At 36.5% G+C, this 250279-nt stretch overlaps 14 protein-coding genes, 4 long non-coding RNA genes and 1 pseudogene across 25 annotated transcripts; 9 read left to right on the top strand and 10 right to left on the bottom strand.

The window, feature by feature from the left end:
- The first annotated feature begins 147 nt into the window (after nucleotides 1-147).
- LOC117236498 (lissencephaly-1 homolog) lies at nucleotides 148-1579 on the top strand. The gene is made up of 4 exons (XM_033499508.1): nucleotides 148-366; nucleotides 459-987; nucleotides 1048-1314; nucleotides 1463-1579. The coding sequence occupies exons 1-4, from the start codon at nucleotides 322-324 to the stop codon at nucleotides 1474-1476; spliced, it is 855 nt and encodes a 284-aa protein (XP_033355399.1). The 5' UTR covers nucleotides 148-321; the 3' UTR covers nucleotides 1477-1579.
- A 1157-nt stretch (nucleotides 1580-2736) lies between these two features.
- LOC117236591 (bifunctional 3'-phosphoadenosine 5'-phosphosulfate synthase 2-like) lies at nucleotides 2737-9922 on the bottom strand. The gene is made up of 8 exons (XM_033499678.1): nucleotides 9913-9922; nucleotides 5363-5583; nucleotides 4712-5237; nucleotides 4176-4276; nucleotides 3806-3993; nucleotides 3468-3717; nucleotides 3024-3230; nucleotides 2737-2895 (listed from the first exon to the last, which is right to left on the bottom strand). The coding sequence occupies exons 1-8, from the start codon at nucleotides 9920-9922 to the stop codon at nucleotides 2752-2754; spliced, it is 1647 nt and encodes a 548-aa protein (XP_033355569.1). The 3' UTR covers nucleotides 2737-2751.
- Nucleotides 9923-11508: 1586 nt separating this feature from the next.
- Nucleotides 11509-21258, top strand: LOC117236590 (NACHT domain- and WD repeat-containing protein 1-like). Its single transcript, XM_033499677.1, has 13 exons — nucleotides 11509-11515; nucleotides 11865-12296; nucleotides 13356-13702; nucleotides 13852-14382; nucleotides 14505-14745; nucleotides 16641-16824; nucleotides 17026-17500; nucleotides 17701-18007; nucleotides 18280-18505; nucleotides 19850-20045; nucleotides 20138-20666; nucleotides 20727-20993; nucleotides 21142-21258. Exons 1-13 carry the CDS (start codon nucleotides 11509-11511, stop codon nucleotides 21153-21155), a joined length of 3756 nt encoding a protein of 1251 aa, XP_033355568.1. The 3' UTR covers nucleotides 21156-21258.
- A 120-nt stretch (nucleotides 21259-21378) lies between these two features.
- Nucleotides 21379-25564, bottom strand: LOC117236459 (bifunctional 3'-phosphoadenosine 5'-phosphosulfate synthase 2-like). Its single transcript, XM_033499435.1, has 10 exons — nucleotides 25412-25564; nucleotides 25045-25215; nucleotides 24394-24919; nucleotides 23858-23958; nucleotides 23488-23675; nucleotides 23153-23399; nucleotides 22709-22915; nucleotides 22475-22580; nucleotides 22115-22291; nucleotides 21379-21769 (listed from the first exon to the last, which is right to left on the bottom strand). Exons 1-10 carry the CDS (start codon nucleotides 25466-25468, stop codon nucleotides 21672-21674), a joined length of 1878 nt encoding a protein of 625 aa, XP_033355326.1. The 5' UTR covers nucleotides 25469-25564; the 3' UTR covers nucleotides 21379-21671.
- A 6685-nt stretch (nucleotides 25565-32249) lies between these two features.
- Nucleotides 32250-41979, top strand: LOC117236589 (NACHT domain- and WD repeat-containing protein 1-like). The gene is made up of 13 exons (XM_033499675.1): nucleotides 32250-32256; nucleotides 32627-33037; nucleotides 34097-34443; nucleotides 34593-35123; nucleotides 35246-35486; nucleotides 37382-37565; nucleotides 37767-38241; nucleotides 38442-38748; nucleotides 39021-39246; nucleotides 40587-40782; nucleotides 40875-41403; nucleotides 41464-41730; nucleotides 41879-41979. Exons 1-13 carry the CDS (start codon nucleotides 32250-32252, stop codon nucleotides 41890-41892), a joined length of 3735 nt encoding a protein of 1244 aa, XP_033355566.1. The 3' UTR covers nucleotides 41893-41979.
- A 1173-nt stretch (nucleotides 41980-43152) lies between these two features.
- LOC117236460 (bifunctional 3'-phosphoadenosine 5'-phosphosulfate synthase 2-like) lies at nucleotides 43153-46300 on the bottom strand. The gene is made up of 8 exons (XM_033499436.1): nucleotides 46146-46300; nucleotides 45779-45949; nucleotides 45128-45653; nucleotides 44592-44692; nucleotides 44222-44409; nucleotides 43884-44133; nucleotides 43440-43646; nucleotides 43153-43311 (listed from the first exon to the last, which is right to left on the bottom strand). The coding sequence occupies exons 1-8, from the start codon at nucleotides 46200-46202 to the stop codon at nucleotides 43168-43170; spliced, it is 1644 nt and encodes a 547-aa protein (XP_033355327.1). The 5' UTR covers nucleotides 46203-46300; the 3' UTR covers nucleotides 43153-43167.
- A 5623-nt stretch (nucleotides 46301-51923) lies between these two features.
- Nucleotides 51924-61675, top strand: LOC117236588 (NACHT domain- and WD repeat-containing protein 1-like). The gene is made up of 13 exons (XM_033499674.1): nucleotides 51924-51930; nucleotides 52280-52711; nucleotides 53771-54117; nucleotides 54267-54797; nucleotides 54920-55160; nucleotides 57056-57239; nucleotides 57441-57915; nucleotides 58116-58422; nucleotides 58695-58920; nucleotides 60267-60462; nucleotides 60555-61083; nucleotides 61144-61410; nucleotides 61559-61675. The coding sequence occupies exons 1-13, from the start codon at nucleotides 51924-51926 to the stop codon at nucleotides 61570-61572; spliced, it is 3756 nt and encodes a 1251-aa protein (XP_033355565.1). The 3' UTR covers nucleotides 61573-61675.
- Nucleotides 61676-61795: 120 nt separating this feature from the next.
- On the bottom strand, nucleotides 61796-65985 carry LOC117236461 (annotated as a pseudogene).
- Nucleotides 65986-72298: 6313 nt separating this feature from the next.
- LOC117236491 (chromatin modification-related protein MEAF6) lies at nucleotides 72299-76844 on the top strand. The gene is made up of 4 exons (XM_033499494.1): nucleotides 72299-72588; nucleotides 73559-73762; nucleotides 74024-74060; nucleotides 75782-76844. Exons 1-4 carry the CDS (start codon nucleotides 72517-72519, stop codon nucleotides 76114-76116), a joined length of 648 nt encoding a protein of 215 aa, XP_033355385.1. The 5' UTR covers nucleotides 72299-72516; the 3' UTR covers nucleotides 76117-76844.
- A 398-nt stretch (nucleotides 76845-77242) lies between these two features.
- Nucleotides 77243-81329, bottom strand: LOC117236497 (cuticle protein 19-like). Of its 3 annotated transcripts, XM_033499507.1 has the most exons (5): nucleotides 81112-81329; nucleotides 80083-80875; nucleotides 78876-78928; nucleotides 78518-78767; nucleotides 77245-77968 (listed from the first exon to the last, which is right to left on the bottom strand). In XM_033499507.1, exons 2-5 carry the CDS (start codon nucleotides 80116-80118, stop codon nucleotides 77699-77701), a joined length of 609 nt encoding a protein of 202 aa, XP_033355398.1. In that variant the 5' UTR covers nucleotides 80119-80875; nucleotides 81112-81329; the 3' UTR covers nucleotides 77245-77698. The 3 variants fall into 3 exon arrangements, with proteins under 3 accessions (XP_033355396.1, XP_033355398.1, XP_033355397.1); XM_033499506.1 differs by lacking the exon at nucleotides 81112-81329 and having other exon boundaries at nucleotides 80083-80965; XM_033499505.1 differs by lacking the exons at nucleotides 80083-80875; nucleotides 81112-81329 and having other exon boundaries at nucleotides 77243-77968; nucleotides 78876-79033.
- Nucleotides 81330-81489: 160 nt separating this feature from the next.
- LOC117236496 (28S ribosomal protein S15, mitochondrial) lies at nucleotides 81490-82899 on the bottom strand. The gene is made up of 4 exons (XM_033499504.1): nucleotides 82513-82899; nucleotides 82180-82313; nucleotides 81846-82041; nucleotides 81490-81772 (listed from the first exon to the last, which is right to left on the bottom strand). Exons 1-4 carry the CDS (start codon nucleotides 82749-82751, stop codon nucleotides 81514-81516), a joined length of 828 nt encoding a protein of 275 aa, XP_033355395.1. The 5' UTR covers nucleotides 82752-82899; the 3' UTR covers nucleotides 81490-81513.
- A 691-nt stretch (nucleotides 82900-83590) lies between these two features.
- On the bottom strand, nucleotides 83591-227639 carry LOC117236599 (midasin). Its single transcript, XM_033499694.1, has 27 exons — nucleotides 227145-227639; nucleotides 226449-226675; nucleotides 225461-225700; nucleotides 224228-225252; nucleotides 222688-224102; nucleotides 222248-222515; nucleotides 221969-222150; nucleotides 221676-221862; nucleotides 220953-221597; nucleotides 220415-220856; nucleotides 219916-220279; nucleotides 219343-219660; nucleotides 218855-219154; nucleotides 218456-218680; nucleotides 218157-218285; nucleotides 108991-109138; nucleotides 106975-107204; nucleotides 105035-105246; nucleotides 102107-102577; nucleotides 94698-95107; nucleotides 91682-92886; nucleotides 87307-91520; nucleotides 85886-87141; nucleotides 85370-85726; nucleotides 84389-85178; nucleotides 84089-84329; nucleotides 83591-83876 (listed from the first exon to the last, which is right to left on the bottom strand). The coding sequence occupies exons 1-27, from the start codon at nucleotides 227223-227225 to the stop codon at nucleotides 83694-83696; spliced, it is 15765 nt and encodes a 5254-aa protein (XP_033355585.1). The 5' UTR covers nucleotides 227226-227639; the 3' UTR covers nucleotides 83591-83693.
- Nucleotides 111814-113044, bottom strand: LOC117236596. Its single transcript, XM_033499692.1, has one exon. The coding sequence runs from the start codon at nucleotides 112683-112685 to the stop codon at nucleotides 112215-112217; it is 471 nt and encodes a 156-aa protein (XP_033355583.1). The 5' UTR covers nucleotides 112686-113044; the 3' UTR covers nucleotides 111814-112214.
- On the top strand, nucleotides 133658-211524 carry LOC117236595. Of its 5 annotated transcripts, none has more exons than XM_033499688.1 (9): nucleotides 133658-133745; nucleotides 134109-134378; nucleotides 189521-189722; nucleotides 190879-191131; nucleotides 196978-197232; nucleotides 202076-202180; nucleotides 204308-204490; nucleotides 207198-207497; nucleotides 211059-211524. In XM_033499688.1, the coding sequence occupies exons 3-9, from the start codon at nucleotides 189529-189531 to the stop codon at nucleotides 211236-211238; spliced, it is 1470 nt and encodes a 489-aa protein (XP_033355579.1). In that variant the 5' UTR covers nucleotides 133658-133745; nucleotides 134109-134378; nucleotides 189521-189528; the 3' UTR covers nucleotides 211239-211524. The 5 variants fall into 5 exon arrangements, with proteins under 5 accessions (XP_033355579.1, XP_033355578.1, XP_033355580.1 ...); XM_033499687.1 differs by having other exon boundaries at nucleotides 133667-133817; XM_033499689.1 differs by having other exon boundaries at nucleotides 133667-133856.
- On the top strand, nucleotides 214872-218500 carry LOC117236600. Its single transcript, XR_004493885.1, has 3 exons — nucleotides 214872-216414; nucleotides 216670-218323; nucleotides 218417-218500. It is a non-coding gene; the product is annotated as an uncharacterized LOC117236600 (long non-coding RNA).
- A 620-nt stretch (nucleotides 227640-228259) lies between the features above and the next one.
- On the bottom strand, nucleotides 228260-228836 carry LOC117236597 (proteasome assembly chaperone 4-like). The gene has a single exon (XM_033499693.1). It carries the CDS (start codon nucleotides 228763-228765, stop codon nucleotides 228376-228378), a length of 390 nt encoding a protein of 129 aa, XP_033355584.1. The 5' UTR covers nucleotides 228766-228836; the 3' UTR covers nucleotides 228260-228375.
- Nucleotides 228837-230583: 1747 nt separating this feature from the next.
- Nucleotides 230584-232917, bottom strand: LOC117236514. The gene is made up of 4 exons (XR_004493864.1): nucleotides 231709-232917; nucleotides 231177-231644; nucleotides 230835-231009; nucleotides 230584-230753 (listed from the first exon to the last, which is right to left on the bottom strand). It is a non-coding gene; the product is annotated as an uncharacterized LOC117236514 (long non-coding RNA).
- A 2285-nt stretch (nucleotides 232918-235202) lies between these two features.
- Nucleotides 235203-236676, top strand: LOC117236518. The gene is made up of 2 exons (XR_004493865.1): nucleotides 235203-235898; nucleotides 235989-236676. It is a non-coding gene; the product is annotated as an uncharacterized LOC117236518 (long non-coding RNA).
- A 2943-nt stretch (nucleotides 236677-239619) lies between these two features.
- LOC117236519 lies at nucleotides 239620-242324 on the top strand. Of its 2 annotated transcripts, none has more exons than XR_004493866.1 (3): nucleotides 239620-239737; nucleotides 239812-240118; nucleotides 240220-242324. It is a non-coding gene; the product is annotated as an uncharacterized LOC117236519 (long non-coding RNA). The 2 variants fall into 2 exon arrangements; XR_004493867.1 differs by having other exon boundaries at nucleotides 239620-239778; nucleotides 239907-240118.
- Nucleotides 242325-250279: the final 7955 nt, after the last annotated feature.

The following is a 250279-nucleotide window of genomic DNA, read 5'->3' as shown; positions in this document are numbered from 1 at the left end:
TTCTTAATATTTCTCGAGTTTTTTATAATACCAATACAGTCGCCTTGTTTCAATTTTTCCTACAATGATCGTTATTTGAATAATTTATTAACAATAATAATTATAATTATAATAAATTAGCAATTGCGATGTTTTTAGATTTAATTGTCTTCCTCTTTTCTAAATTTCAGATACGCGGTATGCGGAACAGGAGACAATCAATTAAGAATAGTAAGTTTAGGTGTTGGTCCTGAAGAAAAGTACCAAGTGTCGCATTCTCAAGAAATTACTTGTCTAGTAGTTACTCCAGATTCTCAGTCACTGATTACGGGCTCGAGAGACATGAGTTTGAAGGTTTGGCAGCTCGCTGGCGGCAAATTATCTCAGGTTTATACATGTTATAATAATAACTTTAAATTCCTACATTTAATTTAGAAAAATCTTTGGAAATGAAGAAAGTACAACAGATTTTCATTCAGGTCCTCGTTGGTCACACGGATCACGTCACCTGCGTCGCAGTTTCTGTGCTCGACAAATCCATCGTAGTTTCTGGTTCCAAGGATGCGAACCTGATCGTCTGGGACATAAATACTGGCAGCGATCTGCATACCTTAAAAGGCCATTTAGGTTATGTAACCTGCGTAAAATTGTCGTGTGATGGAACTCTAGCAGCGTCTGGAAGCGAAGACAAGAGTTTGATCATTTGGGACACGAAGAAGGGCTGTTCACTGAGCAGCATAATGTTACACGTCCCTGTGTTAGGTGTCGAGGTTGCCACGGATATGTCGAGGCTCGCGTTGCATTTACTCGAACACAAATGCATGCCTATTCTATGTTTGCATAATACTCCAGCGCAGTATGTGAAATTACCGGATTACGTAGCACCTTGGTGCGATACCAGAGATTTGAGACCACCTGGACGGAAGAGACCCAATAAGAGATTATTGAAGAAAGAAGTGTCATTGGATAGCGACACGTGGCATAGGAAATATGGCCATCTCACTTCAGGTATTGCTGACGATGATTACAGTGCATTATATTCAAAATTAAACTATTATATAATTCCAGGAGTTTTAACGTCATCGATAGAGGATGGATTACAACGACGATTCAGCGTAAGCGCTTCCATGGACGAGATCAGCAAAGTTGGATTAACGAGTAGTCCATCCGGTTTAGGACCGGAACAGGCTGCACTCGCCCAGTCCCAACACTTTGATCAACTCGAAGCACTTTGGAATAAACAGTCGCCACCTGCTAGACCTCGTGCTCATGGTAGGACTTTGTCGAAGCAAAGTTCTTTGCAAGCTACGCGAATATCAGATTCTGAGGAAGAAGGTGAGTTTAAGAGAATTATTTAATTTAATTAAGAAAAGCCATTTATTTATTTATGATTATTCGCGCCAGCAAAACTTTTTGCTGCACCGAGGACAGAGATAATAAAATGTCATTAGAAGCTGAAATTGAAATGTTATTTTTTCCCCAGGTGTACCAGACTAAAGCGATACTTTGTTAGAAACTAAACGGACTAAATCCTAATCGTCGTACTTTCTTCTTTTTTCCACTGTCTTTCTAAGTAACAGAGAAGAAAAATAGTAAGTAGGAAAAAAAAAACACGAAAGGAAAACGTCTCTAAGGTAAAGCTCTAAATTACAAATTTCTCGTGTCTGACGCAATAAACATGAATATATATATATAAAAATATAGGTACACATATGTATATCATTATTAGAGGAGAAATAAATTAACTTTATTTATTTTCATCCCCCATTCCCAACCTTTTTAGGGATCATTTTTAACAAAGATTATAAATAAATTACTTCGATGTACCTTACTTGTATCTGACGAAATTATTGTCTTTTATAAGTGAACAATAAGAATCAGCCATTTTTTGTGCGGAACAGACGTTTATATTTATCATTTTAATTATTAAATTTCATTTAAACAGAAAATATTTTGGTCCTTGTAAATAATTACCCTCTAGTACAAGAGTTGCAGCTAATAGTAATTTAAAATTAGTTTTTCAGTTGTTTTTGATAATAATGCGAAACGATTTGCCATGCTTTTGGCGCCATGAATCCTTCTGGTGGATTTTCCCCGGATTTTGTTAAATCTGAAATAACGGTATATTAATGTTTATTAGTACTGCTTTTTTTATTATTATTTGGATGTTTCATAGAAATGTTTTTATATAAATCTTGTATTTATTCTAATGCGATATTTCGTGTTTTTAATGCAATTTACATTTATGGTTGACAATTTAATTCATTATTTTTTTTTAGATTTTTTAAAATAAGAAGTGAAATAAGAAATTGTTTTTTAAGATAATTTCGTTACTAATGATTCATTTCTAATGATTTCATTAATAAAATAGGCAAGATAGGATATACAAAGTAATTACAGGAAGATTTAGAAGAAAAAGAAAAGAAACACGTACATGAAAATAATATAACTCACTTCGCATTTTAGTTACTGATATGAAAATAAAATCTTGCGATCGCTCTGGCTCGAAGAAGGCCATTTTCTTTTTCTATTGTAAGCTGCCATCCTAAGCCGTATGATTTTGAGATTCTGAAGACCCGGTGCCATCGACAGTACCTTCGAGCCGTGCGTTCCATCGTACAGATTTCCTAATTTTACAATTAAAGCGACCGCTGATTTATCACGATAATGAAATATCAGAATTCCTTCGATATAACAATAAAATTACTTCGCACAATAAATCAAGAATAAAAGCGTACGATTTTTAATTTTTTATGCGAGTAATCTTAGGAATCAAGGCACAAGTGAAATTCGTCTTATCAGAATATTACCGTCCGGGGTTTTAGATCTGTCAGGATGCGGCAAACCCGCGGGATCACGACCAACGACGAAGAAATTTGCCCCAGCCATCAATCTTCCTTTGGCGTGCCATTGCACCTAAAATAAAAATCGCAAATTTTAAACAATTCTCAAATTTAAAATATTTATATCTCTTCGAAATACTACGCTTCTCTTATTCCATCAATCTTAATTGTTGATTAATTTTTTAGGGAAATAAATAATACCTCTGTAGGGCCAGCGTAAAGCATCGGGCTTGGAAAAATAGCGAGGATGGTGTCTTCGTGCAATACACCCTCCTCGAGAACACTTTGGTGTTGGTTTATCAGAACTGATAATGGTACGTCGTCTTCTTTCGTCCATCCTCCCAGAGGATGCAGTAGAAGAACTGGTTTCTTACAACCACGTTCCTCCACGAGGTATCTTCTGGTATCCTGGTATTAATTTGAATAATAATTACATTAAAAGAGAAGAAGAATAGGAATTTTTGCGCAGGAAAAAGTAAATCTCGTAATTGATTGGATTTATTGGACTTTCTTTAACTCTCAACTAGGTTCTTATCAAAATAATGGAAACTTAATTAATTTTGCTTCGTATCGAACCTCCTTTAAAGCAAATAATTTTATCTCTTATATTATACTTGAAATTTGTTGTTTTCGATGAGAACTAACCTGCATTAACTCTTGTGCGTGGTCATTGTGAATCGGATTTCTCAACTGGAAGGCGAAAACAGCATCCGCTTCCATTTCTCTGCACTTTTTACGAATTTCGTTTGGCGTGAGCCTGTACTTGTCGAAACCATCGTTCCACTTAATCCTTTCCAGAACTTCTAATTCTCCTCCAACCAGCCAATCACCCGATTCGTGGATCATTCTGACGTAAGGATGTCCAAGGTCGTTTGTACCAAATTCTCTGCTACACCTGTTGCAATGTTTCCGATTTATTTTCACATAAGAGGAGACTAACTACTAACTAGAAATAATAATTTACTGAAAAAACATAATCGAACCTTTCTTCTTTTCGGTGAGCGAAAAATTCTGGTCTCCTCAGAATTGCGATATCTTGACCGTTGTACTTCAAGGTCAGTGCCGGTGCTGTAGTATAGTTTTCCTTCTGCTCTGTGCTAACCGGAAGCACGATTGATATCGATTGATTAATCACGTCCCCATTTTGTTCGATAGTTTTGAAGTGTTGACACTTGAAAATAACATACACACACGCACATTTTATTTGTTATCTCGTTAGAAAAATCTATCTCTATTCTACAACTTTTTACCTTTACAAACTTAGTGTTTCATAATTAATATCGTCCAAAGATAGAACTCGTTTCTCTATGCTTAAATCTCATGCAATTCGTTAATCAAATTTTAATTACGCACCTGCAAATATTGGTACTCCCTCATGAAACCTGTGAGCGGAGTAGCCCAACCTTCAGCGAGTACTTGAACCCATTGCAAGTCAACCTTACTGATGTTGATACCTTAAATTGAGCATATTGATTTGAGGAATTAGGCAATTATCAAGTACTATATATCAAATGGAAATTGTTTACATAAAAGCTTATCTCTTTGTCAATTGGAAACATCAATTTGGAAAAGAACTTTCTCTATCTTATCTGTGTGTATCGTGGCAATTTATGAATATTTGATGTTTCGCATGTGAATTATTTTAGCCGGAAATGTTTACGTGCCACAACATTCTATGACACCTCCAAATCTTTATATTTTCGTAATTTCGTAAGCAAATTACATGATGTCAGAAATAAAGAACCATCCACGTGTTTTTTAGCCACAGCGTAGTAGTCACTTGCTTGTCCAATCAACAAAAGACAAGAAAAAGTGGAATTATTTTGCAAACCAAGGCAATAATTAAAATGCAAAATACAGAATTAAGTGAGAAAACATTTGCAACGTACTCGGAAGATTCTCCGCCTCTTTTCTCGCCTCCTCTATCTTCCTCTCCTCGACGAACAGTTCCTGAACCTGATCTCGAGTCTTGGGAAGAATTCCCTGGGTCCTCAACAACTCGATCACCATTCTCGTCGAGGTCTGCAAATTATGAAATTCCGTATCCACGATGAGATCAGGAGTTTTGGGCGTTTCATATTCCTGGCCGATGCCTGTGAAGCTTTTAATCATTCCTTTTCTAGCTTTCTCGTAGAGGCCTTTCACGTCTCTGACTTCGCACGTCTTCACGGAAGCTTTCACGAAGATCTCGAAGAACTTCAAGTTAAAATCTTCGTGTATCTTCCTCGCCAGCCTTCTGTCCGCCTCGAAGGGCGAAACGAGGCTGCAAATGGTGATCACACCGCAATCAGAGAACAATTTTGCTACTTCAGCAGCTCTTCGCACGTTCTCTTCGCGATCTTCTTTCGAGAAGCCCAGGTTCCGGTTTAATCCGTGACGAAGATTATCGCCGTCCAGGCTGTAGGCTGGCAGTCCCTGCAAAAGCAAGTTTATATGATCCTGAAGCGTTAAAAAATTGAGGTCCGATCGAGAGTCTGGCAATTTGCAAGTTTCGAGATATGGCAATTTGAGAATTTCGAACTTTAGAGCAAAAAGTTTACTTGAGAAACCAGGTAATTTTCCAGCTCGAACGAGATGGACGTCTTGCCAGCACCGGACAGCCCTGTCAACCAAATCGTACAGCCACAAAATTCTTTGAATTTTCCATAGGCTTCCCCTCGTCTCTCCCTCGACACGTGGTGTATTTGTTTGATCACATTCGTCGCGAGAACCTGCAAATATTTCAACGCGGGACGTTTCAAAGCGACGTATCTTTTATTTGCTGTTTGAAATTTTCAAGTAAATTAGGAGATCAATACACTTTATCCGATTTAGAGTCATCGAAATATTACTGAAAATAATTAATTCGACGGTTGATTATTTTACATACGACTGGATAAATCATTAAAAATACGTGTGTTATTATATCCGATTATTCTTCTGTGTATTTCGATTTTCCATCGAAGATTTCGTATATATCCCCATTATACGGAATATTTGATCATTAAGTTTCGTGCAACGATAAGGATCTTATAAAATACTCGACGATTGATTCTACTGTTTTTAAATGTCCACTGTGCAACGATCTATTCGACCAATTCGTTTCTCCGCGAATGAGATAAATTCAACTTAATAGCGACATCTAAAATAGAGGCAATGGCGCCGATCGAATGTTCGATTTTCTTATTCGATAAAGAACACTATCGATTGCTATCTATCCAGGCGTGTAGTTCTGCATCGACTACGCGGCTGTCGAGCATTTCTGTCCAGCGAGTTCCGTCAAACGAGGAAGTGGAAAGGAAAGCTGGATCGGGTGGGGATCGGAGAATTTCTCGCTCTACGTAAGATATTTTTCCGAGGAAATGAGCATTTTAGGAAGCTCATGGAATTTTAGCTACGTATTAAGGTGGATATAACGTACACGTAATTGAAGTTTAAGGCAGCCTACGCTATCGAGCCTCGAGGTTTCCACATTTAACAGGTAATCCTCTTCATTTACTATTTATTTATTTCTTATTTCTTATTTAATACTACATTTTGTCAGAAGCCTAATATACGACGTGAAACTGTCAGGAATATCATATTGAAAAATGTCAAAGGTACAGAAGCACAAGGTACGTAATTCGATGAAATTCTGAATGAATGTAAGTTGCGTGCGCATAGATATGGCGCTTCGTAGACGCGTGTCTATGTGTAAGAAGCAGAAGTAGCGAGTTCAGTTTGCCCGAAAAGTTTTGTTTCGTTCCTGGCACGTGCTGACGTGCACTCTCCCGCTCTTCCGTGTGCTATATTTTTGCCAGCGACTGTACTCGGAGAAATAGCTCAAAAAATATCGGAAATGGGAAATCGCAAAGGGAACTGAACTTTACGTAATACGCTTTACTGATACTTGTCCGCTTTACTTGTTTACTGATACTTGTTATTGTTTACATTTGTTCACAGTAGAACGACTGTTTGAGATTAAATCGCCCTTTAACGCTCAGACGTTTTCGGCTCTAATAGAATTAAGCTTTCGTCCTTTTTATTAGCATTTGCGAAATTCTAAGAAGACTGGCGCAAAATGAAGAGAGGGTAACCTGTTCTTCTCTGCTCGTTGATTTGGAAATGTAATATAATTTTTCCATTACGTAACGCTTTCTTTGTGAACTTCGTCTACATACAAGTATAACGAAACTGAAAAAAGAAACAACATTTTGGAAGTAGTTGTGTTGTTACAATTACAGATACCGGAAAGACAAGGCAAATTACTTCACGAAATACGAGCCCACTTGTAAGATAAGAAGTTCATTTGTTTAAGCAAACGAAAGATTTACCAATTAGGTAACCGTTATTAGTAGTTTCATTGCAAAAAACTGTAACACAGACTTTCTAAAACTGAAATACTATGAATTATCTGCACTTGAATTATTACTTAAAATTACACATCGTTAATTATGTAATTTAAAGGGTCATCGCTGGTACGGTTGGCCAAAATTTCATTTACCTGTTAAATGATAAATAACAAATTAAAGAAATGTTCTAATATTTTAGTTATGAATGAAAAGACTAATATTTCGGCCGTGAATTATTAGTAATAATTATATAATTACATTATAAATTATTATATAATTATATTATAAATTATTATATAATTATATTATAAATTATTATATAACTATATTATAATATTGTCACGCACGCGCCGTAAAGTAGACTGAAACTACCAATAGCGCGAGTGGGCGTTCCTATTTGAAATTTGAATAAATTTTAATAATTTGTATAGAAACCAAATTCGAACCTCACAACCTCGACGGAATAACCTGTCACATGATGACCCCCCCCACTATAGACCTAAATATAAATAAGCGTAGCGACATAATAGAAGCGAAATAATTCCTTATTTTTAGAGTAGTTAATTCTTCAGTTTTGTGTGACTTTTTTTTCATGTGACTTCTTGATAAAGCAAAACTCAGGAGTCTATATTCATATAACGCTTCTTTCTTTCTATTTTGAAGTGAAGATAGAATATGCTGACTAATCGTTGCGGGGAAGAAGCTGTTAAATATTGTTTATTCCTTAATTCGTTTCCTTAAAACGATGCACAAATTGTGAATATTAGAGGCAATCCCAATTGCTCAGCAATAATCTAAATCTAAATACGAATAACTCGAAGAGCAAGATCTAACGAAAACTCACGCGATTAGTTTTCCCATCGCATTCTTTGACTTCATTTTTCTGATCCATCGTTGTCCAAAAAGCTCCTCTTCTATTACTGCTATATATATATATATATATATATATATATATAGTATTATTCGAATTGAACACGATATTAAAATCAAGTGAAATACCAAACTTTCGTTCAGTAATCTCTTGGAAATGTAACGAATTAACGATAACGACTCGCGCGGGTGTACTGAGTACCTGGTGATACGTGTTCCTTTATATATCATCGGTAACACGTATTGCTCGTGAGAGGGGAGAAACGACACATTCATACTCTCTTGTTCTCTGAATAAAGGAAAAACTCGTGCCGCTGGAAAAACTCGAGGACAGCGAAATTTCTCGTTTCGTAATTGAAATAGTTCAATGATGTCGGCGTCTAATTTTCAGTAGTCAGCGATGTCTAGAAGACGATTTGTAGGTTATCATAGAGAAAAGAATGAAAGTTGTATAATGAGTTGAAATTATTCCGATTTATATTGGGATACCAATAATTGTCGTCAATAAAACGTAAGGTCACAGTGTCTCTCGTTCTGTTCGCCAACAAGTGGCGAACAAAGTTGCCCACAAGTTTGTAAATTTTTCGAACAAGTTTGACTATTCACGACGCGATGCATTTGAGATTCTATCGAAGCTGGACCTGATCATTCCGACGTCAATTTTTCTGAAGGTACGTAGAAAATAAGCTGTAACTCGAAAACAAAGTCTATGCTAAGCTATGTTTATACGAATTCTTCTTATTTCATTGTGCTAAATCGTGCAACATCTTTGTTACGAGACAAGCAACAGGTCCGGACGTTTATTGAGTTTAGAAATATTCATGTTATAATATACTCTATTCATGTTAGAAATATTCTGATTCGGTGTAAACGCCGTGCCAGCGTTTATCGAGATTGATAGGGATAACTGATCGCAACGAATTGGCCATACAACGTTGTTATGAAACAATAATTATTAAATTGTTACAAAGTTTCCCTTTATTTTATGAATATGAGAGAAACAAATTTATTAGTTTTAGGTTATTTGCAATAGCTAGCAGAAAGATTTTGAATACGTTACGAACGTACTATAGCTTCGAATCATGTTCCTATTTCAGGTATTGTGGAATATTGATATTCCACGATTGGGCGTTGTTACACGTATAATTCGTGGCAGATTGTAGCAATTACAGTTTTCTTTCATGGCTATTCTGGGAACTAGATTGTGTGGTTACTTGCAGTGTGCGTTAAAACGCATAAATGGTTCACATTAGTGCAAATTTAAAACTCAGTTGATATCCCATATACATGATACTGTATATATTAAACTTTGCACTCACCTTTACGAGATTATATCTATTAGAATTTACGTAATGCCTTTAACAAATAAGCCAAGCAAGGGCGATGCCTATCTACTGGGGTTATTATTTAAAAAGATTTCTAAGCAGAGTTTTTTCCAGTTTTGTATATATTTTGTATATACATGTGGCGACACGGGCCACGGAACTTTTCAATGGCTCCGGATGCAAAGCGCGACGCTGCCAAAGCGCAACACCGACGTGCCCAATGTACCATCGATATCTTCACACTCTTTCCGCCGAATTCTCGGAAGAGCATACACGTGCCAGCACTGGCGGCACATCTAATGAATGCACGCTAGTGGGGGATATCGATGGGCTACGAAGGGAAGAATCTGCGCGATCCGAAACAAAAGCAGAGTCAGTCTGTCTTGCGCCATTAAATGTGTAACTTCTCGGTACTATTTGCATAGCAACGCGTCGAACGATCTCGCGGTGTCTATCGTTATTTGTTAGTTGTTACCTGTTGTCTGTTAAGTGTAATTGTTAGTTGTTAATTGTTAACTCTGATTGTTGATTAGTTCTAATAAAACTATTGTTCGTTAAAAACACCAAGAGTAGTTACTTACGCACCTATCACCATACCTACCTCATACATATAATGCAATACAATGAAATACAATGCAATATAATGAAATTGTACAATACAATATACAGTATAATGAAATTATACGATACAATATACAATATGATGAAATTAGTAGTAGAATATTATGAAATACAGGGAAAGACATAACGCAATAGCGCATTTTGTATTTATGTTTTCTTTGTCTTGCGTATGATAAATTCTATCAAATTATAGTTGAAATATCTTTTAAACTAACCAGCTATCGACCATGATTACCCTGAGAATTTCTTTCGTAGAACAATCAGATAGTTCAATGTATGTAAAAAAAGAAGAAAATTTCCATTTGAAAAATTTGCTTATTTCCTGCAATTTGCTTTTATTCGAACTAGTAGCGTGACATGATCTATCCTGTATATCGATAGTCTGACGGCTCTTTAACATGCCAAAATGAAGTGTTGGAGAGAAAATGATGGAAAACTTTTGCACCACACTGTATATTCTGCTCGCATGAACCGGTGAAGACAACGAGGGGAAATTAATAAACTTTGTTAATCGCTGAATAAACCAGTTTGTCGATCCGTTCACTTGTTTGTCTGTTTGTAAAATTGTCCATTTTTCCCTGCCAGTGCTTTCATTCGATGTTCCCACCTACTTTATTATCGTTTTATTTTATCGCACTCTTTCTTAGCTCTATTACATGGGTTGAGCTACGAAAACTATTCTGTGCAAAGCTGTTTCAATAAACGTGGATCTGCGAGATGCTTCTTTAAAGAATTATCGCCGGAGAATTCCCGGTTTTTCAGGATCGTTGAGCTTTTACGTGCGGAGAAAATGAAAGAATGATGTCCAGGAGTATAAAGACCATAAAGAAAAAATTCTGTTCTCTACCAGCGAAGAAATAAATCTCGAAGATATTCTCTTTGCTTTTCGTAAAAATTGGCTTGTTCCATTTAACAAAGAAATTAAATTTATTGCACAGGGATAAAAGAATCGCAGGGATAAAGTCTCGCAGATATTTTATAATTGATTTTTATATTAATTTACTTAGCTGCACTTTTTATGATCTTCGCCACTAGACGAACGAATATGATCATCTTCAGAATTAAAAATCGAATTTTCTATTTGGGGAGAATCGAAAGCTTTATCAAATTGTTCCAAGTAAAATTATACCAGCATATGCTTCTTATCGATGTTTCTGCTTCGATATCTGTTGCACATTCTTTTTTTCCTTTTTGGGTCACGCCGTTATAACGCTTTTCCTTTGTTTCTAATATTTCCAGAATTTATCGAAGAAAGGAAGCAATTATTGGAACTTGTCGGGCCTGAACTGCAATCGATTTACGACGACATGGGAATCGAGGTACGAGAAACAGTGGAATTTCCTTCATGAATTTTCCTTTGTAGCTCGTTAAACTCGAAAATTTAACTCAGTCAACGTTCCTTTGTAGCTTTTACTACTTTTTCCCAGGTAATAGTTTAGAGCTGTTTTATTCAAAATTCACTTAAAATCAGCGTTGATTTGATCTAAAGTAAATCGTAACGAAACATATTATTTTCTGGAAAAATCCGCGAAGGTTTCAAATAATACAAATTTTGTATTGATGAAACGTTTAATTCGTCGTCTGGATGCCTCCGCTATCCGGAGACATAATCCTTTGAACGTTTGAGAATATTAAAGGCAGAGGCACGTGCACGATTCCTCGCCAGAACACTTTGATGTCTGTTTATTAAAGCAACAGCTCCCCTAATACACTTTTCTGCCTATTAATTTCTATCTTATAAGGCAGTTTGCTTTGAACAGATTTCTGAATTACAGTAAAAAAAAGTACAAAACCAAGAGGATCGTATTTTATGTAGCTTGGCAAGTTGCTTGAATGAGAAAATTAATCGTCGAAAGGATGATCATTCTATAAACGAAATCGTTTTAGCAAAAGTGCATCTATTTACCTTTGACAAGCTATTTTTTTATATTTAACAGGTAAATCGCAGAAACACGGTCCGATATTGATAAAGGGTAGCAGGTATTCTGGAAAGTCATCGTTATTGTCGCGAATCTATGCGGATGCCTCTTCCTGGTTGGATTGCACCACGTTCAAAGTGGTTCGACTCTGTGCTTCCACTCCTCGATCAGCGTACAGTCTCGAGCTACTTCGAGTGCTCTGTCAACATGTAGGTTTTCTTTCTGGTTTATTGGATGGGAATCTTCCTAAAGACGCCTCGTTTGATCCGCTTTACCTGAACAATTGGCTGGGCCAAATTCTGAGGCGCATCGAAGAGCAACCGATGATGGAGCAACTGGTGATTCTTCTCGACGATCTTCATCGATTGCATCCTCTTGACTGCGATATCGTCGCTGCTCTGTCTTGGTTGCCATTGAATCTTCCACCAGGTAACGTGTAATTGCCATTGCTAGAATTTCTAAGCGATGGTCACAGTTTCAAATATATCGTTATATAACGATAATACGTACAGTATACGATATATATGTCGGGTTATCATTAGGATTTAAGGCGCGTAACGATTCTTCGTTTGAATTAGCCATTGTTTTACGAAACAGGGAATATATTTACGCGAATAAACAAGATTTTACAAAATATTATGAATAATGAGTTTAATAAATGATAAGTTTAACTATTAATTAGATTAAAGAATAATAAGTTTAACGAACAATAAGAGGAACGAATAATATGTCTTACGAATAATAAATTTAACGAATAATGAGATTAACGATCGATAGGTTTCACGAATAATGAATTTAATTAACGCTATTAACAATGTTCCGGGGTTCAAACGAATCCACGGTCAACGGGATAACTCTTTACTATAAAAATACGATTGCTGAGATACTCGGTAAATTGCTCGATGTATCACTTTCCAAGGCGATCACACGAACGAATATCCGATGAAAATCTTTTTCGCTATACGACTGCATTTGTTTGTTATATGCTCGCTGGAGGCATCGAGAAGGTTCCAATCGTCGTTGCTAGGCAGTTTCTGCCAAGAGTTTGTTGTATACTCTTTGGAAGCATCGAGAAAGATTCAAACGCCGTTGCTAGGCAGTTTCTGTCTGGAGATCGATTCCTAATACAACATGTGTCCCATTATATCGACATCTCCAAAGTACAATTCTATGTGATTTCTAGGGGGAACGATACAACCGATCCACACCTTCGTCAGGCAAAACGTTTATCCCGTGACCGTGGCTACGTTCGGCGACCAGTTGTCACCTCGAACCCACTTTCGCTTTCACAAATATCGAACAATTACAAATGACAATTGCTTAATTACAGTTATGATAAAATCTAGGCTAAAGCATTAGAAGGCTTCCTCAAAATTGCAAAGGGAAGGCTCCGGTTTTCCTTTCATCTCCGACATATAAATAAACAAGAAAGCAAACAACAAACATTGCAAAGTATAAAACGAAACGTACTTTGTTCATCCACTTTAGGAGTGCACTTAATCGTGACTACGGCTCTTCCACCGGAAGTGCTGCGTCTCACCCCAATACAAAAAGAAAGACTACGCAGCAATGAGATTTTAATCGAACTGCAAGATTCGGGTACGGATTTCCACGAGACAGAGAACGTTTTCGACACGTTGGAGAAGTTGATAGGTGAAAACGCGGCTAACAGAATCGGTGCCATTTTGGCTTCCACGGAGTATGGTTTGTCCGAAACGGAGATTCTTGAGGTGATCATGCCAACCGGAGGCGACGGGCCGCTATTTCTAAACGAAGGGCAGTTCAATTTTGGCAGCTGGTGCTTGGTGAGGAGAACCTTCAACGAATATCTCAAGGTAAGTCTGGTTGAAATTTCTGGCAGAAAATTTAGGAAAGAAATCCTTTCCAAAAAGTTAAACGTCTCGACTCGATAATCTTCGAAGATCTTGTTCTTATTTCGAAACTGGCAGAAGAATCCACAAATCCATCAATTCGCTATTCACAGGTTCGCGTAATGGGCGGAAGGCTGCTTTTCTCCTGGCGTTATCCGATTCGCGACTTAGCCCGAAAAAGGTACTTCCCCAATCAGGAAACATTGAAAAGCTACCACGGCGAGTTGGCAAATCTCTTCTTCTCCGAAGATTTCGAAGACAAGGATGACAAATCATCCCCCGAAGAGGAAACTCCGAAGAAAGAGACGCCTTTCCAGAGCAGACCGAGGTCGCAAGACACAGCGTACAATATGAGACACGTGGAAGAGGCTTGGTTACATTTATTGAGAGCCGGCGACGTAGAAAAGTTAAAGAAATTGGCAGTCTGCGCGTTCGATTTCCTCTTAGCAAGCGTGCAAATGATTTCTGTTAGTTATTTGAGGTGTGTTCTCGAGCATTCGAGGAAGTATCTGCTGGAGAGAGATTTGGAATTGGTTTATTATACAGTGAGAAAGTCCAGTGACATTTTGACGAGAGATCCTCTTCAACTTGGCGCGCAGCTGATCTGTTGGCTTAGACCTGTGGCTGAAGATGGCGGAGATTTGGTGAGAAATAGCTGACAGTGTAATTATGTACTTGAAGCAAAATATTCTAATTCGAAATGGCAATAACACTAATTACTGCAAGATTGTTTGATCATAAACAGAAGAAAATTGTGTGATTGAAGGTCAGCAGAATGGTTACGGCAGCGATGGCATGGTGCGATGGTTATACAGCGCCATTATTGGTGCCATTAAATGGCTGGCTCCAACCGCCTCTACCTCTTCAAATTCGTACTTTGTCTTGTCCGCAAGGTGTGAAACTCGTCGAAGCTGCTCCTTCGGGACAGCACGTTATCATTATCCCTTTCCAGGGAGACGCTCAATTATGGCACGTGATGTCTGGGCAATTGGTTCATACTTTTAAAGGTAACTATTTAATTGCTAGTAGCTCACGAAAATATTCGAATTCTTAGCAGAGAATATATTTCTAAATATATTGTATGCGTTAAATGGCAAACAATTTACATTGTAACGTTAATTCGAGCCCTTTGCAAGAGAATAAATTTGTTTCTTTTAAGAAGATTAGCATAGCCTCTAAAGCTTAAAAGTTCTCGCGAGGGAAAAGGAGAAGCAACGATGAAAACTCGTCACTTTATATTCAGTTTGGTAATTTGCTGTGAAAAAGCCTTGTTACGCCACGAGGGTTACCACAGGCTGTATTTTCTAACCGTCGCTCGCGGTCCTACAACGTCGCAGACGGATCGTCGCGGCTGCCCGGCGAACAAACATTGTAGTGGCAAGCGCATGGTTTATTAAGCAGGACGATCTCCAGAAACGTCCACTCGTGGCCGTTATTTTACTTTGCGTAAAAGAATGTGGCGTGATCCGAACGTAGTGGGGGTCGCCTTCCAGAAAAAACGAAAATAATCGAAGGGAGTTCAGTTCCTTCTGACCAGTCAAACATGACACTTTGACAAATCTGACGAGCAAACGAATTTATCTAGAGATATCGCAAAGTCGAGTCAAATTTCTGTAACATCTTCATCATATTATTGTAAAATATATTGTTCTATGTTAACCTGTTTGTTACGACCGTTCGCGGAGAGACGCGGTCGCGAGGAAAACGCGTCAGCGAGAGGCGTAAATTCTCGCTACGATTCGGCGAATCGACGCCGCGAAGTAGTCGTTCCCCTGTTTCGGTTAAGATAACAGAGGTGGTTAAATGAATATGACACAGTAGAGTAAGTTATATTTCACCGTTTATTCCAACAACTTATAACGAAGGCAGTTACGCTGTTACGTATGTACGAGATGAATGAGTGACTGATCTGCGGGTGTGTATACCCGGTGGAAGGATTTTGACCGTTCGAAGGATGTAAAATCAGTACTGTCTTGGGAGACGATGCTGTCTCGGAGGAAAGCTAAGGATGGGTGTGTCTAGCGCACGGGACCATCGAATTTGTTGGTGACGATTTTAGTTAGGAGAGCGAGGGAGTAGGCTTCGTTGTTAATTGGTTAAACGAAGGGTCTTAACCGCCCTCGAGAGAAAGTGGTTAGTGGGAGGAAAGTTGCAGCGTACGTGAGAAAAACTAACTTTCCCTTGTCCAGCCGTGGTAGACAATAGTCTTTAGAAATTCTTCGGAAATAGACGTTTGTTTGGTTTGAAGGACCTTTACTAGGAAATCTATGAGATTTATGGAAGGTACTTGAGACTGTTGAGGGTACGCAGTGAGTATCCGAAGACATCTGGTTGCCATCTTGCCCGCGGTGTGTGGCCTCGGCTAGGTAGAGTGTTACGCGACGTAACACTGTTAATACAGTGTTACATTCATTAAACCACCTCTGTTATCCTAGCCGAAACAGGGGAACGACTATTTCGCGGCGTCGATTAACATAATCGTAGCGAGAATTTACGCCTCTCGCTGACGCGTTCTTCTAGCGACCGCGTCTCTCCGCGAATGGTCCTAACAAGCCTCCTTTGTACGTTGTCCCTGAATCTGTATTTCACGAGCATTTAAATAGCAGCGTCGCTTTAATATGCAATTGAAAATAGGTCAGCTTTTGTGAGAATATAGTTGAAAATAATCCAGCTAACGTATATGATACTTTAAGTGCCATTTTAAGCACGCGATATTGCTATGGTATTTTCGCTTTTTCACAAAACGACGAACATGGAATTTAATACAAGTCTCTGATATATCGATCATGCGAAATAATTATTCTCGTTTCAATATGCGGTATCAGCCCGCCAAAGTCAAATATCAAACAAACAGATTTTTATGTTCAACTTGATATTTTATGAGAAATATTTTTCATTTCAGGGCACTCAAATCCAATTTCATGTTTAGCCGTGACACAGCATTCGCAATATCTACTGACAGGCTCTGAAGACACTTCAATTATAGTATGGGATATGAAAGAGCTGACCTTGAAGTTAAGAATCCAAGAACACATTGCCCCAGTTCTGTGCTTGACGTCCGCGCTCAAGAATTCAGTGATTGTCAGGTTCATAGTTTTATCGTGTAGTAATAATAAGATATCAAAAACGCTTTCTTCCATAATCTTGATTAAAAAAGGTAACCGGAAAAATGGGAAAAGATTTCAATCTTCTCCGAGTACTTCTTATTTGTATTAATTATAGATTGTTCTATAAGTTATTTCGTTTCGTATTTATCAACTAACGCCAAACCTTTCGCTTTCCATTAGCGGTGGCGAAGACTCGAGAATAATCGTCACCAGTCTCCTAACCGGCGATGTTCTCATCAAAGTGGACCACCACAGAGGGCCAGTAAAGTCCATTCGCGTCGATTCTGCGGGAGAAATTCTGGTTTCCGGTTCTTCCGACTGTACAGTCTGCTTATGGTGTCTAGAAAGATTCACATTGTTAAAAAGCATCGTTTTACCATCCGCCGTGACTGTGCTCGACGTATCGGCCGATTCGGTGTTCCTATTGGCAGCCTGCGAAGATCAGAAATTATATTTGAGATCTCTGGCCACGGGAACTGAGGTCCACACGTTGAGAGGTCATCAAGGTGAAGTGAAAAGTATCTGCTTGGCGAAAGATTGCAGAAGAGCCATTGCTGGAGGAGCGAAGGGAAAGGTTTCCGTTTTCGATATGCACAGTGGACGATTGACGAGAACGTTGCTGGCGAATCCTTCGGCGGATGTTACCGCCGTCAAGGTAAATTACAGATTTCGTATTTATGATTTTATATTAATAAAAAAAGGTAGAATGGAAAATGAGTAAACATTTATTGAAATTGGAATTAATCGTCGTAGCAAATTACCTTTTCTATTTGCATGTTAAATTACAAGTAGTGAAAGATCAAAATTAATCTTTCATATATAATATAATTTTTCAATTCAATTTTTTGCGAAAAGGTGACGGAGAAGGACGACTTCCTGATAACAGCTTCCGGCGATCGAGTGGCTTACTGGAGTTTCCGTGGCGAGGAGATACACGCTAAACCCGCGAAATTCGTGAAGGAGGTATCGTTGCACCCACACACTGCTCCCATATCTTGTTTGGATATATCCAGGGACGGAGCAATGGCAGTTACCGGTGGAGTCGATTCTCTCGTAAATCTGTGGCAATTGAATACTCACGAATTGCTTTCCACTTTCGAAGGACATATCGCTAGCGTCACCTGCATTGCATTCTCAGCTTCTGGTTTATTTGTTGCTTCTGGTAGGTCTGTAGATAAAATACATTAGAGCCTGCCATACGTATACGTATATGGCAGATACTATAACAAAAATTTCATTTATTTACCTTGTTTGTATGCTTTTTTTGCAATACTAGTTTTGCAAATACTACCATAATTTTGTATTGCCTTTAATACCGAAGAAAAACCCATTTCTTTTTTCAATCAAAATACATTAAAGTACAATAGTTCAATAACCAAGTAACAAAGCATGAAATTGATACAATACAGTAACAAGAAATTAAATTGGAAACAGGTTCTGAGGACAAAACAGTTCGTGTATGGGGTCTGACCTTAGGTTTACTGGTATCGACATTTAGACACCAGGCACCTGTTACTGCAGTCACATCTATGTTTGACGGCCGAAGAATAGTGAGTTCTGATAGAGCTGGTACAATCCGAGTTTGGGCAGCTGATACCGGCACCCTAATCCAATCAGTATGTGGGCCTGGTCGCTGTTTCACTGTTTCTTCCGATATGAGGTACGATACAGTGGCTGTAATTAATAAATTGAGATACTGTTTGTTCGACCAATCGCGGGCAGACGTAGTCGCTAGAAGAGACGTCAACGGGAGTCGTAAATTCCCGTTACGATTATAACAATCGACACCACGACTCGATCGATCCGTTGATTTCCGTTGAGATAATAGGGGTGATTGAGTTTGTATAACACTGCGATTCACAGAATTATAAATTATATATTACCAACACTTAGATTACACTGATGAGCATAGATAGATAGATAATCACTTATCGCACGTAGATAAGGTAGATATTGTAATATCGGTATATATTAAAGGTGTAATTTTGTCCGATTAATTATAATTTATTAATAATGGATTGAAAATACAGATATTAGTTAGACAGAGAAACGATGTTTGATTAACAGGAAAACTAAATGCAACGCTCGTATTTACATCAAATAACTTGACAACTATTTGGTAACTTTCTTTCTCTCTCTCTCTCTCTCTCTCTCTCTCTCTCTCTCACTAGCAACTCTAACGCTCGACAACACTCACAACTCAATTCTAACCACTCTATGCTTCTCGACGTCTCGATCAACTCTGACCCTCGCCAATGCATTCCTGCTCGGTCCTGCGCGCGCACACACACGCACACACACGCACGCACGCACACACGCACACACACGCACGCACGCACACACAGCCGATCTCCAATCAAAGCTATTCTACGATATTACAATATGTACGTTAGAGCAGGGCTCTTATAATTGGATTTAATGTATTAGTGGACGTAGCACTATAAGATATTTAGGTGAGGAAATGTATGCTCGACAATACCGAGACCGACTCTCGCGTTATGCTTAGACTGCCCCGATAGGCGTTAGCGTTAGACTTAGTAATTGACTTTTCCAACGATGTAGAAGAAGTAAAGTTGAGCGACGATGCTGTGTCGGAGGAAAGCTAGTGATGGGTGTGTCTGGCGCACGGGATCATCGGATTTGTTGACGCCATTTTAGGTTAGGAAGCGGGGGCAATATACATTGCCTCGGATTGGACAAACGAAGGTTGGTGGACTAGGAAGGGTCTTAACCCCGCCCTCGATAGAAAGTTGCTATTAGGAAGCATCGTACGTGAGAAAAACTAACTTTCCCGTGTAGCAGATATTTTAGTGAAATTTGCTTTCTTGTATTAATTCTTAATATTTCTCGAGTTTTTTATAATACCAATACAGTCGCCTTGTTTCAATTTTTCCTACAATGATCGTTATTTGAATAATTTATTAACAATAATAATTATAATTATAATAAATTAGCAATTGCGATGTTTTTAGATTTAATTGTCTTCCTCTTTTCTAAATTTCAGATACGCGGTATGCGGAACAGGAGACAATCAATTAAGAATAGTAAGTTTAGGTGTTGGTCCTGAAGAAAAGTACCAAGTGTCGCATTCTCAAGAAATTACTTGTCTAGTAGTTACTCCAGATTCTCAGTCACTGATTACGGGCTCGAGAGACATGAGTTTGAAGGTTTGGCAGCTCGCTGGCGGCAAATTATCTCAGGTTTATACATGTTATAATAATAACTTTAAATTCCTACATTTAATTTAGAAAAATCTTTGGAAATGAAGAAAGTACAACAGATTTTCATTCAGGTCCTCGTTGGTCACACGGATCACGTCACCTGCGTCGCAGTTTCTGTGCTCGACAAATCCATCGTAGTTTCTGGTTCCAAGGATGCGAACCTGATCGTCTGGGACATAAATACTGGCAGCGATCTGCATACCTTAAAAGGCCATTTAGGTTATGTAACCTGCGTAAAATTGTCGTGTGATGGAACTCTAGCAGCGTCTGGAAGCGAAGACAAGAGTTTGATCATTTGGGACACGAAGAAGGGCTGTTCACTGAGCAGCATAATGTTACACGTCCCTGTGTTAGGTGTCGAGGTTGCCACGGATATGTCGAGGCTCGCGTTGCATTTACTCGAACACAAATGCATGCCTATTCTATGTTTGCATAATACTCCAGCGCAGTATGTGAAATTACCGGATTACGTAGCACCTTGGTGCGATACCAGAGATTTGAGACCACCTGGACGGAAGAGACCCAATAAGAGATTATTGAAGAAAGAAGTGTCATTGGATAGCGACACGTGGCATAGGAAATATGGCCATCTCACTTCAGGTATTGCTGACGATGATTACAGTGCATTATATTCAAAATTAAACTATTATATAATTCCAGGAGTTTTAACGTCATCGATAGAGGATGGATTACAACGACGATTCAGCGTAAGCGCTTCCATGGACGAGATCAGCAAAGTTGGATTAACGAGTAGTCCATCCGGTTTAGGACCGGAACAGGCTGCACTCGCCCAGTCCCAACACTTTGATCAACTCGAAGCACTTTGGAATAAACAGTCGCCACCTGCTAGACCTCGTGCTCATGGTAGGACTTTGTCGAAGCAAAGTTCTTTGCAAGCTACGCGAATATCAGATTCTGAGGAAGAAGGTGAGTTTAAGAGAATTATTTAATTTAATTAAGAAAAGCCATTTATTTATTTATGATTATTCGCGCCAGCAAAACTTTTTGCTGCACCGAGGACAGAGATAATAAAATGTCATTAGAAGCTGAAATTGAAATGTTATTTTTTCCCCAGGTGTACCAGACTAAAGCGATACTTTGTTAGAAACTAAACGGACTAAATCCTAATCGTCGTACTTTCTTCTTTTTTCCACTGTCTTTCTAAGTAACAGAGAAGAAAAATAGTAAGTAGGAAAAAAAAAAACACGAAAGGAAAACGTCTCTAAGGTAAAGCTCTAAATTACAAATTTCTCGTGTCTGACGCAATAAACATGAATATATATATATAAAAATATAGGTACACATATGTATATCATTATTAGAGGAGAAATAAATTAACTTTATTTATTTTCATCCCCCATTCCCAACCTTTTTAGGGATCATTTTTAACAAAGATTATAAATAAATTACTTCGATGTACCTTACTTGTATCTGACGAAATTATTGTCTTTTATAAGTGAACAATAAGAATCAGCCATTTTTTGTGCGGAACAGATGTTTATATTTATCATTTTAATTATTAAATTTCATTTAAACAGAAAATATTTTGGTCCTTGTAAATAATTACCCTCTAGTACAAGAGTTGCAGCTAATAGTAATTTAAAATTAGTTTTTCAGTTGTTTTTGATAATAATCCGAAACGATTTGCCATGCTTTTGGCGCCATGAATCCTTCTGGTGGATTTTCCCCGGATTTTGCTAAATCTGAAATAACGGTATATTAATGTTTATTAGTACTGTTTTTTTTTATTATTATTTGGATGTTTCATAGAAATGTTTTTATATAAATCTTGTATTTATTCTAATGCGATATTTCGTGTTTTTAATGCAATTTACATTTATGGTTGACAATTTAATTCATTATTTTTTTTTAGATTTTTTAAAATAAGAAGTGAAATAAGAAATTGTTTTTTAAAATAATTTCGTTACTAATGATTCATTTCTAATGATTTCATTAATAAAATAGGCAAGATAGGATATACAAAGTAATTACAGGAAGATTTAGAAGAAAAAGAAAAGAAACACGTACATGAAAATAATATAACTCACTTCGCATTTTAGTTCCTGATATGAAAATAAAATCTTGCGATCGTTCCGGCTCGAAGAAAGCCATTTTTTTTTTTCTATTGTCGTAAGCTGCCACCCTAAACGGTATGATTTTGAGATTCTGAAGACCCGGTGCCATCGACAGTACCCTCGAGCCGTGCGTTCCATCGTACAGATTTCCTAATTTTACAATTAAAGCGACCGCTGATTTATCACGATAATGAAATATCAGAATTCCTTCGATATAACAATAAAATTACTTCGCACAATAAATCAAGAATAAAAGCGTACGATTTTTAATTTTTTATGCGAGTAATCTTAGGAATCAAGGGACAAGTGAAATTCGTCTTATCAGAATATTACCGTCCGGGGTTTTAGATTTGTCAGGATGCGGCAAACCCGCGGGATCACGACCAACGATGAAGAAATTTGCCCCAGCCATCAATCTTCCTTTGGCGTGCCATTGCACCTAAAATAAAAATCGCAAATTTTAAACAATTCTCAAATTTAAAATATTTATATCTCTTCGAAATACTACGCTTCTCTTATTCCATCAATCTTAATTGTTGATTAATTTTTTAGGGAAATAAATAATACCTCTGTAGGGCCAGCGTAAAGCATCGGGCTTGGAAAAATAGCGAGGATGGTGTCTTCGTGCAATACACCCTCCTCGAGAACACTTTGGTGTTGGTTTATCCGAACTGATAATGGTACGTCGTCTTCTTTCGTCCATCCTCCCAGAGGATGCAGTAGAAGAACTGGTTTCTTACAACCACGTTCCTCCACGAGGTATCTTCTGGTATCCTGGTATTAATTTGAATAATAATTACATTAAAAGAGAAGAAGAATAGGAATTTTTGCGCAGGAAAATGTAAATGTCGTAATTGATTGGATTTATTGGACTTTCTTTAACCCTCAACTAGGTTCTTATCAAGATAATGGAAACTTAATTAATTTTGCTTCGTATCGAACCTCCTTTAAAGCAAATAATTTTATCTCTTATATTATACTTGAAATTTGTTGTTTTCGATGAGAACTAACCCGCATTAAGAGTGCGTGGCCATTGTGAATCGGATTTCTCAACTGGAAGGCGAAAACAGCATCCGCTTCCATTTCTCTGCACTTTTTACGAATTTCGTTTGGCGTGAGCCTGTACTTGTCGAGACCATCGTTCCACTTAATCCTTTCCAGAACTTCTAATTCTCCTCCAACCAGCCAATCACCCGATTCGTGGATCATTCTGACGTAAGGATGTCCAAGGTCGTTTGTACCAAATTCTCTGCTACACCTGTTGCAATGTTTCCGATTTATTTTCACATAAGAGGAGACTAACTACTAACTAGAAATAATAATTTACTGAAAAAACATAATCGAACCTTTCTTCTTTTCGGTGAGCGAAAAATTCTGGTCTCCTCAGAATTGCGATATCTTGACCGTTGTACTTCAAGGTCAGTGCCGGTGCTGTAGTATAGTTTTCCTTCTGCTCTGTGCTAACCGGAAGCACGATTGGTATCGATTGATTAATCACGTCCCCATTTTGTTCGATAGTTTTGAAGTGTTGACACTTGAAAATAACATACACACACGCACATTTTATTTGTTATCTCGTTAGAAAAATCTATCTCTATTCTACAACTTTTTACCTTTACAAACTTAGTGTTTCATAATTAATATCGTCCAAAGATAGAACTCGTTTCTCTATGCTTAAATCTCATGCAATTCGTTAATCAAATTTTAATTACGCACCTGCAAATATTGGTACTCCCTCATGAAACCTGTGAGCGGAGTAGCCCAACCTTCAGCGAGTACTTGAACCCATTGCAAGTCAACCTTACTGATGTTGATACCTTAAATTGAGCATATTGATTTGAGGAATTAGGCAATTATCAAGTACTATATATCAAATGGAAATTGTTTACATAAAAGCTTATCTCTTTGTCAATTGGAAACATCAATTTGGAAAAGAACTTTCTCTATCTTATCTGTGTGTATCGTGGCAATTTATGAATATTTGATGTTTCGCATGTGAATTATTTTAGCCGGAAATGTTTACGTGCCACAACATTCTATGACACCTCCAAATCTTTATATTTTCGTAATTTCGTAAGCAAATTACATGATGTCAGAAATAAAGAACCATCCACGTGTTTTTTAGCCACAGCGTAGTAGTCACTTGCTTGTCCAATCAACAAAAGACAAGAAAAAGTGGAATTATTTTGCAAACCAAGGCAATAATTAAAATGCAAAATACAGAATTAAGTGAGAAAACATTTGCAACGTACTCGGAAGATTCTCCGCCTCTTTTCTCGCCTCCTCTATCTTCCTCTCCTCGACGAACAGTTCCTGAACCTGATCTCGAGTCTTGGGAAGAATTCCCTGGGTCCTCAACAACTCGATCACCATTCTCGTCGAGGTCTGCAAATTATGAAATTCCGTATCCACGATGAGATCAGGAGTTTTGGGCGTTTCATATTCCTGGCCGATGCCTGTGAAGCTTTTAATCATCCCTTTTCTAGCTTTCTCGTAGAGGCCTTTCACGTCTCTGACTTCGCACGTCTTCACGGAAGCTTTCACGAAGATCTCGAAGAACTTCAAGTTAAAATCTTCGTGTATCTTCCTCGCCAGCCTCCTGTCCGCCTCGAAGGGCGAAACGAGGCTGCAAATGGTGATCATACCGCAATCAGAGAACAATTTTGCTACTTCAGCAGCTCTTCGCACGTTCTCTTCGCGATCTTCTTTCGAGAAGCCCAGGTTCCGGTTTAATCCGTGACGAAGATTATCGCCGTCCAGGCTGTAGGCTGGCAGTCCCTGCAAAAGCAAGTTTATATGATCCTGAAGCGTTAAAAAATTGAGGTCCGATCGAGAGTCTGGCAATTTGCAAGTTTCGAGATATGGCAATTTGAGAATTTCGAACTTTAGAGCAAAAAGTTTACTTGAGAAACCAGGTAATTTTCCAGCTCGAACGAGATGGACGTCTTGCCAGCACCGGACAGCCCTGTCAACCAAATCGTACAGCCACAAAATTCTTTGAATTTTCCATAGGCTTCCCCTCGTCTCTCCCTCGACACGTGGTGTATTTGTTTGATCACATTCGTCGCGAGAACCTGCAAATATTTCAACGCGGGACGTTTCAAAGCGACGTATCTTTTATTTGCTGTTTGAAATTTTCAAGTAAATTAGGAGATCAATACACTTTATCCGATTTAGAGTCATCGAAATATTACTGAAAATAATTAATTCGACGGTTGATTATTTTACATACGACTGGATAAATCATTAAAAATACGTGTGTTATTATACCCGATTATTCTTCTGTGTATTTCGATTTTCCATCGAAGATTTCGTATATATCCCCATTATACGGAATATTTGATCATTAAGTTTCGTGCAACGATAAGGATCTTATAAAATACTCGACGATTGATTCTACTGTTTTTAAATGTCCACTGTGCAACGATCTATTCGACCAATTCGTTTCTCCGCGAATGAGATAAATTCAACTTAATAGCGACATCTAAAATAGAGGCAATGGCGCCGATCGAATGTTCGATTTTCTTATTCGATAAAGAACACTATCGATTGCTATCTATCCAGGCGTGTAGTTCTGCATCGACTACGCGGCTGTCGAGCATTTCTGTCCAGCGAGTTCCGTCAAACGAGAAAGTGAAAAGGAAAGCTGGATCGGGTGGGGATCGGAGAATTTCTCGCTCTACGTAAGATATTTCTCCGAGGAAATGAGCATTTTAGGAAGCTCATCGAATTTTAGCTACGTATTAAGGTGGATATAACGTACACGTAATTGAAGTTTAAGGCAGCCTACGCTATCGAGCCTCGAGGTTTCCACATTTAACAGGTAATCCTCTTCATTTATTATTTATTTATTTCTTATTTCTTATTTAATACTACATTTTGTCAGAAGCCTAATATACGACGTGAAACTGTCAGGAATATCATATTGAAAAATGTCAAAGGTACAGAAGCACAAAGTACGTAATTCGATGAAATTCTGAATGAATGTAAGTTGCGTGCGCATAGATATGGCGCTTCGTAGACGCGTGTCTATGTGTAAGAAGCAGAAGTAGCGAGTTCAGTTTGCCCGAAAAGTTTTGTTTCGTTCCACGTCGTGGCACGTGCTGACGTGCACTCTCCCGCTCTTCCGTGTGCTATATTTTTGCCAGCGACTGTACTCGGAGAAATAGTTCAAAGAATATCGGAAATGGGAAATCGCAAAGGAAACTGAACTTTACGTAATACGCTTTACTGATACTTGTCCGCTTTACTTGTTTACTGATACTTGTTATTGTTTACATTTGTTCACAGTAGAACGACTGTTTGAGATTAAATCGCCCTTTAACGCTCAGACGTTTTCGGCTGTAATAGAATTAAGCTTTCGTCCTTTTTATTAGCATTTGCGAAATTCTAAGAAGACTGGCGCAAAATGAAGAGAGGGTAACCTGTTCTTCTCTGCTCGTTGATTTGGAAATGTAATATAATTTTTCCATTACGTAACGCTTTCTTTGTGAACTTCGTCTACATACAAGTATAACGTAACTGAAAAAAGAAACAACATTTTGGAAGTAGTTGTGTTGTTACAATTACAGATACCGGAAAGACAAGGCAAATTACTTCACGAAATACGAGCCCACTTGTAAGATAAGAAGTTCATTTGTATAAGCAAACGAAAGATTTACCAATTACGTAACCGTTATTAGTAGTTTCATTGCAAAAAACTGTAACACAGACTTTCTAAAACTGAAATACTATGAATTATCTGCACTTGAATTATTACTTGAAATTACACATCGTTAATTATGTAATTTAAAGGGTCATCGCTGGTACGGTTGGCCAAAATTTCATTTACTAGTTAAATGATAAATAACAAATTAAAGAAATGTTCTAATATTTTAGTTATGAATGAAAAGACTAATATTTCGGACGTGAATAAGAATTCAATTTCTTATTCAAATAAAAGTCATCATTTCGCTCAGATATCATTCGCGGTTAGTTATACACGAAGTTTTATACACAAAGCCAGAATTTTTTCTCATGCTCGTCTTATATTCTATATTTACATATATATATATATATATATAACAATAATATAATAATATATACATAATAATAATAATAATATATTATTAATATAATATATAAATATAAATATTTATATAATAATAATTATTATTATTGTTAATAGACTATCGTTAAAAGACGTTAAAAGATTATACGTATCAACGTATAATTACGTGTATTAATCATGTCTACATCGCTTAAAGTAGATTAGGCAACTTAGGCTATTGATTCAAATACGAAAGTGCTACAAACGATTTTAGAAATCACCGATTCACGTGTGGGTTTCACGTTCATTTTTCTTCGCAAATAGAAGAAAAAGAAAACGCGTGAAGAATAATTGGTGACTAGTTTCGCAATAATGTAATTAGCATATTTTCGTAAAGTATGTTGAAAAAATGTTTCTAAATCCTGCTGCTGACCGAGCAATAAAAAACAGGGCAAATAGGTTCGGAATATCTGTAAATGATTTAATTGCTAGAAATATCATTTTATTTAATTTTTATTTATTTAATGTCAATGCGAACGCGACGATACAAATGCAATATATTCGATGTACAAATTATTTTGTTTCTCAAGGAAAGGGAATAGCTTCGTGATCTATTTCTTGCTATTAATTTTTCTCATAATTAATTTGGGATGTTGCAATGAAAATTATGTTTGTTAAATTTATGATTCAATGAGAGAAGATTAGATTTCAATTATTCGAACTATATATAGTTCACGTTTATCCTAATTGCTTCAACGACTGTATTCTTGACAGAGCACCGTTAAATTCCTTGTTATCTACGTACCAGTAATCTTATTCATCATACTAATCACGTTTATGCACTGTACATATGTACTATGGAAAGTGAATTATCTAATGAAACTAAATATTATGTTTTACATATATTTATAACATATATGGTATAATTAAATAATTATATTATAATTATATTATAAATTATTATATAATTACATTATAAATTATTATATAATTATATTATAAATTATTATATAACTATATTATAATATTGTCACGCACGCGCCGTAAAGTAGACTGAAACTACCAATAGCGCGAGTGGGCGTTCCTATTTGAAATTTAAATAAATTTTAATAATTTGTATAGAAACCAAATTCGAACCTCACAACCTCGACGGAATAACCTGTCACATGATGACCCCCCCCCCCCCCCACTATAGACCTAAATATAAATAAGCGTAGCGACATAATAGAAGCGAAATAATTCCTTATTTTTAGAGTAGTTAATTCTTCAGTTTTGTGTGACTTTTTTTTTCATGTGACTTCTTGATAAAGCAAAACTCAGGAGTCTATATTCATATAACGCTTCTTTCTTTCTATTTTGAAGTGAAGATAGAATATGCTGACTAATCGTTGCGGGGAAGAAGCTGTTAAATATTGTTTATTCCTTAATTCGTTTCCTTAAAACGATGCACAAATTGTGAATATTAGAGGCAATCCCAATTGCTCAGCAATAATCTAAATCTAAATACGAATAACTCGAAGAGCAAGATCTAACGAAAACTCACGCGATTAGTTTTCCCATCGCATCCTTTGACTTCATTTTTCTGATCCATCGTTGTCCAAAAAGCTCCTCTCCTATTACTGCTATATATATATAGTATTATTCGAATTGAACACGATATTAAAATCAAGTGAAATACCAAACTTTCGCTCAGTAATCTCTTGGAAATGTAACGAATTAACGATAACGACTCGCGCGGGTGTACTGAGTACCTGGTGATACGTGTTCCTTTATATATCATCGGTAACACGTATTGCTCGTGAGAGGGGAGAAACGACACATTCATACTCTCTTGTTCTCCCGTTGCTTTTTTTTTCACGACCCTGAATAAAGGAAAAACTCGTGCCGCTGGAAAAACTCGAGGACAGCGAAATTTCTCGTTTCGTAATTGAAATAGTTCAATGATGTCGGCGTCTAATTTTCAGTAGTCAGCGATGTCTAGAAGACGATTTGTAGGTTATCATAGAGAAAAGAATGAAAGTTGTATAATGAGTTGAAATTATTCCGATTTATATTGGGATACCAATAATTGTCGTCAATAAAACGTAAGGTCACAGTGTCTCTCGTTCTGTTCGCCAACAAGTGGCGAACAAAGTTGCCCACAAGTTTGTAAATTTTTCGAACAAGTTTGACTATTCACGACGCGATGCATTTGAGATTCTATCGAAGCTGGACCTGATCATTCCGACGTCAATTTTTCTGAAGGTACGTAGAAAATAAGCTGTAACTCGAAAACAAAGTCTATGCTAAGCTATGTTTATACGAATTCTTCTTATTTCATTGTGCTAAATCGTGCAACATCTTTGTTACGAGACAAGCAACAGGTCCGGACGTTTATTGAGTTTAGAAATATTCATGTTATAATATACTCTATTCATGTTAGAAATATTCTGATTCGGTGTAAACGCCGTGCCAGCGTTTATCGAGATTGATAGGGATAACTGATCGCAACGAATTGGCCATACAACGTTGTTATGAAACAATAATTATTAAATTGTTACAAAGTTTCCCTTTATTTTATGAATATGAGAGAAACAAATTTATTAGTTTTAGGTTATTTGCAATAGCTAGCAGAAAGATTTTGAATACGTTACGAACGTACTATAGCTTCGAATCATGTTCCTATTTCAGGTATTGTGGAATATTGATATTCCACGATTGGGCGTTGTTACACGTATAATTCGTGGCAGATTGTAGCAATTACAGTTTTCTTTCATGGCTATTCTGGGAACTAGATTGTGTGGTTACTTGCAGTGTGCGTTAAAACGCATAAATGGTTCACATTAGTGCAAATTTAAAACTCAGTTGATATCCCATATACATGATACTGTATATATTAAACTTTGCACTCACCTTTACGAGATTATATCTATTAGAATTTACGTAATGCCTTTAACAAATAAGCCAAGCAAGGGCGATGCCTATCTACTGGGGTTATTATTTAAAAAGATTTCTAAGCAGAGTTTTTTCCAGTTTTGTATATATTTTGTATATACATGTGGCGACACGGGCCACGGAACTTTTCAATGGCTCCGGATGCAAAGCGCGACGCTGCCAAAGCGCAACACCGACGTGCCCAATGTACCATCGATATCTTCACACTCTTTCCGCCGAATTCTCGGAAGAGCATACACGTGCCAGCACTGGCGGCACATCTAATGAATGCACGCTAGTGGGGGATATCGATGGGCTACGAAGGGAAGAATCTGCGCGATCCGAAACAAAAGCAGAGTCAGTCTGTCTTGCGCCATTAAATGTGTAACTTCTCGGTACTATTTGCATAGCAACGCGTCGAACGATCTCGCGGTGTCTATCGTTATTTGTTAGTTGTTACCTGTTGTCTGTTAAGTGTAATTGTTAGTTGTTAATTGTTAACTCTGATTGTTGATTAGTTCTAATAAAACTATTGTTCGTTAAAAACACCAAGAGTAGTTACTTACGCACCTATCACCATACCTACCTCATACATATAATGCAATACAATGAAATACAATGCAATATAATGAAATTGTACAATACAATATACAGTATAATGAAATTATACGATACAATATACAATATGATGAAATTAGTAGTAGAATATTATGAAATACAGGGAAAGACATAACGCAATAGCGCATTTTGTATTTATGTTTTCTTTGTCTTGCGTATGATAAATTCTATCAAATTATAGTTGAAATATCTTTTAAACTAACCAGCTATCGACCATGATTACCCTGAGAATTTCTTTCGTAGAACAATCAGATAGTTCAATGTATGTAAAAAAAGAAGAAAATTTCCATTTGAAAAATTTGCTTATTTCCTGCAATTTGCTTTTATTCGAACTAGTAGCGTGACATGATCTATCCTGTATATCGATAGTCTGACGGCTCTTTAACATGCCAAAATGAAGTGTTGGAGAGAAAATGATGGAAAACTTTTGCACCACACTGTATATTCTGCTCGCATGAACCGGTGAAGACAACGAGGGGAAATTAATAAACTTTGTTAATCGCTGAATAAACCAGTTTGTCGATCCGTTCACTTGTTTGTCTGTTTGTAAAATTGTCCATTTTTCCCTGCCAGTGCTTTCATTCGATGTTCCCACCTACTTTATTATCGTTTTATTTTATCGCACTCTTTCTTAGCTCTATTACATGGGTTGAGCTACGAAAACTATTCTGTGCAAAGCTGTTTCAATAAACGTGGATCTGCGAGATGCTTCTTTAAAGAATTATCGCCGGAGAATTCCCGGTTTTTCAGGATCGTTGAGCTTTTACGTGCGGAGAAAATGAAAGAATGATGTCCAGGAGTATAAAGACCATAAAGAAAAAATTCTGTTCTCTACCAGCGAAGAAATAAATCTCGAAGATATTCTCTTTGCTTTTCGTAAAAATTGGCTTGTTCCATTTAACAAAGAAATTAAATTTATTGCACAGGGATAAAAGAATCGCAGGGATAAAGTCTCGCAGATATTTTATAATTGATTTTTATATTAATTTACTTAGCTGCACTTTTTATGATCTTCGCCACTAGACGAACGAATATGATCATCTTCAGAATTAAAAATCGAATTTTCTATTTGGGGAGAATCGAAAGCTTTATCAAATTGTTCCAAGTAAAATTATACCAGCATATGCTTCTTATCGATGTTTCTGCTTCGATATCTGTTGCACATTCTTTTTTTCCTTTTTGGGTCACGCCGTTATAACGCTTTTCCTTTGTTTCTAATATTTCCAGAATTTATCGAAGAAAGGAAGCAATTATTGGAACTTGTCGGGCCTGAACTGCAATCGATTTACGACGACATGGGAATCGAGGTACGAGAAACAGTGGAATTTCCTTCATGAATTTTCCTTTGTAGCTCGTTAAACTCGAAAATTTAACTCAGTCAACGTTCCTTTGTAGCTTTTACTACTTTTTCCCAGGTAATAGTTTAGAGCTGTTTTATTCAAAATTCACTTAAAATCAGCGTTGATTTGATCTAAAGTAAATCGTAACGAAACATATTATTTTCTGGAAAAATCCGCGAAGGTTTCAAATAATACAAATTTTGTATTGATGAAACGTTTAATTCGTCGTCTGGATGCCTCCGCTATCCGGAGACATAATCCTTTGAACGTTTGAGAATATTAAAGGCAGAGGCACGTGCACGATTCCTCGCCAGAACACTTTGATGTCTGTTTATTAAAGCAACAGCTCCCCTAATACACTTTTCTGCCTATTAATTTCTATCTTATAAGGCAGTTTGCTTTGAACAGATTTCTGAATTACAGTAAAAAAAAGTACAAAACCAAGAGGATCGTATTTTATGTAGCTTGGCAAGTTGCTTGAATGAGAAAATTAATCGTCGAAAGGATGATCATTCTATAAACGAAATCGTTTTAGCAAAAGTGCATCTATTTACCTTTGACAAGCTATTTTTTTATATTTAACAGGTAAATCGCAGAAACACGGTCCGATATTGATAAAGGGTAGCAGGTATTCTGGAAAGTCATCGTTATTGTCGCGAATCTATGCGGATGCCTCTTCCTGGTTGGATTGCACCACGTTCAAAGTGGTTCGACTCTGTGCTTCCACTCCTCGATCAGCGTACAGTCTCGAGCTACTTCGAGTGCTCTGTCAACATGTAGGTTTTCTTTCTGGTTTATTGGATGGGAATCTTCCTAAAGACGCCTCGTTTGATCCGCTTTACCTGAACAATTGGCTGGGCCAAATTCTGAGGCGCATCGAAGAGCAACCGATGATGGAGCAACTGGTGATTCTTCTCGACGATCTTCATCGATTGCATCCTCTTGACTGCGATATCGTCGCTGCTCTGTCTTGGTTGCCATTGAATCTTCCACCAGGTAACGTGTAATTGCCATTGCTAGAATTTCTAAGCGATGGTCACAGTTTCAAATATATCGTTATATAACGATAATACGTACAGTATACGATATATATGTCGGGTTATCATTAGGATTTAAGGCGCGTAACGATTCTTCGTTTGAATTAGCCATTGTTTTACGAAACAGGGAATATATTTACGCGAATAAACAAGATTTTACAAAATATTATGAATAATGAGTTTAATAAATGATAAGTTTAACTATTAATTAGATTAAAGAATAATAAGTTTAACGAACAATAAGAGGAACGAATAATATGTCTTACGAATAATAAATTTAACGAATAATGAGATTAACGATCGATAGGTTTCACGAATAATGAATTTAATTAACGCTATTAACAATGTTCCGGGGTTCAAACGAATCCACGGTCAACGGGATAACTCTTTACTATAAAAATACGATTGCTGAGATACTCGGTAAATTGCTCGATGTATCACTTTCCAAGGCGATCACACGAACGAATATCCGATGAAAATCTTTTTCGCTATACGACTGCATTTGTTTGTTATATGCTCGCTGGAGGCATCGAGAAGGTTCCAATCGTCGTTGCTAGGCAGTTTCTGCCAAGAGTTTGTTGTATACTCTTTGGAAGCATCGAGAAAGATCCAAACGCCGTTGCTAGGCAGTTTCTGTCTGGAGATCGATTCCTAATACAACATGTGTCCCATTATATCGACATCTCCAAAGTACAATTCTATGTGATTTCTAGGGGGAACGATACAACCGATCCACACCTTCGTCAGGCAAAACGTTTATCCCGTGACCGTGGCTACGTTCGGCGACCAGTTGTCACCTCGAACCCACTTTCGCTTTCACAAATATCGAACAATTACAAATGACAATTGCTTAATTACAGTTATGATAAAATCTAGGCTAAAGCATTAGAAGGCTTCCTCAAAATTGCAAAGGGAAGGCTCCGGTTTTCCTTTCATCTCCGACATATAAATAAACAAGAAAGCAAACAACAAACATTGCAAAGTATAAAACGAAACGTACTTTGTTCATCCACTTTAGGAGTGCACTTAATCGTGACTACGGCTCTTCCACCGGAAGTGCTGCGTCTCACCCCAATACAAAAAGAAAGACTACGCAGCAATGAGATTTTAATCGAACTGCAAGATTCGGGTACGGATTTCCACGAGACAGAGAACGTTTTCGACACGTTGGAGAAGTTGATAGGTGAAAACGCGGCTAACAGAATCGGTGCCATTTTGGCTTCCACGGAGTATGGTTTGTCCGAAACGGAGATTCTTGAGGTGATCATGCCAACCGGAGGCGACGGGCCGCTATTTCTAAACGAAGGGCAGTTCAATTTTGGCAGCTGGTGCTTGGTGAGGAGAACCTTCAACGAATATCTCAAGGTAAGTCTGGTTGAAATTTCTGGCAGAAAATTTAGGAAAGAAATCCTTTCCAAAAAGTTAAACGTCTCGACTCGATAATCTTCGAAGATCTTGTTCTTATTTCGAAACTGGCAGAAGAATCCACAAATCCATCAATTCGCTATTCACAGGTTCGCGTAATGGGCGGAAGGCTGCTTTTCTCCTGGCGTTATCCGATTCGCGACTTAGCCCGAAAAAGGTACTTCCCCAATCAGGAAACATTGAAAAGCTACCACGGCGAGTTGGCAAATCTCTTCTTCTCCGAAGATTTCGAAGACAAGGATGACAAATCATCCCCCGAAGAGGAAACTCCGAAGAAAGAGACGCCTTTCCAGAGCAGACCGAGGTCGCAAGACACAGCGTACAATATGAGACACGTGGAAGAGGCTTGGTTACATTTATTGAGAGCCGGCGACGTAGAAAAGTTAAAGAAATTGGCAGTCTGCGCGTTCGATTTCCTCTTAGCAAGCGTGCAAATGATTTCTGTTAGTTATTTGAGGTGTGTTCTCGAGCATTCGAGGAAGTATCTGCTGGAGAGAGATTTGGAATTGGTTTATTATACAGTGAGAAAGTCCAGTGACATTTTGACGAGAGATCCTCTTCAACTTGGCGCGCAGCTGATCTGTTGGCTTAGACCTGTGGCTGAAGATGGCGGAGATTTGGTGAGAAATAGCTGACAGTGTAATTATGTACTTGAAGCAAAATATTCTAATTCGAAATGGCAATAACACTAATTACTGCAAGATTGTTTGATCATAAACAGAAGAAAATTGTGTGATTGAAGGTCAGCAGAATGGTTACGGCAGCGATGGCATGGTGCGATGGTTATACAGCGCCATTATTGGTGCCATTAAATGGCTGGCTCCAACCGCCTCTACCTCTTCAAATTCGTACTTTGTCTTGTCCGCAAGGTGTGAAACTCGTCGAAGCTGCTCCTTCGGGACAGCACGTTATCATTATCCCTTTCCAGGGAGACGCTCAATTATGGCACGTGATGTCTGGGCAATTGGTTCATACTTTTAAAGGTAACTATTTAATTGCTAGTAGCTCACGAAAATATTCGAATTCTTAGCAGAGAATATATTTCTAAATATATTGTATGCGTTAAATGGCAAACAATTTACATTGTAACGTTAATTCGAGCCCTTTGCAAGAGAATAAATTTGTTTCTTTTAAGAAGATTAGCATAGCCTCTAAAGCTTAAAAGTTCTCGCGAGGGAAAAGGAGAAGCAACGATGAAAACTCGTCACTTTATATTCAGTTTGGTAATTTGCTGTGAAAAAGCCTTGTTACGCCACGAGGGTTACCACAGGCTGTATTTTCTAACCGTCGCTCGCGGTCCTACAACGTCGCAGACGGATCGTCGCGGCTGCCCGGCGAACAAACATTGTAGTGGCAAGCGCATGGTTTATTAAGCAGGACGATCTCCAGAAACGTCCACTCGTGGCCGTTATTTTACTTTGCGTAAAAGAATGTGGCGTGATCCGAACGTAGTGGGGGTCGCCTTCCAGAAAAAACGAAAATAATCGAAGGGAGTTCAGTTCCTTCTGACCAGTCAAACATGACACTTTGACAAATCTGACGAGCAAACGAATTTATCTAGAGATATCGCAAAGTCGAGTCAAATTTCTGTAACATCTTCATCATATTATTGTAAAATATATTGTTCTATGTTAACCTGTTTGTTACGACCGTTCGCGGAGAGACGCGGTCGCGAGGAAAACGCGTCAGCGAGAGGCGTAAATTCTCGCTACGATTCGGCGAATCGACGCCGCGAAGTAGTCGTTCCCCTGTTTCGGTTAAGATAACAGAGGTGGTTAAATGAATATGACACAGTAGAGTAAGTTATATTTCACCGTTTATTCCAACAACTTATAACGAAGGCAGTTACGCTGTTACGTATGTACGAGATGAATGAGTGACTGATCTGCGGGTGTGTATACCCGGTGGAAGGATTTTGACCGTTCGAAGGATGTAAAATCAGTACTGTCTTGGGAGACGATGCTGTCTCGGAGGAAAGCTAAGGATGGGTGTGTCTAGCGCACGGGACCATCGAATTTGTTGGTGACGATTTTAGTTAGGAGAGCGAGGGAGTAGGCTTCGTTGTTAATTGGTTAAACGAAGGGTCTTAACCGCCCTCGAGAGAAAGTGGTTAGTGGGAGGAAAGTTGCAGCGTACGTGAGAAAAACTAACTTTCCCTTGTCCAGCCGTGGTAGACAATAGTCTTTAGAAATTCTTCGGAAATAGACGTTTGTTTGGTTTGAAGGACCTTTACTAGGAAATCTATGAGATTTATGGAAGGTACTTGAGACTGTTGAGGGTACGCAGTGAGTATCCGAAGACATCTGGTTGCCATCTTGCCCGCGGTGTGTGGCCTCGGCTAGGTAGAGTGTTACGCGACGTAACACTGTTAATACAGTGTTACATTCATTAAACCACCTCTGTTATCCTAGCCGAAACAGGGGAACGACTATTTCGCGGCGTCGATTAACATAATCGTAGCGAGAATTTACGCCTCTCGCTGACGCGTTCTTCTAGCGACCGCGTCTCTCCGCGAATGGTCCTAACAAGCCTCCTTTGTACGTTGTCCCTGAATCTGTATTTCACGAGCATTTAAATAGCAGCGTCGCTTTAATATGCAATTGAAAATAGGTCAGCTTTTGTGAGAATATAGTTGAAAATAATCCAGCTAACGTATATGATACTTTAAGTGCCATTTTAAGCACGCGATATTGCTATGGTATTTTCGCTTTTTCACAAAACGACGAACATGGAATTTAATACAAGTCTCTGATATATCGATCATGCGAAATAATTATTCTCGTTTCAATATGCGGTATCAGCCCGCCAAAGTCAAATATCAAACAAACAGATTTTTATGTTCAACTTGATATTTTATGAGAAATATTTTTCATTTCAGGGCACTCAAATCCAATTTCATGTTTAGCCGTGACACAGCATTCGCAATATCTACTGACAGGCTCTGAAGACACTTCAATTATAGTATGGGATATGAAAGAGCTGACCTTGAAGTTAAGAATCCAAGAACACATTGCCCCAGTTCTGTGCTTGACGTCCGCGCTCAAGAATTCAGTGATTGTCAGGTTCATAGTTTTATCGTGTAGTAATAATAAGATATCAAAAACGCTTTCTTCCATAATCTTGATTAAAAAAGGTAACCGGAAAAATGGGAAAAGATTTCAATCTTCTCCGAGTACTTCTTATTTGTATTAATTATAGATTGTTCTATAAGTTATTTCGTTTCGTATTTATCAACTAACGCCAAACCTTTCGCTTTCCATTAGCGGTGGCGAAGACTCGAGAATAATCGTCACCAGTCTCCTAACCGGCGATGTTCTCATCAAAGTGGACCACCACAGAGGGCCAGTAAAGTCCATTCGCGTCGATTCTGCGGGAGAAATTCTGGTTTCCGGTTCTTCCGACTGTACAGTCTGCTTATGGTGTCTAGAAAGATTCACATTGTTAAAAAGCATCGTTTTACCATCCGCCGTGACTGTGCTCGACGTATCGGCCGATTCGGTGTTCCTATTGGCAGCCTGCGAAGATCAGAAATTATATTTGAGATCTCTGGCCACGGGAACTGAGGTCCACACGTTGAGAGGTCATCAAGGTGAAGTGAAAAGTATCTGCTTGGCGAAAGATTGCAGAAGAGCCATTGCTGGAGGAGCGAAGGGAAAGGTTTCCGTTTTCGATATGCACAGTGGACGATTGACGAGAACGTTGCTGGCGAATCCTTCGGCGGATGTTACCGCCGTCAAGGTAAATTACAGATTTCGTATTTATGATTTTATATTAATAAAAAAAGGTAGAATGGAAAATGAGTAAACATTTATTGAAATTGGAATTAATCGTCGTAGCAAATTACCTTTTCTATTTGCATGTTAAATTACAAGTAGTGAAAGATCAAAATTAATCTTTCATATATAATATAATTTTTCAATTCAATTTTTTGCGAAAAGGTGACGGAGAAGGACGACTTCCTGATAACAGCTTCCGGCGATCGAGTGGCTTACTGGAGTTTCCGTGGCGAGGAGATACACGCTAAACCCGCGAAATTCGTGAAGGAGGTATCGTTGCACCCACACACTGCTCCCATATCTTGTTTGGATATATCCAGGGACGGAGCAATGGCAGTTACCGGTGGAGTCGATTCTCTCGTAAATCTGTGGCAATTGAATACTCACGAATTGCTTTCCACTTTCGAAGGACATATCGCTAGCGTCACCTGCATTGCATTCTCAGCTTCTGGTTTATTTGTTGCTTCTGGTAGGTCTGTAGATAAAATACATTAGAGCCTGCCATACGTATACGTATATGGCAGATACTATAACAAAAATTTCATTTATTTACCTTGTTTGTATGCTTTTTTTGCAATACTAGTTTTGCAAATACTACCATAATTTTGTATTGCCTTTAATACCGAAGAAAAACCCATTTCTTTTTTCAATCAAAATACATTAAAGTACAATAGTTCAATAACCAAGTAACAAAGCATGAAATTGATACAATACAGTAACAAGAAATTAAATTGGAAACAGGTTCTGAGGACAAAACAGTTCGTGTATGGGGTCTGACCTTAGGTTTACTGGTATCGACATTTAGACACCAGGCACCTGTTACTGCAGTCACATCTATGTTTGACGGCCGAAGAATAGTGAGTTCTGATAGAGCTGGTACAATCCGAGTTTGGGCAGCTGATACCGGCACCCTAATCCAATCAGTATGTGGGCCTGGTCGCTGTTTCACTGTTTCTTCCGATATGAGGTACGATACAGTGGCTGTAATTAATAAATTGAGATACTGTTTGTTCGACCAATCGCGGGCAGACGTAGTCGCTAGAAGAGACGTCAACGGGAGTCGTAAATTCCCGTTACGATTATAACAATCGACACCACGACTCGATCGATCCGTTGATTTCCGTTGAGATAATAGGGGTGATTGAGTTTGTATAACACTGCGATTCACAGAATTATAAATTATATATTACCAACACTTAGATTACACTGATGAGCATAGATAGATAGATAATCACTTATCGCACGTAGATAAGGTAGATATTGTAATATCGGTATATATTAAAGGTGTAATTTTGTCCGATTAATTATAATTTATTAATAATGGATTGAAAATACAGATATTAGTTAGACAGAGAAACGATGTTTGATTAACAGGAAAACTAAATGCAACGCTCGTATTTACATCAAATAACTTGACAACTATTTGGTAACTTTCTTTCTCTCTCTCTCTCTCTCTCTCTCTCTCTCTCACTAGCAACTCTAACGCTCGACAACACTCACAACTCAATTCTAACCACTCTATGCTTCTCGACGTCTCGATCAACTCTGACCCTCGCCAATGCATTCCTGCTCGGTCCTGCGCGCGCACACACACGCACACACACGCACGCACGCACACACGCACACACACGCACGCACGCACACACAGCCGATCTCCAATCAAAGCTATTCTACGATATTACAATATGTACGTTAGAGCAGGGCTCTTATAATTGGATTTAATGTATTAGTGGACGTAGCACTATAAGATATTTAGGTGAGGAAATGTATGCTCGACAATACCGAGACCGACTCTCGCGTTATGCTTAGACTGCCCCGATAGGCGTTAGCGTTAGACTTAGTAATTGACTTTTCCAACGATGTAGAAGAAGTAAAGTTGAGCGACGATGCTGTGTCGGAGGAAAGCTAGTGATGGGTGTGTCTGGCGCACGGGATCATCGGATTTGTTGACGCCATTTTAGGTTAGGAAGCGGGGGCAATATACATTGCCTCGGATTGGACAAACGAAGGTTGGTGGACTAGGAAGGGTCTTAACCCCGCCCTCGATAGAAAGTTGCTATTAGGAAGCATCGTACGTGAGAAAAACTAACTTTCCCGTGTAGCAGATATTTTAGTGAAATTTGCTTTCTTGTATTAATTCTTAATATTTCTCGAGTTTTTTATAATACCAATACAGTCGCCTTGTTTCAATTTTTCCTACAATGATCGTTATTTGAATAATTTATTAACAATAATAATTATAATTATAATAAATTAGCAATTGCGATGTTTTTAGATTTAATTGTCTTCCTCTTTTCTAAATTTCAGATACGCGGTATGCGGAACAGGAGACAATCAATTAAGAATAGTAAGTTTAGGTGTTGGTCCTGAAGAAAAGTACCAAGTGTCGCATTCTCAAGAAATTACTTGTCTAGTAGTTACTCCAGATTCTCAGTCACTGATTACGGGCTCGAGAGACATGAGTTTGAAGGTTTGGCAGCTCGCTGGCGGCAAATTATCTCAGGTTTATACATGTTATAATAATAACTTTAAATTCCTACATTTAATTTAGAAAAATCTTTGGAAATGAAGAAAGTACAACAGATTTTCATTCAGGTCCTCGTTGGTCACACGGATCACGTCACCTGCGTCGCAGTTTCTGTGCTCGACAAATCCATCGTAGTTTCTGGTTCCAAGGATGCGAACCTGATCGTCTGGGACATAAATACTGGCAGCGATCTGCATACCTTAAAAGGCCATTTAGGTTATGTAACCTGCGTAAAATTGTCGTGTGATGGAACTCTAGCAGCGTCTGGAAGCGAAGACAAGAGTTTGATCATTTGGGACACGAAGAAGGGCTGTTCACTGAGCAGCATAATGTTACACGTCCCTGTGTTAGGTGTCGAGGTTGCCACGGATATGTCGAGGCTCGCGTTGCATTTACTCGAACACAAATGCATGCCTATTCTATGTTTGCATAATACTCCAGCGCAGTATGTGAAATTACCGGATTACGTAGCACCTTGGTGCGATACCAGAGATTTGAGACCACCTGGACGGAAGAGACCCAATAAGAGATTATTGAAGAAAGAAGTGTCATTGGATAGCGACACGTGGCATAGGAAATATGGCCATCTCACTTCAGGTATTGCTGACGATGATTACAGTGCATTATATTCAAAATTAAACTATTATATAATTCCAGGAGTTTTAACGTCATCGATAGAGGATGGATTACAACGACGATTCAGCGTAAGCGCTTCCATGGACGAGATCAGCAAAGTTGGATTAACGAGTAGTCCATCCGGTTTAGGACCGGAACAGGCTGCACTCGCCCAGTCCCAACACTTTGATCAACTCGAAGCACTTTGGAATAAACAGTCGCCACCTGCTAGACCTCGTGCTCATGGTAGGACTTTGTCGAAGCAAAGTTCTTTGCAAGCTACGCGAATATCAGATTCTGAGGAAGAAGGTGAGTTTAAGAGAATTATTTAATTTAATTAAGAAAAGCCATTTATTTATTTATGATTATTCGCGCCAGCAAAACTTTTTGCTGCACCGAGGACAGAGATAATAAAATGTCATTAGAAGCTGAAATTGAAATGTTATTTTTTCCCCAGGTGTACCAGACTAAAGCGATACTTTGTTAGAAACTAAACGGACTAAATCCTAATCGTCGTACTTTCTTCTTTTTTCCACTGTCTTTCTAAGTAACAGAGAAGAAAAATAGTAAGTAGGAAAAAAAAAACACGAAAGGAAAACGTCTCTAAGGTAAAGCTCTAAATTACAAATTTCTCGTGTCTGACGCAATAAACATGAATATATATATATAAAAATATAGGTACACATATGTATATCATTATTAGAGGAGAAATAAATTAACTTTATTTATTTTCATCCCCCATTCCCAACCTTTTTAGGGATCATTTTTAACAAAGATTATAAATAAATTACTTCGATGTACCTTACTTGTATCTGACGAAATTATTGTCTTTTATAAGTGAACAATAAGAATCAGCCATTTTTTGTGTGGAACAGATGTTTATATTTATCATTTTAATTATTAAATTTCATTTAAACAGAAAATATTTTGGTCCTTGTAAATAATTACCCTCTAGTACAAGAGTTGCAGCTAATAGTAATTTAAAATTAGTTTTTCAGTTGTTTTTGATAATAATGCGAAACGATTTGCCATGCTTTTGGCGCCATGAATCCTTCTGGTGGATTTTCCCCGGATTTTGTTAAATCTGAAATAACGGTATATTAATGTTTATTAGTACTGTTTTTTTTATTATTATTTGGATGTTTCATAGAAATGTTTTTATATAAATCTTGTATTTATTCTAATGCGATATTTCGTGTTTTTAATGCAATTTACATTTATGGTTGACAATTTAATTCATTATTTTTTTTTAGATTTTTTAAAATAAGAAGTGAAATAAGAAATTGTTTTTTAAGATAATTTCGTTACTAATGATTCATTTCTAATGATTTCATTAATAAAATAGGCAAGATAGGATATACAAAGTAATTACAGGAAGATTTAGAAGAAAAAGAAAAGAAACACGTACATGAAAAAAATATAACTCACTTCGCATTTTAGTTACTGATATGAAAATAAAATCTTGCGATCGCTCTGGCTCGAAGAAGGCCATTTTCTTTTTCTATTGTAAGCTGCCATCCTAAGCCGTATGATTTTGAGATTCTGAAGACCCGGTGCCATCGACAGTACCTTCGAGCCGTGCGTTCCATCGTACAGATTTCCTAATTTTACAATTAAAGCGACCGCTGATTTATCACGATAATGAAATATCAGAATTCCTTCGATATAACAATAAAATTACTTCGCACAATAAATCAAGAATAAAAGCGTACGATTTTTAATTTTTTATGCGAGTAATCTTAGGAATCAAGGCACAAGTGAAATTCGTCTTATCAGAATATTACCGTCCGGGGTTTTAGATCTGTCAGGATGCGGCAAACCCGCGGGATCACGACCAACGACGAAGAAATTTGCCCCAGCCATCAATCTTCCTTTGGCGTGCCATTGCACCTAAAATAAAAATCGCAAATTTTAAACAATTCTCAAATTTAAAATATTTATATCTCTTCGAAATACTACGCTTCTCTTATTCCATCAATCTTAATTGTTGATTAATTTTTTAGGGAAATAAATAATACCTCTGTAGGGCCAGCGTAAAGCATCGGGCTTGGAAAAATAGCGAGGATGGTGTCTTCGTGCAATACACCCTCCTCGAGAACACTTTGGTGTTGGTTTATCAGAACTGATAATGGTACGTCGTCTTCTTTCGTCCATCCTCCCAGAGGATGCAGTAGAAGAACTGGTTTCTTACAACCACGTTCCTCCACGAGGTATCTTCTGGTATCCTGGTATTAATTTGAATAATAATTACATTAAAAGAGAAGAAGAATAGGAATTTTTGCGCAGGAAAAAGTAAATCTCGTAATTGATTGGATTTATTGGACTTTCTTTAACTCTCAACTAGGTTCTTATCAAAATAATGGAAACTTAATTAATTTTGCTTCGTATCGAACCTCCTTTAAAGCAAATAATTTTATCTCTTATATTATACTTGAAATTTGTTGTTTTCGATGAGAACTAACCTGCATTAACTCTTGTGCGTGGTCATTGTGAATCGGATTTCTCAACTGGAAGGCGAAAACAGCATCCGCTTCCATTTCTCTGCACTTTTTACGAATTTCGTTTGGCGTGAGCCTGTACTTGTCGAAACCATCGTTCCACTTAATCCTTTCCAGAACTTCTAATTCTCCTCCAACCAGCCAATCACCCGATTCGTGGATCATTCTGACGTAAGGATGTCCAAGGTCGTTTGTACCAAATTCTCTGCTACACCTGTTGCAATGTTTCCGATTTATTTTCACATAAGAGGAGACTAACTACTAACTAGAAATAATAATTTACTGAAAAAACATAATCGAACCTTTCTTCTTTTCGGTGAGCGAAAAATTCTGGTCTCCTCAGAATTGCGATATCTTGACCGTTGTACTTCAAGGTCAGTGCCGGTGCTGTAGTATAGTTTTCCTTCTGCTCTGTGCTAACCGGAAGCACGATTGATATCGATTGATTAATCACGTCCCCATTTTGTTCGATAGTTTTGAAGTGTTGACACTTGAAAATAACATACACACACGCACATTTTATTTGTTATCTCGTTAGAAAAATCTATCTCTATTCTACAACTTTTTACCTTTACAAACTTAGTGTTTCATAATTAATATCGTCCAAAGATAGAACTCGTTTCTCTATGCTTAAATCTCATGCAATTCGTTAATCAAATTTTAATTACGCACCTGCAAATATTGGTACTCCCTCATGAAACCTGTGAGCGGAGTAGCCCAACCTTCAGCGAGTACTTGAACCCATTGCAAGTCAACCTTACTGATGTTGATACCTTAAATTGAGCATATTGATTTGAGGAATTAGGCAATTATCAAGTACTATATATCAAATGGAAATTGTTTACATAAAAGCTTATCTCTTTGTCAATTGGAAACATCAATTTGGAAAAGAACTTTCTCTATCTTATCTGTGTGTATCGTGGCAATTTATGAATATTTGATGTTTCGCATGTGAATTATTTTAGCCGGAAATGTTTACGTGCCACAACATTCTATGACACCTCCAAATCTTTATATTTTCGTAATTTCGTAAGCAAATTACATGATGTCAGAAATAAAGAACCATCCACGTGTTTTTTAGCCACAGCGTAGTAGTCACTTGCTTGTCCAATCAACAAAAGACAAGAAAAAGTGGAATTATTTTGCAAACCAAGGCAATAATTAAAATGCAAAATACAGAATTAAGTGAGAAAACATTTGCAACGTACTCGGAAGATTCTCCGCCTCTTTTCTCGCCTCCTCTATCTTCCTCTCCTCGACGAACAGTTCCTGAACCTGATCTCGAGTCTTGGGAAGAATTCCCTGGGTCCTCAACAACTCGATCACCATTCTCGTCGAGGTCTGCAAATTATGAAATTCCGTATCCACGATGAGATCAGGAGTTTTGGGCGTTTCATATTCCTGGCCGATGCCTGTGAAGCTTTTAATCATCCCTTTTCTAGCTTTCTCGTAGAGGCCTTTCACGTCTCTGACTTCGCACGTCTTCACGGAAGCTTTCACGAAGATCTCGAAGAACTTCAAGTTAAAATCTTCGTGTATCTTCCTCGCCAGCCTTCTGTCCGCCTCGAAGGGCGAAACGAGGCTGCAAATGGTGATCACACCGCAATCAGAGAACAATTTTGCTACTTCAGCAGCTCTTCGCACGTTCTCTTCGCGATCTTCTTTCGAGAAGCCCAGGTTCCGGTTTAATCCGTGACGAAGATTATCGCCGTCCAGGCTGTAGGCTGGCAGTCCCTGCAAAAGCAAGTTTATATGATCCTGAAGCGTTAAAAAATTGAGGTCCGATCGAGAGTCTGGCAATTTGCAAGTTTCGAGATATGGCAATTTGAGAATTTCGAACTTTAGAGCAAAAAGTTTACTTGAGAAACCAGGTAATTTTCCAGCTCGAACGAGATGGACGTCTTGCCAGCACCGGACAGCCCTGTCAACCAAATCGTACAGCCACAAAATTCTTTGAATTTTCCATAGGCTTCCCCTCGTCTCTCCCTCGACACGTGGTGTATTTGTTTGATCACATTCGTCGCGAGAACCTGCAAATATTTCAACGCGGGACGTTTCAAAGCGACGTATCTTTTATTTGCTGTTTGAAATTTTCAAGTAAATTAGGAGATCAATACACTTTATCCGATTTAGAGTCATCGAAATATTACTGAAAATAATTAATTCGACGGTTGATTATTTTACATACGACTGGATAAATCATTAAAAATACGTGTGTTATTATACCCGATTATTCTTCTGTGTATTTCGATTTTCCATCGAAGATTTCGTATATATCCCCATTATACGGAATATTTGATCATTAAGTTTCGTGCAACGATAAGGATCTTATAAAATACTCGACGATTGATTCTACTGTTTTTAAATGTCCACTGTGCAACGATCTATTCGACCAATTCGTTTCTCCGCGAATGAGATAAATTCAACTTAATAGCGACATCTAAAATAGAGGCAATGGCGCCGATCGAATGTTCGATTTTCTTATTCGATAAAGAACACTATCGATTGCTATCTATCCAGGCGTGTAGTTCTGCATCGACTACGCGGCTGTCGAGCATTTCTGTCCAGCGAGTTCCGTCAAACGAGGAAGTGGAAAGGAAAGCTGGATCGGGTGGGGATCGGAGAATTTCTCGCTCTACGTAAGATATTTTTCCGAGGAAATGAGCATTTTAGGAAGCTCATGGAATTTTAGCTACGTATTAAGGTGGATATAACGTACACGTAATTGAAGTTTAAGGCAGCCTACGCTATCGAGCCTCGAGGTTTCCACATTTAACAGGTAATCCTCTTCATTTACTATTTATTTATTTCTTATTTCTTATTTAATACTACATTTTGTCAGAAGCCTAATATACGACGTGAAACTGTCAGGAATATCATATTGAAAAATGTCAAAGGTACAGAAGCACAAGGTACGTAATTCGATGAAATTCTGAATGAATGTAAGTTGCGTGCGCATAGATATGGCGCTTCGTAGACGCGTGTCTATGTGTAAGAAGCAGAAGTAGCGAGTTCAGTTTGCCCGAAAAGTTTTGTTTCGTTCCTGGCACGTGCTGACGTGCACTCTCCCGCTCTTCCGTGTGCTATATTTTTGCCAGCGACTGTACTCGGAGAAATAGCTCAAAAAATATCGGAAATGGGAAATCGCAAAGGGAACTGAACTTTACGTAATACGCTTTACTGATACTTGTCCGCTTTACTTGTTTACTGATACTTGTTATTGTTTACATTTGTTCACAGTAGAACGACTGTTTGAGATTAAATCGCCCTTTAACGCTCAGACGTTTTCGGCTCTAATAGAATTAAGCTTTCGTCCTTTTTATTAGCATTTGCGAAATTCTAAGAAGACTGGCGCAAAATGAAGAGAGGGTAACCTGTTCTTCTCTGCTCGTTGATTTGGAAATGTAATATAATTTTTCCATTACGTAACGCTTTCTTTGTGAACTTCGTCTACATACAAGTATAACGAAACTGAAAAAAGAAACAACATTTTGGAAGTAGTTGTGTTGTTACAATTACAGATACCGGAAAGACAAGGCAAATTACTTCACGAAATACGAGCCCACTTGTAAGATAAGAAGTTCATTTGTTTAAGCAAACGAAAGATTTACCAATTAGGTAACCGTTATTAGTAGTTTCATTGCAAAAAACTGTAACACAGACTTTCTAAAACTGAAATACTATGAATTATCTGCACTTGAATTATTACTTAAAATTACACATCGTTAATTATGTAATTTAAAGGGTCATCGCTGGTACGGTTGGCCAAAATTTCATTTACCTGTTAAATGATAAATAACAAATTAAAGAAATGTTCTAATATTTTAGTTATGAATGAAAAGACTAATATTTCGGCCGTGAATTATTAGTAATAATTATAACATAATTAAATAATTATGTTATAATTATATTATAAATTATTATATAATTACATTATAAATTATTATATAATTATATTATAAATTATTATATAACTATATTATAATATTGTCACGCACGCGCCGTAAAGTAGACTGAAACTACCAATAGCGCGAGTGGGCGTTCCTATTTGAAATTTGAATAAATTTTAATAATTTGTATAGAAACCAAATTCGAACCTCACAACCTCGACGGAATAACCTGTCACATGATGACCCCACTATAGACCTAAATATAAATAAGCGTAGCGACATAATAGAAGCGAAATAATTCCTTATTTTTAGAGTAGTTAATTCTTCAGTTTTGTGTGACTTTTTTTTTCATGTGACTTCTTGATAAAGCAAAACTCAGGAGTCTATATTCATATAACGCTTCTTTCTTTCTATTTTGAAGTGAAGATAGAATATGCTGACTAATCGTTGCGGGGAAGAAGCTGTTAAATATTGTTTATTCCTTAATTCGTTTCCTTAAAACGATGCACAAATTGTGAATATTAGAGGCAATCCCAATTGCTCAGCAATAATCTAAATCTAAATACGAATAACTCGAAGAGCAAGATCTAACGAAAACTCACGCGATTAGTTTTCCCATCGCATCCTTTGACTTCATTTTTCTGATCCATCGTTGTCCAAAAAGCTCCTCTCCTATTACTGCTATATATATATAGTATTATTCGAATTGAACACGATATTAAAATCAAGTGAAATACCAAACTTTCGCTCAGTAATCTCTTGGAAATGTAACGAATTAACGATAACGACTCGCGCGGCTGTACTGAGTACCTGGTGATACGTGTTCCTTTATATATCATCGGTAACACGTATTGCTCGTGAGAGGGGAGAAACGACACATTCATACTCTCTTGTTCTCTGAATAAAGGAAAAACTCGTGCCGCTGGAAAAACTCGAGGACAGCGAAATTTCTCGTTTCGTAATTGAAATAGTTCAATGATGTCGGCGTCTAATTTTCAGTAGTCAGCGATGTCTAGAAGACGATTTGTAGGTTATCATAGAGAAAAGAATGAAAGTTGTATAATGAGTTGAAATTATTCCGATTTATATTGGGATACCAATAATTGTCGTCAATAAAACGTAAGGTCACAGTGTCTCTCGTTCTGTTCGCCAACAAGTGGCGAACAAAGTTGCCCACAAGTTTGTAAATTTTTCGAACAAGTTTGACTATTCACGACGCGATGCATTTGAGATTCTATCGAAGCTGGACCTGATCATTCCGACGTCAATTTTTCTGAAGGTACGTAGAAAATAAGCTGTAACTCGAAAACAAAGTCTATGCTAAGCTATGTTTATACGAATTCTTCTTATTTCATTGTGCTAAATCGTGCAACATCTTTGTTACGAGACAAGCAACAGGTCCGGACGTTTATTGAGTTTAGAAATATTCATGTTATAATATACTCTATTCATGTTAGAAATATTCTGATTCGGTGTAAACGCCGTGCCAGCGTTTATCGAGATTGATAGGGATAACTGATCGCAACGAATTGGCCATACAACGTTGTTATGAAACAATAATTATTAAATTGTTACAAAGTTTCCCTTTATTTTATGAATATGAGAGAAACAAATTTATTAGTTTTAGGTTATTTGCAATAGCTAGCAGAAAGATTTTGAATACGTTACGAACGTACTATAGCTTCGAATCATGTTCCTATTTCAGGTATTGTGGAATATTGATATTCCACGATTGGGCGTTGTTACACGTATAATTCGTGGCAGATTGTAGCAATTACAGTTTTCTTTCATGGCTATTCTGGGAACTAGATTGTGTGGTTACTTGCAGTGTGCGTTAAAACGCATAAATGGTTCACATTAGTGCAAATTTAAAACTCAGTTGATATCCCATATACATGATACTGTATATATTAAACTTTGCACTCACCTTTACGAGATTATATCTATTAGAATTTACGTAATGCCTTTAACAAATAAGCCAAGCAAGGGCGATGCCTATCTACTGGGGTTATTATTTAAAAAGATTTCTAAGCAGAGTTTTTTCCAGTTTTGTATATATTTTGTATATACATGTGGCGACACGGGCCACGGAACTTTTCAATGGCTCCGGATGCAAAGCGCGACGCTGCCAAAGCGCAACACCGACGTGCCCAATGTACCATCGATATCTTCACACTCTTTCCGCCGAATTCTCGGAAGAGCATACACGTGCCAGCACTGGCGGCACATCTAATGAATGCACGCTAGTGGGGGATATCGATGGGCTACGAAGGGAAGAATCTGCGCGATCCGAAACAAAAGCAGAGTCAGTCTGTCTTGCGCCATTAAATGTGTAACTTCTCGGTACTATTTGCATAGCAACGCGTCGAACGATCTCGCGGTGTCTATCGTTATTTGTTAGTTGTTACCTGTTGTCTGTTAAGTGTAATTGTTAGTTGTTAATTGTTAACTCTGATTGTTGATTAGTTCTAATAAAACTATTGTTCGTTAAAAACACCAAGAGTAGTTACTTACGCACCTATCACCATACCTACCTCATACATATAATGCAATACAATGAAATACAATGCAATATAATGAAATTGTACAATACAATATACAGTATAATGAAATTATACGATACAATATACAATATGATGAAATTAGTAGTAGAATATTATGAAATACAGGGAAAGACATAACGCAATAGCGCATTTTGTATTTATGTTTTCTTTGTCTTGCGTATGATAAATTCTATCAAATTATAGTTGAAATATCTTTTAAACTAACCAGCTATCGACCATGATTACCCTGAGAATTTCTTTCGTAGAACAATCAGATAGTTCAATGTATGTAAAAAAAGAAGAAAATTTCCATTTGAAAAATTTGCTTATTTCCTGCAATTTGCTTTTATTCGAACTAGTAGCGTGACATGATCTATCCTGTATATCGATAGTCTGACGGCTCTTTAACATGCCAAAATGAAGTGTTGGAGAGAAAATGATGGAAAACTTTTGCACCACACTGTATATTCTGCTCGCATGAACCGGTGAAGACAACGAGGGGAAATTAATAAACTTTGTTAATCGCTGAATAAACCAGTTTGTCGATCCGTTCACTTGTTTGTCTGTTTGTAAAATTGTCCATTTTTCCCTGCCAGTGCTTTCATTCGATGTTCCCACCTACTTTATTATCGTTTTATTTTATCGCACTCTTTCTTAGCTCTATTACATGGGTTGAGCTACGAAAACTATTCTGTGCAAAGCTGTTTCAATAAACGTGGATCTGCGAGATGCTTCTTTAAAGAATTATCGCCGGAGAATTCCCGGTTTTTCAGGATCGTTGAGCTTTTACGTGCGGAGAAAATGAAAGAATGATGTCCAGGAGTATAAAGACCATAAAGAAAAAATTCTGTTCTCTACCAGCGAAGAAATAAATCTCGAAGATATTCTCTTTGCTTTTCGTAAAAATTGGCTTGTTCCATTTAACAAAGAAATTAAATTTATTGCACAGGGATAAAAGAATCGCAGGGATAAAGTCTCGCAGATATTTTATAATTGATTTTTATATTAATTTACTTAGCTGCACTTTTTATGATCTTCGCCACTAGACGAACGAATATGATCATCTTCAGAATTAAAAATCGAATTTTCTATTTGGGGAGAATCGAAAGCTTTATCAAATTGTTCCAAGTAAAATTATACCAGCATATGCTTCTTATCGATGTTTCTGCTTCGATATCTGTTGCACATTCTTTTTTTCCTTTTTGGGTCACGCCGTTATAACGCTTTTCCTTTGTTTCTAATATTTCCAGAATTTATCGAAGAAAGGAAGCAATTATTGGAACTTGTCGGGCCTGAACTGCAATCGATTTACGACGACATGGGAATCGAGGTACGAGAAACAGTGGAATTTCCTTCATGAATTTTCCTTTGTAGCTCGTTAAACTCGAAAATTTAACTCAGTCAACGTTCCTTTGTAGCTTTTACTACTTTTTCCCAGGTAATAGTTTAGAGCTGTTTTATTCAAAATTCACTTAAAATCAGCGTTGATTTGATCTAAAGTAAATCGTAACGAAACATATTATTTTCTGGAAAAATCCGCGAAGGTTTCAAATAATACAAATTTTGTATTGATGAAACGTTTAATTCGTCGTCTGGATGCCTCCGCTATCCGGAGACATAATCCTTTGAACGTTTGAGAATATTAAAGGCAGAGGCACGTGCACGATTCCTCGCCAGAACACTTTGATGTCTGTTTATTAAAGCAACAGCTCCCCTAATACACTTTTCTGCCTATTAATTTCTATCTTATAAGGCAGTTTGCTTTGAACAGATTTCTGAATTACAGTAAAAAAAAGTACAAAACCAAGAGGATCGTATTTTATGTAGCTTGGCAAGTTGCTTGAATGAGAAAATTAATCGTCGAAAGGATGATCATTCTATAAACGAAATCGTTTTAGCAAAAGTGCATCTATTTACCTTTGACAAGCTATTTTTTTATATTTAACAGGTAAATCGCAGAAACACGGTCCGATATTGATAAAGGGTAGCAGGTATTCTGGAAAGTCATCGTTATTGTCGCGAATCTATGCGGATGCCTCTTCCTGGTTGGATTGCACCACGTTCAAAGTGGTTCGACTCTGTGCTTCCACTCCTCGATCAGCGTACAGTCTCGAGCTACTTCGAGTGCTCTGTCAACATGTAGGTTTTCTTTCTGGTTTATTGGATGGGAATCTTCCTAAAGACGCCTCGTTTGATCCGCTTTACCTGAACAATTGGCTGGGCCAAATTCTGAGGCGCATCGAAGAGCAACCGATGATGGAGCAACTGGTGATTCTTCTCGACGATCTTCATCGATTGCATCCTCTTGACTGCGATATCGTCGCTGCTCTGTCTTGGTTGCCATTGAATCTTCCACCAGGTAACGTGTAATTGCCATTGCTAGAATTTCTAAGCGATGGTCACAGTTTCAAATATATCGTTATATAACGATAATACGTACAGTATACGATATATATGTCGGGTTATCATTAGGATTTAAGGCGCGTAACGATTCTTCGTTTGAATTAGCCATTGTTTTACGAAACAGGGAATATATTTACGCGAATAAACAAGATTTTACAAAATATTATGAATAATGAGTTTAATAAATGATAAGTTTAACTATTAATTAGATTAAAGAATAATAAGTTTAACGAACAATAAGAGGAACGAATAATATGTCTTACGAATAATAAATTTAACGAATAATGAGATTAACGATCGATAGGTTTCACGAATAATGAATTTAATTAACGCTATTAACAATGTTCCGGGGTTCAAACGAATCCACGGTCAACGGGATAACTCTTTACTATAAAAATACGATTGCTGAGATACTCGGTAAATTGCTCGATGTATCACTTTCCAAGGCGATCACACGAACGAATATCCGATGAAAATCTTTTTCGCTATACGACTGCATTTGTTTGTTATATGCTCGCTGGAGGCATCGAGAAGGTTCCAATCGTCGTTGCTAGGCAGTTTCTGCCAAGAGTTTGTTGTATACTCTTTGGAAGCATCGAGAAAGATCCAAACGCCGTTGCTAGGCAGTTTCTGTCTGGAGATCGATTCCTAATACAACATGTGTCCCATTATATCGACATCTCCAAAGTACAATTCTATGTGATTTCTAGGGGGAACGATACAACCGATCCACACCTTCGTCAGGCAAAACGTTTATCCCGTGACCGTGGCTACGTTCGGCGACCAGTTGTCACCTCGAACCCACTTTCGCTTTCACAAATATCGAACAATTACAAATGACAATTGCTTAATTACAGTTATGATAAAATCTAGGCTAAAGCATTAGAAGGCTTCCTCAAAATTGCAAAGGGAAGGCTCCGGTTTTCCTTTCATCTCCGACATATAAATAAACAAGAAAGCAAACAACAAACATTGCAAAGTATAAAACGAAACGTACTTTGTTCATCCACTTTAGGAGTGCACTTAATCGTGACTACGGCTCTTCCACCGGAAGTGCTGCGTCTCACCCCAATACAAAAAGAAAGACTACGCAGCAATGAGATTTTAATCGAACTGCAAGATTCGGGTACGGATTTCCACGAGACAGAGAACGTTTTCGACACGTTGGAGAAGTTGATAGGTGAAAACGCGGCTAACAGAATCGGTGCCATTTTGGCTTCCACGGAGTATGGTTTGTCCGAAACGGAGATTCTTGAGGTGATCATGCCAACCGGAGGCGACGGGCCGCTATTTCTAAACGAAGGGCAGTTCAATTTTGGCAGCTGGTGCTTGGTGAGGAGAACCTTCAACGAATATCTCAAGGTAAGTCTGGTTGAAATTTCTGGCAGAAAATTTAGGAAAGAAATCCTTTCCAAAAAGTTAAACGTCTCGACTCGATAATCTTCGAAGATCTTGTTCTTATTTCGAAACTGGCAGAAGAATCCACAAATCCATCAATTCGCTATTCACAGGTTCGCGTAATGGGCGGAAGGCTGCTTTTCTCCTGGCGTTATCCGATTCGCGACTTAGCCCGAAAAAGGTACTTCCCCAATCAGGAAACATTGAAAAGCTACCACGGCGAGTTGGCAAATCTCTTCTTCTCCGAAGATTTCGAAGACAAGGATGACAAATCATCCCCCGAAGAGGAAACTCCGAAGAAAGAGACGCCTTTCCAGAGCAGACCGAGGTCGCAAGACACAGCGTACAATATGAGACACGTGGAAGAGGCTTGGTTACATTTATTGAGAGCCGGCGACGTAGAAAAGTTAAAGAAATTGGCAGTCTGCGCGTTCGATTTCCTCTTAGCAAGCGTGCAAATGATTTCTGTTAGTTATTTGAGGTGTGTTCTCGAGCATTCGAGGAAGTATCTGCTGGAGAGAGATTTGGAATTGGTTTATTATACAGTGAGAAAGTCCAGTGACATTTTGACGAGAGATCCTCTTCAACTTGGCGCGCAGCTGATCTGTTGGCTTAGACCTGTGGCTGAAGATGGCGGAGATTTGGTGAGAAATAGCTGACAGTGTAATTATGTACTTGAAGCAAAATATTCTAATTCGAAATGGCAATAACACTAATTACTGCAAGATTGTTTGATCATAAACAGAAGAAAATTGTGTGATTGAAGGTCAGCAGAATGGTTACGGCAGCGATGGCATGGTGCGATGGTTATACAGCGCCATTATTGGTGCCATTAAATGGCTGGCTCCAACCGCCTCTACCTCTTCAAATTCGTACTTTGTCTTGTCCGCAAGGTGTGAAACTCGTCGAAGCTGCTCCTTCGGGACAGCACGTTATCATTATCCCTTTCCAGGGAGACGCTCAATTATGGCACGTGATGTCTGGGCAATTGGTTCATACTTTTAAAGGTAACTATTTAATTGCTAGTAGCTCACGAAAATATTCGAATTCTTAGCAGAGAATATATTTCTAAATATATTGTATGCGTTAAATGGCAAACAATTTACATTGTAACGTTAATTCGAGCCCTTTGCAAGAGAATAAATTTGTTTCTTTTAAGAAGATTAGCATAGCCTCTAAAGCTTAAAAGTTCTCGCGAGGGAAAAGGAGAAGCAACGATGAAAACTCGTCACTTTATATTCAGTTTGGTAATTTGCTGTGAAAAAGCCTTGTTACGCCACGAGGGTTACCACAGGCTGTATTTTCTAACCGTCGCTCGCGGTCCTACAACGTCGCAGACGGATCGTCGCGGCTGCCCGGCGAACAAACATTGTAGTGGCAAGCGCATGGTTTATTAAGCAGGACGATCTCCAGAAACGTCCACTCGTGGCCGTTATTTTACTTTGCGTAAAAGAATGTGGCGTGATCCGAACGTAGTGGGGGTCGCCTTCCAGAAAAAACGAAAATAATCGAAGGGAGTTCAGTTCCTTCTGACCAGTCAAACATGACACTTTGACAAATCTGACGAGCAAACGAATTTATCTAGAGATATCGCAAAGTCGAGTCAAATTTCTGTAACATCTTCATCATATTATTGTAAAATATATTGTTCTATGTTAACCTGTTTGTTACGACCGTTCGCGGAGAGACGCGGTCGCGAGGAAAACGCGTCAGCGAGAGGCGTAAATTCTCGCTACGATTCGGCGAATCGACGCCGCGAAGTAGTCGTTCCCCTGTTTCGGTTAAGATAACAGAGGTGGTTAAATGAATATGACACAGTAGAGTAAGTTATATTTCACCGTTTATTCCAACAACTTATAACGAAGGCAGTTACGCTGTTACGTATGTACGAGATGAATGAGTGACTGATCTGCGGGTGTGTATACCCGGTGGAAGGATTTTGACCGTTCGAAGGATGTAAAATCAGTACTGTCTTGGGAGACGATGCTGTCTCGGAGGAAAGCTAAGGATGGGTGTGTCTAGCGCACGGGACCATCGAATTTGTTGGTGACGATTTTAGTTAGGAGAGCGAGGGAGTAGGCTTCGTTGTTAATTGGTTAAACGAAGGGTCTTAACCGCCCTCGAGAGAAAGTGGTTAGTGGGAGGAAAGTTGCAGCGTACGTGAGAAAAACTAACTTTCCCTTGTCACGCCGTGGTAGACAATAGTCTTTGGAAATTCTTCGGAAACAGACGTTTGTTTGGTTTGAAGGACCTTTACTAGGAAATCTATGAGATTTATGGAAGGTACTTGAGACTGTTGGGGGTACGCAGTGAGTATTCGAAGACATCTGGTTGCCATCTTGCCCGCGGTGTGTGTCCTCGGCTAGGTAGAGTGTTACGCGACGTAACACTGTTAATACAGTGTTACATTCATTAAACCACCTCTGTTATCCTAGCCGAAACAGGGGAACGACTATTTCGCGGCGTCGATTAACATAATCGTAGCGAGAATTTACGCCTCTCGCTGACGCGTTCTTCTAGCGACCGCGTCTCTCCGCGAATGGTCCTAACAAGCCTCCTTTGTACGTTGTCCCTGAATCTGTATTTCACGAGCATTTAAATAGCAGCGTCGCTTTAATATGCAATTGAAAATAGGTCAGCTTTTGTGAGAATATAGTTGAAAATAATCCAGCTAACGTATATGATACTTTAAGTGCCATTTTAAGCACGCGATATTGCTATGGTATTTTCGCTTTTTCACAAAACGACGAACATGGAATTTAATACAAGTCTCTGATATATCGATCATGCGAAATAATTATTCTCGTTTCAATATGCGGTATCAGCCCGCCAAAGTCAAATATCAAACAAACAGATTTTTATGTTCAACTTGATATTTTATGAGAAATATTTTTCATTTCAGGGCACTCAAATCCAATTTCATGTTTAGCCGTGACACAGCATTCGCAATATCTACTGACAGGCTCTGAAGACACTTCAATTATAGTATGGGATATGAAAGAGCTGACCTTGAAGTTAAGAATCCAAGAACACATTGCCCCAGTTCTGTGCTTGACGTCCGCGCTCAAGAATTCAGTGATTGTCAGGTTCATAGTTTTATCGTGTAGTAATAATAAGATATCAAAAACGCTTTCTTCCATAATCTTGATTAAAAAAGGTAACCGGAAAAATGGGAAAAGATTTCAATCTTCTCCGAGTACTTCTTATTTGTATTAATTATAGATTGTTCTATAAGTTATTTCGTTTCGTATTTATCAACTAACGCCAAACCTTTCGCTTTCCATTAGCGGTGGCGAAGACTCGAGAATAATCGTCACCAGTCTCCTAACCGGCGATGTTCTCATCAAAGTGGACCACCACAGAGGGCCAGTAAAGTCCATTCGCGTCGATTCTGCGGGAGAAATTCTGGTTTCCGGTTCTTCCGACTGTACAGTCTGCTTATGGTGTCTAGAAAGATTCACATTGTTAAAAAGCATCGTTTTACCATCCGCCGTGACTGTGCTCGACGTATCGGCCGATTCGGTGTTCCTATTGGCAGCCTGCGAAGATCAGAAATTATATTTGAGATCTCTGGCCACGGGAACTGAGGTCCACACGTTGAGAGGTCATCAAGGTGAAGTGAAAAGTATCTGCTTGGCGAAAGATTGCAGAAGAGCCATTGCTGGAGGAGCGAAGGGAAAGGTTTCCGTTTTCGATATGCACAGTGGACGATTGACGAGAACGTTGCTGGCGAATCCTTCGGCGGATGTTACCGCCGTCAAGGTAAATTACAGATTTCGTATTTATGATTTTATATTAATAAAAAAAGGTAGAATGGAAAATGAGTAAACATTTATTGAAATTGGAATTAATCGTCGTAGCAAATTACCTTTTCTATTTGCATGTTAAATTACAAGTAGTGAAAGATCAAAATTAATCTTTCATATATAATATAATTTTTCAATTCAATTTTTTGCGAAAAGGTGACGGAGAAGGACGACTTCCTGATAACAGCTTCCGGCGATCGAGTGGCTTACTGGAGTTTCCGTGGCGAGGAGATACACGCTAAACCCGCGAAATTCGTGAAGGAGGTATCGTTGCACCCACACACTGCTCCCATATCTTGTTTGGATATATCCAGGGACGGAGCAATGGCAGTTACCGGTGGAGTCGATTCTCTCGTAAATCTGTGGCAATTGAATACTCACGAATTGCTTTCCACTTTCGAAGGACATATCGCTAGCGTCACCTGCATTGCATTCTCAGCTTCTGGTTTATTTGTTGCTTCTGGTAGGTCTGTAGATAAAATACATTAGAGCCTGCCATACGTATACGTATATGGCAGATACTATAACAAAAATTTCATTTATTTACCTTGTTTGTATGCTTTTTTTGCAATACTAGTTTTGCAAATACTACCATAATTTTGTATTGCCTTTAATACCGAAGAAAAACCCATTTCTTTTTTCAATCAAAATACATTAAAGTACAATAGTTCAATAACCAAGTAACAAAGCATGAAATTGATACAATACAGTAACAAGAAATTAAATTGGAAACAGGTTCTGAGGACAAAACAGTTCGTGTATGGGGTCTGACCTTAGGTTTACTGGTATCGACATTTAGACACCAGGCACCTGTTACTGCAGTCACATCTATGTTTGACGGCCGAAGAATAGTGAGTTCTGATAGAGCTGGTACAATCCGAGTTTGGGCAGCTGATACCGGCACCCTAATCCAATCAGTATGTGGGCCTGGTCGCTGTTTCACTGTTTCTTCCGATATGAGGTACGATACAGTGGCTGTAATTAATAAATTGAGATACTGTTTGTTCGACCAATCGCGGGCAGACGTAGTCGCTAGAAGAGACGTCAACGGGAGTCGTAAATTCCCGTTACGATTATAACAATCGACACCACGACTCGATCGATCCGTTGATTTCCGTTGAGATAATAGGGGTGATTGAGTTTGTATAACACTGCGATTCACAGAATTATAAATTATATATTACCAACACTTAGATTACACTGATGAGCATAGATAGATAGATAATCACTTATCGCACGTAGATAAGGTAGATATTGTAATATCGGTATATATTAAAGGTGTAATTTTGTCCGATTAATTATAATTTATTAATAATGGATTGAAAATACAGATATTAGTTAGACAGAGAAACGATGTTTGATTAACAGGAAAACTAAATGCAACGCTCGTATTTACATCAAATAACTTGACAACTATTTGGTAACTTTCTTTCTCTCTCTCTCTCTCTCTCTCTCTCTCTCTCTCTCTCACTAGCAACTCTAACGCTCGACAACACTCACAACTCAATTCTAACCACTCTATGCTTCTCGACGTCTCGATCAACTCTGACCCTCGCCAATGCATTCCTGCTCGGTCCTGCGCGCGCACACACACGCACACACACGCACGCACGCACACACGCACACACACGCACGCACGCACACACAGCCGATCTCCAATCAAAGCTATTCTACGATATTACAATATGTACGTTAGAGCAGGGCTCTTATAATTGGATTTAATGTATTAGTGGACGTAGCACTATAAGATATTTAGGTGAGGAAATGTATGCTCGACAATACCGAGACCGACTCTCGCGTTATGCTTAGACTGCCCCGATAGGCGTTAGCGTTAGACTTAGTAATTGACTTTTCCAACGATGTAGAAGAAGTAAAGTTGAGCGACGATGCTGTGTCGGAGGAAAGCTAGTGATGGGTGTGTCTGGCGCACGGGATCATCGGATTTGTTGACGCCATTTTAGGTTAGGAAGCGGGGGCAATATACATTGCCTCGGATTGGACAAACGAAGGTTGGTGGACTAGGAAGGGTCTTAACCCCGCCCTCGATAGAAAGTTGCTATTAGGAAGCATCGTACGTGAGAAAAACTAACTTTCCCGTGTAGCAGATATTTTAGTGAAATTTGCTTTCTTGTATTAATTCTTAATATTTCTCGAGTTTTTTATAATACCAATACAGTCGCCTTGTTTCAATTTTTCCTACAATGATCGTTATTTGAATAATTTATTAACAATAATAATTATAATTATAATAAATTAGCAATTGCGATGTTTTTAGATTTAATTGTCTTCCTCTTTTCTAAATTTCAGATACGCGGTATGCGGAACAGGAGACAATCAATTAAGAATAGTAAGTTTAGGTGTTGGTCCTGAAGAAAAGTACCAAGTGTCGCATTCTCAAGAAATTACTTGTCTAGTAGTTACTCCAGATTCTCAGTCACTGATTACGGGCTCGAGAGACATGAGTTTGAAGGTTTGGCAGCTCGCTGGCGGCAAATTATCTCAGGTTTATACATGTTATAATAATAACTTTAAATTCCTACATTTAATTTAGAAAAATCTTTGGAAATGAAGAAAGTACAACAGATTTTCATTCAGGTCCTCGTTGGTCACACGGATCACGTCACCTGCGTCGCAGTTTCTGTGCTCGACAAATCCATCGTAGTTTCTGGTTCCAAGGATGCGAACCTGATCGTCTGGGACATAAATACTGGCAGCGATCTGCATACCTTAAAAGGCCATTTAGGTTATGTAACCTGCGTAAAATTGTCGTGTGATGGAACTCTAGCAGCGTCTGGAAGCGAAGACAAGAGTTTGATCATTTGGGACACGAAGAAGGGCTGTTCACTGAGCAGCATAATGTTACACGTCCCTGTGTTAGGTGTCGAGGTTGCCACGGATATGTCGAGGCTCGCGTTGCATTTACTCGAACACAAATGCATGCCTATTCTATGTTTGCATAATACTCCAGCGCAGTATGTGAAATTACCGGATTACGTAGCACCTTGGTGCGATACCAGAGATTTGAGACCACCTGGACGGAAGAGACCCAATAAGAGATTATTGAAGAAAGAAGTGTCATTGGATAGCGACACGTGGCATAGGAAATATGGCCATCTCACTTCAGGTATTGCTGACGATGATTACAGTGCATTATATTCAAAATTAAACTATTATATAATTCCAGGAGTTTTAACGTCATCGATAGAGGATGGATTACAACGACGATTCAGCGTAAGCGCTTCCATGGACGAGATCAGCAAAGTTGGATTAACGAGTAGTCCATCCGGTTTAGGACCGGAACAGGCTGCACTCGCCCAGTCCCAACACTTTGATCAACTCGAAGCACTTTGGAATAAACAGTCGCCACCTGCTAGACCTCGTGCTCATGGTAGGACTTTGTCGAAGCAAAGTTCTTTGCAAGCTACGCGAATATCAGATTCTGAGGAAGAAGGTGAGTTTAAGAGAATTATTTAATTTAATTAAGAAAAGCCATTTATTTATTTATGATTATTCGCGCCAGCAAAACTTTTTGCTGCACCGAGGACAGAGATAATAAAATGTCATTAGAAGCTGAAATTGAAATGTTATTTTTTCCCCAGGTGTACCAGACTAAAGCGATACTTTGTTAGAAACTAAACGGACTAAATCCTAATCGTCGTACTTTCTTCTTTTTTCCACTGTCTTTCTAAGTAACAGAGAAGAAAAATAGTAAGTAGGAAAAAAAAAAACACGAAAGGAAAACGTCTCTAAGGTAAAGCTCTAAATTACAAATTTCTCGTGTCTGACGCAATAAACATGAATATATATATATAAAAATATAGGTACACATATGTATATCATTATTAGAGGAGAAATAAATTAACTTTATTTATTTTCATCCCCCATTCCCAACCTTTTTAGGGATCATTTTTAACAAAGATTATAAATAAATTACTTCGATGTACCTTACTTGTATCTGACGAAATTATTGTCTTTTATAAGTGAACAATAAGAATCAGCCATTTTTTGTGCGGAACAGATGTTTATATTTATCATTTTAATTATTAAATTTCATTTAAACAGAAAATATTTTGGTCCTTGTAAATAATTACCCTCTAGTACAAGAGTTGCAGCTAATAGTAATTTAAAATTAGTTTTTCAGTTGTTTTTGATAATAATCCGAAACGATTTGCCATGCTTTTGGCGCCATGAATCCTTCTGGTGGATTTTCCCCGGATTTTGCTAAATCTGAAATAACGGTATATTAATGTTTATTAGTACTGTTTTTTTTTATTATTATTTGGATGTTTCATAGAAATGTTTTTATATAAATCTTGTATTTATTCTAATGCGATATTTCGTGTTTTTAATGCAATTTACATTTATGGTTGACAATTTAATTCATTATTTTTTTTTAGATTTTTTAAAATAAGAAGTGAAATAAGAAATTGTTTTTTAAGATAATTTCGTTACTAATGATTCATTTCTAATGATTTCATTAATAAAATAGGCAAGATAGGATATACAAAGTAATTACAGGAAGATTTAGAAGAAAAAGAAAAGAAACACGTACATGAAAAAAATATAACTCACTTCGCATTTTAGTTACTGATATGAAAATAAAATCTTGCGATCGCTCTGGCTCGAAGAAGGCCATTTTTTTTTTTTCTATTGTAAGCTGCCATCCTAAGCGGTATGATTTTGAGATTCTGAAGACCCGGTGCCATCGACAGTACCTTCGAGCCGTGCGTTCCATCGTACAGATTTCCTAATTTTACAATTAAAGCGACCGCTGATTTATCACGATAATGAAATATCAGAATTCCTTCGATATAACAATAAAATTACTTCGCACAATAAATCAAGAATAAAAGCGTACGATTTTTAATTTTTTATGCGAGTAATCTTAGGAATCAAGGCACAAGTGAAATTCGTCTTATCAGAATATTACCGTCCGGGGTTTTAGATCTGTCAGGATGCGGCAAACCCGCGGGATCACGACCAACGACGAAGAAATTTGCCCCAGCCATCAATCTTCCTTTGGCGTGCCATTGCACCTAAAATAAAAATCGCAAATTTTAAACAATTCTCAAATTTAAAATATTTATATCTCTTCGAAATACTACGCTTCTCTTATTCCATCAATCTTAATTGTTGATTAATTTTTTAGGGAAATAAATAATACCTCTGTAGGGCCAGCGTAAAGCATCGGGCTTGGAAAAATAGCGAGGATGATGTCTTCGTGCAATACACCCTCCTCGAGAACACTTTGGTGTTGGTTTATCCGAACTGATAATGGTACGTCGTCTTCTTTCGTCCATCCTCCCAGAGGATGCAGTAGAAGAACTGGTTTCTTACAACCACGTTCCTCCACGAAGTATCTTCTGGTATCCTGGTATTAATTTGAATAATAATTACATTAAAAGAGAAGAAGAATAGGAATTTTTGCGCAGGAAAAAGTAAATCTCGTAATTGATTGGATTTATTGGACTTTCTTTAACTCTCAACTAGGTTCTTATCAAAATAATGGAAACTTAATTAATTTTGCTTCGTATCGAACCTCCTTTAAAGCAAATAATTTTATCTCTTATATTATACTTGAAATTTGTTGTTTTCGATGAGAACTAACCTGCATTAACTCTTGTGCGTGGTCATTGTGAATCGGATTTCTCAACTGGAAGGCGAAAACAGCATCCGCTTCCATTTCTCTGCACTTTTTACGAATTTCGTTTGGCGTGAGCCTGTACTTGTCGAAACCATCGTTCCACTTAATCCTTTCCAGAACTTCTAATTCTCCTCCAACCAGCCAATCACCCGATTCGTGGATCATTCTGACGTAAGGATGTCCAAGGTCGTTTGTACCAAATTCTCTGCTACACCTGTTGCAATGTTTCCGATTTATTTTCACATAAGAGGAGACTAACTACTAACTAGAAATAATAATTTACTGAAAAAACATAATCGAACCTTTCTTCTTTTCGGTGAGCGAAAAATTCTGGTCTCCTCAGAATTGCGATATCTTGACCGTTGTACTTCAAGGTCAGTGCCGGTGCTGTAGTATAGTTTTCCTTCTGCTCTGTGCTAACCGGAAGCACGATTGATATCGATTGATTAATCACGTCCCCATTTTGTTCGATAGTTTTGAAGTGTTGACACTTGAAAATAACATACACACACGCACATTTTATTTGTTATCTCGTTAGAAAAATCTATCTCTATTCTACAACTTTTTACCTTTACAAACTTAGTGTTTCATAATTAATATCGTCCAAAGATAGAACTCGTTTCTCTATGCTTAAATCTCATGCAATTCGTTAATCAAATTTTAATTACGCACCTGCAAATATTGGTACTCCCTCATGAAACCTGTGAGCGGAGTAGCCCAACCTTCAGCGAGTACTTGAACCCATTGCAAGTCAACCTTACTGATGTTGATACCTTAAATTGAGCATATTGATTTGAGGAATTAGGCAATTATCAAGTACTATATATCAAATGGAAATTGTTTACATAAAAGCTTATCTCTTTGTCAATTGGAAACATCAATTTGGAAAAGAACTTTCTCTATCTTATCTGTGTGTATCGTGGCAATTTATGAATATTTGATGTTTCGCATGTGAATTATTTTAGCCGGAAATGTTTACGTGCCACAACATTCTATGACACCTCCAAATCTTTATATTTTCGTAATTTCGTAAGCAAATTACATGATGTCAGAAATAAAGAACCATCCACGTGTTTTTTAGCCACAGCGTAGTAGTCACTTGCTTGTCCAATCAACAAAAGACAAGAAAAAGTGGAATTATTTTGCAAACCAAGGCAATAATTAAAATGCAAAATACAGAATTAAGTGAGAAAACATTTGCAACGTACTCGGAAGATTCTCCGCCTCTTTTCTCGCCTCCTCTATCTTCCTCTCCTCGACGAACAGTTCCTGAACCTGATCTCGAGTCTTGGGAAGAATTCCCTGGGTCCTCAACAACTCGATCACCATTCTCGTCGAGGTCTGCAAATTATGAAATTCCGTATCCACGATGAGATCAGGAGTTTTGGGCGTTTCATATTCCTGGCCGATGCCTGTGAAGCTTTTAATCATCCCTTTTCTAGCTTTCTCGTAGAGGCCTTTCACGTCTCTGACTTCGCACGTCTTCACGGAAGCTTTCACGAAGATCTCGAAGAACTTCAAGTTAAAATCTTCGTGTATCTTCCTCGCCAGCCTCCTGTCCGCCTCGAAGGGCGAAACGAGGCTGCAAATGGTGATCATACCGCAATCAGAGAACAATTTTGCTACTTCAGCAGCTCTTCGCACGTTCTCTTCGCGATCTTCTTTCGAGAAGCCCAGGTTCCGGTTTAATCCGTGACGAAGATTATCGCCGTCCAGGCTGTAGGCTGGCAGTCCCTGCAAAAGCAAGTTTATATGATCCTGAAGCGTTAAAAAATTGAGGTCCGATCGAGAGTCTGGCAATTTGCAAGTTTCGAGATATGGCAATTTGAGAATTTCGAACTTTAGAGCAAAAAGTTTACTTGAGAAACCAGGTAATTTTCCAGCTCGAACGAGATGGACGTCTTGCCAGCACCGGACAGCCCTGTCAACCAAATCGTACAGCCACAAAATTCTTTGAATTTTCCATAGGCTTCCCCTCGTCTCTCCCTCGACACGTGGTGTATTTGTTTGATCACATTCGTCGCGAGAACCTGCAAATATTTCAACGCGGGACGTTTCAAAGCGACGTATCTTTTATTTGCTGTTTGAAATTTTCAAGTAAATTAGGAGATCAATACACTTTATCCGATTTAGAGTCATCGAAATATTACTGAAAATAATTAATTCGACGGTTGATTATTTTACATACGACTGGATAAATCATTAAAAATACGTGTGTTATTATACCCGATTATTCTTCTGTGTATTTCGATTTTCCATCGAAGATTTCGTATATATCCCCATTATACGGAATATTTGATCATTAAGTTTCGTGCAACGATAAGGATCTTATAAAATACTCGACGATTGATTCTACTGTTTTTAAATGTCCACTGTGCAACGATCTATTCGACCAATTCGTTTCTCCGCGAATGAGATAAATTCAACTTAATAGCGACATCTAAAATAGAGGCAATGGCGCCGATCGAATGTTCGATTTTCTTATTCGATAAAGAACACTATCGATTGCTATCTATCCAGGCGTGTAGTTCTGCATCGACTACGCGGCTGTCGAGCATTTCTGTCCAGCGAGTTCCGTCAAACGAGGAAGTGGAAAGGAAAGCTGGATCGGGTGGGGATCGGAGAATTTCTCGCTCTACGTAAGATATTTTTCCGAGGAAATGAGCATTTTAGGAAGCTCATGGAATTTTAGCTACGTATTAAGGTGGATATAACGTACACGTAATTGAAGTTTAAGGCAGCCTACGCTATCGAGCCTCGAGGTTTCCACATTTAACAGGTAATCCTCTTCATTTACTATTTATTTATTTCTTATTTCTTATTTAATACTACATTTTGTCAGAAGCCTAATATACGACGTGAAACTGTCAGGAATATCATATTGAAAAATGTCAAAGGTACAGAAGCACAAGGTACGTAATTCGATGAAATTCTGAATGAATGTAAGTTGCGTGCGCATAGATATGGCGCTTCGTAGACGCGTGTCTATGTGTAAGAAGCAGAAGTAGCGAGTTCAGTTTGCCCGAAAAGTTTTGTTTCGTTCCTGGCACGTGCTGACGTGCACTCTCCCGCTCTTCCGTGTGCTATATTTTTGCCAGCGACTGTACTCGGAGAAATAGCTCAAAAAATATCGGAAATGGGAAATCGCAAAGGGAACTGAACTTTACGTAATACGCTTTACTGATACTTGTCCGCTTTACTTGTTTACTGATACTTGTTATTGTTTACATTTGTTCACAGTAGAACGACTGTTTGAGATTAAATCGCCCTTTAACGCTCAGACGTTTTCGGCTCTAATAGAATTAAGCTTTCGTCCTTTTTATTAGCATTTGCGAAATTCTAAGAAGACTGGCGCAAAATGAAGAGAGGGTAACCTGTTCTTCTCTGCTCGTTGATTTGGAAATGTAATATAATTTTTCCATTACGTAACGCTTTCTTTGTGAACTTCGTCTACATACAAGTATAACGAAACTGAAAAAAGAAACAACATTTTGGAAGTAGTTGTGTTGTTACAATTACAGATACCGGAAAGACAAGGCAAATTACTTCACGAAATACGAGCCCACTTGTAAGATAAGAAGTTCATTTGTTTAAGCAAACGAAAGATTTACCAATTAGGTAACCGTTATTAGTAGTTTCATTGCAAAAAACTGTAACACAGACTTTCTAAAACTGAAATACTATGAATTATCTGCACTTGAATTATTACTTAAAATTACACATCGTTAATTATGTAATTTAAAGGGTCATCGCTGGTACGGTTGGCCAAAATTTCATTTACCTGTTAAATGATAAATAACAAATTAAAGAAATGTTCTAATATTTTAGTTATGAATGAAAAGACTAATATTTCGGCCGTGAATTATTAGTAATAATTATAACATAATTAAATAATTATGTTATAATTATATTATAAATTATTATATAATTACATTATAAATTATTATATAATTATATTATAAATTATTATATAACTATATTATAATATTGTCACGCACGCGCCGTAAAGTAGACTGAAACTACCAATAGCGCGAGTGGGCGTTCCTATTTGAAATTTGAATAAATTTTAATAATTTGTATAGAAACCAAATTCGAACCTCACAACCTCGACGGAATAACCTGTCACATGATGACCCCCCCCACTATAGATCTAAATATAAATAAGCGTAGCGACATAATAGAAGCGAAATAATTCCTTATTTTTAGAGTAGTTAATTCTTCAGTTTTGTGTGACTTTTTTTTCATGTGACTTCTTGATAAAGCAAAACTCAGGAGTCTATATTCATATAACGCTTCTTTCTTTCTATTTTGAAGTGAAGATAGAATATGCTGACTAATCGTTGCGGGGAAGAAGCTGTTAAATATTGTTTATTCCTTAATTCGTTTCCTTAAAACGATGCACAAATTGTGAATATTAGAGGCAATCCCAATTGCTCAGCAATAATCTAAATCTAAATACGAATAACTCGAAGAGCAAGATCTAACGAAAACTCACGCGATTAGTTTTCCCATCGCATCCTTTGACTTCATTTTTCTGATCCATCGTTGTCCAAAAAGCTCCTCTCCTATTACTGCTATATATATATAGTATTATTCGAATTGAACACGATATTAAAATCAAGTGAAATACCAAACTTTCGCTCAGTAATCTCTTGGAAATGTAACGAATTAACGATAACGACTCGCGCGGCTGTACTGAGTACCTGGTGATACGTGTTCCTTTATATATCATCGGTAACACGTATTGCTCGTGAGAGGGGAGAAACGACACATTCATACTCTCTTGTTCTCTGAATAAAGGAAAAACTCGTGCCGCTGGAAAAACTCGAGGACAGCGAAATTTCTCGTTTCGTAATTGAAATAGTTCAATGATGTCGGCGTCTAATTTTCAGTAGTCAGCGATGTCTAGAAGACGATTTGTAGGTTATCATAGAGAAAAGAATGAAAGTTGTATAATGAGTTGAAATTATTCCGATTTATATTGGGATACCAATAATTGTCGTCAATAAAACGTAAGGTCACAGTGTCTCTCGTTCTGTTCGCCAACAAGTGGCGAACAAAGTTGCCCACAAGTTTGTAAATTTTTCGAACAAGTTTGACTATTCACGACGCGATGCATTTGAGATTCTATCGAAGCTGGACCTGATCATTCCGACGTCAATTTTTCTGAAGGTACGTAGAAAATAAGCTGTAACTCGAAAACAAAGTCTATGCTAAGCTATGTTTATACGAATTCTTCTTATTTCATTGTGCTAAATCGTGCAACATCTTTGTTACGAGACAAGCAACAGGTCCGGACGTTTATTGAGTTTAGAAATATTCATGTTATAATATACTCTATTCATGTTAGAAATATTCTGATTCGGTGTAAACGCCGTGCCAGCGTTTATCGAGATTGATAGGGATAACTGATCGCAACGAATTGGCCATACAACGTTGTTATGAAACAATAATTATTAAATTGTTACAAAGTTTCCCTTTATTTTATGAATATGAGAGAAACAAATTTATTAGTTTTAGGTTATTTGCAATAGCTAGCAGAAAGATTTTGAATACGTTACGAACGTACTATAGCTTCGAATCATGTTCCTATTTCAGGTATTGTGGAATATTGATATTCCACGATTGGGCGTTGTTACACGTATAATTCGTGGCAGATTGTAGCAATTACAGTTTTCTTTCATGGCTATTCTGGGAACTAGATTGTGTGGTTACTTGCAGTGTGCGTTAAAACGCATAAATGGTTCACATTAGTGCAAATTTAAAACTCAGTTGATATCCCATATACATGATACTGTATATATTAAACTTTGCACTCACCTTTACGAGATTATATCTATTAGAATTTACGTAATGCCTTTAACAAATAAGCCAAGCAAGGGCGATGCCTATCTACTGGGGTTATTATTTAAAAAGAATTCTAAGCAGAGTTTTTTCCAGTTTTGTATATATTTTGTATATACATGTGGCGACACGGGCCACGGAACTTTTCAATGGCTCCGGATGCAAAGCGCGACGCTGCCAAAGCGCAACACCGACGTGCCCAATGTACCATCGATATCTTCACACTCTTTCCGCCGAATTCTCGGAAGAGCATACACGTGCCAGCACTGGCGGCACATCTAATGAATGCACGCTAGTGGGGTTATCGATGGGCTACGAAGGGAAGAATCTGCGCGATCCGAAACAAAAGCAGAGTCAGTCTGTCTTGCGCCATTAAATGTGTAACTTCTCGGTACTATTTGCATAGCAACGCGTCGAACGATCTCGCGGTGTCTATCGTTATTTGTTAGTTGTTACCTGTTGTCTGTTAAGTGTAATTGTTAGTTGTTAATTGTTAACTCTGATTGTTGATTAGTTCTAATAAAACTATTGTTCGTTAAAAACACCAAGAGTAGTTCCTTACGCACCTATCACCATACCTACCTCATACATATAATGCAATACAATGAAATACAATGCAATATAATGAAATTGTACAATACAATGTACAATATAATGAAATTATACGATACAATATGAAATATAATGAAATTAGTAGTAGAATATTATGAAATACGAGGAAAGACATAACGCAATAGTGCATTTTGATATTCCACGATTGGGCGTTGTTACACGTATATTTCGTGGCAGATTGTAGCAATTACAGTTTTCTTTCATGGCTGTTCTGGGAACTAGATTGTGTGGTTACTTGCAGTGTGCGTTTTATGGTTCACATTAGTGCAAATTTAAAACTCAGTTAATATCCCATATACATGATACTATATACACTGTATATATTATACTTTGTACTCACCTTTACGAGATTATATCTATTAGAATTTACGTAATGCCTTTAACAAATAAGCCAAGCAAGGGCGATGTCTATCTACTGGGGTTATTATTTAAGAAGACTTCTAAGTAGAGTTTTTTCCAGTTACCATACTTTTTAATCTTCTTTAAATTTTTTATTTCATTAGTATCGATGATACCCTTCGTGAAAAAGTATAAAGTTGCTTAAAACTTGAATTAAACATCGGAAATAAATTTCTCTTTTTTATATCGATTACTGAAAAACCACAACAATCAAGGTACCACAAGTAGCCAGCAGCATCGATCTTCTTAGAAATAATTATATAATGCAATAAAAATGAGATTATTTATTATAAAATAATTATATCAAACGTACTTAAAAAGAATAATTTAACAGCATTGTCTTGTTATTTACCTTTTCGCTGCCCAATCCCACAAAAATTCACGAAAAAACTCTAAAAATCGAAGCCGCAAAAAATTTTCGAACGTTCCTAGAAATGACCCCACTTTTGTCGACGAAATTTTGTCGAAATCTCAATTTCTCAAACTCCTGGATAATGACGTCATTTCCAAAAATTCCAAAAAGTTTCGTATGTCTCTTATGCTATTTTATTCTTCTTAGTACTTATTATATAGTTACCATATACTTACCTTAATACTTATCTTAATACTTGCCGATTTTCTCAAAGCTTTTCGTTATTCCTTATAAACTTGTTTCTTAGACTAGTGATAAATGAAAAGGATTTAAGGATCGTGAATGGAAGGATTTTAAACGATTAAACGTTTTGTTCATTTGCAAAATAAGGTTAGGTTTCATTTAATTCAATTTAGAAATTTACGATAATTGTACAATTTTACAATGAATTCATAGTTTTCTGTATAATACATAAATTGTATAATCTACCCCATACATATACATAACAAAATTAGTCAAAATCTGCAACTTTTCATGTCATTCTTTTAGGCAATGTTACTTTGTAACGCATCTAACTGGGAACGAACTTCACAGTTGCGTATACTTCTATATGATATCTGTAATTCTTTTTCTAAATTTATCCGTGTTTATTGAAAAAGTGCTCGTTGTTCGACTATTTATTTCGTATTAAATGCATAAACTAAAACGTCACAGAAGTTGAGTCTCGTAACTTCATTTTTCTTAGGCTTTTTCAAGTTTTGATGGTTGCCCGTATCAAAAATCTGTCCAGAAAATGGCGGTTGTTCTTCGTGGAGGCGTCATAAGCGGCAAATGGGCGTAGTCGTCCTAGTTTTATAATAATTCGATTTCGTTGTCCAACCGTGAAATCATAACAACCCTACTCATGCGAAAGTGACAACGAAAAATGAATGCGTGCTCGTGGTGCACTGGTGCTTCGCATTTACTAAATAAAACAGTCTATAGCTTAATCTTTTAACAATAAGTTTTTCTTGAATTTAAATAATTGTCTTCGATACAAAATGTTGCCAGTTGGGCCTGCGACTTAATATTTCCTGAATTATCATCTGCAATCTTGTTTAGATTTCTAGAAGTTTTGAAAAGTATAAATTGAATTTCAGATATTAATCTAATTCAATACTCTAAGTTGCGTTTTTTAATTCTGAATCGTAGATTAGATTAAGTTACTTCCGTAACTGGTCCTATAAAAAGAAGAAGGAAAATTAACTTTATTAAAATAAATGCATATTCTATGTGGAAACGGAAGGTTTGACGAAAAAAATATTGTAAAATATTGTAATGTAGCTGATCCGAGAAGGGAGGAAGAGGGTTCAATTCGATTCAGCTTTTTGAATCTTCGCGCACTTCTACGAGCAGTGTGATTTAGCGTTCCATGGGCACCAATGGGTAAATATTATATATATGTACATAATATTATAAACAAGAATATAATGCGAAAATAAAATTATATAAGATAAATTAAATGTTTTAAACAATTTAATGTCATGGAGAAGGAAAAGATGAAGATGGAAATAAAACTAGATAACCAGTTAATGATAACTTCAAGTCGATGAAGAAAGCTTTCGTTTAGAGTTGGTATTTGTTAAATCAGTTGAATGTAAAGACGTTATTTACGCTAAGAAAGTTGGATCTGTTGTTATTGTTTTATCAATATATTTAAATACGTAATGTCGACGAAATCCTCCGTCGATTTGCGAGCAGAACTCGCTGAATTAGTGAAAAGGAAAGCAGAAATAGCTGTGAGTACTGAAGCAATTGTCAAACTGTGCCTCCTGTAATGTATTTCTATTTTCTTATTAATTATATATTTGGTATAATTGAGATTATTGTTATTGTTACGAGATAGAACAATTTTATGTACACCCATTTACCACCTTAAACTTCTGCAATAAATTGTTTGTATTGTCTTTTAGATATTGTTAGGTTATGTCGACCTCTGATTTTTTCGTGTTAATAATTAATGCTTTTACTTTCTGGTTTACTTATATTCCTAAACTATCACTAATGTAAAATATTAATTGCTTGTGAATTTCTAATTCAATTTTTAAAATGTACCTAACCCCAATAGTTAATTTTCATGTTAGTGAATATATTCATTATTTGTATTTAGTATGATTTGGCACATTATATGTTTTTGTTTATTTATCTGATCTATTGAAAAATAGAATAATAATTCTTTTATTTTATTTCATCTTTTGTTTAGTATTAAAGAAAATCTCTTTTGCTTGTGTAATATAACACACTTCTGTGTTATTTAATAAACTTGCATATTGCTGATACTTCTACCATTAAATATATCTTTTAATGTTGTATAAAATAGTTCACACTGTGTTATATTAAAATATGAATAATGCTAATGTTTTTGTTTAATGTTTTAAATCATATTTGTAATAACATATCGATTTCCTTGTTAACATTATATAATATATTAAGAAAAGATTTATCTAAATAGCAAATTAATGTTTTAAGTTTCTCATTCTTACCTATGTTACAGAAATATATTGAACATGATTTAAATGAAAATAAAATAATATAGTTATCGCGATTGTTGCGTAAATTGTTATCTTAACACGAAAGAGAAGCAAAACTCAAATAAAATTTATATAAGCGCAATTACTATCTTTTTTGGAACATTAATATTACACTTTTTAAATTAAATATTAATATTAATTTGTTTTGTGCCTTTCATAAGATATTAAAATTTTACAGGACACTCTTGCCAATTTAGAACGCCAAATCTATGCATTTGAAGGTAGTTATTTGGAAGACACACAATTGTATGGTAATATAATACGTGGCTGGGACAGATATTTAGCCAGTAATAAAAATACTAATAGTAAAGCAGATAAACGAAATAGGAAATTCAAAGAAGCTGAAAGACTATTCTCAAAATCTTCTATTACCTCTATGGCTGTTAGTAATTAATATTTTATTTTATATAATGTTATACTTTGTCAAAATAGACAGAAATGTATTGTTCAAATTATTAATAAGAGAAAATTCTTGAAAAGCTATAGTATCTTAATAAAAGTATATATTTGTACACAGAAGCTATTACGTTTAATTTCAGTATTATAAAAATATGAGCTATAAAGAGAAACTAATTGCACGGGCATTTTTAAATATTTATATCGAATGTACTGTTGTTAAATCAAAAGTATTACATTTTTACAGGCAGTCAGTGGACTTGTTGAAAACACCCAGGAAAAAAGTAAGGACCTCAATGGATATTCCTGAGATAGTTAATTCTTTAAAGAAAAAAAAAAGAGTACAACATTTTTCATCCTATCCCTCCTTCCAACTTTTCTTTTTATCCTCTCCTTGATAATAATTCTTCTTAGTTTTTAAGTTATCCTTGATTGTATTTCTTTTTCTTTTCAATGTATTGGTCAGGCTGTCTTCCAAAAAAAAGAAAAAAAAAAGCGCAATAAATATCGATTGTTGCAAAGTGCAGTTTATTGCACTAACGAAGAAAGAAAATTCAAAAGATATTCATTGTTGCTTCTAATTTTTGTGGAGTAACTTTTTTTTCTTGTGTATTTAAATTACGAATAAATTTTAGTTCATTTTCTTGTTCTATTTTGATAATTATTCATTTTTGAACTTTTCGAAAGTAACTTTTTGTCATACGCACTTTACGTATTGATTTTTCTCTGTCTGTTTTCATCTACATTCATCTTTTTTCTGTATCTAATTATAAATAAATTTAATGTCTATTTCTCTTACCTGTTTCGAAGTTTTATAAAAAGTTATTCCTCGATTTAACAATTCTATCTGCTACCATTGTCTTGTTCTCCGTGTATGTCAGTAGTAAACTTGTAATTTGCTTTTCTCGTACATGTCGAAAGTGTAGAAGAACGTTAGCTTGAGCATTGTTATCTTTATTTTCTATATTTATCTTTTCTCTGTATCTAAGCTTTAAATAAATCCGTGTTTTCTGTATTAATGTGGGTATAACAGAAACATTTCTTTTATACTCTCAATATACAAGATAATTTTTAAAAGTAATTGTTCACAGTAATGCTTATGAAATCGATCAAAATATGGTAAAGTAACAATTATTTACATTTAAAGCGTGTTGTTTCTTTCACTTTTATGAAAACATCTGGTATATTTATACTCTCATATTACATACTTGCTATATTTGCTTCTAAATAGTCAATTTTTTAAAGTCGCAGAATGTTAAAGAATTAAAAAATGTATGTTTTGATCGATTAAACAATTTTACACTTTAATTTTATCTTATCGTCTTATTGTTAGTTTCTAGTTTTATTGGTATTTTAATGTTTCCTTGTTAGTGCTATAACTCTAGTGAATGTTAATTGCGATTCAATCTTATGACTTGTATGATACATATGAACGTTATATGAACGAAGAGTATTGGCACTATAAATATCAATGGTAGTATAAGTGTGAAATTATAGTGCAGAACGATTCTTTAAATAGAAAACATGAAATAAAGATTTATTTCAAAAATAGTTAGAGAAATAATAGTAACATGTAAATTAGAAATCCTATATCCTCGATGTGACTCAGATATTATAAGTTACTATTACTACTACTACTACTACTACTACTACTACTATTACTACTACTACTACTACTACTATTATTACTACTACTACTACTACTACTACTACTACTACTACCACATTTGTGTCTTCCAAATGTACCAATACTCTCTCTCACGCGAATTTCTCGATCTTTCCAATAGTTTAATCGATCAAGCGAAGGTATATTTTCATTAAACGTCACTCACGGTTAAACAATCCTTGACTGATTAATTGTTTGACGAATAATCGGTCAATCTGCATCTGGATAAACCATGCACAACTGTCGATCGAGTAATCGACTAATTAATTCTTCAGTTCGGCCGATCGTGCCACGTGCCGATCGGGGATCGCGGTTTTCCCATTATAAACTTGATTCCAGTTGACCGGTACAGTGAATCGGAGTCGCAGATCGGCAACAGCGGTAGCGAGGACAATTGCAGCCTCGTAAATTCTCATGGAACAGCTGCCAATAGCGGCAATAGCAACGGTAATAAGGAGTCGTCCGGGAAAAACCACTCTGTAACTGGCCAGTATAGCCAGAATGGATCTATCGCCTCTTCAACCGAGATTGCTAGACAATTTGCGAACGGGCACGCGAGCAATGGCAGCCTGGAGCACGTCTCCTTGAAGGAGAACACTGGAAAAGAGCCTTCGAAAAATAAGTCTGGAAACAGCGCGAAAAAGAATAGCAACAAGAGGTCCAGAAATAGGTAGAATAACCTCGAGCCGGTGTAATCTCTGGATAGTTCACGCGAGGACTATCAATGGAACATTTCTTCCTTCTATTCTCATTCGATTCTGTCGATATACCAGATCTCACTGTTTTATACAATAAGTGCACCACGGAATGCTGACTTTTTATGGGAGAGTTACAGGCTTATCGTTAACGAATAAGAGCATTAGGATTAGTAAGTGAATAACAGTTTGGGTAACGAAGGGTGTCGTTTTACCATCCGGATAGGATTTCTATTTCTGTTTCCATAAAGACTATGATTGTAAGCCAACGTATATAGTATTGTACAAAGATAAATTTCAGGTTTAGAGATGAAATGATATCAATCGTCGTCTTATTCGGTTAGTTGAACAGTATGTATTACGCTTAAGAGATAATGTAGAATTATGAAATCTTTAGTTCTCACTTGAGATTTTATTCCTTGTAATTCCGTGTTTCACGACAACTATCAAATCTGTTACCATTAGTTAAGCTCAGTCAAATTTTGTCATCTCCACTATTTAAGCGTTATAAGAGATCCTAATATTTTCTGTCCCAATTTTAACGATCCGATAGTTTGTTTTATAGAAGATTTGTATTAGAAATAGTTGGTACATTTTGTTACTTTTATAATATATAAGGTTCCTCGAATGATTTTAATACGTATATAAAAAAATAGCATAATATTTGTAGCTGTAGTGAAAATAAAACTAATAATTGCACAAAGAAATGAAGTTGGATAATCAGAGTATTATTTGTAATCGCGTCATGTTAATTTAAAGGTTCAAACTGTTTGTTTATTTTTCTAAGTCAATTTTATTTTTGATGATACTTTACGTAATATATGTTTATCTATCCTCTGCAAAATATGATTATTCATACTTGTAAAATTAAAATTTTAACAGATAGTATAAAAAAATTGACAAATATTTTTTGTAACCACTGTATTTAAATAAAGCATTATTAATAAAGGATTTGAAAGTACCTAATTGAATCATAGACCTGTAGCATAAATTTTCATTTTATTTTTTTCGACACATTTTTTTTAATAATTTTAATTAATCAACGCTATATATTCTTATTTGTAAAATTACAAATTTCTATGTTCGTTTATTAATTAATTATTTATTTATAAATTCTTATACAACGAAGTATTTTTCTATATTTTTACTTTTTAAGTCTTGAAACGTCCATTTTCATTATCATTTATTATATTTTTCTTCCTTTTTATACATTCAGAATATTTGCAAATATTAAGAATATTCCATCGTAATTAAGTAGAATTAAACAAAGGAAATGAACGCTTCGAAATTTTATCCTTATCAAATCAAGTATAAAATATCGTTTTAGTACAATTTAGATAAAATGTATATACGTTACTCGTTGGAAAATTTTTATCATTTTATCCGTTACTTTCGGGTTCTTTTTTAAATGCCTTTGTATCGAACAAAGAAAAAAAAACAATAATTTTCAACATGAATTTTTCTCAAGTATTTTAAAGTATTGTTTCTCGTTAGCAGCAGGATAACACAGCAGGATAAAAACTAGATACAAATTTTTATTCGCAGAACATTCGATTTACCTTTAATGAGGATTGGATATAACGGTTACCGGTAGAAATGCTTTCAAATTACTATCTTTTTTCACGTTCTTTGGGGGTTCGTTTCTGGTTACGACTGCGTTGAAGCCATTATGATCATCAGCCGTGTAAGTGACTGTTCGAATTGAACCATCCGCTTCTACCACAGAATATTCACCCTTTACCGTGTCACCGTCTCTCTCTTCCCACGCTGACTTAGAATCGCCGGTATATCCATCCAGGACGCCATAATTAAACGAGTATCTTGGATGAGCCTGCAGAAAAATGAGATTCTATGTGAATAAATAGAATTATACTTCTTGCGTAAATAAGATTATACTTCCTACATAGTACTAAAACTTCTTATCCTGAAATAAAAAGGTTTTTTATTTTATAATATCATAAGTTTGTATGGCAGTTATACAGAAAAGGGCACATTTTACCGAGTCCAATGATAGTTAAATATGTTACATTATAGAGGACAACATTCAGAATAACTTTTGCCTATACATGTTACCACCGCTTGGCCTTCGTTTCCGAGATATTCATGGAAATCTTTAATTAAATTTAGTTTCCGTTATACTTCACCCTGGCATATAGCTGGCCAAATTTTTAGCACGACTTAATTTTTATTCCATACGATTTTGTAAGTGTATCATAAATTCCAGTGTTGATAACCATAAACTCAGTGTTGATCTTGACAACATATTTCAAGCTCATTGAAATCGGCGATGCGTGTCTTTCTCTGTATAATTATCGTTTTTATCGTAATTCAAACAAACCTATTATAAATAACGTTGCTAAAAGTGTCCTTTACAAATTACCGTGAATTCTGCTTCTTTTTCATTTTTTGTATCGGTCGCGACAACAGCAGACGCCGTTTTAAAAATCGGTGGCGCAACGTATACCAATGATGACGTCTTCGGCAATGGTCTGTACGAGATCGGAGTGGAAACTTTCACATAAGTCGGAAGTATTGGTTCTACTTTGCCTCCGATTGATTTAAGGGCGCACGCCACTGGCACTGCTGCCCCACTCGCGGAGATTGCATCGATTGGCGCACAAGGAAATCTTCTAAATATCAAACAACCGTTTCATTATATAAGATGATTCTAAAGCTTGATGAACTGCTAGCGGTAGTAATGAAAGTTTGTAAAACTGTAATGGATTATGAAATCTTACTGTTGTAGGACACCAGCGATGATCAGCTTCAGAAAACAACACAAAATCACGATCTGTAAGAGAAAGTAGCAAATTGGAAAGGAAAATTTGAACAGAAAAAATAGGAACATCTAAATATCTTCGTTATTTGCGTATATATGAAAAAGTTTCTTAGATAAAAGGAGTTCGAAGGTTCGACGAAGTAAATATAATGCCAAAGAAAAAAGTTTTCTCACGATTACTTTTAAAAATTCTTTTTTAAGTATTCATATGTTTCATTTTTATATTCGTATGGTAATGCGATATTATAATGTAAAACGAATTATAAAAATTCAAATTCGTTTCTTCACATTGTCCGATTGATCTCAAGTTTTACACAAGTACACAGAGAAAACAAATTCGTTGGTCGAAAGATAAGATGTATTCTAATATACATACATAATATATACGGGAGCGCTAAGGAGTTTAGAAAAGTTTAGAAAAATATCTTGGAAGTATAAATATGCGCGAAGTTGCAGCGAAGACACCCAAGAATCGAACTATTTACCACGCATGCGCAGATTAGATTTTCATTGCACAATGTCTACTGCAGTCTTAAGGAGTGCCGCTATTCGCATTCAGTGGTTCTCGAGTAACGTTTTGAAATAAAAAACAACCTAAATCCTAAACCTTCGAAACGATTGACCAGATAATTAATAAATCAAAAAAGGAATGTAAATGTTCCTTTAACTATAAGAACGCATATCATAGGTCGAAAGAAGTCGAGTCGAACGTGGGAATTGATATTTATATACGTTTCTTGCCACCTATACGGTTCTTGTGAACCGCTACATTAAGCAACCGTACTTTCAACTAGCAATCGCGGGGCCACGAAATAAAAAGTGACCGATACATTTATAAAGATTTATGGAATCGAGTCTTTTTAAGGTACAGAAATGCATTAAGATTACATAAGTGCGTCAAAAATTCCTTTTTTATGCTCTATTATAATCGTTATTGTGATTTCTTTTTTTTAAATTTGATAAACCAACTTTTTTTATATCTTGTTATAAAAATATTTGTACATATTCCTTTAAAATGTTTTCTGCGCATCTCTTCTCAAATTTAAAACGATTAACATAAATTATTCGAAATATAATATGTAAAAAGTTTTATCGAAATAATTTAGTACTTAATATCTATTATTTTTTTTTTAAATTAATTGTATAAATAGTAATCTTCATTTTACCTTGTCGGTAACGCTTTTTGAAAACTGCGACTGCATGTTTAGGGAACTATAAAATCAGCGTTGTGTAATGAAATTTGCACCAGAGATATACTTCTTAGATTTCTTCCTGATTTCCCATTAAAGATTATCAATAAATCACATTTTTCTTTTTTTCGAAGAAAAAAATATTTTTGATAATTAATTAATTACATACACATAGAGTCTTCTCAAATATTTGCAAATATTTGTACATATGTATGCACTTATGAATAGAACTTAAACGAAATTTTAAGGTCTACTAAACTTTCACGGCGGTCCTTCAAAGAATAGAACATCAGCATCCAGCTCATCTTTATATACGGCTTATACAAGGTGTTAACAATGTTAAACGATTATTTTCGATACAAAAGTATTTGGTATAATTTTCAATAATTGAAACAATACTTTCAAACAAATTTTGCCTTTTATTTAATTACAGATACAATAATTGTTTTAATCACTCTATATACACGAGAATTTTTATCTATATTGTTCCTATCTTTATGTAAATAAGAAAAAAAATCTAGACAACATTAATAGGGAAAATGAAATTAGAAATTTTGCATGATTTATTCTTTATTATGTACAAAATATGATAAATGAGAATTATAGATACTATAATTCTTATAATTTATTCTTATAATTCTTATAATTTAATTATGTATATGATTAAATTATTTCAAACACCCGGTATGTACGAGAACGTTCACTTACATTGTTTGGGTCTCTCTTGATACAAGGGATGTGCAACATGCATCCGTGGGAACGTCATCACCTGTTGAAACTGATGTTCTTAAACTACCAATGCAATAGCAATAAAATATTTAGGATCAATATAATAAATAAAATAAATATAATAAATAAAATATTTACATAATATTATTTTATATGTTTATCTTTACCCTTAAATATCTATTAATATTCAAGTTTGTACTTATAACTCATTATTCGAATTGCATAGGATAAAAATTTTTATTTGATTATATATCAAACCAACAGATTAAATAATACCTTTTGGATAGAAAATAGATTTTCTTCTTCTAAAAAGGCGATTTTTTACGATTATTTACGTAATGTCAAACTTCAAATTAAATAACATTTCTTAAAATTAAATAACTTCCTTCAAATATGTTTGATAATTAGATAATTCCCATTTACATTCTGGAAATAATTTTGTATTATAAAATACCAAAGATAATATGAAATAAAATTTTTAGAAAAATTTCGATGTTTCTTAATTCTCAAGTATTTTTTATATTTTTAAAAACACCATGTGCTTCACAAATTTAAAAGAATTTTCTGTATATTAGAAATCTTATAAATTTTTATATTTTTTATTATTTACCAGAAATCAGTTTAGCGAAGTCAGAAGTTAGATTAAGAAGATGATTAAGGAATGTAGGAAAAATTTATTTATTCAATCTCTTTTGATAATTCTTCTACTTTCTGTCGTGCAGCATCAAGTTGCTCTTGAGTTACAGTTGGTTCTAGGCCATACTTTTTTTCTTCTTCTAAAATATACTCCAAGTTTTTAGCCTTTTGAGCGAAAAATGTCTTTTGCTGTTCTTTTAATTCAGCTTTAAATGCATTTAATTTCTGCTGAATAATACCATCGCAGTAATTTTTGGTCAGTTGCCTTAGTGCATTTTTTCTCGACACTGGGCCAGGAACTCTATAATCAGTTAAAAGTTAAAGAATGCATATAATAAACAATTTATTATATACAAAAGTATATAATATCATACTCTGGTTGAGATACATAAATAAGATTCAAACGTTCAAGAAGCCATTCAAATCGTCTATAATCCCATCTTCGCAAATGTGCAAGAAACTTCTTTCTTTTATCAATTAATTCTTTTAGAAATACTTTGGTTTTTACATTTTTCGGATGCTCTTCTATATATTTTTGAAGATATTGTATTTCACTAGTCATTGCAGCAACTGAAACAATTTATTTTGTTTGAATATATAAGTGGGAAACAACTAGAAATTTTTATAAAATTGTATGTAGTAAATTATATATAAATCAAAATTAACATTAATACTTTTCAGAAATTTATAAAATAAAAGTATACGTACTTCTAACTTCTATGGAACCTCGATCACAAACATGCCTCTTCACAAGTCCTATCACTCTTTCTCTTTCTAGATTTTTAAATTCTTTTTTTGATTGAAAATTCAAACTGAACATTTTCTTTACAATTTCATCTGCACTGCGTTATAATTGAACAACGATTAATTGTCTGTATTAGTTGGACTTTTATTTTGAATAAGACACAAAAGATAGGCATAACTAAAGAATATATATTTTTTAGGATACAAGAACTTTAATGAATGTAGTTTTTATTCATCTTTGTGGGATAACAAATTATCTTCTATATAGAACAATACAAATGTATAGTTATTACTTACTCTTGTAACTCTTTCGAATTCTGGTAATAGGTTTTAATATCTGTAGGTTTTACAGATACTTTTACTCCCAAATCACCGGTTTGTCGTGGATCTATGCTCGGGATTTTGACTGGCCGTGTCCATTTAATTTTATAATCGTCGACGGTTTGAGCCATTCCACGGCTCAAATAACCTCCAAACATATATACATTGTTCACTCTTGTACTTAGTAATTTACAGCAGTTTATTAACGAATTCATATTTATTTATAAACTAGGTATTACAAACAGTCAAATTAACTACAAATTATAAGTTAATAAATATAAGATATACAATTGGTCAAATATTGTCATTACAGACTATACGCAAATAGAACACACATTGCGCATGAACATGACCATTAGCTAAAAGCAAGTTTCCAATCAAGAGTTCACATCTCACCGTGATGTTCTAATTGAAGTTATTTTTTAAATTACAAAGAGCGAAGTAGTTAGACATTCGTATTTAAAATTACGAATAAAACTTTAAAAAATTTTTAATTATTTACATAAATATTTTAAATTCATGAAACTATTACAAATATGTAGATATTCATTAAAATTCTTTTAAAAGATTTACATTGTTACTAAAAAACTATATTGAACTACTTGACTATACTAGTATTTTTTACAATTATAAACACATTACATTTTCAAATCTTTGTAATTATCTCTTATAGTTTTCATACCCTCGTTTTATATGAAATTTGAATTCCCGCTTTTAAAAACTGTGTGGTTTGCACATGAGCAGTAACAATGTAAATATGTTTGCGTGCATAAATGTGTTTAGTATTTATATTATCAATTATTTTATCAGTGATTAGTATAAATTTACATAAATTCATTTACTGTTACTATAAGTTACTGCATTTTCAGTTAAAATTTTATGAAAAATTAATATATACAAAGGTATATAATTAAAACTTGAAAATAATATGTATTCTTCTAATTTATATGATGTGTATTAATGCAAATCAATGTATACTTTTTTATTTATTAAGCATTAAATATGAGTAATTTCTTTATATAAGTTGAGTTGTTGAGGGATTAAAAATAAAATGTAGTAAAAAAATTATTATATTTACAACATCACTGTGTGATGAAAGTACACAGTAGTTTAATTACACGTAAAAATTAAAGTAAAATTATTTACATAAATTACTTTTATATATCAATCCTGCCTACAATCTCAAACCATTGTCTTAATGCATCACTTAACACAACAGGTAATGTATCCAAATCTCTAAGAATAATATAAAATGGGAATGGGAAATTATCCATGTAGGAACTTATACCCAATAACTTGCCATCTTTGAAAATTGGCATTCTTATATCAAGTATTGAATCCTAGAAAAAATAATACAAGTGATAAAGAAAACAATTTTGAAGACTATTAGTATATAATTATAAAAACAACATATAGATATTTGAAAAAGCTTATTTAGTATCTTCAAAGTTAATGAATTATTCGTTAGATGTCTAATAGAATTTAAAGATTTTTCATTAAAAAGTTCAAATTATATCATTTTGTTTAATTATAAATTTTATTAAGTGCTCACCTTATTGAAAGGATTATCAACTATTATGAAAACAAGGAAAATATTCAACAATTTAGCTTTCCTCACAGCTGCAGTTACTTTTTCTGTCCCTTCTGAAAATATGCCTCTACCATCAGATAAGATGGTTACCAACTTCGCATTGTCAGAAGAATTGTCTTGAGATGTGAACATTTCCATTGTAAAATCAAGCAGTTCACCAATCATTGTCTTCTTCTGCTCAAATTTCATTTCTTGAATTAACCTAGAAGGATGTTTAACTTTAAATAATAATACATTTATTTAATTTCTTATTACACTTACCTAGCACCACTTTCCTCTGTAAAGTTTTCCCCGAAGGGATGAAGGATATTCACTCGTTCCCCGAAATTGATAACAGCAAGTTGGCCAACCTCCAAATATGTCATAGCTTTGCCAATCAACGAAAGGGATTCAAACGCTAATTCCTTTGAATGATTATCAGCCATACTACTAGAATCATCGATAGCTAACACTATTTGATAATCTCTTTTTGATGGTTTTGTGCGTCTCAACCAAATTTTGTCTTTTCGAAATTCGCTGGCGATATAGGGAATTACTTTTCTCATGTTTATACGCTTGCCAGTTCTATAGTCGCCTTTTAACCGGGAGGTTAGTGTAGGTTCTAATACCAATCGCAATTTTTCTGATAATTCCCTAGCAGCTGATTCTGTTAGGGCACTTATTGAACTCCAAGCATTCGCTGCTTCTATCGAAGATGGTCCTTGAGACCACTGACCTAACATATTTTCGATTTCAGTCCTTCTTTGTACAATATCATCTGTAGAAAGATCATAGGATTCCGATTCTGGCAATTTTGTGTGAATAGTGGATTCGTTTCCTCGTAAAACACGACTTGTTGCCACTGTTTCACCTTCAACTTCACCTCCTATTTCAATTTGTTCCACATCATCTGATTTTTCACCCTTGACATTTGTGGATTTGTCTTTCTTCCTTTCTGATACTTTCTGAGGCTGTTCTTTCTTTATTTCTTCTTCTTGATCTTTCGATTCCAGATCTCTATGCATCTCAATGTCATCGTCTTCCAATTTATCTTCCATCTGATCCTTTTCATCTAAATGTAATTAGGTAATTAGTTTAGACTATATACAGAATATTATCTTTAACTTATTGTTACATTAAGTAATATCAATTTTTGATTTTTTATAGTAAAATAAAATTACCTTCTAAAAATTAGGGAAATATTAGACAGTAAGTAAATAATTAAATTTTTTCAAAAATAAATAAGCTTGGGAAGAAATTTACCTTCTTCTAAATTCGACGCTTGTTTTTTAATTTGTTCTTCAGTTGCAGCATCAAAAACGTAATCATCAAATTTCTCTGTATTCTTAATATGCTCATAAGTTTCACTCTCACCACCACCTTCATTTTTCTCTTTTTCTTCTTGACTATCTAGATCTTGCTGCATTGTAGTGGTTTTTAATTTCTTTACTGAAGATTTGGTATCATCATCAAGCAAACTACGATTTTCATCGCTTTCACCTGGTCTTTTTCGTTTTGAAACAGGTTTGGGAGATTTCTCCTCGCCGGAGGCAGGAACATTCTGTTTTTGCTTAGATCCAGAATGTCCTTCACGTTCTTCTGTTTGTGATTGACCGGTTCCTTCAAAATAGAAAAACATAATTTAAGAATATATTGTGTATAAGATTTAAACAGTTGCAAACTTTAAATCTTTTAAAGTTTTTACAAATATTTTATGTAAACTAAAAATAGTTACTTATAATAATTACTTTAAAGTTTTAGAACATGTAGCAAGATTACCTTTATCTTTTTTATCATCTGTACTATTTTCTGTAGGATCTATTTCCATTTGTTCATCATTTGATTGACTTTGTACCGCATCTCTAGAGCCATCTTTCCTTGATTCAATTTCTTGCGAAGCATCAACTTCTTTGCTTCCCGTGTCAAAACTAGGTGGTGCCTTATCTTCCTCTGTTTGATTTTCCTCTATGTTCTGTTCTTCTGTATCATCTCCTTTATCCTCTTCAGGATTTATAACATTCTCATCCCTCTTTTTATTAGCATCTGCATTTGGATCTTCTTCTTCTTCTTCTTCATTTTCTCCATCACTAGAATCCTGCTGATTGTCCTCTTCGGAACCATTTCTATTTTCAGATTCTTCATCTTCTTTCTCTTCTGGAATTTTAGATTCCTTCATCTGATCAATATCAAAAGGATCTTCTTCCTCGCCCTCAGGATTATCCTCTTTCATTTCTTCATCCAAATTAATATCTTCTGGAAGTTCGAAAGGTTCTGGTTCTATTTCTGGTTGATTTTTTCCATGATAAGGATCAACCTGATCCTCGTTTACTTCAGGCTCTTCAAATTCGTTAATCTCTTTTTTTTGTTCTTCTTTCCTTTCACCATTAGGTTCTTTTTCTGCATTTCCATCTTCATTCTTGTTTTCATCAGTGTCTTTTGCACTTAATTCTTCTTGTCCAGTCTTTTCACCAGTTCCTCTTTCTTCTTTCTCATTTTCTTTATCTTCATTTTCATTGTCTTCTTCTTCCTCTTCATCTTTCCAAATTTCTTCATCAAGTTTCTCTGCAGTTTCATCAGTTTCGCCCATTTCTTTGTCGAGATCATCGTCTTCTTTATTATTTTCCTCTTCTTCACGTTGTTCAAGATCTTGCATGTGGCCTTCGAAATTTTCTGACATCTCTATACCCTTTTCTTCTTCCTTTGTATCCTTTTTTTCATTGTCCTTTTCTTCTTCATTTGTGCCTCTAGTTTCTTCCAACTGATCCTCCGTTTCAATCCTCTCTGAAACATCTTTTTGACCTTCGCCTTCAGCCAATCCCATTCCTCCCTCGGCTGTACCATCATCTTCCTGATTATCTTCAGGTGCATCCATGTTTTCTGGTTGACAAAATCCATTTGTTGCTAAATCCAGAAAGACGTTTAATTGAAGATAGAGGAATTTGCAAGTTAGGCGGAAAGATGCGACTTGTTCGTGAAGATAATAGTGAAGAAACAAAGTATATTGTTCTAGAAGAGGTAGATGTTGCAGAAGTGATCTAGAAAAATAATACAAATCATTAAACTATTTTTAGATGTTAAAAACTGCATAAAATTCTACACTGAGATAATAAAATAAAGATCCTCAATTTTAAAATTATTTTATTATTTACTTTTACCTTATAAAAATGTGGAAGGTCCACAAGTGTGATGATAAAACTTACCTTATGCAATTATTTGCAGAATTGACATCACATTCATAAATAATTTGTAATAATTCTCCAAGTATTTGTGATATAGTGTTCAACCGTAAATCTGGAACAATTTTCTTTAATGGTTCTATTAATCCTTTTGTCATTAGATCCTCTTCAAAATCATCTGTAGATTCTTTCTCAGGATCAGTTGTTTCTTCAATAGACTTCTGACTATCTTGAAGTTTCTTTTGAATGACAAGCAGAATTTGTGTAATCAATTTATCTAATTTAGCTTCATATTCTTCTAAATTTTCAGATTCAAAAGATTGTTTTATCGCCGAAATAAATGTTGATTTGAATAATTCAATACTTCTTTCAATCTTTTGAACTAAGAAATCTAAATTTTTACTGAGTGGATGATCGAGCGTAAAAGTACACCTAAGATCAATTAATTTTCTTTTGATTTCATTGATCTCTTCATAACTTGTTTGCAGAAAGTCAACATGCTTTTGATGAAACAAGAAGACTTGACTTGATTTCACAATCTTTCTTGAAGTTGTGATCCACGAATTTAATTTATTTGCCATATTTTTTATTAAATTTAAGCTATGTTTCATAGACGCAATTGAAGTTTTCGAAATATTAGCCTCTTTTAAAATAGGAACCGCAGTTTCATTTAGATCAAGAAGGTTTTCCTCTGCGAGAGATTCCATTGGACAACTCTCCAAGAAAATTACAATTTGTTTCATAGACATTTGTAATACTTCTAATAATTCCTGGAAATTGTTTATGATGATCTGTAAGTTTCTCTGTGCGGGAATATCAAGTTTTTCAAATTCTACGATTTTGGAAATATTTTCTTGCATGTCATTTTCATTTGAAGTCTTTTCTACCATGCCTTCTACCATTAATGCAAGGTTTGACACTTGGATTCTAAATGGAAGAAATCGTTTGAAGAAATTTGCAATCGTTTCTTTTTGGCGATGAGCTAACAATACAAGGTGAACTGAAAGGCCGCGACAACGTTCAGCATTTTGGATATCTAGTTTACTTTTTCCAGAACTTAATATACCATCAAGGAAATTCAATTTAATTAAAGATTCATAATAATACTTGTTACAATCAGACCATTGTTCAAGTAATCCTTTATCTACATTTACACTTTTGTTTTTGAATTCAAAACATTGTATTTCTAGCAGATCTAGAGGCATAGATGTGAAATTTGTAATTTCATTTTTTCTATTTTTCCAAGTCAAAATACCAATTCTATATGAAATTCCAAGTCGATTTAATGCTTTGAAATAATTTGTCAGTGCTAACTTCTTTTGTTGAAGCATGCTTTTTAACTGAGCTTGTTGCTTGCCTTTTGTCAAGGTTTTATCAACTTCCAAATTTCTCAGTCTTTTGCTTTCTTCGAGACTCTCTCCTATGAAAGTTTCAATATCCTTCCGAATTTGAGAATAATTGTTTCTTTCAATAATATTTTCACAGAACTGACGAGTTTTGTGAGTTAGTTTCTCAATCTTTTTTAGTTTTCTTGACTCCAAATTGATTAAGAAATCAGATGGTTGGAGTTCTCTTCTGGAACCTGTTTCCTCTGTCTCTGCTTTTGTCTTCAAGGTCAAATAGGATGCAACATTTAGTCGTAAACCTTTTTGGAACTCTCTGACAAATTTGTGTAATGTTCTATGTGTTTTTTCAGCAGTGTTTTTCACAGACCAATAACTTATATCATTCCATCTTGTAATCTTGATGGTATCTTTCAATTTCTTAGCTATAGGTTCTTTTAAAACTTTTATCTTATTTTGAACATCATTAAGAAATTGGCTGTAATATAAATAAATATTCCAGAAAATAGCTAATAATTCTTTCTGTTTTTTTGTTTCTTGGAGATGATTAATATGTTGATAAAAAAGGTAAATTAATTGAAGTCTTGTTTCAAACTCAATCAAGGACGATTCTATCAAGAAACGTTCTAAACTTTCAATCACCTTTTCTTTTGAAACATTATTAGATTTAGTTGCATCTTCTAATTTCTCAGTTTCTTCTAACTGTACAACATTCTCAGTATCATCTGTAAGGTACTGATCTATTAAATTGAACAAAAAAAACCACCACTTTGAAGCTCCAGTTTTCAAATCATCTTCAAGTACATCCAACGAGTCCCTCCACCTTGAAATCTCAAGTTTCCGCCAACAAAGAATCTTTTCACCAAAAGATACGATAAATTCTGCTAAACTAACATCGAAACGAGCATTTTCTTCCCACTGCTTCATCTTTGTTAGCAATAATTCCACTCCAACCAAAAATCTAGATAAGGAAGAATCAATGGAGAAGCTGAGAAGTCTGTCAATTATTAGTTTGATCGAATTTAAAATGGGATTTTCAGGCCATTCTTTTAGAAATCCATTGACTCTTTCACAAAGTCTGTCAAAAAGTGGTTGACACTGCTCAATTTCTGGAATATTAGGGTCTTTATAGAAGTCATAGACTTCTCGATCACTACTTCTATTATCAAAATTGGATTTTTGTGAGATTAATACGTTTAAGCAGCATACTAATTGAGAGGACAAATTTTCAGACCAAGTTTTCACAGAGGATCCTAGCATTTCAAATCTTTGTATCAGAGGTTCAATGAAATTTGGTTCTACATTAGATTCAGAAGTTCCTAAATTATTTTTAGACCTTGGAGAAATATTCATTGAAAGAGCTTTTAAATTTCTATCATCAGAAAAACTTTTCAAGATATTCCAGTGGATTTCTTGAATTATTCTAGCATCCTTCGTAGATATCAATTCAGTAAAGGATTCCTTATCAGTGGAGATATTTTCTGGAAATTTTTGGAGTTCTGAAAGGTCCTGTTGAAAACCTGGGATTATTTCTGCTAGCTCTAGGAATTCCTGTTGATGGCCTGGGAACATATTTTTAAAATCCAACTCCTCTTCTTCTTTCTCAGACTTTGTTTTAAACAAACTTTCTTTTTCTTTCATCTCTTCTTCCCTTTGCTTCTCTTGCTCCTTCCACAAGATTCTTATTTTGAAAAATATTTTATTTAGTTCCTCCCACAGGGATTCTATATTATTTTTAACCAGAGACAAATTTTCAAGCTCCTTCAATGCAATTTTAGCCATTGTAAACCTGTCTCTCTGGATAGCCTTTGATTTTGACTGTTTTGTTAGAATGAACACTAGTTTTTCTGAAGAGCACAGCTTCACTAAGTTTATGTAATTCTCTTGACACAGGCCAACTACAGGAAAACGCAGCAAGTTATAACAGATGTCACTATTTGCGTTTTGAAATTGCATGTTCGAGAGTTCATGAATTAAAATTGATATACCATGATGTAAACTGAAAATTGCAGACATCATTGGGGAAACAAAGTCAGGAAAGCCAACCAGGAAATATTTTTCCAATCTATGAGAGAATCTTTCCAGTGATTTCTTCCAGATTATAGCTTCATGCAACTTTTCTCTATGTGAATCTTGCAATTCCCCTTTTTTAAGTTGTTTAACAATGTCAATCAATTGGTATTTTTGTTTCATTATCGATTCAAACGAACCTATATTGCTAGAAAAATTCTCTATCTCTTCTCTCAAATTTTGGAACTTTGACGTAGGTCTCACTGCCTGAAAGTTTTCAAAGTTTTTTGCTTTGTTGGATGATATTTTTAAATGATTGATTCTTGATACTTTTTGGGCTTTCGACATAGAGGTTCCAAGGATAATACATTGTAAATTTTCAATGCATATTAAATGTTCCAGTTCAGAAATATTTTTTCGTATGTATTTTGATTTCAAGGCAATTTTCTGAACTGGATCAATGGATCCTAGATCACTGAAGAGAAATATTTGTAGATAGCCTAAGGTCAACCATCCAATTCCTGTTGTAATGACATTGTTTCCATTTTCTAATTCTTTTTTGATTTTTTGCAGTGAAGTTAGTGTATAAGTTGGTTTAAAGGGCCTATTTCCAAAATTATTTTGTTCTTCCATGACTTTTTCCATGACAGACAGGTAATAATTTATGAGAAATCGTAATAGGATAGAGTCGTTGTTGGACATGTTGAATTCATCCGAGTTTAAAACCAAAGAATTTTTCCATAACAGCGTCTGTATAGTTTGCAGAAGTTTCTTTTGGTTCTTGTAATTTCCAAAATTGATTAATTCCCTTTTGCTTCCAGATTTTGAATTTAGAAATAGTTCAAAGATTAGGTTGCAGAGGGCTGATTTGTTGACGAAGTTTGTCTGAAAGTTGTGTAATGAAAATAGTAGATTAGAAACTTAAAAATAGATTAATTACGTAGATTAATTACAATTTAATTTCAATTTAAGAGTTAAAATATATACATTTAAACGATTATAAGATATGAAAGAATTACCAAATAATTAAATAAAAAGAAAAATACCTGTGAAATATTAAAATCGTCTTCCGTCATATCTTCTTCGTTATCATACCAATGTAAAAGAATATTCGAATTTTTAACAGCGAAAGACCTTTCCGCAAATTCCTCGACAGAGCAGAGCAACTCAGGGAACAAAGAGATCCTTCGTTTAGTTAGCATCTCATTAGCATTCAGAGCCTTCATCAAACTGATCAAACGCGTCGGTATCGTTGGAACTTGCTCGAATTTTCTAAACACGCTTTCCTCGTAAATTCTCCCAAATCCTCCGCAAGCTGTCTCAACAAAATTTCTCGATTCTTCCAAGTCCGTAAGATTCTCAGAAATTTCATTGCTCTCGTTCAAATTCTTTTCAAAACTTCGACGTATTTCCTCTCCAATATCTTGCGCAAATTCGTCGCAAAATTTCCTCTGGAAACGATACGCGAAAAATAAAAAGAAAAATTCGTAAATTGGCCATATTTTAGCTTCCTCGAAATTTTGATTCGTCCTAACATCACTCTCGTTGATTTCTTTAACTTCTACAATATTTTTGGTCATTTCCTCAATTTCTCCTATATCATTAATTATATTTGCATTCTCTCGATTATTTCGGAAATTTTCGACACAAATTTCAGCGAACCTGTTTCTGAAGGCCAGATTTTCAGACGATCCAATCGTGACGATTTTTAATTTCGTTTTCAACGAATCGATCAAATCTTCTTCGGTGATTTCGAGCTTTCTCGATACGCATCGTAATTTTTCATGGAAAGTCATCGAACTTTCGGAAAAATGAGGCGACGGAATGCACAAAACCTGCCGGACTTTCTTCCGAACTTTCCCAAATTTATCTACGTCGATCAACGAGTCTAGATATTTCTTCGAAAAGTCTGACAGGTCTTTTTGCGTTTTTGAATCACATAATTTTGCATCGATCAGCGTAAATAGTTTCCTGATAAATTTCATCAGCCATTTATAATGGACTTTCAGGGACGAGGAGATTTCACGCGGATCGAAGAACGTTCCTTGTAATTTATTGATCAATTTCACCTTTCCCATGTCATGAAATCTTTCGTACCATTTCAAACCATCTCGCAATTCTACGTAGTCCTTGTCGTTTAACGATAAGTTTTCGTTCTGAAGTATCGTTTCGATGATCTTTCCGGAATGATCACAAATTTCTACGAATTTCGATATTAGTGGCTCGTTCTTCAACGTAGTTGATATTTCTCCTATGAAGAGATAAGAAATGTTTAATAAAATGGATTATAGAAAACTTATATGTATAGGATGATTTAAATATATTTTTTTATAAGTGAATTCAAGGCAATTAAATGTATCTCTTTATAAGAGATGTTATATATAAAATATAATATTTATATATTTATATTATATATAAATATATAATATTATTATATTAATAATATTATAATGTGAATTGAAGGGAATTAAATGTATCTCTTTATAAGAAATTTTATATATAAAATATATTTATATATTTATATTATATATAAATATATAATATTATTATATTAATAACATTATAATGATATTAAATATATATAATAATATTATGATTATATTATATTATAATATAAATATAATATAATATTAAATAATATTATAATATAATAATATTTTATATACAAAATATTAAATTTATATATTTATATTATATTTATATATAATATATATATTACAAATATATTAACATTTTTTAATAAATATAATATTTTAACAAGTATAATATAAATAAATTTAAAAATATTTATATTATATTTATATATAATATAAATATATTTCTTCCTCTAAATTCTACTATAGATCTCTTTCTTCAAATGAATTCAAATGATTTCTTGATGATTCAATTTCTTTCAAATGAATGTAACGGTATCGCAATAACTTATATTACAGTACATATTATATAATAAATATTAGAAATATGGAAATATTCCGAAAGCCTTTATCGACTAACTAAGTGGATAATGGCAGAGCCAAGAGTGTCAGGAAAACTAGCAGCTACACAACAATAACAGAAGCACAAGGTACATAATAGAAGGAAATCTGCCATGTGGAGAACGCGATACAGAAGCAACAGAAGACAGAAACCACTTAAGTATTAAGCAAGTGTGTCATAAAGAAATTGGGCCAAGCATATTACAAGATAGAGAATGGCCAGAAATATCAAAGATAAGAAGCATCGAGAAACAAGCATGAGAGCTGACAAATTTCATAAAAGGAAGTCTAAAGCTAAAGACATTATGTCTGGAAGAGTAGATCCAGCTGCAACATCAGTAGTTTCAAAGAAACCACAGACTAGCAAAAATATTGCGATACTGAGATATACTGCAATATTAGGTATTATACTATATTACAATATTATATTTATACTGCTAATAGAAACACATACACGCACACACAATATATATATACAGGGTGGTTGGTAACTGGTGGTACAAAGGGGGTGATTCTACGCGAAAAAGAAGTCGAAAATATAGAATAAAATTTTTTTTTAATTTTTCCATCGACACAACGATCTACAGTGAGATCCGTTATAACGAGACGCGATAAAGTGGACGCGTACCGAGCGAAAATTCAAAGTCGATTTTCTCGAAAACAAAGCTTCAAACGAAAAATTTTTATTCTACATTTTCGACTTCTTTTTTCGCGTAGAATCACCCCCTTTCCGCTTGTACCACCAGTTACCAACCACCCTGTATATTCCACATACGTATCATAATTAAAAGTTATTCAAAGTACAAATATATCGCAATATAGCAATAAGTAAGACTCGATATACAAGTAACAAAAATTACATTGGAATACACAAAATATAATTGCGATACGTTTGCATACAAGTAACGTGTTAAAAAGCAAACGAAATTCTACTGAACGAGCACTTGTACGAACAAAGCTCGTACCAGGCTTTGAGTCTCATAGCAACAAATAGTATACATAGGCACATAAACAACAATACAACGTTAATCTTTTGCAATATGGAAAAAGCAATTCCAATAAGTTTTGAATAAATATCTCGCTTCACCTGAGCAAACAGCAGCCGAATATTCCCCCAAGTACATCACATAATCGCATTTCTCAGAATGTTTCTCCGTTTGGCAATGCAAAGTTATCAATCGAAAGTACAATGCGATAAGCAAATTATTGGAGGACGTCGGAGGTTCGACGAGATTCAATGGGATTTCTAGAGCAGATTTCTTCCTGAATAAAAATCCCATATTTTCAACTTGCTCGTAAAGATGCTCATTTATCTTTGCCAACTTATGGAGTTTACTTTCTGAAAAAATATCCCAACTCCAGAGTCGTCGTATTTGCAGGTCATCCAGAGACGACCGTCCGTAAAAATCGAGTAAAATGTGTTCGAAGAACCCCATTGTGTCTGTGATGGGAGGTTGGTGGAAAAAATCTTGGAAATCAATTTCCCGCGGATCGCCGCTGAAAATGGAGCAAGGAAGAAATGTTATATATACTACGTCTGCGATATTGATTTTCACGCTTTTTGATTTTGTCTAAGATAAAATGAATGATAACGCCAGCTATCTTTCATATTTTTTTGTTAAATTCAAATTCGTTTACAATTATACATACGCTATCGCTCAAGAGTATTCGCAGACACTCGTGTCTCTTTTTTAGAAGACGTACACGTTTTAATGGCAATACCACAGTCAAATAAAATTGCAACGATTTCGTTTCTACGTAATCGCCATAGTTTCGTACATTATAGCCAGATTAAATTGATTTTCGAAAGTCGATACTTTAATGACAAAATTATTTTTGGTTTAACAGTCCGGTTTAGTTATTTAATACTGAAATTTAGTTTTATGACAAAGCTACAGTGAAATAAAACTGCAACGATTTCGTTCTACGTAATTGCCATAGTTTCGTACATTATAGCCAGATTAAATTGATTTTCGAAAGTCGATACTTTAATGACAAAATTATTTTTAGTTTAACAGTCCGGTTTAGTTATTTAATACTGAAATTTAGTTTTATGACAAAGCTACAGTGAAATAAAACTGCAACGATTTCGTTCTACGTAATTGCCATAGTTGCGTACATTATAGCCAGATTAAATTGATTTTCGAAAATCGACACACGTGTTATCGCAGAACTGGTGTTTATAATCGTCTATCTCGTCACTTGGCCATTCCTCTATCTAAAAGATTCATATTAATTACATTAATATTTTATATACAAATATTTATTATAAATATTTATAATTAATTTGATACTAGCAGATCTTGGACGAAACACTCACTTTCTCTCTTCTCTCATTGTGTCTAAGGTATAGGTCTGTTAGGTGAGCCTTACTGAAGAGTCCATACTAGAATTAATTTGTTATGAATTAAATATAAAATTGCATTTTAATTACAAGGCATATTAATATATAGGTTTTATACAAGTATTGTATATTATATTTATCTCATTTTATCATTACTAGTTTTTATATATTATATATTATATATTATATATTATATATTATATGTATATATTATATATTATATATTATATATTATATATTATATATTATATATTATATATTATATATTATATATTATATATTATATATTATATATTATATATTATATTATATATTATATATTATATATATATATATTATATATATATATGTCGGAGATGAAAGAACACCGGAGCCTTTGGAATTTTGGATAATCCCGCAACATTGTAACCTAGAGTCTACTATAGCTGTAATTGAACAATTGTAGTTATTCAATCCGATTGTAATTGTTCGAGAGTTGTGATAATGAGCTTGGGCTCGAGGCGACAGTCAGTCGCCGAACGTAGCCGCGGTCATGGGATGAACGCTTTGTCTAACAAAGGTATGGAGTAATTCTATAGCTCTCCTTAAAAGAAATATTCGTGGCGACACGCGACAGTAAACATTCCAACGGTTTCCGTCCCGTGGCTCTCCACACGCAGACCCTATTCTTCGAGTAAGATGATTGCCAGATGTCGATGCGTCTCCGCAGTACATGTTCGGCTCCAGTTCGCTGTGGAGTGCCGAAGCGTGCAGACGTGTCTCTAGTGCCCAGCGTAGTTCGAAAACAACACGTGTCGCCCAACCGTCGAAAGAGAACACAGCTAAGTGTCCCTTACCCCCTAGGGAGAAGAAAATCCCACGCACCTAACCCCAACCCGAATACTAGCCTCACAGCCTCACGACTAGTTGTTCATTCCGAATTAACTAGCTCGATGATGGCCCAGCAACCGCGACCAGGCTCTCCGGAGCAGACTCGCAGCTACCCCGTGCTACCCCCCCCCCCCGTGGCAGAAGTGTAGCAGAACTCTCCGCACTAACGACGCTAACACTACAAAGAAGAGGAAAATAGAAACAGCAACGCAAATAAACACACACAACAGGTTCGCCGTATTGGAATCCTCAAACGACGCCATGGAAATCGTAGAACCGCCACCAAACCAACACTCACAGAGAATCCCCCCTCCCCCACCAATATTTGTGGACGTCGTCATTGATATACAGACAATGATCAAGTCCCTAGAGAGAGATACCAGCAAGGAGGAATATAACCTTAAGATAAGCAACAACAAGGTGAAAATACTACCGACGAACCCAGAAGCTTACAGAAAACTCACCAAGACACTCAGGACCCTGAACGCCAACTTCCACACCTACCAACTTAAACAGGAAAGGCCTTTCCGGGTGGTCCTACGAAACATACACCACTCAGCAGACATAGACGAACTAAAATACGAACTCTCAAAACTCGGCCACGAAGTCATCAACGTAAGTAATATAAGGCATAGAGTCTCGAAAGACCCGTTATCCTTATTCTTCCTAGACATTAAACAAAAACCGAACAATAAGGAAATATACAACATCAGTCGCCTAATGAACGCGATAGTAAAGATCGAACCACCGCTCGTGAAAAAAGAAATAGTGCAGTGCAAAAGGTGCCAAAGGTACGGTCATACGCAGAAATACTGCAACCATACTTTCCGCTGCGTTAAATGCGCAGGCTCTCACTCCACTGACCAGTGCGCCAAATCACCGGAAACCCCAGCGAAATGCATCCACTGCCAAGGGGACCACCCTGCCAACTACAAAGGCTGCCCAGCATATAAAACACTATACACGAACAGGTACCCTAAGCTCAGAGCAAAAGAGGTATCCAACCAAACACCCAGCCCGCCGAAATTCACGACTACCCCAACCCCCTCAACCAACCAAACGCACAGTCCTACCAAATTCATCTCCACCTCAACCTCCTATGCCCAAGCAGTACAAGGCATCCAAAATAACCCGAACAGCCAAAGGAACCTTCCCCAAAACAGTGACCCCAACCCACCAAACACAGACAACTCCTCAAGGCTTGAAAAGCTAATAGAGAAACAATCGGAGCAAATAAATCACTTGCTATCGCTACTAACACTCATCGTGGAAAAATTAGCACGCCCCGACTCAAAATAAAACCAAGGCGCATAGCACTCTGGAACGCCAACGGTCTAGCGCAACACAAACTTGAACTAGAACTCTTCTTAAAACACCAGCAAATCGACGTAATGCTCGTGTCGGAAACCCACTTCACCGACAAGAGCTACTTGAAAATAAATGGTTACAAATTCTACCATACCCAACACCCCAGCGGAAAGGCCCACGGTGGCACCGGAATAATAATCAAAGCAAGTATTAAGCACTACGAACTCCCATCATTCCAGAAAGACTACCTCCAAGCAACAAACGTAGCAATAGAAGACTGTCATGGCTCAATCACCACCTCAGCAGTATACTGCCCTCCCAGACACTCCATCGCCAAAGAAGACTTTGATAACTTCCTGGACACCCTGGGCAACAGATTCATAGTTGGAGGAGACTGTAACGCCAAGCACGTCCAATGGGGCAGCAGACTGGTTACAGCAAGAGGCAAAAACCTCTTAAACAGCATAACAAACAACAACCTCAACTACCTCACCACATACGAACCCACATACTGGCCCACTGACACCAACAAAATACCCGACCTTCTCGACTTCTTCATAACTAAAAATATCCCATCAAGATCAACTCCTCGGCTGATCTCTCCTCTGATCATTCTCCCGTGATAGCAACAGTCAGTTCAACAATCATCGAGAATACACCTAATGGCTCCATTCACAACCAACACACCAACTGGCAGCTCTTCAGAGAAGTCTTTACACACTCAACCTCAGCCTTCACCCCACTAAAAACAAAGGAAGATATCGAAGCAGCCACGGAATACTTAAACACGAGCATAATAAACGCAATCCGCCTCTCCACACCGACAAAGCCATCTAACAGCAAACAAGAATATCCCCATTACATACTAAAAAAAATAGCAGAAAAACGAAGACTAAGAAGAGTATGGCAGACCCATAGAACACCGGAGGACAAACGCAAACTTAACAACGCAACTAGAAAGCTATCCAGAACCCTAAGAAACTATAAAAACGACTGTTTCCATAAATACCTCGCCAGCTTATCCCCCACAGCCGACGCCAACTACTCACTATGGAAGGCCTCCAGGAAACTCACACGCCCCCCACAAATAATCCCACCTATCCGCCGTCCGCAAGGTGGATGGGCGCGAAGCCCCATAGAAAAAGCCGACCTGTTTGCAAAACACTTGTCAAAAGTATTCAAACCCCATTCCCCCAAACCGCCGCGGACGTTACTGAATACCTGCACACCCCCTTCCAAATGTCCCCTCCTATCGAACCCTTCTCCTCTGCTGAGACTATAGAAACAATCAGTCGCCTAAACCCCAAGAAAGCAGCAGGACACGACCTAATAGGCAATAGAGCAATCAAGGAACTTCCCACAAAAGGGATAGCACTCATCACATCGATTTTTAATGCTATCCTTCGCCTGTAACACTATCCTAAGGCTTGGAAAATCTCATTGATTACCCTCATCCCTAAACCCGGTAAACCGATACACGAAACCTGCTCCTATCGCCCAATCAGTCTTTTACCTACCCTGTCCAAACTATTTGAGAAGATGCTCACGAACCGACTCCTTCCAATCCTAGAGAACTTGAAAACACTCCCAGATCACCAATTCGGCTTCCGAAAACATCATTCTACAGTAGAGCAAATCCACCGCCTAACTCATACGATCAGCCAAACACTCGAAAAGAAAAAATATTGCTCAGCGGTCTTCCTAGACATCCAACAGGCATTCGATAAAGTATGGCATGAAGGGCTACTATACAAACTTAAAAAGATCCTACCCCACCCCTACTACTCCATCCTAAAATCTTACCTAACCAATAGGCAATTCATGGTTAAATACCTAGACGCCACTTCCGCAACATTCCCAATAGAAGCCGGCATACCCCAAGGTAGTGTCCTCGGACCCCTACTGTACTCCATCTACACTGCCGACCTACCTATATCAAATGATATAACAATAGCGACATTTGCAGACGACACAGCGCTATTAGCTTCCCACGCTGACCCGGTAATAGCCTCATCCACTCTCCAGCGAAGTCTCGACTCCATGGAAAAGTGGTTTCACAAATGGGGCTTCAAAGTCAACGAAAAGAAATCCACACATGTAACCTTCACGCTCCGAAAACAAACCTGCCCCCAGGTCACCATCAACAATGCAACAGTTCCTAGCAGGGACACAGTCCGATACCTGGGCATGACCCTGGACAGGAGACTAACGTGGAAGACACACATCTCAGATAAAAGGAAGCAACTAAAGGACAAACTAAAAAAACTCTATTGGCTCACGGGCCGACGCTCCAAACTAAATATACAGAATAAAATTACCCTCTACAAGACCGTAATAAAACCTGTCTGGACCTACGGAATCCAACTATGGGGAACAGCAAGTAACTCCAACATTGAAATACTCCAACGCTTTCAATCGAAAACGCTAAGATCCCTAATTGACGCACCTTGGTATGTAACCAATGAAACAATACACCGCGACCTCAAGATACCCACCGTCAAAGAGGAAATAGCAAAATACAGCAACAGATACAGCAAAAGAATCAACAAACACCGAAACCCCCTAATCACTGGACTACTCGATACGACGGACCAGACTCGCAGGCTGAAGAGGCACTACCCGCTAGATCTAAACGTCAGATTCATTTAATTATCCAAACTAAGCATATGCACTTACTTATAATACTTTAAATTATACCTATCTATAATAAGTATTAACTGTAATTACTGAAAATTCTCAACGCGAGAATTGATTGTAATTTCAACAAATAAATAAGAAAAAAAAAAATCGGCTAGCCCGAGGGCCCGTTATAAATCTTAAGGTTTAGTTAACTAAAGTCCTTCAAACAGACAAACAGTCTTTGTCCCAACTACGGGAAGATAGGGGAGACATATTTTTCAACGAGCGGCGTCTCCCACTAGCAACTGTCCCTCGAGGGCGGCTAGCATCTTTTTCTAACCACCGATATGGAGATTGACCAATTAGCAGCAACGCCAATTTCCCTTACTTTCTGAACGAAGGCTTTTCTCGACGAATCCGATGATCTCGTATCCTTAGACACACCCCATTATAGTTTTCCTCTGTGGCATCATCGGGACGGGAAAGGCATTCTCGCTCGCGATCTCATTGATGAAAGGAGTAACTCTTTACGATCAGTGAATATTACGCGTCCGACTTAGATTTTGTGAGTACGTTCATCTATCATCCCGTCGACCGCGGATTCGTTATTGAACCTAGGATCATTGTCATTAGTTTCTCGAGTACCTAACTACCGCAGTTACTTGTCCGGTTCTATAATAATCGTATTTGCACTAGTCAATGTCTTCTCTATTGCGTAACGACAACGTGTAACCCAAACGAAGATTCGTTTCACGCCCCTAACCCTAATTCTAATGTAAACCCGACATATATATTATATATTATATATTATATATTATATATTATATATTATATATATATATTATATATTATATATTATATATTATATATTATATATTATATATTATATATTATATATTATATATAGATATTAATAAATAATGTATATATAATAAATAATAGTTAGGAAGACGTTAATGATATTCAAATAGCAAATGCATTAGTCAAATATATCAGTATATACAGTAAACACTAAAATAAACCGTTGCAAATATAACAATGTAATTTAGATTTGTATCCAATCGATTCCATAGAACGTTAGTTATAAGTATAGTTTTAGAAAATTCGCACATAATTATGACAAGTGGATCAAAGTGTCTGGACACTTACGAGCGATAGTGTATATACATATAAGAGCTTCTTTATGTAAATTATCTCACTTATCATTTATCCTACACATTGTTTTATTTATCAAGCGTGGATATCACATATAAAGTATTACAAACGAGTGAAAAAAATAACGAAAGACGTCAACTATTTTACTCCTCCTAACGCTACTTCGTCGCCTATAAGTCACATTCGTTGACTCTCCTTACCTGAGTTTCTCTAAAGTTAATTTCAAAAGGAATCCTTGTTGCTTGACCATCGCCAGTCTTGCGTTCTTCCTGAGATCGCACATTCTCAAGGTCATTGGATTTAGTTCACAGCACAGACCAGGTGCCTCGTCTCCAGCAGTCTCTGACAAAACTTGGTCGACTTTTCTCAAAGCTTCGTGCTTCGACTTTGCGTCGAACGTGCCACAAAGTTCACGATACGAGTTTCTCAACGACTGCTCGAAAGCAAATCCTTTCGACATTTGTTGGACAGTGAACGATGCCACTTGCAACATTTCGTTTAGCTTGTACTGTTTATCGAACAGGCTTTGGTGAATTTTTAGCAGCAACCTTTGATGCCTCACGTTTCCCATGCCACAATTGTTTAACAAAGACATCACGTCTAAGGGATTGGCTAGAACAACGTGTTGAGGGGTCGGCACGCTGATTTCTACGCCTCTGTTTCTCATCGCTCTGTAACAACGCGCAGAAAGATGATTTTGTACTGGTTTTATGTGGGGTTGTCGCAAAAGCTTTTTTCCTTCTTCTATCGTTAGACATCTACTTTTCCAAAATTACAACGGTTTGCTCAGAAGATATCGTTCAAAGTGAATCTTCCATCTCATTTGTCGAGTCGAAGCTTTTACTACGGGGAAATTCTGTTGATGAAAAAAACGAATGGTAATGATGCGGTGCAAAGTTTGCAGAGCACAAACAACGAGGTAGAATATGCCAATCAAATTGCAACAGTTTCTTTCGGGCGGTTGAAGATACGTTGTGCTTAGGCGTTGGTGGAAAAGAACGTCCACGCGTCTTTGCTAAGTCCAACTGTTTTGTGGCGATTGCTATCTCAAGTTTACCTTAAGCTGAACAATTCGTAAAGTACAAATTAAATAATTAAAATAGAGGAATAGCCGATAAAATAGCTAGAATTCAAGTAAGTTCGTACTAGTTCGATTAAGAAAATTTTCTCAAAAGCTCGACTCGTTGGACGGTATATAATCCCGGTTGATCATGTCGGAGGTGTTGTTGCTGCCAGGTGAAAAGAGAATTCGCGTTTCGTCCGGGGACTACCGGTGAACTCGTTTGTAAAGCTATGCCCGGTAGTCCCTGTCTTAGACGTAAAGAGAGTCTTGCTAGGTGCGGTATTTGTATCGTGCGCTGTATTCGACCGCTAGCGAGATAGACAGACTCGTAGTAGCCCTCTGGTGTTGGCGGTTGGTACCCGCGGATCGCCCGAGAGCTGTACCGATCCGCCACAATCAATATTTTCCGAGCAAAGCAGAGAAATTTCGGAAAAATAGCATCACAAGGCTTTGGAAAGGATGGAAGGCAGCGATAAATCAGAGTGAAACGTATATAATTCGATAATATTGTAGAGAACATGAAATATCGTACACCTAATGTCCAACGATAAAACGACAAAAACTTTTGGGGCAACCCTTGACAGAACTTAACGTTTCTAGTGCCGAACAACGATATATCGTTGTTAGCAACACTTGCGAAAAGGGCCAACGACGATATATCGTTGCGTGTGCGACGGCGCCTTACTATTCGCATCGCGAGACAACTTTATCTGAAAATAAATTTGTAAAACGTTATAAATGGTTGAATTTCTCTGCGGGAGCCCTGTGTGAGATGTTCCACAAATTGAAAAAATTGCTTATGGGTTTAACTTTTTCTTATATTCCGCGATACTTGATACCGAGATTGTGTATACGCCAATGCCATAAGATAGAAATCCGATACGGGAGATTTGCTTGAGGTCGTAGTCACAGGTTTCAGATGACACTGTTTAGAACAGAATATCTGCTTATGTTTCACAAAATAATCTTGCATCGACAGGGCGAGAGTACAACTTTTGGCGGGCCTGTGCGAACATCGCGCACAATTTGTTATCTGTGCAATAAAGAATTACAGGGTGTTTAAGTTAGTGATCATCGATGCTAAGTAAATTATTTGTATGAGTAATAATAAGTAAATATTACACATTTTCAGTAGCCAGATAACTATAAATGTTTATATAATAACGTTAGAATGTTATTTCAGTCATGTTGTACTAGCTCACTTGTTCTGAAACAAGTAATCCTCACGCCTATTGCGCATCATGGCATTATCATTTAGTTTTGTATTTTAATATTAGAAATTGTGTTCCATATAACCGAGAATGCAGTATTTATGCTTTATACTCTACGTGTTCTACATCAAACTATGACCAGACCATGACTATTCTTATTTGCAAATACTGTGTTTATAAAAGAAGACTGATTTCTCCACTTTTCCTATCGATTTTGAATAAATATTATCATTATGATTTTCAACAAATTTTGAACTACAATTGGCATTAATTTATTCTTCCTTTATTTCTAAAGGGAGAAGCGGACCTTCTCTCACAGATGGCGTTTCATACGGCGGTTCCACATCAGTAAATAGAAGACATGACACGCAACCACTTATCGCTGCTGGGGTCCACCATACTTGTGTCAAAATCGGTAGTACGACACAGGTTAAGTTGACCATTCCCTTAGGAGAAGGAGCCGCTACATGTGACTTTGACTGACTAGCTGTGACTAACAGTCTCGAGCTTCTGCTCATTTCCCTTTATATAGATTGCCCCCGAAAGAGAAAGTTTTCTTTCGGGGTGGGGGAACGATTCCTTTTTTTATGGAAGGCCCTTGCGCATTTTTCCAAGTCCCAGGGTTTACGGCAGGCGATGTGGTCAATACATACGCTTAACCCCTGGACCTTTCTTCACGGCCATGTACCGCTACATTTTGTGATATATTCCTTTATGAATTTTCTAAATATCATTTTTACCTTTTTTGGGGATATTTTTCCCAAAATTACAATTATTAAATTACATCAAATTGGTTCGGTATTCCTCGCTTAGGTGCAATCCTTTCGTTCGGAAATAAAAGGGTTATTACTTACCTGGATATTTCCCCGTGACGAGGATCCATGGCGAGGAACAACCTGAAGTTCTCATGAGCTTGCACGGTAAACACATTTCCACCTTCATCGACGCCTTTCTCGCCGATCGTTAGAGCGCCGTTTGGTTCTAGCAAGCCATTCAATCGGTCCAAAATTGCTGGGCTGCAGAGATTCACCTGGTCGAGCAGTAACCACGTGCCATTTTGCAGACACTGCAATGGAAAATGGAATTCCCTTATCGGTTTCCTTTGAAGCCCAACGCTTTGATAACAGATTTCATAGAAGCCAATCATTCATCTTAATTTTCCATTCTTCTAACGGATAAGATTATAGATGACAATAGAAAATTTGTATTAAAAATAGACAGAAAGCGAAGAAACTATCATCAGAAGCGAAGAGCCATAGAATATAAGAACAAATACAAATGGATATTATTTTATAATGTTTTTAGTGAATGTAACTTGGTAAATAGATGTTTTGTAAATAAATTATCTGCAACATAAGTGCTCCATATAGTAAACGTAAATTTATTTAAGTCGATGTAAATGAAAACTTTAACCAGCTACATATGTAAATTTATAGCTAGTTGGTAGTTTTTGAGGTTAAGAAGCAAATCGCCCAGAATAACAAAGAATACTACACGTTATTAAAAATAAAATATAAAATAATAAAATAAATGTCTCATTATGTACTATTGCGTCGTTTAGAAATATACACAAGAAACTGCAATAAGACGATAAAAGTAGAGCAATAAACTCTGCATACAGTGAGACATACGAAAGAATTTTGAATTCCACAGCGATAGAACCAACAAACTACCTGACCTTAATGTATACCACTGTCGATAAAAAGAATTATTGGACAGATTAACCGGCGAACTAGGTTGAACAACGGCAATAAGACAAGGAATGAAATATAAATTGGAAGAGAACGTAGCATGTCAGCTGTGCAGCACCAGAGAAATAGAGACAAAGAATACAAAACACATAAAAATGAGACCAATCACATTGAGAAACAAGGAATGAACGGAAACAATAACAAGAACGATCGAAAAACTGAAATGAAAACTGGCAAACTTCGTAAAGGAAAGTACGAAGTCGAAGACCTTCTGCACGAACAAATAAAGAAACGAAAGAAAAACGAACACAAACATAATATCAATGACTGACACACAGAAGACACATAGTAACACATACAGGTTTGTATCATAGTAAACTAAGATGTAAATGGACGAAAGTAATTGTACAAACAATTAGTTAAATAGACAGAAACCTCGGTACAACGAAGGAATAAAATTCCCCATCGTTCTTTATGTTGTAAAGGCACATGAGTCAGAGGACGATGCGAATCGAGAGCGACTCATGTTGTTGTTTTGCCTTGGGACATTGACACCGTCTTGACGTACTAAACGTAGCGATAAACAAACTCCGGGCAAAACAATGTCGCCGCTACGTGCAACCGTCCATCGAAGTTGAATTTAAACTTTGCGGTACTCCCCCGACCAGTATAAGTAACCGAGGACGATCGTTAAGACAGTCAGTCTTTGGAGGAGTCAGTTATCAACTGACGAACGACGATCAACTGTGTACGGCAAATAGTTTGAAATATATTGACTACACTAAGCATCAACTCGTCTCATCACTATATACACCAACACGATTAAACGTACTCCACAAACTATTGGCTTGGCAACTACGTGATTTTGTCAATGCCATCTAATGACAAAATCCACAATCACTTAGTTGCCAACCCAATAGAAACTCGTAGGATAATTACGCGATGCGCGTTATTGAAATACAAAATGAAGGAAACAAAGAGAGAGAATGCGAATATGACTGTAGAATATGAATCTAACACAGTTTCTCTGTGCTTTGATGTCTAAATATCATCGTAAAACAGTGTGTGAACAGAGAAAAATAAAAAAGAAAAGAATTGCTTACCTTCACTAACACGCTGTCAACCCACTCGAATTTTCCACCAGCGTTCAAGCATTTGTCCTTCTCTACAGCAATCGATAGATCGGTCAGCTTTTTCTCGATCTCGTGTAATTCCTGTTCGCAGGAAACCTCGAGCTCTTTCATCGCTGACACCAGCTTCGATAATTCTTTCGTTTTACGTAGAAACTGCTTGGTCTCCGTCGACATGGTCGTTTCCATTGTTTCCTCATCCCCTGAATCCAAACAAAACATTCGTAAACCGAAAATATTTCGCTGGAACGGAGTTTGGCAAAAAAGAAAGAAAAAGAGGAAAAGAAAGAGAATAAAAGAAAGGAGGGCAGGAACGACGTGGTTTCGTTTCTGGAAATGAATTAACGATGGATATGTGGTCTAGCTATGCTCGGTAAATTTGCCTCTCGACTCATTAAAGGTCAGATCTCGATAAGTGAGTCTGGACAGCTAAAATCTCGTAATGAAGTATCACGGTGAAAGTAAAAGGAAAACAGTGATTCATAAGACTAATTCCGCGAGCGCCGCGACGTTTTAAAGACGTTTACTGTTTAAAAGTTACCAACTTAAGCAGAAACTTAAATCCTCGCTTTTCTCGAGAGTGCGAGTAACGAGGAAATAAATTTACACTTTATCAGTTTACTTGGTGGTGATGCGAAGCGAGTTTCGGATTAATATTATTCGCAGATTTTCGACTGATTATAAATTAAAAGGCGAGCAATTTATTAGCAGGAAGAAAGCAGGAAGTTAAACAGGAACAAATAGAGAAATTCTAAATTATTCGCTCGCCATTAAAATTCATTCGCAGCGAACGTAGAGACCATTGCTGCCAACGGTTAATTTCAACAACAATTTTACACCACTTTCGTCACTACGCTGTGTTCTATGACGAAAATGACAAACCAGTCGAAACGATTTATCATTAGAAATTATCTTCGATCTTTACTCCGAATGAAATTTGTTTTAGTCGAATGAATGTATGTTAACACTTTACTAACCGCTTATTTTTTTTTTTTTTTTTTATTAACGTGGAGGAAATCCGCACGGACACCAGGTCGCTTCTGGGGAAAAGCGGCGTGGTAGTGCCGGACTCCAACCAACTAAAACCTCCACGATGACCGTCCCGGCTGCGATCGGAAGGGGCCCGGGAACCGGTGTGAGCGATACACCGGGCCCCTATAAAAAAATTTTTTTTTTTTTTCGTGGGGAAAATCTTCATAGACACCTTATCTCATCGCACGGGGTGGGACAAGGGTGCCGAATTTTTACCGGCTAAAACCCCACGGGCGGGGCTGGGTAGTCAGCGCAAGTGATGCAAACACTGGGGGTACTTGCCAAGCACTCATAGAAAGTACTACCAACATGATAGGCAAGGGGGAACCCACTTGCCCGTTGTATATAATGTAATATTAATTACTTCTATGAAGATATTTGGCTTTCCACCTTTGCAAATATGCCCAGGAATGGTTTCGAACTCGCGACACGTTAACTACCGCATACGCCCTTTACGAGCGTAGCTAGCGAACCCGCCACTATACTGATCGCTAGCGGTTCAACAGTATACGCACGTCCGACCGGCAGCTCAGGCGTAGATTCTCCCTGGCGCTGGCTTTGTTTCGGTTTAGACTCTCCAGTACCATTCTTTTCGTTCATTGCGAACGGTAAGTTTTTCAAATTGGTATAAAACTGTGGGAGCTTACAAAGCAACGCAACTGGCGCAACTGAGCAAGGTACTTTAGTACTAAATAACAAATTACTGTACAAATAATGAGAAAGATTATCCGCGACAAAATGCCGATTAATAGGCTATTGGTCGGTAAGCGTCGACGACAAAAAGCCGATTAACAAGGTATCGGTCGATAAGCGTCGGCGACAAAAAACCGATTAATCGGTTATCGGTAAAGTGTTAAAGTGTGAGGAAAATTTGTAGAGCTAACGTTTCTGCCACGTTTTATATTTAAAAGGCATCGGCGATTGCAAAGATTCGTACGAATGGATAAGTAGATTTACCTGTAGATAAATGTCGAACATTTTCCAAGAGAGCATGGTAACGGACCACCTCGTTCAAGTTCTCCTTCTTCAATTTCTTTCTTAAGATGCCGATCAAGAGTGTCTGCACACGTTCCAGTAATTCCTCCAAGTGTCTATCGTAATCCGTCTGCAACAAACAAGTAACACGAAATGTATCGACTGGAACGATACCAAAGAAAATAATATCCGATCCGACATACGAAATCGGTAAACGTCGCTACGAGCTGCGAAGTTCAAACGACGAAGATCGTAATTTTTCACCACCGTCGCAGCCTGTAACTGCAACGAATCTACGTGTTTCGTGAATCGACGAATCTCAGCGTGTGTACGATTCTGACGCTCAATTTTCATTACAAAACTCGGATAAAAATCTGATTGCCGAATCTGATAGATAAAAATATAACTCTTATCGATTGTAGATCTTTTAAAATTCTCTTTACGCGTCGTTTGGTAAACGCGTCGATCGTAATATGGGTTGGCAACTAAGTGATTGCGGATCCTGCCATTAGGTGGTATTGGCAAAACCCGCAATCACTTGATTTCTAACCTAATAATTGAACTTGTCAAGAAATATCAGGTTGTTCGGTGCGATTTTGAAAAAGTTACGTCGCTTTAACGGGTGTCTGGTGGATAATACGAGCAACAGCAAGAAGAAACACGAACAAATAGATCAGCGGAAAGAATATACGAGCGGTTAAATATTATAATGCGAAAGTAGAGTTTCCATTGGGCAGGATAAGGTACTTAAGGTAGAATGGTACCTTCCTTTACTCTCTAGAAATTGAAAAATGCTTCTCCGCTTCCTTCATTAATTTTCTCCGCTTGCAGCTAAGTGCCTCTCCTCTATAATTGTTTTCTTCCTTTTTGCCCAAGCCACTCATCTCCGATGAACGAAGAAATCAGGAGGGGACTCAACTTTCCATTAACATCTCTGGTCACGCGAAAGGCTAAACTCGTTTCCATATTCGTTTCGATATTCACGACGAAGCAACTTTTAATTCGCGTTGAAACAGAATATGCAAACGTTTCCTACTCTCGTCCATAATAAATAGCTCTGCTTATTTTCGCGATTAATCAATTTTTACGTTTTTAACGAACGAACCGATTGCTTTCAAATACAGCGAATTTTCTATTTTCTATTTTTTTTGTTTAAAGTATGAACATTACGTATATTTTACACATATTTGTATAATATTTATATATTTAAAATATAAATATAACATAGATAAATGCGTACGTATTTTTTCTATTTATTTTTATATTTAGAGGAATATAAGAAAGAAGAACATGGCGTGCGAATAACATGAAATTTATTTCTTTATTTCTAACGTTTTATCGAACAATGTGAAATTCTTAGATCCGATAAGGAGGCGTTAAAAAATTATCAGTCAGAGCTTTGCTTGATAGTAAATTAAATACTGATATATATTACGATATTAAATTTTCTTTGTTGCTACATTTATTTGTTACACGTTTTTCCTTTCTCTTTTTCTATTTTTTTCCAAAGTTATCGTTTCTCTTATTCCCCACACACTTTCGTAATATGTTTCAATAAGGTTTTTTGGCCGCTAGTACGCGCGACAAGTTTTAATGGAACGACGAAAAAAACGTTAACGTAAATCGTCGTTAGAGGGAAATGTTAGCGCGGGACGTCACGCATTTCAACTTCTAACGTTGTTTTCCTCGTGCTTGTCTCTCTGCAGTGTCCACTGGAAACGGGATAAACAAGCAGTAGAACATCAGAGGGGGAAAAAAGCAACGATAGGGGAAGGGAAAAACGAGGGCTGTTCTATAACAGAAGAAGCAGCATGGAGAAATGGAAATGAAAGAATCAGGGAAAGTCGGAATAAAGGTGGAGGAAATAAAAGAAATAAAAAAAAAAATTGCCGTATTAAAAAATAAAAGAGGAAAATATAATCTGGAATATTCTGCTCGAAGATATCTCAAATAAAACCGGAGGAAGCGTATTCTTTTCTTTTTTTAATTGTTCGTAGTCGCAGAATACAACTGTAATAAACAACCATCTCATTGTATAGAATTTTCAAATTTTACAGATTTACAATAAGAATTGTTGGAAAACTAATTTTTCGCATAATCAATAGTATCTTTTATGTTGTGTCCGTATACGTAGTAGGTGGTGATATTTCTCCTGCTAATGACCATTTTTATCAAATTGATGGTTCACAGAATCGTCTAAACCTGATTAGTATTACGATTTTACGTACGCGTTCGACGAGTTTTTATTTGACAATTCTAACATCCCTCGGAAGGTCCAGCGTACATCAATAGGAACTTAATGATATCTGGTTTGTCGTGCGGGCAAAAGGACGATCCTTGCAGCAAAAATGGACACGGAAAAATCCATACCATCGAGGTCGGCCAGGACGCATCAATCACTTTGATTCGACCTCCTGAGGATAATACCGACGAACATCCACCCGGAAAGACACTCCCCTCTTCCCACGCTCTTCATTTCTTATATCTTCCCTTCGATTCGTTGAACAATCACTTGCGTTTTGTCTGTGACACGTGTCATTTCCATCGAATAGCGCTTCGACTGATTTGAATTTGTTCCCTCGCGAGCTTGTCGCGTGAATTTTACGAAAATTCTGTCTTCATTTTATTCATTTCAACTCGCATGCACCTGTGTGCGTTACGATTATACAAGGTGGCCTATGCAATTTGCGTACTTGCAATTTTTTAAGGAGCGTTCACACGATCGATGTTACCGTCGATTTAGAGTTTTCAACGTTGTCACGCGGAAGAGAGTGTCTGCTTCGACTAACACGTTGACAGCCCGTATTCGGGTGACACTTATTTGACAACTTGCGAAGGATCGTCGTAGGTATTTGGAAAGATATTCCACAGGAAATAATAAAACTATTGAATTGTTATAAAAGTAATACGAAAATGATTTATTAAGAAAATTATTTAGAACGTAAAACTTTCAAGCATTCTATACATAGCTCAGGTTGGTCGGGACAATTTCGACAATAAGTTGTTGTTTTCTTTAAATTCTCCCGTGTCTTTGATCGGTCCGTTCGACGTCTTTTATCCGCATAACATAGTTTGCACGCGCGACTAGTGCTTCTTGCGAAATCATTTTTTCGAACGGCGATATTATGCTGATTCCGTTGAAGACAAGGATTTTTGTATTTTCAGACAACCCTAATAATTTTCCAGCTAATAATTCTTTAAATCTTTTAATATTTACATCCTTCCTTGTTGCAATTTTCTGATACAAGTAAGTTTATTATTTCGTCATCAACGAACAGCTCGAACACATCATATGGATTGACATCGCTAGGTAATTGCCCAATGAGGCCATCTGTCTTGGGAAAAGGAAATGACTTCTGCCTACCACTAAATTCATTCCATTCGTCAAACTGAATTGTACTTTCCTCGGTACCATCAGTTGTTCTTTCTTCCTCAATGACCAATTTTTGTAAAATCTCGTCAACAGTATATTCGTTATATTCAGTATCACTACGATTGCACTTATCAATATCAGAGTCAGAATCAGACGATGTAATTCTATTTATATTTTTATTTCTAGGGAATTTGATTTCTTCCTCATCGCTGCTATCCGAATTTGTGTAAGCCTCGTAAAAGCTTTCTTTTTCACTGCTATTTGATTCACTAAGAAATAAGTTTTCCATTTTTCTGTTCGACATTGTAACGAATTAGGGCAGAGATTTTAAGTTATTTAAAATACCGGTGGAAGTCTAGCAGAGTACGCTTGGTACAGCGCCACTCGTGGCCTGAAGGAGATTTCGTTGAAAACACGCACGGCAGTCAACGTGCTAATATGCGAATATTGTCTCAATACAATGTTGAGAGTCCTTGATATTGATAATGGTGTCGTATAGAGGAACTTTTTATACGTACGCACATTGTGCTGTATTTATTTGTATTTTTGTATTTTGTACATTTATAGAGTATTTTTTATACCGGTGGAGATTTCAAGATTAATTTTGTTATTTCAAATGGAATCTTTTATGTGGAAATATGGAAAAATGTTGAATTCTTGACTCTTATTAGTCGTAAAGCTAATAACTAATGGAAAATGCGTAATATTAAGTTGCAGATTCAATTTCAACATTCGAAATGATATCAATTGATATTAATAAATACAATGATTAAATGTGTAGCAATTATTTAAAGAATTATGAAGACACTTCGCCGATTTTCATGACTTTGAAATGTGTTTCGTCAAAGTGGTCAAAATCGACGAGGTGTGCCCTGGTGTAAATAATTAGCGATATATTAACACTCAGCCAACCGAACGGGGAGATCTCCATTTTTTACTTTAGCAACGCGTTTTCCTTTTTTTTTTTTTTTGTTATTATCAGTTATTGTTTACCTTGAATTGTTACCAATTAATTGCGTCACTTTTTCTGTTTTTATAAAGTACAATATATAATAAAATACAGCAATTTAGTGGTGTTGAAATTAATTAAAATTTACACTATCAACTGTGACTAAATAAAGTTATAATCGAACGATACCACACCGTAAAAAGATATTAAAATGCATTATGAATTTTTAATTTCACCTTCAAGTCGTTTTATTTATCTTCAGTCATCTTTAAAGTTTTTAATTTTACCTATATTTTTTATAGTTTAAATATATGCTTTTAATTTGACGTTTTGTATAAACAATATGTGAAATGGTTAAATAAAATCATCCAGCGAGGAAACTGCACTCTGAACATTATTTTAACACTAACACTTCACATATACCTATTTTTACCGTTAAATAGACGTGTTTTTTTTCGAAAGAAACTGTCAGCTTATTCTAGGAAATAACGCCCGACATAACTTTTAAATAATAAAATAATCAATCGCATATTTTCATTTTTGTGTGAATTATAAACAGGAGATTATAGTCGAACAGATCATCCTCACTTTCAGTTTGCTCATCTTCGGACGTAGAATTTCGTCCGTCTGAATATTTCTCGCTTTCTATTCGCTCGTTTTCGGACTTGGAATTTCGTCCGTCTCAACACTCCTCGCTTATATTTTCTATGTTTTTCAATAAACGCTTTTTCACTGAACGCGTGCACATATTTTGGGATAAAAGAAAATACAAAGCTAACGTAGTGAATATTATGAGATTTGTTCGCTCCTTGTCGTATTTCATTTCTCGTAGGCTTCGATCCGTACTCTGTGACGCTCGAAATGATACTGCCTTTAGATTTCATTTAGCTATAGAGAACTCATCACGCAGCGAGTATATTCTCGAGAAATATTTCTCGAGAGTGTCCGACAAAACTCGGTGGTGTTCATGCGTCACCTCACAAGGACTCTGTCGAACTATTCAAGCGCTTACGACGAAGCCAAACACATACCGCGTTTAGATGTATACAACTATAGCTGGTTGGATGTTGTCGAGTTCAGAGTTAAGGTCCCCGGCAGAGAACTTTAGAAGAAGATGTAAATTTGCCGACCGGTCGCGGTAAACAAGCCAGGCGATGAATTTTCCTCGGTAAAAAAGAAGCAAAAAGAAGAATTGAGAAATTGATTAATCAGATAACAGAAGAATTTACATAAAGTTAGACGAACGAAAGAAATAACAACGAACGTACAATTTGAAATGAAATTTTGAAACCGGGTCTGGTAAGGTCACACAAAAATGAATTGCATATTTACGATAAAAATTGTACATTGACGCGATTTTGTATGGTGACTAAAAATTTGATCGGGGAGTTGCTCGCATTAGACGAAAGAACCTTACTTATTATTCTACGAGAGTTCGCGGCGGCAGGTTTTTCGGCAATGCTGAGCGGAATGTCACGGATTTCACGAAAATTGCTTTCGAAGGAATTTCCCTTTACGAAAGTTTGAATCACCTGGAATCCCCGGAGATCAAGCTATGAATCAGAAATCACGCGTCAAGAGACAAAGTAAATAGCCTGCTAGCATCACCACCTTAAAGCGTACAAATAGAACGGTGGAACATCCATTCTCGTGAAAATCTCGCGAAAACTGTATTAAAAGCTTTCCTTCCCATCTGCAAAATCCTTCGTTCTCTAGGATAACATATTCGAAATTCTTTGAATTTTAAATTGCGCGATTAACGATACGTACGATTTTTAAAATGACAAGGAAAACCGCCTAATCACGATATGCTGGAATACGAAGGTCACAAGAGAAAATAAATTAAAATTCAATATGTTTTTATTAAACCACCTACGAAGAATCACGCGTTTAAGCAGAAAAATGTGACAGAAAAGAAAATGTAAAATCGAAAGTTCGTCCTGAGCCGATAGGCGAAGACTGCGTATAATAAACGAAATAACAACTGGAAAAATTCGTAAGAAATATGCAAATTTGCATTTGCGCCGTTATTGCACCAAATAAATACCGATCATCGATCAAATGTCTGTAAATGAATTCTTTTTTCCAATTTTTTTTCCAACCTAACCCCAATAAACCGTATGATACTTTGAAAAAACAATTTCGACAATCAGAGAGTGGGAAAATGGCGGCTAAAATTAGTTCAATATGGCGCGCCTTAATAAAGTTGAACAACTCTCATATAGCGCGAACGTGTCCATCACACAGTTTTGTTCGGCTTCGACAGTGCGCGAAACGAATTAACTGCGTTGTAGAGGGGTTGACTGTTCAACGAAGCTGCACTTTCAATATAATATTTTACAATATTAAAGTTCAGCTGGATATTTCTCGACAGCTATTGTATCACATGTGGCATTGTCTACGCTCAACTCGCCACAATAAAAAATGTCATCGGGAACCGATCCTTGCGATAACGATCCAATAAAATTATAGCTCGTACGTTGGATTTAACGCTTTTCATATCTCTTTTTGCGGCGAATTTCGAGAGACAATGTTTTGTAAAACTGTTTTGAAACGCGAGAAAACACGCGTCACGTTGTTACCACCATTAAAACGAATATTATTCCGACGACACATACAGAGGCTGCACAAAGTACAATATTTCCACCTGCTTTTATTTCTCAATGAAGCGTCTCTATCAGACTGGAAATGCTTTCCTTTCATAATTTCTCTTTCGTTTTCAAAATTTTCCAGTCGTGTGAAAATACTACAAAATGATACAGAATTTACCATACTTCGATCTCATTATCAGATCGGTGCATATGAAATGTCGTTTTGTACAATAAAATTTTCATTACTTCGTCGGAAATATCGTATATTTAATCAAGATATTAGATCGTCCGAAAAGTTTTCATTTTATAGTAACAGAACAGAATGGATCATACGTAATTCAATAAAATAATATAAAAGAACAAATATCATTTCCTTATGAAACAAAAGAAACTTTTCGTACGACGTGATAGAATCCAAATCGACGTTAGGATTCAACTAAAAATTACATTTATAAATCTGCTTAAAATAATCTACGCACGAAAAAGTTGCTTAGATGGAAACGTCTTTAACCTTCGCCTAAATGCTAATTTTATTTTTCCAGAATACCTCGTGACACTTTTTCCAAATGTTGGAAATGTTCACGCAAGAAAATTACGTGGATATCCTGATTAATGTCACGATAACGAAGTTTCATACATTTATTCTAAATCTCTTTAAACATCGAACGTACCGATTCGTAATAAATTTCCTTTTATTTTATCTAATTGATACTTAACGATAGAACACGATTAAACGTGCGATATTAATGCGACAAATTCAAGCTTCAAAGAAACGTTTCATATGCAGCTAATTGCATCTGAATACGATGTAACAAATACAATGGTGTTTCCATACTTTTTGTAGCCTTTGTTGAATCGTTTATGGAGCGCTGCTACGTATTGGACATCCACTTTAATACGGCAACATGAATTTTCCACGAATATTCCATCCGGAAGGAGGAGTTTCTTCGTTACTTAGACATTTGCTTTTAGATCGCGCACGTTCATGCGCAAAACTGTATAAGAAAAATACGCAAAAATATTCGAGATGCACTAGAGATATCGCGTAGTAATTAAAATACGTTTACAAAAATTGCCTATGGAACGTGCAGATACGTGTGAACTTGTGGCCGCACTCGGCAACAGTGTATATCAATATGCCGAAGCAAAGTGCCCAATGAGCCATCAATATCCCAACGGTCCTTCCACCGAATGTCCGAGAAGACGTGCGTGGCAACGGTGCGGACGCCTAACAAACGTGTGGATAGTGGGGATTTGAGGGGCGACAAACAGAAAAGAATCGAATCCGATCGACAGTTAGGTTTGAAATAGGAAGCGATAAAGTCGAGTTGTAACCGGGCAGTGAAATTGACTAGCGAAACCGAGAGCGATACGTGACGCGATCGAAAAAAGATTCTTGTTAATAAATATGTTGTTGACCTAAATACCGAATGATTATTTAACGCACTACACCCAATAACACCTCAAACTTTTTCGTCGTTAAATTAAACCGTCAAACATGAGCAAGTGTTACAGTACTTTCGAACTATATAGATTAGGATGTGAAAGAACAACGGAGGGCCAGCCAAAGTTTCGGCTGGACGTGACCCGAAGTGTCCTGGGAATTGCCGTGTAATTTGTCTATATCGTGCAAGGGAGGAAATAAAATAGAAAAATAGAAAAGGAGAATAATAGAAGGAGAAAAATAGAAAAGAAATGCGAGCAAATGAAGATATAAGATGGATCCAGTGAAGTATCCAAATTTTGTTTCGTGTTAAACCCAAATGCCGAGTTCCGTTTGAATTGATTCAGTGCCAAAGTTATTCAGTTGAGAAAAACAGATAAACGATAACCAAGTCGTTATGGAAATAGTTAGCAATAGGAATAAAAAAAATTGCGGGGAACTAACGGATACGGAGGAGCGTGACAATATGAACGCGACACGCAAGTAACAACGCAGTCGTTATTTTTCATAATTATCCGGCAAAACGAATCTGTGGAAAACAAAAGTTGTGGAGCGTTAACGAGGAGGATTTTCAGTCGATCCAATGGATAATGACATTAGCTCTCTGTGCTGTCGCATTATTTTAATGGCAAATTCTTTATTTCGTGTCTCTTTCGCCGGTGTATTCAAGAGCTTTTTAAGATTTAACGAGGACGTGGCCGCCTTTCAATTTTACCGGTGCGAAAACAGCAACTGAAAAGATACAAAATATCGCCCCTGACCATAATTCCCTCTTCTCTGTTGAGTCGTCGTCGTCGCCGAATTTTCCTACCGCTAAAAACCACTCTCAACAGAGTGCGCAGGATCCAAGTGGCGAATATTTTTGCAATTATTTTGCTGACTTTGCAAGCACAGTGGCTCTTTATTTTTATTCTCAGTCCAAGTAGGCGTGTCTGGTCAAATCTGTTTCTGTTTTGGTTTCCAGAAAAATGGCTTGAAATATAAAATATTATACTGTATTATTATACAGAACTTTCTCATTTAATAGATTTTTGTGCTGTTTATCTGGCATTTTGCGCTAGCGGCTACATTTTAGGCGGAAGTTTCAGATACGCCCTTTTTACCGAACACGGCAGAGTTATTTTTTAAAAATTGTTAAGGTTCGGGTCTGAGTGAAAATCGTGGGAACAACGAGTTTCGCAGATGTAAACAACATGGTATGCTTGACATTCTAATTTTTTCGGTGGGGCGTGAGCTTCTCTGGCTGGAAATACGCGTTTCCCGCCCTTTCCCCTTCCCACCATTGATTTTCTACGGCACTGCGGAGACCGCATCTCTTTTATCTATAGCTCAGAGACAACATTCCTTCTTAATTTGTTCCGAATCACAGGATTCGCGATCATCCGACGTTTATCCTGCGCTATTCAGACACGGTTGTTAGCTTTTTCCAGTGTTTATCGAGGTTTTACGTGGGTAGTCCATTTAATTAAAGGAAATTAGTTTCCAGTAATTTTTTAGTCCGTTTATTTTATTAACTTCTCTATTTCTTTCTATCTTTTTTTATTTCAGGAAATGAATGATACTATTTTATTCCGTGCCAAGTATATTTTGAACTATTCAAAAAAAAAAAAAAAAAAGAAAGTAAAATAAAAAAACAACAGGCAAGAGCTTGTAATTAAATTCCAGGAAAAATGTGAAACAAAATCAAAGTGCAGATCCAAGAGAAAAAATCAGAAAAGAAAAAAAAATCTCTTCGTACAAAATGTTACATTGAAATGGATATTTTTCAACATCAAAAGCGTGAAACTCGAGACGCCGTTTTCAACCATGTTAAGACAAATTAAATCCAAAAAAAAGCGAAGAAAAGGGAGAAGCAGAAAGAGAATTGGTTTCTCTTGCTAAAGAGTTTAAGAAGACGGTAATTATACAGAAAGAAGGAACATCTTCCCGATTTCAATGGGCCTGAGATACGCTGTCAAGGACGACACTGTGAACTACTTTTCCCTACACACGCAGCCACAGCTCGGCCCTCGTTTCACCGAGACGTTTTCAAAAAACTTCAACGAAATTTGAGTTCCATTACGCTTCATTCTGGCGTATACATAGTCGTTCAATTTTTGTATAGTTCAACCTAAGCTTAACTTATCGATGCTAATCATCTCCAATATAAATAAAAAAAAAGATAAATCAATGGGTTGTAGATTATTAAATTTTAATTTAGTTAAATGTTAGTTAAATGCTAGATTAATATATTGCACAATGTTGGCACGACTTAGTATTTATTTCATTCGCTTTTGTAAGTGTGTCGTAAATTCGACTATTATCATTTATTATTATACGCTCCTGTCTATAGCTGAAAACGTTACGTGTTAAGGACATTTATAGACACCTGCTGAGTCTAATTTATTAGTACGTGACGAACAGACAGGTAAGACATAGTATAACATTTCATAGATCGATAGATTCACTGAAAATTATTGGGTTGGCAACTAAGTGATTGCGGATTTGGTCATTGCCACCTAACGTTAAAATCTGCAATCACGTTAGCATTATCCAGTAGCCTCATTTTTCTCTTTTATCTATTTAAAATGATTTTCTCTCTCTCATCAGCTAATTAAGTTTACATTGGATTATGTAAGAATGCAGCCGCCTACTCGACAATCCGACATAATCGTGACGTAAATTGTATCGAAGGTTTCCGCTGATACAGTTTTTCCACGAAACAAGCAACTGGTTTCTCACTAGAAACAGACAACTCATTATCTTTCCATTTGAGGTTCTTTTTTTTTTTTTATTTACCGACAGAGTAAGAGATCGCAGAATGAGTAAGCGATCCGTGAAAGCGAGAAGCCATCAATTTTTATGATCCAACGAACAGTGACTCGTTTCAGTAGAAGACCAATGGAATACGTACAATGCTTCCTGACTCTGGTTTAGCAATCCTCGCGTGTTACGTGCTGCTCAACCGATCGCTTTATACGATCCGCCGCTATCTCGAGTTCCTCGCTCGTTCTCCGTATTCTCGCTTGTCCCGTTCGAGAACAAAGTGAAGCCGAATAGCACGCCAGACTCGTAATGAGCATCTCGTCGATCCTGAGCGTGCGGCTTATTTCCAGGCAAAATTGTATGTCAGAAAATAAGGTCGCAAGCGACGGTAACATATACAGTAGGACAAGTGCAAGTCCGAACGGTTCGATATTCGAACAATTCCAATTCGAACGAACGTGTCAGGGGAAATCCAGCTTCTGAACTTGAAGGAAAACTGGAAGTTGGAGCAAAGAGACGGACAGTTGCTTGTCGTTGTGTAAGCGTTACATTGTTGCCTGATCTCTCTGCTCAGGCTCGGTCGCAACAGCGAAATGCAGGCTGAGAAGAAGAAAGAGAAACAAAGGGACGTTCGTCGTTTCGACGCTCGTTCTTGCAGTCGTCGGTGTAGTTCTTCTGTGATTGTCTCAGCGAGCGTACTAAATTTGTTTTCTTACCATTTATTAATACGAACTTTAGAGACAGGTATTTGCAATGTTTCATATTGAGAACATATCGAATGAGAGGGATCGATTCAACTTACGCCATTTCAAACGGGACAATTTAATTCGATATTCGACCAACTCGAAGCTCGAACCGTCCAGCGTCTCCTGGAACGGATAGTGTCCGATGTTCGAGGATCTACTCTATGTAGAGGAAAGTTGTACGGAATGTTGATCTTAGCATGAAATTCGTATTTGAAGGTAATTGAAATCGATGAGGCGTGCTCTTTTGTCCATAATTACCAAGGAACGTCCGCGTAAAAGCAAAATTAATGTTAATATTATATATTTTATATACTTTATTATTGACATATATAATATATTTTATATATTATATTTCTATATTTAATATATAAAATATATTATATACTTTATATTTTAATATGTAATAATATTATATAAAATATATCTTATATACTTTATTATTGACACATAATATATTTTATATATCATATTTTTATATTTAATACATAAAATATATTTTGATGATATATAATATTATAATAAAATATATAAAATATATTATACATTTTATATTTTAATATGTAACAATATTTTCTCCTATGTTATTACACTATATCTGTTGCTTGATTTTATCTCATACTTCGTTATTATCTTCAGATTCTACATTATTCCATTGTTAATAAATATTTTCCAACCAAGTAACCAGTTGCAAGCTAATCAATTTTATCCGATGGCTAGAAACTCAAGTCTATATTTCATCAGACATCATGATCTCTACCATGTTACAAAAGAGCGAATTCTTGGCAGACAGTTTCGCGTCAACAGCACTCGCTGGGTACACGTGAGAAAATTTGTCAGGCTGATTCATCGTCTTTCGTTCTTACTTTGCTGCCAGCTATTGTAAGAAAGTACCTCTTGTCCGTTGCCAAAATCTATTCTATCTATGTCCTCGATCTTCTTATTATTATCCTCCTGTTTGATAACAATAACGTTATTATTCCATAGAAAATTTACAAACTTATCAACTTACAAACTTCCCTGTCAACTCGGTTTCTAAATTCAAAATATTTGAACAGTTTGCAATTTAAAAAATGGTAACTGGATGTTCTCCTCCCGTTTAGCACCAAAGTTGGTAATCGTTCGAATTGTTTCGAATAAATATTTTCTTATGATAATTATCTTAGGGATAAATTCATATAAGCTGAATATTTTATCTGTGGTATAATTAATTCTTATTCGCGTTATTTATTATCCATATTATTAACAAATTATGTTCTATATTTATTCGAATAACGAATAATAATGAGAATAATTTTGTACAAATATACACAGACTCCAATACGATTCTTATTGTTAATTTACCGAGAAACAACAAGCTTATCAATTTGGTATCTGAAAAATGTTAATTATAAAAGCCAATGTTACAACTGGACAGTGAAGCTTGAAAATATATTTTCGTTACCAATTTTATCCTCGTTTATATACATATAATATATAATTTTGATTAAAATGAAACTTTTATTCGGATAAATTTGTAAATTTGAATAATTTCTTATTCGGCTAAATATTTGTACGATGGAATCTTTATTTTATTTTTTATCTTTATCCATCACTTGTTATTGGAACAAAATTTTCCCCAATATTGTTTAGCGTATACCAAAATAGTATTTTTACTACAAGCATTGGAACACATTTACGGTTTATTGATTTTCCAGTTACAACGAAGCAGATGAAATTTTCAAGAATTCGTCGTTAAATGTGCTGATCAAGGTGCAGCGTTAATAGCCCATTTTAGGAAGATTAATGGGCTACGTAAATTGCTACGCCATTAGACATCGGTTAGCTAAATGTGATTAATTTTATAACTATTTCATATATAATTTATTTTGATTTAAAAACGTCGGTAGAATTTGTGTAATTTTGATCCTAATATTCTTTCGTTTCTGATTTACAATGACTTCAAATGACTTCAAACGCTCGATCGGAAGAAAGTAGACGGTGGAAAATTCGTTTCCAATTGGAGAAGTCGCGAGCGAAGAGCAAAAGTTAATCTGCCGATGCGTAGAATTGAAAAACGCGGACTACCGGCCGAGTAACAAGGCAAACAGAAAAACGGAAACGAACCCTCGAAAACTTCATTTCCTCCGGAATGAAAATTAATTAATATCTGGCTCTTCCGCGTAACGAGATCTCCATTATCGCCTAAATACGAGTGGCTGAGGAAACTCGATCGTCTTCACGGTTCTCGTTGATCGCTCTTTAATTATTATCAATTTGTGCGACACTTCAGCGTGTCGATTACTTTGCTACATTTTCACCATATTATTACATGTATATACGTATAATTCTACAAAATTCAAATTACCCGCCAATCGACATTTTTATTTTTGCCTTGTTTCACCGCCAGTCATTTGCTAAATAGAATATTGGGTTGGCAACTAAGTGATTGCGGATTTGGTCATCAGATGGTATTGACAAAGTCCGCAATCACTTAGTTGCCAATCCAATACAGCACGAGAGAAGAGCAGTAATTTAGGACTTGGACAATCGACCCTCGATTTCCCAGATAAAATTTGTAGTAGATTCGTTATTAACTGTTATTGTATTTACTTTCATTATTCTCAAAACAAACTCGATTTTCCAGAATCAATCGTCTGATTTACCCTAAGGATTTACGTTATTACATATATATATATACACACAAATAAATAATCCATATTTTTCAGGCAAGATGAAGATTTATTTAAAGAGAAAGTCAAACAGACTTTTGATTCAGAATAATCACCCTTGTTTAAAAATCTCTTTAGATTTTGTGTCGATAAGTGCCAGTGCATTTGAACGCTACGAACAACTGACGGTATTTCGTATTTCATTGTTATGTTCTGAATAATTTTTATTCAATAAAAGTTGAAATATTTATAAATAGCGCGCAAAATATAATAATATTTTATAATAATAATAATAATTTTCGACCATGTTTTTTCAATGATTCCTACGACTCAAATGGTTAAGTCATCATTCAGATTGCTGATGAATTTCGCTTCGAAAGAATGCCATGATCTTTTCACTCGATAAAGTCGTCCAGCTGAGGAAGCACCGTGAAATGGATACACCGGGTGATACTGCGTAGTTTCTCATCTAAGACTCGTTATGATATCTGATTAGTATGAGAAGCAATTTCACGCCACATTTCCTCCTTTTTGCATCTTTCTCGTCTTATGCAGAGGGTTTGAAACGGTTTCTTGCGTTAGCCCGGACTGCTCTTCGAGCTGTTCTCGCGTTTGTGCCGAATTCTCGGCTGGTTCTGGGCCTCCGAAGCGTTGCTCGTCGATCAAACCGGAAGCTTTTAACACTTTGATTGCCACGTTGGTCATTGGTGACCGCAGCGCTTCAACTTCTCACAGTTGTAAAAATTGAATGAAAATTGACAGTTAAGGCATTTTGAATATAAACGATAGATAAAAGATATTTTGAAATAAAGTGCCCCTTTGAACAATTACACACCTTAAAAAATGTTGAAAATGACAACGTGAGTTCATGCTCGCCAACCATGTGCAGATGCGCTAGTTACAATAAATAGTAACTAGAAAATAGTTCTAGATACAATCGATAGATTTAATCGATAGGTTTAAGATGTTCTTTTATTTTTATCCCTAGTCCATGTAAGAAAGTGCAATAAAGGTTTTTCAACTCAGAACGGTGTGATAGATTTATCCAAAGAATAAAATAATAGCTATTGTGATCCTACCTCTAAATACAGAAACAACATCAAAAAATAATCGTAAATGATGCTTTAAAATCATATAATTGAAGTTAGAAGTGTAAACATACCTTACTATTATACATAGAATGAGCAACTACTGTTTACTAATATCTTCTACACGTTTCAACAATATATCCTGCACGTTTTGTTTACGACGAAATAACGAAAGCGAATGATTTGTTGAAATAAAGGAAGTTATAATATGTCGCTATCAACTGTCACCAAGGCGCCACCGGTGGTCACCCGTGACCACCAAGAAGATAAACGGTCCACTGGGGAAGAATGTTGTCTTACATCACGAATTTATTATTATTTTGCAGTTATATGCTTTGAATAATTAAAATACTCCCGTGGCGCCCTCAGCGAAACGTGTAATTTCGGCGTAGCAGTTAAAGTGTTAACACCAACAAAGAACTACCACACCAGTCAAATTGACTAGTTTTACAAGTTCGCAACGATAACTAAAAGAATAATATACTGAATTTTATTTTGTTTTTTATGTATTCAACTGAAAATAATTTTGTATCAAGGCTACTTATACCAATACCAGTGAAAATGACTGGTACTTGTCCAAGTGTAAAAGGATCCTGCAATCTGTTTATCGAACCCCAATTAACCAGTTTCCTCGTTTTCTACAACTTGCCACGCGTTTTTCGAACTTTTACTGCGTATCATTTAATACGACGATATCAGTTATCAGGAAAATTCCGGATCGATCGCTAGATCGCTAAATACTAACATTAGAAATACCACACTAGTCAAAATGACTGTTTCTACAATTTTATAAACGTGCCAACCCTCATTTAGGTAACATGGTCCCAGATGGATTAATAATACCAAAAATATACTACATAACATGGAATTGCTTCTGTAAGAAAGTAATAAATCAATAAATATAAAAATATTCTATTATTAGGTATTTTTTAAAGACCAGTCATTTTCACTGGTTTTGGTAAAAATAGCTTCGTGTTAACTATCGGTAGTTCTAGCGTTAAACCGTTTAAAAGCAAAATGCACACACATCGTACGATAACGATATCTTCACTAAGAACACGACAAATCCACTCGCACGTTCTTTTCAGCGTCTTTTCATCGTTGGAATTCGTAAAGAACACGGTTGAGGCGTAAGTGTTGTCCGTGATACTTGTAGATGTCGCTGATGGGGTACTGCTATTTCTCTTCTAATTTAGATGCGTGGAAGAAAAATCGGACTCCGGTCGCCGGGATTTGAGAACCCGGGTCCCGAACGTTCGTAACCTAAGGCGCTAACCACTGCGCTGCCGTCGTTCGTCGCTAGTTAGTGTCGAGTGGTGGTATTTGCTGTTGAGTGCCGCCACACGGTTATGCGCTTTGTTCGTTGCCATTATTGACGCTTACGAATTGATTATTTTATTGGGATTACGTTGCACTGATCTTCGCCAAACAGAATGTCATTTCTAACAGCAAAACGTGTAAACGATACATGAGCGGACGAGGGTGAGAAAATTAATTAGGTTTATTTGAATTGCTCATTTATACGTCTGATAATTATTTTAAAAGGAATATAAAAATCACAACGCATGTAACGATAAAAAGGGACACGCGAAACAGTTGTCGATCACATTGAAAATAATTTACCTTCGGTCGGTTAAAAAATTCATATAATGGGCCAGATAATGGCGAAACGTGATACAATGTACAAGACACGTATAATAATAAAGCAAAGCCGAGCACGTACAGTATTTCGTATTTTTATTTCGATCTGCTGAATGAATGTACGCGGTGTACCAAAAATTATTGGCTCATTGCACGCGATGTATTCGCGTGTAAATGAACGAGATAATAAACAGCGAAGGGAAATCGTGCTCGTATATTACTCTTTTCCTTTTACGCTCTTTTCGCTTCATTCCATCTTCTTCATCCATTACAACAGCTAATTTGTATCGGTCCATTATTTTATTCCATTCACTTTGTTCACCCTGAAATTATCTCTGAAATTCCGCATTATTCTGTATCTCTATCGAAATTTACGTTTATTTTCAAATAACATTATTTATCTTATTTACGTTGAAATTACGCTGTTTATTATCGTATTTGTATCGATAAATTGAATATACAAGGTGGACGATATAAAACTGACTGATTCTAATTGTCACCAGCTAATTATATCTTTGAAACAAAACGAAACACAACGTTTTAAATACAAGTCACTAATTAATATTTGGAAATTACGTATGCAATATAACATCAGACAGATGTTCGCCTCCAGACGTTGTACAAAGTGCAGCCCTTTCAATCGTATTTTTCGCTGCGTTTCACAAGTCATGTTGGCTATTGTTTCTCCAATAGCAACTTTCTTCAACTGCCCCATAGTGTTCCCTTTATCGACATACGCTTCGCGTTTAAGGAAACCCCGTAAAAAGAAGCGCAGTTCAATCAGGCGATCGAGATGGCCAACGTCGTCATGTCGATCACCGTTATCGACGGATTGCTTTGACGTAACGTTCGACGCAATGGTTGCGTAAAACAAAATGGTTGCGGAACAAAAAATAACGTAACATAGAGTAGCGGAACTTTGAAATCAGTCAGTTACATATCGTCCACCCTGTACATAATATTCGAGCATAAGCCCAAAGATAAATAAGACTGGCAGGAAGAGAAGAATGGCGAAGCAGTAGAATCAGCGAAGTATCACGATATACAGGGTGGTTGGTAACTGGTGGTACAAGCGGAAAGGGGGTAATTCTACGCGAAAAAAGAAGCCGAAAATATAGAATAAAAATTTTTTTAATTTTTTTTTTAAATTTTTCCACTCAGACAACGATCTATAGTGAGATCCGTTATAACGAGACGTGATAAAGTGGGCGCGTACCGAGCGAAAATTCAAAGTCGATTTTCTCGAAAACAAAGCCTCGAACGAAAAATTTTTATTCTATATTTTCGACTTATTTTTTCGCGTAGAATCAACCCTTTCCGCTTGTACCATCAGTTACCAACCACCCTGTATAATTGAGAATACAGTATTCATGCTTTATGCTCTACGTGTTCTATATCAAACTATGACCAAACCATGATTCTTCTTATTTGTAAGTACTGTGTTTATAAAAGCGAACTGATTTTTCCATTTTTCGTAACGATTTTGAATAAGTATTATTAGTGTGATTTTCAACAAATATTGAAATACAATTGGCATTAATTTATCCTCCCTTTATTTCATAATATGTTCCGTTTTGAATTTTGTAAATATCATTCTTACATTTCTTTTATAATCTTTTTCTCAAAATTTGCCAATTTACATTGAAGGTAAAGTACAGTTATGTTATATATTATGATATATATTATACAGGGTGGTTGGTAACTGGTGGTACAAGCGGGAAGGGGGTGATTCTACGCGAAAAAAGAAGTCGAAAATATAGAATAAACATTTTTTTTTATTTTTCCATCGAGACAACGATCTACAGTGAGATCCGTTATAACGAGACGCGATAAAGTGCACGCGTACCGAGCGAAAATTCAAAGTCGATTTTCTCGAAAACAAAGCCTCGAACGAAAAATTTGTATTCTACATTTTCGACTTATTTTTTCGCGTAGAATCACCCCCTTTCCGCTTGTACCACCAGTTACCAACCACCCTGTATAAATGAAGAAGAACTATGCCAAGTATGCGACAGGAACAAGTCAGAATCGATCGAACACATCCCGAAAGGCTGTGCAACGTATAGTGAACCGACACTAAAAATACGCCGACATAAAGACAGCAGGCAAATTATGACAGCGAACACTGAAGGCCATGTGAAACGATTGCGCTATTTCGTGAAGCCTGCGCTGACAATTAGTGCAATTTGCTTAGAACGCTGAGACTCCGTTCGGGTTCGATGTTGGTATAATAAATTTCAATAATAATTTAACTAACAATCTTACTTTTTGTAGCATCTCGTCCAGCCTTAAATTTCGTCTCTTAACCGGAAATGCTTCAGAATACTCCGAACTAGACCAAAGTTTCTAGACAACTGCACATTGCGATAAGAGTGGTATCAATATATTTTCCTATCGATTCGCCAAAAACCAAAGGTAGCCGCCAGCGTTGCGGGTTAAAAGTACGGAAGGAAGGTTCTATTGAAAATCTGCGAATCGTACGGAGCCTAAGGTTCCTGTTTTTCCACATAAATTGTTCTTAAAATTTACAGTATTTTAACAGAAATGAGAAACAATTGGAATAATTTTTTAATGATAAATCTATCACTTGGTAGCGGATGGCTCGTCGACTGTCAGGCAGATTACATTGTGGAAATTGAAGAAATAAATTCTCCTCATCGTCGTTAAAATAATACAAAATATTACAATTTCCAGTAGCTAGCTACAAGTTTCAGAAGCTATCGTTTGATTTAAAAATGTTGTCATTCTGAAGCTCTTCTTCATCTCTCTCTTCTCCTCTTCTTCTTCCTCTCTATCGTATCTTTGCAAATTGTTGAAGATACGATAAATGTATCGACGTTTTGATTGAATCGCACCAAGTGTCTCTCATTCTTCGTTTATGACCACAGACGATTTATATTTAACACGACGTACGTGGCAATAATTTGTTTTTGTTGCGAGAATCCATTGAATGTTAAATTTTGATTTTAAAAGGATTAATAATATTAATAATATAAAATAAATTTTATAATGATTTTTTAATTAATTATATTTTTGTATTTATAAATAATAATTTTAAATTAAAAATTAATATTATTTTAATAATTAGATTTAAATAATTAATGAAAGTTAAATTTAGAAAAAAATATTAGTAATGATTAATTTAGTGCCAGCAATAGCGGTTAGACTAAAGTTGTAAATTAATTATATTAATTGATATTTATTTATTCTATATAAATTTAATTAAATTGCAAACGTAAGAGCAGTGCCAAGTTTTGTGTTTCGACGTACGGGCAAAGCTCCATGGCGAATGACACGCACAGATACGCGAAATCTACGACTGACATTTGAAACAGATGGTCCGCGCGAAATTACCGTTTTACCATATAAATACGTGCCATAGTTCCATCGGTTTCTTTATTCGCCTAATATCTTTTGCTAATAATCTATGCACGAATTCCCAACCATTAGTATCGTTTTACTTTAGTTATTAGTATCAAGTAGGTCAACGATAAATTGTTTGAGCAAATGCTACGATATTCCCCCCGTTTTACCATTTCTTCCGTAACGCTCGCTATAAAGTCTCTTCCCTCGATTATTAATTTACGGCTATTAGGTAAATTTCGTCCATCGAACAAATTGTTATTATTGCGCGCATAAGGCAACAATTGTGGTGTAATTATTTTAACTACACTCTATGTATATTTAATGTAAAATTGGCAGATATCATTTACAGTGTATGGTATTAGTCGAGTTTCGTATTATTCGAGGCTTAACCTGTTATGATAGGATTTAGCACGCGGCTTATGCTTATGGCGCAGGATTATGAGAACATCAGCGCACTACCATTAAATGCGTTAATTTTCGCGCCAAAATGATTCCATCAACTAATTTAACGACTATTATATTTTACTATGATAGTTAAAAAAATGAAGTTATTCCTAGGTCGTGTGATCTTTCAGTTCTCTACAAACTTAACGAAAATCGAGAATTGTAACGTTCAATGGATACAGAAAAATATTAAACAAGTTTAACCGCGAATTATTGCAAATCTCTCGTAATTTCGTAACTAAAGTTAACGTAATGGCGAATAATTGTTACTCCAAAAGTTGCCCTAATTTTGTCATAAGCTGTATCCATAAATCGAAACTACATACACGGAAAACAAGCAGATAATATCCATGTTATCCAGGACATAGAATAGATGTTGTGACGTCGTTTCTACGCAAGTTCGCGTACAGTCAAGCAGGATACAATGTTCAGCAGAAACTGCATACTAAGGCTCTTGCTTGTATACACAGTTTCAGCTGCTGGCCTGCCTGTTCTAGATAATGTAGATACTGCGGCCAGATTCTACTATTGGTTTGCTATAACATAAACCAACGAGTAGCCTCGTATATTGCATCCAGCTAAATCGTCCTTTAACCTATTAGCTGGACCATTTCTTACTCGTAAACTACTCTTGACACGCGATTTACCATTCGAGAATTTAGAGTGTCGAACGACGTACTGTGAGCACAGTCACGATAATTGTGTTACCGTAGAATCACGAACATTCGTTTCATTATTATTAATTTATTGTTATTCCAACAGGAGATCTTTAAATATCTGGTACTATGGCGGAGGAAGGGCTTGTTAATCGTCAACACGCGGCAAACCTAACCTACCTTACGCGGTTTTGTTTTAATTTGTTCGCGAATACTCAGAATCGGTAAGATGTGCGAAATAGATATTTTCTTCCAATGTTAAACGGATATTTAAGGTGTACGAGTGAAGTGGGCCACCCGGTATATGGGAAGTGTGCAATTATAGTAACTTATTCGCGAATACTAAGAATCGGTACGATGCGCGAAATAGCCCTCTGTTCTTCCAATGTTAAAAGGATATTTAAGGTGTACGAGTGAAATGAGCCACCCAGTATATGGGAGGCGCGCAATTATATTAACTTGTTCGCGAATACTCGAAATCGGTAGGATGCGCGAAATAGCCCTCTGTTCTCCCAATGTTAAACGTATATTTAAGGTGTACGAGTGAAGTGGGCCACCCGGTATATGGGAAGTGTGCAATTATATTAACTTCTTCGCGAATACTGGAAATCGGTAAGATGTGCGAAATAGATATTTTCTTCCAATGTTAAACGGATATTTAAGGTGTACGAGTGAAGTGGGCCACCCGGTATATGGGAAGTGTGCAATTATAGTAACTTATTCGCGAATACTAAGAATCGGTACGATGTGTGAAATACCCCTCTGTTCTTCCAATGTTAAAAGGATATTTAAGGTGTACGAGTGAAGTGGGCCACCCGGTATATGGGAAGTGTGCAATTATATTAACTTCTTCGCGAATACTGGAAATCGGTAGGATGTGCGAAATAGCCCTCTGTTCTTCCAATGTTAAACGTATATTTAAGGTGTACGAGTGAAGTGGGCCACCCGGTATATGGGAAGTGTGCAATTATATTAACTTCTTCGCGAATACTGGAAATCGGTAAGATGTGCGAAATAGATATTTTCTTCCAATGTTAAACGGATATTTAAGGTGTACGAGTGAAATGAGCCACCCAGTATATGGGAGGCGCGCAATTATATTAACTTGTTCGCGAATACTAAGAATCGGTACGATGCCGAAATACAATGTTAAACGGATATTTAAGGTGTACGAGTGAAATGAGCCACCCAGTATATGGGAGGCGCGCAATTATATTAACTTGTTCGCGAATACTCGAAATCGGTAGGATGCGCGAAATAGCCCTCTGTTCTCCCAATGTTAAACGTATATTTAAGGTGTACGAGTGAAGTGGGCCACCCGGTATATGGGAAGTGTGCAAGTATTGTAATTTGTTCGCGAATACACAGAATCGGTAGGATGTGCGAAATAGTTCTTTTCTTCCAATGTTAAACGGATATTTAAGGTGTACGAGTGAAGTGGGCCACCCGGTATATGGGAGCCGTGCAATTTTAATCAATGCACTCAAATATCCCCGAAACTAAGCGAAATCCGCTTCGTTTTTCTTCTCGCCGTGTTTTACTGTTTCAAGCGAAATCGATACCAATGTCATGTGCATTTAGTCGATGAAAGGATACCACAGACATCTCAATTTAGAAAAACATGCGAACAAAATTTTGAATATAGAACAGCTCCATAGTGTATAGATCTTTTAATTAGAAGAATTAGTTAGTTGCATATAGAAAGGCCGATGTCGGTGCGTTCTTCGACTGCCGATGAAGCTAACTATTGGCGAAACGTGAGAAATCTCTTTCTATTGGATGCGGTCTGGTAGCCTGAAAAGCCTGGTATTAGACGCAGCGTGCAGCGCCCTGAGTTGCGAAAGTTCGCTAATAATGTTAGTGGAATTACAGCGAAACAGGAGGACCGAGATCGCGACTTGGCCCGAGAACTTGATTAATTCTTCATTTTTGCTCGGTGAATCGTCGTCGTCGTCGTGAACGTTAACCCCACAGCCTACAGTCTAATAATAAGACGTTCCAGATGCCTGTTCCGCTGAAAAATATCTCTCGTGCGCTGGTATTCTACGTGCCGTTAATTTTTCACGTCGACCGAGCCAAGACGAATATTTCGAGCCGCGAGCCCCCATTCTAATTCACTTGGTGCCGTTTCCACCTCTTTCGGGACAATCAGAGACCCGAGCAAAAAGTGTGATCCCCTCGTGTCAGCGGCGGAAGTAACGCCGCTGGCATGTGGAACCGAGCGCGATAGATCAAGTCGATCGGTCCGATAGCTTCCGCTTGGCCTTCTTCAAAATCCACGTACAGAAATTCTCCCATCCAATTGAATTATACAACGCACATGCAAATTTTCTCTGATAATTGCTCCAACACTTGCACATGTATTACCTGCAACTTTGTCTGCTCTACGCATCGGAAATTTACTCAACGCCTAAAGAAGCTACAAATCAACGTACAGAAATGTTCTTACCACATCAAACAATGTCTGTGTGCGAAGCGTTTCTGTAGAAAATTGTAGAACGTCTTATATAACGCGCGTACTACATACGTACATAGAAATTTTCTCTGCTAACTGTTCAAATATTTCCACGAGCCACTGCAAACCAAGTCGACGAGCAACGGCGAAAGCACGCAGCCCGAAAATCGCTCTCGTCGCTCACCTTCACCCTCGTACGTATTCACGCGGTGGTATTCTTAACAAAAGCGGATCGGCTATAACCGAAGGCGTCAGAATTTCTGGCGCAGGACGACGTCGGGTTCGAGGCCCCGAGTGCCACTCGACGAACCATCGGTATCTCTCTGCCAACCCCACTTTCCCACCCCTAAAACGCGCTCGCGAAACAACACCGAGAACACGCTCGAAATACGCGCGCGCGTCGATTCCACCGAGCGGACGCTTCCGTCGTCCCAACATCCCTCTCTCTCTCTGTCCCTCTCTCTCTCTCTCGGCCTGTGCACCCTCAGTATCAGGGGCTCCATCCACTCGGAACTCAGTGCTCTCTCGCACCCCGAGCCGAGAGTACCGCAGGAGGCCAGAATCGCGATCTCTCGCTCTCTCTGTATCCTCGTTCGTGTCTATTTTCTTTCTCCTTACCCTCTTACACACCCTCGCATTTACAACATACTCAGCTTCCCACACGTTCGTATCTGTCGCGTTATCGTATAATCAATTATACATGTAAATATATATATATATATATATACATATATGAGCCGTTTAGCTACGAAATCGGTTAACTCCGCGAGGAAACAAATGGAACTATATGAGATAAGCATCGTTCGCGCACCAGTGATTTGCCATTGAAATGTAAAAAGTTTGAGAAAGAGGAGTTAACCACTTTGACCTGCGGACGGCTCGTACAAATATATATATATATATATATATATATATATACACACACACACACATACATATGTACATGTTGTACAGATGACACACGGAGACAAAAGTTTCATTGACCAGTGAGAAACGTGGTGGCGGTGGTGAAGACCGGTAGTGGTGGCAAGAAAAGTGGTAGTGGTTGTGAAAGTGGTGGTGGTTGGTAGGGGGTGGTGATACTTGTCGTAGTAAATATGGTGAATTTTCACGGAGACACACCCCCGGAGAAGACGTGACACTAGGGGGATGAGAGGACCGGTGATCAGGCTCGCGGTTGGATTTAAGTCCCGCAGCAAGCGACTGGTTCTTAGACTGGACCGGGTGAGGATCCCTAAGAGAACGAGTTTCGCCGCTTCTTCTCTTTCCAGCAAGATGCCAGATTGCGTGGTTATCTGGGTTAATGCTTTATTAGCGTTTTTTTTCTTTTTCGTTCAGGTTGCGTAGCGCCTTGTTAATTGGGACGATCAAACGCCCATCCACCCATTTTGCAGCTGGTGCTCGCTTTTAGGCGCCGCGTGTTTCTATGGGATTCCGTGCACGCGTTCACGGTTCACTCGCGTTTTCCTGCCTTTTTACCATGATTCATAGAATATACTTGTTCAACAGCGCGGATGACTTCAGGTACAATCGCCCTGAGACGATACATTTGACAAAAACTGAACCTTCTATGGCGAAATAGGACTCGATCTATCGCGGTTCCCAGTATTTTCGCCGAAAATCCGTACAATGTTTAAGATAGTCAACGTTATCAGTCGTTTTGGGTTGATTCGACATTCATCGCCAGTTTCTTTTGTTTACCCTTTGATTTGGGTGGCGTTTTACGCGACTCCACGCACGCGCCAACATCTAAGGGAGTTGTTGACGGTTAATTTCATTTATTCTTAATTTTGCGTATTTTGTTTGACGCTCAATTTGGATAGCTCTCGGTATTTCTGATCGTATTTCGATGATCATTCCAGGAGGACCGTTTACCATATTTTGAGAAACATAGAGTGACGGGATGATAGATGTTGGGCTATTTAAATGTACAGTATGGAATATTGAAATACGAGGATGTGGAAGTTTAACACATGTCTGTGATTTATCGTGGCTTATATCGTACATCTGCTAGAGCCACGCCACTTTCAAGGATAGTCGGTTTTATACGACTTTTACGAACAATGGTCATAAATGGTACAATTGAATTATTTTAGAAAAATGTTTCATATGCAAATTCTTTCAATTTTACTTATATCTCTCGACAGTACGTATTTGAGTGTTTTTTCTTTTTGTTTGATTCAGAGACTGTGTACATGCCTAAGGCCACAAATTACTGTTGTTTGTAAAGCTGTTCGTAATACGAGATTTTGTTTGGTCGAGAGAACGTTGAAAAATGTCGGTTCGTTAGGTGTTTCGTATTAATCGTAAATCCTTTTCTCTTCGGCTGTGAGAATTAAATTCTCGGTTGATTACAGCCTCTTAGAAACTGTAACCGGATTTTGGAAAATCAAGCTTCGCTGCTGTTTCGAACGCCGACTGTAGCAACGGCGTTTCTACCTTAATAGAATTTTCTATGAAAGAATTTCCACTGAAAAGAAGGATGACAGACGATCAGCGTTTTTCACTCTGCCACGAGAAACGTAATCGAATTTTTCCCTTTTCCGTGAATATAAATCATGGTTGATTGGTGTTCCATGTTGTAAGAGATTTCTCTTTTTTAAGTTAATTCCTTGCAATAACGTTGATCGTTATGATTTATAGAATTAGCGACTTAGTCAAAGTCATTGGTCGAGTTTTATAATTAAAAAAAAATATATTTGTTTGCAAGAACGTAAACCTTAGAAGAAAAATTTGAAAGCAATCTTCGACAGTTTCACCATATGAAATATCCAAGAATTTGTAACGTTATTACAATTGGAATTTTGTAATTTTTATAAATAGAAAACATTGCAACGAATGTAACTACTCGTTGTTATATAATGTAATTATTAATTTCTAATTTGTCTACTTTTCCTTTTCACAGTAAAAGTAATAGTTTTAGTCAGCTTTCTTGCTACCCAGCTTTCTGTATGTAAAAGTAAATTTCTCTTCTCATTCTGGTTATCCGGCTGTGATACTGCTCCTCATTTAGATAGCAGAGAAGGAAAGTCCAACGGTATATATATTTCTACGTAAAATGAAACGCTGCCTCTTTCATCTTGATCACGATTTTCTTTCTTCGACTGTCGAATGCTTGACACGGTTTTCGATATTAAACCTACTGAATATTGGAACATTCTCTCGTATCGACCATACAAAATTTCCTTAAACGATCGATCAAACATTGTTCTAACTAAAACGTGTTACGCTTCCTTCGCGAGATTAAAAGAATTTCATTTTTTCGCCTACGAAGAACGAAGAAAAGGGAACGAGATTGAATTGCCTTTGGTAAAAACTGAAAGCTCCTATTTAAGGGGCAAATACCAAGGAAAGAGTCTTACGTTTCATAAATGGAAAAGAAGAATGGAATAAGTCGATTTACCGAGTCTTACGTCTGCAGTAAGAAAAAAGAATTTATGTATTTAGAATGAAGATAGTATACGCCATTGTTTCGAATTCCTGTGGAAGCTTTTGTTACGATAGACCATCATGGGTTGTTGACTTTGCGAAATGAATTCCCACCAAATACATATTAATCCATATTAATTAGAGATTGGAATATATCGTTATGTACATTGCAGGCAGTGGCAAACTGCGGCTCTTCTTCTTGTTAAATTAAATTTACGATCAGCCAAATATAATTAATAAAATTCTTAAAAAGGAAAACTTGATATTTCGTTTGAGGATTATTTTACATTCGTTGAAACGAACATAAATACGAACATTATCGAGGTTACTAATAGTTCGAAACGAAAGTAGAGGTTAGGGCTGACAAAGAACATAACCTATTTATTTATATTTATTTACCTATTTATTTATACATAACCTATCATCACTAATTCATTTATACTGTTCGTTGTATTAATTTGTAATCGACGTTGAAACAACTGTCTGCTTTATTTGATACTATGGAGCAAAAAAAAAAAGAAGAAGTGTAAATCCGATTACGAGCCATGGAAATGGAAATGGAGGATTTGAGAAACGCCTGGATTCGCAAATGGGCCTCGTTATCCTTTTTCTTATTTCCCTTTCAAAGTATTCAACGCCATACAGAGTCGGGCCAACGTTCGATTGGTTTTTGACTTGGGAAAGTGTGTCATCGCGGGTTGAAACGCAGCTTCAGACCTTTGAAACAATTTTCCAGGCCCGCCACAAATTCGATTGCAAGAGCACTCTGCGCTAATTAGGCTTCAAATCGAACTTAAGAGAGCGAGCACGCGTTTGTCATAATTAACCCTTAACTAATAATCGTGGCGGCATTAAGCCATTAGGTCGTTGCCACTCGATATCTCCGAGCTTCAGCCATTGTGTGTTGTTTCAAGGAAGCCGATGGAATTTGATGGGCCGAGCCCCATTCTTTCTAACCTATCTTCTTCTGAAACTGTTCTACGTATATTGAATAATTGAAGAATTTATTTTCAGAAATTTCGTAGAATTATAGAATTACTGTAAAATTCATTCATTTGCATTGGTATACGTAGAAGAATTAATTTCTTGTTTCAAAGAAATCGATAGTATCTGTTGGACGAGGGAATTTCTTGATCGATGGACGATGATATTTTATTATTTTTTAGTAATTAAAAAGCCAAAATAAGTTTAAAAAGGTCTAATCGAGACGTAATCGAATGTACAAAAATATCGATCGTATTATTCGAAGTGTGTGCAAGAGAATTTGAAATAGGCTGGCGCGTTTGAAATGCACTTTAAAATTGGAATTAAAATAAAACGGTACAACTTCCGCAATTTATTTGAAAGTTTTAAGTGCCCAGCCACCAACCCTGTACCCTTTTACGCAAGTTTTCATTTTAAGTGAATTAATTCAGCAAGCCGAAAGCTTTGCATTATTTCTAGTAAAACAGAGTACGTAAAAGCGCTAACGTTCGAGTACATATCTCGCGAAATACATTTCCATGAAAAGCAAAAGGCTATCGAAACGCGAAATTTTCCAACTTTCCGATAATCAAGCGACTCTTTAGATTTTGCTACTAACCTAACCTATCCTAACCTAACATAACCTCATCTAATCTAATCTAACCTTATCTAACCTAATCTAACCTAACCTAATCTAACCTAACCTAATGACAAAATGCGCAATCACTTGGTTGCCAACTCAATACATCATCTTCCATAAGTATTGGGACTAAGTATCAAAAAATTTAAGTCTAATTTAAATCTAAACAATCGTTAAAAAATTATTCTGAGAATCTTAAGAATTATCATTTCGTTCGAGTTATTATAACAATAATCGTCAACTTTTGTTTCGATAGTAAAATTCATTTCTTTTCTATCTAATATTTCGATTAATTTTGGCATTCATTTTGTTGTTCATTTGTTGTTATTCAGTTCCATGCACGCTATGAACAATTTTAGAATAACAATTTTCTTTTTTAATTTTTCTATCGAGAGAACGATCTACAGTGAGATCCGTTATAACGTACCGCACGCGTAGCGAGCGAAAATTCAAGGTCGATTTTCTCGAAAACAAAGCCTCAAACGAAAAATTTTTATTCTACATTTTCGACTTCTTTTTTCGCGTAGAATCACCCTCTTTCCACTTGTACTACCAGTTACCAACCACCCTCTATAATTACTGTAATTTATTGTGTTATTGAAATTCCTGTAAATGTGTTGCTCTTTTTCTATGTACAGATATGTTGGATTATAACTTTCTATAAACACAAGACTCTAATCGATTGACTATTTGCTTTTGATCATTTGGGCTAGTTGTTGCGTTCTACGTTTCTTACGTCGATGCATATTAAATGTTAAAATTAAATTCTCCAAATCATTCAATTTTTCGAACTGTTTCAAGGACTACTTTGTTTCGTTATTCTAAATCCGCAAGACTGGATTTTAAAATTCGAGAATCTTAAACGGAGCTATTACGGTCCCTACGTTTATAAATCTCTCGAAGACAATTTACGCGTGAAGAAACTGCTCGAGTGGATTAGATCTTTAATCTTCCCCAAATGCTAATTTTACGTTTCCAGAAAGCTTCGTCGCGCTTCTTCCAAGTCGAAGTTCGCGTAAGGAGATCGCACGAATATTCCGACTGTACGTGAACGTGGCGGTAACCAAGTTTCACGTTGCTGTCAAAAATCTTCTGAACATCGAATGTACCGATTCGTAGTAAATTTCCTCGTATTTAAAAAAACAACTTCAAAAGCAAACTTAAAAAAAAAAAGACGATAGTTCACATGTAACAATCTGATGTACCAAACCTGAGAAATGGCCTAATAGCGGCTATAATAAAATAAACTTATGAGACGGAGTGTACATGGAAGATATAAATGGAAAATCATTTCCCATCTGATCCATAGTTTGCCAACCAGACGAGCTGAGTATGACGAGCTGAGTTAAATAAAAACTAGTTAAATAAGAAAAAGTTTATCTCGCCGGTTGATTAAGTTCTTTCTGCCGAAAAAGTTTCTCACTTAGGTGTGTTCATCACTGGGAAAACGAAGGCGAACTCAGCGAAATTGGAGGAACGAAAGGATTCTTTACACCCCGTGGGTCTAATAAGCGAGGAACGCCATCAGATGGAGCTGGAGGGCGCAGTCGAGTGGCAAGAATGTGAGCTTGTCTCCTATGACGTAGAATATCGCGCGGAATTGCTCTTTTCAATGCATAATTAAGCCGTCGCTGTTAGCGATTTTCTACAGTTTCCAAGTGTATTTTGACTTTAACATCGGTCGGTAAACAGTGCACGTTCATTTAAAATTTGTATTTTTACAGAGCAGAATAATTAATTTTAATAATTAAATTAAACGAGCAGATGCAACTTGGGCAAAGAATTATTTCACTGTGGAAACGTCGTAAGCAGGCTGCGGATAATATTCATGCAAATTCGCGATTGAAAAAATAGAGTCCCCGGGACTTGTTACGACGAGCAATATATTTTTTAATTTCAACGTAATTTATTTATGACACATTGAAGTATATTTCAGTAAATATCGGATGTATTGTTTTATTACTAGAAAATTTCATTATCTGGACATTTATTGCTTTTCTAAAATTTTAATAATATTCTGTAACACGGAGTTAGACGAGCAACCTTCGCACCTAACATTCTCGAGAACGTCCACGAGGAAAAATAATTCTCCGTTAAAAAGTAATCTGATATTTCACCGACGACTAACAGGTTCGACGACTAACGAAAACAAAAAAAAGGGGGGAACAACAGGAAGGTTTAACGGTTTATAGGCGACGTTAGATAACACGGACAGGAACGAAACGCAGTTAGCCATGGAAATAACCGAGCCATTCGAAATTCAGAGCGAAGACGCGGCGAAATTTATGGGACGAGAATTACAACCTTGTTAGATTTAACGTTGCCGCTTTTACTGTCGCTGTTTCGCCAAACATTTCCACTTGCACCAACGTTCCGGCACATTAGAACGCTTTAATCGATTTGCATTAACGCTGTTTCAATTTTAACGAATCGTACAAATTAGTTTAATGAATTAATGAATAAAGTAGAGGCAATAATCACTATCTTTGAACCGAATCATTTGCTTACATTATATTTCAATTATTTAGTTTTCATAATTATAATATTTTTAATACAGTTCATCTTTCTTTCTAAAGTTTCCTCACACTATCTGCTTGATATTAGAAATATTCTACAAAATTTACATTGTATTTCAATTATTTAGTTTTTATAATTATAATATTTTTAATACAGTTCATCTTTCTTTCTAAAGTTTCCTCACACTACCTGCTTGATATTAGAAATATTCTACAAAATCTACATTGTATTTCAATTATTTAGTTTTTATAATTATAATATTTTTAATACAGTTCATCTTTCTTTCTAAAGTTTCCTCACACTATCTGCTTGATATTAGAAATATTCTACAAAATTTACATTGTATTTCAATTATTTAGTTTTTATAATTATAATATTTTTAATACAGTTCATCTTTCTTTCTAAAGTTTCCTCACACTACCTGCTTGATATTAGAAATATTCTACAAAATCTACATTGTATTTCAATTATTTAGTTTTTATAATTATAATATTTTTAATACAGTTCATCTTTCTTTCTAAAGTTTCCTCACACTATCTGCTTGATATTAGAAATATTCTACAAAATTTACATTGTATTTCAATTATTTAGTTTTTATAATTATAATATTTTTAATACAGTTCATCTTTCTTTCTAAAGTTTCCTCACACTACCTGCTTGATATTAGAAATATTCTACAAAATCTACATTGTATTTCAATTATTTAGTTTTTATAATTATAATATTTTTAATACAGTTCATCTTTCTTTCTAAAGTTTCCTCACACTATCTGCTTGATATTAGAAATATTCTACAAAATTTACATTGTATTTCAGTTATTTAGTTTTCATAATTAAAATATTTTTAATACAGTTCATCTTTCTTTCTAAAGTTCCCTCACACTATCTGCTTGATATTAGAAATATTCTACAAAATTTACATTGTATTTCAGTTATTTAGTTTTCATAATTAAAATATTTTTAATACAGTTCATCTTTCTTTCTAAAGTTCCCTCACACTATCTGCTTGATATTAGAAATATTCTACAAAATTTACATTGTATTTCAGTTATTTAGTTTTCATAATTAAAATATTTTTAATACAGTTCATCTTTCTTTCTAAAGTTCCCTCACACTATCTGCTTGATATTAGAAATATTCTACAAAATTTACATTGTATTTCAGTTATTTAGTTTTCATAATTAAAATATTTTTAATACAGTTCATCTTTCTTTCTAAAGTTCCCTCACACTATCTGCTTGATATTAGAAATATTCTACAAAATTTACATTGTATTTCAGTTATTTAGTTTTCATAATTAAAATATTTTTAATACAGTTCATCTTTCTTTCTAAAGTTCCCTCACACTATCTGCTTGATATTAGAAATATTCTACAAAATTTACATTGTATTTCAGTTATTTAGTTTTCATAATTAAAATATTTTTAATACAGTTCATCTTTCTTTCTAGAGTTTCCTCACATTATCTGCTTGATATTATTCTACAAAATTTCTTCAAATTTCCTCAAATCTTCTTCAAATTTTCTTCATTCGCAAATTCTTCAAATTTTATCAAACGCGTCTCTTTTCATACAGAAAAGATGTTCCTGTCGGTGTATTACGTTGCGTATTCCATTGTATCATATTACAATCTAAATTGATCGATTGAATAGAACTTTCGTACGAGACGAATATTATCAAAGATAACATTTCAACTGAACGATAAAACTTAATCTAACAATGTCGTTGACACTGCAGATCCTCGTCGACCAAGCAAATAACGATTCCACCAATCTGTCTGTCTCTTTATTCGCCGCGTTCCTGTTCATCGTGGTTGCGATGATTTTTCCGGTTTTCGTTTCAAGCCGGATCATGACGCCGAGAAAAAAAAAGACAGAGAGAAAAATTCGTGAAAAGGGAAAAACGAAGCACACGAAAAACGAGATCGCGGTTTATTGCGACAGCCTTCACATTGCGGCGCGTTAATATGTCGTGGAAATAACAACTTGGCAAGGTGAACGACAGAAGCAAACTAACGTTCCTCTCGTTAATACGACACGCAGCCATTAAATTCGTGGAAAAGCGTTTCGCGTAATTTATGCCAGGCCCGTTTGTTTATTTTCCGATGATTTGATGGGAAACCGCAGTGTTCGGTGAAATTTAGTTAGCAGTTTCATGTAGTTTGTCATTATTATACTTCCACCGCTGTCTCTTTTTTTTTTTTCTTTTTTTCGAATTATTCATTGGGAAGTATTGTGTATCTGTTCTGTGATTTTTCAATTGATCTTCTCTTTACGGTTTTTGTGACAATTGGAAAATTTAATTCGCGACATTAATTGAGTGGACGACACTCGTGACAATGTTACAACTGCTGTACTTTTGCTTCTAACGTGTTTTACTTTTTCAGAGCCATGTAAATTCACCTTCTGATCTTTTAATTTATATTTACGAAGGAAAATTTTGTGGTCATTTCTCTCCGTTTTACCGTTTTCATTGATCTATCGCGTTCATAAATTTCCTCGCATTTTTTAACAATGTTGGTCCACTGAAACGTCTGGACAAGCATTTCATTTCGCTGAATATATGTTTTACTTGTACTTTCTTACAACTTCTCGAATATTCGACGTCTCAGATTTCGTCTTGAAATTCCCGCCATTCGTTCTGTCTAACGCCATTCAAATTACCACATGTTACATCTTTCTCCAGGTATCTTTAATGTTACTATTGTGCAATTGTTCTCACAGGTATGGAATAAAGTAGAATTAAGCAGTTGTATCTCTATAAAGAGATATTATATATAAAGTTCTTCTATTGTATATAATATACTATACAATAGATATTATATTGTATAGAATATATACTATACTGTGCAGTATACATTACATTGTATAGTATATACTATACTTTGCAGTATATATTATATTGTATGGTATATATACTATACTGTGCAGTATACATTATATTGTATAGTATATATACTATACTTTGCTATACTATTATATTATACTATTATAATATACTATTATATTGTATAGTATATATACTATTATTTTGTATGGTATATATACTATTATTTTGTATGGTATATATACTATATATACTACTATATATACCATGTATACTATACGATATAATATATATTGTATATTATATTATATTGTATGTTATTAAATTATATGTATATAGTACATACTATATTGTATATTATATTATATAGTAATATCTTTAACGTTGACGATAGCTGACAGATGATTAAATGATGAATAAATATTATGTTGTATAGTATACATACTATACATACTACTATATGTAGTATGTGTACTATACGATATAATATATATTGTATATTACATATATTAGACTATGCAATATGATATAATATATATTATATTGTATTGTGTAATATATTATAAAGTAATATCTCTAACGTTGACGACAGTTGATAAATAACATTGCAATAAATATTATATTGTATATTACATATACTCTACTATACAATATAATATATATTGTATATTATATCGTATTCTGTAATATATTATAAAGTAATATCTCTAACATTGACGACAGTTGATAGATGGCATTGCAATAAATATCATATTGTATAGTATATATACTATACGTATTACTATATATATTATGCATATTATGCAATACAATATATATTGTATTATATTGTATATTGTTATATTATATATATATAATATACATTATATTGTACAGTATATTATATAGTAATATCTCCAACGTTGACGATAGCTAATAGATGACATTGCAATAAATATTATATTATATGGTATACATACTATACATACTATTATACATACTATGTATACTATACGGTATTGTATACTGCATATATTATACTATACAATATAATATATATTATATTCTATATTATATTATATTGTGTATTGTAATATATTATATAGTAATATCTACCGTTGGCGATAATTGAAGAGTAACGGTATGTGAGATAACGACGTGTCGGCCACGTGATGAAAAAATAAAAATATGAAATGAATAATTTAAAAAAAAAAAACTTAAGATATATGACGTTAAGCACAAGTAAGCGGTAATTAATTTATTATCTTCCACCACAGTATCAACCATGTACGTTTCCTCTAGCTCGAATATTTTTGACGGGAAGCAGTCATAAACGGAGGATTTAATTTGCAGTTTGGATTGATGGCGACGGAATTATTAAAACTACGGCGTTTTTTTCTCTCATTTCGTTTTTTCCCCTTTTTTTTTTTTTTTTTTTTTTAGATCCAATACCAGCCCATTAGCCTGTCGTTTTAATTGGTTTTTCGTTTACCCGTTTAATTGATTTTTCGTTTACCCATTTAATTTGTTCATAATGTCCAGTAATAAAATTTTTGGACGAAGTAACTACTGTACACGATAAATTTAATTTACGGCTTAGTAGCTAATAACGGCGTTATTCGAACTGTTGCTTCTTCTCTCCTTTTATAAATTTACTCTGTTCATTTCCCTGTTCCTTTGACGTCATCTAAAATTGTATTAATCCACTTGCGCCGCGTTTCGTACAATTTGTCGAATTTCGTACGTATCCGCGTGCTCTGCAATTCCTCGAATTATACCGTCGGCGTTAGAAAGTTTTCAAGCCACGTTCGAAATATTCGCCGGAAATTGTGGCAACTTCGTCACAAAAAACAGCATCCAAGCAACTTCGATTGGCAATCGTGGCTCTCTGGAAATTCGGTGTGCGGTTGAAATTGTTTGCAGACTCGGTAACGAAATTACAGGGGACTCGAAAGACGCGCATGCTCGCGTGCAGAACAGCGGAATCGGAAATACAGCGAAGAGAAAGCGCGTCCGATCCGCCGGGGAATTGTCGGTGATTCGATCGCGTGGGAGCTGGTAAAAGTCGTTGGTGAAACGTTTATCGCGTCGTGTAGCATCGTTACTCGCGACAAAGAGGTCTCTTTCGTAGTTGAAAATATCCTAAGCCATGGGATTCCACGGAAGGGAATAAATGGAAATACTTTTCAACGTTCCCCTTTCAGCCAACTTTATTCTGCTCTCTTACCGAGCGCAAAACACGAAGAAACGTATTTTCAAATGTATTTTAGATTTTAGATTTCGGAGTATAGCGTTTCAAAGGAATCTCGAATATCGCTTTAAATTCTGAAGAATTTTAACGTTTTATCGGTAGGCTATTATTAAAATATTATTAAATATTATAATTATAAAATATTATTACAATAGGATATTAAAATTAGCGATAGAAGGAAATATAAATTCCACGATATGGGCGTGACAGATTCAAACTCGAAAGAAACGACGTCTCGTGTACACCGATCTAGTGACCAACGTTTATTATAAGATATTTTCGTAAAAATTGTTCATAAAAGAAATCACACGCAGGCTTACGAATTATTATCCATGAAACAGGTTTGCGTTTATGACACTTGTATTTTCCACTACCACCACACACTTTCTTCGATTGTCGCGCCATCCATCCTTCTCCATTAACACAAATAAGCCAACCACTTGACCACAACCCCTAGCCAATTTCAATTTACCACAATAACAACAGGTGTGATAATCGTGATTCAGCCTATTACAGGAAATTTGGCCGAGTAATATACATGGAATTGCTGGCAATTATTATTTATAGATGTTACAGACAACGTTATCGAAACTCGTTAACACTTTGACTGCCACGTTGATCATTGGTGACCGGAGCGCTTCAACTTCTTGCAATTGTAAAAATTGTATGAAAATTGACAGTTAGGGCATTTTGAATATAACCGATAAATAGAAAATACTTTGAAATGAAAAGTGCCCTATTGAACAATTAAACATTTTTATTAGAACATTAATAAAAAAAAATGACAACAAATCTTGTATCTAACGGTGCACTGTGTTTGCATCCATATCTTTGAGGGGTAATTTACGAATATTATTATAAACACACTGTTACGCCCCGAGGCTCACTATAGTCCGTGTTCCTAACCGTCTCCCTTGGTACTACAGCGTCGCAGACAGATCGTCTTACATGACCGTCGAGATATACACAAAGTAGGGATAGACGCATAGTTGTCGTCAAGCAGCGAGTTCTAGAAACATCGATTCGCCTTCGGTCCGTTATTTTATTTACACAAAAAAGGTGGCATACGTGACCATAGGCGCGAACAGTTGCGAGACCCGAGCGTGGTGGGGGTCGTCTCCTTAGAGAAGACAAAGGACAAAGTCGAAGAGCAGTCAGTAGCAAATGAGGATTCAAACCGAATACATCGAGAAATTTTATTTCAGAGAAATAAAATGAAGATCGCTTAGTCAAACGAATACGTCGAGAAATATCATAAAGTCGAGTGGAATTATAATAATAAATTAGTTGTATCATCGTTAAATCATTTGTAACGTATTAATTATAACTTTAAATATTGTTAAATATACAAGTTTATATTAACCCTGTTAATTCAGTGTTACAATCATTTGAACTACCTCTGTTATCCTAATCGAAACAGGGGAACGACTGATTCGGGGCGTCGATTATCAGAATCGTAGCGAGAATTTACGCCTTTCGCTGACGCGTTTTCGCTCGCTCGCTGACGGTTGTAACACACAGCTTAAAAAATAATCGTAAATGCTGCTTTATAATCATATAATTGAAGTTAGAAGCGTGAACATAGCTTACTATTATATGTAGAATGAGCAAATACTGTTTACTAATATCTTCTACAATATATTCAACGATATATTCTGCACGTTTTGTTTACGACGAAATAACGAAAGCGAATGGTTTGTTGAAATAAACGAAGCCTTGTTACAATATGTCGCTATCAACTGTTACCACGTGACCACCACGTGACCGCTACGTTACACAGGCGTCACGTGACCACCAATAAGATAAACAGTCCATTGGGAAAGAATGTTGTCTTACATCATCAATTTATTATTATTTTACCATTATATACTTTGAATAATAAAAATACTCCCATGGCGTCCCGAGCGAAACATGCGATTTCCGCGTGGCATTCAAAGTGTTAAACTATTTGCTTAATTACATCGTAATAATTACATCTTGCTGATCATATCTTCAAAACTCTAAAATATCTTTAAAATTTGAACACCTAACGTAATAACATTTTAACCACGAAACTTAACGGTTGACCTGTTTGAGACGTAAAATTTCTACGGAAGAACAAGCTTTGTTCCGTCTCTGAGAGAATGAAGCGCAGGGTAAAAAGTCTGCGTGAGATAGTTGTATTAAATTAAGTGCCGGTAGAGTGCTGGGCGAAATTAAGCCAGGGAAAATTAAAATGAGTAAGCAGCCGGCAAGACGAGGCGAGCGAAAAATTCCATTCGCCACTTTATTGCCGCTGTGCTTTGTTCAACAAACCGGCTCTGTTATTACGCTGTAACGCCGCTTCAAACGGCAATCCGGACGACAAATAGCAAATACACGCGGAAATTAAAAATAGCACGCGAAGCCTACGAAAGTCGATTGACTTTGTAAATTAGCGTTTTGTATCGTAAAACGTAGCGAATCTGCTTCGAAACGGACGAAACTGCGTTTCTTTGAAATTGGACTCTGCCGCGCCATTCGATTTTGCCCTAAAAAGAAGAGGAAGAAGAACATCGCTGTAAATCGGCGTTACATGTCAAGAAGATTCGTGTTAAAAGTGAAGAAGAAACGCCACGAAGCTTTCTGCAAACATCAAATTAGCATTTAGGGGATGTTAAAGACATCCAGCTTGTTCAGCGAATTGTTTCAAAGAGTTTTATAAACTAAGATTCTATTAATTAATTAATTTGTACGATGATAATGCACGGTGCAACATTTTGATATATCGATAGATTTATTGGAAATTATTTGACGCCAGTATTGCTGGATACTGTTGCAGTGCAACCCATATAAAACTGGCTTATTTGCCTTTTCTATTTACACAAAATGGTTTAGGATGCGCTGTATAAGAATGCAGCCACCTACCGTAGAACAAACAAAAAGCACTGGCTACACCGCTGAATTTTTATTTCGTCGCTATTTCAACTATGATAGCCGCATAACTACGTCTCTCTGTATTATGGTCGAGATGTCCTCAATAAACGAATAAAAATACACCATAAAATTTCGTACGAGTGTCGTATTTTAACGTATCGTTTAATCCGAGACTAGCCGAAATTCAGAAGCGAATTTCAGGATATGAAAACTATTTTTATATGATATTGGATCGTCGCGGCAAGTTAGTTCCGATTTTTCAGCAATTTGATCGACACGAAAGATGATACGGAGAAGCTTCTCACGAAAAAACCTGAGAGGTTCTGCAACGATGGAGCATTCGAGTTGCGTGAAAGATGGAGAAAATTGTGCAAGAAAATGCCACCTATGTAATTCGATAAATGTACATGGAATGGAAATGTAAATCGGAAGGAACTTTCCGGGCGTTCCAATACCTCGGAAATTAAAATCGACCAGCAGCAACAGGGAAAAAAGAAATGCCCTCCATTGTGACATATTTGAAGCTCATTGAAATCTACTAAAAAATATAGATTTTTCTAAAAATCTACTAAAAAATATAGATTTTCCTAAAAATCTCCTAAAAAATTTCCTAAAAATTTCTGTATAGTTAGCAAAAGTAACATTTGTAGCGCAGTAAAGGCAGCACGCAGACGCAAGTGAGCGCAAACATGCACAAACGAAGGCAAACAAACGAGGCAACACAGGGAATATCCGAACAGCATCGTTAACTCGAAGAACCGGGCGATTTCGTTTATTAGTTAACAGCAATTCCGATTCGAACGCACCGCTAAACCACAGTAACGCGTGCTAGCCGGTTCTATCGTCGCTCTATCGTCTCCCCCCCCCCCCCCTCTCTCTCCCTCCCTCTCTCTCTCTCTCTCCCTCCCTCTCTCTCTCTCTTTCTGTCATCGTTTATTTCACCCAAGGGAGAGCCGATGCAATCATCCCGCCAAACAAGCCGCCACTTTTCTCGTGCGTTCCTCCGGATTGCCTAATGAATTATCGAGCCACGAGCTTTCAGCCTCCATTGTTTCGATGTCCTGGTTTCACAGAGGTTATTCTCGGCTGTTCCTCTAAAACCGCGATGATTTAAGGGATTTGCTTTGTCCATGATTTCTCCACAATGCCGACACAGTTTATGGAGTAACGGTTTTGCAACGGATAAAAAGCAAGTCGTTTGCCAGCAGGAATATCCGCAGTTTGTCGCAACTAACGCAAGCTTTTCCAATTTTAATACATATAAATTGTCGATTCTTTCGATTTGCGTTCACAACGTCCCGGTGTTTTCAATTTCATTTGAACAGTATATTACTGGCTTATCACATCTAATGTACAGCGAGCTTTCTCATTGTTGATCATTCTATGTTCCTACATTTCCAACTGTTTCCATGTTCCCTTTCTCAAATCTACTACGTATACACATAAATACATATTGAAAATGAAGTATTTGTTATAACGCGTCATAAGTAAAATTTAGAAAAATTCACCAAATGTCCAGCTGGACAAATTGTAAAGTACAAATTAAATAATAAAAAGTGTTTGTTGTAACACGTCATAGGTAAAATTCAGAAAAATTTACCAAATGTCCAGGTGGACAAATTGTAAAGTACAAATTAAATAAAAAAAGTATTTGTTGTAACACGTCATAATTTGGTAAAATTTAGAAAAATTCACCAAATGTCCAGCTGGACAAATTGTAAAGTACGAATTAAATAATAAAAAAATAGGTAAAATAAGTGTTCGCGTTCATCATCCCATTTCGTTAGCTGCACATAATGAAAATATAAAATTGCGCGAGAATTCAATCTAGTTATGACGTTCCATCGAAATTGGGAATCCGCCTGAAGGATAAGCCGCCTATTCAAGTTAAATCAAAGACTAAGCAACGAGTTTGAAATTTCCATTTCTTCAGAGCAAGTTCCTGGTGGACACGATCGGTGGATTCTTATCTTATGGCTCTTGACCGACCATCGATCGCGCAGCCAATCGCCACCATCCTCTCTCTCTCTCTCTCTCTCTCTCGCTGTCTTAGCACGTTATCTCATTGCAAGGGATGCAGAGGGAGAGCTACCCTCGTAATTGGCCAGGGGAATATCCGTAAAGGTGTGCATCTTCGTCAAGAGATGCTTTGACCTTGTTACCCTGTGCCCTGTGTTTGCAGCTTCCCTTGCGAATTGCCTTTCTCTTCGTGGCATAAATTGTCGCTCGTAAATATTAGCTTGTCCAAAAAGTTTCTTTTCTTTTACAAGGAAATAACAGATACACCACATTTTTCGTTTCATATTACTTTTCTGAATTATGTGTGATGCATTTTATAGCGATAGAAGAAAATAATGTAAAACGAGAAATGTCATGCATCTGTCATTTTCTTGTAGAACGAAGGAAGAAACTTTTTGGACAACTTAACACTTTACCGACCGCTAGCGGTTCAACAGCATACGCACGTCCGACCGGCAGCTCAAGCGCAGATTCTCCCTGGCGATACCGATACCATTCTTTTCGTTCAACACGAACGATAAGTTTTTCAAATTGGTATAAAACTGTGGGAGTTTACAAAGCAACGCAACGGACGCAACTGAGCAAGGTACCTTAATACTAAATAACAAATTACGGTTCAAGTAATGAGAAAGATTGTCGGCGACAAAAAGCCGGTTAATTAGGTATCGGTCGATAAAAAAAACCGATTAATCGACTATCGGTCGGTAAAGTGTTAATACACGCGTAGATAGCTGCACTTACCTATGATATCACTTAGACACACAACTTACGTGGAAGCAACATAGTAGATTAATTGTAGAGAAAATACGGATAGGAAGAAAACAAATGTACTGGTTGACTAGTAGAAATTCTAAACTCAGCATAGAAAATGGATGAAAAATATACAAGACGATAAAAAAAGCAATTTGGACGCACAGAATGTCATTATGGGGGACAGCAGCAATGAATCACATAAACTACAATTGAAAATACTCAGAACCATAGTCAACGCGCCATGGTATGTCAGAAACACGCAACATAGGACATACGCAAGACCTAAAAATATATCAAAAAAGAAATCGGCAGATAAGCAACAAAATACAAGGAAATGAAATAAAAAGAAGACTAAAAAGAAAACACTCCATGGACCTCACTAAAGAAATAAAACATACAAACTCGAAGATGGTATCCACACGTTATTTAGCAATAAAGTTAGAAAAATTTAGCAAATATCCAGCTGGACAAATTGTAAAGTACAAATCAGATAAATAAAGAAAAATTGTAGTTCGTAAGAAAAAAGAAAGAAAAATAGTTGGACCGGCGTAAACTCGTAGAACTAACAAAAGCAATAAATACTTGATGGTATATCGTCTTAGGAATTAATGAATACAGCAGTTCACGAAGGTATTTGAATATTTATAGGCAGTTTCTTCGCGGATATATAACGCGTGTTATATGAAACATTAAAAAACTTCATTGCCACTAGAACGAGGCTTAACTGTTATGATCGAGATGCTGAAATTCCAGACGAACGAACCTGAAAATGCACGCAGAAACTACAAAACATTCGATGTTACTATGAAGATTATACGTAGATTTTACAAAGATCATAAACGTATTTAAACTGCCAATTGTTCATTGTATCAACGAGCCTTCGTATTTTCAATGAGATGATCTTTCAAGGTCTCGTGCCCAAATACTCTCATGATCCAGTGTAAGTAGTATAAAGGAGCGTATGAGGGAACAAGTAGTATAGATAGACGTAGTACGGGCAAAGTAGTATAAATGGATGTATAAAGAAACCGGTAGCGTTTATCAGGATTTATAGCTAAATATAGCGACAAACAATATATACGAACATCACGCGTGCCACGTCCTTCCCGCGATCCAATTGTATCTTTTCCACGTTAAAAAATATTTAGTGAACCATGAAAGTCTGTTACAAACAATGAAGAAAACACTTCCCGGAACAAATCCACCAGTTACTCAAATCATACCTAAGCAACAGAACCTTCGTAGTAAAAATAAAGGATGAATATTCTGAGGTAAAAGACATCAAGGTAGGGCTACCGCAAGGAAGCGTCTTAACCCATTTACGTTCAAGCGTGGATTAATCCGCGCGCTGCGACTGCCTTTTATCGCTAAGCGCGGATTATTACGCGATTATTACTTACGACCGACCGCGCGTGATGATAGGGACCAATCAGTTAAACGCCGCTAATGCCTTCAAATGTCTCCTTAAGTAGGGCCATAATGCAAATGGTTGACCAATATTATACACACTATACACGGCCGACACACCAACGACTACTAACAGCGAAATACTGACATTCGCGGACGACACGGTTGTACTAGTCAGCCATACTAATCCAGAAACAGCAGTCACATTACTACAAGAGCGCATCAGAAAAAGTAGAAAAATGTCTGCAAGGTAAAGAAATAAAAGCAAAGCCCAGTAAATGCAACCGTATTATATTTACACTAAGAAAACGGAAACCACCAAATATCCAATTGTATGGCACGCACATAACATAAACAAGGCAAATTAAATACCTAGGACTCCACTTAGACACACAACTTACATGGAAACAACATACTAAATCAATTATAGCCAAAATACGAATAAAAAGAAGACAAATGTACTGGCTAACTAGTCGAAACTCTAAACTCAGCATAGAAAATAAACTAAAAATCTACGAAACGGTAATAAAACCAATTTGGACGTACGGAATACCGTTATGGGGGACAGCAGCAACGAGCCACATAAATAAACTAGAGTCGCTACAATCGAAGATACTGAGAACAATAGTGAACGCCCCCTGGTATGTGAGAAACGAGGATATACGCAAAGACTTAAAAATACCAACGGTCAAAAAAGAAATCGACAGGTACCCAAAAAAATACAGGGAAAAAACTGCAACACATGCAAATCAGTTGGCTGCTGAAGCGAGCAAAACTCTTATAGAAAGAAGACTAAAAAAAGAACACCCCCACTGACCTCACTAAAGAAATAAAATAGTCAAACTCGAAAATGACATCCCGCTGGGCGTAGCCATCCACATGTTTTTTTTTATTTGGAATTAGTTTACAATCAATTCTCATTGAGAATTATAAATCAATTATTCTGGCGTGGTACTATAACGTGAATAATAAATGATTATCGTATGTTTGGTTCTAGCTGAATCTAATATTTAAATCTAGAGGGTAATGTCTTTTTAGCCTGCGGATCTGATCCGTTGTGTCAAGTAATTGAATAACTAGTGGTTGTTAATTCTTATGTTATATATATTACTGAATTTGGATATTTCTTCCTTAACTGTAGGTATCTTAAGATCGCGATGTACCGTTTCGTTGGTAACATACCAAGGTGCATCTATTAAGGATCTTAGAATTTTTGATTGGAATCGTCGAAAAATTTCTATGTTGGAATTACTCGCTGTTCCCCATAGTTGGATCCCATAGGTCCAAACAGGTTTTAATATCGCTTTATATAGCATTATTGTAGGATCTTATACTACAATTAGTCTATTAATAATAATGGATTGTGCAGATGCTGATTAAACAGGAAACGATTGTTGTTTAACGTGAACTAATCACAATAACGTATTACAATTAAGACAACTAGATGGTTAATTTGCAGCACTCGTCACCACGAATCAAACGCTCTCTCTCTCACGCGGACCACATTCTCTCGACAACGCTAGCAGCATTCTCGACAACGCAATTCGCACTCTCTGACTGCTCAACTAACACTGACTGTTAATTCGTCTTTCTCTCTTAGCGTCCCTTTGTCCTTTGTCTTAGCCCCACCACGCAAGTGTTCCGCAACCGCTCGTGGCCAGAGTCACGTAGGCCTTTTCGACGAAACTATTCGATTGAAGGACCGATATACGATATACTTCGGCTTTCTCGCGACATTGTTTATAGTTTAATTTACTTATAATTCTCAATGAGAATTGATTGTAAAAATTCTACCAAATAAAAAAGAAATTGTTTATGGCTCACCCGATATCTCTTAGGCCTTTTGTATACGATACTACATTATTTTACCTTGCACGCTTAAGTTGCAACGTCTGCCAATGAGCCAGTAGAATTTTTTTAAATTTTAATTTAATCCACATGTTATTTAGCAACTAAGTTAGACAAATTTACCAAATGTCCAGCTGGATAAATTGTAAAGTACGAATTAAATAATAATAATAAAAAAAAAGTATCTCACGTGTTTAAAGAAAACGAGAAGAATTTGTTGTCGGTTTTCTTCGAACCGATACGATGACAGTCGTGTCTCGCTAAAATTCCTCTTATTTGTCAAGATGAAAAGAAGTATTGGAATATAAAAATTCGAAACTCTTTGCAAGTATACGTTATATCACAATTCAAATATTCAAATCAAGATCATTCTATTAAAACAAAAAGACAAAAGGAAAAAAGGAGGATATTTCGTACTCTGTCTCCTCTCTAATCAGTCTTGGAACTTCATCCTTTAACTCGTCCTTTTGACGAGCAAATTGACGAAGGATTAACTCGACGCTCCTTTCGTGTGTTGATCCCGAGGGATCGGTCGTTTGCGAGGTTCGCTTTAATTATTTTTCGCGCGTCCCGCTGCGCTCACTTTAAATTAGCAGCGCGGCAACCACTTTTGCCATCACACAGTTTTTACTTGCCCCTCTCTGTCTGTCTCTCTCGCTCTTCTGCTTCTGTTTTCCACATCGTCAACATTTTCCCTCGTGAGTGTACACATTTTTAAAGTGAAAAGCCTGTTTGCAGAATTCCAACATTTCCTCGTCGCCTCGGCTTCTCTCTATCAGCTTTCAGCCTCGTGTTTTCGGCGCACCGTTAATTAATTAAAATTGAGCCGGAATCAGTGGCAGAATTAGTCGTTGATGACAGTGAAACCTATGCATTTTATTTTTCCTTTTTCACCGCACAGTTACACGTGGAATTTCCTTTTTTCATCAATATTTAGTTTTACGATCTTCACGATGTTTCTCGTTTTCTTCTTTCTCTTCTTCTTCGTTTCAGTAAAGAGAAAGCAGACATGAATTTGGGAAAAGTGGCGCGAAGGCTTGCGGAAACGTGAATCGAACATTAAATCTAACATTGCATTTCGTTATTTTTATGATTTATTGTTTATTCGTTCAATTATTTTGAGAAGAATTTTTATTCGCGAAAGAAATTATGAAGAAGATATACAATATAGAAATAGAATAATTCTAATAGAGAAAAATAAAGGAAGAAATAAATAGACGTAGAATAATAAAAATTATGGAAGAAGAAATATATCAAACAAATAAATATATGAAGAAATTCAGAAAAGTGGGAAAGAGAATAGTTTTCGTCCATCTTCTTCTCGTTATTTCCGTCGATCCAATTTAAAAACTGACTGGTTTTTTATGTGACTCCGCGCCGCAAAATGATCGATGCCACGCGAGCTGCGGATGCGAGCAATTGATACGCAAACAAGTGTTGAAATTGTCAGCTGCTCGTCCCTGTACAAATTTCATCGAAATGATTGCGAAAGAGCGTTAAAAACAATTGCACCGTGATTTTTATTCTCCTCTTCGAGAGCTACCGCGAAAATGAACATACACTTTCGTCGATTAGCACCAACAGCGGCGGATTTCGTCGTTATAATTCAATTCGGGAGTCCGTATCAAGCCAGCGACAAGGCAAAACTATACAGTGGACTACTCTTTACGAGAACTATTGGGTTGGCAACTAAGTGATTGCGGATGTTGTCATTAGGTGGTACTGACAAAATCCGCAATCACTTAGTTGCCAACCCAATAATACCATGTTAAACTGCTTTGTGTAACTGTCGTTTGAAACTGCGCTTCGTGTTACTTAGCTGTGGTCGAATCAGCTAGGCACTGAAAACAAATACGATGACATGGACTGCGATTTTTGAAACAGTTATCAAGCACCATTATCCTAAATAACTGTTACCATAAACCCAAACTTCCTGTCGATATCGTTTTCGCAACTGTAGCTAACGACGATATGTCGTTTGTATTTTTGATGTTTTATTTAGCCGAAACTTAGAAGCGAATATGTCGTTGCTAGCGACACTAAAATAACACTTTACCGACCGCTACCGGTTCAACAGCATACGCACGTTTGACCGGCAGCTCAAGCGCAGATTTTCCCTGGCGCCGGCTCTGTTTCGGTTTAGACTCTCGAAATTTCTTTCTGACGCAACTGAGCAAGGTACCATAGTACTAAATAACAAATTACTGCTCAAATAGTGAGAAAGATTGTCGGTGATAAAAAGTTTATTAATCGGGTCGGTAAGTGTCGGCGACAAAACCGATTAATCGGCTATGGGTCGGTAAAGTGTTAAGTGTTACATTCGGCACCGTTTCGAGCTCCGTGGCAGCAGAATCAGCCAACGGCCGTCTGTCGACTGACTCGAAGTTCTTAGGTCCACCAGTAACCAAACAGAGCCGCGGAAACAAAGACTTTGGAGCGAGCCGAAGTGTCGTGCAGATTTTATCGCTGGAAAATTCCAACACACAGGAAGAAACAATTTACGTATTTTCGAGCTACGGAGTAGAAGAAGCAACGCGATATGTAAATAAGCAAGAAACTGGTAGAGAGTGGTGTTACTGTGCGGAATATTAATGGAATTGTATTTAGGTGATGCCGTTTGGTTGAGATATCTGTACCACCCTGTATATCGGTAGCACGGAAGAAGCGCTGAGAATTCAGCAGGAAGAAAGTTACTTTCAAGTGGAAAGTTTAAACGGCGAGTAGCGGCCGAAGACATCGTCGATAAGACAGGTTGCTATCTGCAACTGTCCAGTCCTCGTGAAAGTTCGCGACTATGCATAGAAGAAGACTTTCCACGGAAACTCCGCTATTTTTCATTCTCCAATTGGGGGACAATTCGACGAAAGTTCAGCTATTCGCAAGCACTCGCTACACTTCCGTTGAACTTCTTCTTGATTCTTCATGGTTCATGAAAACCATGCGCCGTCATAGAAAGAAAGTTGAAGAAATCCTTATTATCGTTTATCTTCGAGTTATTGAGTTCGATCGTACGAAAGCAAGAACCTTATAATCCCATGATATCGAGAATCCAGATGCTGGCAAAGCAACGATTCGTCACGCTCAGTAATTTTGATGGAGAATTAAATAAATTAAAATATTCTTCCCTTATTAGACGTTAAAATTCTTTCTCGCCTTCAGTCAGTTCGCGACGGACAGACGTTTGACATTCTGAAGCTGTTCTCACGCTTAAACGATGCTGTTGTTGGGTAGATGATTCATTTACACTGTACATGTGAATGTGTGTGTAAGCGTTAGAGGGCGCCCAGGTCTTAGTGGAGACAAAAGACTGTTGCCAGATGTTAGAAGAATCTGGAAGAGTCGGTTGAGAACAAGCGTGCGTGCAAGAAGGTTATCGAGGTCTTCAGAGTGTAATATATATGTATAGCTGTTGCGTGTGAAATAAAGTAAACTATTTGTATTTCCGAATTCTTTCTTTACCTTAACAGCTGTACCAAAGCACCGATGAAAATGGTTACACAGCAGGTTGATAAAAAGGAAAGGAGATATGTAAGAGACGGGAAAATACTAGAACACCGGCTTAATTACTTCACCGTAAAGGAATAGACTGCTTCTTATTTCATTTCAACGCTTGAATCAACGTTTCACTCCGGCCAGGATAAGTAAGTTTTTCCTCGACCAAACGAAGATTATTTTTCTTGCAGAACGTGGCCAAGACTCGGGTGATTAGGGTGAATTCAGCAGGAATTCGAAACTGCCCGCTTCAACTGAAGATAAACGAGAGCCAACTCCGTTCCCATTATTATCCAACTTGGCCTGAAAGTGTCGGTTTCCTTCTGCTTCCTTCGTTTGCCCTCTAGGGGTTACGAAAATAGCCACTGTCGGCCGATGAGTCTTGGGCAAACGGGCCAACTGTAGCCCGATGACCTCTACAAGTCAAACACCACGAGTTCAGCTTCCAAACGAACGATCGGTAGGATTTTGGCTAATGACGGTATCGGGTTTGACACATTTTTGGCCAGCGACGTGCGATCGTTAACGAGAATATTCCAACACCGATTATTACAGAATCTCCTTTTACGAATATGTATCAGTTGATATGGAAAAAAATACAAGGAAATGATGCAAACCAGCTGGCTACCGAAACGAGCAAAACGCATATAAAAAGAAGACTAAAAAGAAAACATCTCACTGAAGAGATAAAATAGACAAACTCAAAGATGGTATTCACATGTTATTTAGCAATAAAGTTAGACAAATTTATCAGATGTTCAAGTGGACAAATTGTAAAGTACAAATTATACGGATAAAAAAGAAAAGGAATATGTTAGGAGTAATACAAATTTGAGAGAAAAGCTCAAAGATGATTTATAAAAAAAAAAGAAGAAGAAGGTACCACAAGATGTTCGATCAAAGTATTCCTCGTTGCTTCCTACAACTTGAAGACAAAATGTTGTAGATAAAATTCAATCGTCTGGACACTGACAAAGGAGAACGTCGCTAAAACACACATTGTTCCTGTTGAGGTTGACTGATTGAAGAACGAGTGGGTGAATTTGTAATAGAAAAGTATATTGAAATAATTAAAGGTATAAGTATAATGTATAAGTTCATGCTAATTCAGATTACTTACTCTCTTAGTGTTACTAGACAATGCAATGATAGGGAGCAGGTTTATATATTTACAGCAAAAGGACATTACCAAAAAAGTTAAGCTTATAGCTTTGGTTAGGCTACAGGGAACATAAATAGAAATCTGTTTATTATTTTCTTTGTTCCTAGACCTTACCTAGGAACCTAAAACATAATGTATACTCAAGGCCACAATAACATGTACCGCTCCATATTTAGAATATTTCGCGTAAGAGTTTTTCTTGAAGTAGTTACTTCAACAGTTTTACCTTACTCGCCTTATCCGATACCAATGAGATACTAAAGTAATTCGACGATCTTGTCTAAAGACGCAGCATTTTCCTAATATGAAATCGATCAGTTAGCTGATAGATAGCTTAAGGTTAGTTAAAAACCAGCAGCGCGTACTTTGATCGCTGTATCTCCTTTAAAAATAAGGTTTCAGTTTCGCTGAGAAACCGAAGCTCGGCAGACACGTGCGTATAATTTTGAAAATATCAGACTGACAAAAAACGAATGAAATCTACAGATTCACAATTCGGACAGATCACATAGCTTTCGAACATCTTTGAACATTTTTTCCTTTTTACGTGGTGCCATCTGTTCCGGAATAAAAGTAACATTACACGCGTTAAGCGAAACTTTTTGAAATCTCGTCGGTATCGATACGACTATCGTGATTAGGATTTTCGTGGGCCACAGTACACTTTTTGCGTCTCATGATTCCATTCTGCCGTTTCGATAAACTCGTCATTATCAGCATGGTTAATCGATTAACGCTCGATTCACCTCACTTCAATCGGAAAGCGTGGCGCCCTTTGTTTGAACACGTGTACTCCTCTGTTCGATGTGCACACTTGTGCACACCGGCCACAGTCGCTGAGCATAATGTTGTTTTTACTTGACCTGAATCCCCTAACGAGAGAACGTTTCGAGCAGAAACCGAGCGTGAAAATTGAATTGATCCTGGAACGGGACGGTTCCGTATTGCTCCTGTTGAGGATCGTGGATCTTAATCGCCGAAATAAAAGTAAAGGAACACTAAGATTACACTTGGAATTTATATTAAAATAGTTTTAGATTTATTTAATAAATGATTCACAGAATCTTCGTTGATATACATTTGCACGCGTCTCAGCACTTTCTTTGTCTCACCATCTTCTATACCACACTGCTAACGGAACAGTTGCATTGATCTGTTTTTCGAGACGCTGTGCACGCACAACTTCCATACACTTATACTCACATACGTGTGTCACTACAACGCGGCTAATGTAGTTTAACACACGAAATTATACATATGTAGCGGCACTCGGCAACAATGCATATCGCCGAAGTGAAGTGCCTAATGAGTCATCGATATCCCAACGGTTCTTCCGCCGAATGATCGAGAAGAAGGCGTGCGTGGCAACGGTGGCGGACGCCTAACAAACGCGTGGATAGTGGGGATATTGAGGGGCGACAAAAAGAAAAGAATCGAATCCGATCGACAGTTAGGTTCGAACTAGAAAGCGATAAAGTCGAGTTGTGACTGGGTAGCGAGATTGACTAGCGAAACCGAGAGCGATACGCGACGCGATCAAAAGAAGATTCTTGTTAATAAATATGTTGTTGACCTAAACACCGAGTGATTATTTAACGCATTATATCCAATAACAGCTCACATATCTCAATAGCTCCATAAGATTGTTGATTTTCTATGACTTCGGAGAGCGTTTCCTGGTCGCACGACTATTTTCATAACGACATTTTTCTGCGATTTCTATCATTCACCGTGAACGTTCGTGACTGACTGGAATAAAATTTGTTCGACAGCGAGTTGTCGAACACGAAAAATGAAAACCTTCGATAGCTGTTTATTCTTGCGACACGCTTGGCTCGCTAGCGCGAGAAAAAGTGCAGAGTTTTCTTTTTCCTACTATACTATACTAGTGATTTCATGAATAACGATCGAATAACAACAAAATGTGAAGTGTCATCGAAAAGCCAAAAACGTTTAAAGATCAAAATGGAAAAAAGGAATCTTAAACTGGAGGAACAGTAAAAAGAAGGGGCGGTGAAGGTGAAATTCAACCTGGCCCGTTTCAGCGGTTTTAAAATAAATATACAGAGGAAAGCTTTGTAAAAGAGGGAACTTGTGTCATAAGGTTCCTTTTTCATGAACAATTTCACTCGATACGGGCAAGCGTAGAGACAAGGACAATTTTTGTCTGACGATTTTTTTCACAAAGCATCGAGGAATTGAACTGCGAGGCCGTCTTGAATTTCTGTGTACCGGCTTCAAAAGGATCCGATATCTTCCTGCTCTTAAGGTCTTCTCGGAGTCCTTCAAAAGGACCATAATCGATTCCAGTTCGTTCTTTTTCCCCTAGTTGCATACGACCGGTACTACCCGCGATCTTCGATCGTTCATATTTAAGCCGATTTTCAATTTACCAGTGCAATTATTATTTACACACTCGTACATAATAACAATTTTTTATAATAACTATGTATAGGTCCCATTCATGTTACCCAAGCTGAGTCTGGTTTCGCAAGGAAAATTAAGTATTTCCGGAATTCTTTCATCGTCGGTTGTAGTACAGTTCGAAACATTTTCTCTTGTATGGCCGCAAATGCCAAAAACAGTGGTTGCGTTATGCAGGACACCCTGTATATGGATAGTGTAGTGTCTAAAGGTGGTTCCTTACGCGCGATAATGTCGAGATTATAGGATCGATAAATGCATATTTAACGTTGTTGAGAGCAAGTTAGGAATCTGTAAATTTTCCATTGCGAACACCACGGAAAGCAAATAAAAACACTGAAAATGTTAAATTAGACGACGGGAAATAAAAAGATGTTATTGGCTCGGAAAGCGAATGACAAAACCATTTTGATGTTGTCTTAAAACAATATAAGGTAACGAAGAAAAGATCGTATGAAGGCAAGTTTCTTCTCCAAGCCATGGAACTCGGGTTTGCAAGTTCGGATTGGAAAATTCTGTCAGTCGCAATTGCGCCACTTCGACGAAAGTACAGCGCAACTTTCTGTTCCAATGCATTTTCTTCGCTCGCTTCGTTCTGAAAAGAGTTTATTACGATATTTATTTTGCGCCAACTGTACTTTCCAGCGTTGGCGAATTTTACGAGATGAAGAGGAATCATCGGCACCGACACTCGACTCTAAACAAACGTCGCGATTTCTGGCTATTACCGGTTTATTTATCTCTTTGTTTACTATGTAAGATCCTACTGTATTTCTATTCTCTTAACACTTTGACTGCCACGCCGAAATCACATGTTTCGCTGAGGGCGCCACGGGAGTATTTTTATTATTCAAAGCATATAATGGCAAAATAATAATACATTCATGATGTAAGACAACATTCGTAAGCAAAACGTGCAGAATATATTACTGAAACGTGTAGAAGATATTAGTAAACAGTATTATGATTATTTTTATGATTTCAACGAAACATTCGGCTGAAATGGTAGAGGTTCGCAAAGAAAGTTATGTTTATGATAAACCAATGGCAGTGGTAGATTACAAGAGAGGAAAACGTGCTGTAGATTCATCAGATCAAATGATAGCATATTCTACATCACATAGAAGAACCCTCAAGTGGTATATAAAATTAGCTTTAGAGTTATTGTTAAATATACCAATTTCAAATGCGATGATACTCTCTAAACAAGCAACAAAAACAAAAATCCAGGTATCAAATTTTAGAATGGCACTCGCAATGCACCTTACACAGTACCATTCACCAGAGCCGTCAAATGTACTTATTCGACAAAGATTGCGACACGAAATGCAGATGAAAGAATGGCAAACGTACCTGGCACGAAAATTTTGCAGAGAGTGGTATAAAAAAATGTTAACCAATTAGGATGAAAAATTGCTAAGAATCGGAGAAAAAAGGTGACCACCTATCGTCCAGATTGTATCGATGAGCCACATTTATGTTTAAATTGTTTTAACACAGTGCACAGTTAGATGCAAAATTTCTTCTCATTTTTTTTTATTGATGTCCTAATAAAAATGTTTGATTGTTCAATGAGGCGCTTTTCATTTCAAAGTATTTCCTATTTATCGGTTGTATTCAAAATACTCTAACTGTCAATTTTCATACAATTTTTACAATTGTAAGAAGTTGAAGCGCTCCGGTCACCCATGACCACCGTGGCGTCACAGGAAAGACCATGGCCGGCCATATATGACCAACGTGGCAGTCAAAATGTTAACACTACAACTATCGATAGTTAACACGATGCCATTTCTACCAAAACCAGTGAAAATGTCTAGTCTATAAAAGATACTTAGTAATAGAATATTTCTGGTATTATTAATCCATCTGGGATCATGATATCTAAACGAGCGTTGGCATATTTATAAAATTGCAGTCATTTTGACTGGTGTGATATTTCTAGCGTTAGCGATCTAGCGATCGATCCGGAATTTTCCTGGTAACTGATATCGTCATATCGAATGATACGCAGTAAAAATTTGAAAAACGTGTGGCAAGTTGTAGAAAACGAGGAAACTGGTTAATGAGGGTTCGATAAACAGATTGCAGTATCCTTTTACACTTTGGCAAGTATCAGACATTTTCACTGGTATTGGTATAAATAGCCTTGATACAAAGTTATTTTCAGTTTGAATACAAAAAAACAAAATAAAATTCATTATATTATTCTTTTAATTATCTAGTTCTAGTTCTCTAGTTATTTAGTTTCTCTAGTTATCTAGTTATCTAGTTCACTAGTGTTCTAGTGTTAACACTTTGACTGCTACGTCGAAATCACATGTTTCGCTGAGGGCGCCACGGGAGTATTTTTATTATTCAAAGCATATAATGGCAAAATAATAATAAATTCGTGATGTAAGACAACATTCTTCCCCAGTGGACCGTTTATCTTCTTGATGGTCACGGGTGACCATCGTTTGCAAAAGTCACTGCATCATTGCGGAAAAAAGATATAACATGAAGTAGGAATTTGAAGATAAAAATTGTAAAACCAGTCAATTTGACTGGTGTGGTAGTTCTAATGTTAACAAATTTAAATTTATATTTATATTCGACGTAAAAGCCCGGTTCTTAAGGGACGAAGCGCTCAATTTCAAGGAAAGTTTGCTCAAGTTTACACAGAGAAATAAATCCGCAGAGCGGTCGACGACCGTCACGAGTAGACGTGTGGTCTTTTCCCATCGTCGCGAGAGCTGTCTCAGTCGCCCTGGGCGTAAACTCTCGCACCGCCCTAGCTGTTTTGCTTCCGATTTAGATGTTTCTGCCTGTGAATACGGAAACTAGAGAGAAAGCCCCGTAAACATTACCCCATGTCGTTACTCGTGAAACGATGGCAGCTAATGGGAAGCTTTGTACAAAAAAAAAAAAAGAAAGAAAGAAAAGAGACACTCTTGTGTCAGAGTAGACAGACGATGGAATAGATTATTATAGCGATAACTAGGCTATTTTTTTTTATTTATTTATCTATGGGAAATTTGATAATATATGTATCAGGTTGTCCCAAAAGCTTCTTTCATTTCGTAAGGGAATGATAGATGCGCAATATTTCTTGTTTTATATTATTTTATTGAATTGTATACCATCAATTTCGTTCTATTAAGACGTAGACCACAACAACATTTGATACGTTAGGTTCCGCGTTTGCGTAAAGACGCATTGTTGCAAAAGACACGAAGTAAAATGTAAAAGAAGATTTATAGTAAAAATTATACTATATAGTATACTATATTTCATTTAATTTAACAATGCCTTGGTTACTTTCAATAATTCTTTACACTTACATTTGCCATAAGTGTATTTGCCTCGTACGAGTTTTGAATTTGTGAAAAGGTTATGGGAGCCGGTGGAAGCATTTGTGTAAAGATACATTGTTGCAAAAGACACGTTTGTAAAGAAGAAAAGACGCTTTTGAAACAACCTAATACAAGACACGTACATAAGATATTCGTTAAAAACTGTCCACAAGCGTTTGGATACTTTCGCGAGTAACTGTATATTTAATGTAAAAGGAGATTCATAGTTAAAATTCCCAAAATGTCTAATATTATCGCCTACTGTATTTAATTTAATTTAACAATGCCTTGACTAGCTCGAATAATTTCTTACATTTCCATTTGCCATAAGTGACTCCGCGTACGAGTTTGAATTTGGAAAAAGGTTATGGGAGCTGGTGGAAGCGTAAGTTTGACACTTGGGGAAGGTTAAAGACTTTCGTTTCGCCTGGACAATTTTTTAGTGCGTAAATTATTCAAAAAATACCAGACAAATAGATCAAGAACAAGGCGAATGGAAGAAAAAATACTCAGAAAAAGTAGATCGAAGCAGAAAGAAAACTTTGTCCACGTTGACTTACCATTTTATTAATTCATTTGTTCACAGTTCACGCACGACGATTTATCAGGCTACGATCCTGTTTAGTTTATCTTCGACAGACGTTGGTGGGTAAGCTAACCGTGACGTCTCCTCTAATTTACATTTAATTTATTCCACGAACGTGGACAATTAACCGTCTGCCGCATGATTTACTCGAAGCAAGCCCACATTCGCGTTATCCAAGTTTGTTATACCTTGTTCTAATGAATTATCCTGAACGAAACAGTTTCAAAAAATACTATCGCCCTTGTCACACCACGGATTCTTATGCACTTTGCGACATTATACCGGGTGGTTGGTCACTGGTGGTACAGGCGGAAAGGGGGTGATTCTACGCGAAAAAAGAAGTCGAAAATGTAGAATGAAAATTTCTCGTTCGAGGCTTTGGTTTCGAGAAAATCGACTTTGAATTTTCGCTCGGTACGCGTGCACTTTGTCACGTTTCGTTATAACGGATCTCACTGTAGATCGTTGTCTCCATGGAAAAATTAAAAAAAAAAAAAATTTTTATTCCATATTTTCGACTTCTTTTTTCGCGTAGAATCACCCCCTTTCCGCTTGTACCACCAGTTATCAACCACCCTGTATATTACACAATGCATATAAGACATAATTAGCGCCATTTTATAGATTTCTCGTTACGTACTACAGCAATGAAAAAGAAGGGGAAAGAACAAAGAAGACGAAGAATGGTATTTTATTCTGAAATATCTTCACAGAAATTCGCCTACTTTGCAAAAGTTAGATTTATAGAAATACACGCGACAATAAAAGTAGCGAATAAGCAAATGGAAGTTCGATGACAAACCTCGGCATTTGCCAATGATCTGGCGAGTGTCACACCATCTATAACCGCAATTGGAGCGCGCAATGTCACCGCGTATCCGGTAATTTGCTCTGGGACATGGCGTAACATAAATTTTTTAGCATCTCGGCGCATAAAGCGGGTCGTTCCACGTCCTTCGTCACACACTGACCGCGATTACGGCTCTTATATCAAAGATCACGGATCAATCATCGTCATGGAAACACACAGTAGCAAGTAACATCATATTTTTCTTTTAGAATAATAACAAATCTCATCGAATTGAAATCGATATTGAAATTCCATAAAATCCATTTAACTTTTCCGTTTAGATTCCGTTTCGTTAGATAAAAATCTAAAAATGCATAGAAATCGCCAGTCCATTAACGAAAGTGTTACAATTTCCATGCATTCGACAATGCAAACATTCGCTTTGCGAACACTATACCTGCGCGATAAAACACACCGTTTTCGTTCTCATACGTCTCATTGGAATGTGTAAATATTTAAATTCTGTTTGTTGCATACTTCTCCTGCATTTTATCGATTCTTGTCCGACAATCCACTTTGCAGAAATTTCCTACGGCTGACTCTAAGCTTGTTTTTCACTCTGTCGTTAGATGAGCTGGCAGAATGGATTTGCTGAACAGTCATCAAGGATAATTCGCAGAGCACTTTAAAGCATAATTCGTTTAATTCATTGTCTCATATTGCTAATTAAAATTGATGGAATATTCAAATCATGCGACCAAGTCTCCTACGAAATTCCTTTCGCATTAGGATCTTGATTAAGCGAGCTAATTATGACACGCTGTTTGAATACTAATCGGATAACCTTGTTTCGCGTTAATTAAAATCGTAGTATAATCTTCAAAGTGTCGAAAGTTCACTGGTGCAAAAATTCCACTGCAACTTTCCAAAGAAACTGCGAATAAAATATTGCGTTAACGCAACGCTGCTCCTCCACGGGCCGATCGTGAGATCGACCAAATTTTGAAGACCTACGTTCAGGATAATAAAGTCTCGCGTTGAAGGACGCTGTTAGTACTTTGCTGCTTGTAGTATTTTTGGATTTCCTATAGAAGGAAAAAACGGGAAATGTAAAAGATACGGAGGATTTGAATGGCCGAAATAATGTACATTGAAGTAATTTGCTTAGACAAGCTGATGTGAATAGAAAGATGGAAGTCCTAAGATTATGTCAGTAAAATTTGAAAAGGATTCAACAATGTAGATAGGAGTTATGATACATCTGTTAGAAACACGCATTGTAAGTGACTGACAAAAGTATTTGAAGGCAACGTATTATTAAATTATTTAATATTAATATTTTGTTAGACCACTTTTAGCAGCAATAGTGCGTCTCAATCGACGTTCCGTACTGTAAACCAATGATTTTGTAAAACTACACTCAACGGAGTTCCATATTTCTATAATTTTATCTTTCAATACTTGCTTTCAAATTATCTGAAATTTATTTTATCTTTTTCCCATTTCAGCTCATACATTGTCAATGGGATTTATATCTGGACTTTGCTGTGGAGTAATTAACATGTATGGTGTGTTATATACGATCCATTCTTTCACAATTCTAGCAGTATGCTTAGGATTCATTATCTTGTTGGAAGTGGAAATCTTCCAATAATTCTAATTTACGGCCATTTTCTTTAAGCTTATTTTTTAAAATATTTAAATACTTATATTTATCAAGTATTCCATTAATAAACATCAAATTTCTGGTGCCACTGGCAGCCATGCACCCACGCACCATGACCAATCCACCTCCATGTTCCACTGTTTGATGTAAATGTCAAATTTCCAATTTCGCAATCGATTTTCTTCACACATAATGTAGGAACTTATACTACAATTAGTTCATTTACAATAAATGGATTGTATAGATGTTTATTAAAGAGGGAACGATGGTTGTTTAACGTAAACTAAATACAACAACGTGCTACAATTAAGACAACTAGATAGTTAATTTGCAACTCTCGTCACCACGGATCAAACGCTCTCACGCAGACCACACTCTCTCGACAACGCAGTTCGCACTCCCTGACTTCTCAACTAATACTGACTGTTAATTCGTCTTTCTCCCTTAGCGTCCCTTTGTCCTTTGTCTTAGCCCCACCACGCAAGTGTTCCGCAACCGCTCGTGGCCAGAGTCACGTAGGCCTTTTCTACGAAACTATTCGATTGAAGGACACATTGATGGACCTGTCGGCACCTCGGCTTTCTCGCGACATTGTTTATGGTTTACCTAATATCTCTTAGGCCTTTTGTCCACGATACTACAATAATCTTGACCATCCGAGCCAAAAATGTTAAACTTTGATTCGTCCAAAAAGATGACTTTATCCCAAAAAGAATTATCTTTGTTGATATAGGTTTTTGCAAAAGTCAATACGTTTTTATGATTTGCCACATTAATATATCGCTTATTTCGCGATACTGTGCCATGAAAATTGTTTCATAAGATTCGTCGACATAATTCCAGGTGAACTTCTTTATGAAACGTATCAGCTACCATACTTGCGAATTGAGTAGCGGATGTAGTAGGTTTCTTTTTAATTCGCCAATGATAACTTTTTCCTCTCTTCCAGTCAATTTCTTTGGTCGACTTGATCGAGCTTTGTTTCCAAGTGTTCCCTCATTCTTTCACTTTTTTATCATATAATGTATCGTGCACTTACTTCTGTTCACAATTCCGGCAATCTCGTTATATGATTTACCATCCTCGTGTAATCGGAATATTATTTTTCTTTCACACTTTTTGGTATTCGTTTTAAATACTATTGTGAACACTTTTACGTTACTGTTACTGAAACGATACCCTAACATCAAGCGAACGTACCAATATTTTCATTTAGCAACGATGTTTACATTCGGTGCAAAGGAATATGGAAAATTATCAACAGTGTTACAGCATTCGAATACTTTTGTGAGACACTTAACATGAATGTTTCTATAATAGTAAATGTATCATAACTCCTGTCTATATTATTGAATCGTTTTCAAATTTTACTCATGTAATCTTGAGACGTTTCAGTCACTATAGATACCAAATTGTTTTAACAAATTAGTTTAGTATACTTCATTTTATTAATTGAAATTTGTAAATATAAGCGTTCGAATACTTTCGTGAGCCACTGTATGTATAGCGCAGATCGCAAGACAATTTCTCAAATCTGTTTTTGGAATTCTCTCGCGTTACTCGTTCCAAGATGCGAGCTTCGCACCTAAAAAAGCCTGTTATTTGTCGTTTCGACGAATTTAGTGACGCGATGCTTGTTGGCTCGCGCGCTCCATTTCTATTCAGCCAAATTATCGATTTCATACTTTTCTCCTTTTCTATCGTCGTCCGTCTTGATATTTTTATCCTTTGCTTACTTTTTATCACTAAAGAGTCACGTCATATTTTACTTCGTACGAGAAATACAGTTTAGGAAGAATCTTACTTTCTGCAGGTTCCTCCAAGCTTTCTAGTTTCCTATTGCACTCTGCTGTTTCATTTTTCTATACTTTTCCCCTTTTTTTCTTTCTTTCTTTCTTTGTAGTTCACTCTTTCATCCAATGGATTAATCTTTATAGTCTTTCATGCAGATATCCTGCTTCATCTCTTGTATCTATCTCCTCGCCGCTCTGTTTCCTCTTATTAGTTTCTTCGCTCCTTTAATTAAATTTTATATCCTGCTTCCGCTTGTCTCGTTCCTATCTACCGCTCTATATTATTCGCGTTTCCTTCTCTACTCTTCTCTTCGACTTCTCAATCCAAACTGTTACTTTCCTTCCTTATTGTACAGAACATAGCGGTATTGTCAGAAATATCGTCTTTTCTTTGTTAGTTGGCAGATTCCCTACGATACAACCACCTACCACTGAAACTATTATTCTCTTTCAGTAAAAATTCACTCGCCTAGCAGCTCTAACCTCAATTTAACTTTGTAATTATTATCCAAAATATTGGACGTTTAATACTGGGTTGGTAACTAAGTGATTGCGGATTTTGTCAATACCACTCAATGACGAAACATTAAAAATGACAAAACACCCAATGACGAAACATTAAAAATGACAAAACACCCAATGACAAAATATTAAATTCCTATATTCACGTAATTATATAATGATACAAAATATAAAATGAAAATTATATAACTTAAAAAGATATATATATATATTAATTAAGATATATAAGATATAATTATGTTAAAATATTGGGCTGGAAACTGAGTGATTGCGGATTTTGTCAATACCACCCAAAGACAAAACATTAAAAATGACAAAACACCCAATGACAAAATATTAAATTCCTATATTCACGTAATTATATAATGATACAAAATATAAAATGAAAATTATATAACTTAAAAAGATATATATATATATTAATTAAGATATATAAGATATAATTATGTTAAAATATTGGGCTGGAAACTGAGTGATTGCGGATTTTGTCATTGGGTGATATTGACAAATTCCGCAATCATTTAGTTTCCAATATTTTAATATAATTATATCTTATATATCTTAATGAATATACAGGGTGGTTGGTAACTGGTGGTACAAGCGGAAAGGGAGTGATTCTACGCGAGAAAAGAAGTCCATCGAGACAGCGATCTGCAGTGAGACCCGTTATAACGAGACGCGATAAAGTGCACGCGTACCGAGCGACAATTCAAAGTCGATTTTCTCGAAAACAAAGCCTCGAACAAAAAATTTTTATTCTATATTTTCGACTTCTTTTTTCGCGTAGAATCACCCCCTTTCCGCTTGTACCACCAGTTACCAACCACCCTGTATATATATATCTTTGTAAGTTATATAATTTCCATTTTATATTTTGTATGATTATATAATTAATTGAATATAGAAATTTAATATTTTTAACCGCATTTTTAACAATAAATTACAAATATAGAAACTTATCGTGGCCACATATTTCACAAAAATATGGCGCACAGTTATCAAACGAAGAAACCGAAATTTGTTGGACAAAGTTCGGAATTTTCACTTTGTAATTATTATCCAAAATATTCGACATTTAATATTGGCTTGGCAATTAAGTGATTGCGGATTTTGTCATTGGGTGTTATTGACAAATTCCGCAGTTATTTAGTTTCCAATATTTTAATATAATTATATCTTACATATCTTAATTAATATATATATATCTTTTTAAGTTATATAATTTCCATTTTATATTTTGTATGATTATACAATTAATTGAATATAGAAATTTAATATTTTTAACCGCACATACATGGCGTTAATATTAACAATAAATTACAAATATAGAAATTTATCGTGGCCATATAATTCACAAAATTATGGCGCACAGTTATCAAACGAAGAAACCGAAGTTTGTTGGACAAAGTTCAGAATTTTCACATCGTCTGACCTGAATAGTCAGCAAACATAAATCTAACTGTTTTTGGGCAACACAGAAATTAGTTTCTAACTACTGTGGCAGCAACGACGGTTCTTCCTCGACGATCTTCAACGACGCAATGCAAAAAGCAGTATCGTATTACTGTCTATCGAGAAAATCTCGCGACTTACAACAGTTTGCATAGAAAAACAGCATACGGTGTTTTGGTCATTCAAATTCGGTCGAATCGCGGCGCAGAGTAAACACGGCCGTTAAAAGTATCATTTTCCAACCTTCGGTATTTCAGCTCTCCACACGGTTATGGATGACTATTTTTACAAGAAATTTCCTGTTCTTTATAGAATATAACATTTTAGAATAATTCTTGCCACTTTTATCGTTCTAATCTTTATCCTTTTTTTTATTAGAGCAGCTGGACTTCTATTCTATATATATATCGCAAAGATCATCAAAATGTAAATAAATATTGTTATTAGCTTGTTTACATCTAATATTGTTATCCAATACTTATATATTAAAATTTCCACTATACAGAATGTATTTGAAATAGATTTAAAAAACGTAGAGTTAGTTAGATAATTATTTGGAATAGAAATTTCGTAGGAAGATATGTCTGAAAACATTATCGGTACTTGGATAGTTGTAACTAAATTTAAATACCGAAAAGTCATCAACTAAATTTAAATACTAAAAAATCATGTTTTTTTATTTGGAACGACTTCGAAGAATTTTGCCAAATTTTGTTACACTAGTTCTGAGACACCCTATATAAGGTTAGGAACTGTATTAGACCTGGCATTGGCACGGGATAGAGCAAAGGAATTTGGAAGAACGATCGAACCGTGCAGTGAAGAAGTTCGCGATAGCCTTGATCATCCAGAACACGTGCTATCTACTTTAGTTAATCAAAGAGTTTCGCAGCGATCGGTAAACGAAGACTCATCAGCGTTACCGAGTGTACTCATTTTTTAGTTACAAATACTCTAAACCATAACTAGACGTTCGCGTATCTTTCTCATTAGCACAGTCATATTATCTCTGGGATTATCCGATCATTTTGTTTATTAAATCACTGTACGCCGCAAGAAATAAAAGTTATTATTAGATCGGTGCGTATGAAAGTTTCTTTAAAGTTTGAATTTGTCGCACCAATTATCAACTGTATTAAAGAGGAAGAAATTTACCATAAATCGGTAAAAACACGAACCTTCATTATCGCGACATCAACGTATAACCGGAATATCCGTGTAATTTTCGTACGAACCGTTTCACATAGTTTCTTTCTTAATATCGTTAGAAGGCAACATAAACTTCCAATCAAGCTGATGGAAACTAAGTATAGCCGGTAATAATAATCACGTGGTTGGAACCTGTTAACAGGAATCCAACCTTCCAGTTAATAGTAAATCAGTCTTAGAACCAGTCAAGCCTTTAACAGTCGCTTAACTGGCAAGCACCTGGGCTTCAGTTGGATTAGAAGCTGATCAGGTTAGCGATATACACACAGCCAGATAATTATTAATTTCCCGTTGCCACCTGTGCTCTCTGTTTATTCCCTCTATTCCTAAGATATTGGAATAAACTAACGAATATACGTATCAGAAGAGAATCGAAAGCATTTAAACCATTCTAAATTCTGCAAACTTAAAGAAATAATTTTATAATTTTTGTCACACTCGATAAGAGTTTCTCTTCTATTCTATTCTACTTCTCTTAGGAAACTTTCTTTTTCTCTTTTTTCCGAGTTTTTTTACGGCGCGTTCTGCTAATTAGAAATTTTTTTTTATTATTTAATTTGTACTTTACAATTTGTCCAGCTGGATATTTGGTAATTTTTTTTTTATTATTTAATTTGTACTTTACAATTTGTCCAGCTGGATATTTGGTAATAACATGTGAATGGCAACCCCCAGCGGCATACCATCTTCAAGTTTGACTATTTTGTTAATTAGAGATGATTATACATTGTTAGTTATTTCTAAGACGCGTCTTGTATCTTGTAATTTGACGTAGCAGCAAAAGTAGACGTTCCATGGTGTTGCAATATTCACAGGCTTCAGGACTCTTCTAATATTAGTTACCATCAGTGTAGTTTTAACGGAGATGATTTCTTATTATTAAATTATTATTATTATTAACAAAATACCCCGATACTCCAGTGTGGTATATTAAAGTAGAAACTTACGGGACATCCTATATATATTCCAAACAAACTTTGGGTAAACAGAACGGATAGAATCACAGAAGCATAAAGTTCGCGGAGAGTACGACGAAGTTGTCGCTAAGTCGTCACACCTCGGTTTCGAGAAACTACCATTAGCGAACGTTACATATATATCGCCATAGCTGTCCCTGGTTATTCCATCCTCTACGGAGATGTGATAATTAAATAATAAATTGTTTTATCGTTTAACCAACGAGTCTGATACGCAATGAGTCAGAAAACTTCTCGAGGATATGTCACAGTGGAATATAGAAAACGTGTCGTATAAAACTTTCTGATATTTCATTAATTAATATCGTAAAAAGATATCACGAATTTCTGTCTAAATCGCATTTATATGAATTCGCATAAATATTCGCTACTTGTAATATTTTTCTACAAATTTCCCATTTATACCTATCGTGCAAAAAGAAAAAAAAAATCGTACACAAAAAGCAAACACGTCCTTCGCACATTGTTATATCTCCCGCGTTTTAACGCAGTTCATCGCAATACGTAAACGTTTTTAAAAGCTTTCGTACAGAAAAATATTACACTCTCTGCTGTTAGCTCTCATAGAAAGAAGACTGAAAAGAAAACACCCCACTGACCTCTCTAAAGAAATGAAAGAGTCAAACTCGAAGATGGTACCCTCTGGGGGTAGCCATTCGCGTTATTTAGCAATTAATACTTTACCGACCGATAGCCGATTAATTGTTTTTTTTGTTGTCGACGCTTACCGACTGATAGCCTATTAATCGGCTTTTTGTCGCCAACAATCTTTTTCATTATTTGAGCAGTAATTTGTTATTTAGTACTAAGGTACCTTGCTCGGTTGCGTCAGTTGCATTGCTTTGTAAGCTCCCACAGTTTTATACTAATTTTGAAAAACGTACCGTTCGCGATGAACAAAAAGAATGGTGTTGGAGAGTCTAAACCGAAACAGAGCCGGCGTCAGGGAGAATCTGCACCTGAAATGCCGGTCGGACGAGCGTATGCTGTTGAACCGCTAGCGGTCGGTAAAGTGTCAAATTGTTTAAAGACTATCGATGAAGAGATCAAAGGTGTAGTTACGAGCGCTAGAACGATTTCGATAGAAAATCGTTGGATATGTCGCGGAACAGAGATGCGACGAATGATCGAGAAAGACGCCACTAACTCGAAACAAGCCACAACAATTAGATGCTAAAGAATAAGTGACATGTATAACTATAGTGGATAGGATAGAAACCGCCTTTTGAATAGCTGAACAATGAGACGTGGCGCGTGCAATAGGGACAAGCCAGTGGACGACAATCCGTGCGGCTTTTGTACAAATAAATGAAATATTCATGGTGAGATGCACGTGAAAGCCAACGTGTCGTACAGCGTGGCGCAAAAGAGAATTTATGATATGTTTTCTTAAAGCGAGCGAAACGTTTAATTCGGACAATGGTACAGCGGATTTGTTGTATAAATCGATTCTGGATTAACCAACGCTTCGTTAATAACTTGAAACCGTTTACATACATTGAAATTCCGATAATCGAAACTGATTATTAAAATAAGCTTACGCGCAAGAGTCGTCGATAATAACGCTAATTTCATTGTAAACTGGCAAACTTTATTTAATAAAAACGCAAAAATATTTCATGATAACGAAAGATACCAAGTAATATAGATAAATGGATGAATAAATAAAACAATAGAACATATGCTAGAATACCTACAAAAAAAAAAAAAAAAAATAAAAGAGAAAGAGGTCAAAAGTTAACAGCACAGGCAAAACATGGAAATTGGGAAATTAGGGACAGACACTAGGAAATATAATATCACAGAACAGATCCAGCAATCGAAAGCTCTTAACAAGGGGCTGCAGGGAAACCAAAAGAAGTGTCAGGTTGGCGGTGAGTGAAAGCTAGAGAATAGGAGGATCGTGGAGTGGCTGGAGGAGCTGGAAGAGAAAAGAAAAGCCAGGCTATAAGCAGACCAAAGGCAGCTTTAAAGGAAACGAAAGGGCGCGATAAGTAGGGTAATTAGTCAGCAGAGTAAGACAGAGTGTGAATGAGGAGCAGTAGCTTTGGAACTATAGGTTTTTGCAAACCATGTACAATTCTTGGCTGTCAGGATAAATAAGCATATTCTATACAACTAGATATCCCATTTTTCTTCTTTCCCAATTTATCTTCCCTTTTTACCTTTTTACAATCTGCCTTATAACTAACAGCCCCTTCCGGTTCCCACGTACTCGGAATTTCCTTATTTGTCCTCTATCGATTCGCACCTCACTTGTGCCAATAAAGACATACATCTAGCAACGTAACTAAATTAGTTAATAATAACAAAGTCGTTTGGCTTATTTAGAACGACGAACAGCTAGATTGGCAAATATTTAGTAACCGCTTTAAGCGATATACCAGACGTTAATAAATACAGAAATATAATTATTTCGAGGATGAGAAAGAAGAAGAGAGAAAGAGAGCAGAGGACAGAAACAAAGTAAAGCAGAAAAATAGGTGCAGGCTGATAGTAAATATGAACGTCCGATATCATTGGCGGAGGAACTAAATTTAGAGAAGCTGAAGCATCTGTTTGGATCTTTTTGGGCAAAAAGTACTGGCTGGAAGCTGGAACATGGCCAGAGATCGCGATCGTACAGAGGTACCGGTTTAAACCGATTTCTTGTCGCAGCCAATCCAATTTTCATTCGTCCGCCAGAAGTTAAACGTATGTACGCGTGTATTTTTAAGATCCGCTCTAAATGGATGAGAATCCAGTTTACTTTTTAATTAACAGGGTATCTTTGGGTTGTTGCTCCAATTACAAAGCGTTTCAAGTTTTAATTATTCTCATCGACCCTCTCTCCGAGGTTATTCCACTTTACGTAAAGGAATACAGCGAATTTAAACCATTGACCGTTTGCTTTTCGCGTGTTACATTTTAATGTGAAAATTATTCACATTTTAATATGAAGATTATTCGTTATTTAGATTTATGAGATATTAATATTTTAATATGAAATTAATATCTCATTGATACATTCGAAAAAGAATGGAGGAACGAGGAAAATTTTGAGAAACAAAATTTCACTACCGCAAAGTATTGTTTCTTTTCACGATAGCATCACAAATCTTGCAGATTATGTTCGCTATTTTCTCCACGAACGTGACTTCCTATCTGGCAAAACGGTTCTATCGAATCTAAATCGAAATCTGATGCACGCCCATGTAAGCTAGAAGAAAACAAGTGCGCGTATAAAAAATTCAGCAAGTATATTTCGCGTTTTAAGTAAACCGACGCTTAACTCGTGCAATTTTACCAGCTATCGTTCGAAATGTTTTCCCCATACGAATATCAGCGACACATTCGGTAATAACACACGAAGATCATAAAATCAGTCAGATGCAACGAAGCATTTGCAACTACGCGTTCCCACGTTCCAAATGCAGAAACTTTTGCTCGTCGTTTATTTTACGAGCCCCCTATATCATTACCATCCAATAAACTTTTCCACGTATCTGTCTATTTTATGCATTTGCTCCTGTCACTTGGCCACATCTGCATCGTCGCATCCTATTAATATTGATAAGACAGATCTACATTTTATCCATCTATGTGTATCCGATGTGTAGTTTCGAATTACCAGCCTCTGATAACAACGCATACATTTGCATGACATAAACTATACTAATAGCTGTCACATACCGATTAGTCCTTCATTATAGCTGGCGTTCGTAATTTGCTTATGATCCAAGTGTTCCACCAACTATTCAAGTAATAGGAAACATACGAAATTATAGAAAGGACATCCAACGATAAAGGATACGTAATCGAGAGATATCGTTCGGTTAACACAAGGTTTATGTAGCGAAACGTTCGGTTAACACAAGGTTTATGTAGCGAAACGTTCGGACGATAGGACATCCGGATAAGTCTTCGAATATTTCACTTCACTTCCAAATGATATGAAACTTATTTAACACGTTGAATGCCACGGAGGTCATCGGTGACCGGCACTCAGCTTGGCCGCGGCGCCGCGGAGGTCACCGGTGACCGGCACTCGCCTTGACCGCGGCGCCGTGGGGGTCACCGGTGACCGGCACTCACCTTGACCGCGACACCATGGGGGTCACCGGTGACCGGCACCCACCCTGACCGCGACACCATGGAGGTCACCGGTGACCGGCGCTCAATATGGCCGTGATGTCATAGGGGTCGCCGGTGACCGGCACTCAATCTGGCCGTGATGCCGCGGGGGTCACCGGTGACCGGCACTCAATCTGGCCGTGATGCCGCGGGGGTCACCGGTGACCGGCACTCAATCTGGCCGTGATGTCATAGGGGTCGCCGGTGACCGGCACTCAATCTGGCCGTGATGCCGTGGGGGTCACCGGTGACCGGCACTCAATCTGGCCGTGATGCCGTGGGGGTCACCGGTGACCGGCACCCGACTTGGTTGTGGCTCCGCGGGGGTCACCGGTGACCGGCACTTAATCTGGCCGTGGTGCCGTGGGGGTCACCGGTGACCGGCGCACCAAGACTAGTAAAAATACATAATTTGAACAAATGTCAATAGTTATAAATTTTGTATTATTACTATTGTTACCACAACGGTGTGACAAAATTAACGCAGTATAAAACATAGAAAAATAGTTTTATTTATACATGAAATATAAATCTATTATGTGCGCCCCCCATCAGTGGCTGTCGAACATGAGAAAACCCCGCTTTTCCCGCGTTTTACATTAACAAAGAATAACCATAAGAAACGTTTCGACTTAGCAGTAAAGTATAGTAAAATAAAGTAAAAAATGCTAAATCTTGTGACGGTTCTTTAGGATTATTGCTGGTTCTAATAAGTATGACCGAGGGAACAGATTATGGCTTATAATAGGTCCCGGGACGTTACAACATAGAACAATTATTTAGCAACGCGAAGAAACAATATGAGATAATTGATCATGGCAAAAAATAAGCGAAATTGCAGTACAGCGCCATGGGGGTCACCGGTGACCTCAGTCAGATAAATTCATTAATGATGATTATACACCGTAGTATATCTCATGTAGCTAATATTTCAACATTATATGTATCGCATAATAAAAAAATTCATCGTGGCGTAACGGTCAAACCTTATAAAACTGACGTTGCATTGAACGTGTTAAAAATTAAAAAATCATACGAATTTTAATTTGACCTAATTAATCCTCGTACGAATACTGTGATATATAGAATAACGTAGGAATACTTTTCGCAGCCACTATGTATCGGTAGGAAAGTAAAATTCTTCACGAGGTTGCAATTTGATTCACTCGGAGATTGCGTGCTTGCGAATATTAATACGAGTGAGCTGTATAAATTTTGGACACGGCGGTGATTCAAAATTAGACGGTGACATTCGATGAATCGAAAAGAGGGCGTGGCGAAGCCGAGGGAAAGGTTCATTGTCTATTTCGGCAAAGGAACTGACGGAACTGGAGCTATTTAAAATTTTAAAGAGAGCAGCCCACTTTCGCCGGCCAAGTGCCATTTTAAACTTCCCACTTTACTTTCCACGGAATTCCTCTTCCTGGCCCGCCGCTTTCTTGCCCTTTTCCACGGCGAAAAAAACGCCCTATATAAACGAGGAATTTTCTTCCCCTCGCCAAGCGGAAATTTCTTCCTTTCTCGCGGTTACAACCAGCTCTCAAATAAGCTAAGTTCGTCAATGTTTTTCAAAGCGTTCAAAGAACCAGGAATTCTTTTGTTAAACGAGATATGCCATATATACAGTGGCTGCGCAAGCTATTGACACACCACTGCGTTTAATACGACATTTGCATACTAATTAATTACGGTATATGCATCTAATTACAGTAGAACTTGTCATTAGGGGAATATTTCAAGATTCGAAACTTCAAAAATCGCAAGATTCGAGAATTCTATTGCCAACCTAATAATAATTCTAAAATTCTCAGATCGCAAAATTCTGCAAACGCATTAATATGAAATGAAAGAGCGTAATTATTGTTAGCTGATAGACAAATAAACAATAAATCCACGATAGACAGTATTAAATATACAGTGTATTATGATGTACACGATGTTTAAAAACACGAGTATAACGTAGCATTATATACACAGTGAACATTGACATGTAAATTCCAGTGAAATTCAATTTCAACTGCGAAACCGTGAATCGCGCATCAGAAATAAATTTTCAAAAATTAACACGTCCCACCTCCATCCGCATGATTTATCGTCATCCGTAATTTATTTCCCTTTCCCATTCCCTGTTCATTGTTTATCGTTCCCTGTTCCCGCTGTCATATCGTCTTTTATTATTTATAACATTTGATTAGTTACAAGATTGAAACTTCTCTGTTTCAACAGCGTGATAATTTTGTTGACCAAAACTAATAATCTTCGTTAATGTAACAGAGCAATAGAAACGCAGGAATCATCGTGTAAAAATAGAAATCGAATTTCCCGTGAATAGAAATTATTAGATCCCACTTTTATCCTCTTCTTTTATTCATTTCTACGACAAGGCGGCTTTATAAAACGAGCGAAGGGCACTAGAAGGGCTTAAATTCATTCAGCATCGTTCTAAAATTATGGAAGTCATACGACAGTATCCATTCAATTACGCAGTTATCGAATAAAGCAGTCGATCTACGAGATTCACTCATCTCATCTGAAACGTACAAGGTGTCCGAAAATGAATGTAAAAATCTATTGAAACAAGATAACCTTGGAAAATCTAGTTTATCGAAAATCTAAACGTGATTTACACGATGGTGTATAAAATTATGAGACTTTTATGGTCAGTTTACTGACGAGGAATTCTCCTGATTATTTAAATACCATATACGTGTTTTTTACACAATTAAAAAAATGTATTCTGTAAATTTAGACAGTTTGAGGACGACAAAATATGCCGTTGGAAAATACGTTGACCAGCTCCTTATTCATACCGCAACAAACAGCCTAATCTCTGTTTCTCCTTCCTCGATCATCGCGAACTCTGACCCTGTTTTCTCGTCATTCCTCCTTCACCGTGTCCTCATCCTCGTCACTAGGCTACAAGAACCACTTGTGCATGGAGCATTGTCCAAGGAGAATTTCAGTATCTCTGAATAAAACCTCTAATTTCGTTGTCAAATTCTCATTATCCATAATGCAACAATAGGCTGCTTAGATGTCAAAACAAACGAACGGAGGACGATGAGAAGGTAGCTCTTCAGACACCTAAGATTCTAATAAGACGTCATTCCATAAGTTTCCCATCAAATGTGCCACGAACAATTGTACTTCAACGCCTTAGGACTCATAGAACGATGGTGAGAATTTTAAGAATATAATACAGAATATGATAAAGCAGAAGTAACATGATACAAATGGGCCACTTGATGAGTTCATAGTCATTTGAACATGCTCCTTAGATGTCAAAACAAACGAACGGAGGACGATGAGAAGGTAGCTCTTCAGACACCTAAGATTCTAATAAGACGTCATTCCATAAGTTTGCCATCAAATGTACCACGAACAATTGTACTTTGACACCTTAGGACTTATAGAACGATGGTGAGAATTTTAAGAATATAATACAGAATATGATAAAGCAGAAGTAACATGATACAAATGGGCCACTTGATGAGTTCATAGTCATTTGAACATGCTCCTTAGATGTCAAAACAAACGAACGGAGGACGATGAGAAGGTAGCTCTTCAGACACCTAAGATTCTAATAAGACGTCATTCCATAAGTTTGCCATCAAATGTGCCACGAACAATTGTACTTTAACGCCTTAGGATTTATAGAACGATAGTGAGAATTTTAAGAATATACTACAGAATATGATAAAACCGAAGGATATTGAAGAGTCCATACTAGCAGATCTTGGACGAAACACTCACTTTCTTTCTTCTCTAATTGTGTCTAAGGTATAGGTCTGTTAGGTGAGCCTTATAGAATATGATACAAATGTGGCACCTCTAATTTCGTTGTCAAATTCCCATCATCCGGAATGCAACAATAGGCTGCTTAGATGTCAAAACAAACGAACAGAGGACGATGAGAAAGTAGCTCTTCAGACACCTAAGATTCTAATAAGACGTCATTCCATAAGTTTCCCATCAAATGTGCCACGAACAATTGTACTTCAACGCCTTAGGACTTATAGAACAATCATGAGAATTTTAAGAATATAATACAGAATATGATAAAACCGAAGTAACATGATACAAATGTGGCACCTCTAATTTCGTTGTCAAATTCCCATTATCCGGAATGCAACAATAGGCTACTTAGATGTCAAAACAAATGAACGGAGGACGATGAGAAGGTAGCTCTTCAGACACCTAAGATTCTAATAAGACGTCATTCCATAAGTTTCCCATCAAATGTGCCACCTTAGGACTGAGCTGGATAAGTCGTGATAGGTACTGCTGGTGTATCAGATTTTTGTCTTTATCCGGGTTGTCTTCCTCTCAGTTAGGAATTGTATATAGGAACCGGACTGTGAGTGCTGGGATTCGAAACTGGTCTTGAACGTTCGTAACCAACTGCGCTAACCACAGTTCTACCTTTGTCCTACCTTGTCGAGGATAGAGTCCTTATGCAACAAGACAGAACCCGTTGGAGAGTTTTGCTGTTGAGTGCCGCTACAGGACTTATAGAACAATCGTGAGAATTTTATTTTTTTTTCTTTTTTTTAATTTAATATTTCACATTCACAATTTGTCCAATTTGGACATTTGGTAGAATTTTTTAGCTGTTTGATTATCATGTGGGTAGCTACTCCCAATGGGGTACCATCTTCGTGTTTGTTAGGTTATATCCTTTATGATTTTTAAGAATATAATACAGAATATGATACAACCGAAGGAACATGATACAAATGTGACACTTGACGAGTTCATGGTCATTTGAACAGGCTGCTTCAATACGAGGAAAATGATCTAATGTTCGAAAACGATCTATGATTCTATTATTATGCGACAAGTTAATGATATGGAAATTTAATCCCGTGAAAATTTAATATTGCGAAAATGAAAGGTGGAAGAGGCTGGTGAAGAGGCGCTTCATTGCACGCCGCAGCGCGTGTACGGATACTTTTCCTATGTAGCTGGTGTAAGGATTTGTTTGTCGTAGAATCGATGGAAGACAGGCGATGTAAGAGCTCTAGAGACAAGAGGAGAAAAATCCTGGTATACGGGAATTTTCATGGCTAGCTGTAAAAAGCTAGTTGAGACTGTGCATTGGAAAATAGACTCGTAAAAGAGATATCGAAGGTGGAAGACCCGTGTGTGCTGCTGCGTTGCATTTTTCTTTTATGCATGAAAGACGAAAACTCGCAGATGGCACAAGTTTCGAGAAATTCGCGATGCAAGCTGCAAGCTGCGACTCGAGATGATCGGCAACGGGACAACTACGAATTTCTATTTCTGTTTCGATTATTTGCCATGATAGTCACGCTCAATGTTTTATCCTAACGATTTATTGATTCCTAAAAATTATTAAATAAAATAATTTTCATTGACAAAGTAGTTTGCAAATCCATAAACGTAATACAAATAATGTAATATATGAAATAAAGAGGAAATTTTTAATGAATAACATGATTCGTCCTCACCCATAAATAATGTAAAATACCAAATAAAAGAAGACAAAACCTTTTCATAATAAATATTTACTACTTGTAATTTGTAGTGAATAACTAATTCATCCTCACCCATAAATAATGTAAAATACCAAATAAAAGATGAGAAAACCTTTTCGTAATAAATATTTATTATTTATAATTTGTAATAAATAACTAATTCATCCTCACCCATAAATAATGTAAAATACCAAATAAAAGAAGACAAAACCTTTTTTGTAATAAATATTTATTATTTATAATTTGTAATAAATAACTAATTCATCCTCACCCATAAATAATGTAAAATACCAAATAAAAGAAGACAACACCTTTTCATAATAAATATTTACTACTTGTAATTTGTAATAAATAACTAATTCATCCTCACTCATAAATAATGTAAAATACCAAATAAAAGAAGAGAAAACCTTTTTGTAATAAATATTTATTATTTGTAATTCGTAATAAACAATATAATTCACCCTCACCCATAAATAATGTAAAATATCAAATAAAAGAAGAAAAAACCTTTTTGTAATAAATATTTATTATTTATAATTTGTAATAAATAACTAATTCATCCTCACCCATAAATAATGTAAAATACCAAATAAAAGAAGACAACACCTTTTCATAATAAATATTTACTACTTGTAATTTGTAATAAATAACTAATTCATCCTCACTCATAAATAATGTAAAATACCAAATAAAAGAAGAGAAAACCTTTTTTGTAATAAATATTTATTATTTGTAATTCGTAATAAACAATATAATTCACCCTCGCCCATAAATAATATAAAATACCAAATAAAAGAAGACAAAACCTTTTTTGTAATAAATATTTATTATTTGTAATTCGTAATAAACAATATAATTCACCCTCGCCCATAAATAATATAAAATACCAAATAAAAGAAGACAAAACCTTCCGATAAATGTATAACGTTTTACTCAATTCGTTAAACTATTTGGCACCATCTAGACGTTTTGGTACTATCAATCGAAACATGGAACACGTACAATATACACGTACAATATAGAAAAAGAGAACGAGCGAATAAACGAATGAAAGAAATAAATCAAAGGAAGGCGCGAACGAACAGGCGAATAAATAAAAATTGCTATCTGGCAGCGAACATCGATCGCAGCTACACGCGAATATATTCGCGTTAATCGAAGCATTCCGGCTACCTATCGGAGAAGTAATAATCTCACGAATATTCGTCGAACATCACACAGACATTTTATCTCCGCCTTATCACTGAACCGCGTTCAATAGCTAAATGTTGAGGTCAACTGATAGACGAACGAGTGGACCAATTTGTAATAGAAAAATGTACTGAAATAAGTATAGGTATAGCGTATGCTGATCCAAATCCTCACTCTTACAGTGTTACAGTACGATAAGAAGAAGAAGATATGATAGGAAGCGCGTTCATATATTTATAACAAAGGATATTATCAAAAAGTTAACCTTCGCGTGTGGCTCTATCTGAAGGCTACAAGAAACAGCAATAGAAATCTATTATACTTACAGCTCTTTTGTTTCTAAACCTTGTAATCGAAAAGAAAATTGATATTCAAGGTCACGATAATATATCTACGATCTTTTCACTAAATTCTATTCTCTTCGTAACAGCTGTCTCCAGGTCAATTACAAAAGAAAAGGTGCACAGTTTTTCCTCAAGTAATCACTTCAACGTTAAATATCGTTTCACAACGAGAAGGTGAATCGTCGATTTATTGAAACTACCATCGATAATAGCTTACCATGCCAGTAGTCATAGTAGTAGCATGGTGGTTTATTTTCAGCCATAAAAGCAACTCGATTCGCAATTATTTCCCTTCACTGCCTAATGTCTGTCCATTAATTAGCAAAGAAGGGATGAAAAATAATTGCAAATTTGTTCTCCACTACAGAGCTCATAGAGATGAATCGCTCGAAAGATGAACGAGATACAAATAAGAAGCTCTTTGTACTGGGAAAATTCTTTCGGTTGAAACGAGAAGCCGCGAGGATGGAGGCACGAGCAGCATCGATGTAACGATCAGAAGGGCGCAAGAAATTTAATCAAAGTAACCGAGACACGCCTCGGCGAGAAATAGAAACCTTAAGAAAGTTTTGTTCGCGGGCAAACTTCTTTTCCAAGTCGTTAACGCAGCCGCTGATTTCCATTGAGAAGGTGCACACCTTGTTGCAAGCTTAAACACCTTTGCATACATTGAACAGTAATTTATGGCGCAGTACAGAAAGCACGCAGCAGTTGGAAATAAACGATATTCTTTCTTATTTCGTGTTATTTCATCAAAGTAAGCTTTTTCACTGGAAATATTTTTTTTGCATAATAAATACGGTTTACGAGATGACTGCGTGTACCACGTGGAATGGGTCCGTTGCGAGGGAAAATTATAGGAAGAATCTTGCTCGTAGAAATGCTTCCTCAGGTTGAACACTCATTCGACGACGTGAAAAGCCGAATCTCGAGCAATTTGCCGGATTTTGCGCATGACACGGAAATTCTGCAGGTGCCCGGGCCAAGGACGATGCACGTGTCCTTAATTTGCTAGAACCGCAATCCTAAATTATGGTTGGACAGGCTCCCTTGGGTTTATGCCTTTGCTACGGCCATTTATGTCATTGCCATGGTCGCGTTACAACGAAAGTGATCTCCGGATCTCTCAACTTGCTAATTAGGCTTTCGGCTTTTCGTCGACTTTAGGACGAGAAAATTGCAAGATGGAACGCGTACACCGGCGTTTATCCGATCTACAGGAATTCTCTCTACAGAATTTTTGAAATCACGAAACCGTGAAATTTCGAAAATTCAGAAACTTGAGAGAACAGAGATTTGAATATTTGAGATTTTCGAGATCGTGGAATTTCTGAGATTTCAGAGTTTTACGATCGCAGATCCTGAGAAACCGAGAATCTTTCGACTTTTTGGAACAAGGGAATTCTACAATCTTGGAATCTTTTCCAAACTTATTATTATTTTATTATATTTCATTCGTTCTACTTCCAAACGTTTGTCTTATTTTTCAGAAAGTATTGACTTTCCTAGGAAAGTTAGTCTTCGAACGAAACATGCGGTTCTATCGTAACAGCGAACCACGTTTCAGCAAGAATTTCCTGCTACAGAGCACGGTACAACGAAGTTTAAAGCCCGAACCGTTGAATATGTAACACTAAGCGCGACTGCCGTGCAACTTGACGTGTTCCCGTCTTCGAATAGACCGGATGTCGACTACAGCTTCCGTCAGGAATTTCTGAAAAAGCGATTGCTACGTGAAGAGAAGATGAATAATTGACTTAATCCTTCGATGATATCGCTGACCGAATAGAGCAACGACGCGACTGCAAATTTGAGAATATCACAAAATCTTCCATTGTAAAAGATTTAACACGTTGGTCGCCCAGCGTAATTCGGCTAAGTTTCCCGCGGGACCCAAATCTGACCGTTGGTACGCTTTTCGGCTGAAGTATTCCGAGGGATCTCATGACAGATATCCCAGATCTTTCATTTAGTCGAGAAGCATATTTCTTGTGAGACGCACATCAGTGATTTTTTCATCCTCAAAATGTTCAGTAGACAGCGTGAAAATAAATAAAAAAAAAATAGAATAATGGAAAAACTGGTATCGACAGAAGTGACCAGATGGTCTCATATGCCACTAACGATACGGAAAAGTATCAAGTGGTATCCGAAATTAGCACTACATTTACTCTTAGGAACAAGTATAATAAATGCTCATATTGTGTACCAAACGGCCACAAACAAAAAAAATACAGACAAGAAAATTTCGGGAAATTCTCGTTTCCGAATGGTGCGATGTGTCCTCAGAAAATACTGTGCCTGACAACCATCGGAAGAAAACGAAAGTGTCCCACCATTTGGAGTGAGGTGTAAGTGTTGTCTCTGATGATTGTAGATGTTGGCTGAAGATGTCGCTGCTGGGGTACTGCTATTTTTCTTCTAATTTAGATGCGTGGAAGAAAAATAAGACTACGGGGTGCTGGGATTCGAACCCGGGTCCCGTACGTTCGTAAATTAAGGCGCTAACCACTGCGCTACCGTCGTCCGGTAGAATTTAGTGTCGAGCGGCGGTATTTGTTATCGAGTGGCGGTATTTGTGTCGAGTGCCGCCACAGGAGATTCGCAAGAATCAGCAGGACAAGCCTATAAGAAGGATGTGCACCCTGTGTTACGAGAAAAAGAGGCAAATAAAAAAGATTAAAACATATTGTTGGAAGTGTCGAAAATCACGTCAAATGTGTTTGCAATGTTTTAACGAATACCATGCGACAGCATAATGTAATATTTTATCCAGAATATAAATTAATAAAAAGTATGGTATAATGCGTTTTTAATATTTTTATGTTGTTGTTGAGATATGTATAATTTTCTGTGCTGGACTAGGTTAAATGCGTAGTAGAGATACTTGTATGTGAATATCAGTGTGTGGAAGTATGTGCGTCCGAAGCGTCTCGAAAACAAAGGAATGTAAACTGTTCAGTCAGTTAAGAGTCGGTTAAGAGTCGGTTAAGAGTCGGTTAACAATCGGGTATAGGAGAAAGTGCTGAGACGCGTACAAGTGTGTATCGATGAATATATAAGAAATCGTCCATGAAATAAATATATCATTATTTTAATATTAATACTCAGTATAAATTTAGTGTTCCTATAACATTATTTTGTGTATTGATGAATATATAAGAAATCGTCCATGAAATAAATATATCATTCTTTTAATATTAATCCTTAGTATAAATTTAGTGTTCCTAATAGTGTTAGAAACATTATTTCGGCTTCAAAGATCCACAATTTTCAACAGTTGTATATCCTATATACAGGGTGTTTGGTAACTGGTGGTACAAGTGGAAAGGGGGTGAGTCTACGCGAAAAACGAAGTCCATCGAGACAACGATCTACAGTGACATCCGTTATAACGTACCGCACGCGTACCGAGCGACAATTCAAAGTCGATTTTCTCGAAAACAAAGCCTCAAACGAAACATTTTTATTTTATATTTTCGACTTCTTTTTTCGCGTAGAACTACCCCCTTTCCGCTTGTATCACCAGTTACCAACCACCCTGTATAATATGCTATATTTAATTAATTCGAACAAGAAGAGTGTCAGCCATGTTTGGGTTACGGGCGCCCCATGGAAGCAGACCCGTCACATAGATATGGGTGACGTGGTGACCAACGTGTTAACGAAACTTTTACGGTGTCGTGGAAACACGTGCGAAGAAAGCTACACGTCAGGTTAGACACGGTATTAAAAGTGACATTGGCTGAGCAAGTGTACGTCGTAATAAATAATTCATAATGATTTATACGAGTAAATCCATTGCTATTGTATGATATAAATATTTATAGGAGAAGGAGAACGTGTCGCTGCGATGGAATTCAAATACTGTAAATTATTACAACGCAGAAATTGGCCAAATGCGCACGCTGTACCTGCTCTCTAATTATTCTGTTTACGCTTCTCGATGATTGCACAGCCGCAACCACATCACACGTCAGCTTACGTTCGCATCGCTATCATCCATGCGAAGCAAATTTAATTACTTTCAATAGTATTAATCATGCGCAAATAAACTAATCCCTGATCACGTAGATATTAGTAGTACGTGGAATTTTCATTGGCCGCGTGAATTTTTATATGGAAAATGTTGAACATCGCAAGAGGATGGCGATCTGTCGCGACGTTCTCCTAACAACTTGCAATAATTTTGTCAAATTTACAGTTTTCTCCAGCTTCTAAAAAAAAAAAAAAATCAAATCTCAACGATTGCTAGTTCTGCTTACTGAAAATTCGTGAAACAGGTTAACTGATGGCGATGATCGGGGCCAATCTACGATTCGGCATCGGCGCGTCGGGAAACGGGTCGTCGAACGCGACCAAGGTGTTCCAGTGTCATCCAGGTGGTGCAACCGAGGCCACACTCATCTTCAGCCTCGGCGCTCTCGGCATGGGCGCCAACTTCCTGCTGATGGCGCTGATCCTGGCCAAACGCCAGTTGCGAAGGTAATTCCGATAACACCAACAGCAAACTTTCGAAAAACTCGATGAAAATACGTTTACTCGCGCAACAAAACAGACGTTTTACGAGGGAAAAACGCGCGGTCGAGCAACGTGCGAGGTTCAGCACCGTCGTGAAGTTGCCACATGTTGAGTGGAGAAAAACTTCCTCTCTTTTGTAATTAAACAATGTTTACAAAGAAGAAAAAAAGCGCGCGTGATATACCGTGGTTGCTAACATTAATATTTGGATGACGTTATCTGTGTAATTTGTTGCTTCGCGTAAGAGAAGATGATTTGTGTTACGCCACGAGGCTTACCACAGACTGTATTTTCTAACCGTCGCTCGCGGTCCTACAGTGTCGCAGGCAGATCGTCTTACCTGCCCGTCGGATCATATACAATGTATCGACGAGCGCATAGTTGTTGCCAAACAGCGAGCTCCAGAAACGTCGATTTTTGTCCGTTACGTTTTCTACACAAGAAGGGGTATACGTGATCATAGGCGCGAGTGGTGGCGTGGCCCGAGCATAGTGGGGGTCGTCTTCCAAACAAGACAAAGAAATGATCGAAAGGCAATCAGTTCCTTCTGACGAGTCAAACGTTACACATCGAGAGGTCTGACGAGCAAAATCAAATAGTCTAACGAATTCATTTAGAGATATCGTAAAGTCGAGTCAACTTTCTGTAATATATTTACCATATTCATTGTAAAACAATTTGTGGCGTGTTCATCATATTATTATCAAATAGATTATTTTATGTTAACCTGTTAATGCAGTGTTACATTCATTGAACCACCTCTGTTATCTTAATCGAAACAGGGGAACGACTATTTCGCGGCGTCGATTAACAGAATCGTATCGAGAATTTACGCCTCTCGCTGACGCGTTTTCCTAGCGACCGCGTTTCTCCGCGAACGGTCGTAACAATTTGCGCTGTTTATTCTACGAGAATGTGCAGCATTCGTCGTAGTGAAAATACACCAGCAATTGATTCCTGCGAGAGTTTATCATCTCGACAAATTAATATTTCGACGCTGATGTTTGCTGCCACTTGTGCAAATGTAGGGACAGCGACAGGCTGAATATCGATGTTAATAAACGTACGTCTAGTCGATGTGGGAAAAACAGAGGAGACGAAAATGTTTCATGCGTTTCAGATGGTCACAGGGGTTGCTGTTCCACCAAGCGATGGTGGATTGCGCTCGAGCTGCGATTTTATTGCCCCTCGGATCGAGCATACTCAACTGTCAGCCGATGACCAAGTGTTCCCTGGTGGAGACAGCGTTTCTGCTGCTGGTGACAGTCTCGACGGTGAACATGTTGACGACAGTGCTGAACGACAGTCCGATTTTCCCGGAAACCGACGAGGAGGCAGACCTAGCGGCTCCTTTGCTCATGGATTCGCCTCAGGCAAGTGTTCTTCGACCCTTTTACCCACACGTTTAACTATACATCGTCTAAATTATTATGCATAGGATAGTGTTTGCTTTGAATAATAACGTCACAGTTTACTCGTCTGCGATCTTCCATCTTCCACATTCTGCATTCGCAAAACTACATTCGAACGTAATCGTACGTAAAGTTGTACGATTTGGACGATACAAATTGCCAGTTGCAGAAGATTCGAGGAATTCGAAGCTCTTAAATCCTGCTGAATCATAATTAGCACTTTAGCGCCAAGGACGTAACGAAATTCTGGAAAACGTTAATTTCACTTTCAAACTTTCCCCTCGTTAGTTGCTTAACACTTTACCGATCGATAGCCGATTAATCGGTTTTTTTATCTCCGACGCTTACCGACGGATAGCTTATTAATCGGCTTTCTGTCGCCGACGCTTACCGACCGATACCCTATTAATCGGTTTTTTGTCGCCGACAATCTTTTTCATTATTCGAGCAGTAATTTGTTATTTTGTTCGAAGCTACCTTGCTCAGTTGCGTCAGTTGCGTTGCTTTGCAAGCTCCCACAGTTTTATGCCAATTTGAAAAACTTACGTGAGTATGCTGTTGAACCGCTAGCGGTCGGTAAAGTGTTAAGGAAAGAGCGTACAGTAACAGAGGATGATAAAGAAAAATCGGAGAAAATGATAGCAAGGGAAACAGGTGTCTTGTAATTACGAAGTAATTTGTTGAACGATAAAAGAGGTTCGATGGTAGGAAATTGCCGGCGGAAATTCCGATGCAAAGGCACGCGCTCTCGTAATGAAGAAACTTCTGCTGGACAAGTATATTCTAGCGAGGGAAGATTTACAATAGAACGATCATCCGTGGTAATCGGATGACGCGCCGCGCACCCACGCTCCATCGATCGTATCATTCGAACAATCGTAGCGTAGCCGAATCTGTGAATTATTCTACTTGAACGTACGTATCGGTTACTTGTGAATTCAACGTTTCATTACGAAGCAGTCGAATTACTTAGATATAAGAAATATATATGTTCGTTATTAAACATTAAAAAATTAATTTCAAAAAAAAAAAAACTAAACGACTACGAAAGAGAAATTATCATTTAACGATACAACAATCGATTGCAAACGAACAAGGGAACATCTCCAACTCGGAAATTCCAAGAATTACGAGTCTTATTACGCAATATTTTTTGGGGTTGTTCAAATTCACCCCAAGGGTGAACACTCGGATGGACACTTGACAACTCGCTATAGCGTCGATAAATTTTTTCATCAAAAGTAGCTTTTGTCTGAAAACTTTTTTTCTGTCTCTTAGAGTCGAGGAATTTTAAAGGAAAATCGGAAAATGGCCGGATTTTCAGAGATCAACGCCTGTATATCGTCTACGATTTTTATAGTTCTATCATTCTCAAAGTTGTATAATTTTTGAAATTTGGCCATCTTTCCTTGCAAATGAATATTTAATAAAAAGAAGGTAAATTGATATTGATAAAATATGTTAATAATATCGCTGACAACGTGCCTGATTTCCTAATGGCCGAAGCGCAACGCGACATACGTTGAGTCATCATCCTTTAAACTAGTTTAGGAGTTGTGCAAACTTGGAAACCGTGTAATCTCTGGTCTACGTTATCTTCACAGGAGACGCTACTAATACGAGTATTTAAACGAGTTTACAAATCTCCGCCAATAATTGGAACGAAGCATGAAATTTAGATTAATATCTGGGTAGTCGAACGAAACTTTCAACCTCTCCCTTCCTTTGCATTTGCACAAATTCGCATAAATTGCTGATTTTATTCGATGGATAATATTTCGTGCATCACTAGAAACGTTACAAAAGACTAAGAATGCTAAAAATTTCTAACGATTAGAAATTAAGAATACAAATTATTATTAAAGAATAAATAAAAAGTACAAAAGGCTTGAAATTTCGAAATTTCAAGTTTTCAAACTCGCTGTTACGCCCCGAGGCTTACTATAGTCCGTGTCCCCAACCGTCTCCCTTGCTACTACACCGTCGCAGACAGATCGTCTTACATGACCGGCGAGATATACACAATGTAGCGATAAATGCATAGTTGTCGTCAAGCAGCGAGTTCTAAAAAACATCGATTCGCCTTCGGTCCGTTATTTTACCTACGCAAAAAATGTGGCATACGTGATCATAGGCTCGAACGGTTGCGAGACCCGAGCGTGGTGGGGGTCGTCTCCAAGAGAAGACAGAAGAAAAAGTCGAAGGACAGTCAGTATTATACGAGAATTCAAACCGAATGCACCGAGAGGTTCAGAGAAATAAAATGAAGATCGCTTAGTCAAACGAATACGTCGAGAAATATATCATAAAGTCGAGTGGAATTATAATAATAAATTAGTTGTATCATCGTTAAATCATTTGTAACGTGTTAATTATAATTTTAAATATTGTTAAAAATAGTAGCTTATATTAATCCTGTTAATTCAGTGTCACAATTATTTGAACTGCCTCTGTTATCCTAATAAAAATAGGGGATCGACTGGTTCGCGGCGTGGACTGTCAGAATCGTAGCGAGAATTTATGCCTCTCGCTGACGCGTTTCTTCGTGAACGATCGTAACACTCGCAGATCTCTTAATATCCAAATTGTCGAGTCGTTAAATTCCTAAATGCGCACCTAAACTGCCGAACAAGCTCTAACTAGAATTATTCCAATAGAATAAATAAAAATTCGAAACATCTAAACGATCAAATATAGCGAAGTTGGCGAATCTCCAGATTGCGAAACTCCTGGATTCGTAAACACTTGAACAAATTGCGGAATACCATTGAGATACAACAGAATCCTTACACGTGTCTCGACGCGTTTTCACCTGAAACCATTCGATAAAGCGAAGCACGAGGTTCAAAGAGTTTTTTTTCCTACGGCCCACAAAATCGAATTCCGCGGATCTTTGGAAGAATTACGCGTTTTCCCATGTGCATTTTCACAGTCGTGTCTGGTTTAACTCGATCACCGCCTTAAGTGACGACCGGCTGCCTTTGAGGCGGCTTCAAGTTTCTGATCGATTTTAACGAGCACATATAGCAAGTAGGGAAGAGTGTAGAACGCGGTTCTCACCATCGAACTTGAAAGCACTGTGACAAAGTGGCACTGGAAAAATTATTTATAGATTTCTGAGTGGATTCTGTCGCGTTTAACGATTAAAAACTCTGCGAATTTATTTGCTAGAGCGTGAAATGAAAAAATCCAGTCAATCTCGGTCGCTGTATTTCTTCTCTCGGAAACAATTGCCAATTTGATTGTGCATATCGAAAAATATTGCTCTTTTAGTTGCGTTTTGTTTTATCGCTACCGCACTTGTGTACAGCGTTAGTCGCAGATATACGGACGATTTTCACACTTTCACGTTTGCTTTTTCTAGCTTTTATACAGGGTGTCCCACGTAATTGGGGCAAGCTTAGCTCCAAAACGGAACAAAATAGAAGTGTTCTTCCTATAAAATAATTAATTTAATTTCACGCTATTAGAAAGCAGGATATGTATTATAAAAAATATACAGGGTGTCTCAACTGAATATCTGGCTTACGTATCGTTGCATGAAAAAGTTTCTCAAGACAAAGTTACGTCGTTTCAAACGACACGTGTGTGTCTAGCAGTGGAAAGAATCTTTTCTCCATTTCCTGTTCTCTACAAGTATCTCGGTATTTTTCTTGAATAGAACTTTATATATTTTTTAGACCAATCGATGTGATTTTTTATCCTCTGTGCAAAGGTATTTATGCCGACCATTTCTTGTCTTTCATACGCCAAGTTTTGCAAAATGAAGATCGAAACATCTTAGAAACTAAACATTTTCATACTTTTGTATAAAGAAGACAAGATCGATGGATATTAAAATACAGGCTTACGTCTAATATTTAATATGCCGATGATTTTGAAATCTCGTGAAAAGATGGCTACGAGAAAAAATTCTTTCCTATCGTGACACGTGCCCTTCGAAGTAGTCGTCCCGAGAAGCTTTTCCGTACAATCGTCGATAAGGCAAATACTTAAGTGGTCCCACTCGATCGAGTCACCCTGTATACTTTGCAAAGAACAACGGCGATCGCACCTGAAGCGTCGGCAGAAATTTCAAAATTAACAATTTAGAACAAGCTTAACACTTTTTCTATATACATAGGACCTGCTCCTGGCATTAAAGTCGATTATGCAAAGTTCGTAATTAAGAAACGAGGTCGAAACGATAACGATAACGAGCGATCGGAATCAATGGCTACGGGATATTGGAATAATTAAAAGTTTGATTAATAGGAGGGATCGTCGGATCGAATCGGGTTAATCGAGGCGTCGCACGTCGGCAAAAGGTCGCCTCGAATAAACGAGACACGTGGCGATTAATCCCGACACGGCAGCATTCCGTTGCGGACAGTTTACACCACACTTGTCCGCTGGTTAATTCGTTCTAACAATACGTGTCACGGTTCTATTATATTCTCGGGAACTTTCGTCTTTCTGTCTGTACGAGCCTCTTCCTATTTGCGCTTCCATTCGTTAAATAAGAATCGTTCGATCATGCACAATCTCGTTCGATAGCCTCGGGATATCATCGCTTTACAATATACTGGGTCGCCCGGAAAGTTCGTTCCGATCTACATTTACCGAATTATATAGGCGCCATTTTTGCTCTATTTTTCACGCAACTTGAATATTCCATCCTTCCGTAATCTCTCAGGTTCTTCGGCCAAGAACTTTTCAATATGATTTTTTATATCGGCTAAAGAGTTAAAAATTGGAAGCAGCGTTTGACAAGAATAATATTTTATTAAAAATCGGCAAGAATATTTCACGATGCTTTTAGTAACGTTTTTTAGTGCCATACGTTTGAAAACAACTGTCCTAATGGAGAGGTAGAAAGCAAAATTTATTATTTTATTAAATTCCCCAAAAATCGGAATGAACTTTCAGAGCAGCGTTTGACGAGTGTAATATTTTATTAAAAATCGACGAGCGTATTTCAAGATGCTTCTAGTAACGTTTTTTAGTGCCATACGTTTGAAAACAACTGTCCTAATGGAGAGGTACAAAGCAATATCTGTTGTTTTATTAAATTCTCCAAAAAATCGGAACGAATTTTCCGAGCGACCCAATAGATGCTATCTTAGTTGACCCATCATTCATGGAAACAAAAAATGTCATGAAAGAAGCGCTGCGTGTCATTTTAACAATAGACGCAGCGAGCACGGTTTTATTTAATCGAACCACGCCTCGTAGAAGTCACATACGACGAACGCAGATTATTTTCAACTTTCTAGTCGCGTTTATGGATAAAATTTAGTCTTTAAACCACTGGAATTTATATTTCTATCCTTTACTTTTCAGCTAATTTTTAAATAAAATAACTTTTCAATCAAATTCATTTAACTCGTAATTATTGTCGTTACGCAACGCTCTTGAACGTTCTCTTGGCTACTTTAATGAACTATCTGGAACGTGCTACAGAATTTAATAACGCGTTTTTAATATAGCAATATTAGCTTCTAACATAAAACGTGAAATTTAATAAGACAAAGTGTGTTAGATTGTTCTGCGCGCAGAATTGTTCTGGAATTCCACTCGAAACCTAATGCATACAGAGAAGAAAATTTGAAATAAACCAAGTCGATCTTACGTTCATTTTCCTTTCATATCCTAACAATTCTCTTCCCATTGATTTCTTTCTTTGTCATCCAACACGAGTCTGGCTACAAAGTTCGAAGAAAACCAGCGACAAGTAGAAGCGTGTGAAAAATCACACGCCACTATTCACAGCTTCTAACAGACGTATCGAGTAGCACAAAGCCTCGTAAAGACGCGCTCTGTTTCAGTGCGTGTTATTCGGCACGTTCATGATATGGTTCGCGAGCATCACCATCAACCTGGGCCCGACATTTTTAAGCGGAGCGCTAGCAGCGAACACGGAATCGGGCCACAATGCACCGAGCTGCCCTCTGGTACATGGTCCATTCCGCCATTACATCCTAAACGTACTCTGGATCGCCATCAATTTGATTTGCGTCGGTCTCACCCTCATCCATCTTCGAAAACTGCACAAAGACCTGGCCAAGGCGAACGTTGAAGCGGTACGTATCACTTTTCGCGTTTATTCTTCCAAATAAATGAGCTACTTCCACGCATGCTTCATCCCTTTTGCTCGCTAAATCGCTGCACGAGATCACGAGTTCGCCATTTTCGCGAATTATTGCGATTATACCGGAGAATCGGGTCAAAGTGTTCCTCGAGGAATTATGGTGTTTCGTAGATTCGTTTCAAGTATAAAGAGAGAGATTACGCTGCTTTACATCTTTATATCGAAGTTTTGCTTTATGGGTTTTGATTATGGTTATACAGGGTGACTCGGAAGTACATGTTCATACTATGCAAGATGGTGCGTAAAGGTTATTAAAACATTTTGACTGCCACGCCGAAATCACATGTTTTGCTGAGGGCGCCACGGGAACGTTCTTCCCCAATGGACCGTTTATCTTATTGGTGACAAGCGCCTTAGTAACAGTTGATAGCCACATATTATAACAAGGCTTCGTTTATTTCAACAAACCATTCGCATTCGTTATTTCGTCGTAAGCAAAATGTGCAAAATATATTGTTGAAACGTGTAGAAGATATTAGTAAACAGTATTATGATTATTTTTATGATTTCAACGAAACATTCGGCTGAAATGGTAGAGGTCCGTAAAAAAAATTATGTTTGCGATAAACCAATGGTAGTGGTAGATTACAAGAGAGGAAAATGTGCTGTAGACTTATCAGATCAAATGATAGCATATTCTACACTACGTAGAAGAACCCTCAAGTGGAATATAAAATTAGCTTTAGAGTTATTGTTAAATATACCAATTTCAAACGCGATGATACTCTCTAAACAAGCAACAAAAACAAAAATCAAGGTATCAGATTTTAGAATGGCACTGGCAATGCACCTTACACAGTGCCATTCACCAGAGCAGTCAAATATACTTATTCGACAAAGATTGCCACACGAAATGCAGAAGAAAGAAGGGCAAGCGTAGCTGGTACGAAAATTTTGCAGAGAGTGGTATAAAAAAATGTTAACCAATTAGGATGAAAAATTGCTAAGAATCGGAGAAAAAAGGTGACCACCTATCGTCCAGATTGTATCGATGAGCCACATTTATGTTTAAACTGTTTTAACACAGTGCACAGTTAGATGCAAAATTTCTTCTCATTTTTTTTTATTGATGTGCTAATAAAAATGTTTGATTGTTCAATAAGGCGCTTTTCATTTCAAAGTATCTTCTATTTATAGGTTATATTCAAAATGTCCTGACTGTCAATTTTCAATCAATTTTTACAATTGTAAGAAGTCGAAGCGCTCCGGTCACCGATGACCACCGTGGCGTCACAGGAGAAATCGTGATGAGTCATATATGACCCATGTGGCAGTCGAAGTGTTAAAATGTAGGAATCAGTAAACGAATCGGCGATACATCGATAACTTGCTGGCGATGCGAACAATTACCGCATGATGTCTAGGTGATGCATAGTGAATATCATTTTTCGAATACAAGAGAGAAATCCAAACGGCACAATCTTCTCCACAGCACTTTACTACGAAGGGATAAATGGAATTCCGATTTTTTCGTAACATCAACGTCTCTTCTTCATTTTGGCTATTTGCGTTAACACTTAGCCAATCGAATAAACAGTTTCCTTCTTTTTTTGTTGTTATTATCAATTATTGTTTACCTGGAATTGTCGCCAATTAATTGCGCCACTTTCTCTTCTTTTATAAAGTACAGTATATAATAAAATACACCACTTTAGTGGTGTTAAAATTAATTAAAAAGTTACGCAACAAATTATGACTAAGTAAAGTTATAATCGAACGATACCACACTGTAAAAAAAATATTAAAATGCATTATGAAATTTTATTTTCACCTTCAAGTCCTTTTAGCCATTTTAAATATTTTTAATTTTACCTATATCTTTTTATACTTTTAGTTTGATGTTTTGTATAAGCAATATGTGAAATTCTTTGTTTTTTTTTGGTACTGCTAGATTAATATTAATTATGGGTAAAGTCCTAATATCAGTCCACGATGCTTGAAAAAATACGCGATGGACGGCGTCGTATAAGTTGTCTGTCCGAACGCGGCGCGAACGTATAGCTCGCTGTGGCGCACGCGATTGGCTAAGCGTTAATACTTACCACTTTTGCATTGTTTTTGGTAAACGACCAGAACAAATCTGACAAGTAAACGCTTCATCGAGAGACAAGAGCTTGCACAGATACCTTTTTTTCGTAGCCGCTTTAAGCGAACGATTTAAAAGAATAGCGTACGCTTTTGTTGCTTGGAAAATAATCCATCGATATAACATGTGTGTTACAGAAGTATTACGATAACACAAGTAGAGAATTTGACGTATTGAGCGCAATCTATGTGTGACTACAGAGAAACCAAGCTAGCGCCGTTCGTCAGTTCCTCTCTCTCTCTCTCCTTCTCTTTCACTTCCCGTCGTTAATTTCGCGTATCTGCCTCGTAAAGGAACGATACGAAGCGTCACGTACGCGTTGATTTCGGCGCAGCTTTGGTGCACCGATCGCAAAGCGAAAAATATTCGAACGATCCTTTATCGTAGGTAAATACGTGGCTAAAAACGATACTGCGGATGAAAATGTTTGATAATAGCCCAGAGCAGTGTATTTCATTCAATTTTCATGAGTTTCTAAATTCGTCCGTTCCCAAGCTTCGTAATCCTCAAATATCAAAATTTCGAAGTTGCTCGATTCCGCACGATTTACGTCTATAAATTCCCATAACGTGGAAAGCCCGTATATAAAATCGTACAGAGCAGAATAAAATCATAAACTATGTATTATATAAAAATTGCAATATTTTACAATTTAGTCGGATTTACCTGCGATCTTTTCCAACTTCGATATACTGGAGAGGACCATTTAAAAAAAGGTAAAACGCTATAAAAAAAACTATATCTTAAAAGTATAATATCTTAATCCCATATTAAAATTAAACCTAAAACTCGTATTGGATTTTCTCACTTTACGTGGAAACTCGTTTACGATGCGAGCAAGTGCTTTCACGCTTAAACCAAAGTTTAGTTATAATATAAAATTAAAAGTACAGAAGCGACACTCTGTTTGATGGCATTTTACCTTCTTAACACTTTATCGACCGATAGTCTATTAATCGGCTTCTGATCGCCGACAATCTTTCTTATTATTTGAGCAGTAATTTGTTATTTACATACCTTGTTCAATTGCGTCAGTTGCGTTGCTTTGTAAGCACCCATAGTTTTATACCAATTTGAAAAACGTACCGTTCGCGATGAATAAAAAGAATGATATTGGAGAGTCTAAACCGAAACAGAGCCGGCGCCAGGGAGAATCTGCACCTGAAATGCCGGTCGGACGAGCGTATGCTGTTGAACCGCTAGCGGTCGGTAAAGTGTTAAATAGCCCTTATCGATATGTTGGAGTTTGAGAACAATCGCAGATATACAGCGTTACCAGACAATTCTTCCAGAACGACGAGAATTCTCTGCATTTATTTCTGACTCGCGCACTTTCTTTTCATCTTTCGCTGCATTCACCATGGCCCGGAAGAAATATTTTTACACTGGTTCATAAACGTGCAGAAAGAAGCCGACCAAAGTCTAATAAATTTCATCGATAGGAATCTATTAGGCGCTGTACAACACTGATAAAACTTCAAAACGTTCTGTATAACACATAAAATACTTTCGCGAGACAGTGTACATGCTAAGTTCTATGAAACGTTGACTCAGAGCAAACACAAAGAATAGTACGCCCTCTATAACTGAAACACGGTTTCCTGGCGATTTAACAGGTAGTTTGCTTTATTAACGCAAACGTCAGACACGGTGGCGACTGATTAAGCTGTAATTAGTAGCCACCGATTTCATTTTGCTGAGTAAATTTGCCAATCCGCTTACCAGTTGAGGAAGTTGTAAGTTAATATTAATAGAAATGAGCATTCGTTAAAACAACGAGAATTAAATGCAACAATGAACAGCGATGACTTGAAGCTGACAGTGGCTTGAAAAGCTAGAAATTTTATTCTCTTCGGTGCAGTGTCAACGGAATTTTTTTTCTTATTATTATCATTACTTTTTTCTTTTCATTTTACTTTAGTGTAGTAGTTTTTAAGCGTAATTTTTAAATTCGATTAGATTTACTGCTAAATTTAGAGAACGATTATTTGAATGGTAATGATTAATTTAGCATTTTCCTCGTAATTAGCAAAGTACGTAAAAAGGGAGTAATTAAGTTAGTGAAGTAATTAGATTTTCTATAATTTGATATCTTTGGCTTTAACTTGCTGTCGAAGTAGAATCGTTTTAGTGGAACCAGCAATTGAAAGCATAATTTTCCTTTTCTCTTGCGGTTTTCATAATTTGCATTTTTTTTAATTTTGCGACGAGGAAAGAGTCGTCATTTTTTTTTTTTAACCATGGAATTTCATTTTTCATCCTCTTAGTATTAAATATGAAAGTCGTTTTAGCGTGTAAATTAGAATTTTTTTCGTAGTTATTAAATTCTTTTATATAGCATGATATAGCGTATATAGTATACTAAAGTGTTTAAGTATAATTTGTTTATACAATTTGAACGATTAATTTACAATCTTCTTTTTATGTAACTAACGATCGTAGTAGAATTTTTTCTTCGTCCTTTTACGAATGAACATGTCTCTCGAAATTCTTAACTTTTTTCTTATAATCAATACGATTAATCCTCGTTTATTATTAACAACTTTCATAAATTATTCAAAGTTTGTTTCGCACTGTGTACAAATATATTTCAGGGATTTGAGATAGAAAACACAAGGATTTTTGCTATCAATCGCACCAACGTAATTTTCCTTCATTTTCTATTGAAAATAATCGATTTTTGTATCAGGTAAAGGTAGCACTACTAACGATTCTCGTGAATACAACGGGTAACCAACAAACGAACGCGGTTCCTGAAAATTCTGCCGCATCTACGAACGGTGGCACGCCCAAGGTAATAACGAACAATAAATCACTCGCTATGAATCTGCTTCTCTTAAAAAAAAAAAAGAAAAAAAAACGCTGTTATTACGTGTCTCTTCGTAAAACAGTTCCTTAAAAGTATGGACTTGCGTATTCAAGATACCATTCGTTGAGGATTCAATTACTTCGAAGAAATTTCTGTTCAGAATGTTTCTTTGCGAATTATCTAGCGTACGATTTTCTCTCTTGTAGAAAACTTGCCGCATTGAAAACTCTAGGAAAAAACCAAAACATTCATACGCTATCCGTTTCTCAAAATGCTATATGAACGTTTGAAAGAAACAACACATAACCTCACATATTCTGGAAATATAGAACAGACAGAGAAACGATCAACAATTTTATTCTGCCGCAGATTAAAAATTCCAAACAACTCGCCACATTTCGATAGATCCGGCATCTCCGACATGTAGCACAACATTTAAGAAAAGAGAGGATCTTACGATCGTATTCTCTACAAATCAAAGTGACAAAGAAAAAAAACAAAAAAAAAAAAAAAATAAAAATATAAGCAACACCATGCAGAATATTATTTTTGCTTAGATTAAAACCCTGACACCCAGTGCTGTACGTACGGCCGGTTCATTTCTCCTGGTAACCTCATTTACATTGTTCAACCGCGCCACCTCATTATCACAGACAGCCTCTGCAATACGTCTGACAATCGCGAGATACGCCCAAAAGGCAGCTAACCTGAGGATGGCTACAGACGGGTCGACCGACAAGAAATTTTACCAAAACGCTTCGTGTACATACAAATTGACAGTCGACTAGCTTAATCGACTAATTGTAAGCGGCCGTTCGTCAAGCGGCGCCAGGCGAGGAATCCGAAAGGAGCGGAAAATCGAAAAAGTTTTGTTCGCTGGTCGAATCTGCCACTGAACCACCAGGTCCGGTCAAACGACCGCTTTCAAAATCTAATTCGAAATTGTACGTTCACTGTCGTTCTTTTCGCTCGTCTAACTTTATATTATATCAATTTCTCAATTTTACTTAACATGTTGACTGCCGCGTCACCCGTAATCGTGTGACAGCAAAGTTTCTAATGGGACCGCGTCACCCGTATTCAGGTGACAGCAAAGTTTCTAATGGGACCGCGTCACCCGTATTCGGGTGACAGCAAAGTTTCTAATGGGACCGCGTCACCCGTATTCGGGTGACAGCAAGGTTTCTAATGGGACCGCGTCACCCGTATTCGGGTGACAGCAAAGTTTCTAATGGGACCGCGTCACCCGTATTCGGGTGACAGCAAGGTTTCTAATGGAACCGCGTCACCCGTATTCGGGTGACAGCAAAGTTTCCAATGGGACCGCGTCACCCGTATTCGGGTGACAGCAAAGTTTCCAATGGGACCGCGTCACCCGTATTCGGGTGACAGCAACGTTTCCAATGGGGCCGCATCACCCGTATTCGGGTGACAGCAAAGTTTCCAATGGGACCGCGTCACCCGTATTCGGGTGACAGCAAAGTTTCCAATGGGACCGCGTCACCCGTATTCGGGTGACAGCAAAGTTTCTAATGGGACCGCGTCACCCGTATTCGGGTGACGATTATTTGACTGCTTGCGAAGAATCGTCGTAGGTATTTGAAAAGATTCCACAGGAAATAATAAAACTATTGAGTAACTAAATTCATTCCGTTCGTCAAATTGAATTGTACCTTCCTCGGTACCATCAGTTCTTCTTTCTTCCTCAATGACCAATTAAGTTATCTAAATAAGTTATCTAAGTTAATTTAAGTTATCTAAAATATCGATGGGATTAGCTAGCAGAGAACGCTTGGTACTGCGGCACGCGTGTCCTGAAGGAGATTTCATTGAAAACACGCGTGCTAGTCAACGTGTTAAATGTAAGAATTTACATGTATATATATACATATATGTGTGTGTGTGCGTGTTGATATGTTGATGACCGAGCTACTCAACGCCACATTTCCATTGACACGAGACGACTCGCTAAAATTTCTCGCCGGTCTAACGCCTGAGTCGACCCCTCTGCGGCCGCCCTGGAAGAGGAACAGCGTCGACCAGCACAAAACGCTCTTCTAACGTCAGCGCATCTGGTTTCGTCGATCTGCTAAAAGGGAAGTATTGCTTCAGAGGAGCGGAGCGGCGGAGGAGCACCGGAAAATGAGGAATTACTTAAAGAGGATGGAGAGGGAGGGCGTGCAGAGGGTGAAGATGTTTCTGGTGGTCACCACCGCGTACGTTATCTTTTGGGGACCACTGTTCTTCGTCACTCTGGTGAATCATCCTATCATCGGGATTACAACTGGTTACGAGGTAATTGCAAAATCGCCAGCTAAATGACAGTTTAATGAAAATTCACGCCAACAAGTTCAAAGGACAAAAAGGAGGCACGAAAACAGGTAAAACTGATTCTATTGGTGTTGTTGCGTGACTATTCACGCTCTCTCCATTCAGTCAGTTAAACCTCGTTTACATTGCACTAATACTTTTAGTTGAAATGATGAAACGATCCAATTGATCGAATCTAGTCGTGCAAATGACAATTTGAAACGACTTTTGCACGTTGAACCAGAAATAGCCGATTCTTCTATCTCTGGTCTAACGATCAGAACGTTAATTCTCCCGATGTAACACGCTCTTCTTCGCCTTTTTTTCGAGATTCCTATCTCTTTACTGGTTTCTCTTATCTCTCAAAGTCACCGAGATTAAAGAAACATTATGTTGGTTTTAGTATTAGGGTCGTCTACTTATATCCAGGTGTGTTATGTCGGGGATTTATGACACCGTGTAGGTGGTTTACTTAAGATTTTAGTTTTGCTTTTAGTTTTATGTTAGCTTCGAGGACGCTCGAGTACTATGCGACTCCCTCTTCTTCACTGTTCTAAAACTGGAGATATCGAGGTTACGAGGGCTCATTGAATTGCCTGGCAGAAGTGGCGTAACATTTTAAACAACGAATAAACGTCTACTAAACAACTTATTACAGTCAAAGACATTACTTGCAATCTACAGCGTCCTTTTTTCTTATACCCAGACGAAATTCAAATTTCCTACGATTCTTCTTAAGCGTCGTTCACAGTAGACAAATAATATTGGGTTGGCAACTAAGTGACTGCGACTTTGTAAATACCAGCTAATGACAAAATCCGCAGTCACTTAGTTGCCAATAATTACAGCACTACTGTACACGTTGTAGCTGTTTGCTTAAATGGAACTTCGCGAGAAAGCAAAGAGTAAGACAATTTCGTCATTTATGGATTCTGATTTAACGTCGAAGTCGTGTATTCATAATTAAATGGATTCAAGTTGGACGAATTTCCGCAGGAACAAGGGCCTCGTTAATTCAACACAGCTGCAATTAAGGCCACCTGACGTTATATCGAATCGCCAAGATTCAACATCTTTAATTGGCGATGATTCTTTGCCTTCGATACGAAATATCGAATTTTTCTTAACGGTTCTTCTCGCTAACAATTAACGCCTTCCACTCTAATTTCTATTTCCACACGCAGACTAACCGAACGTATAGAAAAGCGTACGTTGGAAAACCAGATTTCTCAAAGTATTGGACAAGAGATCATTTCACAAAGCTACGTAGAATTTCACCGGAGAATCTGGTTTCTGGTTGATCAGTTCACGTTTAGGTAGCCAAGAGCAGGCGAAATTTGATTTCAGAATTAGAAGAAAAATTACTGAAAAATCCTCCGACTCGAACAATGCCACGACACTGTTCTACTGCACTTTTCCTGTGTTTCACGCGAGCAACCGTCAGTTTCTTTCAAACATCGACGCACAAGCTTTTCTAACGTGACAACCATTCACTAGCAACGGATACGCGCCGTCATTTCGCTTCCTGGATGTACAATACGAATTCAAGTTCCACCTTCTCGCTCTTCTGTTCCAGTCACAAAGACCTCCATCTTCTTCTTCTTCTTCTTCTTCTTCTTCCTCTTTTTCTCGCGCGTTTCTCGTCTTTCCATAACGAGATGCGAGAATAAGTTCGCCAGGCCAAAAGCATTGATTAATAGCAAACGCGAATGCACTCAAACTGGGAGATTATTCGTTGATCTTCAAGGTGAAGTAGATCTACGATAAAAATATGAAGCACGTTGTTTCACACGCATCGTACAAAAATTTCGAAGAACACAGAAGTAACAATCCGCAAGAGTTCAAAACTGCCACAGGTCAGGACAACGTCGTCTGCCTCATTTACGTGAATATGATCGTTTCAGTAATACCCCATTAAGCGTCTTCTTTCCTCTTCCGAGTATTCTTATTCAAAAGCAAGTCGTTTGATCAGTTCCTCTATCAGTTTCCAGTCTTAGTATCGTCGTTTGCACAAAACACTGCCCTCAGACTAATTTCAGTTCTTTCCTCGAATCCAAGATATTCCTAATAGGAGACACTTGAGCAAAGACGAAAGCAGCTTACGAGCATTCGTAAGAGAAGACAGTGCTGAATGTTTCTTTTATTCGTGAGACAATTCACCGGTGAACAATGAACTGAATGCATCAAGCGACAGATGAATATGGTCGATGAAATTGTCTCAAACAGTCCAAATTGATCTGTCCAAATTGTCCCAAACAGCCCAAATTCATCTGTCCAAATTGTCTCCAACAGACAAAAATACAAATTTCTCTAGTCTTCTGACAAATAACACTTCTCCTTCGACTTTCTCACACCACAGAAACATTTAGCTTCTCTCCTTCCCATTACTCGATGAATGGCACCTCACATTCTCTGACATTAGTCTAACGTCTACGTAATTAGAATATTCAAGTGATCTTCTCATACGAGCTTAAGTTTGCAGACAGTTTCACGAAGCTTCCCGGGAATATAAATTCAGCAAAAGTTTTAGAAAAAGTTTCAATTTGTTTGCTGATCCACCGAATGAATCCTCGACGCGTTAATTAGTTTAAAGATATTTGTAAACGCGCAAGTTAGATCAGCTGCGTTCTAAGATCATACGAGTTGATAGAAATCGATCGTTTTTACAAACGTGGGCCAACGAAAATTCCAGGTGACTCTACATATCGCGTACATCCACGCATTCGTGAACCCGGTGCTCTTCCTCAGCCTGCACCGCGGCCTACGTCAAGGCCTGTCGGAGTTCTTCTGCGGCTGCTGCGAGGTGATCGCCAGCTGGATTCTGGGTCCAAGCATCCCCGTGGAAAGCGTGCAGCCACCACGATACCACGAACCCATGGAGGCGGTGCCATCGCCGCCGGAACCACCGCTGGTGCAACCCGATGCGTGTCCGGATCTAACCGACGTGGCACTGCTCAAACCACCTTTACCACCCACTGGCAAACATTTACTGGTATTTCAAAGAAACGCTTTCTCGCCACTTTCTACGTTTTCTATGACAGTGATCGTAGAATAGCATCGCAGAAAGAAGGTCACGTTGATTTACGAGCTGCTGATACAACTTCGTTGCTTATGAAACTATCAAAGGGCTGGCTGCTATGGAAAAATGGCTTGTAGCTTTTCGTTTGTTAGAGAAGCTTCGCGCTCGTTTTCTCTGCTTATTTGCGTAGACCATCGTGGATTTTCATCTGTTCGTGGGAAATTTGTTGATGCAAAAGTACGCGTAAAATGTCGAAAATACGCTACTCGCTGTGTAGGCCATCTCATAAGTTCGTGCCGTTTTTCGAACGAATATATATCTAAAGATCGTTTACATATTTTTCAGTTTCATGAAAAAATGTAATCCTCCTCTCGTTGTACAACTTCTTGCCATTCTTCTGGTAGGGCCATTATTTCGTCCCATAAAAGTTTTCTTGTTTTTCTTTAAAATAATTTTCTAAGCTATTTTTCAGAATGTCGATATTTTCAAATTTTTTGCCTACTAAAAAGTGTTGTAATGCTCTGAGCAGGTGGTAATCAGATGGGGCAATGTCTGGGGAATATGGACGATGTGGTAAAATTTCCCAATTAAATTCAGACAATTTTTTTCTAACGCTTTTCGCGACATGCGGTCTAGCGTTGTCGCGATGGAAGATAACGTTGTTCCCATTCGCTAAACCTGGTCGTTTTTCAGCTAGTGCTTCCCTTAATTTTTCTAACTGAATGCAATAGTTGTCTGAATTAATGGTATCACTTGGTGATTTTTCAACAAGATCCCGAATTTTATCTTCGTCTGTCTGAGGAGGACGCCCGGAGCGTTCCTCGTCTTCTAAACAGAAATTCCCAGCTCTAAAACGTCGCAATCCACTTCCTACAGGTGCGAGATGAAAGCGCATTTTCTCCGTAAACAGCACATATGTTTTTCGTGGCAATTGTTACAGAACTTCCTTTCCGAAATTTATATAACACGAGATGTCGAAAATGAATACGCACTTCACTCATGAGTTTTTACCGTTAGAAGTCACTGTGTTCACTATATTACCATCTTATAGCCACGAAAATCTGCTCTAGCCTGTTCTCGATCAGCTAAGCTCAAGTGTATTGGTTCCTTATCGCCGTATGTTTATAAATCTGTTGAAAATTGTGGATCTTTGAAGCCGAAATAATGTTATAGGAACACTAAATTTATACTGAGGATCAATATTAAAACAATGATATATTTATTTCATGGACAAATCGATACACACATGCACGCGTCTCAGCACTTTCTTCTATACCCGACTCTTAACGGACTGAACTGTTTACATTCCTTTGTTCTCGAGACGCTTCGGACGCACATACTTCCACACACTGATATTCACATACAAGTATCTCTACTACGCATTTAACCTAGTCCAGCACAGAAAACTATACATATCTCAACACAATCGACACATGAAATGTATACACAAAAGTCGGCACGAACTTATGGGATGACCTAATAATATTTCGTTTCTGTTGATCTATTGGATTGGCAACTAAGTGACCGCGGATTTTCTCATCAGGTGGTATTGACAAATGCCGCAATCACTTAGTTGCCAACCTAATAAGTATGAGTTTGCGCAAAGGAGAATTCAACTTTCCTTTATTTCTTATCTTTGCGTCAAATGATTAAAAGTTTGTCGAGTATTAGGTACACAAACAGACGATTGCAAGCTTCCAGAGAAACTGGAAGCTTATTTAAAAGAAAATACAGCAAGTTCTTCTCGATCAAAGTATTCGCCATTGGTTTCTTCCCTAACTTCGAACCATCCATCAGCCAAGTGATGGATTTCATATCGGAGAAATGCTGCGTCTTCCGGCTGACATCCAATCGTCGAATTACTTTAGTATCTGATCCATTAATTGGAAATGGGTATTTGATAAGAAGAGTAATGTCTGGCGACCAAAGTAGCTGTTGCAACGCGTCTCAAATAACATTCATTACGATTTTTCATCGCGTACGATCCAACGTTGTCACGGTTTATTTCATTGGCAACTAAATGATTGCGGATTTTGTCAATACCACCTAATGACAAAATCCGCAATCACTTAGTTGCCAATGAAATAACAGACGGTTTAAAGTTATAGAAAACGACAAACAAATACTTTGATCGAACGATTTGCGGTATCTTTTTTTTTTTTTTTTAATAAACTTTTGGTTTCACTGAAAATACTTGGATTGTTCATTCGTATAGCTAATAAATGATTTTTCAAAAATAATTTCGTTCTAATTTCGTAGTACAGCAATTGTTTGAGAAGAAAAGATATTAGAAAAAAGTAGCGATAGTAGCGAGATACGTAGACTCCTCGCGAGAAAAATAGCCCAGGTGTGCTATCTTTAATTTCTCAATGACGCGTATCAAGTTTTTCGTTTGTAACGTATAATATGAAAACATTATGAGCCGAGAATATGCGGTTAATTGAAAACAATGAAAAATATTGTGAGGTTTAGTGTGTAACAAAAAAATTGTTTTATTTCAAGAACGAAATGATAGCACACTCTGTTAATACGTTCAGAAATTGCTTGGTAGTTCATGATCTATCAACGAGTAATATTATACAAATTTGTAAGTATGGGACGCGGAAAAAAATTAAACGAGTCTGAAAGAAAGCAAATTCTTGGACTGAAACAGCAACAGTTATCAGTAGCAGAAATATCGAAAGTAATAAGAAGAAGTCGTAAAGTAATACAGGATTTCTTAAAAAATGTCGAAGATTATGGCAAAAAGAAAAATACTGGTCGACCGTCATCGTTATCCGATCGTGATAAGCGAGCAATTTTGAGCGTAGCTTCCAACTGGCAGTTAACGACGAAGCAAATAATGGAAAAATCTAGTGTTAGTGCCGGTGTTTCGAGTGTTCGTCGAGTTCTACCATCCTGCAAAGATATTAAGTGGCTAAAATTGAAAAAGGAACCTTCGTTAACAACGAAACACAAAATAGAACGTTTACGCTTTGCAACAGAAACAGTGCATTGGAAAAAGAAACGGAGAAGGGTACTATTTTCAGACGAAAAAAGATTCAACTTGGATGGTCCTGATGGGTTGCGATATTATTTTCATGACATAAGAAAAGAGACAATGTCAGCAATTCGACGACAAATGGGAGGAGGCAGCGTGATGGTTTGGGCGGGCATCGGTTATTTCGCCAAGACAAGTATCAAGTTCATCAATGGTAGAACGAATAGCGTCCGATACATAAATTTAATCAAAGGACAAATAAATAATCATACAGAATGCATTTCTGGACCTGATCACCTCACCTGAGCTCATAATGTTTTCCTATTATACGTTACACACGAGAAACTTGACACGCGTCATTGAGAAATTAAAGATAGCACACCTGGGCTATGTTTTTGGCGAGCAGTGTATTTCAAGCACAATTGCAAGCACGAGAACAGCATGCAAAGCAAACCGGTGACTCTATGATGTTCGTCATTAATAAAGGTGTCCTTCTCTACACTTTCTGTTTAAGATTAACTAATCGTAATTAATCGCGGAATTAAACCGTACAGGACGACGTTATGATCGTACCGCCGGATCCGTGGACTCTGGTTTCAAGGTCGAAAAGCACGTCAAGCGTTTACGAGGAAGACGTTAGTAGAAGATCGAGCATTTTGTTACCGCCGGCCCCGAAAATAAGCGACTCGGAAGTGAACGTCAGCCCAACTAGCAGCGATCTACCTAGTGAATAAACTTTCTTAACATGTTTCCTTAAACCAGCAAGATTCCATTACAGAATTCCCTTTCTTTCGCGAACTTGGTTCATTGCTTTGCTTATTATGCATATCATTTGGAAAGTTTCAACGAGAAAATTTCGAAACAATTTCATTACGAATTACGTAAACGTTCGTCCATAGCTTGGTACGTTATTTTATTTTATAAAGCAGAAAATTCCCGTTGGATGGGAAAAGACAAATTTTCCTTGTAGTTGTTTCAAACTGTACTAACGAGTTTTTCAACAATCTCCGTGGAAAATTCGATGAAATTATATTGGAAATAGGAATACAATATTTTTGAGGCTTGAGAGAAGATTAAAAAATTGTCAAGGTTAAAAATTGAGATGGTTAAAAATTGTTTAACAAATGCTCCTTCCAAGAGAGAATAAAGTGTAACACGTTAACAATTTGAAGATTTTAGAACGACAAGAAGAAGAATGTTTTAAGAATTTTATGTAAATTCTTGTTTCAATTATTCTCTAACCTAATCGAGGATAGATTGTGCGTGATGTTAATATTATATTAAAAATTAATTAATAATTAATTTTTTAATGTTAAAATGTTTGGAAAAAGCTCTGTAAATTTGTGTAAAAAAGTCTTTGGTTGAAGTCGATCCGTCGCATGCTACACTACGCACGCACAATTGCGCGATCGATTGTCACGAAATTAGCGAAACTAATCTATAATTTACATTTAAACAAATCTCTAATTTATAAATTCCTCGCGTTACAAAATTAATAATAACTCAAGTATCGATGAAAAATCGATAATTAAACGGAAGAAAAAAAAAATTTGTATGTCGCTAGTTGCATTTTCGTAAAATCTCTTCGATCGAATTATTCAATTCTTATTGTCGTGACTATACTTGGCGTATCTTTAGTCGTACGAGTAATATAATCATTGAAAAATCAAGAAGTATACAGTAGATATTAAATGTCAGTTAGATGAGAAATAAATATTTGGTGTATAAGAAGACGATGCAAGAAATTTTTACCAATTTTCAAAAGATACTTGTCATTCGTTTTTAATCGATGGTATTGCGAGATAATTTTGTAAAATGATCATATTCGTCAGCGATGATGAATTTGATGAAAGAGCAATTTAATGTTTGTAATGTACGAAAAGCTGCAATAAACGTTCAATTCGTCCTTCGAAAGAAATATCGAAAAAATGCTGAATAGTATACGTTTAATATTAAAAAAGATACTTAGAATTTCTATAAATTCCTATGAATTCTCCGAAGCCGTTCCAAAAACGACCAAAGATATTTCCAAAACTAGATTTGTCCAATTTACTAAACAGATATGCACGTACGCGCGATATCTTCGCAGCGCTGAAGAGTAGAAACTCGATGATGTCGATCGACTGACAGAAGATTGCAAATGGACGCCAACCGAGAAACTGAGTTGTCCACTTGCAAATTCCTCTTCGTAGACTAGGAATCCTCCTCTTCGAAACACGCAAACTTCCCAAGACTCGCGCGAAAATGAAAAGAAGAAAAAGAAGACAAATCCGCGGGACGTTCACTTTCCGGTCGTAACAAGCAACGTGGATCTCGTAACGAGATACAGGCGCGAAGAAACAAGCGGAGAGGTGGAAAGACAAAGGAAAATCGTTGCCAAAGAGGTTCTGTAAAGAACCGTTGAAACAATAATCTTCGAAGATTGCCAAAACTCGCGACGAAGAGATAGGAGAAATGATCGTTTCGCCAACGTTAAGCACGTTTCCATGTAAAACTTCGCTTTCTAGACGACTCTGTTTAGATAACGCTATATTCAATGAAACTACAAAATCAATGAAGATAAAATAAAACGAAGTAAAGTAAAGTAAAATGAAACGAAGCAGAAGCGAAAGCGGCGCGAAGAAACAAGCTAGAGATTATTTAAGAAAAGTAGAAAAGCGCAGAATGTCACCGACAAAACATAAATAGTTCCTTAAATTGTGAATCGAACAGAGCATTAGCAGCACCAATTAGCGATCAATTAAGCGATTAATTAGGGATACGTTAGATAGTCTGCACCTTCGAATGAGCTTTCCATTAAACTGGGGACTCAAAGTGATCGAGATTTTGCCTCGATTATTACTATTATTATATATATATATATATATTATTTGCTATTACGATTATCCTTATTATACACGTATTATACAGATAATTATATACAGAAGCGGAGTCGCATGTGCGCATATACAGGGTGTCCGATAATTAAACGCTGTTCGTAGCGGTGTCGAGCGTGAAATTGTTCGATATACGATGTATAATGGTGAAACTGTAACATGATTTTCGTTGTAATTAGACTCTTCGTTTAACGGATATTTGATATATATATATTGTAAGATCTTATACTACAATTAGTTTATTTATAATAAATGGACTAAACAGATGTTGATTAAACAGGAAACGATTGTTGTTTAACGTGAACTAATCACAATAACGTATTACAATTAAGACAACTAGATGGTTAATTTGCAACACTCGTCACCACGGATCCAAACGCCCTCTCTCACGCGGACCACACTCTCTCGACAACACAGTTTGCACTCTCTGACTTCTCAACTAACACTGACTGTTAATTCGTCTTTCTCCCTTAGCGTCCCTTTGTCCTTTGTTTTAGCCCCACCACGCACGTGTTTAGCAACCGTTCGTGGCCAGAGTCACGTAGGCCTTTTCGACGAAACTATTCGATTGACCGACAACACACTTCGGCTTTCTCGCGACATTGTTTATAATTCGTCCGATATCTCTTAGGTCTCTCGTCCACGATACTACAATATATATATATATACACTGTACTGTCTGTTTTCGTTTGAAATATTCTTCAGCCATGAATAAATGTTTAATTCGTGAATAATGGAATTATGTATTCGAATAAAAGACTGTACGATTCTGTATTGACAGCTTCTCATTTACTTCTTTCGATGGTAAGAAATTAACACATTAACGTGACTGTCAAGAATATAATGACGACAGAAATTCGATATAAGAATTTCAGTTCACGGTATATCGAAAAATCTATTTATCAAATGAAATTTAGGAAAATTAGTAAAATTTCAGATTTGTCAAATACGTGGAAGAAACGACACGTTTCGAGAAATGTTGTCAAAGTGAAAACGTAATGAAAATAAACTAGTCACTCTGTATATGTGTATATGCAGATAAATATATACCTATACATATATATATATGTATATGTATGTATATATATTATATATTTTCTATGCAAACATTTAGGGATTTCCGGACGTGCATTCTCTGAGTTACTTTTTCTTGTAACAAAAAAAAAAAAAAAAAAAAAAAAGAAAAAAAGAAGAATACACGTTTTAATGCACGAGTTTCTCGTTTGTGCTTAAAGATATCTTTCCACTTTTCTCCGTTAAATAAAAATGTTTGAAGTTTGCTGGGAAGGAAATAGAAAAACAGCGGTGGTTTTAATTTAATGGAAAATTTGTCAGATGTTTGTACGCGAGTTCTAAATAATTTCCATCGAAAATGAGAACAATTTTGTCAATACCACCTAATGACAACATCCGCAATCACTTAGTTGCCAACCTTAATATTCGGTTTACGACTTCGCATAACGTGTCCGAGAATTTTGTAAATTTGTATTATATTTAATTTTATATCAATTGTACTGTAATTGAATTTTATAGAAATATTATGGCCGACGTTTTTTCCATTTTTTAACGTTGCCAAAACGTTATTTCCTACTTCTAATAAACAGTTGTGACAAGGTCAACTGTATTTTCCCTCATTTGCATATCATTCATACCAGGAGCAACTAAATCTTTGGTAACTGACGCTGATCGAAATTGTTAATGACGACCGATCGACGAAAATTTAAACAAATCTTCACCTAATCGCTGCAAATTCTAATTTGAGAAAAAAAGAATGGATCTTGGAACAGAATTAACTTTTTGATCGAAATTTTCCAAAGTACTCAAAATATACAAAATTCTAAAAGCACACGAAAATCAGCAACATCGATTCATCTTCAAAAAATTAGAAAAATCAACGATCAATTTCTATGATACAAATCTCACGAAAGCTTCTCATTCTGCACGAATAATTTCCGTAGATGATTTTAAGAATTTGCATAAATTGTATCTCAAGAACCACCTAACCTCCAAGGAATAAATAAATCATTGAAATATCTAAGAATTGAGATAATGAAAGAACAGTAGAACACGACATCGAATATTTCGTTACTGCGATTATTATTTTATAAATTTTATATATTATATAATAAATTATTTATAATTTAGCAATATTTACGTGGCCAAATGCTGCTTCTTACAATGTAAACTGCGAAAAATTGGCATCATTCGGAACGCAATTCTAGCAATTGCGCGTCATCGCGTTGGATATTTCGATAATGGATCGAACGTAATACAGAATTCATAATATAATTACCACGCAACGCTGAGAATCCGTGCATTCGATCTACGAATGCAAACAGCGATAACTAGAACGTTTATCGGTCGAAATCCTCGAATATAAACTCCACCTGCCTTGCGATAGCGTCTTCACATTTCCAGCTTCCTATACACAACAGTGTCGATGCTAACAAGAGAAAGAGAGAAGAGAATTGCACAACTCGTGACAGTTATAGACCTCTGGTGGGATAATTTCTCACCTAACTATAGCAATAAATTGAGAAATTGTGGTTTGCAGATAATATCACGCGGGTAGAACAGTTACAGAAACGAACTGGTTCCGGTGAGAACAGTTTGCAATTTCGATCGAAATCTTCTGCCGCTCTTTCGTTTGTGGTAGAAAAAGAAGAAAAGAAATAAAAGCGAAATTGAAAACCGTCGTATTTGTTGGAAAAGTTTGTAGGATGAAAATTTCTTTATTATCCGCTCTATTTCTCTGTTTCCATAATTCGTCACGTAGTTCTTGCTTTAGAAAGAAATTTTCCTTTTCTTTTTTTTTTTTTTCGTCGATGCCGTCGATCGATACGCGTGGAAGGAAATTTAACGCTGGAAATACGCGAGCTGAACCGTAATCCAGCAACATTCGAAAGATGAAAGAAATAAAGTCCGGAAAATCCCTGAAACAATGTCAATTTCTCTGGAAAGACTTTCGTAAGAGAAGGCGGAGCAAACTTACGAACATTACTCGTAAAGTATGTCTTTTAAAAATTATTAGAACGTGAGTGTTAGCCAGAATGACGATAGCGTTAAGGATAATTAATTTAAGTTGATGGATAAACGGTGCCTGGCAGATCGATAGATATTACGCGAAGATCGTGCGAAAACATTGATTGCGATATTTGTATCGTTGATTATACAACAATTATTTGCGTTTATAATATTATAATATTACGACATCGATGTTACTAAGCGTGTAAATAAAGATAGATTATCTTTGACAATAGTAATATTTTTTAATCTTCCTCCGCTTTAGAAACTTCACAAAGGCTGTGATAGTATTGGTGGAACAAAATAATTGTTTAAAAATAATTACTTCATTGATATGTCATACTGCTTAGCGCTAGCTGCATACGTTATTTTGATATTTCGTTGGATTTAAATAGAAGAGGCCCGAGTGGCAACGAGCAACAGGAAAAGTTGCCCGAAGCGAGACTAAAAGCTAGAAGCACTTCAAGTCGTCGGGTACAGACGTTATATTCCAGCTTCTGCGAAAGAAATCTCATTGATCCTTTGGTGGCGTGCGATTATCTGGCCTCTCGAGTCTGACAATGGCGCTCGTCCATCAACTTATAACAGTAAAGACTCCCTCTGGGGCGTTTAATTTCAGTTCTTCAAGAATAACATTGGTTATACGACGAATAGAAAGGAAATAGTACGCCAGATACAGAGCCAATGAAAGAATGGAAGAACTGAGATGAAACGACTATGCAAACGGTACAAGCAAATCGAGTAGAACGTTAACGACGCAATGATAAGAAGATAAATGATAAAGAAAATACAGAAACAGAGTAAACAAATTTTCTCAATGCGATTGTAATAAATTTGAACGCGCAAGCAAATTAATTCAAAAAATTCAAATACGCCGTTTGAATATTTATTAGAGGATGTAACGTGAAATGGATTGTAAATTAAATTAAATTCTTCCACGACTATATTATGCTCCGTCATTCGTAAAATCGTGTTGAAAAATCGATTTGTACGAAAAAGTCGCAATTTCAGTTTCGGCTCAAAGGGAAAAGTTCCATTACACTACTGCGGACGAATCGATGCACCCATAAAAAAATCCTGTCAGCGGAGAACGGAACTCATTAAACCATGCAAATTTTCCCTCTTTTATTTTTTCCTTATTTTTATCCGAAACGGAGTTGGTCCAGTTGCTGAGATCGCTCTGTGCATAAACGAGTTTAGAAACGCTACTACTTCTACTTAAGCAAGATTGCTGCAACAAATTTGTAAGGAAGAAGCTTACTTGATTTAATTAAAAATTTCAATGTTATCGCTTGATACATTTCCCTTCCTTGTATGTAGTAAACGTATAGTTTTATCTTTTTTAAAAATTATATAGTTTGAATAAAGTTTATGTCACATTGATTGTAGAATTATTAGGCAATAAGAAGCAATGAAACCTGAATTTGATATATTACTAATTACATTTTATGTCATAAATCTACTTCATGATCGTGCATGAAGTAATGTAAATGTCGAGAGCCCATTTTTTTTAATTATCTTGTCTACCAGAGCTGAATTTATTAAATGTTGGTTTATTAGTTATACGGTATTGCTATTTAACATCTATGCTGGAAGCAATGTTGCTTCTCTTCCTAACATTACTAATTAAATTTCAAAATATTTTTTCATACCGTATTCGCATAGTTGCGATTAATGGACAGAATTTTCTGTCTTACGAGAGATGCATTAAACGTGCAATCAAAAACATATTACTTTTATAAAATAACTTACCTGTTCGAAGCCGCCTAAAATTTCCGTAGTATCCATCGCAGAATTGACGACGATCGATTTCAGCTTCCGCCCGGCCAGGTTTGCAAGAAGATGTACGAGACTGGTCTTCCCGGTTCCAGATCCACCGATCTGTTACAGAATTGATACATATATTAGTTAATAAAATGGTATATAATTAATATTTGTAGCATTACGTAATTATATAAATTGTATAAGAATTATTTAAAAGAGCAGATAAGACGCAAATAATTATTCGATAGTTTGTTCGAGGAAGTTAAACCAGTTTGCAAACTACTTACGAGAATGGCCATCCAATTCATGTTAACACACTGCGCAAGTCCCTTGAGGACAGTTTTCTGCTCCCTCAGGAGTAATAAATCATCATTTTCGTACACTGCAGAATCGCTGCGATCCAATATTTCGTCTCCCAAAAAGACCTTCTTTCTCGTCAAGTGGACTACGTACTCTGGATCTGGTAAAGGCCAATCATTTTCTAAGAAAATCTTATTATATATCTCGATCACCTGTAATTAAAAAACATTTAATAGTTAGATAGAAGTTTATTTCATCATATATTGTAAGAAATACATTGTAAGATTGTAAAGACATGAAATTTAATTACACAGCAAATAATATTCTCGCGAATTAAAATTATTGATATTATAAATATTAAAAACATTACGTTATATATGTCTTACATTTTTTTTATCTTCATTTGTCCTCATTCTATCAACGTAAATCAGTTGAGCACCATTTCCGGGATTGAAAATCTTTTTTGAACTCTTTTTGAAAGCTGCCATGGTTATTTCACACCACCTAGTGACATCTCTAAGATTCATTTCCCAAGGTGATCCCGAATGGCCCCAAGTAGTTCCAACTTGAGAGCTCAATTCTTCGTTAAACTGAATCATCTTATCGAGTAAATCTTCTGGCAGCTCCGGAAATTGAACATTTAAAATGAATTTTAGATCCCTCTGTTCCAAAGCATCCACAAAAACCTAAAACAGCAAAAGAAGCAAAATCATGAACTGACATGTCTGATAACTCTACCTTTAATAATCAAGAAAAGATGGATCATTATATTTTTATACGGTTTTTTCCTAATATTATTTATTATCATCTCCTTATTATAGCAATATATGTGTTCTTCTATTACTCTTTTGTTTTGAATATAAAAAGAACTTACTTGTGTGAAACGGTTCAAGAATGACTTTGGAAGCCCCCTTCTAGCTCCACCTTGACGAAGAGGATTTTGACAACCAAATAATCGAGTTCCTGGCTTTACGATGAAAGACATTCCTAATTCCGGGATGTAAACTTCACCACGATGATCGAGACAGGCGTTTAATCCTTCGAGAACTGATTGGGATGCAAGATTCAATTCATCCAGAAGAATCCAATCCCCATTTTTTAGAGCTCTTAAGAAAGGACCATCCCTCCATGAGAATTCACCAGGCTTCCCTCCCTCCACTGGTAAATCCGCTCCGAATAAATCCGAAATATCCTACGTAATATTTAAAAATTTTATAATAATAAGTTTTAACATTTTGGCTCAATTGAATTCTTTTCTTCTTTTTTTTACAAAAGACTCATAAACGACATTTTAAGTCTTATAAAATAAATACAATACATTAAAACAGATAATACTATAAAATTACAAACTTAATATTACAGTATACAGAAATGGCAAATCATCTTATTTCATTTAGTTGACTTACTTAAAAAATTATATAATAAAGAAAGAAGAAGGAATAGTTACCGTTTGATCGCTTAAATTTAATCTAAGAAGACGATGTCCAGATGCTCTGGCAAGTGCAGAAACTAAACTAGTTTTGCCAACTCCTGGACTACCTTCCAATAGAATTGGTTTCTTTAATTGCAAAGCACGTAAAACTTTCAGAGTATTCATTTTTGTTGTTGGGCTTGCAAAAGCAAATCCTACATTGCTTGGAATTTGTACATTTCCCTTCTTAATATAAAATGGATGTATTCCAAATTTATCCTTATAATTGTCGACATCAAATTCTTCATTGTTTAATATTAATTCAGATTTTAATGTATTCTGTATTTGCTGTTTAATAAATTTCAATGCAGAATCCTTAAAACTTTTCAACTTCTTTGAACTAAAATAATTTAAAATATTTCGGTAAAAAGCTAATTAATATAATTATAATTAACTAATACATAATATGATTCATTAAAATAGAATTTGATTAAAATTTTATAAAACCCAATTGATAATAATTCATAGCACTTACTTTTCTGCTGCAGTTAAACCAGATCCAAGCCCATCGATATAGCTTAAAGCTGCACCATGGAAAAAAGCATCTCCTATTCCTAAATCTTCACAAGAATTAACAAAATTCACCCATGTAAGGATATCTCTGACACTAACGACAAGCTTTTTTCCTATTTCTGTAGTTTGTATCCACTTTATGAATCCTATTATTGCTGCTGGAACAGCTTCCTTGTATTCTTTCCGTAGATTGTGTACCATAATACACTTGAGATCGTCCAATGAAACACAACCTTCGCACCAAATTTCCGTGAATCTATTCCTAAGAGCTGGTGAAAGTTCTTTTTTGCCATAATCACCACCAGGATTCATTGTACCAACGAAGATGAAATTTTCATGTGCAGTAACCGTTGCATTTTCTTCAGTTGATGGCTTTTCAGCAATTAAAAGTTTACGTTCAGGTTCTAGAAAAAGTTAATTAATTCTAATATTATTTAAATAAAATAATCTTAATTAAATACCTGTTATGTGATTAAAAATAATTCAAGATAATAAATTACCTAGAAGAGAGTTCAGTCTTTCAAGTACGCTATCGTCTGCCAAAGAGATTTCATCTACTAAAAAGAAGCCTCCACCTTTCATGGATTTCACTAAAGGACCATCAACCCATTCGAACAATTTCTGATTTTCTCTATGTTCTCTAACTGGACGGAGACTTCCAAGAAAATCAGAAGCTTCTGTATGCATATGGCAGTTGACAATACTAAGTTCTTGTTGTCTAATTACAGACAATAGTTGACAAACTGTAGTTTTTCCACCTCCTGTTTCACCAATTAAAAGAACTGGCTCTTTAAAGTCACAGGCTTTCGAGAGAAGTACTGCCATTTTGCGCATTTGATATGTCCAGACTATATGTTCAAATCCTGGAATCTTCTTTGACAAAAGAGATTCCAAGATTGGCTTAGTCACAGTAGAAGTTTTTTCAGAGAGTGAAAATAGAGCATCTGGACTAACATCTCTTTTTAAATGTTTCTTTAGCACTTCTATGATTTCTAAACATTCTTCTGAGTGACGAACTTTTGAAGAGAGAACCAAATATCCTTCATCTGCTAAATGTTGACTCCAATCATATAAAGTGCCTACAATATTGGGTGCCAGGTGATATCTTTCAGCCCAGCGAAACAAATCTCTAAGGGTTATGAACCCTACAAAAAATGGGAAAATTAGCTTCTTAAATGACAAAAATATTTACTAATAAATAATGCGTTAAAACAATAATATACCTCTTTTTCCCGCAAAAGTTGCAGTACCCTTTCTTCGTACTTGAAGTTCTGTCATTACATTGATTACTTGCTTGCAATATGTTTCTGGCATCTTACATCTTTTGTGTAGAATTATTTGGAGTTCTTTAGGTGGAATTTCATCAAAATGTAACTCAACAAATCGATTTCTAAATGCACGTGATAATACCTAGTAACAAATGGGAATAAAAAATCACATGAAATACTAACAAGAAATTATTTGTTATAGACCAATACATTTATTTAAAATGGATTATTTGTTTATAAAATATTACCTTTCTTCCACCATATAAACCTGGAGGATTTTGCGTAGCAAAAAGCATGAAATTATCATGTGCTTTTACAATTTGTTGAGTTTCAGGAATAAACAACTCTCTATTATCATCAAGAACTCTATTCAAAGCTTCTAAAACATCGCTAGGTGCTAAATTTAACTCGTCCAAAATTATCCAATATCCTGAAGAATATTAAATTATTTTAGAAGTATAAAAATAAATAATTGAAACATGTAATATCATAATAAAAAGGATAATCAAAAATTAAATTCATCGTACCTCTCCGCATAGCGTCTACTAGAATACCCTCTTTAAAAACTAACTTTCCTGAAGAATCAGCTACATAGGTACCAACGTATTCCTGCAGGTCTGTGTGTTCGTGATTATTAATGCGTACACAGGTATGTCCAGAAGCCTTCGCTAAGTATGTTATCAAACTGGTCTTTCCTACTGAAGTATCCCCTTGCAGTAATACAGGCATTTTACCAATAGATACCACTCGCACTAAGTCTTTCAAATTTTGCTTCACTGTTTCTGTGAGGATATACTAAAATCAGAGAAAATATAAAAGTTTTATTTATTTTACCTTTATCTTACTTTGCCTACAAGATCTGTCTTTTTTTAATATATACATATTTAACACACTGCTTAATTTTTATAGCAATGAAAGCTAAAAACTTCTTACTAGTAAAAATCTCTTTAAAAGAATACAAACTTACATTTTCTGGAATCTGTGGCTCAAGATCACCTCTAGAGATCCAATAGCCCTCAAAACATATAAAACTCTCAGCATGACCACGTGGCCTTGGAATTGGAGTTCCAATAACAGCACTGGCAGCTTTTTCTCCCAAGATAGCCTTTACAATCATTCTTTGTACTATTGGGTAAGATTTACTATCTAACTGTGTTAGAAAACTTAAACAAAATGCTTCATATAAGGATCTCATTATATTTCTACAAGGATTCTGTGCAGATACACTTAGAGCACGACATAGTGTTCTCAAACTGTAATGTGGCTTATGCCCAGTTCCATCAAGAAGACTGGTTTCTGCTTCTTTCCTGACACTTAAGTAAAATTTGACAATATTTTCAATTTTTTCTGGTGGCAGATTTAAGTCATTCAGATATGAACTCATTAGAAGTTGTAAATCTGATTTTTCTGTGAGTTCATCAACAAAGAATTCTGTAAATCTATTCCTCAGACCCATGGGAAGATCTTTTTTCCCAACATCTGTTGCAGGATTCATACAAGCAAAAATTGCAAAGTCTTTGTGCCTTTTAATTGGTTCTTTGTCTCCACGCTCTAACAAAGAAAGAGATCCGCAAGATCCTTCTAATAAACCAGAAAGACATTCTAATGTTTCTGCAGTAGCTAAATTTATCTCATCTAACAAAACCCAGTCTCCATTTTTCAGTGCTTTGACTAAACTACCCTCTACAAATGAAAATGCTAAAGAAAATTGACTCTGCACCTGAGACTGAAGTTTTTCTAATTTCTCTGCTAGTTTCTCCCATTTCTTTAAAACTTCTACCTCATTGTGATTTTTTGTAGACATCTTCAGTCTTTTCAAAGCAGCACTAGTGCTATGAATCATTAAAGTAATCAATATCTTCCATTTTCTTTCTTCAAAGCAACGCCCAATATGATTCAAATATTTTAAGTTTGGTTCAATTGCAAAATAAGATCGAAATAAAATCTCGAATTCTTCGCGAATTGGAAGAATCAGAAGTTTAAGATCTACCGGTTTGTAGCCACCAAGTAAATCTGTACTTTCACTCTGTTGGTTCATATTTATTACTACCAACTTGTGGCCTGTTATCTGCGCAAGGTATTGTACACAACTTGTTTTCCCTGTGCCAGTTTCTCCAACTAGAAGAACTGGCTCTTTCTGTACAATACAACTAGCTATTCTTTCCAAAAGACATACAGATGGTCTTGTATAAGAAAAATTGGAACTTCTAGACTCTATTTTAACTCTATCAGCTTTTTTTATCTCTAAATTTGCTCTACCAACAATAAGACATTCTTTGTGGAGATTTACAGATGGTTTATGTACTTGAGAAAAAAATTCTGCTTTTGTTTTTACAATACCCAATTTGTGTGCCACAGCTATTGCCAAATTTAAACGTTGTACTGAAATAAAAAGACAACAACATGATTCATCACTTATGAAATTTTTTTATAAGAACATTCAATTGCAGTATTATAAACAATCATTCAGCAATAATAGATATTTTAATAAAGTATACTTTACATACCGGAATTAGGCACAGAGCAGCAAAAGACATCTAAAGCATCTTGAAAGATTTTCAGGCCTGAAGCAGGTGAGGATACATCAAAATCAACTACAGCTCTAAAGCACCACTTAATCAAATCCCTGGTAGAAATTTGTCTAGTATTCTTTACACTATTCACAATGTCATCTTCATGGTTTCCAGCAGAAAACAATAAAAACACATCAACCATTTTTACAGCTACCGTATGCAATATTGGAAATAAGGTTTGGACAATTGTAACGAGTTCTTTCTTTGATAAAGATTCTATGTTAACACAAGACCACTGTTTCTGCATTGGCATTTGAAATGATTTTTGTGTTCCTCCAAAACTCAATCTTCTAGTAACAAACAACTGAAACCCACTTTTCACGTGTATCAAGTCTCTGTATCCAGGGACTGATAATGTTTTAGTTTCTATAAGTTGTCCAATAACGCTAATAACATCTGTCGCAGCGCAGTCAATATCTTCTAAAAGCAGCCATTTGCCAGATGACACAGCTTCAGTCAATATTCCTGGTTGCCATAAAAATTCTCCAGGAATATCAGTACATCTGTACATTCCTAATAACATTTTAGAATCTGTTTGATCACCTAATTGCACTTTTGCAAATTTCTGTGCATCGTGACCAGTAGCTTGAGCTAAAAACTCTATTAATGCAGTCTTTCCAGAACCAACTGTACCTTGTAAACATACACATTTATTGGAAGAGACTGCCAAAGCTAAATTTTGTAAATTTTGTCGTGTAGATGGTACAGGAACTAGATTCAATTCCTTTTTATTTCCAGATTTTTCAAATATTGGAAGTAAAATTCCTCCAATGGAAACTACAGAAGGTACATCAGGAATTCCATCTATTTCTTTGGTATCTTCACATGTTATATTATTTCGATTAACTTCTTTACTTTTAACAAAGTACTCTTGATTGTTAGAAACAAAATCACTCACATGAGATAGATAGGAAGATTCTGACATTCCTAATACAATAGAAATACAATTTATTGCTACCCTGAAAGATAATTAAAAATTATTCTTGTATATTTTGTTTTGACTTAAGACACTTTTTTATTTTACTTATTTAAAACGGAATTTTATCAAATTTGTCCCTAAACAATTACTCCATTTAATAAAAATCATTGGATTAAAATCTTTTCCTAGTAGTAATTTTATTTAAAATATTAAAAGGAGATATCATATTTTTTAATTTCATATCTTACCATCTAACTCCACTATCTTCATGAGTCAGATATTTATAAAATTTAGACCAATTCCACGCATATTTAAAGTGTATTGGTGCACTACATAGAATATCATAACAAGCAGTTACTAAATCATAATCAGATACTTTTGTGACAGATATTACTCTTCGCCTATTACGTCTTTTTAAAGGAGGACCATGATCAACTCCTATAAATTCAAATGGAGCTGGATTTACATCAAAATAATGTAGAACAAATCTGTAATAAAACAATATTCATTTAAAAATAAATTTCAAATTTTATATCATTTAAATATATCTTATAATTATTTTCAATAGAGAACTGTTGGCAATAATTATTTTTTAAATAATTAATAATTTTTTATGTTTCTGTAATTATACATTTGATTTGTAGAAAACATATTTTATACTACTGAATACTGCTATAAAATAAACAAGACTTTTCCAAACATACTTTTCAACGTTTCAGTTTAATATAATTATGCTATGAAGTATACAAATTTTCATACTACTAAACATAAACAACTATGTTTACATATTTACAAAGTAAGAAAAAGATTACTTGTATATGTCTGTACTAAATTAATAATACAACTAAGAAAACAATATAGAATACTGTGTTACAAAGACCTTTAATTTTTTCCAAATATATTTTATATTTATTACACATTTCATCAATTGATGATTCTAAATTTAAGTAATAAAAAGAGTATAATACACAGAGTAGCAGAAAAATATTGTTTGTATCCTTGCAGGATATTCTCCAACCTGAAAAATTCAACCTAAAATGTTATGGAACATGAAAGAATTATAATGTTGAATAAAGTACTATTTAACCTACAATATATTGCCTATAAGTAAGAGAACATAATTTCATGATGATATTTTCGCTGTTAATAATCACATATTAGTGCAAAAAAAATATATATATACATACAAAATAATATAAAATATAAAGTATTCTACGTAACATTAAAAATACATACACTAATATATCCCGATTCTTGGAAAGTAATTTGGCTAAGATAACTGAATTTAATTTATGAATCAAATCTTCGTCATCAAAGGAAATTTTATCCATTGAAATGCTTTTCATAATTAATGCTGGCAATAATTGTGGGAAACATTCTGCAACATCCTCCGTGGTTTCTGGATTCATTAAGAATTCACATAAAATGTCTAAAATTTGTTTATGCTCATCCTCGCTTGGTTCCTACAGTAAAATTACACAATGTTATGAAATAAGATTAATGAAATATATTTTGAAGAATATAACATTATTAAATAATGAAAAAGTAAGACACATGGTACATTTTAATCGAAACTCAATTTAAAAATAAACAGTAATTAAAACATTAGAAAAAGTTCTGCATTTTCTATAAATTTGTCATGTTTATTTCGCGTATTAAATTAAATGAATGAATAAAATGAACATTGTATGTGTTACAAATAAACACAGTTTGAAGGTATATTATTTTCATCCATTTATTATATATTAAAAATTAGATGAAAATATTACTAAAACATATAATTACTAATAGTAACTTACAAAACAATGTGAAATTTATACAATAAGAAATAGTAATAGCATAGAAAAATAAGAACAGAGATATTGATAATTATGATGTTAACAAACGAAAAGAGGATATTTAAAATATTTCAAAAAGATGTTTCTTACTTACTTTGTCAATTCTAAAAAATGAGAGTTTCTGCACATACTTTTCGTCTCGTTTAATAAATACCGACAAACTTTGTGAAAACATATTTGAAAAACTAAAAATCAAGTTACACGTGCAATGCCGGATAAATATTGAAATCAATGCGTAAGTAACCACGTGTTTACGATCAGTGGCCAATGTTCGGATGTTCCTTTTTAAGGCGTACAATTCCTCGACCCATAACAAAAAAAATCCCTAGATTACTTGGGGTTTCTTAAAACTAAAAACCTACCTATCATAAGTTTGCCATCATTATGAAATGTAAGATCAAGTATGTAGTTTAAATTCGAAGCTAAAAAATAATTGCAACGATTTCATTCGTAAATTACGTATTATTAATGTAATTTGCTACAAGTAAAAATAATTTCATATAAGCAGATATTAAGAATTTCATGATTTATAAATTATCAATGAAAAGTTAAGTATTAACTTTAATTCCAAAATTCAAATAATATACATTTTTTAAATGTATATAAATGTTCTTTCATATGTCTTTATTGTAAAGGAAGGAAAGATGTCTATTAAGTTGCTTCTTTAATAGAAATAAAAATAGTATTTTTATATATATAATAGTATGTTATAGATGATTTTGAGTATTATTTTGTCATAGTGCTTAAAATAAGTGCCATTACTATTATGTATTTGATATATGAGAAGTGACAATTTTAATTAATTTAGTTTTTCTAATAAAATTGATATGTTTTGTTATAATATTATAGTATGAATGTTGTCATCATATATATGTAACATTGTTACAATACAATTAATATTTTTAACTTATAGATCATCTTCAGACTATATCACAAGAATTATGCATAACTATTTGAAACAATTATATGGAACAATGATAAAAGGTAATAATATGTAATCTTTTAACCACTTGCAATGAAATTGTTTATATATATATAAATTGGCAATTTAGACGATGAAATTCAAATTAGTTCTTTTATCATATGATAAAATGTAAAATCATTTTATTTACAAGAATAAATATTTGTTTCTGTGAAGTTTTAAGACCACACTTAGTACTTATTACACAATTTAAAATTTAAGATACTTAAAATAAATAAGAATACCTATTTTATATATAAATCAAGTTTAATACGAAATATACAAGGCTTAAATGTAAACACATGTTCTGGACAGTATAAAAATTGTACTTTTAGAATGTCTCTGTACAACTTATTAATATAAATCAGAAAATCTCAGGATGTGAGTTAAATTCATCTTGTAACTTCCTCTCAATTGCATGTAGAGATAGGTTATCAACCTGGACGTTAAAGCTGACATAAACAGCTATTGAAAGTTTCTTTGAAAGTCTCTTGGCAAGACTGGTTGAAAATTCATTGGCAATTGATCCCATAATCTTCGTTGTAAGTGGTTCCTTTTCGTATGGTGATTTGATTGCGAATGACAAATCATTCATGGTATTCTCATTATAATCACCTACCCACAGATAGAGGGAATTTTCCATTTTAATTACATGACATGAGATTGACAAGTCATCGATTTTTGCCACAAAATTGTGAAACTTAACGTTACAATCGCTATTCGTTATTTCTTCTACTTCTGACTGATTTTCCATGTTTTAACTATTGTTCAGCTCGTTTGTTTTTGATTTCAGATCTGCTGACTACGAGTCTATTTACTCTACAGGCGAATCAGTGGAACTAACACGAAGTACAATTTTCAACCGATAGATAACGCTACCATGCGCAAAATAGCGCATTTTACATTAAACGAATGTAACTAATTAATTAAATAAGTAATTAGAACAAAATATATACATATTTTCACAATGTATACATAAAAGTCTTTTCCATAAGGGGGATATACTTTGAAGAATTTTCCCTGTTATCAATTGAATAAAAAAGTTAGAATTAAAAGTTAAATTAATTAAATTTTGCCAGCGATAACTGCTCTAACAATTATATTTTACTCGTTAATTTATAGTTTAATTTACGATTCTTTTTAGATATAAACACATACGTCTTTTTGCTATATGAAAAATTGAAAAATTAACAGGGTTTCAGAATTGAAGTAAAAATAATATCTCATTTCTACAGCAGTCTACGCTTGGTATAATAAAAAAGTTAACGATTATGACAATTACAATAACTATGCAAGAATTAATTCTAAAACCAATTCTAAACTATGACTTTAAAATGTTTTCCCATATGTCCGTACCGTAAGACATAAGACATAAAAGGTGAGTGTTTTTAAGTCACCCGTTATACCTAGCGAAGCTTATTGATATACCTGCAGCAGAATCACCTGCATGTGCAGTGAGCTGTATACCTAAGCCTCTAAACGGTCGCGGCGCGTATAATTTATGAATTATTATTTTGTACTATAATGTTGGCCCCACTGTACGCGCGGCTGTTCAAGCCGCACCAATGGGGAGTCCCATCTTGTTGGAAACTGAGATAAAAAGCACCGCCATTGGCGTAATCTCTTCAAAAACCAGAAATTTAGGATAAATCTACTAAAACGATACATCTTTACCTTGAAATTGAATTTTTTTTGCCAAATATGTACATTGTTTTAAATGTTATACGAATATTATAATTACTCTGATTTCCGGTATTTTCGTTTATTTTATCTAGTGGAAAATAATTGTCCTATTCTTTGTTTCAGTATCTTTTCATAATATGGATATCTCTTCGCTTCTCAGTAAAAAGGAAGGATCTATGCTTGCGAAGTAATTCTTATATTCAGTAAGATACGAAGTTCTGTTTAAATCCTCTACTATAATCATCCATCACGAACAATGTGATGTCCAATTAATTCTGAATTAATTAAACAGTCGCACGTTTCAGTCGATATAACGAATTCACGATTTCAGTAATTGATTTTGAGTTTATTAATAACCTCGAGGATCGTGTTTAATTAGAAATGTATTATGTAAATTGACTCAGCAGAAGTAGTCTCTAATTTATTACGCATTTTACATGAAACAGACTCTACATTGTGTTATATAAATTGCATATAATTACGGCAATCTTATCTAATTATCCAAGATCCATAAAGTTGTTTATTCGTATCACGACGAAGGAACTAGGGAGAAGGAGATTGTAAAACACAGGAGGAAAGAAAGGAAATTATTTGAATCCCCCCCCCCCCTTTTTTGTCATTTTTACGACATGATTTCAGATATAAAATTTGCACAAAATTCATAGATTTCATACGAAATCCGTATGAAATGTATCTGGATAACAGAAAGCTTTTATTTTCCTTATAACAGTAAATTATATTTTATTTCGAAGTAAGAAATCAATGATCATTAATACTTTTACCTTTGGATATTATGCTTTTAATGCGAATGGTATTCGATTCTATTTATCGACTTAAGTTACAGGTAATTTAATTAATATCTTTGCTTTTATATCTTATACATGGCAGAATCAAAGTATTGATTTAAAAAGATATTCATGCTTGTTACGTCGTACAATTAATTTCCTTATTGCTCTTGTTAACTGGTAATTTTCGATGTTCCACGGTGTTTCCCTTTATTATTAGTAGACATAAAACGTTAGCGTCGATAGAACATAGAAGCTCAAAGCAAATAATTATCTACGTGGGATACATATAATTACATATATGTATTCTACTTTCTTTTTTATGTATACTTCCTTACTGTGTTTTTTTACCTACCAACTTTTTCCCATTGAAGATAGATGGTCTCCCGAACATTTCTACTTTTTTCCTTATCTTTGTCCTACAAGGCCTGTATTTATGGAAATAGGAAGTGCTATATCAGATCTTTACAAGTACTATGCTTTCGTATCTTTCTATCCTTTATATTGTCATTAAGAGAAACGAAATAATTCTGCAACAAATCGTTAATAATATATATCTTCTCATAGTTAATTATGTTCTATCCATATTTTATGAAACATATGTAGACGTATATGTAGACATTTAAAACTGTATTTTCTGACAATGGAAAAGCCAACAAAATTGATTAAAATTATTTTCATTTAACTTAACATTCACCTTAAGTTTTATCAAACTGTGTTCTTCGTTTTTCTAGAAAAACACTCAACATGCGCCAACGACGAAAGCGCGCTGAAAATGCTGGTTTTCATCCGATCGCCAGAGTTAAGCAGCGCGCGGCACGGAGAGGTACTAAGATGGGTTGACCGCCCCTTAGGAATTCTGTGCGCCGTTGGTAACCCACCCTTTTATTTTTTTTTAGCAGATATTAGAAAATGTAAACAAAGAAGATCCACGAAAGACCTCTTTTTTTCTTGAAAAGAAATCGTCCGCGTATTTTCAAGCTACGCTACGTTCATATCATAAGCAACGCGCTATTCAAATCACTCTCTCTGTTGCAGCGAGTTATCAGCTCTTCAAATTTCAAGTATTCTAACCTGTCTTCTCACCTACGTACATATATCTACATGGCATCCTCGCCCTCGTTTCGATAACGAGAGCAACGTTTGTCTAGCGAAGAAGTTGGAACTGTGCGCATCAAGAGAATTAAATGGCAATAAGTCGTAAGAACCGTGTGAGTATAATTCGTTACCTTGCTCATGTTCTCTCTAACTACAGCATTCCGTCAGCTCCATCTCTAAGTGTCTAAACAAAACACCCTTTTGTAGAAACCAATAAACTGACTGTCTTAGAGAATTCTTCATAGAGTGTGTATATCAAGGCGAGCAACAGCATATCGCTTCTGACCCAAGCCAAGTGGTTGTCCGAAGATAGAGAGGAGGATGGTCCCTCGCGCTGCTCGTTGCCCCACCCGTGGATATTCCAGTCTAACCAAACAAGTATCGCCTCTGTCGGTCGGTATCTCGGCCCGTAGATCGGATCGCGATCGATAGTTACGCCAATGGGTTGAAACGAGGCAACAGAGAGAGAAAGAGAAAGGAGAAGAAGAGAGGAGAGCGGCGGCCGATGGCGCGGCAGGTAGAGGCGAGGGTCTCGGCCCGTGTATACTATAATTACGAGTAACTCAGCCACATTTGCGTTGATCCGACACCTTAAAGATAACATTTAGCGGCCCCTTTTATCTCCGCGGCAAACAAACCAATTTATACCTCAGCTCGCTTTGTGCCTGGCTCTGTCTCTGTTTCACCAATGCTCAGCCTCGCTCTCCTCCTCTCTATCGCCGAAAAAAACCCCGCCCCGAACTACGAATTAGGAGCATCCTTCTCCTCCTTTTACCATCTTGCTTGCTCTCGTGCCTCTCCTTTACTTCCCTTTGTGCTGCTTCTTTCCTTGCATCTTCCACCTCTTCGTCTTCGCCTGTTTCTTCCTCCGCTATTTTCCTCTTCTTCTTGTTCTTCGCTGATTTTCGTCTTCTTCTTCGCAGGCTATTTTGCTCGTGTCCTTGATCCTATTCTGGGGTCTTCGTCGCTTTCTCGCGCTGCTGCCTTGGCCGCTCGTTCGTCCTGGTTTGTCGGTGGTCGTTAGATTTTGGTACGAGCGTCTTGATGTAACTCTTGATGTCCCGCTGCTCTTCTGTTCCTTTTTTCTTTTCTGGTATTTCGCGGAGGAATTTCAATTTTCGTAGCAATTACGGCGGAGTTTCTTTCAACCGGTCTTTATGCGACCTCAACTGGATGAATGAATGACCGGTTAATCCAAGGATACGCGTAGATTCCAGATATCATACACGCCAGATGATACATAGAAGAAAAGGCGCTTAAACACAGACTTCTTTCACTTCCTAAACACCGTAAGTATTACGTTGACATATCGTAGAAATATTTTTCACAATTTCTATACATTCATGCACACGATTAAACTGTCCAATCAAAATTCGCAAGTACATGAACATCCGTGTCTCGTTGATTTTTTAATCGTCTTAATAACGTTTACTTATACCGTTGCCAGAGAAGAAGAAGAAGAAGAAGAAGAAGAAGAAGAAGAAGAAGAAGAAGAAGAAGAAGCAAAATTTGGACGAAGAAAACCGATAGAGTGGCAGATTGTACGGAGAGACGTGCAGCGGAAGATTGAAATTAATCAGCTCTTGGACGGATCGTTATTTCTATTATCCTGCGTTTCGCTCTCAGCAAGTTTCACAGCGAAGGACAGCGGACTTTCTCAAATTTCACGTGTATTATTTACTCAATTGGTCACGGTTCTTCCCTCTCGCTGGCCTTCTTAATAGACGGCCAGATGGAGTTAGTCAATGCCTAATGAATTACTTATCGCTGAGGGAGGATCGGGGCAGCGAGAAAAGGGCGAGGGAGATTTGATTAATGATTATAGTTGTTCGGTTAACATCTGAGATTCCGCTTTTTTCTCCCCTGCTGTATTATTGGCTTCTACTGTAAACTTATTAACCTTACGTTTTCATCCGTCCTTCCTTTTGTATGTTTTCTTTGTGAATGATTATATATGGGAGGCAGGCTCGGGTAAATTTGATTTCTAATACAAATAAAAAATAACTACTCGAAAGAGGGGATCGTTTGTTGCTTTTAACTGAAGAAACGACAGAGGGAAAAATATCAATCGTTTTATGGCGAGCTATTTAATAGCGACATAATTATAGAAGCAAAAGCAAGAGCAACACGAACGAGCAAATTTATATAAGCGAAAATTTATCGTAACTTTTTTTAACAAGAAGATGCATAATTTATACTGATTATGTAGTTTGATGCTGCGCACAGAAGGATAAGGAAGAGGAAGGAGGAAAAATTAAAGAGCCGATCGAGGTCGTTAGAGATACAATCTCCGGAATTGCCGATCAAAAGCTTGAAATCAGATCCCACGGTTGTGATTATGGCGTCATGAGCGGTAATGGGATCGTATCAACCTGAAATTTTATTACTTTCAATATTTGCCACGTCCGCAATCCCACGTATCCCAATTTCCCATTTATTTTCATCTTTCGTGCATATTTTCCATTTTTAAGATACACGTCGCTGTCTTTCCAATTCTACGATATTCCAAAATATTCGTAAGATAAAACGACGCTATAATAATAAACACGGAGTGTTGTAACGCGTTCCCTTCCTGTCGTGACATAAAACGATAATAAAATGTAAGATAGTTTATCGATCGACAGGTTGGCGCTTCTTAGATGCTCATCTTTTCTCTGCCCTTCAACAATAAATTTTATCTCGCGATATACCGCGATAGTATTCTCATGCCGATCCTTCCTACTTGCAATTTTCTAACCGATTTGTATTCCGTGAGAAACAATTAATTGGCCGTATATTTCTCAACGACAACCGTAAGTTTCAACATGTCGCTACGAGGATAGATGGATTCACACTGCTACACAGTTTTGTACCCCATGTTCGTTGTTGCAGTAGATACACAGTATCTATTACCTGTTTAATGTGAAGAAATATCTACTACTTCGCCGAATGACAAGATCACGATGTATTCGGATAGCAACTAAGTGATTGGCGATTTTACCATTAGGTGGTAATGACAAATTCTGCAATCACTTAGTTGCCAACCCAATAGAAATACGTAGAACGCGATCTGTACGAGTCAGGCGGACAAAAAGAAACGGAAGCTCCGGCGTATTATCATGGAGCGCTGCAGCTTCCTAAACCCTCGCCAAAGAAACGAGCGAAGGAGGAAACGCAGAGCGTGGCAGTAGGCAGAAAAACCCTCGAAACGAGGAGTGAAACAGGTGCCAAGAAAACACGTTCGCTCGTGCGCTCGCGCGTGCAGACATTAGTCGCCACTGTCGGCAGTCGCGCGCCCTCGTCAAGGTGCGTTTTCACCGACTTCTGCGGGCGCCCTTTTTCCCTCCGCTTTGCGAATATTCAATCGCGGACGAGCGTCGTTTCGTTGCTCGACGATCGCACGTCGAACCGGAAATCGAACGTCCGAGTGCTGTAAAGGCTGGTTCATACACGGCCACAGGTTTAATCGAGCAAAGCGGACGAGCGGAGCTGAATTTACGCTGTTGATTCGCGGAAAAGTAACGTTTTCGTCTTTGTCCACGGTGATCCTACAACGCGAATATCGTCAATTCGGCTTTATTCGCTGCTTCAACTTACTTAAACTACTGGCCGTGTGTGAACTAGCCTTAAGGGCGCTGCGATCGCGCGCTCGGGGACCAGACCGAGTTTAGACGATTTTGGAATCATTGTAGACGAGTTTGCGAACAGATTCGTGAAATTCGATAACTGTTTATGGTATAACGCTATCGCTACTTTGGTGTAAACTCGGCCTGAGAAGCCTTTGGATGTGGAGAAGTCGCTGAAACGCAGCAACGAACTGCTAGACGTAGCGAGAAACACGTCGATGAACCATCGAAAACAGTGTTCTCCTCTTATGTGATCCAAGCTCGAACGAACGAAAGCAAATGAAAAAGACAAAAAGCGAGCAAGAAGAGAAGAAAAAAGAGAAAAGATATATAAGAACCTTCGAAGAGACTGAAGAGTAGAGCGAACAGATAGAAACAGAGTAAATGCCACAGCTTAGAGCGAAGAAGGATAGGACGAGGCCAAGGGATAAAAAAAAAAGGAAGAGCGTGTTTTCGAGCGGAGAAAAGGATCAAAGGAGGCTGAGAAGAGAGCAAGAGGCGAGAGACTGGAGGATCGAAGGTGTTTTTCGGGGCGTGGCGAGGGCCGCGTGATTACCAGGAGGATCGGTTAGCGCGGTGAGAGTTCAAAGCATCAAAGAGGCCCGACCAGCGAGAAATTGCTTAGGATTCATCTGCCGGCACGGGACCCTCCGGACGCGTTTCGTTCTCTTCTCTTCTCTTCTCGTTCTCTATCTGTTCTGCGGCCGGGGTATTGTGTGCGTACCAGGCGTCGGGGGAACCTTCCCCTGCGCCTCTCTGCACCTTTAACGGATTGCCCTTTAACTAACGATCGAATGCCTTTGCAGGAATACGCCTGGCACCTTGGACCGCGATCCGACTCTGCTCGAGAGCACGACTCCTTCACCGTGATGGGCCTCGCAGCACTCGCGGCGGCAATATTTTTGGAGATCGCTGGATGGATGGATGGAGTTTGTATAGACCGTCGATATTGCCACTTGGCTCGCTCAGGGACGATCGTTAGGTAAGACAAGATGATGACTTGCTTCGTGACACTTTGCGATCGCGATTCTTGCTGAGAAACGCAGATTCAGGAAAAGGGTGATTAGCGATGAAGTTGACTCGGTGAGTGATGAAGGGAATTTTAAAGGCAGAGAACACGTACGACAACGTTGTGAAGCTTCCGATGGAATTGCACCAGGTGTTCAAGCAACCCAGATGTTGCAACTTATTCTTCAGAGAGCGTAGGTTAGCTAGGAAATTGAGAATATTCAGCCGTTGATGAATCGTTGATGAGACTTTCAACACCGAGGAAGCAAAAAGAAGCAAGTGTTCTTATAAATACGAAAACGTGGCCGTTCATTAGCAGAGCCATCCAGCGGCTAATTTTTGAAACTGCATAGACAAAATGATGAAACCATTGAAAATATTGCAAGATTCCATACTAATTCTAATTCTATGATTCTTGTAATTGTCACAAAAGTATACGCGATAAATTACAATTTTATCCATTAAACTGTCATAGGTTGCTATGAAGAGATACTGTTTGGACTTTTACGAGTAAACATGCACACAGAGCTGTCAATATGCAAAAATACAATGTTCATTGAAAGTTACAAAATACAAAACCAAAGTATAGTACTTTTTACGATACAAGGACATTTCGATCGGCATTCCATCGCTGATATTTCGATTCAGCGACTATTCTCGTCGCAGGGAATACGAGTACCACACGACCGCATTCTCAAGTTGAAAAATTACACACATCAAACGGAAGCTGCACGCTAAGCGCTCGTAACTGACGAAGAGTGTCATCTCGACATCGAAATGAAAGAAATTCGTTTCAGCGCCAATGTCGGAAGGTTCATTTCGAATTTGGCGTGGAATGCAAGAAGCCTGTTGCAACGCTAAATTAGCGAATTATTCGGAAATAGCTACGCTTTAAATTAGAAAAAAAGCAACAGGTTGTAGGAAAACTTCGGGGTTTTAATCTTTCAATTTTCAAAGGGTTCAATTTTCCAGTCATTCCAGGACGATGAAAACTGCTACGAAAATAATTCCACGATTTCCGGCGATTATCGCTATCAAATTATCCTCAACTGTGTTACTTCCGGTCGCCGGGAACACGATGATTCGCCTCAGCCAAAATCCGTCGATCGGAATTTCCTCAACCATTTTTGATGACACATACGAATCTTCCCCATACGCTTTACAAATGTTTCCCACTGTTCCCGTACCTGTAATTCCCCTACGACACTTTTAAAGCAGCGGCACGTGACAAACACGCGTCTTATCGATAGACATTTTCGCTTTTAGCAATAGTTTCAGCAACGAAGATACGCAAATAGAGCGCTTGAAATTTACCCACTCGCGAGTACGACAAATGTACTAAATAAAGTTATAAAGAACAAGAGACTAACCAAGTAAGAATTATGAGCGAAACGACACAGAGACATCTATTAAAAAACGCACGATTTATCCATTGAACGCGGTATACGCAAATGGATTGTTCAAGTGAAACACTTGTTTGTGTAAATGCAGACAAATAGTTTCTACAAAGACTAATTTTCTTACACGTGACGATCAATAATTTTTCCATTGCTCGAATCTCTAAGAATCTTGACAACTTTTCGACGATTTTTTCACATCAACTGGAGTTTGCAAACATTTTCACGAGACCCAAACGCTTGTGTACGAATGAACGCTAAAAGAGGGCGCTGTTTCGTTTCGAGGATCACTGGGATTTTGGTCGAAATCTGCTATATGCCAGAGGATGCTCACTTATTAGGTGCTTTATATTCTCGCGAGGATTTGCCGACGCGCTTTAAAACGGTAATCAAATTTCATTATTGGCTTCTTTACGTTGTCTGTTTTATTTTCGGACGGCTACTCTTTAGGCTACGTGGAAACTGGCAATAATAGGACTTTGCTGGTGGAATGGAATCTTCCATTGCTTGATCTCTGATTTATTTTACTGTTCGTAGAAATGTTTGAAGAAGCGAACTTTTTATGGAAACGGACGAACCGTAATTGAAAATGAAAATGTCTAACGGTATAACGAAATTCTTACGTTTATTTTTTCCTCCAACTCTTTATGTTCGTTTATTTTTCTCGCGTCTTTTATTGATCTTAAATTAACGAAGAATTGATCGATAGAATTCTCTCGTTTGCTTCGAACGTTTTTCATACGACGCGGTAAATTCAGCCAGAGAAATCGATTCCTGGAATATAAACGATTTCGAAATTAAAGATACACCTGTTAAACAAAATAGCGTCGTTTATTCTCCTTACAAAGTAGATGTTTCAAAAGAATAACCTACGATTAATATGAATATTTGAGAAGTTTTATTGATTTCATATTTCGCGAATGTGCTGAAACGATAAGAAAGAAGGCTGGAATTCTCAGGGTATTAATTACGTTCAATTAAGCCCGAGGATTCATTACTTTGTTGCATTCACACGACAGATTCTAATTACGCGAAACTTTTCCCAATTTAATTGCTCGAGCAGGAGCTGGCCTCTTCTTTAAACACCTTGTAATTATATACCGAAAATAAAATCTAAAAATCGTTCGTTAATTATCGTCATTCCACTTGAAAGTGTTTTTAGCGACATGACAGTTACGTAATTAATACGATTAATTAAATATCAAGACGAACGTTTTCTTAATTACACCTTTGATACCGTACGACTATGATCAAATATTTTCTCTTTAATTTCTCTTATTCGTATCCTCCGAGAAAAGCATGAAATTAGAATTCCTAAATTTCAAGTAACTCCACGTTCTTTCTGTGTGTGTTTACTTTTAACGTACTTCATCAAAGTTATAAAACTACACTTGTACCTGACAGCTTTTCAAATTTGATTTTCTCGAAACCGAGACTGCAATTGGGACAAATTTTCTGCCACGTTCTCCACTCGTTTCAATTTCACAAGTTTAAAAAAGCAGAAAACAAGAAACGTTTCTGTTGTTATTTCTTTATTTAGCTTTTCAGTATTTAAACTCACCCCGCTCGACATTTCTATATTCTTTTGATAACTGCATTGTCACGTAAGCGTTTATTATATATTCGATAAAACGCCTTTATGATATTCAACACTGAATCATCGATAGCGCTTTTTTTTGTTTTTTAGGTTATCTCCTGCGCTCCTCAATATTATTACTATTAATAATATTTTCAATAAAATAATAACTATTTATTGTACCTGGGCTCAACCTATTGTTATTTCTGTATTTAGAGGTAGGATCACAATATCGTGTTATTAATTTATTCTTCGGATAAATCTATCACATCGTTGTGAGCTGAATAAACTTTATTGCACGTTCTTACATGGACTAGGGATAAAAAGAAAAGAATATCTTAAACCTATCGATTAAATCTATCGATTATATCTAAATCTATCTTCTAGTTACTATTTATTGTAACTAGCGCATCTGAATATAGATGGCGAGCGCGAACTCACGTTGTCATTTTCAACAGTTTCTCATGCAATCAACGAATCTGTGTCACACGATCGAGCTATTATTGGCTTGGCAACAAAGTGATTGCGGATTTTGTCAACCTAATATTATCGCGTTACGTTAGACCGACCTTTGGTATGCGTGCTTTTTTAATGACTTTCTATTTACGATAATTCGTACGTATTATTTTCTTGCCTGACTTTTAATAGATTGATATCGATACGCTGAAAATACTCTGTAGCAGGGTATTTGGAATAGCAATAACAAATAGACACGCTGCTCGAGTTGATTGATTTATTCATAGGAAAGAATCGGTTTGCAGAAGCAAGTGTTAATTTGGAAAACATCAGCGTGACGTTGACACGCTATAAAACACTTTATAGTTGAGGAAGCTCGAAAGTCGTGAGTAACGGTGAATTGCAAGAGCCGGCTGAGTTTAATTCACGTCACAGTTTTCACGACTTTAAATAACCTACCTTGCAGCTTGAAACCTCACAACCTACCGTCTGACGTCGTGTAAGTTGGACCGAGCAAACGAGAAAATCAAACAAACCGATACTCGTGGAGATATTTTTTCTGTTTGTGTAAATCTAAAATAACGTGTACATTTATTTCAGAAAGGTTAATCACAGTCGTGGACACTTTTTAAAATAGAACAATTCTTTTCAAACCGGACTAAACGATTAACTTCACACACAGGATCACATGACCAGCTTCCTGGAAGCTACGAGGATCAGTTTGCTGGATGACGCGTAGAAAACATTCTGAGAAAATTGCGATCGACCGGAATCGCGAAGATCGTTCTTTATTTTAAAATTTAAGCAACACGTTTTCCACAATTATGTCGCGATTCGCGGATTACAACAGAGAATAACATTTATTCGTTTAAGGCCTCATTTTCGAGAAGATAAAGTTCGATGGACGATACATTTAAAAATTTATTTTTCTCGAAAACAAAGAATTTTATAAAAGAATTTTATCCTGAATTTTCGACTTATTCTCACGCGCGGTTTTACCTCCTGTCGATTAATTGCTCCTGTTCGATCCGCGATTAGCCAAGTTTCAAGTATATTCGTCATATGTTTAATTTTCCCGGAAATTGAATTTTCTCGTCCTACGAAAAAATTGTTTTCTCTCTTTCTGACTCATTTTTACATCATCAGTCGCGACATAACTCTTGAAAACGCGTTGTTTAAATTTCCCTTACAGGTTTGAAAAGTTGTAAAGAAAATTGTCCCTTGCTTTTCTCTTCGCTATTTCGATCAATCGGAATTTTCTGAAAATTATTTTATCCAGTAAAGCAATTGTTCTAACTTCTGAAAAACAGCACGTCGTTTTCGTGACCCGATTTCAAGGAACTTTTTTATTTATTTTTGTCATCTTAAAAAAGTGTAATACAATATCTTAATTCTGTGCCATGAAATCTTGTCAAATTCAACCACCGTGCGCACTGAACATTTGTTTAAATTAAATGCACGTGTTTTCTTTAATTAGACGAGTGCACGTTATCTGTTTATCAGCGTCCGGTAGCCATCGGCCGGGATCCTCGTGTCGAATTTAAATGGCCGGTTCTCTTCTTTCAAGCGTCTGTTTACGGCTGTTGTACACGGCTCGTGCTCGTCAGATGAAAAACCGATAGATCTAGCGGTAAACGAGCGAGGAAAAAACGGAATACATACAAACACACAGAACATAGATATCTGTTTTGAAAATCAGAGAACGCAGCCAACGATTCGTTGTTCCTCGGGCTTCCTGTTTGTTTGTTTGCCCGTTCCGCGTGCCTGTTTGTCTAATTAATATTAATAAGTTCTTATCTTTCTTTTTTCTTGATCCTCTAGCGATAGCTATATTTAGAACACAGGAGTCTTGTTGCAAGTTAAAATGTAAGGTATTACGTGGGAAGAATATTTAACATGTACACTGTGTATATATAGACATCTCGGAATAGCGTTGCCTGTTAAATTACTTAACTTTAATCATTTTTCATCATCCATAATTCATCGAATTTCTCGAAACGTAATCCACCGCCTAAGAATTGTTATTTCAGTTTCTACGTCAAAGATTTTTCTAATTTTCCCTGGCTATATATAACATCTGTTTCTTCACGGTCGTTGAACATTTAGGACGATATTGCGATGCTCTTATTAAGTCTGTGTTAAATGGATTTCTTCGCACTGTACTCGGGTTAAGAACAGCTATTTACGTGATATAATTGAAAAGAACGATAGTTTGATGTCGTGTTGTATACTGTGATTTCTTCCGATACCAGCGCCATCTTATGTACACACGCATTAACTTACGATCATTGTAATCGGGAAACAATCAACTATGTTCATGGTAACTGGTAAGATCGTTGAAAATTGTATTGTTTGGTTTTTCATTTTTATCGTTTCGAGCATTTCTGAACACGCGATCATCTGTTTTTCTATGCAAACTGTTGTAAGTCGCGAGATTTTCTCGGTAAACAGTAACACGATATTGCTTTTCGCATTGCGTCGTTGAAAATTGTCGAGGAAGAACCGTCGTTGCTGTCACAGTAGTTGGAAACTAATTTCCGTGTTGCCCAAAAACAGTTAGATCTACTTTTACTGTTTTTTAGTTAGTTGACTGTTCAGGTCAAACGAAGTGAAAATTCTGAACTTTGTCCAACAAACTTCGGTTTCTTCGTTTGACAACGGTGCGCCACATTTCTCTGAATTTTGTGACCATGATAAATTCATATACAGGGTGGTTGGTAAATGGTGGTACAAGCGGAAAGGGGGTGATTCTACGCGAAAAGTCGAAAATATAGAATAACAATCTTTTTTTTAATTTTTCTTTCTTCTTTTTTTAAATTTTTCCATCGAGACGTTATAACGAGACGCGATAAAGTGCACGCGTACCGAGCGAAAATTCAAAGTCGATTTTCTCGAAAACAAAGCCTTAGACGAAAAATTTTTATTCTATATCTTCGACTTCTTTTTTCGCGTAGAATCACCCCCTTTCCGCTTGTACCACCAGTTACCAACCACCCTGTATATGTAATTTATTGTTAATGTTAACGTCATGTGTATACGGTTAACAATATCAAATTTCTATATTCAATTAATTATATAATCATAAAAAATATAAAATGGAAATTATATAACTTAGAAAGATGTATAAGATATAATTATATTAAAATATTGGGCTGGAAACTAAGTGATTGCGGATTTTGTCATTGGGTGGTACTGACAAAATCCGCAACCACTTAGTTGCCAAGCCAATATCAAACGTCGAATATTTTTCATAATAATTACAAAGTGAAAATGCTGAACTTTGTCCAACAAACTTCGGTTTCTTCGTTTGACAACGGTGCGCCACATTTTTCTGAATTATGTGGCCATGGTAAATTCATATATTTGTAATTTATTGTTAATGTCAACGCCATGTGTATACGGTTAACAATATCAAATTTCTATATTCAATTAATTATATAATCATAAAAAATATCAAATGGAAATTATATAACTTAAAAAGATGTATAAGTTATAATTATATTAAAATATTGGGCTGGAAACTAAGTGATTGCGGATTTTGTCATTGGGTGGTACTGACAAAATCCGCAACCACTTAGTTGCCAAGCCAATATCAAACGTCGAATATTTTGGATAATAATTACAAACTTAAATTAAAGTTAGAGCCGTTGGGTGAGTGAATTTTTACTGAAAGAAAATAATAATATAACGAGAATAATATATATAAGATATAATTATATTAAAATATTGGGCTGGAAACTAAGTGATTGCGGCTTTTGTCAATACCACCCAATGACAAAATCCGCAATCATTTAGTTGCCAAACGAATACAACGAGTTCGACGTAGAGAACAACGTACAGAGATTATGAACGTACGCTTGATCTATCAAACGATCGATTTCATATTGTGCACTTGGAAGGTCCGTTGAAAAGTAGATCGTGCGGAGGCGTATTTTTATAGAAAGTTGATAGCAAGGTAGAGTCTAATTACAGAGAAATTTGTTTCCGATTTAAGAAGATGTTAAATATTTACCTTTTGCTATCTCGCCTGCCGAGCAAATTATCTTCAAGCGCGCAGTAAATTATATTCTCCGTTTGCCACTTCTTTTTTCATGTTTCTTATCTCGAGAAGCCTCGTAACGAAAGAGCGTTAGCTGCGAGGCAAACCGACGAACAGGATGGCCGATGGTCAGTTACCAAGGCAATGAACGCTGTCTGCAAACATAGCAAAGTAAATGCATATATTTATTTAATAAATAAAAAAAAAAAAAGATCGACGCGTATAAACGTGCGACGAGTGTTAAAAAATAATAATAAAAAAATCTGCAACTCTTGGATACTTCGTACTTAGAAGAAAATCGAACAGTATTGGGATAAAATAGATAAAAAGGTGCTGATAATCGTGGAAATTTAATTTAATAAAAAAAAAAAAATTAATTTCAAAAATTAAACCAGCAAATTATCAGAGTCGAAATATTTGCACGAATGTTTTGTACAAATTTCTACTTGACACGTGTACTGTCGCATCTCGATGTGTAGACACTCGGCTAATCGCGTTCTCGCTACCAATAAACCACAAATTCATTGAAACGTTAGAATCAATAACAGCTGTGGATAACGTTTTATACGCGCGTTATCGTATGCGCTTTGCATATTTTTCCGTATTTTACGTGCACGAATATCGCATGTATCGCGTGCATAAGCATTTACGATCTAATGGTAACAAGGATATCGACGTAATTCGTGTGTTTCGTTACGAGCCAGCCCTTGTTCCCAACCGTCGGTGTTTTCTTTCCTCTTTACAGCTCCACGTGAATATACGTACGTCGAGTACCGAGCCATCGATAACGAGAATAAAACAAATATCGGAAACGAGCATGTTTGTTTTGGTTTATTATTCCTAATAATCGAAGCCATTTTCCTGACTGGAACTCCTCGCAGCTCTCATTTTATTTACAGTTTCGCGTTTTTATTTCTATATTTTATTTCTAATATTCCAATGTTTCTTACTGTGTTTATATTTTATTATTATTTGTTGTTATTATTATTGTGTTAACTAAGTAATAAGCAGTAGTACAGAAGCATAGATAAGACGTATTATAGTAATCTTTCTTTGATACAGTGCCGATTCGTATTATTTGTACTATTTCTCTGAGTCTTACTACTAGCAATTTACGTTACATTGTCCCAAACGAAGACACGCTATCTCAGTTCTCTCGACAAACTACTCCAATTCTCACTGCGCTCTATACGAACCAGTATTTTTACATCCTCTTCCAACTTTGCCTTGGTGATTTTCTATTTTTCCCATTTTTATTTCCACATATCTTTGGCTCAGGTTCGCTATACAGTGTTTTATTGTGAATTTTTCCTGTCACATATTTGTTACAGTTCTTCTTCATCTGTGTATTTGTCTACCTTATTCATTCTGTTGATTTTCATTCCTCCAATTGTCATTGCACTCTGTGCTAAATGGTGCAGTCTATCTACCTGTTATTTGTACCACAATTTACCTGTTATTTTTATTTCTATGTGTCTTTGGTTCAGACTAGATATACAGTGTTTTATTCTGAATTTTTCCTGTCACAAATGTGCCAAGGTTCTTCTTCATTTGTGTATTTGTCTACCTTATTCATTCTGCTGATTTTCATTGCTTCAATTGTCATTGTACTCTGAACCAAATGGTGCAGTTTATTTACCTGTTATTTTTATTTCTATGTATCTTTGGTTCAGATTAGCTATACAGTGTTTTATTCTGAATTTTTCCTGTCACAAATTTGCCACAGTTACTCTTCATCTGTGTATTTGTCTACTTTTTCATTCTACTGATTTTCATTCCTCCAATTGTCATTGCACTCTGTGCCAAGTGATGCAATCTATCTACCTCTTATTTTTACTATAATTCGCCTGTTATTTCTATTTCTATGTATCTTTGATCCAGATTAGCTATTCATTGAACAGTGTTTTAACAGTGTTTAGCAGATTTTTTCCTGTCACATATTTGCCACAGTTCTTATTCATCTGTGTATTTGTCTGCCTTATTCATTCTGCTGATTTTCATTCCTCCAATTGTCATTGCACTCTGTGCTAAATGGTGCAGTCTATCTACCTGTGATTTTTACCACAATTTGCCGTTATCTTTATTTCTATGTATCTTTGGTCCAGGTTTGCTATACAATGTTTTCTTCTGAATTTTTCCTGTCACAAATTTGCCACAGTTCCTCTTCATCTGTGTATTTGTCTACTTTTTCATTCTGCTGATTTTCATTGCTCCAATTGTCATTGCACTGTGAACCAAATGGTGCAATTTATTTACCTGTTATTTTTATTTCTATGTATCTTTGGTCCAGACTAGATATACAGTGTTTTATTCTGAATTTTTCCTGTCACAAATTTGCTACAGTTCTTCTTCATCTGTGTATTTGTCTACCTTATTCATTCTGCTGATTTTCATTCCTCCAATTGTCATTGCACTCTGTGCTAAATGGTGCAGTCTATCTACCTGTTATTTGTACCATAATTTGCCTTTATTTACCTGCAGTTTATTTACCTGTTATTTTTATTTCTATGTATCTTTGGTCCAGACTAGCTATTCATCTAACATTGTTTTAGCACGTGTTCCATCCATTCTGACTTTTTCACATATTTGCCACAGTTCTTCTTCATCTCTATATTTTTCTACCTCATTTATCCTGTTGATCTTTCATTGCTATCTTCTTATCTTCTCAGCGTCATTGTGTAATATCAACAATGTTATATCGACAAGACATATCAATCTGTTTCTAGTTGAGAAGCTTGAAATATCGACAATCCAAAGGTATCCTTATTTGTGCTTCCTGTTGCATTTATTAGGTTGGCAACTAATTGATTGCGGACTTTCTCAATATCACCTAATGACAAAACCCGCAATCACTTAGTTGCCAACCCAACACATACAATTAAGCATCATCGATCATCAGGCTTGCAAAATGATCGAGAAAGGAAGAAATCATTTCGACCATGTTGTAATCTTCATTTTATCAGAACAACACGGTAGAGAAAGTAATTTCATAGAAATACAATGCATTGTCGATGAAATAAATGAACACGGAGCGAGACCAATCGAACATTTTCGCACTGTCAGCGATCGAATTCTCCATCCGTCGGACTCCATTTCTTATCGAGACAACCAGCAAAATCTAGAAATCTCTTTGCTGTAAAAATTACTCGTGTCGTAGCAAACCGCGTGAAAGGTTTTTCGAAAAATATTCAACGCTGTCGCCGAGTAAAACGATCGTAATTTTAACAAAAATAATAGCGAACTGGTGGAATTTTCTTGTCCGACGGCTGCTTTCACCGCGATATCGTTGCGTAAGCGAACAAATGGAACTTCTTTCAAAGGAATAGTCGCGATACGACGAGAAATATTCGATAAATCGATGCTCGATCGATTAAAATGATTTTAATTTCCTGCGCTCACTTCGTTACATCGACGTTACAAACGTATTTTCACGTTTTGCAAAGCTTCCTTCGAACAAATAACCGTCGTTCTGTCTGCTTTCCATTGAACTTCTCTTCGTTTAACTTTATGCAAATTTGAAAATAATTCCTTTTGTCTAACACGTTAATCAGAATTATCATTAAGTACAATTAATGGTTTTAATTTTTCATTATAGCGCCACGTTATTTTTATACAATTATCATACGTCTATATGTTATTTATAAATGTATTGTTTATAAATTCTAATTTAAATTTATAACATATAACTATTTATAAATAATATATAAATTTCATTTATAATTTATTTCTTTTCGGTCGTATAACTCCGCACCGTGAACTTTGTCTCGCTCGTACAACGTTCTAATGACGAAAAAATGATTACGTTAAAAAATATTTCGCCATACAAAATATAAGTCAAATAAAGCAAATAACAAGTATACAATTTCAAGCCGAGTGAAAGTGTATGAAATATAAAATACCGAAATGAGAATAGGAAGCCTGTAAGTAAAACGACAAGTTCGAACGAAAAGTCGTCGTCTTATTTTTAAAAAGAAAATACGTAAGTAAGGGGAAATGATCATCTTGGAATATTCGAACTAACGTTCCGCGATAAAGCCATAGAATTATAAAGAATAAATAATTCTAGTAGAAGAAATCCTCTTGGAATATTAGAGTTTCTAGCATATTATAATATTATTTTTAGAATGTTCGATATAATATACAAAACTATACAAAATAACAGCCTACGATGAGAAACGAAACAAAAAGTGTCGATTTTATTGGAAAATCCACCCCTTTAGAATATTGCTATTTCTCACGTGATTAACAAGTTTCTCTCGCAGAAATATTTTTATCGCGACTAATTACACCACCTGGTACAAAAAAAAAAAAAAAAGAAAAGGAAGAAACGAGTATGGTAAATGTTTATTACGATAAGTTTAACGATATCCACAGTTTTCCTTTATTTTCCTTTCTCAAGCCGACGATTCAAGCGATTGGTTATCCAACACACAGGGTGTCTCGTCCTTGGAAACTAAGCTCTGATAACACGCAGTTTACGTACGTTACCGTTCGACGATCTATGGGTGCGTACTTATTTCTCACCGCGTATAAATCGATTAGAAAATTAGGAATTAGCAGGATTTTCCTTACGGCAGCTACCGTACAATATCACGACGCGATCAAATTTCCGTTGGAGAGTTCACTTTCCGTGGCCAGATTCGTATTTACAAAGCGCGTTGCACTAAGAAATTAAAGTATTTAACACTAGAACTACGTTGACACGAAGCTATTTCTACCAAAAGCAGTGAAAATGACTGGTCTTTAAAAAATACGTAAGAATAGAATATTTTTATATTTATTGATTTATTACTTTCTTACAGAAGGAATTTCATGTTATGTAGTGTACTTTTGGTATTATTAATCCATCTGCGATTATGATTCCTAAACGAGGGTTAGAACGTTTATAAAATTGTAGAACCAGTCATTTTGACTAGTGTGGTATTTCTAGTGTTAACATCTAGCGATCCAGCGATCGATCCGGAATTTTCCTGATAATTGATATCGTCGTATCGAATGATACGCAGGAAAAATTTGAAAAACGTGTGACAAGTTATAGAAAACGAGGAAACTGGTTAATTGGGGTTCGATAAACAGATTGCAGCACCCTTTTACACTTCGACAAGTATCAGTCATTTTCACTGGTATTGGTATAAGTAGCCTTGATGCAAAATTATTTTTAGTTTGAATACATAAAAAACAAAATAAAATTCATTATATTATTCTTTTAGTTATCGTTGCGAACTTGTAGAACTAGTCAATTTGACTGGTGTGGTAGTTCTAGTGTTAACACTTTGACTGCTACGCCGAAATCACATGTTTCGCTGAGGGCGCCACAGGAGTATTTTTATTATTCAAAGCATATAATGGCAAAATAATAATAAATTCGTGATGTAAGACAACATTCTTCCCCAGTGAACCGCTTATCTTCTTGATGGTCACGGGTGACCATCGTTTGCGAAAGTCACTGCATCATTGCGGAAAAAAGATATAACATGAAGTAGGAATTTGAAGATAAAAATTGCAAAATCAGTCAATTTGACTGGTGTGGTAGTTCTAGTGTTAGCATTTAGCGATCCAGTGATCGATCCGGAATTTTCCTGATAACCGATATCGTCGTATCGAATGATATGCAGTAAAAATTTGATTATTTGTGAAACGTTCGAACTGCGACGCGAGATCACCGGTAATCTGTCAACTTAGTGATTTCTTGTGTCTCCGATGTGACACCAGCGCTGTCGAGAGAGTGTGGTCCGCGTGAGAGATAGCGTTGGAGCCGTGGTGACGAGAGTTGCAAATTAACTATTTAATTGTCTTAATTATAGTATGTTATTGTATTTAGTTCACGTTAAACAACCATTGTTTCCTGTTTAACCAACGCCTGTTTAATTCATTTATAATAAATAAAGTAATTGTAGTAAGATTCTACACTAATAATAGAATATTTTTATATTTATTGATTTATTACTTTCTTACAGAAGGAATTCCATGTTATGTAGTATACTTTTGGTATTATTAATCCATCTGCGACATTGATACCTAAACGAAGGTTGGAACGTTTATAAAATTGTAGAAACAGTCACTTTGACGTTTGTGTGGTATTTCTAGTGTTAGCATCTAACGATCCAGCGATCGATCCGGAATTTTCCTGATAAGTGATATCGTCGTATCGAATGATACGCAATAAAAATTTGAAAAACGTGTGGCAAGTTGTAGAAAACGAGGAAACTGGTTAATTGGGATTCTATAAACAGATTGCAGGATCCTTTTACACTTTGACAAATACCAGTCATTTTCACTGGTATTGGTGTAAGTAGCCTTGACACAAATTATTTTCAGTTTGGATACATAAAAAACAAAATAAAATTCATCATATTATTCTTTTAGTTATCGTTGTGAAAGTCATTGCATCATTGTAATTGGAAAAAAATGTAACAAAAAGTAGAAATTTTAAAATAAAATTGTAAAACCAGTCACTTTGACTGGCGTGGGAGTTCTAGTGTTAAATCTTCGCGAATATTTATCGGTGAAAGATCTCAAAATATATTTCTCGCGTTGCTACGCATAGAAAAAGGAACTGTTATTTTCTAAAGCAGCTACAGGCCGTCACATAAGAGGCGATACGTATTTCTTTCAACGCCG

The sequence above is a fragment of the Bombus vosnesenskii genome, unplaced genomic scaffold (genome assembly GCF_011952255.1).
Source record: "Bombus vosnesenskii isolate JDL3184/JDL3185 unplaced genomic scaffold, Bvos_JDL3184-5_v1.1 scf7180000013349, whole genome shotgun sequence".
Lineage (NCBI taxonomy): Eukaryota > Metazoa > Arthropoda > Insecta > Hymenoptera > Apidae > Bombus > Bombus vosnesenskii.
This window is presented reverse-complemented; position numbering and strand designations above follow the sequence as displayed.

Coding starts and splice junctions, on each gene's coding strand:
- LOC117236498 (XM_033499508.1), top strand. CDS start 322: ATGAGTTTGAAGGTTTGGCAGCTCGCTGGCGGCAAATTATCTCAG. Junction 367..458: donor CTGGCGGCAAATTATCTCAG/GTTTATACATGT, acceptor ATTTTCATTCAG/GTCCTCGTTGGTCACACGGA. Junction 988..1,047: donor ATATGGCCATCTCACTTCAG/GTATTGCTGACG, acceptor ATATAATTCCAG/GAGTTTTAACGTCATCGATA.
- LOC117236591 (XM_033499678.1), bottom strand. Junction 4,277..4,711: donor AGAGGCGGAGAATCTTCCGA/GTACGTTGCAAA, acceptor GCTCAATTTAAG/GTATCAACATCAGTAAGGTT. Junction 3,994..4,175: donor GGGAGTACCAATATTTGCAG/GTGCGTAATTAA, acceptor GTTATTTTCAAG/TGTCAACACTTCAAAACTAT.
- LOC117236590 (XM_033499677.1), top strand. Junction 17,501..17,700: donor CGGATGTTACCGCCGTCAAG/GTAAATTACAGA, acceptor TTTTGCGAAAAG/GTGACGGAGAAGGACGACTT. Junction 18,008..18,279: donor TGGTTTATTTGTTGCTTCTG/GTAGGTCTGTAG, acceptor AATTGGAAACAG/GTTCTGAGGACAAAACAGTT.
- LOC117236459 (XM_033499435.1), bottom strand. CDS start 25,468: ATGGGGATATATACGAAATCTTCGATGGAAAATCGAAATACACAGAAG. Junction 22,581..22,708: donor TTTACGCTGGCCCTACAGAG/GTATTATTTATT, acceptor TTTTTATTTTAG/GTGCAATGGCACGCCAAAGG. Junction 21,770..22,114: donor ATCAGGAACTAAAATGCGAA/GTGAGTTATATT, acceptor CCGTTATTTCAG/ATTTAGCAAAATCCGGGGAA.
- LOC117236589 (XM_033499675.1), top strand. Junction 35,124..35,245: donor CTGAAGATGGCGGAGATTTG/GTGAGAAATAGC, acceptor GTGTGATTGAAG/GTCAGCAGAATGGTTACGGC. Junction 38,749..39,020: donor TGGTTTATTTGTTGCTTCTG/GTAGGTCTGTAG, acceptor AATTGGAAACAG/GTTCTGAGGACAAAACAGTT.
- LOC117236460 (XM_033499436.1), bottom strand. CDS start 46,202: ATGGGGATATATACGAAATCTTCGATGGAAAATCGAAATACACAGAAG. Junction 45,654..45,778: donor AAAATTACCTGGTTTCTCAA/GTAAACTTTTTG, acceptor TTGCTTTTGCAG/GGACTGCCAGCCTACAGCCT. Junction 44,410..44,591: donor GGGAGTACCAATATTTGCAG/GTGCGTAATTAA, acceptor GTTATTTTCAAG/TGTCAACACTTCAAAACTAT.
- LOC117236588 (XM_033499674.1), top strand. Junction 57,240..57,440: donor AAGAATTCAGTGATTGTCAG/GTTCATAGTTTT, acceptor GCTTTCCATTAG/CGGTGGCGAAGACTCGAGAA. Junction 58,921..60,266: donor ACTGTTTCTTCCGATATGAG/GTACGATACAGT, acceptor TCTAAATTTCAG/ATACGCGGTATGCGGAACAG.
- LOC117236491 (XM_033499494.1), top strand. CDS start 72,517: ATGTCGACGAAATCCTCCGTCGATTTGCGAGCAGAACTCGCTGAATTA. Junction 72,589..73,558: donor AAAGGAAAGCAGAAATAGCT/GTGAGTACTGAA, acceptor AAAATTTTACAG/GACACTCTTGCCAATTTAGA. Junction 73,763..74,023: donor CTTCTATTACCTCTATGGCT/GTTAGTAATTAA, acceptor ACATTTTTACAG/GCAGTCAGTGGACTTGTTGA.
- LOC117236497 (XM_033499505.1), bottom strand. CDS start 78,985: ATGTTCCTATTTTTTCTGTTCAAATTTTCCTTTCCAATTTGCTACTTT. Junction 78,768..78,875: donor ATCGCTGGTGTCCTACAACA/GTAAGATTTCAT, acceptor TTTGATATTTAG/AAGATTTCCTTGTGCGCCAA. Junction 77,969..78,517: donor AAAAAGAAGCAGAATTCACG/GTAATTTGTAAA, acceptor ATTTTTCTGCAG/GCTCATCCAAGATACTCGTT.
- LOC117236496 (XM_033499504.1), bottom strand. CDS start 82,751: ATGAATTCGTTAATAAACTGCTGTAAATTACTAAGTACAAGAGTGAAC. Junction 82,314..82,512: donor AATTCGAAAGAGTTACAAGA/GTAAGTAATAAC, acceptor ATTATAACGCAG/TGCAGATGAAATTGTAAAGA. Junction 82,042..82,179: donor AGGTTCCATAGAAGTTAGAA/GTACGTATACTT, acceptor AAATTGTTTCAG/TTGCTGCAATGACTAGTGAA.
- LOC117236596 (XM_033499692.1), bottom strand. CDS start 112,685: ATGTCGAACAGAAAAATGGAAAACTTATTTCTTAGTGAATCAAATAGC.
- LOC117236595 (XM_033499688.1), top strand. CDS start 189,529: ATGGCGATGATCGGGGCCAATCTACGATTCGGCATCGGCGCGTCGGGA. Junction 204,491..207,197: donor GGATTACAACTGGTTACGAG/GTAATTGCAAAA, acceptor CGAAAATTCCAG/GTGACTCTACATATCGCGTA. Junction 207,498..211,058: donor CCACTGGCAAACATTTACTG/GTATTTCAAAGA, acceptor TAAACCGTACAG/GACGACGTTATGATCGTACC.
- LOC117236599 (XM_033499694.1), bottom strand. CDS start 227,225: ATGTTTTCACAAAGTTTGTCGGTATTTATTAAACGAGACGAAAAGTAT. Junction 219,661..219,915: donor TAAATTTAAGCGATCAAACG/GTAACTATTCCT, acceptor AATATTACGTAG/GATATTTCGGATTTATTCGG. Junction 102,578..105,034: donor CGTCACGGGGAAATATCCAG/GTAAGTAATAAC, acceptor GCGTTGTTACAG/AGCGATGAGAAACAGAGGCG.
- LOC117236597 (XM_033499693.1), bottom strand. CDS start 228,765: ATGGAAAATCAGTCAGAAGTAGAAGAAATAACGAATAGCGATTGTAAC.